Genomic DNA, 244,205 nt, shown 5'->3' on the forward strand with positions numbered 1-244,205 from the left:
CACTGGCCTCACAGCCCTCACAGCCCACACAGCTCTCACAGCCCACACTGCTCTCACAGCCCACACAGCTCTCACAGCTCTCACAGCCCACACAGCTCACAGCCCACACAGCTCTCACAGCCCACACAGTTCTCACAGCTCACATCCCACACAGCACTCACAGCTCTCACAGCCCATACAGCTCTCACAGCCCACACAGCTCTCACAGCTCACAAAGCTGTCACAGGCCTCACAGCCCACACAGCTCTCACAGCCCACACAGCTCTCAGAGCTCACACAGCCCTCACAGCCCACACAGCTCACATCCCACACAGCTCTCACAGCTCTCACAGCCCATACAGATCTCACAGCCCACACAGCTCTCACAGCCCGCTCAGCTCTCACAGCCCACACAGCTCTCACAGCTCTCACAGCCCACAGAGCCCACACAGCTCTCACAGCCCACACAGCTCTCACAGCTCACACAGCCCACACATCTCACATCCCACACAGCTCTCACAGCCCACACAGCTCTCACAGCTCTCACAGCTCTCACAGCCCACACAGCTCTCACAGCCCACACAGCTCTCACCGCTCACACAGCCCTCACAGCCCACACAGCTCTCACAGCCCACAGAGCCCTCACAGCCCACACAGCTCTCACAGCCCACACGGCTCTCACAGCCCACACAGCTCTCACAGCCCACACAGCCCTCACAGCCCACACAGCTCTCACAGCCCACACCGCTCTCACAGCCCACAATGCCCTCACAGCTCACACAGCCCTCACAGCCCACACAGCTCTCACAGCCCACACAGCCCTCACAGCCCACACAGCCCACACCGCTCTCACATCCCACAGAGCTCTCACAGCTCTCACAGCCCATACAGCTCTCACAGCCCTCACAGCCCACACAGCTCGCACAGCACACACAGCTCTCACAGCCCACACAGCTCTCACATGCCTCACAGCCCTCACAGCCCACACAGCCCTCACAGCCCTCACAGCCCACAAAACTCTCACAGCCCACACAACTCTCACAGCCCACACAGCCCACACAGCTCTCACAGCCCACACAGCTCTCACAGCTCTCACAGCCCACACACCGCACACTCTCACAGCCCACACAGCTCTCACAGCAGGCACAGCTCTCACAGCCCACACAGCTGTCACAGCTGTCACAGCCCACACAGCTCTCACAACCCACACAGCTCTCACAGCTCACACAGCCCAAACAGCCCACACAGCTCTCACAGCCCACACAGCTCTCACAGCCCACACAGCTCCCACACCCCACACAGCTCTCACAGCCCACACAGCTCTCACAGCCCCCACAGCCCTCACAGCCCACACAGCTCTCACAGCCCACACAGCTCTCACAGCCCACACAGCCCTCACAGCTCACACAGCCCTCACAGCCCACACAGCTCACATCCCACAGAGCTCTCACAGCACACACAGCTCTCACAGCCCACACAGCTCTCACAGGCCTCACAGCCCTCATAGCCCACCCAGCCCTCACAGCCCTCACACCCCTCACAGCCCATAAAACTCTCACAGCCCACACAGCTCTCACAGCCCACACAGCCCACACAGCTCTCACAGCCCACACAGCTCTCACAGCTCTCACAGCCCAAAGACCCCACACTCTCACAGCCCACACAGCTCTCACAGCCCGCACAGCTCTCACAGCCCACACAGCTGTCACAGCTCTCACAGCCCTCACAGCCCACACAGCTCATATCCCACACAGCTCTCACAGCTCTCACAGCCCATACAGCTCTCACAGCCCACACAGCTCTCACAGCCCACAGAGCTCTCACAGCTCTCACAGCCCACACAGCTCACAGCCCACACAGCTCACAGCCTGCACAGCTCTCACAGCCCACACAGCTCTCACACCTCAAGCAGCTCACATCCCACACAGCTCTCACAGCTCTCACAGCCCATACAGCTCTCACAGCTCTCACAGCCCACACAGCTCTCACAGCTCTCATAGCCCACACAGCTCTCACAGCCCACACAGCTCTCACAGCCCACACAGCTCTCACAGCCCACACAGCTCACACAGCCCTCACAGCCCACACCGCTCACATCCCACAGAGCTCTCACAGCTCTCACAGCCCATACAGCTCTCAGAGCTCTCACAGCCCACACAGCTCTCACAGCACACGCAGCTCTCACAGCCCACACAGCTCTCACAGGTCTCACAGCCCTCACAGCCCACACAGCCCTCACAGCCCACAAAACTTTCACAGCCCACACAGCTCTCACAGCCCACACAGACCACACAGCTCTCACAGCCCACACAGCTCTCACAGCCCACACAGCCCACACTCTCACAGCCCACACAGCTCTCACAGCCCGCACAGCTCTCACAGCCCACACAGCTCTCACAGGCCTCACAGTCTCATAGCCCACCCAGCCCTCACACCCCTCACAGCCAACAAAACTCTCACAGCCCACACAGCTCTCACAGCCCACACAGCCCACACAGCTCTCACAGCCCACACAGCTCTCACAGCTCTCACAGCCCAAAGACCCCACACTCTCACAGCCCACACAGCTCTCACAGCCCTCACAGCTCTCACAGCCCACACAGCTGTCACAGCTCTCACAGCCCACACAGCTCTCACAATCCACACAGCTCTCACAGCTCACACAGCCCTCACAGCCCACACAGCTCTCACAGCCCACAGAGCTCTCACAGCTCTCACAGCCCACACAGCTCACAGCCCACACAGCTCACAGCCTGCACAGCTCTCACAGCCCACACAGCTCTCACACCTCAAGCAGCTCACATCCCACACAGCTCTCACAGCTCTCACAGCCCATACAGCTCTCACAGCCCACACAGCTCTCACAGCCCACAGAGCTCTCACAGCTCTCACAGCCCACACAGCTCACAGCCCACACAGCTCACAGCCTGCACAGCTCTCACAGCCCACACAGCTCTCACACCTCAAGCAGCTCACATCCCACACAGCTCTCACAGCTCTCACAGCCCATACAGCTCTCACAGCTCTCACAGCCCACACAGCTCTCACAGCTCTCATAGCCCACACAGCCCACACTCTCACAGCCCACACAGCTCTCACAGCCCACACAGCTCTCACAGCCCACACAGCTCACACAGCCCTCACAGCCCACACCGCTCACATCCCACAGAGCTCTCACAGCTCTCACAGCCCATACAGCTCTCACAGCTCTCACAGCCCACACAGCTCTCACAGCACACACAGCTCTCACAGCCCACACAGCTCTCACAGGCCTCACAGACCTCACAGCCCACACAGCCCTCACAGCCCTCACAGCCCACAAAACTTTCACAGCCCACACAGCTCTCACAGCCCACACAGACCACACAGCTCTCACAGCCCACACAGCTCTCACAGCCCACACAGCTCTCACAGCCCACACAGCCCACACTCTCACAGCCCACACAGCTCTCACAGCCCGCACAGCTCTCACAGCCCACACAGCTGTCACAGCTCTCACAGCCCACACAGCTCTCAAAACCCACACAGCTCTCACAGCTCACACAGCCCTCACAGCCCACATAGCTCACATCCCACACAGCTCTCACAGCTCTCACAGCCCATACAGCTCTCACAGCCCACACAGCTCTCACAGCCCACACAGCTCTCACAGCCCACATAGCTCTCATAGGCCTCACAGCCCTCACAGCCCACACAGCTCTCACAGCCCACACAGCTCTCACAGCCCACACAGCTCTCACAGCCCACACAGCTCTCACACCCCACACAGCTCTCACAGCTCACACAGCCCTCACAGCCCACACAGCTCATATCCCACACAGCTCTCACAGCTTTCACAGCCCATACAGCTCTCACAGCCCATACAGCTCTCACAGCCCACACAGCTCTCACAGCCCACAGAGCTCTTACAGCTCTCACAGCCCACACAGCTCACAGCCCACACAGCTCACAGCCCACACAGCTCTCACAGCCCACACAGCTCTCACACCTCAAGCAGCTCACATCCCACACAGCTCTCACAGCTCTCACAACCCATACAGCTCTCACAGCCCACACAGCTGTCACAGCTCTCACAGCCCACACAGCCCACACAGCTCTCACAACCCACACAGCTCTCACAGCTCACACAGCCCTCACAGCCCACACAGCTCACATCCCACACAGCTCTCACAGCTCTCACAGCCCATACAGCTCTCACAGCCCACACAGCTCTCACAGCCCACACAGCTCTCACAGCCCACACAGCTCTCACAGCCCACACAGCTCTCACACCCCACACAGCTCTCACAGCTCACACAGCCCTCACAGCCCACACAGCTCATATCCCACACAGCTCTCACAGCTTTCACAGCCCATACAGCTCTCACAGCCCATACAGCTCTCACAGCCCACACAGCTCTCACAGCCCACAGAGCTCTTACAGCTCTCACAGCCCACACAGCTCACAGCCCACACAGCTCACAGCCCACACAGCTCTCACAGCCCACACAGCTCTCACACCTCAAGCAGCTCACATCCCACACAGCTCTCACAGCTCTCACAACCCATACAGCTCTCACAGCCCACACAGCTCTCACAGCCCACACAGCTCTCACAGCTCTCACAGCCCACACAGCCCACACTCTCACAGCCCACACAGCTCTCACAACCCACACAGCTCTCACAGCCCACACAGCTCTCGCAGCCCACACAGCTCACACAGCCCTCACAGCCCACACAGCTCACGTCCCACAGAGCTCTCACAGCTCTCACAGCCCATACAGCTCTCACAGCTCTCACAGCCCACACAGCTCTCACAGCACACACAGCTCTCACAGCCCACACAGCTCTCACAGGCCTCACAGCCCTCACAGCCCACACAGCCCTCACAGCCCTCACAGCCCACAAAACGTTCACAGCCCACACAGCTCTCACAGCCCACACAGCCCACACAGCTCTCACAGCCCACACAGCTCTCACAGCCCACACAGCTCTCACAGCCCACACAGCCCACACTCTCACAGCGCACACAGCTCTCACAGCCCGCACAGCTCTCACAGCCCACACAGCTGTCACAGCTCTCACAGCCCACACAGCCCACACAGCTCTCACAACCCACACAGCTCTCACAGCTCACACAGCCCTCACAGCCCACACAGCTCACATCCCACACAGCTCTCACAGCTCTCACAGCCCATACAGCTCTCACAGCCCACACAGCTCTCACAGCCCACACAGCTCTCACAGTCCACATAGCTCTCATAGGCCTCACAGCCCTCACAGCCCACACAGCTCTCACAGCCCACATAGCTCTCACAGCCCACACAGCTCTCACAGCCCACACAGCTCTCACAGCCTACACAGCTCTCACAGCCCACAGAGTTCTCACAGCTCTCAAAGCCCACACAGCTCACAGCCCACACAGCTCACAGCCCACACAGCTCTCACAGCTCACACAGCCCACACAGCTCTCACAGCCCACACAGCCCTCACAGCCACACAGCCCTCATAGCTCACACAGCCCTCACAGCCCACACAGCTTGCACAGCCCACACAGCTCGCACAACCCACACAGCTCTCACAGCCCACACAGCCCTCACAGCCCTCACAGCCTACACAGCTCACATCCCACACAGCTATCACAGCTCTCACAGCCCATACAGCTCTCACAGCCCACACAGCTCTCACAGCCCACGCAGCTCACAGTCCACACAGCTCTCACAGGCCTCACAGCCCACACTCTCACAGCCCACACAGTTCTCACAGCTCTCACAGCCCACACAGCCCACACTCCCACAGCCCACACAGCTCTCACAGCCCATACATCTCTCACAGCTCACACAGCCCTCACAGCCCACACAGCTCACATCCCACACAGCTCTCACAGCTCTCACAGCACATATAGCTCTCACAGCTCTCACAGCCCATACAGCTGTCACAGCCCACACAGCTCTCACAGCTCACCCAGCTCTCACAGCCCACACAGCTCTCACAGCCCACACAACCCACACTCTCACAGCCCACACAGCTCTCACAGCCCACACAGCTCTCACAGCTCTCACAGCCCACACAGCCCACACTCTCACAGCCAACACAGCTCTCACAGCCCGCACAGCTCTCACAGCCCACACAGCTGTCACAGCTCTCACAGCCCACACAGCCCACACAACTCTCACAACCCACACAGCTCTCACAGCTCACACAGCCCTCACAGCCCAGACAGCTCACATCCCACACAGCTCTCACAGCTCTCACAGCCCACACAGCTCTCCCAGCCCACACAGCTCTCACAGCCCACACAGCACTCACAGCCCACATAGCTCTCACAGCCCTCACAGCCCACGCAGCTCTCACAGCCCACACAGCTCTCACAGCCCACACTGCTCTCACAGCCCACACAGCCCACACAGCTCTCACAGCCCACACAGCTCTCACAGCCCACAGAGCTCTCACAGCTCTCACAGCCCACACAGCTCACCTCCCACACAGCTCACAGCCCACACAGCTCTCACAGCCCACACAGCTCTCACAGCTCACACAGCCCACACAGCTCTCACAGCCCACACAGCTCACAGCCCACACAGCTCTCACAGCCCACACAGCCCACACAGCCCACACTCTCACAGCCGACACAGCTCTCACAGCCCACACAGCTCTCACAGCCCACACAGCTCTCACAGCCCACACAGCCCTCACAGTCCACACAGCCCTCATAGCTCACACAGCCCTCACAGCTCACACAGCTCGCACAGCCCACACAGCTCGCACAGCCCACACAGCTCTCACAGCCCACACAGCCCTCACAGCCTACACAGCTCACATCCCACACAGCTCTCACAGCTCTCACAGCCCATACAGCTCTCACAGCCCACACAGCTCTCACAGCCCACGCAGCTCACAGTCCACACAGCTCTTACAGGCCTCACAGCCTTCACAGCCCACACTCTCACAGCCCACACAGTTCTCACAGCTCTCACAGCCCACACAGCCCACACTCCCACAGCCCACACAGCTCTCACAGCCCATACAGCTCTCACAGCTCACACAGCCCTCACAGCCCACACAGCTCACATCCCACACAGCTCTCACAGCTCTCACAGCACATATAACTCTCACAGCCCATACAGCTCTCACAGCCCATACAGCTCTCACAGCCATCACAGCTCTCACAGCCCACACAGCTCTCACAGCCCACACAGCTCTCACAGCTCTCATAGCCCACACAGCCCACTCTCTCACAGCCCACACAGCTCTCACAACCCACACAGCTCTCACAGCACATACAGCTCTCACAGCTCACACAGCCCTCATAGCCCACACAGCTCACATCCCACACAGCTCTCACAGCTCTCACAGCACATATAGCTCTCACAGCTCTCACAGCCCATACAGCTCTCACAGCCCATACTGCTGTCACAGCCCACACAGCTCTCACAGCCCACACAGCTCTCACAGCTCTCACAGCCCACACAGCCCACACTCTCACAGCCCACACAGCTCTCGGAGCCCGCACAGCTCTCACAGCCCACACAGCTCTCACAGCCCTCACAGCCCACACAGCCCTCACAGCCCACACAAGCCCAATGAAACCATTAGCACTATCTCTATACCAGCATTGAATTCAAACACGAGAAACACTTTAAAAAGAAGTCTACTGTATAAGGTAAAAGATACAAACTGTAAGCACACACAGCTAACATTAAGGAAAAAGATGAAAATATAATTATTTAATTCACATACGCACTCAGTGTGATGCTTGTCAAAAATCTTAAAGCCAGTCATTTCAGCAAAAAACATTTAGCTTGTTAAATCGTTTTAGGCACAGAGAGTGAGATGACACACACACAAACAGACAGATGGTGTAGGCAGAGATTGAGATGACACACACATACAAACAGAGAGATGGTGGAAGGAGAGAGTGAGATGAGGCATGCAAAGAGGGAGATAGTGCAGGCAAAGAGTGATATGAGATACACAAAGAGAGATGTGAACTAGTGTTTATAATGTTTAGTTAATGTCTTTGCTATGTGTTATGTTAGTAGTGGTCTATAATATGTCACATTTTTCTTTTCAACAGATTGTAAATATCTACAGAGTCATAATAGATTATGCCTACGAAAGACCGCCAAAAGAGACTCTATATGAAAGTTTTATCGACCAAGAGGACTCAATTAGAAGATTCATGCAAAGGACAATCTTCAGAGAAAAGAAAAAATGCTCCTGGTAAGCAAACGAAGGAATTTTTAAGGAAATTGTTAAAATGCAGAAAAAGTCAAGAAAGTGTTTCTACGAAAAAAAAACAAGTTGTAACTAGAAAGAAAAAGCATAGTGTGTCTGGTAATCGTAGGAGAAGTCAGTTTATTGGCATTCGTAGACGAATGTTTCGTAACAGAGTAGTTTTGAATTTATTAAAAAATCTTAAGAAATATAATAGGAAAACAACTTTTTACAAGAAAAAGAAAAGAATAGAAAATATGTTGATCAGGCTTTTGAAGTGAAGAGAAAGCTGTATATTTTAGTAATCAATAGAGTTCATACACTAGATAAGGCAATCAATGATTTGAAATCAAAATGTAAGTGGAAAAGAGTAATCAATCGAACTAATTTTTGTGATTTTTTTCGGGAGAATGGAAGCATAGTTCAAGTAGTGAGCCATTTTTTAATGAAGAGAGTTACTTTCAGGATAATGATTTGGTGCATGCAGTTGACACCAGTGGTCGAGCATATGAGGTAAAGGACGGTTGTCCAGTTGAAAAAGAAAAATTTTTGCCTAGAAATGCAGATGAGGTATTAGCTGATGAAGTTTTAGGGAGACGTGCTAAGGGTCCGATCTATACTTGGAATTGTAGTAGTATTTGTAGTGTGCAACAGGATTCTATTAATTTGTTTTGCAATTTCTTACGTACATATAGTAAGAAAAGTCTAAAACAAAAGTTTAAGATGTTACAAGGCTTAGATCCTTGCAGAGTGAGGGAAAAAACAGGTTTGCATGATCATTTATTGGCTTGTCTTTCTAGAAAAGTATGTCAGAGTACTTTTCACCATTTTAGGATGTTAGGAGTGCATCAAACTAAAGTGAGGAAAATAGTGAGAAGGTTGTATCATGCAAAAAGTCCAGCACTTAGGCTAAAACAGTTAAACAGTGCTCTTTTGCATGGATCTGAATTAGATGTGAAGAAGATTTGTGAAGAAATAGAGTTTTGTTACTTTGGTGAAAAAGAGGACACTGCCGTAAATGATACAGAAATAGAAAGTAATGTAGAAGAGAATGTACAGATTGTAAGTACTCAAAATTTTGATCATGAAATTACAAAGTTTAAGATCATTTCAAGTGAAAGGCCAAATTTTTCTTGTGTGTGTTGTCTACGAACTCATTATAAGAATCAGACTCAGTTAGTTGATTTATATGTTAAAAGTGAAATGGAAAATAATAATGAATGGAAGGATTTTGCAACTTATCTGTTGGTTGAGAATTGTTTTGATTTGGGTTCTGATCTGCGTATTTGTAAATATTGTTATAATAAATTAAATGAAAACAGAATGCCTGCTAGAGCTGTACATAATAATCTTGAGTTGGTAAAGATTCCGTCTGAATTGATGGGTTTAAATACCTATGAGTGTATTCTGATTCAATGTGTGCATCCTTTTCAGGCTATTGTTCGCTTGGAGCCTAAGACAGGGAAATTGCCTCCTTCAGATTTACAGAGAGAATTAAAGGGAAGAGTTGGTTTTTGCCTTTAGATTTAAAGAAAAATATTGACACCATTGGCGTAGAAAAAGTGGAAGAGGAACCTCTAGTTATTCTAGTTAATGGCGTTCCTACAAAGAGTAAGAAAATCTGGCAAGAATTAGTGAATGTTAGGAAAGTCAAAAAGGCAACGTTGTATTTAGTAAAAAAACAATCAGCACTACAAAAATGTATATGTAGGAGAAGAGGAAACAGCTGTAGAAGAGGACAGTGATTCATCAGCTGGAGAGATTGAAAAAGTAGATGTGCCTAGAAGTGAACAGATTTATGAGCATTATAGTGTACATCCTTTGCATTCCAAAGAAGTAATGGGGAATGCTATTGAGTTGTTCCAAATTAAAGAAGCCAAAGGAAGTCCCATAAGTGTATGGGAAGAAAGCTTGGAAGCTCGTTGTTTTCCTCAATTGTTTCCAACAGGTCAAGGTGGAAGATATGATGACCGACCTGTTCGAATTCCTGTGTCGGAATACCGGACTTTAAAGATTATATGCAGAAGATCCAAGATTTCGTCAATGCATTCCATATTTGTTTCATCTTCTGTTTGAGAGTGACTTCTCTGGACTATCTTATGCTGTGAACCATATACTGAAATCTGGAGTACATCTTCAAAATCTTTCGGCAAGGGACTTTATGGATAAAGTCCAAGTGGAAGAAAGTATTTTGGAATCTCACCTAATCAATCTCTTGGCATGTCAGCGTGGTACGAATGAGTATTGGTACCGTCGTCATGGGGAATTGAAATGTATGCTAAGAAACTTAGGAACTCCTACATGGTTCCTCACTCTTAGCTGTGCTGAGTATGCCTGGGAAGACTTACTTGAATTTCTTCGAGGGGCAAATGGAAACATAGAAAATATAGAATTCAAGACACCTGGAGAACTGTGCTCTTTGGATCCAGTTAATGTTTGTAGGTATTTTAATCATCGATTTGAAGCTATGATGTCTTTCATCACAAACAAAAAAAATCCTCCACTTGGAGAGGTTTTGGATTTCTTTTGGAGAAAGGAGTATCAAGCAAGAGGTGCTCCTCACATACATATGCTGTTATGGATCAAAGATGCTCCCAAATTTGGAACAGATTCGGATGACACAGTGATGAGTTTCATTGAACAATATTCCACATGTGTTGTTCCGAAAAGTACAGAAGAAGACAATTTACGACCTCAAGTCTTACGCTTTCAAACCCATCGCTGTGGAAAGTACTGTCGTCGAAAGTTCAAATCCAAGGAGAAGTTCTACACAAAATGTTGTTTTGGAGTTCCACGACCAGTAATATGTAAAGGAAGAGTGAACAATTTTATGTCTTCACTGCGACATACTGTGACAAGAAAATCACCGAAAAATACGTACAAGTTGAAAAGAAATGAAGAGTCCAAATACATAAATGACTACAACCCAGTCATTTTGTCCAAGTGGAATGCTAACATGGATATTCAATATGTTGCTGACAACTCTATTGCTGTGGCTCGATATGTAACGTCTTACATCACAAAATCAGAAAAGACGGAACTGAAGGAAATGTGGGAGGATATTTCGCATGAAAAGAGCCTAAGTAAGAAATTATACAGTTACAGTCTGAAGATGTTGTCGCATCGAGAAATTGGAGCATATGAATGTTCAGATCGGTTATCATCAGCAAGTCTGTACGCCAAATCGAGATCCATCATTTGGGTAAGTCTAGGTCTTGCTGCAACACGAAACCGAGTTTTGAAGTCTGCACAAGAAATTGAATATTTGGCGGAGTTTCAACCAAATAGTACAGATATTTTGAAGACAAACATGTTGGATACATACTATCCAAATAGAAGTACTCACCTTGAGAACGTTTGTCTCTATGAAGTTCTGCAAACCTATACTTTTAAGAGGAACATCACAGAAGATATCAAGAAAGGAGTATATGCTTTAATTGGATGGGAAGGATGTCTGGTGAAACAAAGAAAAGGACATTTGATTAATCATCGTAAATTGAGTTGCGAATCTCCTGATAAAAGGGAATTTTACTATTTAGCTCTTTTGCAACTCTTTAAGCCATGGCGTTCAGAAGAGGAACTACTTGGAGATTTTCTCAGTTTTGAAGATTCTTTCAATGCAACCAAGGATACCATAGAATGGCCTTTTTTTCAAATTATCTGCAAATGTTGAACGATGAAATACAGCAAGAAGCTATCATTGCAGCAGAGATTGCTAGAGACAGTTCTCAAGACAGTCAGAGTTCTGCTTCGTTGAGTCAGGATCCACTAGGAGGACCAATTATCCAAAATGAAGCTGCCACTGCCATGGAAGAGGTGGAAAGAGCCATGGAACAAGCACAGGAGGATGTAGTTAATTTAGAAGATTTGGAAAATCAACTAAAAGTGGAGCCGAAAAAAATATATGATGAAGTCACAGAACAGATTGAGCATGGTTTACGTCATGATAAAAAAGAGTGCTCATGTATGTCATTTGAACCTGTCCAACTGTATGTGAGTGGAGAAGCAGGAACTGGGAAAAGTTTTCTGATTAAATCAATTGCAAGTTATATGCAGAAAAGAGTCATCACTGTCTTGTGTTGTTACTGCTCCAACTGGGTTGGCAGCACATAACATTAAGGGGATTACTTTACATCGTTTATTGATGCTGCCAGTAGAGCATGATAATAAATTACAATACCACAAGCTATCTGGAGAAGCTTGTTGTGAAGTTGGTAGAGTCCTGAAGAAAATTAAACTTCTTATCATTGATGAGGTAAGCATGGTTTCAAATGTGATGCTTGCTTTTGTGCATTTAAGAATGCAACAAATTCTTAAAACAGAGTATGATGTGTTATTTGGAGGCAAACACATCATTGTCTTTGGAGATCTACTGCAGCTAACTCCAGTGAAAGGACAACCAGTGTTTAAGATGCTTACGCATGAAGATACAAGAAAGTGCCTAGGGAGCATTGGAAATGTGAATATCTGGTTATATTTTAAATATGCAGAACTGCTTCAAAACATGCGACAGCAAAGGATGAAGATTATAAAAATATTCTACAAGATGTAAGAATTGGAAAAGTAACTGAACATGGCAAAGAAGCTTTACAGTCACGATTAATTTCATATTTGTTTCAAAAGGAAAATATTCTCCCAGAGATTATTTATCAGAAAGTTGCTGAAAACAAAACTGTAATATGCTTGATGCCAACTCTTCGAGAATGTTCAGTCTTCAACAACAAAATGTTAGAGTTAGAACAACAAGAGATTGTGAAACTGGAAGCTATTGATAAAATAGAGCACAAAGGAGTTACTATTGTTTTATCAGAAAATTGAAATCAAAGTTGGATTCTTTAGAGAAGACAATTTCTAAAACTGCTGGTTTTGAAAAGACTCTATATGTATGTTTAAATTGTCATATAATTTTACGACGGAATTTAAATGTGGAAAGAGGTTTAGTAAATGGAGCAATGGGTCATGTTGTTGATTATGTGAATTACCGAAATAGAGATGGAATTGAATTTATAAAAATTAAATTTGATGGTGTTGAAGAAGTACAACAAATCAGTCGTTGTTCTGCCCGATTTTTGCTTGTGAAATATTTATATGTCCGCAGAAAACAGTTTCCTGTTTCTTTGGCATATGCAGTGACTATTCATAAATCTCAAGGTTTAAGTGTAGATAGTGCTTTGGTGAATATTGGAAGTTCTGTCTTCAAGGAGGGTATGGCATATGTTGCTTTATCTCGAGTCAGAACTTTATCTGGATTGTACTTGATTGATTTTGATGAGACAAAGATTAGTGCAGATCTTAATTATGTAAAGGAATATAATAGGTTAAGAAGAGAGTATGCTCCAAATTTACCTCAATATCCTCTATTTGAAAAGCGTGTAGTAGGCCGAAAAAGAAGAAACAAGAAAAATTGTAGCAAGGCTGTAGCAAAAAAAAGAAAACTGGATGAACCAGTAATTGTAAGCAGAAACAAAGAGGAAACTGTTGAAGATATTGTTGGATTTCAGTTTGAGAACAATTCTGGTGTCAACTGCTATGCTAATGTAGTGGTTAATGTTGTTTTTTTTTCAAAGTTTGCAAGAACAGATTGTTGAAAATCGGGATCAAAGTTTTTGTTGTTTGTTGAATACTGTGTTTGAGAAATGTAGCAGTGATAGAGCAAATATAGAAAGTGTTTCTGATATTCAAAATGATTTAGACATATGTTCTGGTATAACTCAATTTTCTCAGGATATTCAGCAAGATTGTCAGGAATTTCTAATGTACATGCTTGTTGTATTGCAAGAGGAAGGTATAGATGTTGAAAATATTTTTGGCCTTTCTTATAAATGGCAACATGTCTGCGATAATTGTTCCTTTTCAAGTAGTACAACAGTAGATACCGAAAGATTTATATATTTGACTTTACCAGACTGCAAATCAGTGTCTTTTAATAATCTAGTTAGAGCAGCTGATCAAAACATGGTTTGTACCCAATGTAACTGTGCAATGCTATCAACATTATTTATACAACGTTATGGACAGTACGTAATTTTAATGTTCCAACGATGTAGACCTGATGGAACTAAATTAACAACTTTAATTAAAAATGTTGTGGCTTCTCAAATATCAATTTCAGGAAGAACCTTTGTAACAGTAGCAATTATTTTCCATGATGGTCCTTCAACAACATCTGGACATTATACAGCTTATTTAAAATGTCAAAACGGTTGGACTTATTGTAATGATACTGTTTTGACTTTCAAAAAATGTTTGCCTTTTGACTTAAAAAATTCTTACCTAGTGTTTTTACAACCTAAATTTTAGGAAAAGTAATTGGCCTAGAAAGATTGGAGCAATTAATAAAAGTTAGTCATCAGGATACTATATGATGTTCAGATTCTGATAGTTTACTGGTTGTTTAAGGTTTTATGGACATGATACAGATCCTTGGGTGGAGATATAAATATTGTTAGGTGTTACAAAAGACGTTGGAGCTTTTCATGCAGAAGGTCGGGAAATGGAAGGTCAAGAGTATTATTAAGTATTTTCCAAAACAAGGAATTTTTACGTACTATTTGGCCATGTGGGAAAGTACATCAATGAAAAATGAGTTTCTCGGGTAAATGTTGATAATATATGTTTTTACATAATTTTGTAATGATACTCAATTGATTTTCAAACAACGTTTGCCTTTTGACTTAACAAATTCTTATCTAGTGTTTTTAGAACCCAAATTTTAGTGAAAGTAATTGGACAATGAAGATTGGAGCAGTTAATAAAAGTAAGTGTGTTGTTCAAAATTAGTTTGTGAGTGAAAGTGATCAAGATAATTAGTAAACTGGTAGTTGTCACAGAGGTAGTATAAGTGTATCACATAGTGAGTGATATCAGTATCATAGGAAATGATTATCAAGAGTAAGTCAGAGGTGTAAATATAATTTTTGTTAGATGATGAAATAGATGTTGTTCATTCCGAAAGTCGGGTAAATGGAAGTTTAAAACTACTAATAAGTAATTTCCCAAATGGACTTTCTGTATACCATTTGGCCATGTGGAATGGTATGTAAATGAAGATTACGTATTTCGGGTAAATGTGGTTAATATATGTTTCTATATCACTTTAGTTTGAGAGTATAATAATGAGATACTGTATCTAAGAAATTGCTGTTTGGAAGAAAACATTTAAGATATGTTTTTTCTACGTTTTATGGGTTTTTTAAACACAATCAATTTGATTGTGTTTTTTTGCCTGCTATGATATGATGAGTAGTATTGAACTCACCGTTTTTAGTAAAAATCAATATATTCTGAGAACAGCAAAAATAAATCATATAACATGTTGTACAAGTTAATTTGCATTTTGTATTGTGAAATATATATATTATAACTGATTTCTTTACTCTCTTCTACAGATATTATATTTATAAGGTAAGTACGACTAATAAAAAATACATTTTCATTACTTTTTTATTTCTGTTTCTCTCTATCCTTCCCTTACTGCCTCTCTATTAACCTCACTGCTTTCATCCTTTCAGTTTCTCACTCCCTTTCTCTTATGTTCACTCCCTTTAACTCATCAACATTTTGTCACTGACTTTTTTTTGCTCCTTCACTCAGTCCCCTTCTCTCACTCTTTCCTTCACTCCCTCTACTTCCTCACTCTTTTACTCTTCTTGTCTCATGCTCACTCACCTTTATTCATCCTCTATCACCTCTGCTTCGACAAACTTACTGTCATTCTTTTACCCTACGTCACCCCTGTCCCTTTATTTTGCTTCCCTTACTTATCCTTATTCCCTATACTTCACTCCCCTTCTTCTTAGTCTTCTCACCCACTCATGTTAAGTCAGTTTCTCTGTTTCACTCCCCTTCACCTCTCGTTCCTTCCTTTGCTCACTCACTAATTCCCCTTCTGTCACTCACCTAACTGCACTTCAAACACACCTTCATAAAACTCCCTATGTCCTCTTACTTTCTCTGTACTCTTCCATCACCCCCTCTCTCTTAGACTCACTGTTGTTAACACACCTGCACTAATTTCCCCTTCCCTCTCCCTCATTTCCCTTCCATAACTCCTCTTTCCTTTTTCTCCTGTTTTGTCTCTTGTATTGTGAATAATGTATTATAACTGATTTGTTTTTTCGTTTCCACAGATATTCCATTTATAAGGTAAGTACGACTGACCCCAAAAACTTTTTTATTTCTCTTTTTGTCTATCTTTCCATCGCTCCCTGTCTCTTAGCGTGACTCTCTTCATCACCTCATTCTGTCACTCCTTTTCCCTCACCTACACTACCTCATTTTCCGTTCTTTGATCCCTCACTGAGTGTCCTTCTATCACTCCTTCATTCACTCCCTGTGTGTAGTCAATCACTCACTCCCATTGTCTCACACTCACTCAACTTTATCCATCCTCTATCATTTGTCTTTCTTCAACTTCACTGTCCTTCTCTCACTCACCTCACCCTTGTTTCGTAAGGCTGCTTCCGTCAGTACCCTTTATTTCTATCCTTCACACCCCTTCTACTTTCTTGTTTCCCTAACTTACCTTTTCTCAGTTCATCTGATTTACTCCCCTTCGCCTCTCTTTCCTTCTTTTGCTCCCTTACTCATTAACCTTCCCTCACTCACCTTACTCCACTTCACTTACTCCTTCTTTCACTCCCTTTGAACTCTGACATCCTCACTTCTCTTTCTTCACTGTCTCTCTGTTAGCCTTACTTCCTCTGTCCCTTCACTGTCTCACTGCCCTTCCCTTACTCTCACTCTGTTTAACTCACCCACACTCCATCACTTGTCTTTCTTCGATCCCTCACTCAGTCCCCTTCTCTCACTCTTTCCTTCACTCCCTCTGTGTCCTCACTCCCCTTGTCTCACGCTCATTCACCATCTCTCTTTTGACTGTGCTATGTCTTCCTTTGCTTGTTCCATGTTTCTCTGTGTGTGTGCCATCTTATCCTCTGTCTGCACAATATATGCATGTGCGTGTGTCATCTTACCCTTTGCTTGCACCATCTCACTCTCTACTTGTTCTATCTCACTCTCTGCCTGCACCATCTTACTCTCTACCTGTGGCATGTGTCCCTCTGCATGTGCCATCTATCTTTCTTGACTCTTAATCTCCTTCCTTCTCTCTTGTATTGTGAAATATACATTGTATGCATTATAATTTAATTGTTTCTTGTGTTTTACAGATATTATATTTTTTTAAATAATTTCTTTAAGTTTTTTTATATCTTAGAAGGTAAGTATAAGAAATAAAAAACTTTTTTCGCATCAGTGTCTAAGTTTTCATTATTTATAAGGTAAGTATGAGAATCAAAAATAAGTTTGTTATCACTCTCTTATTGTGACAGAATAACTGCCTCACTCTTTCTCAGTCCCTTGCTCCCTCTCTCTCTACATGTGTCTCCCTTACAGTTAATCTTCTTTGCTCTCTCTTTCTACCACTCCTCCTCTTTACCTCAGTCAGTTTCCCTCTTTCTTTATTTTGTTAGGTTTGATCTTATTCTCCTTCCTTCACTCTGTTATCCATTTCTTACCTGTTAGTAAACCTTCATTTATTGGCACTGCACTTCCTCCAGTGCACTTCCTTCTCTCTGTTTCTCACACCTCTTCCCTTTTGTGTTCACTTTTGTTTATTTATTTATTTTTTGCAGAGTTTCATATAGCGAGAACTAGACCCGAACCGAATCAGGTATCAGAGCGCTTTACATAGCACCAGTTACGTTACATGAGGACGGACACACATTCATTTTTAGGCACGGGGAGATTAAGTGATTTGCCCAGAATCACAGGAGGTTTTGGCGTCGTTACCGAGACTCGAACCCAGATCCCCAGGTCCGAGGTCGAGCGCCCTAGCCGTTAGGCCAACTCCTCTCCCCTCTCTTAACACTTCTTTGTTTTGAAAACAGTGCCACAGGCCCTTAAATATTCGTTAGTTACCACCGAATACTATACGGCCTCAAGGCCCATAGGAATCAATGGCAATTACCGAATTGGTAAATACCGATTCGGTAAAATGACTGAATTATACAGATTCGGTAATTTCAAAAGACAAATTACATACATCCCATTTACCTACTCTTAAATATTGAAGTGGTATGATTTGGGACGCGATGTAGGTAGGCATTTACCGGTCGGTAATGGCTGAATTTGGCCGTTACTGACCGGTAAATGCCTTTTCCTATGTAGGGGGCATTTATTTACAGATTTGATATTTTTACCGATTCTGCATTTACCGAATCGGTAAAAATACAGACTCGGTAAAAATACCAAATCTGTAAATTCTAATGTAGGTAGCACTGTTGATAGTGCTAGAGGCATCTAAGAATTCGTTATTTACCACTCAATACAATTGGGTGGTAAATAAGGAATTCCAGTGTACATGCACATCTGTGCATGTACACCTGTGCCATGTGGCACACATACATTCCCTAAGGGCATGTATGTGTGTCACATTGCACACAAGTCAAAAACAGGGGTGCTACAGGGTGTCAAAGTGACACCCTGTTCCCCCTGGCAGGATTCGGTATTTACCGATTCTAATCAATGGCAAACACAGATTCGGTAATTATCGAATCGGTAATTACTGAATTTTACCGAATCGGTAATTAATTCGGTAAAAATACCTACATCCCCATTGCCAGTTCTTAAATACCGAATCGGTATGATTCGGTATTTAAGAAGTGGTAATCTGGGATTACCTACATTGGGCCCTCTGTATTTATGAGTAGGTAAATCGAGATTACGTACATCTGGCCCATTGAGTTGTAACATATTTATATACATACATTACATTTCAGTGCTTTGGAAGTAGTACAGTATACTATAGGTAAACACCTTATAGGTTTATGCTGTACCACATTCTTATAGTTTTGCACTTTGACATTCACTATGACAAACTTTTACATACAAACATAGAAATTTAGTTATTTCTTTAACCAGTAGAGGTAGTTCTAAAAAGAACTATTTTTTTTTTGGTTTTGTTTTGCTTGAAAAACGTAGAAAAATGAACTTTTTACACAAAATAATTGTTCAACAGGAACAAACTATGAAATTGAAAGAAAAAAATTATTTCGTGCATCTGTGGTTCCTGTAAAATTACTTCAATGGACTGTTGTCCGAAGGCTACTAATTTACTGCAATTTATGCATTGCATCATTACATTTTTCAGTTCTGGCTGAATGTTCGCCACCATTGAAGATGGCATTGGTGGTACTCCGGTTCTTGCTTTAGATGTACTAGGAGAAGAGTCTTCCTCCTGAGATCTTTGCACCACAGCTCTACTCCAATTATTGGGGTGCATATTTTTTACATGGCGTACCATGGTGTGGGTTCCAAATGAATATTTCTTATTTGGATTTCCTCTTGATAACACTGTGTCACAGATCTTGCAGGTGACCAGTGGTGCATTTACCTTCTTTTGATGTTCTGGAAAACTGAAACATTTCCAGACTATGGACTCCTTCTTCCTACTTGGGTGAGGGTCCTCTTCAACAAACTCTTCATTAGAAGAATGGGCAGACTCTGGGTGTTCAGCCATTTGGAAGTATTTTTCTGTAGCTAGGAGCTGTAGAAAAAAGGTATTGCTTCTCTGAAAGCCAAAGAAGAATGATGAACATGGGAGGGGTTTTTCAACAATTGGAGTAGGAAGTATTATAAACCAATTAAATCTTTTGGTTTAAGGTCACATGGTTGGACGTAAGCTTACGGAGCGCTTACGTTGCGTTTACGGGGCGCTTACGTCATCTTACGGAGCGTTTACGTAGTACGCACCCTCGCGAGATTTATAATTGCTTGAATAAAGTTATATATGGTCTTTAAAAGTTTAAATTAACATGTTCTTTATTATCCCAGATAATGTGTACCTTTACATTGTGCAATGAATACGTAGATATAATGATTTAAAGTTTATAAAACTTTCGGGGGTAAGAGCTCGGAGCTTTTACGGTGCGCGGATGGAGCTCTTACGTCGCGTGCACGTGCGACGCACCGTCGCGAGATTTGTTACTACTTTAAAAAGTAATATACTGTTGTTAAAAGTTTGAAAAAACCCTTTTCTACATTAAAGCAAATATTGTCTACCTTTAAAATCAACGTTAAAAACGTAGATATTATGTTTTAGAAATTTTTAAAAATTTGTCGGGGTAAGAGCTCAGAGCGTTTACGGTGTGCTTTCGGAGCGCTCACGGTGCGCAGACCCTGTAATCATATAAAAAAAACTTGAAAATAAAAATATATATATTCACTGAAAAAACTATAGGTTTGAAGCCTTACATAGTTAGGTATTAGCAATTAAAAAACCTTGCAAATTCACTGAAAAAACCATAGGTTTCAGGTCATATATAGTTAGGTATTAGCATTTAAAAAACCTTGCAAATTCACTGAAAAAAACATAGGTTTCAGGTCATATATAGTTAGGTATTAGCATTTAAAAAACCTTGCAAATTCACTGAAAAAACCATAGGTTTCAGGTCATATATAGTTAGGTATTAGCATTTAAAAAACCATTGAAATTGCTCCTATATAGTTAGTTGGACTAACTATATTTCGCGCACCCGCAATCCACTGCTGATGATGTCACATATTACATCATTCATGACATGGTCAGTGACATCACTGATGACATCGCTGATGACATCTCAAATGACATCACTGATGACATCTCAATTGACATCACTGATGACATCATTCATGTGATAATATGATGCACCTCCTCACACTCTAATCTAACCTTTGATACACCCAGTCTTAAATACAAACTACCATTCTTGAAACCATTGACACACCAATACCAGTTACTACATACGCACTCACTGATTCCTAGGTCTACACACAAATCCACTCATTCACCCATACAATCACTCATATATACAGTCACTCATCAATACAATACTATCATATGCACTTATACACCTATAGAGACACTCACACACTTTCACTCATCCATGGAGTTTCTCACACACCTAGTCAGTCATGCAAAGAATCAATCACACTCCCATTTCCTCATCTATACAGTTTTACACACAACACCTTACTTATTCAAACATATACTAACACATACTTACTCTCTTAAACAATCACTGATACAAGTACACATTGACCTATACAGCCACTTGCACAATCACTGGCTCTCATGTATAGTCATTTATATATACCAACTCTCACATGCACTGTGTTTTACATATGTACTTACTTGGACATGTAGCACTGAGATATACATTCACTCACCAACACACCAATGCACACAGTAAACCGCCCAGACAGCTGTTTCCATATGCACTCTTGAACTCATAAACCTAGTGAATCAACTGCTCATACATCTATACACAGAGTCACACACCTCTCAGTCACCCACACACACACTCAGTCTCACATACAAATACTTGGACAACCAATCAATAACCCATATAGCCACTCATATAGCTACTGATCAACACATACAGCATCTTACACAACAGACATACTGATGCACACATTCAAATAGTTTAGTCACTAACCCATGCATTCAGTAAGACACATTTAATCACTCACTCATACAGTCAGTCACACACCTACTAAATCCTTCATCCAGACACTTATACATCTACTCATTCTTCAATGATGATGCGCTGAGGATACTCGACTCAGGGGGGTCCTGTCTGCTAATTCTCCTTGACCTTTCTGCAGCTTTTGACACTGTCAATCACAACACCCTCCGCAATATCCTTCAACAGAGAATGGGCATGGAGGGCACTGTGCTTAAATGGTTTGCTTCCTTCCTCTCTGACAGATCTCAAATGATCAAAATAGCGAATAGTCTCTCTTCTCCTGTGGCGGTGGGTCAAGGTGTTCCCCAAGGCTCTATACTTGCACCCACATTGTTCAATCTCTACTTAGAACCACTGGGAAACCTCCTAAGCAAATCCGGGATTCACTATCATCTCTATGCAGACGACACCCAACTCTACCTCAAGGTTACCTCCACTCATGATCTCTCCATCCTAAGCTCCACTCTCGACTCCATCCAAAACTGGATGTCAACTCATCAATTGATTCTGAATCCCTCCAAAACTGAATTCCTCCTCTTCTCCTCCTCACTCTCTCCTCCCCCGGTTCAATCATGGATGGATGAGATGAATCTACTAAACAATAAACCCATCATTGTCGACAGCGCAAAATCCCTTGGTGTCATTCTCGACAAAAAACTCATTCTAACTCCCCACATCAATTCTACTGCAAAATCTGCGCGTAATCAACTGCGCCTTCTTTGGGGAATACGACGCTTCTTCCCGGAGCAGGACCTTATAACCCTGGTGCAATCACTGGTCCTCTCTAGACTAGACTACTGCAATTCTCTTCTTACTGGCCTCCCCAAATCTCACCTGTCCCCACTTAAGTCTGTTTTCCATTCAGCAGCTCGTTTCATTTATGGGGCCAAAAGAAGCGATCACATCACCCCGTTGTTATCTACCCTCCGCTGGCTTCCCTTCGAGGCTAGAGCTATCTACAAGACCGCTTGTATCACCCACAAAGCCTTGCACTCCTCCTCTCCTCGCTACCTGGCGAATAAACTGAAACTCTCTGGAGGCTCTAGACCTTCACGCAATGCGGAAAATCTACTGCTTGAACCTCCCACTTTCAAGAAGGAGAGAACAATGGCCCAATCCTTTTCAGGCAACGCAGTGAGAATCTGGAACTCTTTGCCGCCTCAGCTCCGGACCACCGCCTCCTCCCAGGCCTTCAAAAGGGACCTCAAAGTTCTCCTCCTCCAGAGACACCTCCAAAAGTAATTCACGTCCTCATGTTATTTGGAGGAAGACTTCCCACTACTGAAAATTTCTACCTCACATGTCCATGGAAGTGCCTTCCCAGTGTACTCTTGTGGTTGGTGTGTCTGTCTGTTTGTAGTGTTTTCCATGTACTTGTGTTTGGTGCCCTTTTGTAACATGCACACACCACTTTGCCCTGGTAACACACGGTTTGCTACCTCTCACATGTTCTACCTTTGTTACCTGCACAAGTGCCACCTTTGCCTACGTAACGCTTTTTGTGCATGAGTGTCTAGCACCTTTTGCAGTATTATACCTCAAATGATACTTTGTTTTCTCTTGTAACGGCACACTTGTCACTTTTTCCTCTTGTGCACTTTTTACTACCTCATGTATTTTTGATTGCTCACAATTTTTACTACCTCATGTATTTTGTTTGCTCACAATTGTCACTATTACCTTATGTAACGTAACGTTTGTTTTTGTAATCTGTTAATGTGTAATGTTTCTTATTATGTTTCATTTCTGTTCCTATTGTGAAGCGCTCTGACGCCTTCGGGTAAAGTCCGCGCTATATAAAAATGCATAAATAAAACATATTTAAACTTTACAGAAACGCACAGTCACTGGATGATGTCATCAGTGATGTCATCAGTGATGTCATTTGAGATGTCATCAGTGATGTCATCAGTGATGTCACTGACCATGTCATGAATGATGTAATATGTGACATCATCAGCAGTGGATTGCGGGTGCGCGAAATATAGTTAGTCCAACTAACTATATAAGAGCAATTTCAATGGTTTTTTAAATGCTAACCTATGTTTTTTTCAGTGAATTTGCAAGGTTTTTTAAATGCTAATACCTCACTATATATGACCTGAAACCTATGGTTTTTTCAGTGAATATATATATATATATATATATATATATATATATATATATATATATATATATATATATAAACATATTTTTATACTTTACAGAAACACACATTCACTGCATGATGTCATCAGTGATATCATCAGTGATGTCATTTGAGATGTCATCAGTGATGTCACTGAGCATTTCATGAGTGATGTAATATGTGATGTCATCAGCAGTGCATTGTGGGGGCGCGACTTATAGTTAGGTCTACCAACTATAACAGCCGAATTTCTATGGTTTGGTACGAGTGAAGTCGCCAGCTAACTATAACGTCCCTGAAACCTATGGCTTTTTTCAGTGAATTTCAAAGGTTTTTTAAATGAAAATTTCTAACTATAACGTCCCTGAAACTTATGTTTTTTTCAGTGAATATCTATCTATCTATCTATCTATCTATCTATCTATCTATCTATCTATCTATCTATCTATATATATATATTACCTACTGGCGGTCGCCAGTAGGTATATATAGTTAGGATTTTTTCTCTATGGGATTTTTGAAAATTCTATGTCTAATAACTTTGGCGTTTGTGGACGGAATTGGCTGAAATTTTCAGGAAAATGGCACATTTTGTTTCTGAGCAGCCCTTGAAAATTTGGGGGGGGTTCGTCAAGGGGGGGCCGAGAAAAAAGGGGGGTCCCAAAACGTGTTTTTAACATTGAGTTTTCCATAGGGCGGTTGGCCTCACTTTTAGCCCGAACGGCTGAATGGATTTGCACGAAACTTGGCAAAATTGTAGGGACTGGTAGCCCGATGTGCCTTTTGTAGGTCTCAATATATGTGCTACAGTGGATTTTGAGAAATTAACGTTTAAAAAAAGATATATATCTGTAACAGCGGACCGGGCAGCGCTCCAGGACGCGTACTTTTCGCGCAACGCAGCTTTGTGAAGCGAAGCTGATTGGTTCTCCGGCGTCTGTCAACATTCCAAACAGTCCGTAGCGGCCGCCATCTTGTCTCTCGGTAGGATCGAGAGACAAGAGGAGGCGAAAGCGAAGGGGCAAATTACCATAAGGGGGAATAGTAGATCCTCGCTGACCCCCTAGGTTTGATGTGGAGGTTTTAAAAGGGCCCCCCGGGGCAAAAAAAAATAATAATAATAATAATCGAACGGCTGAATGGATTTGCACGAAACTTGGTAAAATATTAGGGACTGGTAGCCCGATGTGCCTTTGCTAGGTCTCAATATATGTGCTCCAGTGGATTTTGAGAAATTAACGTTCAAAAAAAGATATATATCTGTAACAGCGCTCCGCTTCGCGTAACGGAGGTTTGCGAAGCTGATTGGTCATTCTGTCACTGGGCTATAGTTGGGCTACATCTGGCTGATATTTGGGCTACATTTGTTTTTTTTCGTCTCTGGCGGCCATCTTTGGGCTACATTGGGCTACATTGGGCTTCATTGGGCTACATTGGGCTACATTTGGGCTCCAACATATATATAGGCCAATGTAGCCCAATATATATTTTTCAAAGTTAATTTTCGTAAAAACCACTGGAGCATATATCTTGAGACATAGCAAAGGCACATCGGGCTACCAGTCCCTACAATTTTGCCAAGTTTCGTGGAAATCCATTCAGCCGTTCGAGCTAAAAGTGAGTCCAACCGCCCTATGGAAATGAAGGAAATGAATGGGTAATTTGTAATTAGCAAATAGCTCATCGCAAACTAGGAATGGTAAAGAATCGCTATTTATTCCTTAAAGTTCGCTATTTAGGAAATGCAAAAAACTTTGATGATACATATGGCGGTTCATCTCTAACAAGAAAAGAAGCATAGGGATAGATTTATGATGACTGGCGCATCACCAGGGATGTGTTAGTCATTCTGTGCCGCTGTTCCGTCACCTATGGTGTGCTGCATTTACAATGCGGCGCATCATGGGGCAAAAACAGCACAGATGCGTGATGTATCTGTGCCGTAAAGGTGGCGCATTGCTGGAGTTGTATCGCAAGTGTGATGAAGCTCCAGCAAGGGTCGGGGGTGCCCCTGTCGCAGGGTTTCTGTTCTCACACAGAACTGTGGACAGAGGATTGGAACCTCGGCGAATTAGGGTGTCCCAAAACTCACCTTAGTAATCAAAAACCCCTTAGCAAGCTAGGTACAGTGTCACATTGGATATAACAAACTCTCAATGTTTAGACAATCCAGAATATGAACTTATAGTACCTCAGGATACGTGGAACTCATGAACAGTCGGTCGTTATATATTTCTTAGAAACCAGAACATGGAGTTAAGAAGAACACATGTGTATTTGAAATGTTTATTTACTAATGCCGTCTTCTCAGGCGTAGTATCTTAGATAATACAAGTACACATATTATCAGTAGCAAAATTACCAGCATAGTTACTAGTACATAAAAAGCGAATGGTGACAGTATGTTAACATGCTGTAAATGAATAAGAGTTAGCAACACTTATAAGCAGCCGCGGGCCGTGGAGGGAGTTACGGTGGGGCAGGGAGGCGGGGAGGGGGAGGGGCAGGGTGGAGAGGGCTCCACCCTGCTTCTCCCCCTCCCCGCCTCCCTGCCTCACCGTAACTCCCTCCACGGCCCTCGGCTGCTTATATCTTACCCTCCCTAATACACATATTATATTATTTGCTAAGAAGGTCTCTTTGTGTTGGTTTAGGGCGTGCCCATACTTTAGTGTCTTAGATTTGAAGGAATCACATCAGCATACACCAGCTCTCTCTTCATGTGAACCGCATCAAGTGTTGTGTATGTGTGTTCGGCAAAGCAATATAAAACCGGCCTCATGCCCAGAATTGGCAGAAGTTGCACTTATGTTATGAGTATGAAGTCGTGGAGATCAGACCTCATAACAATTCTGTATCGTGTTGTTCTTGAAACTTTAGCACTCGCTGTACAGATATAGTTTAACAAGCAAAGCAGATAGTAGAGCAATAACATATTATTCTCATGTAAACCACGATGAACTACTAGGTTGAAAGCTAAAGCAACAACTAAGTGTCGTGTGCAGAAGTTGCAAAAAAGGAAAAATGGCGTTTAAACCGGTAATGAGCCCATGCTAACTTAACACAGTGTAAAGATATCCAGGACCTAGATGACACCTCCCCATGATCCGGAAACGAACTGAATAAGATAATAGAAGTGCCATCTCATGAGAGCAGATTGCAAGTTTATATGTGGACGGTCCGCAAGGTAAAGCATTAAAAACTAGGAAAATTTAATGCTAAAGAAAAATAAAACAGCCAAGTACTTTATCGAGTCTTAAGCCAATAGGCAAGGTAAATAATAAAAACTTGACAAATAAGTCAATGAATTGTCAATGAAATGCTAGTACTCAGCATATCAAACATGAAAAAGGTCTATGACATAACTGTGTATGCAAAATAAGCTGCAACAGCCTCCAATAGGAAGTCACCGTCTTCATCCGAAAACAGTTCAGCCATCCAATTTAAAAGCGGAAAAGAACATACGTGCTCTCCCAGCACCGGATCCTCTATCACCATCAGAGGACAGCTCGGTGGGTTTTCAAGAAAGCTCTGTTCCAAGAAAGACTGTGTTGCCGCCAGTAAATTCCAGGGACCAATTAGTCCATGCATCAATGCCACAGCCATAATCCTTTCGCCAGGACAAACCAACTCGTGAGTAATGATAGGAGTCATCAGCTGATTAAAGTCGACGTCAGGAGAAACCGGTCCGCAGAGACACAAATCAATGGCCCAATCGAAATCACAGGTCAGGCAGTGAAATACAGGCTGGACACAGGTGAAGTAGGAGAATCGAAAAGATAATCCATATGCCGTGCTTAATATCGCCAACGGCATTGTGCCATAATATTCTAGCATGCGATTGCGGAACAGTGTCAGCAGCTGCAGGGCGGGAGGTTGCATAGGAGGGACATCCATATTTAAAAATGTAAAAAAGCACAAGAGCGTCCGCTGGTAATGCAAGTAAAAATGGCAATCCACGAAGCAGAGTGGAAAAAATAGAATGAAAGAAAGCAGGGATGACTCCAAAGATTTTCTCAAATGAAGTCACGAGACCACTGGTAACAACTTTAAAAAAGTGCGCCAGGGCCTTTGTGGAGGACGCGTTAGAGATAGTCCGAACCATCTTGCTGAAATGGAAAGGCAAATCTGAATTGAAAAGGGTCTGCACCTCTGTACGGGTGTTCGCTATGTGAAGCACGAAAGTTTCACGGGCCGAACTCAAGGCCACCTCTCTCTGAGACAAAAGAGCTCTTATTCTTGCCATGCCGTTGAAATCTGCTCCCAAGGTTGGTATTTGTGGCGAGATTGAAAACTCCCTATGTTCATGTGTGGGAGGAAATAGAACATTTCTGCAGCAAATAACCCGTTCACTTACTGTTACGATAAAAGGAATACTTTTAATTAACCCAGAACAATCTTCATTATTGAGCATCAAATAACTACCATTTTCCAACAACTTGAACGTGGGGATGATAGCAGGAACTGGCGTGCCTTGCAACACGCAAGCCATATTTGGTCGGTGTTTGTTGCATGAACCGTGTAACTGTATGTGCCTACACATTAGTGAATGATCTGGCGTCTCAGTGCATTCCTCTCCATTCAGATAAACTTCTTGATCATCTTTGAAACATCTGTATGTGTATGGAAGCGACCAGACCTCATGAAGAAAAGCACTACCTAAAGGTTCATAACGACCTATTGGTATATATTTCATACAATTTGAAAACTTATATAAAGCAAAAGGCAGCGTTATTAAACCGTGGATAAGGCACGTTGCCAAAAAACCCGCAATCCTCTGCTGATGATGTCACTGAGCATGTCATGAATGATGTAATATGTGACATCATCAGCAGTGGATTACGGGTAATAGTATCTCTAGTTTACTCCCCTATAGCTGTCTTTCTTTTAACATAAGTGTCTGTTTCCTTCCCTTATACTTACTGTTTTTGGTTCGCTTCCGGTTCGCGTACCGGCGAGCGAACTGGGAAGCGAACTAAGAGAAATAGAGGTTGGCACAGTTCCAAATATTGTACCAATTTTTTAATAACGGGGAGGTAGTTCTGAAAAGAACTTTTTTTTTAATTGTTTTTGTTGTTTTATATTTTTTTTATTATTTTTCGGAACATTTTTTTACTTTTTTTGAATTTTTCTGAACAGTTTTATATTTTTTGGGGTTTTTCTTGGAGGGGGCAATGAAAACGATTCATTGTAAAGGGCTCAACAGGAGCAACAAAACAAAAAAAAAGTATTTATTATTTTGGGCGTTTCGTACAAACTTGCATCTGATAGTCAATAGCTCTGTTGATCAGAGTGATGCTTCTTTCTCCGTAGCAAATGAATCCATCGCAATATACGCAGATGTGTTTTACTTCACCAAATCTCATTTGTATATTTGGCACCATCTCCCTGCCCTCTGGTCCCGTTACTTCCGGTACAACAGATCTTCTGGCCATAATAGGGAGATTATCTAGGTCGTTCCGAAACTGTGCAGCACTGTAGTTGTTAGGATGCCACCTAGTCATATGGCGATGCATTGTGTAGTTTCCGAAACTGTATTTTTTCTCGGTTCCTCTGGATAGTCTATCTTGACATATAAGGCAAGTTACGTATCTTGCATTTACTTTTTTCTGACCTTTGGGAATTTTAAAAAATTGCCAAATGAAGTTTTCTTTCCGGTGAGACGTCCTGGGCTCCTCAGGCAAAAACTGCCTCTCTTCGTGCTCGTCGTCCTGTTCCTCTTCTTCCTCTTCTTGTTGAATTATAACTTGAGCAGGTGGTCCACTCTTCCTTGGATGTGGTGGAGGTGGTGGGGAAGCACCAGCTGAAGCTACTAAAGAAGCCATTGCTCAGTGATCACAAAGGGTCTTTCTCTCACAATGATGAAAGTCAGAGTGAGGAAAGAAGGAGGGATTTTCATCATTTGGGAAAAACAAGAGTTCTCAACCAATGAAAAGTGTTCATTTTAGATTATATGACCTAGTCTTACATCATTAGGGAACCAAAAGTGAAATGAACCAATGAAAAGTGTTATTACCAAGTCACATGACCTGCTGTGTTTACGTTAAGCGCTTTGCAGGGCCTCCCGGTTTGCTTCCAGAAACCTGCGCTTTGCGACTCGCTTCGCGTACCAGTTCGCTAACGTAGCACGTCATATGACGTATCACGCGACAACGTGAAACGTCATGCGGACGGGAGGCGTCACGATGTTGTTTTGTAACGCGGCAGTTGCGGTAAAGAAACGTTTACCGGCTCGCGGTCTATTTCGCGGCATCAAGGTCAGCTAACGGGAAGCTTCCCGATTCGCGAAGCGGGAACGAAGAAAAAAAAATATTTTAAAAAAAAATTATTCATAAACATATAAAATATATTTTGGGATTTAAAGAAGAATACATTTTACAGCTACAGATATTAGCTGTTAAAAAAACAATGAAATTCACTGAAAAAACCATAGGTTATAGACCATATATAGTTAGGAATTAGCATTTACAAAACCTTGAAAATTCACTGAAAAAACCATAGGTTATAGACCATATATAGTTAGGAATTAGCATTTACAAAACCTTATTTTACTCACACAAAACCATTGAAATTCCATATATAGTTAGTTGCACTGCTGATGATGTCACATATTACATCATTCATGACATGGTCAGTGACATCACTGATGACATCTCAAATGACATCACTGATGACATCACTGATGACATGTGATTTGACATCAATGACCACATCACTGATGATATCATTCATGTGACAATACAATGCATCTCCTCACATTTTAATATAACCTCTGTTTCACCCAGTGTTAAATACAGAGTATAATTTTTGAAACCATTGACACACCAATACTAGTTACTACATACGCACTCACTGATTCCTATGTCTACACACACATTCACTCATTCACCCATACAATCATTCATACATACAATCACTCATCTTTACAACACTATCATATGCACTCATACACCTATACAGACACTCACAGTCTGCCACTCATCCATGGAGTTACTCACACACGTAGTCAGTCCTGTTAAAGAATCAATGACACTTCCATTTTCTTGTCTATACAGTTAAACATAGAGCACCTTACATTTTCAAACATATACTAACACATACTTACCTTCTTATAGAATCATTGATACAAGTACACATTGATCTGCACAGAGTCACACACCTCCCAGCCAGCCAGCCACACACACACTCAGTCTCCCATACAAATACTTGGACAATCAATCAGTAACCCATATAGTTAATCATATAGCTACTGATCAACACGTGCAGCAGTTTACAGAACAACAGACATAATGATGCTCAAATTAAGATAGTTTAGTCACTAACCCATGCACTCAGTGAGACACATTTAATCACTCACTCATACATTCAGTCATGCACCTACTAAATCCTTTGTCCAGACACTTATACTTCCACTCATTCTTCAATATGTAAGACACATTTTAACTTTACAGAAACACACAGTCACTGGATGATGTCATCAGTGATGTCATCAGTGATGTCATTTGAGATGTCATCAGTGATGTCATCAGTGATGTCATTTGAGATGTTATCAGTGATGTCATTTGAGATGTCGTCAGTGATGTCATCAGTGATGTCATTTGAGATGTCATCAGTGATGTCATCAGTGATGTCACTGACCATGTCATGAATGATGTAATATGTGACATCATCAGCAGTGGATTGCGGGTGCGCGATATATAGTTAGTGCAACTAACTATATATGGAATTTCAATGGTTTTGTGTGAGTAAAATAAGGTTTTGTAAATGCTAATTCCTAACTATATATGGTCTATAACCTATGGTTTTTTCAGTGAATTTTCAAGGTTTTATAAATGCTAATTCCTAACTATATATGGTCTATAACCTATGGTTTTTTCAGTGAATATATATATATATATATATATATATATATATATATATATATATATACACACACACACACATCACCACTGGGTAGTTATAGTTAGGATCGTGTTTCCATAGGAAAGGCATATTTTGTGTTGCTAGCAACTTTGGCTCCGTTTGAGGAATCTCCACGTAACTTCCCAGAAAAGTGAAATTTCTTGTCTAGTTTGAGCATGGACAGTTTCAGGGTAATCTGTCAAGTGGGGACCGAGAAAAATGGAGTGTCACTAAACATGCTTTCCCCATTCATTTTCCCATAGGAACATTAGACACACCTACAGCCTAAACTTCTAAACATATTTACACCATATTTGGCAAAAATCTAGGTCTTGGTCCAGAAAAAGTGCTCTGTTTATTGTGGTGTAAATCCGTTAAGTAGTTTTGAGCAATTGAGGCTCATAAACTTTGCAAATCTAGTGGCGTGGAGCCTCTGCGGATCCCAACAGATCTCAAGCTGAGATCTGATTGGCTGCCACTACCTCAAGCAGGAAGTTGTAGCAGCCATCTTAGGACTCGGGACTCAGTCCTGAGTCCTTAAAAAGGTAAAGAAAAAAAATAAGGGGGCAGGTTAGGGATACCCTGACCACCTACGCCTGGTGGTGGGGTCCCAGAGGGACCCTTCGGAGGGCAAAATTTTTTTCTTTTTCAATTTGCCATGAATTCCCAGAGTATCCATGAATTTGCAGAGGATCTGTGCACCCACAGCAAAATAAAAAAATAGCCAGCATGGATTCCTGTGCTTGTTTTTGATACCCTATACCCACCCTGGTTCCTCCTGGTCCCAGGGTGGATCAGGGACCAGGAGGGAAATACAGGTTTAATTTTTGAGGGAGTGGTGTGAGGATTGCACCTCTCCTCAGCACAGTTTTAGCCCAGGGTGCCCCATCCTCCAGGGTCCAGTGTGCTTTTCAGGGGGAGGGGGGCACATTGCCCTCCTCCTTCTGCCATTTTTGGCGGGCCCCTGGGACCCATCCCATGGCCCAGCATATTTTTTAAGGGACTGGCGGCCATCTCCCGAAGCCTCTAAAGGCCCTGGGGACCCCAACCCCTGGGGCAGCAACACTAAAGTGAAAAGCAGGGGGCGACATGAGCGATAAATGGCCCCGGGGACCCAATCATTCGAGGCCGGCTCACAACTCCCCGGGACATAGCAGTTTTCCTGACCACACTGGCACAGGCAGGGAAACCTTTGCTTGTTTTCACTTGGCGGGAGCATTTTCAAAACTCCCACCAATCAGGAGCAGACACATCGTCTATTCCCAGAGGGCAGGAGCTTCGACTTTTGACCTGTTTCCCTGCCCACACTGAAGCGGGCAGGGAAACAGAACAAAATATTGCTCCAACCTGGAGGGAACAGCATTAGTAGCTGCTTCCTCCGTGTGGGAGCAATTCTGGCTCCAGTTGCATGCGGGGAGCTAGCTGGGGCCGCGTTGGCCTTTGGCTCCCCCTGTAGCCCAGAAATGCACCAACAACTTGCCTACTTAATTGCTTTACAGAGGTAGTTTTCCTATGCATTCATATTGCAACACATGCCGGTCTTGAGCCACGAAAAGATAACAACTCCGTCTATTGCGTAAATATATCACTTATACATTTATTGGAAATAGAAAGTATTTTTATATCAATTCTTTTTGTCTCACTTTACTTATTGTGTTTCGCATAAACATATTTTTTGCAACATATGGTTTGACAATACAAGGCAATAATTAAACAAAGTTGTAATCTCAAGGATATTTGCACTGTACTTAAAATGAAACACACACATAGACATATCTCACTTGTACCACATTCCTCGTAGAAACGAGGAACAAACAATAAAATGTAGTTTAAAACTTCCAGTGGTGAACAAGAGAACAATCCAAATATTGTATAGTAATACATTCTTTAACCAGAGTACTTTAAGTGAATATTTACATACAGCAGCACCTTTAGCTAATTAATGAATACAAATATCAATTATTATTATATACATGCAATCATATTGCCCGATGTAATTTTCAATATCACAAACTTTCCATACAGTTTAGACTAATATACTCCCAGGAAGGTTTCCCTCCCTTTCGGTCTCCTTAGCTTTATTTCAAAGAAAACAGTATGGTCTTCAATTTTGCATTCAGCTGCCGCCGAAGCACCCTTCGGTGCAATACCAAAATACTGTATACCACCTTCTTCAGGGCGCAGACAGAATGAATAAAATGGAGGAGAAGAACCTAGAGATGAGAAACCTGGATTAAAATAAATGTATATATAAGGCTCAAGATACTTAAACTTAAATGAAAAACTCCGATTCAATAGACTGGCGTACTCGTGCAAGGAAGAAGAAATTAATAAATGCAAACGTTTCAGAAAGTAAAAAATTAAAATACATTCAAAGATAAGTATATCAACTATGTACTCATGTGCATGTGACATAGATACCAACCATCACAGAGATATATAGCTATCAAAGTATCTCCCCTTCAAACGTGCCAAATACAGCACACCTTAAGATTTACTTCAGAGTGACTATATGGTGACCACCAAGTAATCCTATGACAAACAAGTGTGTGGCAAATCAGCAAGCCATACTCATTGTGTCTACTAAACTTACCATGAGAACTCAGAAAGGCTAACTATTTTCCGAGATCGAACAGTCGGACCATTACAGGTGGACCAGGCAGGTCTCCTGAGTCCAGGAAATAAAACTAAAACGAATAAGCCATCATTATTAAAATATACAAAGAATAAAATATGGGGTATGGAAGGCATCAATGGGGCAGCAAAGGGGCAGATACCTACCTATAGTGAATGTATGTCGATACTCCGCAATTAAAAATAATGCATACTTTTTCCAGAAAGTTATTAGTTCGGAAGTACCATTACAAAGCAATTTTTTCTACAGATACCACTAGATAGCAAGTTCCTGGAAATGCTTATAAAATGTCAACAGATCCCTTTACCCCGCATACTTTTTCCACACATTATTTGTATTAAAAAACACCCCTACACTACACTAAATTCTACATCCAAATACACTACCCTACACAACACACTATCCCCACCACAACCCTTCCCCCAGACTTGTCCCTACACGCGAACACTACCCTGCACAAACACCCAAAACGACCATAAACCCTAAATCACTACCCTACACTACTCAAACACCACTACACTACCCTAAACACTAAACCACTACACCCTGCATAACCTTCCCCCACCCCAGTCCTGTCCTTACACTCCAACACTATCTGCACGACCCACCTGACACTACCCTACACCCTAAAACACTACCCTAACCTACTCAAACATCACAACACTTCCGTAAACCCTAAAACACTACCCCCTGCACGACCTTCCCCCACCTCCCAGTCCTATCCCTACACTCTAAAACTACCCTGCACGACACCCTGTCACTACCCTAAAACACTACCCTACACTACACAAACACCACAACACTACCCTAAACCCTAAAACACTACCCTACACTACACAAACACCACAACACTACCCTAAACCCTAAAACACTACCCCTGCATGACCTTTCCCCACCCCCAGTCCTATCCCTACACTCCAGCACTACCCTGCACAACACCACTGACACTACCCTAAACCCTAAAACACTACCCTACACTACACAAACACTGCAACACTACCCTAATCCCTAAAACACTACTCCCTACACAACCCTCCCCCGACCCCCACTCTTGTCCCTACACACAAACAATACCCTGCACGACCCAAAACACTACCCTAAACCCAAAAGAACTACTACTTAAACACAACCACACTACCCTTAATCCTAAAAGACTACCACTGCAAGACCCAACCCCTACCCTAAACCCTTTAACCCCTTCCGTGCTCCAGTCGGCCGTTGGCTGTCGCGAGCACTGCCTCGCTGGTGCTGCGAACGGCCAGCGGCTGACGCGGGCCCGCCCACTCCGTGGCACGCCTGCACTGCGGCAAAGTAACCGCCGCGGTAAACGGGTTAAAACCACCAACCCCTCTTACCTCTCTCTCCTCATGGTTCCTCTCTTCTCCTTCCTGCGTCGTCAGTGTGATGGTGCTTGGTGCATGTTGTTGTCCTCACAACAATGTGGATCGCATTACAATGCTTGCGCTGTAACAGCGCATGTAATGTAATAACATGCGTAGTAAAGAAAGGCTATGCGTTGTTGCAGCGCATGCATTGTTACGCTTGCGTTGTAATGGTATGCGGAGTAAAAGTCGCATACTAATGGCTTCTTTACCCCTATATTCACTTATAGGGCCACTCAAAAGTAAATAAAGTTTGATAGTCTAAAGAATGGATGACAGAGGTGTGTTACAGTGGATAGATTCCAATGAGAAGATACTATATATATGGAGAAGTGTGGCTCACTGGTTAGAGGAGGCAGACCTGGAAGCAGAGGTCAGCCCAGGACCAGGGTTCAATTCCCGGCTCAGCTTGGTCTTGAGTCCTAAAATGTCCATGGACTCGACATTCTCGCTCCGGTGCCTACTCGATTCACGGGTTCACACTCTGCGACTCTGGGCAATAGCTTGCTTAATCTCCACAACGGCCCCTCGCGGCGGGATGCCTGGCTTTCACCTTGCGGATACCCTGCCGGGGTTATCTCACAGGGGAATACCAGGACGGGTTCCCTAAGCAAGCGCTTAGAAACCGCTCGGTGATTTGCGCTATATAAATTCCTGTACATTTACATTTACATTTACATTTACATATATCCTTCAAGTCTTTCACAGAGGGTGAAAAACCATTCTGAGAGTCTTACTAGGAAAGGACAAATAGAACAAAAATAAGTTGGGTTAACTAAGAGTACACTCCCAATATACAAGCCAAAGTAGTTGGAGAAACACTAACCAAACGAGGGGCTAAGAGGGAAAAATGAACTAGTATACCTTAACATGCCAAGCGCAAGGCTAACCATGGGGCAGGTGCGAGGTTCCCTCTGCGACCCCCTTCAAGTATATGGTGGGTACCTTTAAAAATATGAGCCACGGAAGATGCGGTCCCTAGGGCCGCTAGCTTCTCGGGAGGGGGACCGTGTGACCCCCCCTTCCCTTAAGATTTAGATAAGACTTTGATGGATAGGGTCTCCAGGGCCTAAAGAGTCTTGAGGGGGGATGCATTCCCCATCCCCTTTTTTTAAAGGAGTGGCCCTGGGAGAAGGGGTACCCAGGGCCTAACAAGAATCGAGGAGGGGGGCCACATGGCCCCCTCTCCCCTTTAATAAAAATCAACAGTCCTTGGTGGATGGGGTCCCTGGGGCCTAATATGGCTTGACAGAGCGGGTCTGCATGGCCCCCTCACCCTTTTTTTTTTTTTTTAAATAAGTGACCCTCTGGGATGGGGTCCCAGGGCTAAATAAGGCTTGGGGAACGGGGTTGCGGGGGGGGCCAAGGCATCCCCCTTTAAAATATATATGACTCTGAAGGTGTGAGGTCCACACGGCCATAATACGTTCAGGAAGGGAGGCCTTTCTCCCCTTCTAAAATAAAGGCCCTGAGGTATGTGGTTCCTGGGGCCAGCACCCCACTGCACACAGCCAAGGTGGTGTGCAGAGTTGGGTTGGCTGCCTTTGGGGGGTTGGCCACAGGACCTGGCCGCAGGCTAGGTCTTGTGGACAACTCCCAATGGTTGAAGGCAATGCAAATTGTCGAATTCGCTGCATGCTGGGGTTTGGTCGTAGGGCCTGCATGTGTGGCAGGGGGTTCGATTTACACAGGCTTAAAATGGTCCAGATAGACACAAACCACAGGCTTGTTTGAGATCAAGAAAGGTGTCTGTGATGGAAACCTTCATTTGCTGGCAAATGTCACATTTAGGGACATAGGGGCTGAATACAAGTCTGGCGGTCCACGAACTGCCAGACTCGCGGTGTCGGTGGTCCGACTGCCAGGTTATGACTTTCTGCGACATTCCAGTGGTGGACCTTCGCTGCACCAGGGAACCACTATTCTCTGGTGGAAGTACGGCGGAGGGGCAATACAATATGCTGAGAGGGACTGGCGCAGTCCCGCCAAGCATATTTTGAGTTCCTCCATCGCCAGCCTTTTCATGGGGGTGAGCCTGCCACAAAAAGGCTGGTAGTGGTGAAACAAAGGGAGCCGTACAGGGTCCCCATGGCCCCCCACCATGGGGATGCATTCAGGGAGGCACAGCATGTGCCCCCTTGTCTCCTAGCATCCCCAGTTCCAGCACAGGATGGACTTCACAGACCATGCTGTGCTGCAACATTTTTGCTGTTCCTATTGCAGTGCCCTTTTTCAGGGCCCTACTGTGGGAACGGCAAAAAGACCATCCACCTGCACGAGTTCAACTCCTAATTAGGTGGGCTGTCTTTGTGCGGCTTTGGAAGTGCTGTGCCTGCGCAAAGCCAGTACAGCACCGCCAAAGTTGTAATCAGGCCCATAGTCTTTAGCCTGTTTTGTAAAGACGTGCCCACCAAAAGCGTTGCTGCAATAATGAAATTGTAGCCGCCACCCCTGCATGAGAAGATGCTAGACCCTCATGTGCTGCTAGGATCAGTCCGAACTTGCAATCTGAACTATGTATTAATCTAGCCCCCATTCCAGGAATATGAGCGAATGGAATATTTTTCGCCCTTAATTGGTAGGAGTATTTTAGTAGAAAATGTTTCGGTAAAAGGATGCTATTGTGCGCAGCATTGACAGCCGTCATGATGTCTTCATCTATTCTCATACTGGAACAAGTTATTGCAGTGACTGCAACAGTTTGCCCTGTTGCTTTTGCTGCTTTGCCGGCCATCGAATTCCCTGCAACGTGTATTTCTACACATTGGTGACTCAGTGTGTGAATGACATGAGCCCTTGGCAAACAAGTTTAGCTACTTGTCCCCAAAGCATATTATGCTTAATTGTGCACCCTTTGGAATCTCTAAATCTATTCTGGCTCCACCAGCGTAAATACTCATTGTAAGACTGGACACAATAATAAGAATTGCACACTAGAAGAGTGAGGAACTCAGGATATGTATTCTCAAGTGCCAGAATTAGAGCTTTCAGTTCAGCCATCTGTGCAATGCAATTACCAAGTGATTGTGTATATGTTTTATGAGGTTGGAATTCTCTACCCCTCAATTTACCCTTTACCCCTGCCTAAGCAGAAGAGTAGTGATGTTTTATCCCTACTGCAGGCTGGAGAGAACCGTCAGCATAGATTATAAAATCATACTGATCTACAGGTATATTTCACTGGGCAGAGGATTTTCATGTTCCTATTGGAGGTATCTTTGTGTTTGTAGTTTAGAGTCAAATATGTAGTCTACATCTGTTGCTGTGAGTGAGTTGGCCTACTAAATCCATCTTGGATGTAAAGCCTTCATGTTGGGAACGCTGGCCTTTCTAACAGCCTCTAAGGCTGGAATGTGAGTTACAACAATTATTCCTTTTCCCAAGCCAATGATCTTCCCTTCACTACATACAGATGTCTGTACTGCAGTTAGGACCTTTTCTGTTGGTGCAAAATGCATTTTTGCATTTGTAAATAAATGAAATTTATATGCAACTGGTACAGTGTCTGCTTCATTGAATGTAACATATGTGTATCCTGGTGTGCCCGCAATTATGCGGATCACCAAATTTGTAGTATTAACACAGGTGTGTAAGTGTTTTGAAGCTAACATGTCAGCTTATACTGGACGTAAAATCTTTGCATTTAGATGTCCAATTTGTGCCTCAAAATTCTGGACGAATCAAATCATAAAACAGTTTTACCCATGTGCATAATTTGGTATGTATATTCTGCCGAAATTTAGAAAATCCCATAATGATTGGAGTTTTTCAATGTGATTGAAGGTTTCAAAAGGGCACACTTCTCCAAGAAATGTGTCACAAGACTTTTGCCTTCACTTGACATCTCGTATCCCAAGAGCAGGACACTGAGATTGACAATTTTTTATTTTTTAAGTTGAATTTGTAACCCATGTGAGCAAACCCTGAAATTATGCAATCTACTCTGGTCAAGTGTATTGTTAAATCATCCTCCATCAGGAATATGTAATCGACATAGGACAATGCTTGGTCTTCAAAATCTTGTACCAGTTCTGGTACATGAGCAGAAAACAGCCTGTGGCTATTCTGATACCCTTGGGGCGATGGGCAGAATTGGCAGAATCTCTTTTGAGAGCCTAGAGTGCTAAATGAGGTCAAGTACCTGCTTTTAGGTGCTATGTTTTGCCAGAAAAAATTATTTGGATGTCTCATGTGGTTTTATATTTTTTTCACACTATACCGTTCATTAGTGTTGTGCTATGCACGTTTTGTATAGCAAATGTAGGTGTAGCTGTATTTAAGTGTCGATAATCTAAGACTAAACGATATGAATGGTCCTGTTTAGTTACTAGAAACAAGGGATTATTGATTCGCAATGTGCAACTTTTTATTACACTCTCATATTCAATTTGTGTGAGTATCTCTCTAACTTGTTTTTTGCCCTTATATTTAATGGGATATTATTTTGTGGCTGTGGGCTGGACCTCACAGGTACAATGTGGTAAGGGGATCCTTCATCCAAACTCATGTGGTTGTGGTATAACGCCAGAGCTTGTGCTAAATGCCCACTACTTGGAGTACATGCTTTACTGATTCTGAAATGAAGTCGGAAAAAGCTGAAAAAATTACTGTTTTTCCTTGTGGGCAGTCCCTAACAGACTCAGGTGGGCAAACTTTTCAGCCAAGACACAAGTTCTCCCAAAAGAGAACTTTGATAATACGTGGTATATACCCCACATCTGTAGTTGCAATTCATATAATTGACTTGGGACACTCAGTATCTGGTCTGATGTTTCCTCCTGGACGTAGTTACTCGTTGCTCCTACTGCTATACACTCTATAAGATTCCGCTGAACTATTGTGACTTCTGCCACACTGTCCAGCATGGTTAGAGCCTACTCCCCATTCAGAAGCAGAGTCATCAATATCTGTGGCATGTTTGGCTTTAATCCCAGCCACTTTATTCTTTTTAAATTGAAGCTTTGACTGTGTAGGTTTGTCTTCATTTTTTATTATGATGTCAGATGAGCGTAGTGAGTCCTTCGGTTTCACGTACTCTTCTGATCTCTGCTCTAATCGTCTTCCTCTCTCCAAGCGTTTTTTGGATGATTCCTGAAAGGAACGAGACGGACGTGTATCAGTATCCTGATACCTATCAGGCCGTTTCACTGAATTATGGTTATGCAAATTATAGCGCTCTTCAGTGGACTCCTGTTGAGGAGATCCCGTCCGAGTTTTTGTGACTCGGGTGCCTGCTTTCTTCAACAATTTTAGGTAGTTCACACTCCTGATCTACCAGAGCAACCTGTGTGATTTGCTGGTGCATAGCCAAGGCTGCTGCTTCTCCTCTTATATTACTTAACATGATTGAGGATACCGCAGCAAAATTGCCCATTAATTCCATCCCTAAATCCAAGACTGGGGCTGCCCTGTATTTATTTTGAATCTGTTTAAGCACCTCAGGCAAAACAGCTAATGATGGTGTACCATGCGTTCTGGTATAGACTGCAGCAAAGACTGTGCCCCAAGTGGTGTAGTATATACCCAGAAGAGCCATCCCAATTAGCAGGCATCTTTTAAGAACTCTATGTTTCTCTTGGGGTCCCGTATGGAGAAACACTGTTTCAAGCTGATTACATTTTTATGCAATTCAGAACAGCATCTTCTCATCCCATCTCCTGGGAAATGTACCCATTATCGCATTAATGGTTACTGGACTATTTCCAAACATAGCCAATTGTGGATGTGCAGCTTGAGCATCCCTTTGTGGGATAGCCATCATGATGTGCATAATGAATTGACTAGATGTCGATAGAGTGTATCTAAATTTCTGGATAGTACTTCAAGCTCTAGGCCTGTAATGTTTGCTATATCTGGATATGGCGTGTAATCAGCTAAAACTGGCCATGTGGCTCCCTCATTACTGAGAGGACCTAGTCTGACATTTTCCAATGTATGTGGTAGAATGCCTAGGATGAAAAGAGAAATATCCTTTGGATTTTATAAAAACCTATCCCTTGCCATTCATATATACCTCACAATTTCGCTAATGTATACTCACCCTCCATACAGAGTCACATATTTACTCAAGAAAAGTGTACCATATCTCTCCCACAAAGAGTCGTAAACCCTCAAAATTACAAAAAATGTAAACCGATTTATTGATTTTAAAAAAAGCAATTAATAAAAGTACTGATTAAAACCAAGGAAAAACCTTGTATCTAATACAAGCCAAATATCAAAATGTAAGATCAAAAATATACATGTAAATTACAATATACAATCACATTTAAATACCCAGTATATCCAAAGAAAAATACATGCAAATAATACTGTAAGAGAGTACATAGCACAGACAATTTCAATATGTCCCTTGTTTGTTACATATCTGTATTGCAACAGGAATAATGGCGTAGATCTTGGTACTCAGTACTCGATGACCTCCGCCTTTCTTACAGATTATGTATTTGAAAGGGCGTCGACGCGTTTCGATGGATTAACATTTTTTCACCATCTTTATCAAGACAGAACGATTTGCACTCTCTAAAATCACAAGATTGTTTCAGAAGTAGGTGTTTCAAATTTACCAGTGTCTGTATAATAAGAAACAAATATCAGTTTACTGGGTTCTCACCAATTAACCCTTCACAAGCAACAGATTTACTAAAAAGTAGACCCTAATGCAAGAACTAATACAATTGATAAAGCCCACTTCTTTTATTTAACATCATGTATTGCCTCCCAATCAAAGCCCCGATTAACTCATCCTGTTGTTTAAAAAACAAATTTGTTTCACATTGGGAAAATTAGAGATAAGTGATTCTGCATTCTCAAAAAAAATAACCCAAACTGGTCTCTGTTGTACTAAAGAGACTCTCACGTCATTCATTCTATTACCCCAAGGCAACTCATAGTTATCATAGAAACAAATTTGGTACAGTTTTCATACTGTATAGTGCCCTAATCCTTTGGGTTTCAGGGGGCTCCTCTTTATTTTCCGGGGTAGGACGCTGTTACGGGTGCGGGTTGAATAGGCAATACACTGATCTTTGTTTTAGTGGGTTTTATTTTGGAGTACAAAGAGTCTGAGCTTTTCTTCTTGGATAATAACTTTGCTCTTGGCGAACGGCTCCTCGCTGTTTTTCTGATCCCAGATTCAGCTGCCGACGTCCGGTGGTCCCTGTCTAATCTTCTCCTCGGAGCAGCCTCTTCGGTCTCCGTCTTGCCGCTCGTTTTGAAAGGATAAGAGAAAAGATAGGGTGTATCAGTTTCTTGGTCTGACGCTATGCGTGCTCTAAGGGTAAGGGAGTGAGGATTAACCACAGGTGCAAACTTCGTAACTTAATGCCGACGTGAGGGAAGTTTGTGCTCAGGGAAGGGATACACCGAGATCAGTTGGAGTGTGCTCGGGGTAGATCGGTACTAGCAGTTTAACGTTTTACCCAGCCCCTGAGTTTGTCCCGTACCTGGCTGAGCCATACACCTCCCGCGGGTGTATGGCTGGGCGGCTCGTGGTGTTGGTGGCCTCCTGGCTTCTCGTCCTCCTCTTCTCCGATTCCAGCTCTCGTCGCGTCCCTCGTCTCCAAACTCCGCTCTGCTCCGTTCCTCGCTCCGTCCTCGCTCTCCGCTCTCGCCTCCTCCCTCCGGGTGAATAAACACACCCCTGATTCGTGTTCTCGAGAATAAGACGTCTCCGTCTCCTGTCGTGACTCCTCCCACTGGTAGTCCCATTCCTCATTAAAGGGCCAGTGTTCCGGATAAATGTCAATGTCCGTGTCGGGTTTCTGCAGAGGGTATAATGGGTTAGAGGTAGAGATGGTGTTATGTCCCTTCGTATTGTGATAATCTTGGGACAACCCCAAGATTATCACCTCCCCCTCCGGACACTCACGATCGGTGAGTGGGTGACGTGACAGAAAGTCTGCTCCCACATTTTCACAACCCCTACGGTGGTGCACAGAAAACGTAAACGGCTGTAGTGACAAAAACCAGCGCAGAACCCTGGCGTTTTTAGACTTATTGCGGGCCATCCATAGCAGTGGAGCGTGATCAGTGTAGAGATTAAATCGTCGCCCCTCGAGGTAGTACGCCAGTTTTTCAATGGCCCACTTGATTGCGAGGCACTCCTTCTCTATTGTCGCGTATTTCAACTCCCTGGGAAAAAGTTTCCTGCTTACATATAGGATCGGGTGGTCATGCCCATCGGAGCCTATCTGGGAAAGAACTGCACCAATCCCGTAGTCTGATGCGTCCGTGTGCTACGAGAAAGGACGAGAAAAATCAGGGGAAGACAATACTGGGGTCGAAGTAATGATGGACTTTAAAGTGTGAAAAGCCTCCTGCATCAATTCAGTAGGATGTACCGACGACGATGCCTTACCCTTGTCCTTTAATGCATCAGTAAGCGGGGCTGCAATATCAGCAAATTGCGGGATAAATCTTCTATAGTAGCCCACCAGCCCCAATAAAGATCTCATCTCTCTCCTAGTTGATGGGAACGGGGTGTCAGCAATGGCCCTCACCTTCTCAATTTGCGGCTCAATCAGTCCATGCCCCAAAACATAGCCAAGGTATTTGACCTTCCGGAAGGCCAATTTACATTTTTTTGCGTTCACCGTGAGGCCAGCTTTCCGCAGTGTATGCAGTACCGTGGACAGATGTCGCAGATGAGACTGCCAATCAGGACTATAGATGACAATATCATCCAGATAGGCTGACGTAAAGTCTGATAACCCGGCTAACACTTTGTTCATTAAACGCTGAAACGTAGCAGGTGCCCCATGGAGGCCAAACGGCAAGACAGTAAATTCGAAATGACCCTCCTCAGTCGAGAATGCAGTCTTTTTGATATCCTCCTGTCGTAGGGGAACTTGCCAATACCCCTTAGTTAAATCGAGGGTTGAAATGTACTTAGCATTGCCCAATTTTTCAATTAACTCATCGACCCTAGGAATGGGGTATACATCGAAGAGTGAGATGTCATTTAGGGCCCGAAAGTCCATACAAAACCTTCTACTGCCATCCGGTTTAGGGACCATAACAATGGGGCTGGACCAGTCGCTTTTAGAAGGCTGTATCACTCCTAAGCGAAGCATTTCCTCCACTTCAGTTTTTATCGCCGCTCTCCTGGCTTCGGGGACTCTGTAGGGCTTAATCCGGACCTTCTTGCCAGGTGGTGTATCAATGCAATGTTCCGCCAGAGAGGTCCTCCCAGGGCCGTTTGAGAACACGTCCTGAAATGTACCCAGAGTCATTCTTAGTTTCGACTGTTGCTGGTCTTGCAATTCCTCATTATGTACCAGCAGGTCAATGGTAGAGCTATCCGATCCTGTACCGTCAGCTAAGTGAATATCAGCAGGAGGTGGCCCCAGCCATTTTTTTAAAAGATTAATATGATACGACTGTTGTTTGCTTGGAGCCAATTGTAGTCTATAACTAGTGCGCCCAATGACCTCAACAACTTTATACGGGCCCATCCACTCGGCCTTAAATTTGTGTGATGAAGAGGGCAACAGAACCAAGGCCCAATCATTCACTTGGAGTTGTCTCCACTTTTTACCCCTGTCATAAGCACGCTTCTGGCTGGTTTGGCTATGCAGAAGATGGTCCATCGCCAGCTCTCTCACTTTCCCTAGTTTAGACTTCAGTGCCGTGGCGTAATCCAGGGTCGCCGTAACCTCCTCAGTCTGTTCGTTGACCCAAGCATCTCTGGTCATTTCAAGTAAGGAGCGGGGTTGGCGGCCGTACAGCAGCTCAAAAGCTGACACGCCCATGCTACTCTGTTTCTGGACCCTTATTGCATATAATGCAAGTGGAAGCATCTTGTCCCAATCAGAGCCGCTGACCTCCATCATTTTACGGAGAGTAGACTTTAGAGTACGATTGTAGCGTTCCACCAGTCCGTCCGTCTGAGGATGGTAGACAGAAGTACGAATCTGGTGGATGTTCAGCGTACCACAAATTTCTCTCATCAATTTCGAAACGAATGGGGTACCCTGGTCGGTCAGAATTTCCTTCGGGAAACCGACCCTGCTAAACAGCTCGATCATTTTATCCCCCACCTGTTTAGAGTTGGCAACTGATAAGGGAAACGCTTCCGGAAACCTCGTGGCATAGTCGACCACGACCAGGATATGTTGAAACCCTTTTTTTGTCCTCGGCAACGGACCAATCAGGTCCATGCCGACCCTTTCGCAAGGCTTACCAATAACCGGCAAGGGCTGTAACGGCACAGCGGGGGGTCTAACCATATTCATCCGCTGGCAAATATCACATTTCCGGCAAAAGGACTCGGTGTCCTTATAAATTCCGGGCCAAAAAAACTGTCGGAGAATATTTTGAGTTGTCTTTTCAGCCCCGGAGTGGCCGGCAACAAGGTGGCTATGCGCAAAAAAAAGGACCTGATCTCTAAATGAAACAGGTACTAAAAGCTGTGCAGAGTCACCTTCAGCCCCTATTCTGTACAACAGGTCATCTTTTATGATGAAGCCAGGACATTTTTTTGAACCCGCCTCCCTCTGGTGTGCCTGTTCCCATGCATTTAACAGAGTTGGGTCACTAATTTGAGCAAATTTGAAACTCTTATCTAGAAGCCACGGGTCATGAGGTAGAACCGCATGTACTGGCACGGTTTGTATTCCAGTGGATCCAAACCCGCTAGATCCCCGGTCGGTGTTGTCCAACCTGTCTACTTCTTTCAGTTCTGTAGAGGCTATGCTCTCGCAAATCAGTTGGGCGACTCGATCTCCCCTGGTGATCCTAAATGAATCAAGTCCAAAGTTAAAGAGGAGTACGGCTACGTTGCCCCTGAAATCCTCGTCAATGACCCCTGCCCCTACGTCAATAAAATATTTTGCTGCCAACCCTGACCGCGGTGCAATCCTGCCGTAGGACCCTGTGGGGACGGCAATTTGTAAGTCCGTTTTGATCACCGCTTTTTCTTTACTCGGTATCACATAATCATAGGCGCTACAAAGATCATATCCTGCTGCCTTAGCGGAACCCTTTTTGGGAGAGCTTGCATTCTGAGTTAATTTTACAAAACTAAGGTAGTTCACTTTGGGCCGGTCTTCCTGTTCTACAGCTATTTCATCGGTATGACCGTATTTTGCCAATTTGTTTTTGAACATGTTTAAGAAGCCAGGGTTGTCTGTCCCTATTATTAGGTCTTCCGGTAAACTGTCCATCACGCCCACTCTTACTTCTGGGGATGTCCCTGCCGATGACACGATGACAATGTCAGCGACTGGATAGGGTCTTATATCACCATGTACGCATTTAATGTTAACCACCCCTTTGGAAATGTATTGCTTTGGATTTACATAGGAGGACCTTATCACTGATTGGCGACAGCCTGAATCAAGCAACGCTAACAGAGGGTAACCATTGGCCGTAACACTTACTCTAAATGAACTGCCCATTTCTGCTGAAAACAGTACGGCCTTGGGGAGGTAACCAACCTCCATCGGTTCTTCTTCGTTTTGTTTCCTCGGACACATCCTTGCAATGTGTTCCCATTGTCCACAATCAAAACATTGTGGACCTGAAGGGACGTTTTTGTCAGTTCTCCAGGCCCGGTGCTGTGGTGCTTCTCTGCCCCGTGGAACAATTTTCTCAGGTCTTATTATCATCCTTTTTTCTCGTTCCTGCTCAAATGGAAACCCCTTCGGTTGAGCCCTAGCGAAGGAGGAAGCCATTTCGACCGCTTGGGCGGTTGTTAAACCATGATGTTGCCGTAACCACTTTTGGGTGGCATATGGGAGGGCTTCTAAAAATTGTTCTAAATAAATGCGGTCGAGTATTTCCTCTTTGCTGCTTGTGGCTGGGTTTAGCCATTTGTCCGCGGCCATTTTCAGTCGGACAAACAATGTCTTGGGGTTTTCCCCGACTGAGCCCCTTTCTGTTCGGAATTTAATTCGGTACGCTTCTGGGTCCAGTCCCAAATGGTCAAGAATTATTCTCTTTATATCGGGGTAGGCAGTGTTTCCAGTAGGGTTGGCCACTTGATACGCGGCCTGGGCTTCTCCTCCTAACAGTGGTGCCAAAAAAAACGGCCATTTTGCTACTGGCCAACCACAGGCTCGGGCGGCCCGTTCAAAATTTAACAGGAAGGCATCCGGGTCTTCTCCTGTTCGGTATTTTTGTAATGAAACTGCGGGCGTTCCATGTGTTAATGGTCTCTCCGTGGTTCCTCCTCTACCGGCGGGGTCAGTCCATGGTTGCTTATTTCTTTCTTCAAAGGTTTTTTTAATGGCTTCTCTATCCGCTTGTGCAGAGTTTAAGTGTTGTTCTAACACCCATTCAAGCCTTCCTTGTCCTTTCACTAACTGTTCTACCACTGTTTCCATCTTGACTCCACAGATGGTGCCTATGCCCGCATTCTCCACCACTGTTACGGGTGCGGGTTGAATAGGCAATACACTGATCTTTGTTTTAGTGGGTTTTATTTTGGAGTACAAAGAGTCTGAGCTTTTCTTCTTGGATAATAACTTTGCTCTTGGCGAACGGCTCCTCGCTGTTTTTCTGATCCCAGATTCAGCTGCCGACGTCCGGTGGTCCCTGTCTAATCTTCTCCTCGGAGCAGCCTCTTCGGTCTCCGTCTTGCCGCTCGTTTTGAAAGGATAAGAGAAAAGATAGGGTGTATCAGTTTCTTGGTCTGTCGCTATGCGTGCTCTAAGGGTAAGGGAGTGAGGATTAACCACAGGTGCAAACTTCGTAACTTAATGCCGACGTGAGGGAAGTTTGTGCTCAGGGAAGGGATACACCGAGATCAGTTGGAGTGTGCTCGGGGTAGATCGGTACTAGCAGTTTAACGTTTTACCCAGCCCCTGAGTTTGTCCCGTACCTGGCTGAGCCATACACCTCCCGCGGGTGTATGGCTGGGCGGCTCGTGGTGTTGGTGGCCTCCTGGCTTCTCGTCCTCCTCTTCTCCGATTCCAGCTCTCGTCGCGTCCCTCGTCTCCAAACTCCGCTCTGCTCCGTTCCTCGCTCCGTCCTCGCTCTCCGCTCTCGCCTCCTCCCTCCGGGTGAATAAACACACCCCTGATTCGTGTTCTCGAGAATAAGACGTCTCCGTCTCCTGTCGTGACTCCTCCCACTGGTAGTCCCATTCCTCATTAAAGGGCCAGTGTTCCGGATAAATGTCAATGTCCGTGTCGGGTTTCTGCAGAGGGTATAATGGGTTAGAGGTAGAGATGGTGTTATGTCCCTTCGTATTGTGATAATCTTGGGACAACCCCAAGATTATCACCTCCCCCTCCGGACACTCACGATCGGTGAGTGGGTGACGTGACAGAAAGTCTGCTCCCACATTTTCACAACCCCTACGGTGGTGCACAGAAAACGTAAACGGCTGTAGTGACAAAAACCAGCGCAGAACCCTGGCGTTTTTAGACTTATTGCGGGCCATCCATAGCAGTGGAGCGTGATCAGTGTAGAGATTAAATCGTCGCCCCTCGAGGTAGTACGCCAGTTTTTCAATGGCCCACTTGATTGCGAGGCACTCCTTCTCTATTGTCGCGTATTTCAACTCCCTGGGAAAAAGTTTCCTGCTTACATATAGGATCGGGTGGTCATGCCCATCGGAGCCTATCTGGGAAAGAACTGCACCAATCCCGTAGTCTGATGCGTCCGTGTGCTACGAGAAAGGACGAGAAAAATCAGGGGAAGACAATACTGGGGTCGAAGTAATGATGGACTTTAAAGTGTGAAAAGCCTCCTGCATCAATTCAGTAGGATGTACCGACGACGATGCCTTACCCTTGTCCTTTAATGCATCAGTAAGCGGGGCTGCAATATCAGCAAATTGCGGGATAAATCTTCTATAGTAGCCCACCAGCCCCAATAAAGATCTCATCTCTCTCCTAGTTGATGGGAACGGGGTGTCAGCAATGGCCCTCACCTTCTCAATTTGCGGCTCAATCAGTCCATGCCCCAAAACATAGCCAAGGTATTTGACCTTCCGGAAGGCCAATTTACATTTTTTTGCGTTCACCGTGAGGCCAGCTTTCCGCAGTGTATGCAGTACCGTGGACAGATGTCGCAGATGAGACTGCCAATCAGGACTATAGATGACAATATCATCCAGATAGGCTGACGTAAAGTCTGATAACCCGGCTAACACTTTGTTCATTAAACGCTGAAACGTAGCAGGTGCCCCATGGAGGCCAAACGGCAAGACAGTAAATTCGAAATGACCCTCCTCAGTCGAGAATGCAGTCTTTTTGATATCCTCCTGTCGTAGGGGAACTTGCCAATACCCCTTAGTTAAATCGAGGGTTGAAATGTACTTAGCATTGCCCAATTTTTCAATTAACTCATCGACCCTAGGAATGGGGTATACATCGAAGAGTGAGATGTCATTTAGGGCCCGAAAGTCCATACAAAACCTTCTACTGCCATCCGGTTTAGGGACCATAACAATGGGGCTGGACCAGTCGCTTTTAGAAGGCTGTATCACTCCTAAGCGAAGCATTTCCTCCACTTCAGTTTTTATCGCCGCTCTCCTGGCTTCGGGGACTCTGTAGGGCTTAATCCGGACCTTCTTGCCAGGTGGTGTATCAATGCAATGTTCCGCCAGAGAGGTCCTCCCAGGGCCGTTTGAGAACACGTCCTGAAATGTACCCAGAGTCATTCTTAGTTTCGACTGTTGCTGGTCTTGCAATTCCTCATTATGTACCAGCAGGTCAATGGTAGAGCTATCCGATCCTGTACCGTCAGCTAAGTGAATATCAGCAGGAGGTGGCCCCAGCCATTTTTTTAAAAGATTAATATGATACGACTGTTGTTTGCTTGGAGCCAATTGTAGTCTATAACTAGTGCGCCCAATGACCTCAACAACTTTATACGGGCCCATCCACTCGGCCTTAAATTTGTGTGATGAAGAGGGCAACAGAACCAAGGCCCAATCATTCACTTGGAGTTGTCTCCACTTTTTACCCCTGTCATAAGCACGCTTCTGGCTGGTTTGGCTATGCAGAAGATGGTCCATCGCCAGCTCTCTCACTTTCCCTAGTTTAGACTTCAGTGCCGTGGCGTAATCCAGGGTCGCCGTAACCTCCTCAGTCTGTTCGTTGACCCAAGCATCTCTGGTCATTTCAAGTAAGGAGCGGGGTTGGCGACCGTACAGCAGCTCAAAAGCTGACACGCCCATGTTACTCTGTTTCTGGACCCTTATTGCATATAATGCAAGTGGAAGCATCTTGTCCCAATCAGAGCCGCTGACCTCCATCATTTTACGGAGAGTAGACTTTAGAGTACGATTGTAGCGTTCCACCAGTCCGTCCGTCTGAGGATGGTAGACAGAAGTACGAATCTGGTGGATGTTCAGCGTACCACAAATTTCTCTCATCAATTTCGAAACGAATGGGGTACCCTGGTCGGTCAGAATTTCCTTCGGGAAACCGACCCTGCTAAACAGCTCGATCATTTTATCCCCCACCTGTTTAGAGTTGGCAACTGATAAGGGAAACGCTTCCGGAAACCTCGTGGCATAGTCGACCACGACCAGGATATGTTGAAACCCTTTTTTTGTCCTCAGCAACGGACCAATCAGGTCCATGCCGACCCTTTCGCAAGGCTTACCAATAACCGGCAAGGGCTGTAACGGCACAGCGGGGGGTCTAACCATATTCATCCGCTGGCAAATATCACATTTCCGGCAAAAGGACTCGGTGTCCTTATAAATTCCGGGCCAAAAAAACTGTCGGAGAATATTTTGAGTTGTCTTTTCAGCCCCGGAGTGGCCGGCAACAAGGTGGCTATGCGCAAAAAAAAGGACCTGATCTCTAAATGAAACAGGTACTAAAAGCTGTGCAGAGTCACCTTCAGCCCCTATTCTGTACAACAGGTCATCTTTTATGATGAAGCCAGGACATTTTTTTGAACCCGCCTCCCTCTGGTGTGCCTGTTCCCATGCATTTAACAGAGTTGGGTCACTAATTTGAGCAAATTTGAAACTCTTATCTAGAAGCCACGGGTCATGAGGTAGAACCGCATGTACTGGCACGGTTTGTATTCCAGTGGATCCAAACCCGCTAGATCCCCGGTCGGTGTTGTCCAACCTGTCTACTTCTTTCAGTTCTGTAGAGGCTATGCTCTCGCAAATCAGTTGGGCGACTCGATCTCCCCTGGTGATCCTAAATGAATCAAGTCCAAAGTTAAAGAGGAGTACGGCTACGTTGCCCCTGAAATCCTCGTCAATGACCCCTGCCCCTACGTCAATAAAATATTTTGCTGCCAACCCTGACCGCGGTGCAATCCTGCCGTAGGACCCTGTGGGGACGGCAATTTGTAAGTCCGTTTTGATCACCGCTTTTTCTTTACTCGGTATCACATAATCATAGGCGCTACAAAGATCATATCCTGCTGCCTTAGCGGAACCCTTTTTGGGAGAGCTTGCATTCTGAGTTAATTTTACAAAACTAAGGTAGTTCACTTTGGGCCGGTCTTCCTGTTCTACAGCTATTTCATCGGTATGACCGTATTTTGCCAATTTGTTTTTGAACATGTTTAAGAAGCCAGGGTTGTCTGTCCCTATTATTAGGTCTTCCGGTAAACTGTCCATCACGCCCACTCTTACTTCTGGGGATGTCCCTGCCGATGACACGATGACAATGTCAGCGACTGGATAGGGTCTTATATCACCATGTACGCATTTAATGTTAACCACCCCTTTGGAAATGTATTGCTTTGGATTTACATAGGAGGACCTTATCACTGATTGGCGACAGCCTGAATCAAGCAACGCTAACAGAGGGTAACCATTGGCCGTAACACTTACTCTAAATGAACTGCCCATTTCTGCTGAAAACAGTACGGCCTTGGGGAGGTAACCAACCTCCATCGGTTCTTCTTCGTTTTGTTTCCTCGGACACATCCTTGCAATGTGTCCCCATTGTCCACAATCAAAACATTGTGGACCTGAAGGGACGTTTTTGTCAGTTCTCCAGGCCCGGTGCTGTGGTGCTTCTCTGCCCCGTGGAACAATTTTCTCAGGTCTTATTATCATCCTTTTTTCTCGTTCCTGCTCAAATGGAAACCCCTTCGGTTGAGCCCTAGCGAAGGAGGAAGCCATTTCGACCGCTTGGGCGGTTGTTAAACCATGATGTTGCCGTAACCACTTTTGGGTGGCATATGGGAGGGCTTCTAAAAATTGTTCTAAATAAATGCGGTCGAGTATTTCCTCTTTGCTGCTTGTGGCGGGGTTTAGCCATTTGTCCGCGGCCATTTTCAGTCGGACAAACAATGTCTTGGGGTTTTCCCCGACTGAGCCCCTTTCTGTTCGGAATTTAATTCGGTACGCTTCTGGGTCCAGTCCCAAATGGTCAAGAATTATTCTCTTTATATCGGGGTAGGCAGTGTTTCCAGTAGGGTTGGCCACTTGATACGCGGCCTGGGCTTCTCCTCCTAACAGTGGTGCCAAAAAAAATGGCCATTTTGCTACTGGCCAACCACAGGCTCGGGCGGCCCGTTCAAAATTTAACAGGAAGGCATCCGGGTCTTCTCCTGTTCGGTATTTTTGTAATGAAACTGCGGGCGTTCCATGTGTTAATGGTCTCTCCGTGGTTCCTCCTCTACCGGCGGGGTCAGTCCATGGTTGCTTATTTCTTTCTTCAAAGGTTTTTTTAATGGCTTCTCTATCCGCTTGTGCAGAGTTTAAGTGTTGTTCTAACACCCATTCAAGCCTTCCTTGTCCTTTCACTAACTGTTCTACCACTGTTTCCATCTTGACTCCACAGATGGTGCCTATGCCCGCATTCTCCACCACTGTTACGGGTGCGGGTTGAATAGGCAATACACTGATCTTTGTTTTAGTGGGTTTTATTTTGGAGTACAAAGAGTCTGAGCTTTTCTTCTTGGATAATAACTTTGCTCTTGGCGAACGGCTCCTCGCTGTTTTTCTGATCCCAGATTCAGCTGCCGACGTCCGGTGGTCCCTGTCTAATCTTCTCCTCGGAGCAGCCTCTTCGGTCTCCGTCTTGCCGCTCGTTTTGAAAGGATAAGAGAAAAGATAGGGTGTATCAGTTTCTTGGTCTGTCGCTATGCGTGCTCTAAGGGTAAGGGAGTGAGGATTAACCACAGGTGCAAACTTCGTAACTTAATGCCGACGTGAGGGAAGTTTGTGCTCAGGGAAGGGATACACCGAGATCAGTTGGAGTGTGCTCGGGGTAGATCGGTACTAGCAGTTTAACGTTTTACCCAGCCCCTGAGTTTGTCCCGTACCTGGCTGAGCCATACACCTCCCGCGGGTGTATGGCTGGGCGGCTCGTGGTGTTGGTGGCCTCCTGGCTTCTCGTCCTCCTCTTCTCCGATTCCAGCTCTCGTCGCGTCCCTCGTCTCCAAACTCCGCTCTGCTCCGTTCCTCGCTCCGTCCTCGCTCTCCGCTCTCGCCTCCTCCCTCCGGGTGAATAAACACACCCCTGATTCGTGTTCTCGAGAATAAGACGTCTCCGTCTCCTGTCGTGACTCCTCCCACTGGTAGTCCCATTCCTCATTAAAGGGCCAGTGTTCCGGATAAATGTCAATGTCCGTGTCGGGTTTCTGCAGAGGGTATAATGGGTTAGAGGTAGAGATGGTGTTATGTCCCTTCGTATTGTGATAATCTTGGGACAACCCCAGGTCGTTACAGACGCCTAGGAACCACTTCATGTGTTCCTGATAAGTGAATGGGATTTCTAAATCCTCATATGCTCTGTATTGGTTAGGTACTGCTACTTCAGTGTATGTGTTGAAATTGCCCAAATTGATATTTACTCTTGGGACAGTGGCCTATGAATAGAATACCTCTGTTTTGCATGCTTCATTGGCCTATAGCATGAAGGTAATATCCCCTCCTGTTTGTGTGAGCCCATGTTGTAGTAACAATTGTGTTAGCTCATTTATGCAATTAAGTGGTAAAGCCACCTGTCCTGGATTAGCCATGGAAGCATTTGGTATATGTGGAATTCAGAGTGGGTACCTCTGCGGAGTGATCCTTTTGAAGGTTCAAGCTTGAACAACCTACAGCCAGAAATAGGGGTTCTCTACTTAGTTGGGAGGATTTTTTCTTTAACACCATTGACTTCTCCAGTTTGTTGTTGAGTAGGGGCTCTGGGCACACAAAAGAAAAACAACTCAAGAGACCCATTAAATAAGTACTCAAGCTAGAACGTTGGTGGCACCATGTTGCACGGTTCATACTATCTCAGTAAAACTGTGCATTTGTTGAACAACAATAAATGTCAAAACTGTACGCGACTGAGTCCATGCACACCATCTGAATATGTTGGACTGAGTCCTGGCTATATCACAGTGCACCATCCGTACCCCTAACCGAGCAAGGTAAAAGGTGGTATGTGCAACCTCAGAACAAGACAACCCTGACTCCTCAAAGAAATCATGGAAACAAATCTAAAGACATTTTGTTTGGTAACTCAAGCCTGGCCAAAGAGAAACACAAGAAATACTTGAATTGGCAATTCAAATATTTATTGAAGCAATAGGATTCTTGTGTAAAATACTTGTTCTGCAATTATCAATAGAAGGAAACAAAACAGAGTAATCAGCTACACAAGAATGGTAAAGAAAATGAACATTTCAACCATTGTGCTGTTACACGGAATATATGCGTGAGTATGAGTAATGTTATAGTTATGCTCCTACCAAGAAATCCCTATCCTCGTATGCCTAGGGTGGCGACTCTGCACGAATCCCAGAGGGTGATCTAACTCCCCAGTAACCTGTGGGTACGTTTCATCGGGGAGCCCGTCTTGGCGTAGAGCTTGGCACCATCCTTCTCAGGAGGTAAACAGAATACAGCTGGGCTGGAATTCCGGCAGGGGGTGCCCTCGACAGTATTCACAAAATGCTCCTCTAACTTGACAAAAGAGTGATGTTGTTTATATAACAAACTTCATCCATGTTACCATGCTGAAGCCCCAGTTAGGCCGCCATTATTGATTCGATCCTGACAGAGCTGTCGCCGAGCGAATAGTAACAAACATCAACATTTTGCGCAGTGAACTTTAGCTCTCACACTGAATGTTCATGGCTCTTATAATATGTCTATGACAAAGCGTAAATGTAAGCAGAACCAATTCAGAGAATATTATCCCATACAGGCATTCAAGCAAATGTGTATCAAGTGTCAATGTTCAAAAAAAGATGTCAACTTTAAATGTGAGCATGTAAAATGGTGGCGTTCTCGTCTGGGCCTAATGTAATCACCTGGTAATGGACCCGGCTCCCGCTGCACTGTGATGGGTGCAGGCTGCGGAGGTGACAGTGGCAGCGGAGGCCCTGGTACTCCTCCTATGGCCCCATGGCTTCTAATTGATGCGGGTGTCCTGGGTGGGCCCTGGGGCACCCACACAATTATAGTGTTGAGGCCCTCCTCCTCAAAAGAATATATTGCAACACACCATGTGCCCTAGTCCACCCAATTTATTTTTTTATTTTTTATAAAAGGGCGGGAGCTGGCTTTTTATAAACATTTTACTGTGGATCCATGGATCTTCTGCAAATTCGCTGTAAAAATGTTTTTTTAAAAGATATTGGACCCAAGAGTGGGTCCCTCTGGGTCTCCCCACCAGGCCTGGAAAGGCACGGTATTCCTACCCTGCCCGCCCCTATATGTTTTTTTACTTATTTTCATGCCTGAATCTAAGTCTACAGGTCCTAAAATGACTGCCTTAAATTTCTTGTTGATGTGGTGGCAGCCAATCATATCTTATCTCTAGATCTACCAGCTCTTCGATCCTCCATGGTGTGATATATGCAAACATTTTGAACCCTGATTTCTCAAAAATAACAGAACGGATTTACATCAAATCACAAAAAGTACTCATTCTAAATCAAGATCTTGCTGTCTGCCAAATATGCAGTAAGTCTGTTCAGCCGTTTTTGTGGTATTGCTGTTCAATTTTCCTATGGAAAGTTACATGGGGAAAATGTGTTTGGGACCCCCTTTTTTCTCAGCCATGCGCACTCCCCCACTTATAGAATGCGGCCCCGGGGGTGGGCTTCCCATGGCCTATAATGGCTTGGGAAAGAGGGTGCGATGTACCCCTTCCCCTCAATTAAATAATGTGGTCTGGGCCACCATTTTGTTTTTTGTTCTTTAGATCCAACAGAAGTCCCGCAGGATAGCAGCAAAAATTGCTTTTTTTTTGTTTATTTCGGCCCTGGAGCGGTCCCTCTGGGGCCTAAGGAGGAAGGATATCCCTACCCTGTCCCCTTATACCTTTCTTTTCTTTAAAGTTCATGACAGGTGTCTAAGTCCCCGAGCCATGTAATGTCTGCCAGTAACATTTTCCTGAGGTTGCTGGCAGCCAATCAAATTCCTCGCTCCAGCTGGAGTCTGACTCCCAGAGGAGTGAATTGGCCCCTACGGAAACAAAGTTCCCTGGCCCAATTAGAACATTCTATTTTTCAAGTGTTGCTCCAACAAGAGCTTGGTAAGACTCTCACGGACCCAACCTTTCAGATAAACAAATGTTTTTAACCTTCATTTCTAAAAAAAAAATATTACTGAATAGATTTACACCAAATCACAAAATGTGCAATCTGCGTACCAAGATCTAGCTATGTGCCAAATTTGGTGTAATTCCGTTCAGAAGTTTTTGCAGTAACACTTCTTAAAGAAGTCTAATGAAAATGCATGGGGATTTTGCGTTTTGGGACCTCCCTTTTGTCTCAGCCCCTGCTTAACAGCTCACCCCTAAACTTCCCATGCACAAACTAGGCAAACAGAGCAATTTTTGGGAAAGTTTCGTGGAGATTTGTCCAACAGTGACAAATTTATTAACAACACAAAAAATGTATATCCTATGGAAACGCTGACCTAACGGTAACTGCTCAGTGGTGAAGGCTGTTGGGCAATATTGTCATCCGCATCTCCTATTCAGCAAGGAAGAAACATCAGCAGGCCTCACCGTTGTTGCTGTGCATTCATTTTATTCCTCTACACCAATCAAGGAAAACATGACATGACGCGTTTCGACCTAAAGAGGTTTTGATTACATGATACCTTATCCACCAGTGAATTTGTAGAGTAGTGAAAACCAAATTAGAGACACCCAAATGTATTGAATAACTTGGAAAGGTTATACAACTGTGTCATGCTTATGGAAAACATCGTCTCCTTAAAGTTAACAATCACAGGATCACGTGTCAAAAAAAATCATCATGACGTCACAATCATTGTAATGGACCTGTGACAATCGAATTAAAATGATTCAATAACTTAATAGAATTATGGCGAAAGAGAAGAAGGTAACAAGTGCTCCTCGCCCACAACGCCAAAATACCCATTAGACGACCTTGTCTGTCCTTACAGTGACCTGGTGATGCACAGTGCCTCCAGTTACAAAGATGCAAATATTAAAGCCACCTAAGTAGATGTGGATGCTATATTTGTACCTGTCAGGGAACGAGCTCTGTCCCAGGCCTTCAAGCATTTGACGAGCCGTCGGTTTCATCAGTAAACTTCCTATTTGCCTGCAGGCCTGTAGGCCTCGAGGCTCGCAGACTGCAATCACGTTTTCACCTTACAGCAGTTGCATTGTGTCTATTTTCAGCACTCTGCACCTCACCTCCCAACTCCCTCTGCCACAGACTCAGAAGCCCTGGCGGTGCTCGGGTGTCACAGGGTTACCGGGCCAAAGACACGGCTAATTCTCCCTCGCAGTAATCCTCTCATCCGGCCTAAACCGTTGCTTCAAGTGTCATAATTATAGTGCAGGCCCTAATCCCGCCAGACCTCAGCCAGTCCCTCAGCCTTCCAGAACATTCCATCCTGTCCGCCGCGCGCCTCTCTGCCCGACGCCCTCAAGGACACCCCTGGGACACCCGGTGAAGGCAAGAAGGCCAGGTGAGCCACCATTATGATTGCCCTGAAGGAGAGTCTAGTTACAGTTACAAATGGTTTTACTCGATCAAACTGGCAGCATATGAATTTTGTAGATCTAATGAACAGTTTTTTTAATCAGTTTGTGTTTTTTAAAAGACGTATTTGGTCGATAGGTTCCTGAGCTGACGTGTCCCACAACCGACGCGCGACCCCAGAATTCAGCAGAAACCGCTGCAAATGATAAACTGGAATTTTTCCCTTTGCGGAAGTTATTGGAGTTATTTTATTTTAGCAGGTTTATTTTCCTTTCGCACTGCGTTGCAGCTGCTTATAAACAGCAGGGTAAGAATAGTAAACAATAAGCGGTGAAACCGGAGTGTTTGCTGTACCCTTGGTCCTAAAATGTCCTCTTGAATCAAGGCGGCAGCCGGGTAAAAGTCTGATTTGAACAAGTGGATTACCGCGTTCCTCGAAAGCTCAATCATTTGTCTTTAAATCGGTGATGGGGAGGGAGGACGTTCCAATAATTTTAGCTGTTTGAATTACTGAAGGCTGATCGTGGCATCGTAGTACATTTTATATTTGCAGGGAAATCATGGCTTATTATTTATTAAGTGCAAGAGCCAAGTAGAATAAAAATAGTTTTTCTTTGCAAGAACAAAAATGCAATTAAGTGAAATTGTTAACATTGTGATCAACAAATGTATGTTTTGTGTCTACCACCATCCTCTTTTTCATCAATTGTGAATGCGATATTAACTAATTATTTTGGCATCGTTTATGGAGCACGCCTGAGCTCTTAAACTATAGGGAGGAACTGAAGGAAGTACTCTCTATTTTGGGAGCGGGGAACCTACCATGGCTATCATATATTAGATCTAGTTTCCACCATATGGGGTTGTCAACTATGTGGTCCACCCCGGAGGAGTCCAGCTCCCTAATTTAAAAAAAACCATCAAAGAATACAATCTATTACAATTCCTTCAGAGCACAAATATTAACTCCATGGCCTATAGTTTCTTGGGTGTTAAATCGCATTACAAGCTTGAACTTGTGCTAAATAACATCCAACCACTCCCCGCCAAGAAATTATTCCTGCAATTCAGACATGGGGTGCTCCCTTTCAGAGTTCTCACAAACATCTGGAAGGGTAGTATCAAGCTGGACTGCCCAGGGTGTGGGTCGAGTGAGGAGACAGACCTCCATGTTCTTCTCTTCTGCCCAGCCTACAGTAGACCTAAGGCCAAATGGGTACTCCAGCTTTGTAAAAATATGGGAATAAGAGATTATACTGAGGTTTACAGGTTACTGAAGTACGATACTTGCCAATTATTTGCCTTTGTAACCTCGAAATTCTTGCTAGCGATGTGGCATATGTGTAGAGCAATTATCAAGAGCCAGAGCCCTGTAACCACTTAAGAGTGCAAACAATTTGTTTATGCTGCTATCCCTATATAGGATTAAAATCTGTTTCCACTTTTTGTGTAAATTTGTAATTACCACCTTGCTATTTTTATCCCTTTTTATAATTTCTTTTTACTGGATTTTTAAAATTTATTTATTGAATCGCTTTTAATATTTTAACATGTGTATATTTGCCCGGTTGTTAGCAGAATTTCTGCCCTTGTTCCGTGTATAGATTTTGTATTCCCTTAGCATTGTACAATTTCCTGCAGTCGCCCCAACAATTGTGTTTACAACCGTTTTTACACTTCTTTGAAAATGATGTACTGCTGTCTTTGATAAATCTTCTGTCTGTGCTTTTATGGCTTTCAGCCGAAATAAAGTTTAATTGAACTTGAACTTGATATTAACTAAACGGAAAACTGCAACACTGTCTCAGGTGGTCTTGCATGGGTGCATATATGCTGGTTTGTCTGCATGAGCGAAAATTCTGCTTGATGCTCTCTTTGAAGTTAGTTATTTTACATAACACCAACAAAAATTAGCAGTGAGTCAAAAACGACCAATTAAATTATGTACCCAACAGACAAAAACTGGGAAAAGCTATCAATGTGAACGAGTTCCCATCAGTCCACCATCGAGACCGCCCTTCATCATCTGGGATCTCTTATTCATTTCAAGGTTTGGAAAGCACAACAGACTGGCAGATATTGGTAACCAAGTCGAGGGTGTCCCAGACAAAGTGCCTCAGATGTGAACTGGGTGTGTCTAGTGAGGAACTGAATAGCAGTGCTAAAAAGTGAAAAGTGTTAAAGTGAAAGAGAAAAGAGAAAAAGCTCTAAAATTAGGTAGTGATAGGGGAAACATTTTTTAATATGCACCCTCTCACTCCCAAATCAATAAAAACAGTGCAAATAGTAGTATAACAAATGACTACTAACGAAGGTATTAGGTCGACATGTTTCTGCAGCCACTGGAGCCTATAGGTCTCCTGCTGCTTCCTCAGGATCATTAGTGCTACTGCTATATGTTAAAAAGGTAAAAAGTATCACCTGATACGTGAAAATATACTCGTCCTCCCAACCATTTGCTGGGACGGAACCGCCCCACCTCACCTTGGCTCCCCACGAAACAGCTTCAGAGGGACGACCGGTGTACCGACGGAGAGCGCGGTGCACCCACTACCTGAGCTGGTGCCAGGTGAGGTGGGGCGGTTCCGTCCCAGCAAATGGTTGGGAGGACGAGTATATTTTTATGTATCAGGTGATACTTTTTACCTTTTTAACATATAGCAGTAGCACTAATGATCCTGAGGAAGCAGCAGGAGACCTATAGGCTCCAGTGTCTGCAGAAACATGTCGACCTAATACCTTCGTTAGTAGTCATTTGTTATACTACTATTTGCACTGTTTTTATTGATTTGGGAGTGAGAGGGTGCATATTAAAATTTGTTTTCCCCTATCACTACCTAATTTTAGAGCTTTTTCTCTTTTCTCTTTCACTTTAACACTTTTCACTTTTTAGCACTGCTATTCAGTTCCTCACTAGACACACCCAGTTCACATCTGAGGCACTTTGTCTGGGACACCCTCGACTTGGTTACCAATATCTGCCAGTCTGTTGTGCTTTCCAAACCTTGAAATGAATAAGAGATCCCAGATGATGAAGGGCGGTCTCGATGGTGGACTGATGGGAACTCGTTCACATTGATAGCTTTTCCCAGTTTTTGTCTGTTGGGTACATAATTTAATTGGTCGTTTTTGACTCACTGCTAATTTTTGTTGGTGTCATTTATAGTCAGGGGGTATAGCAGTAAGGGTCGTTAAAAAATTCCCCTGGGACCTCCCTTAGTGTTTATTAGTTATTTTACATATACACTAGTTCACCTGGAAGGCTAAGACCCCAGCAGCCGTACTGTTCTGATTCCACAGTCAGGGCCAGGGGCACACTAAAAACAATGCAGGTACTTGCCTTTTCTGGTTATGTGCAACTAGAAAAGGCCCCAGGACGTTGTCGATTTGCAATAAATGTACAGTGGGCCTACTCTGTGACCCTCAGAACCTGGGAAAATTATCATTGGGATGTAAAAAAATTCTAAAAGGATTTTTTTATGTCTTATTAGGTTTATTTGATAATAGAAAATAGTTAGGTTGCTTTGGTACTATTAAATGTAGCATTACAGATCCAGTAAAGAGATCATCAGTATCTAGGTAATCATTTAAATAATATATTATTTAAGTATTAAACACTGTAAAGACACTATCATTTTGGAGATAGTGATACTATCTAATAAACTAATATTTGAATACAGAAAATTTCAATTGTTTTTATATTTTTCAGAAAAATAATTGAAAAATAATTGTCTTAAGCAAAAAGCGGTAGCAGTTTTCTCAAGTGATTTACAGTGCCTGTATATTGTGATTCACCAATGTAATGGTACCAACAAAGCAGTGGATTCAGTTTTATCACAATTGGAAGTCTGCACCCCAATCAGTGAGGATTTTTTGTGACATATTGTGATTGAATTGGTAGTCGACAATGTTTCGACCCATACTAATGTTATTTAAATGGGTCTTCCTCAGAATGAAGGTCCAGGAGACACTTGAAATAATTACCTAGTAGGAGAAAAAATAAGATGGAGGGAACTTTTAGTCATTATTATCTACCCATTAAGCAAATTTTCAGCAGCTTTGAAAAGGAGAAAAAAGCAGGCGTTATAAGTAATCTATATCTAAGGCTGAAGTTACAAAATGAGAATGAGTATAGATATCTCAAAAACGCAAATAAGCAAAATAAATCATGTGTCAAAAATATGTACCAAACTCATGGAGATTCTTTTGTTTTAATGACTTGTTTTCATTTTCAACATAAACTCAAAATACAAAAATCAACACAGCATAATAAATACAACTGATTAACAAACCCAGGTAGAGAAAAACAATCCAGTTTCACAACAATCCTTCAAAGACAACTCACACACAACCATTCATGAAATATCTGGGGAACACAACTACAGAGTGGTAACGTAGTTGGAAAGACCAAAGACAGCTCACTTCTCACTCATTAAAGCATAGTTCTTTTAACTAAGCCAAAGGTAGTAAAATCACAATTGTTGCAGGTTAATCACAACAGTATACTGTTTACCTAGATCGCCCCCAAATCTTCCAAAGTGTCGCCAGCTTTCAAAGTCTGCCAGTTGTCTAAATTTACACTGCAAAGAATGAGAAAAACAAAATGCACGTCTTATTAAACATAACACCAAAAATGAGTGTAGTCTATAGAAGACGCACTCTATGTTAGAGCTGCATATGCAGCTACTGATGTTCATAGATCCCAACTGAACTTAAAAGGGCCATAGCTATTAAAATATCCCACAGGTCCGAGGTGGTATTTTGTCCCCAGGTGGAGTGGCCCTCGTTAGGGCAGTATATCTGGCAGGCCCTGATGAAGGTGGCATCACATCTCTCAGCCACCGAAACGCGTCGACCATTGTTTTGAGACCATCCTGCATCTTTGCAGTTGCTTTCTTTGGTCTTTCCAACTACGTTACCACTGTGTAGTTATGTTCCCCAGATATTTCATGAATGTGATGGTTTGTCTGGTTGTGTGTGAGTTGTCTTTGAATGATTGTTGTGAAACTGGATTGTTTTTCTCTACCTGGGTTTATTAATCAGTTGTATTTATTGTGCTGTGTTGATTTTTGTAATTTGAATTTATGTTGAAAATGAAAACAAGTAATTAAAAAAAACATGTATAATCAGTGAAAACTATTTTTGATAAAAGAAATGAAATAAAAGAAATATATTTTTAATAATTTTGTTAGATTTTATGTAAGTGGTTTACTCATTTGTTTAGGATTCTCACGTAATGTAGGTGGATTAAATTCATTAAAAAGAATTTAGGTCTTGAGGGAGTTCATTGTGCTGTGTTTGTATACTTTTCTTCCCCTCTTCTCCCTGACCGCCAATTTGTCTTTCAGAGGGGGTCCCCCTTTTTTTGCATTACCAAACTCATGGAGGGTCAGCATTTATTTATTTACTAAGAATATGCAATTACATAGGATTTCTGATGTTAAGAATTAGAATAATCACAAGAGAAAAAACAGTCATGTATTTTTCAAGACAAATCCATTTCCCCAAAATTATAAGGAGGCTTAGTGCTTACCAAATAAAGTTGGTGACCATAGAAAAGTCATGGACAAAGTCTCATCGATTGTAATCCCGTATCACTAAAAAGTTATTTAGAAGGGAGCTAAATGTTATGGCACGTAATATACAGCAGGTTGCAGACGCTTCTTTGTGTTTCTTGCGGGACAGTCCCCATTTAAGAGAAGAGAAAGAGGGCAATCTAATGGGTTACGAAAATATATAATTTTGCAGCTATTTACACTCCTAAAAGTGCAACAAATGAATTAAAAAATGGCCTTGTTTCTAAAGAAGGGGAGTGCCCAAATAGCAAAGTATACTTTGTCTTGAGCTCTGAAAATCTTTGCACGGAACAGGGCTCTGTGCAAGCCCTATATCCAGTAGTAGTATATTATGAAGGAAAGGCAAATTAACCCTTACAAGTCCTGAGCAAATAACCTTGTGGTGCTGGGTATACGACCAGTGCTTCATGCTCCAGGTGGAAATTGGCCCCATAATTGGAAAAAGGCAATTTGGGATTTTCACACCAAAAATATTAATAGATGCTAATAAGGAAATGTCTGGTGCAGTTGATGAATTCTGCTAATACCAGAATATGGAGTGGAGGATAGATCAGTGGGTTCAGCACCTACTGAAGACTCCTGTATGTAGCTACAGGTTTAGAGAATGTTATGTTGAGTGCATACTAAAAAGTACAGCACAATCATCCAGCTTTTAAATAAAAACCACAAAGGCTTTAATAACGAGTGTCATTATTCTCAGTTTTGTACATTGGTGTACAATAGAAATACAATAATAATTACACATATATTCATAGTTAAAAAAGAATATTAAATTAGAATTTTTTTTGGTGTATATATAGAACTTGGTGTCACATGCTTTGCCATTTCCTATTACTGTAAACAGCAAAGAGTAAGTAGTTATCACCCAACTCGGTAGTGTGAAATGTAGCGACCTCGGAAGGACAAAGTGCCGAGCTTGCCTTTCGAAGATTGAAGACTGTTAAGTACAGTTTCTAAACAGATCTCAGCAATACTGTGTATTTTTGTACTGGGTTGTGTGGTACGATAGATGTCTTTCAGCCACTCCAAGGGCCATATCCATGATTAGGCGTTGTCGCCTTAGCCCACAGCCGAGCGCCTTTTTTTTATGCGCTGCCATTTTTTAAAGTCAGAGTATATTTAGCTCGATATTTCTTCACATCAGAGCTTCATTTTCAGACTACTGATTGGAAACAGTGAGTAAGTTTTGTTGACTTTGTTTTTAAGTTGTGTTGCCTAAAATAAAGTACTAAGGGAAATATCGGGTTAAATGAATTGACTTTATGCACTGCAGGGCCAACAACTTTGAGCAGCTAAGTCCATCCTGATCAGGGCCCAAGTGCTAGGTTGTAGAAACGAAGAGAAAAGGCTCAGAGGTTGTTCAAATCCCACCACATGTGAATTGGGGGCCTGGATCTCATATTTTTTTGTTGCTGCTCCTGTTGACGGATGCCTTCAGTCGAACAGCACTACTTTCAGGAGTTTCATTAAGGGTGCGTGATTTGTTTTGGCCCTTAACCCAGGGTAAAACCATTCCAGAAACTTTGGTTGTGGAATCCCTATGATTTACCTCCTTTCTTTGGTCGCCTGAAGGCGCTTTGGTGGATCAGATATGAACTGTCCCAAGTAGGATACTGACAGGAGCGTAGGGCTGTGTCTTAATCTGCATGCAACTTCTAAGGCGCTTAACTCACTGAGCCATTTTTCCAGTTTGTGATTTCTGAGAATGGCACCTCTCAGTAACTAGTGGCATCTTTGGGATGGGGCCAGGGGTCATAGGCTATGTCTGCCTGCAATCTACATGGCCAACTCTGCCCCCCCAACCCACAGAGTACTACTAGAGGGGCTAAAGGTCCTGAATTTTGTAGATGTTGTCCCGCAGTCCTGACTCCTGTCCTGCTGCTGACAGAGAGGCACTGAAGAACGGCCAATTGTCACTCTTTCAGTCCTTTATGAGCTGTAAATGAAGTACCTATTGGTGATTGAAAGGGATATGCTGCCTCTCAAGAAGGGTACTGCACGATCCAACTCCAGGAGCAAATTCAGCTGTTTAGATGCAAAAACAGTCACGAGCTGTTAATGCGTGAATGAAAACCATGCTGTGCTCCTGTACTAAGAATATGTCTTTGGTGTTTATTTATTACATTAAGCTTGTTTCAAGTGCTCACATATTTTCAGGTAAGTGAACAGAAGCATACGGAGAGTGTGATGTGCCCAAGATCAAACAATTTGTTGAAGTAGAAGACCAGATGCTGCAGCACAGTGCTACTTGCTCCAAGGACAGTGGTCTCCAACCTTTTCTGTATAAAGAGCTACTTATGTTTAATGAAAATCCTCCCGAGCTACCAATATTACTAGAGATGTAAGGGTAACAGCATAAAACAAGGTTATTTTATTGGCTACCATAGGCAAGTCCATTAATCTGACTATATGTAAGCTGCAGACAGGTGTGACAGTGACACTGCAGGGGTTGTGGAAAAATGGTGCAGTTAAGAGATGTTAAGACTGTGGATAGCTGGAACAGTGAATAGTCGCTGGGCTAATGGGGAAAATGGGAGAGTGAATAGATGTAAAGACTGCAGAGCAGGCTTCACCAATGAGTAGCTCGTGAGCTAATGGCAGCTCTCCTGCTATTGACAATTAGCTCTCTGATGTGTAGCCCAGACTTTTAAATTAGAAGCTTTTGTTTGGTTGAATTAATGTATGTACACCAAAATCCGAAAGGGTGTATTTGAGGTAAAAATGGGAGGATTTTTCGAGTTTATAAACTGATGTTTGGAGAAACATGGGTGAATATCCAAAATATATTTAAAGCTGATTTTTGAGTGATAACTTATGTGGTGTCGGGGAAACTTATTGGTAATATTATTATCTTGGTGCCGGGGCCATTGAAGCTGTGGCTGTTATTTATTAACCATGTGGAGGCATTACAAATGAAAAAAAGCATTTTTACATTACTGCTGGCAACCTTTCCAATGCACTCATGGGATCACTGCTTGTAATCTTGCATATGGTGGCCATTGCTGTAATCTTGCCTGCTGTGGTCTCTAATAATATTAGTAGCTCCGTATGATTTTCACTCAATATATATATTTCTTTTTACAGAAAAGATTGGAAACCCCTGCTTTACACCTATATGTGGTAAAATCAATAATAATAAAAAGGAGCGCTGCAATTCTGTAAGATAATTTTTATTTGGCTCAGAGTACTTCAGACCTTTTGTTTTGACACAGTACTGGTGGAGTTGTACAGCAGGAAATGTCCACTAGTAGCAGTACAGGAAATGAGGGGGATTCTGCCGGATCCTGTATTAGACAGTCATTATTAAGCCAGATCTGAAATCCGGGCCAGCACCAGTGACTGTCCATAGAGTAATTTACCAATATCTGGACCCATTCAACAGTGCCCGCAATTTGTCTGCTTTGTGCACAAAGCCTGCACCTAGAGGGTCACAGGTGGAGATGGGGAAGGTGTGGGGGTGGTTCTACTTTCACTTTGAGCTGGGTCCACATAAATGCCTTAATTAAAGGGACACCAGCTGTCAAGCTGATAGGGCACCTTTTGGAAATAACTCCGGCCCTGTATGGGCAGAACTGCAATCGGTCTTTTTGTGGTCGAAGGGGAGCCGTTGCATAAGTTATCTTCATGCACATTGTCAAAAACTGTGATTCTTGAGGATGAAAATGTGGATTTTATTCGTACAAAGTATATGAAATGAACATCATTAATAGCTAATTTCGTCTGCATGCATAGAAACTAGGGTTGCCACCTTTCCTAGAGAATAATACCGGCTATCTGATTCGAAAGTAGAATTTTATATGAAATTGCCTGTATTCATTTTTAACATTCACTTTCTTTCTTTGTGTACTCAATCATGAGTCAGGTGTCATTAGGGCAGCTGTAAACACATTTTAAGGAATTTTCTTCCAACATTTACTGTTTTAAGTATGTACTGATAAGGGGAATAAATACCAGGAGTAGGTGATTTTTCAAATTTTTGTAGTGGCACGTACATTAAGATACTGATCACGCCAGTATAAAACTGGCCCGGTAGCAACTCTAATAGTAAATCCACTCCTCAACTATAGCACTTTGCCAGGACATGTTGTTTTAATGTTCATCTTGCAATAAGAGGGTCTCCAAGTCCCAGTATGCAAGCGCGCACGGGCACCTGTAGGTGACAAAAATTCCTATCACCTGTAGAGTCCCCAAGAGTTCCATATTATCCCTGTCTTCAACCTTTACATGGAGGCGCTTGGTGTTCTAGTCACAGATAACAGCATCAAGATTCATCAATATGCTGATGAAACCCTCAGACACTGCTTCCACATCATCCAGACATGGAGGTCCAGGGCCTACCTCAAGTTGAACCCAACCAAAATAGAATTTCTGTTATTTGCCAAGAACAACAAACAAGATACAGTACAGACCTGGCTTATGTGATGTGAACCTTGACAAACCTGAACTTTCACTAAATGCCTTTTTCACTTTGATTCATCCTGGACATGAATCGCAACCTCAAGATTCAAATTGCAAAAAAAAACAAAGACAGCCTTGTACCTGCACTTTCTTCTAAAGACAGTCATACCGTTTCTTCCAGAAAGTTACTTTAGAGCTGCTGTTCAAGCCCTGATACCCTTGCATCTGGTTGGTGATAATGCCCTAATGTATGGCCTCCCAGGCTTCACACTGACATCTCTTAGGGGCATGCTATTTGCCCAGAACGTCACATTTAGGGCCTGTAGAAATATGATAAAATAATCTCAATCTTGATGGAACTCCATTGGTTCTTCTTGCTGGCACACACCACCTACAAAGCCAGCTGAATCATGTACAAAGTCATCATGATCGAAACCACTGCATATCTTGCAGGCAAGGTCAACATCTCTAGTGGGTCTCAGCACACATGCTGCTAGGACACCATCAGACTGCAGACTAAGAAGTGTAAAAAAGCAAGAAAGAAGGCCTTTTTCATCTATCCATCTAGGATCTGAAACCGCACCCCCTTAGACATCAGGATGGCCCCAGTCCTGCTCCAGTTTAGGAAAGAGTTGAAGACTCACCTCTTTAAAGAACACTACATCTCAGTTCATCACCCGTCCACATCACAGCCTCTTCTGCTGTTTCCTGTAGACGTTATGCTTCTCCTTGACCGTATATAGCACTACACTGTCTTTTGGGTAGGTTTGCGCTATAAAACTAATATATACACATACACATTCAAATGTAAGTTGGCGGGAAGGTGAGATGTTGTTCACCTGACTTACTCATTGAAGATGCCCCGAACCATGCATGGGATTTTCGCAGGAGGTAAGTCACAGATGCAGCAGGTTTCACTGCACTGGTCACTGTAAACCTAGCTAAAACTATAAAACATGCTGCGCCTGTGCTGTGAGATTCAGAGAAGCACGCATATGCCTTGCACTTCCAGGGCCAAAAGGGCAGTGGTAAGACAGTGGGTGACAGGTCTCATAATTGTCTGTGATGAGCCTTCCTGTGTTCCATCTGATCCCATACACAAGAGCAGTGCTATGCAAGGTGGAGCAAAGAGATCCTGCTCTTAACAAAGCCTTGATCTCCCACCCTACTGCAATTGTGGTTACCTAACATAGAACCCGAGGTATGAATTTTTGAATCATAAATAAGCATATTCTTTAACATTTGCAGTATTTCACTTTAGCACATTAGATTGTAGCACTGCACCAAGTTCCCTTTATCAGAATTGATAGTGATCCACCACCCTTCTGCCCAAACAACAATTTTATTAGTGACTGAAGATGCAAGGCAGTTGTCTAGTGCTTCTGATATAAAGCTTATATTGTTGTTATAGGTACAGCAACATTATGGCCCATTATATGCAATATAGGTTTTTGTACAGTGTGTATCCTGAACTGAATTATTTCTAGGTGCTCTCAAATGTGTTGATGATTGAAAATGAGGCGCAGTGAAGAAAATTAATTGCCAGGGACACACAAATTCAGCTGGAATTGACCAGGTTTGGGTGAGGTCCTACAACTAGTTCTGTCCCCCAGTTCCACAAAAGTTTCTGGTTGGCCTGCATAGGTACACTACTCATTACGATGACCAGAAGACTCCATGCCACAGAGAGCACAATGTTCCAGTTATGGGCTGTTATTTCACAAGATTATGCATTGTAGTAGTTTTAGTCTTGATTCCCACGAATGACCACAATTGACTGAAGGTTACTAATAATTCAGAACCAATATGCTCACTACACTCTTTCTACCATCCTCCTGATAACAACCTTAACTTCATCGAACACATGATGGATATCCTAGCCCCAAATATCAGACAATAGATTACACAGATCTTCCTGGGGGATTTCAACCTCCACTGAAATGATCCTGACAACCCAGAGGTCAATAGTTTTAAAGCGTTCCTGTGCGACCTTAACTTGTCCCAACTCTGTATCAGCCCCACCCTCGAAAAAGGCTCAATCCTTGATCTAGTAATTTCCAAATCAGACTCTACCCAGCTGGAATCGATTCTACCTTGCAATTGTCCAACCATCGAGAAAAAAATCTGGAAGAGGAACCTAGATAACATCAATCCTGCCAATCTCGCATTCGCTAGTAACATCCTCATGCCCCCACCGGATGGATTAAAGGATGTACAGGATATGACCACTCACTACTTCCACTCTATGAATAGGGTACTTGACACCTTAACTCCCCTACAATTAAAAAGAGTCACCACAAAAATGTCAAACCCCTGGTATGATGGTAGACTAAATGAGGACAGAAGATCATTGAGAGCAATTGAAAGACAATCGAGAGCCTACCCACCTTAAATTACTAAGAAGCACCAGTAATGCCTATTACAGAAGGATTAGACGCTCAAAAACGGATTTCATTTGCAAACAGTTAGACCAAGCTAAGAATCACCCCAAAAAACTGTTTGGAAAAATCAAAGCTCAATCCAAGGGTGTCTGCCACTCCCCCATGACCAATCCGCACACACTCCCCAATTGTGAGGATCTTGCCTCCTTTTCCACAACATAGGGTGAAAACTTAAAGACAGATCTACTTAACGATCTATTATCCCTTACCGACCCACACACAATCTCCTCAATGGCACACCAGAAACCCCACTTAACTGCCCTGCAAAGCTCAACCTCAAGAACAATGCCTCCTGGACCGCCTACACCTTCTACAGAGAAGAAACTATCCTAAACACGCTCACTACTTTGAATCACTCCAATCACTTCACAGACCCTCTCCCAGCCTCCCACTTAAACACCTTCATTCCGCTGCTAGTGCCTCTTTGGACTAGGACTATAAATACTTCTCTTCTGCAAGGAACCATACCAGACATCCTCAAAGCTGGTCAAGTATCCCCCATCCTAAAGAAAGTATCAGCAGACCCATCACACCTGAACAACTATCTCCCAATATCCAACATCTCGACCCTGGCCAAACTACTCGAAAAATGTGTCCACATGCAGCTTAGTACCCACATAGACCCCTTTAACCTGCTCGACCAATTCCCATCAGGCTTCCGCTCAGGGCACAGTACCAAATCTGCCATGACCCACATAATAGATGATGCATTACAAATACTGGATCAAAACAAGGCTTGCTTGCTAATCTTACTTGACTTATCCTCAGCCTTCGACACAGTCAAATAAGGGAACCTACTTGACCTCCTGAAGCATAGAATGGGACTATCGGGAACGGTGTTAAACTGGTTTACCTACTTCCTCCAAAACAAATCTCAAAGATTCAAGGTCAACCAATCCTTATCTAACCCCACCCCAGTCACTTTGGGAGTACCCCAGGGATCTTCCCTCTCCCCAACTCTGTTCAATTTGTTATGGAACCACTCACTGAGCTTCTCAACTCCGCAAATATCCAATATCACATGTACGCTGACGACACACAATATATTAAGGTCCAGTCTCTTGAAGACATCAAGGCCCTTAACTCAACGCTCCAAAAGACACAGACCTGGCTGTCTATGAACTTTTTAAAGCTAAACACACTGAAGACAGGATTCTTCTTAATCACTCCCCCCAACCAAACAACCATCATCGTTGAGTGGATGTAGCAAACTAACTGCACTCGATTGTCAACCTCTCATCATCGATTCCGCTAAATCCCTAGGAATAACCCTGGAAAATAAGCTAAATATGCAGAAGCACATCAGTGCTGCAACTAAAGAAGCACATTTTCAGATAAAGGTCCTGAGAAAATTGAAACCCTTCATACATGCAAACGACCTTAAACAGGCAGTTCAAACTCTAGTAATTCCCAGAGTTGACTATGGGAGTGTCGCTCTCTGTGGCCTTCCCACATCGACGACCGCTCCGCTAAGAGCCTCAATCAATACAGCTGCCAGACTCATCACTGGCACCAAAAAAAACTGCCACATCTCCCCTGACCTTCATGCCCTCAACTGATTACCTTTTGAGGCTAGAATCCATTTAAAAATCACCTGTATGAGACATAAGGCATTGCATCACAAAACCCAGAGGTACCTAGCTGAGAAACTAGTGCTATCGGGTGGTAACAGAGCTACCAGGAGCTCTGATAATCTTCTACTTAAACCTCAACATTTTTCCAAGAAGAAAACATACAATCGTACCTTCTCAGGAATGGCTCCCAGGATTTGGAACGCCTTACCCCCAGAAACGAGTCTTAACCCATCCGCTGCCTCTTTAAAAAAAGAAGTGAAATCAATTCTCATGTTCTGGCAGCTGTTTCTGTTGCAGCCTCGCAGTGAGTGAAACCGAAATGATCTCATACTACAACAGTACAAATGCTAGGAATTGTCCTCTAGATGCTTTCCATAATACTTTGCCAGCCCTGGACTTCATCAGCAGCCTCCAGGATGCAGTAGCTGCCCCTCTGTGATGGAACCCTGTTATGTAAATACCATAACGTCATATATTAAAAAGCTCACTTCAAATGTCCTAAATGAACACCTCCACATTGGAGACCATCCCTTTATCAAGTGACATCTCCCAAAGCTTCATCCGTTCTGCAGTGATTTTCATTCTATATATGGAACACCCAGGGTCCAAATGGCTAAGGTGAATTTCAGCTTTCTCTGGTATCTTCATGTAAGCCAACCATGCCTTAAGGTATATTTCCCAGCTGAATTGACTTGCAACCATTCAAGTCTGGATGTCCTAAACCTGCCTCAAACTGAACCCAAGTAAAACCAAGTGTGTACTCTTTGCTAACACAGTCAAGCACAAACCACTTAAAGGCATTGCAGATGAGAAGAATAAAAACAGAATCTGTCCAGCGAAATTAAACACACCAAAAGGCAGTCAGTCATTTTTGCAAAATGATATGCCAATCAAGTCTAATGTAAATCAGGTTAAAAAGTATTGTGGCTCAGATAATGTAGAAACATGTAGAGATTCTTTCTTTCCTGTAATTGCCTTTAGTTTGAAAAATAAACATGTTGTCATAAATGTCCCCTTTCTGCTGATCACTATTTGTTTTTTAGAAAAACATCAGAAGCAAGAAAAGGCAGTTTCTGATATCCGTGTTTAGACTGCAGCAGTAATTATAGACTACGTTTCTCCTTGGCAGTTGGCTCTGGCATTGTGAGGTCAAAAGTAAATTGGAATAATTTATTATAGTTGATAAGCCATGTCTTGAAGTCACAGTCCACTGCAATAAAGAAATCAGAGATGGGTTTTTATACAGGGATTGCAGGCCCCCATATAATATAGTAAGTTGCATTGTGTTATTGGACAGTATGATATGTTATTGGGAAATACTGTATTATATTGGGCTGCAGTCTGATATTGGGAAGGGCAGTGTGTTATTGGGCAGCAGTGTGTTATAATGGTTTGCAGTGTGATTTTGAGCAGCACGTTGTGTTATTGGTCAGCACTATGTTATCCTGGGTTAAAGACTGATGTAGGCAGCATTGTGTGCTATTGGGTAGGAGTTTGTTTTAACAGGTTACAGAATAATATGGGCAGTATGATGTGTTACTGGGAAGCATTGTGTTACGCTGGGTTACAATGTGATATTAGGTGGGACGTGTGTTACTGGGCAGCAGGGTGCTATATTGGTTCACAGTGTGCTATTTGGCAGCATGGTGTGTTATTGGATATATGTAAGAAACTGAATTATTGGTTGAGGGTTATGGACACCCAACTCAAACAACAACCACACTCCTTGTCCTGTTAACCCGCGCCTAACCCTCTGGTAGTTCGGCACAAAAGCATTTAGACTTAACATAGAGTCAATGTATAAAGTATTTATGCATCATATCATGAACACAACACAAGAAAAACCCACAGCAATTTAATAAAAAAAGAGAAACATTTTTTTTGGGTTAATAGGTTTTAACAGTTTAGATACAGTTAGGCAGAACTTCTTACTTGAATAACATACACATATATACTTGTATAGTTTCAGCTAGAAATTTGCATTGGTAGTTGTCTTTCTACATAGTTGCCGCTTATCATTATTATATTCCCGATGTTACTTGCACATTGGTACAGACTGCGTTGTGTATGTGCTGTCTGTGGTGTACCTGTGTACATGCCCCCCTGGATTAGGAGCTATATCTCCCTGCACCCTACTGGGGGTCGTTATATAATGGCCCAGTGAATGGGCTTCTATCCCTGCCAACTGGTGCTGATACCATAGCTGCCGGCTTGTGTCTATAACTAGTAACTTTGGTATTTAACCTGGGTAATGATTCGGGATCGGTGGGGGGGGCATGCAGGTGGGAAGGGGGGTCCTCTATTTGAGTGTTCGTGGTAATCTGGCGATCTACTTCTGCGGGTTTAGGGGGCATGGTTACTACTCTTGGGTTATCGTAGGGCTATGCTAATTGTGCTGACTGTTGTACAGTCTTCCTGTTATGTTTTCGACCCAGCTCGTTGTGTCTGTCTTCAGGTCCTATCGATGTATTGGGTGCTGTCTGGTGTTGCGAGGCCTCGGGGTTCTTCCCGCATGGTTTGCTTCTTAAATTGGTGTAGAAGTTGCGCCCATTCCATGGATACGTGGTGCTTAGTGTTTTTTGCACTTCCTCATCCTGTATCGCTTCCTCCTCTGCCATGCCCCATTGCTTAATTGCACCCACCCAGGCCTCCACTCGGGGTCCCTCCGGGGCTCTCCGATACATGGCTATTCCTCTTAAAAAAGAGAATCATCTATGACACTGTTAGATCTGGGGGTCTCTAGTTGGCAGAGGTAAGTACCTTAGACCAAGTAGGGACCCTTGCTTCTAGTCAGGGTGAAGGAATACACATAGTAGACAACCTCCGCTCTCCCTCTAGGTAGCTTGGCGCGAGCAGGCAGGCTTATCCCCAAGGCAATGTGTATAATAATTGCACTTAACACAACAATAATCCCCAATCCACCACAAACTGAGACCACACAGGTAAGTATATTTTATAAAAATATAACTTTATCTAGTTGCAGGCAGTAAAAAGCAGTAATACACGATAATCACTTCTTCAGGTAAAGGTTGCACTTAATCTTAATGGTTGCATGTATGTAGGAAGTCTCTTAATAAAAGATAGTCTCAAGTCTCTTGTCTCAGTATTAGAAATAATACCTTGAACTCATCTCACACCATCTCTATAAAAATGAGCAAAATCAAGCAATGCCAGCGTGTAGTTTAACTGTTAAAATCAGCCCCTCACTCTATTTGGTCCACACTACGCGAGCGCGGCTCACCACTAGCTCTGGGTGCACCGTGCCGGTGAAATCGATCTTGACCTCAGCTCCAGGCGCTCTCAGCGCGCCCCACCGTGATCTTTGCGCCTTCGCGCCGACAAGGTAAGCTTCCCCTTGCTCCAGGCCGGTCCCGGCAGCACTCCGCCCGCTCTCTGGTTTTCGGGGAGCAGCAGGGAGCTGACGCGGCGCCTCCGCGCGGGGACTCAGGCCAGGGACAGGGATCGCTCACCCGGAATCCCTCGGCGGGGTCGGGTCAGTTCTTCTCCGGCTTCGGCGGCGTTCACACGGCCCTCCAGAGGTCCCGAGGACGGGGACCAATCCGGTTGCGGCGTTGGGGACGAGCCTTTGGACACACCCGGGAGTCAGCCAATGGCAGTGCGGCTCCCGGGCAGGCTTGCGATGACGCTCCGTCCACCAGCCAACCACAGCACGGCAAATCGATGACGCTGCAGCACACGGGCCAATCCCGTCGCGGCGTCGGTGAGGGGGGCTCGGCTCCTTCAGCCAATGGGAGCGCTGCGGCTCTGATCTTCGCCGCTGCAGCTCCCGTTCACGAGCGGCAACTTCTAGGGATTATCCTGGCCCCGGGCAGCGGCGGTGAACCGGCGGCAAAGGGGTATTTGAGGGCGCAGGTCACGAATAGACCGCCCTCTCGGCCTCTCAACCACTTTGGAGCAGATTTCATGAGGGGAGGCACCACAAACCCCCGACCCTCGCTGGGAATGTGCCGATGAGCACACCGATCCCTTCCTCACGCTCCGCAGTCGAGTACCACGCGTTCCAGGTCACAACAGCCCGATCTTGCAGCTGCTTTTGGCAAAGCTTTGGGAACCTTTAACCCTGGGTTCCCAACAGGAGGCCAGCTCTTCTCAGGCCCTTGGAGATTCAAGTTGCAGACACAGCACACAGCAAAGTCTTGGCAGTTTCAAGCAGGCAGGGTCACAGCACACAGCAAAGTCCCTTTCTACTCCTCAGCTTTCAGTTGCAACAGCAGAACAGGTCAGCCCTTAGAGCACAAAGCAAGGCAATCTTCCTCTTGTTCTCCAGCAGTCCTTCTTCCAGCAGAGGTTCCTTCTTGATTGTAGAATCTTAGAATCCAATCTTCTTTAGTCAGGGGTCCTTCTCTTATACCCCTAAAAGTCTTTGAAGTCCTTTGAAGTCTTTTGAAGTCTTTTTGTGCAAGGGGGCCCTGAGCCCGGTCTAAACCAGTTCTGGGGGTTGCTGGAGCGCTGGGTGTTTCTGGTTTCCTTCTCCTGTCAGCATCAGGGTCAGAGGTGACAGTTGGCCGGCAGGAGGGGGAGCCAGCATGGTGGTCAGGCAGGCACAGCCCTTCACTATCAGGCGCTATCTCCTCCCGCCTCCCTGGCAGCAGATGCTGCCTTTCATCCACGGGTTGACTCCGACCCCCTCCCTCCGGGGGCTCTGCAGCCCCTGTCACCCTCAGACCAGACAGGCAATCCACAAACAGGCCCAGGCACACAGAAAGGTTTAGACAATAGAACAGCCACTTTCTAAAAGTGCTATTCTCAAACACAGGATTTAAAAACAACCTTCACTAAAAGATGTGTTATTAAATTCTGAGTTCAGGGATATCTTTCACTTATGTCCCATCTTGTTCCTATGAGAAGATAGGCTGGGATCCATTGGGACCCGCCTCCCCCATGTTATTCTATGGAGCAAGATAGCCTTACAGCAGTGAGCGCACAAAATGGCTGCTGCCCACTACCAGAGCATGTGACCTGCACTAGTACATGCTCTACCTGCCCCCTACACTGCACCCTGCCCAGGGGGGTACCCTGAGCCTTCCATAGGGGTGACTGATGTGCACACACTGGGAAGGGGTAGGCCCAGCCAGTGGAGACACTGGCTAGGGGGACAGGGCAGTCCACTGACTGCACACAGGCCCTGCGCTGGCAGGCCTGAGACACCATTTTAGGGCTACTCATGTGGGTGGCGCAATCTGTGCTGCAGGCCCACTAGTAGCATCTGTCATCACCAGCCCTGGCACACACAGTGCACTTTACTCGGGACTTCATGGTGATACAAATATGCCAATCAGGTATATTCCATCAATATGACAATTTACAGAAGGAGCACTTACACTCTGGCACTGATCAGCAGTGGCAGAGTGTCCAAAGCATCTAAACCAGCAAAAACGAAATCCAGCACAGCATCAAAAATACATGAGTCAGAGGCAAAAAGATGGGGGAAAAACCACGCCAAGGGTGTCAGGTCTAACATGTGTCCCCTCCAGCTGAAAGTGGGGAGAACTACCCAACCTCTTGGGAGTCCTCATCACTAAGGCGGAAGAATCTGGACAGACCATCAGCATTGGCGTGCTCTGTACCAGGGCGGTGCTCCACCGTAAAGTCCATCCCCTGTAGGGAAATGGACCACCTCAACAGTTTTGGATTCTCATCCCTCATCTGCATTAACCATCTGAGGGGCCTGTGGTCGGTCTGAACAAGGAAGTGAGTCCCAAACAGGTAGGGCCTCAGCTTCTTCAGAGCCCAGACCACAGCGAAAGCTTCTCTTTCAATGGCACTCCATTTCTGTTCCCTGGGTATTAGCCTCCTGCTAATGAAAGCCACTGGTTGGTCTCCGCCCTCATCATTGATCTGTGAGAGTACTGCTCCCACGTCTTGCCCTGAAGCGTCAGTTTGCACAATGAACTCACTGGAAAAGTCAGGTGCCCTAAGCACCGGTGCTGTGCACATGGCAGCTTTGAGGGTGTCAAAAGCAGTTTGACAGGCCTCAGTCCAATTCACTTTCCTGGGCTGATTTCTAGATGTCAGCTCTGTCAAAGGGGCCACAATGGGGCCATAACCTTTGACAAACCGTCTGTAATACCCGGTGAGACCTAGAAAGGCTCTCACCTCAGTCTGAGTCTTGGGGGGTCGCAAGCCAGAATGGTATCAATCTTTGCCTGTAGGGGTGCCACCTGGCCGCTCCCTACCTGGTGTCCCAAGTACACCACAGATCCCTGCCCTATCTGGCATTTACTGGCCTTGATAGTGAGGCCTGCCTTCTGCAGAGCCTTCAACACTTCAGTGAGGTGTTGCAGGTGTTCCTCCCAAGTGGAGCTGAACACAGCAATGTCATCCAGGTAGGCTGCGCTGAATTGCTCCAGCCCCGCCAGTACCTGGTTGACCAATCTCTGAAATGTAGCAGGGGCATTTTTCAACCCAAAGGGCATGACACAGAACTGGAAGTGCCCCTCTGGCGTTGAAAATGCTGACCTCTCCTTTGCCCCCTCAGTTAAGGCAATCTGCCAGTACCCTGAAGTCAAATCAAAAGTGCTCAGGTACTGGGCAACTCCCAACCGATCCACCAGCTCATCAGCTCTGGGGATGGGGTGCGCGTCAGTCTTGGTGACCGCATTGAGCCCACGGTAGTCCACGCAGAACCGAAGTTCTGGGGTGCCACCGGGGGTAGCAGCTTTCTTAGGCACTAAGACCACTGGGCTAGCCCAGGGGCTGCTGGAGGGCTCAATAACCCCTAGCGCCAACATCTTGGAAACTTCTTCCTTGATGCTGGCTCTGACCTTGTCAGCCACTCTGTAAAACTTCTGTTTCACAGGCAGACTGTCTCCAGTGTCCACATCGTGGACGCACCACTTGGTGACACCTGGGGTCAGGGAGAACAGGGGGGCGAACTGACCCAAGACTTGGCGACAGTCCTCCTGCTGCTCTGGGGTCAGGGTGGGGGAGAGGACCACACCATCCACCAACCCATCTTGCTCCTTGACTGCCAGGAGGTCAGGGAGAGGATCACTATCCTCCTCCCCTCCAGCATCTGTAGCCATGAGCATAGTCACTTCAGACCTCTCAAAGTGGGGTTTGAGGCGGTTCACATGTAGCACTCTCAGGGGCTGCCTGGGAGTCTTCAGGTTAACCAAATAGGTAACCTCGCTCTTGCGCTCCACCACCTCATATGGCCCAGACCACTTGTCACGGAGCGCACAAGGCTCCACTGGCGCCATCACCCACACTTTCTGACCAGGGTGGAATTCAACCAGATAAGTGTTCTGGTCATACCATCTCTTCATTTCCTCCTGCCTAGCCTCCAGGTTCTCTTGAGCGAGCTTCCTGAAGCGCTTGGTCTGGTTGCGAATGGCCAGCACATAGCTGAACACATCCTGAGGGGTTTTCCCACGGGATTTCTCCCACCCCTCCTTCACCAGAGTGAGAGGCCCTCTGACAGGGTGGCCATACAGCAACTCAAAGGGACTGAACCCTAAGGATTTCTGAGGCACCTCCCTGTAGGCAAACAACAGGCATGGTAACAAGACATCCCATTTCCGCCTCATGGGCTCTTCCAGGCCCATAATCATGCCCTTCAATGTGCGGTTGAATCTTTCAACCAACCCATATCCTTGAGGGTGGTAAGGAGTGGTGAATTTGTATGTCACCCCACACTCATCCCACAGGGACTTCATATACCTAGAAATGAAGTTTGTCCCCCTGTCTGAGACCACCTCCCTGGGGAACCCCACACGGAAAAGATCCCCATCAGGGCACGGCCCACCACTGGGGCTGTGACTGTCCTGAGCAGGATGGCTTCCGGGTACCGAGTGGCATGGTCCACCAAGACCAGGATAAACCTGTTGCCTAGGGCTGTCTTGGGGTCCAGGGGCCCCACAATGTCAATGCCCACCCGCTCAAAAGGGGTGCTCACCACAGGAAAGGGTTGGAGGGGTGCCACACACTTCCCTCCGCTCTTGCCACTGGCCTGACAAGTTTGGCAAGATTTACAAAAGGCAGAGACGTGCTTCTTCATCTGGGGCCAGTAGAAATGGGTGACAAGCCTGTGATAGGTCTTGTCTTGCCCCAGATGTCCTGCGAGAGGCACGTCATGAGCAAGACCCAGTAGGAAGTTCCTGAAGCGCTCGGGTACTACCAGCACATGGGCTGCACCGGGCTCAGCGGTCTTAGGCTCACTATAAAGTAAGTCATCCTCCCAGTAAATCAAATGCTCCCTGGACCCCAGGCCTGCTGCCTGGTCTGCAGCCTGCTGCAGCACACCAATGAGAGAAGGGCACTCCTTCTGAGCCTGGCAGAATTCCTCCCTGGAGGGACCACCCTCTTGCTGCCACTGGGACAGCTCAGGCAATTCCCCCAGTTAGGCCACCTGCTCCCCTGTAGGTTCCAGGGCATCCCCCTCAGGGTCTGCTTCCTCCTGGACCGTGGGAACAGTGGGGGCTGGTTTCCCGCGCCCTCTACCCCTTCCTCTCTTGGCAGGTTCCTGGGCCATTGTTCCAGGCTCCAATTCTGCTAGACCGCCCTCTCTGGCTGTCATTGCACGGGTGGACACACAGATCCACGCAGGCAAACCCAACATCTCCAAGTGAGTCCTGTGCTCCACCTCTTTCCATGGGGAGCTCTCCAGGTCATTACCTAATAGACAATCTACAGGCAAGGCATCACTTACAACAATTTCCAAAATACCGGAGACCCCTCCCCATTCAAATGGAACATTTGCCAACTTGCAGTAGCGCACTGAACTGTCAGATGCCACCACAGGCCGGAGTACCTTGGGAACAATTTGCTCTTCAGACACCCACCGACACCTGACAGATGTCACGCTGGCCCCTGTGTCTCTCAGAGCCTCTATTTCCTGTCCATTGATGGTCACCTTCTGCCCGTATTTCTTAGTGTTTTGGGGCAGCAAGGTTTCCTGGGCCATGTCTTGGTCTCCTAGAGAGACAAGGGTCATCAAGGCTAACCCCTCCTCCCCACTAGAAATTAAATCCCCTCCCAAAACTACACTGGCTAACGCCGGAGCGGGAGCACCAGTGGGTGCTGAGTTCTTCTTTGGACATTTGGGGGCAATGTGCCCCACCTCCCTACATGCATAGCAAGTAGGCGGGGACCTGTTGTCCTGCTTGCCCTTATGGGGCCAGGACTTCTTAGGCTTGGGGGGTTGAGACACCTTCTCCTGGGAACCATTTTGGGGCCCTTTAGAAGACTCCTTTTGATTACCCGTGTCCCCCCCACTCTTCTGCTGGGGACCCTGTCCACCTTTGGCTGGGGTACTTACCACCCCCTTGTGGACCCTGGTGCTAGTCCAGCGGTCCGCCTCTTTAGCAAGCTCACTGGGATCAGTTAGCTTGCTAGCTAAAAGATGCTGGCGCAGCTCTGGAACACATAAACTACTTAAGTGCTCCCAACTAATCAAGTGACACAACCCCACATAATCAGTAACTTTGCTGCCCTTTATCCACCCTTCCAGTGCACACGTGTAAATACTCACACACTCCACCCAAGTACTTGAATCAAGCTTCTTAAAGTTCCTAAACTTCTGGCGGTACTGTTCTGAAGTGAGCCCATACCTGAGGCACAAAGCCTCCTTCATAGCGGGGTAGGATAAAGTACCTGCTGCTTCTAAGGGTGCCAAAACATCCCTCCCAGAGGCCTCAAAATGCTTCCACAATCCTGCCCCCCAATTCTTCTTAGGCACTTCATTCATCGTTAAGGCAAGTTCATACGCTCTGAACCACGCATAAATATCCTCACCCCTCTGATAATTCTGTACCAGATCCTTTGGTATGTATACCTTACCCGCCTGTACTGGTTGTGCGCTGCCACCATTAGAACTGGACTCCTCCTTTTTGGCTTTAATACCAGCTCCCTCATGCTCAACTCATGAGCCAATTGGAGTTTCTTCTCCACCAAAGCGAGAGTATTTCTTCTCTCCTGCGCCTCTTTCTCAGTTTCAAGGCGCAGTCTCCTCTCATCTGCTTGTGCTTTGAGCTTAAAAAGCTCAATCTCATGGGCCTAGCTCTCTGATTCTCCTCCACCTCCTCTGGAGAAATAATCCTACTGGAGTGGTTGCTGCCAGTCCTAGACACTGCCTTCCTCACTGGCAACTCACTGGACAAAAAAGCATTCTTCTGTGCGCCTTCCTCTCCAGTAGCAGCTTCTGGATCACCATGTTTGGCCTCCCACCAGGCCCTCAGAGCTTTCCTTAGCTCTTCCTTGTTTGCGCTGCCCCTTACTGGGCACTCAAGCTGTTTGCAGAATTTTCTCAGTTGCTCCTTGTTATAGATGAACAACTCCTGGATTTCAAATTCCACTTCCACTTCTACACTCACGCTTGGCGCTTTCTGAGACATGATGCTTCCTAACCTTTTCAACCAAAAGGTTTCACCAAAAAGGAAAAATCTTGCGCAACCTGTGCTGCTAAACTAGACTAGTGATGTACAAGAAATCACTGCAGGTCAAGTGCAATTATTAGTTCAGAATCCGCACCGCTGTCCAACAATGTTAGATCTGGGGGTCTCTAGTTGGCAGAGGTAAGTACCTTAGACCAAGTAGGGACCCTTGCTTCTAGTCAGGGTGAAGGAATACACATAGTAGACAACCTCCGCTCTCCCTCTAGGTAGCTTGGCGCGAGCAGGCGGGCTTATCCCCAAGGCAATGTGTATAATAATTGCACTTAACACAACAATAATCCCCAATCCACCACAAACTGAGACCACACAGGTAAGTATATTTTATAAAAATATAACTTTATCTAGTTGCAGGAAGTAAAAAGCAGTAATACACGATAATCACTTCTTCAGGTAAAGGTTGCACTTAATCTTAATGGTTGCATGTATGTAGGAAGTCTCTTAATAAAAGATAGTCTCAAGTCTCTTGTCTCAGTATTAGAAATAATACCTTGAACTCATCTCACATCATCTCTATAAAAATGAGCAAAATCAAGCAATGCCAGCGTGTAGTTTAACTGTTAAAATCAGCCCCTCACTCTATTTGGTCCACACTACGCGAGCGCGGCTCACCACTAGCTCTGGGTGCACCGTGCTGGTGAAATCGATCTTGACCTCAGCTCCAGGCGCTCTCAGCGCGCCCCACCGTGATCCTTCGCGCCGACAAGGTAAGCTTCCCCTTGGTCCCGGCCGGTCCCGGCAGCCCTCCGCCCGCTCTCTGGTCTTCGGGGAGCAGCGTGGAGCTGACGCGGCGCTGACGTGCAGGGACTCAGGTCAGGGACAGGGATCGCTCACCCGGAATCCCTCGGCGGGGTCGGGTCAGTCCTTCTCCGGCTTCGGCGGCGTTCACACGGCCCTCCAGAGGTCCCGAGGACGGGGACTAATCCGGTTGCGGCGTTGGGGACGAGCCTTTGGACACACCTGTGAGTCAGCCAATGGCAGTGCGGCTCCCGGGCAGGCTTGCGATGACGCTCCGTCCACCAGCCAACCACAGCACGGCAAATCGATGACGCTGCAGCACACGGGCCAATCCCGTCGCGGCGTCGGTGAGGGGTGCTCGACTCCTTCAGCCAATGGGAGCGCGGCGGCTCCGATCTTTGCCGCTGCAGCTCCCGTTCACGAGCGGCAACTTCTAGGGATTATCCTGACCCCGGGCAGCGGCGGTGAACCGGCGGCAAAGGGGTATTTGAGGGCGCAGGTCACGAATAGACCGCCCTCTCGGCCTCTCAACCACTTTGGAGCAGATTTCACGAGGGGAGGCACCACAAACCCCCGACCCTTGCTGGGAATGTGCCGATGAGCACACCGATCCCTTCCTCACGCTCCGCAGTCGAGTACCACGCGTTCCAGGTCACAACAGCCCGATCTTGCAGCTGCTTTTGGCAAAGCTTTGGGAACCTTTAACCCTGGGTTCCCAACAGGAGGCCAGCTCTTCTCAGGCCCTTGGAGATTCAAGTTGCAGACACAGCAAAGTCTTGGCAGTTTCAAGCAGGCAGGGTCACAGCACACAGCAAAGTCCCTTTCTCCTCCTCAGCTTTCAGTTGCAACAGCAGAACAGGTCAGCCCTTAGAGCACACAGCAAGGCAATCTTCCTCTTGTTCTCCAGCAGTCCTTCTTCCAGCAGAGGTTCCTTCTTGATTGTAGAATCTTAGAATCCAATCTTCTGTAGTCAGGGGTCCTTCTCTTATACCCCTAAAAGTCTTTGAAGTCCTTTGAAGTCTTTTGAAGTCTTTTTGTGCAAGGGGGCCCTGAGCCCGGTCTAAACCAGTTCTGGGGGTTGCTGGAGCGCTGGGTGTTTCTGGTTTCCTTCTCCTGTCAGCATCAGGGTCAGAGGTGACAGTTGGCCGGCAGGAGGGGGAGCCAGCATGGTGGTCAGGCAGGCACAGCCCTTCACTATCAGGCGCTATCTCCTCCCGCCTCCCTGGCAGCAGATGCTGCCTTTCATCCACGGGTTGACTCCGACCCCCTCCCTCCGGGGGCTCTGCAGCCCCTGTCACCCTCAGACCAGACAGGCAATCCACAAACAGGCCCAGGCACACAGAAAGGTTTAGACAAGAGAACAGCCACTTTCTAAAAGTGCTATTCTCAAACACAGGATTTAAAAACAACCTTCACTAAAAGATGTGTTATTAAATTCTGAGTTCAGTGATATCTTTCACTTATGTCCCATCTTGTTCCTATGAGAAGATAGGCTGGGATCCATTGGGACCTGCCTCCCCCATGTTATTCTATGGAGCAAGATAGCCTTACAGCAGTGAGCGCACAAAATGGCTGCTGCCCACTACCAGAGCATGTGACCTGCACTAGTACATGCTCTACCTGCCCCCTACACTGCACCCTGCCCAGGGGGGTACCCTGAGCCTTCCATAGGGGTGACTGATGTGCACAGACAGGGAAGGGGTAGGCCCAGCCAGTGGAGACACTGGCTAGGGGGACAGGGCAGTCCACTGACTGCACACAGGCCCTGCGCTGGCAGGCCTGAGACACCATTTTAGGGCTACTCATGTGGGTGGCGCAATCTGCGCTGCAGGCCCACTAGTAGCATCTGTCATCAACAGCCCTGGCACACACAGTGCACTTTACTCGGGACTTCATGGTGATTCAAACATGCCAATCAGGTATATTCCATCAATATGACAATTTACAGAGGGAGCACTTACACTCTGGCACTGATCAGCAGTGGCAGGGTGTCCAAAGCATCTAAACCAGCAAAAACGAAATCCAGCACAGCATCAAAAATACATGAGTCAGAGGCAAAAAGATGGGGGAAAAACCACGCCAAGGGTGTCAGGTCTAACAGACACCAAGATTAATTAAATACAATCAGTAGACACAGAATTATGAATTTTTAAATTGTCTAGTGAAATCTAGCCCTAAAAGTGTAAACCACAGGTACTCTGGTTGCGCGACACCTGGGCAAAGTCAAAAGTTAAGGTTGACTGTGATGAATCGTGGGTTGGATACACAAGGTGCATCGGGCCAAGTCATATCTTACCTTCAGACGTAAAAGAAATGTAAAAGAAAAGTCCAGGAGAAGGTGAAGTTCAGTGGGGCAAGGCAGCTGGCTGTGTGTGAGGAGGAGCCTGCGACGGTGGGGAGCCACTGGATGAAGTCTTGGTAAAGCCGTTGATGATCTTGGGAAAAGTCCTGGGTGGGAAAAGGTGGACTTCTAGGCCAAGGAGGTAGTCTACATTGATGGGGAGCCTCGCACTGTGAAGTTCAGTGAAGATTTTTACATTCAGACTTAGACACCTTTTTTTGGAAGTCGAAAACCTTCAGCTGGATGAAGCTGCAAGCTGTGACTATCGAAGGCTCCACAGGACAGGATACCGTCACTCAGTGGTCCAGCTGAACAGGATTTGCTGCTGTGGAGAAGAATGTAACTGGAGCTACCGCGAAGTCAGGCTGCCTAGCGGTGCACCTTGGGCGGATCAGCTGGCAGGTAGGTTCTGGTCTCCTGTCAGTTCTTCTGGCATTTTTGGTTGAAAATTCCATACTTTTAGAGTTAGGCAGGAGCTGACCCACTACCACTCACGTCTGAGTTAATGGAAGGGCTTTTGGGGCAAGAGTGGTGGATCTGCTATATTAGACCCAAATAGGCAATAGCAAGATGCCTATTAACATCTTCCACTTGTTCCGTCTCTTTCAGGTTACACTCAGTCCATCACCCGTTATTGCATCAATACACTTTGTTATTTTCTTCTCTTTGGTACCCTGTGTCTATGTTCCCTTACTCCTTTATTTTCTGCTTCCTCCTCATCCCCCTAATGTGTGAAATATGCATTGAGCCTTACTTGTATCCCTTACGCTCTCCAAGACCAGTGTGCTTTGTGTGAGCTTTTTCATTTTGGTTGTACGAAGCTGCTCTCCTTGGCATAAACAACTCTGGGCCTGTATCATGGTAGGACCAGGATTGGTCACTGTATGTTTTTGTCAAGTGAGAGGTAGGCCATATTCCATTATTGTGCAGGATAAGGTGTTATGTAGAGCTGCTAATAAGGAGTATTAGCGAGCCATCTTTGAGGAGAAATCTAAATACTGCTCAGAGAGATTTATGAAGGAGCTTTTAAAAATTGTCCATATCTTGTCTGCCCCCTCTAATCCATGTAACACAGATATAGCTCAATCTTTCTGTGACACTTTGGCAACATTTTTCCAATAAAAATTCCTGAATATTTATTCTGACTTTTTGAATTCTAAGGAGCAGGACAAGTCGTATTTATATACTAACTCAGAAGAACAATATCTTCCAGATTCGTCAATGAATGGCAATTTGATTGAAAATTCTGCTTTCCTAGCATCCATTCTGCCAGTTTTGGTGGGGGAAGTTAAGGTGCTTCTTCTGAACACTAAGGGCTCGATTACGAGTCCGGATGTCCATGGACAGCCAGAACCAAGGGGGTGTGGCGGTTCCTGGTCTTCTGACCGCCCTATTACATTTAGAGCGGTCGGATCGCCATTGCCTAGCCACAGCCGCCAGGGAACCACTGTTCCCTGATGGTATTGCAGTGGTCTTGAGGCTGCAGTTGCTGCGGTCCTGCCAAGCATATTATGAGTTTCCACTCTGCCACGGTTTTCATGGCAGTTCCTCCTCCATGGAAATGTGGCAAAAAGGAAACAAAGAGGGCCCTACCCTTGTGCCTCAGGGCCAATGGGTGCACGCAGGCGGGGGCACAACATGTGCCCCCCAGTGTGCATGCACCCCTGTTTCTGTACGGCATGGACTTAACAGTCCATGCCGTGCAGGAACTGTTATTGGCATTCTCATTGTGGTGCCCATTTTCTAAAGGCACAGCCATGAGAAAGTAAAAAGAAAGCCCACCAGACATGAGAAACACTTACAATCTGGCGCTTGGCCCGACCACGGGACTGGCGTTGTGGTGGCTTGGCGGACCCGGAACTGCACCATCAAACTCACAATCAAGCCCTAAGTCCAGTGCTGCTGCGGATCATTGCCCACATAAACTTTTTCATCTGCTCGGACTTTGTAATTGAGCCACTGTCTGCTATGTTTAATTTAGTGATGGAGTCGGGCCTTTTTCCAAAGTTAGGGAAAGAGGCAATAGTAAGATCAAGGTTAAAAAAGACAAACCTTTGATATGAAAAACATTTGTCATGTATCCCAGCTACCTTTTCCAGCTTAAGTGCTGGAAAATATCTTAATCAACAACTGATGACTTTCTTGGAAACACAGGATCTGCTGGATCCCTCATAGACACAGGATCTATAGTACCAAGAATTGCATGGCTTTCAAAGCGAGCACTGCATGGAATCGGCACAGGTTGTGGCAATAGAAAATATCAGACTATTTATTAGTAGATGCAGGAGATTCTGCAGTCCTGATTATGTTGGATCCATCTGCAGCCTTCAATATGATCTCTCCATCACTGCTGACAACCCGCCAATCCTACTGCAGGGTTAAGGGTAAGACCTTGAGCCTTTTAACATATTTTCTGTCTGAAAGATCACAGACAGTAATGTAAGGACGGTTTGTTTCAAAGCCCATCTGTTAGCCGTGTGGGGTACCACAGGGCTCTTCTATGAGGCCAATTTTGTTTAATCTTTATGTATCCTCTCTTGCCAAGATAATCAAGTCTTTTGGGCTTCGCATGCTATTGTATGCAGATGACACTCACATTATCATATTATAGTCACCATCATGAAGGGTGTGCAATCGCTAGCCTGGAATTGTAATCACTGTATGAGGGAGATTTGTAATTGGATGAAGGATAATTGCTTAAAGCTAAATCTGAATAAGTCAGAGGTTCTTATGTTTGCCTGCAATACTTCTACATGGAACAGCAAGTGGTAGCCAGAGGCTCTGAGCACTCCCCCTGTTGTAGTCAACTCAAAAATCTTGGGGGGATCTTTGATCATCCTTTTCCTTAGACCTACAGGTCAATCATACAGTTTCCTCTTGTGTGAACATCATTAGGTCTATGAGGAACATATTTTCTTAAATTTAGATTTCAGTTAGTAAAACAGTTGTCTTGGGCTTCATTTCATCACAGCTTGACTACTGTAATGCTCTGCATCTTAACATCAAGAAAATATCTTTGATTAAGTTTCAAATGATCCAAAATGCAGTTAGCCACCTTATCCTTTATGTTCCTAAACAACAATCAGTGTCAGCAGAACCTTCGAAGCTTGATTGGCTTCCGGTGACAAAAATAATTATTTTGAAGTCCTTGTGCATTGCTCACAACACAAAGCTCTAAATAATCAAGGACAGAGATTCATCAGATCCAAGTTTCAGTGGTATGTTCCTACTAAGATACTTTGTTCAGCCAGTCATAAGCTGACGATGGTCCCCAGGTTTCATCTAGCTAGAAGGGTTGGGAGATCTTTTGCTACAGATAAATTGTGGAATTCTACCATTTCAGCTGGCAGAGACTGAAAGTTATTTGACGTTTAAGAAACGGCTTAAAACATGGCTTTTTGCCCTATGGTTGTTTTATAACTCTTTGGGGGATACTAGTTTTCCTTTCATATAACCTGAGTTTAGTAAGCTTTTTAGCACCTTGATTTCCATTTGGGTAGGCGTTGCTCTTTATAAGTTCTTTTTCATTTAATTACATATGACTTTGTCAACTTAACAGAGTCTAATAGTTTGTTTCTCTGTGTGTTCTGTTAAGACTACTAAGTGGTGTTTCTGAGACAATCCCTGCTGCCATTGGCGCCATTGCGAACCAGTGTCTCAGTAGAGTTATCCCTTTCTTTAATCATCCTAATTGAAGTATTAATATTGAGTATTTCAGATGGATAATTTAGACACTTGGGACTGACAGCTTTTTACTTTGGGGAATTTTTACTTATCCTCTTAGCCTTATACAAAGTTTCAATTGAAACTATGATTGAATTATTGAGGTGGGACACATAATGGGGCTCCACAAGTCCGAACGGGGGAACACTTCACCCGAAAATGTCTTTACTAGTGGTTTATGTAAGCAGTAACTAAATTTCAGATTGAATCTGTACAAGTCATTAGATAAGACCTGGAATAAGCAAGCTTTACATTTCCTAAAAAGTCATCTATGATAACATGGGTGATGTTGATGTGTGATGTTGGGCAGCACAATGATATTGCACAATACTGCATGATGTTGGCCTCACTGCATGATAGTAAAATCACTGTTATATTAGACATCAACTTTTGGTATGAGGTTATTTGTGTCATATTGAGCATCAATAAGCTCCCTTCTGGGCATTATGTTGGCATATTTCACACCATTTTATCGGTGTGTTAGCTTGACAGCACAGTACCTTTCAAAGCACTTCATTTTAAGCTGAGAAAATGTATTCAACTGAAATTAGCATATATTAAAACATGGAAAATGTAAAGCATTGAAAAGTGATTAGGGTTTAGGTGTAGGAATAAGACAAGAGCTAGCATTAGGATTAGGTTTAAGGTCAGGGATAGTGTTACGGTTAAAGGTGGAGTGAGGGTATAGGGTTAGGGGTAGAGTTAGAATTAGAGGTAGGGTTAAGATTAATGCTAGGGGTGGGGTTATGGTAAAACAAGTTTTAAAGGTAAGGTTAGGATTATGGCTGGGTTATGATAAGATGTAGGGTTAAGATATAGGCAATAGGTTAGGTCTAGTGTTAGAGTTATGCTTAGAGTTAGAGTTAAGGAAAGAGCCATGCTGAGCCATACTTTGTTTGTTATTCCATACCAAAAAAATGTTTACAAATGAGGGGCCATTTGTGTTTTAGCAATAAATGGCCTCTTACTACTCTAAACTGCTATAAATTCCATATTGATAACCCATATAACTGCATCCTCATATGATTTGCCTTTTACCAGTCACTCCCATATAGAGTGACTGGTAAAAGAGCTCATTTATACCCTACTTAATGCCATCGACAATGGAGCGGCAATCCCTGAATCCTGGAAGGGGACGGAGGTCGTCCCTATCTATGAAAAGGGCCAGAGGGACGACCCATCCAACTACCGCCCAATTAGTTTATTAGACTCTACCCAGAAGGTTGTGGGAAAGGTGATATTAGAGAGAATACATCTATGGGCTAAAGACAACGAGATTCTCTCTGATTATCAAGCCGGCTTCAGAGCCCGTACCGGTACAATAGAGCAGGCATTTAGACTCCTGTTAATCTATTGGAAAACAGTGGTTATAGGCAAAGGCAGTCTTTAACTCGCGTTTATCGACTTAAAGACTGCCTTTGACCTTGTACCTAGAGGCCGCCTATGGGGGGTGCTGTCAGACATGGGGATCCCCCCTAAAATATTGTCTATCCTTGTGAGGTTACATGATGATAGCTTTGCGCAAGTTAGGTGGGGCACTGAGGGGCAGAAAACTAGCAGGATACCGGTGGGCAGAGGGGTCCACCAGGGGTGCGTCCTTGCCCCAACGCTTTTTTCGCTATATGTGAATGGGGTTGTTGAACATCTGCTTGAAAAACCATCAGACGCACCATCTCTGGCGGGGGAGCGCATCCCTACACTCTTATTCGACGATGATACGCTCCTGCTATCTAAGACCCCGGTGGGCCTTCAAGGCCTTCTAGACAGCTTCCAGGCTTTTTGCACCAAGCGTGGTCTGGTAATCAACACAGAGAAGACCAAGTACTTGGTGCTAAATCCCCCAAAAAAACTTGGGCGACCCCCTACTCTAAACCAAGTATCCCTTGAGAGGGTCACAGTATTTGATTATTTGGGTATTCGCATCACGGACACCATGCAGTGGGCCCCTCACCTTACTAAAATGTTGCTAAGCCATAAGAGGGATACGGGGCGCTCCTTAAAGAGCAGCGCTCCTCCATGACCAGGCCAATTGCTCCTGTTCTTGATATTTATAAGGCAAAGGGTGTCAGCGCTGCCTTGTATGGCGCTGAGCTCTGGGGCTTTTCTAACATCGATCTCTTAACTAGGTCTGAGAACGAGTTTTTAAGGGGCATTATGTCACTTCCGCAGAGTACACCGACGCTACCACTGCTGTTCGATCTGGGCTGCCAGTCCATTAGTGAGCTGGCAAAATATCGGCCGTTGCTCCTGTGGGCTAGACTGTGGCGAACCCCTGAACTTATTAAGTATGCAAAGGGACTAGCGGAGGTACTGTCAATGGTAGGATGGCAACAAATAAAATGGCTTAGAGATCTTAAACCCATATGTCAGGATATGGGTACCAGGCAGTCAAGTGAAGCACTCCGCATTTTAATATCCGATACCCGCACATTATATGTCCGTGGTCTATCCAAGTTCTTATCGTGGACATGGTCCATTAGAGCAAAAAGGCTTGCGTTAAATGTTTAATTCTCTTGTTTTATATCCTACTTTTTAAGAAAAAGTTTTAAAATGTGTGCTCCTAATTGTAAAAGAAAGTTTGTCTTTGTGTAAATGTTTTTTATATCATTGTGATGCTTTTATGATACGATTTTATCGAAATAAAGCCTTTGAACTTGAACTTAAATGGCCTCTTACTACTCTAAACTGCTATAAATTCCATATTGATAACCCATACAACTGCATCCTCATATGATTTGCCTTTTACCAGTCACTCCCATATAGAGTGACTGGTATAGCAGCAAATGTCCTTTGTTCATCCAGTATGCAATGAGTAGGATGAAAAGGCACATCCCTCTTAACTAGAATGATCACTCCCCGTAAGATGAGAATCAGGAAGCGTTGGTAAAAAAAGGTCCAGCGTGCGTAGCTATTGCAGCTGATGTTGTTTTGGTGAGATGGGTTTCCTTCAGTAGGGCAACCCAAAGCTGGTTCTATTGACTAGCACCTGTTGGATCTTGCTGTGGTTGTTTAAGCCCCACATAATCCAAGTGAGGAAATGAGTGGATCCAGTGCTGATATCATCTGAGAAAGGTATTGTCAATATACTTGATATATCGTTTTTTGGGGAAAGACCCTCATCTTGTGTAGGGGCAGTGATGTTCTGCAATATGGGAGGTAGAGATTCATGTGCATAACATAGTTACTAGTAAACCAACCCCATGCGAACCACAAGCCTCCCCCACCAGCAACCCTATAATGTCAGTGGCTGACCACCACCCACTCAACATAACAACACAGCAAACATTTAAAAGCAAGGACCAAGAGTTCTCAATAACACATTATCAATGTAATCCGGTCAGAAAGGGAGTATCCCAGGGCAGCACCATGTCCACCAAGTTAAACCCTCTACTGGGAAGCAGAGGTAGTCAGGAGGACAGAATGCGTGTCCATATCAAGAGGTAGATGCACACACACACACACACACACAACACCACTTCAAGACATCTGCATTATGGTACTGGCTGGGTCCAATGCCTGGTAGCGGTACAAATTCTAGAACATATCATTGTGAGTAACAAAATATATCACGCCGTAGCCAATAATCTTACCAGACTGCAATGATATTCAAAGAGAATGCAAACATTTTAGTGATAAGGGTCAAACCAGACAGGTCAGATCCCAGATAATATTCAGTGCTATTTAAGTTGATTGATCCAGAGGTGCTGGCAGATTTCGTTGGACTCTAGATTGCATCAATCATTCATTTTTTCACAAAGGTGGACACTTGCTCTTGGCTAGTGAAGACATGCTGTTTACTCTAGAGTGACACTTTCAGTCTGGCAGGGTATAACTTGATGCAATCAGTTCCAGCCTGCTGCAGTTTCATCTTGAGTGGTAGGTATTCCTCTTATTGCTTATTGAATAGCCAATGTGAGTCTGGGAAGAACTGGAGTGATGAGCCACGAAAGTTTAGATCTTTTTACTCCCTTGCCAACTAAAGGACAGTGTCCCTGCCTCTGAAATTTGGAAGGCAGTCAATTATGGGTTGTGTAGATGCACCCAGAGGTGGCCTCGGTATGAGGGAACGGTGCACATGCTCCACTACACACACACAGGGGAAGTTGACAGCTCTGAACACAGCAGTCAGAAGGCTCTTCACATGGACCTCACGTCTGGATGTATTTGCGGATTCAGGTACCCCAAGGAAGCAAAGATTATTGAATCTGTATCTAGCTTTCAAGTCTTCATTCTTATTTTTAATAACAGACAAGTGCTTTAGCATAAATATGAGCTTCTTGCTTCTTTCCTGCAAAGATATCAGAGATGTTCTGTTTAGCAACTGTCTGGCAGAAATCATCCTATCTATTTTAGATGACATGGGCTCCATTTTGGACTGGAGGGACTGAGTTTAGTATCGTTGGAGGAGTGACTCTGCTGGATTACTTTGACTAGCCATTTTAAGTTTTGGGTTTCTTCCTGTGTCTGGGTGCACTGCATGCCCTGGCCACCCATCTGAGCATTAGCATCTGCCATTTTCTGTCTGCATCTGATTTCAAAGGGCAGGCAAGATTGCTTATTATTGCTGTTCTGTATTAGTGCACATATCCAGCAGGGAATTTAAAGCCAACTGATGTTAGGGCCTACGTGCCAAGTGCAAGGGCAGTTGAACTGCAAGGCTATGAGGTGTTCAGGGTCCCAGAGAGCTCAATTCCAGCTCAGTATGTGTGCAGATGGGGCAGACCTGCCAGGTCCAGGAGGGCAACGTGCTGTTTACCATGGCAGTGTATGATTGCTGATAAAAATGGTACCCGAGCGCTGCATCCGATAGTCTTGTGTTAATATAAGGAGTTTTGGCTGGAGGAGAGACTCATTACAACCAATATTTATCTGCTACAGGATACGGGCCAAGCGATTGCCAGTGGCTGAGATTAATTCAAGCATTTCATCCTTCACCTTATTGTTTTTGCACTTGATGCCCAAAGTACGCCTGCAGTAGCGGCTCGCACAGGTAAGAGTGGTGAGATGGGGCCGGGGTGGGGCGGGGTGGGGGTGGTGGACGTCGACAGACGACGGGATAAGTAATAGTAAATAAATCAATAACTAAAACCACTTACTTTGCGCTCTCCGCATTGCCGACGCGGCGAGCACAAAGTAAGTCTTTTTATTTATTTAATCTTACTTAGCCCTTCATCTGTCACCTTCCACCACCCCCGGCCTTGCCCCACCGCTCTCACCTGTGTGAGCCGGTACTGTATGCCGGATATACCCAGACACAGGTGCTAGCCTCACTGTGCCACTGGAACCAAGCTAAAGCTGATGAGCCCAAACTAGAGTGAAACAGGTCCTAGATTGCTTGTGTTCCGTTTCAGGAAGGACCTGGCTTGGCAGTTCGGACTGGACTTTTCCCATGAGGAGTAGGGTCAAGACTGATTTGCATATGGTTGGGTCCAAATTGAGGTGGCATGGTTGGGGAAAACACAATGGATTGGTATGCGCACGAGTGATTGCCAGTGGCTGAGACTAATGGAAGCATTCCATCCATCACCTTGTTGTTTTTGCACAGGATTACTCTGGCCATCGTGGCAGAAGCCTCAGTTGTAGCCTCTGTGCTGAAGTTGCTGGAGGGTACTTCAGTTGCACAAGTGGGGTAGATATTCGAATGTGATATTCAAAGCACCCTCATCCAGAAGATGGCGTGGATCCAGCTCCTACCTTGCAATCATAATAGTGAGGTGGCACAATCTGAGCGAAAGGTGCAGCTGTGGGTACTTGCTGCATGCTTTCCTTACTCCAATGGGTCATACTTACAGAATTATAGGCCCTCGAGCCTGCGGGTGTATCCGTGGACAGATGATGGAGCTGAACCCTTTTATAAGGTGCGTTGTCTGCAGAGTCACCTGCAGGTGGGCAGGACCCTCATCCACTATACACCCAGACCCCGTTTGCAGACCCTCATCCGTGTCTAGAGGGTTATTCCAGTCTCTGAGGAAGGCAGCGTGTCGGTGGCCACAGAAGTGCAAGTTCCAGGACTCAGAGCGCCGCGTAATCAGCCCCCCACTGGTCAAACAATGGGTTTATTTACAAGTCCTTTGCGCCCTGGTGCGTCACATTTAATATGGGAAGAAGTGATATACAGGTGGTGCAAGGGGCTTGTAAATAGGCCATATTTCCATGCATCTTTGCGCTCAACCTAGCGAAGAATATAGGGCCCCAGCCCTGTAGTGTCTGCATCCACGTGATTACTTTAATGTCTGTCGCTGCTAGACACATGATGACGATGTATTCTGAACCTCCAGAGCCATCGTACAATACGGCCAACTTGGTGTCCGGCACTGTTACTGTAAAGAAATATGGGGTGTCCCGTTTTGTCGCAAGCCAGTAAGACTTGCTGCTCAATTCGAGTTTTCTGTGTGTCTCTGAGTACTCTGGGTTCAATACTAGATTTAGTAACACTATCACGTCACAAAGACCTTTCAGTGTTTCTTCACTATAAACACTAAACAATCTGCAGATGCTACATGTACATGCTCCTTAGGTGACAAATACTGCAATTACAATTTGAAATTAACACAACTAATTTCTAATAAAATATCTGTATTTATTCTCATTTGATACAGGGAAGGACATGTCATATTGTTAATGGTTAAAAACATAGATCTAAATAAATAATCAGTCAACATAAGATTATACACATTCATTATACTTAAAAAACATTTGGTACATCGTTATAGACATGCAATAGGTTTCACAAGTTTAAAATCATAACAAAAGAATCACTATTCGAGTCGACGCAGCGTTTCGGTTTTCCTTATGTGGCACCTTCTTCAGGACCAATTCTAAAAGATTTTTATTAAGAAAACAAAATTACCATTTGTTGACTGGTACATTGTATAAACATTGATCATTAGTCCCTAGTGCATTTTCACTCCCAACTTGCTTCCTTGTAACACTTTTTTTGAAGAAAAAACTATTTTTTTATGTAAAATAACAGTTTTTACGTGTCATGTATATCTGCAGATATTAAGTACAGCTAGATGCCTACAATTCTAGTATTTACTCAATATAGTCTCTGTATTTATCTGGATTACTATTTCTTAAAAAAGGTTTTTGTAAATCACCCTTGAGTTTCTCAGAGATATACAGATTCAAAGATCATACCTATTCCTAGGGGTACATAGGTGATTGTTTGACACATCTTATAGTTATATAGTTGTGTCCTTACTGGTTGTGACTCAATTTCCAGTATGAGGTTTACAACATATTACACAGGAGGGCCTTATAGTGATCTAATTATGTCATTACTGGTTATGACTCAATTGCCAGTAAGAGGTTTCTAAAATGTTCAAAAGAGTGCCTTGTCTGGTCACCTTACCTTTAGCACTAGTACTTATGTTGTAATCCACCCTGTTTATTCTAGGTGTTTTGGTGCCCCAGTCTATTACGAGCTGTCGGCATTTACTGTTTCTTTCTTCGGATCTCCTTCTATTTGAAAAAAAGGGTGCTGTTACTTTATTTGTCATAAGACTTTGGTTTTCGTTATAAATATACCTTCATTTCTATACCTTCTTTAGTAAGATATCCCGCATTCCACACTGTGCGAGGAAGCCACCGTTAAGTTTCAGAGAGTAGAGGGTCCTTTTTCTAAAGCAAGATATAGTATTTAAGGAATCTCTACGTCAAAGGTACTAGTTTGAATTTACCTGGGGTTACACTCGTTCACTCACCTAATATTATGTGGTCAGGGCCGCAGTCGTGATTGTACTCTTGTTCACGCTGGACTTCAGCAAGCTTGGGGATTATATACCATGCCTTGCTCCTTTCGATCCACGGCACCCTATAAGTTAATCATTACGTGGTTTTGTTTATTTATATTAGTAGCATTTTTCACTCTGCTATGTCTAACTCACGTGTAGTGATTATTGTTCTAGTCTCAACTTTAGTATCATTTAATTTTTGTTTAACTGGTTCTTAAAAAATACGATTTGTTGTCTTTCTTAAATTACTAAATTTGAATTCAGAGCGGATATATAATCATTGAGCACCTTCTCATTAGACGATGTCATTGTGGTTAGAAAAAGGTCCTGAGTTTTATTTGACTACCGCCTTCTTTTATCTTAAATCTTAAATCGAGTGTGGCACCAGTTACTTGTTTCTCTTAGATTAACACTTCTACGGGTTAACACTTCTACGGGTTGTGGGGCTTACCTTTTTGATTTCTTACGGTCTCCCTGCTCCTCGTCACAGCGTCGCCGGGTCAGCATACAGCCTCGGTTTAATTCGAGTCTTGGTACTGGGCTTGTGTGCTAGACCTCGCTTTTAAGCGGAGCTTACTAATTGGTAGCGTCTTTTAGGCACGATGATTGGTCTAATTTATACCTATCGGCGCTTCGTTGTTAAGGAAAAATAACGCGGTTACTATGGACTACGCGTTCGTCGGGGAATGTTCTTCCCGACGTGATTGGGCGAAAAGTATCCAATCGAATTGCTGTTGTCATGGCAATTTAACGCGCAGGGTTCCGTCGTTCGGCAGTGTGCTCTCTGATGAAATTTGGCAAAAAATATCCCAACGGAATGCTGTTGTCATGGTAATTTGACGCACTGCTGAATGCAGAAGCGCTGCACGTAGTGCCATGAGTTAAGCAATGGTCGCATTTTATATATTGTTGCACAGATCCAAAACTAGCGTATTGACACTAACTGCTCTTGGGCATAGCCTGATGGAGGTGCTTATTGAAAGGCTACTTTTTCCCAGCATATTCGCGCCTCTGTCTCTCAATTTTTACCGCTTTGATTCTAATTATTAGTTATTAGTTTATATATTCTATTCGAGGTAATATTTTGGTGGTATACTGTTATATCTATACAGAGCGCGTGGGTATTAAGCACAGGTACATGGGTGAAATTGTGCAGTAGTTAAAAGTAAATTCCACAAGAGCTGCAGTAAGTAGAATCAATCCAGTCAATATGTGAATCATAGTATGTCATATTAAACGAGTTAATCTCACCCATGTACCTGTGCTTAATAGAATAGAATCAAAGCGGTAAAAATTGAGAGACAGAGGCGCGAATATGCTGGGAAAAAGTAGCCTTTCAATAAGCACCTCCATCAGGCTATGCCCAAGAGCAGTTAGTGTCAATACGCTAGTTTTTCCTTAACAACGAAGCGCCGATAGGTATAAATTAGACCAATCATTGTGCCTAAAAGACGCTACCAATTAGTAAGCTCCACTTAAAAGCGAGGTCTAGCACACAAGCCCAGTACCAAGACTCGAATTAAACCGAGGCTGTATGCTGACCCGGCGACGCTGTGACGAGGAGCAGGGAGACCGTAAGAAATCAAAAAGGTAAGCCCCACAACCCGTAGAAGTGTTAACCCGTAGAAGTGTTAATCTAAGAGAAACAAGTAACTGGTGCCACACTCGATTTAAGATTTAAGATAAAAGAAGGCGGTAGTCAAATAAAACTCAGGACCTTTTTCTAACCACAATGACATCGTCTAATGAGAAGGTGCTCAATGATTATATATCCGCTCTGAATTCAAATTTAGTAATTTAAGAAAGACAACAAATCGTATTTTTTAAGAACCAGTTAAACAAAAATTAAATGATACTAAAGTTTAGACTAGAACAATAATCACTACACGTGAGTTAGACATAGCAGAGTGAAAAATGCTACTAATATAAATAAACAAAACCACGTAATGATTAACTTATAGGGTGCCGTGGATCGAAAGGAGCAAGGCATGGTATATAATCCCCAAGCTTGCTGAAGTCCAGCGTGAACAAGAGTACAATCACGACTGCGGCCCTGACCACATAATATTAGGTGAGTGAACGAGTGTAACCCCAGGTAAATTCAAACTAGTACCTTTGACGTAGAGATTCCTTAAATACTATATCTTGCTTTAGAAAAAGGACCCTCTACTCTCTGAAACTTAACGGTGGCTTCCTCGCACAGTGTGGAATGCGGGATATCTTACTAAAGAAGGTATAGAAATGAAGGTATATTTATAACGAAAACCAAAGTCTTATGACAAATAAAGTAACAGCACCCTTTTTTCCAAATAGAAGGAGATCCGAAGAAAGAAACAGTAAATGCCGACAGCTCGTAATAGACTGGGGCACCAAAACACCTAGAATAAACAGGGTGGATTACAACATAAATACTAGTGCTAAAGGTAAGGTGACCAGACAAGGCACTCTTTTGAACATTTTAGAAACCTCTTACTGGCAATTGAGTCATAACCAGTAATGACATAATTAGATCACTATAAGGCCCTCCTGTGTAATATGTTGTAAACCTCATACTGGAAATTGAGTCACAACCAGTAAGGACACAACTATATAACTATAAGATGTGTCAAACAATCACCTATGTACCCCTAGGAATAGGTATGATCTTTGAATCTGTATATCTCTGAGAAACTCAAGGGTGATTTACAAAAACCTTTTTTAAGAAATAGTAATCCAGATAAATACAGAGACTATATTGAGTAAATACTAGAATTGTAGGCATCTAGCTGTACTTAATATCTGCAGATATACATGACACGTAAAAACTGTTATTTTACATAAAAAATTAGTTTTTTCTTCAAAAAAAGTGTTACTAGGAAGCAAGTTGGGAGTGAAAATGCACTAGGGACTAATGATCAATGTTTATACAATGTACCAGTCAACAAATGGTAATTTTGTTTTCTTAATAAAAATCTTTTAGAATCGGTCCTGAAGAAGGTGCCACATAAGGAAAACCGAAACGCTGCGTCGACTCGAATAGTGATTCTTTTGTTATGATTTTAAACTTGTGAAACCTATTGCATGTCTATAACGATGTACCAAATGTTTTTTAAGTATAATGAATGTGTATAATCTTATGTTGACTGATTATTTATTTAGATCTATGTTTTTAACCATTAACAATATGACATGTCCTTCCCTGTATCAAATGAGAATAAATACAGATATTTTATCAGAAATTAGTTGTGTTAATTTCAAAATGTTAATTTCAAATTGTAATTGCAGTATTTGTCACCTAATGAGCATGTACATGTAGCATCTGCAGATTGTTTAGTGTTTATAGTAAAGAGAAACACTGAAAGGTCTTTGTGACGTGATAGTGTTACTAAATCTAGTATTGAACCCAGAGTACTCAGAGACACACAGAAAACTCGAATTGAGCAGCAAGTCTTACTGGCTTGCGACAAAACGGGACACCCCATATTTCTTTACATGTTCCCCCTGGTCCCTAAAAGCCACCAAGAGGGGGCCTCCTACAATCTTTTTTCCGGCACTGTTACTGCCCATTCTTTCAATCTTATTAAGAATTTACTGATGTTACTGGCATGTACCAGCTAGACCAACCAGGGAGAAAGTGTGAAAGGATAAGTCAGAAATGCAATGCACTTTGAAACACAAAGTCTGAAATGTACTAGGTGCGAAATGCATCTATTAGAAACTAGGGGGCATATTTACAAGGGAAGTGCTGGAGTAAGGCATAAGCCTTCCTGGCTTAGCGCCTCACTTCGCCACTTCCGAAACGCAGGGCTGCAGCATATTCACAAGAATATGGTACAGCCCTGTCTTTCCCCCTGTTCTGGCGCTACACTTAGCAGCCTAGCGCCAACGCAGGCACCCTTGCACTATCGTGCAAGGGGGTCTGCGTGCAATGGAAGATTGTTTATGTGCCCGGGAGGTCCCTCTTCCTGCACATAAACAATCTTTAAATGCCATTTTGTAACTTTTATGTGTGCTGCTTAATGCAGCCCACATAGAAGTTGAAAAACGGCATTTAAAAAAAATGATTGTTTAGGTGCAGGAAGGGGGACTTCCTGTACATAAACAATAATTGGCCTTTTTCTGTTTTCATGTGTGCTGAACAACGCAGCACACATGAAAACAGCAAAAAACAAGAAGAAATTAAACATTTCTCCTCGTTTCGCCAGAGTAAGACCAGGTTTTCCCTGGTCTTAATTCTGGCGCATCCTCGTACGTATGCCCCCCTTGTAAATAGGAGGCAGCGTCAGAAGCTGCAACACTCATTGCCCACCCCTTTTATGCTAAGCATAGCATGAAAGTCAGGCTTATTTAGAAGGCCATGTTAAGCCACGTTAAGTGGCTTAACGCTGCCTTGTAAATAAGGTGAAGCCCCTATCGAAACAGGAACATCATAAAAAGTGAGGTTTGGTGGCAATAGGGGCTTGTAAATATTCCCCTAAGTTCATTGTAGAAGTGTGTGTGTGTGCATGTGTGTATAGGAGAGTGTGCTGCCCTGTGTGCTTTCCCGTGTGACAGAGGACAATTATAAGCAGCTGAAAGAAGGAAAACGCGTAAGTAATTTTCAGAATTAAGTTAGTGAAATTGAGGTGCATACAGGTCATGATAAGCTCCCTGCAACATCCATCATTTATTTTACAGTCTTAAAAAGGAGGAATAATTTACCTTTGCAGATCAGGTGGATCCCAGTTCACATGCCAGTGCAATGAGCTTTGGAATTACGTTTAAAATGGAAAATAATGTTCTCTCCAAAAGGATGATATCCATTACGCCTTTCCTGTTTTGAATGCTTGTTTATACTTAACAAATTTTAATTTTGACATTTTTGGAATTTTGAAGGTATGTCTTTCTCTTTCACATTCTGGCACGCATTTTTTAAAAGATTAATTCAAACTTACAAGCCCTGTGGTGAACAGGGCTGAGCCATATCTACAGGGCCACGTAAAGCCACCCTGCTTGACTTTTCATGGCCTTGTAGATATGGAGGGTCATATTTACAAGGAATTGGCCTAGGGTAGCACCTAGGCCAATTTTGCTGCACTGCCCAACGCCAGGGTAGAAATGCACTGTATTTACAAGATACGGTGCATTCCTGTTCTTACAGCCAGTGTACAATTAGCAGCCGTGCCCCAACCAAGACACCCTTGCACTATGTTGCCAGGCTGTCTGTGTTGTTGGCAGAATTGGTTTTGTGCAGGAAAGGACACCTTCCTGCACAAAAACAATCATTGGAGTCGTTTTCCTAGTTCCATGTGTGCTAGCACACATGGAAAGAGGAAAAACTAGGAGAAATGTGAACATTTATCCTCATTATGCCTGCTCTATGGTGGTGCAAGGTGTTGGGGCTTCCACAGGTTTACAAGATATTGTAAATCTGGGGCAGCATCAAAGTCCATGGGTGTTGCGTGGGAGCACCCACAGCAACACCCAGGGAATGTCTCTTTGCCGCAGAGCAAGGCAAGGCAGCGACTTGACCTACATTGCCTTCCTCCACATGTACAAGGCCATGGAAAGCCATGCAGGGTGGCTTTACATGGCCTTGTCGATATGGCTAAGTCTTGTGCGCCACTGAACCATCACCAAAAGTGACATTCCGGCGGTGCACATGGCTTGTAAATATGTTCCGCAGTGAGGCAAAGCAGTGCAAGTCACTGCATTGCCTCACACTATGATGGGGAGGTGTGCCATGGATGTTATGGTGGCTGTTCCCACGTAACACCTATGGCATTTGGCACATTCCCAGATTTTAACCTCTTCAATGCTCATGACGAGCTCAGCTCGTCATGAGCGACGGCGCTCCGGTGCTCATGACGAGCTGAGCTCGTGATGACCGCGCCCGTTACTTGGAACGCACGCTGGGCTGATTCCCCTGCTGTGCTGAACGTTCCATTGGAACGGGCGCGGTCATGACGAGTTCAGCTCGTCATGAGCACCGGAGCGCCGTGGCTCATGACGAGCTGACCTCGTCATGAGCATGGGGGCGCTGTACGCGCCCCCCAGCACAGCGGGGGAATCCCCCCAGCTGCGAAGGGGTTAAACAAGCTGTAAACCTGGGAATGCATCAAAAGCATATGCCTCATGCCTCCCAGGGTGGGTGTAGGGGAGGCGCTATGAGGAGAAATAAAACATGTTCTCCTAGTTTTTTTGCAGGAAGGTGCCCCGTCGTGCATAATCATCCTTACATATGGCAGACAATTTAGCGCTAGCGCAGGGAAAGATGACAGAAATGAAAGAGGACAGGAATGTACTGTATCGGAAAGATACAGCGCATTCCTGCCCTTTTCTTTTGCTGTAGGGCAGCACAGCAGAAAGGCACTGCCCTACAGCAAAATATTGTAAATGAGGCACACAGTGCTTATCTCACTTTTATATTACAGTGTTTTCAGCTGTCCCAGCCCATCCTTTCATTCACTCTTTTAAAGTCAGACTCACCTCCCGGTATCCACTCTCCATCACCTAAATCCATCCATCCAACATTTACCCAACCAAGGAGCCTCATTCTGACCTGAACGCAGTTATCATGTGGTAAAGCCGCCTGGGAGAAATAACATTACTCCACAAACATGGTAATATTTTAGTTTTACTTCCCACGTCTGAACCTCACAGGTCGGAATGAGGAATAACTTGTGGTCTTGGATTCTCCTTTATGACCTGTTTTCCTCATGTGAATTCCTTCAGGTAAATCATGGAAATTACGTGGGGGGAACCTTGGGACCACTTGCACGTTTCTGCCCAATCGCAGATTTACTGGCCAGCTGAGAAGTGTTATTTTCCCTGGCTGACTGAAACCCCAATCAACTCTGATGTGATTTAAAACTGTCCCTTCTAGGTAATGAGAATTAGGAAGTAATACGATTTTCCTGGAACCAGATCACACGTTGGTCACTGTAAAGAAGAAAGTGCAGAGGTGGCCAAGGACGTTACTGCCTAATCTGTGTAAATGTACCTGATGGAATTTTAAAAACAAATTAGATTCTTTATGGCATCGTGATTTAGCATTAATGTACCTATGCTGTACTCATTTTCAAAGATGTAGGTACTGCTTGACAAATAAATCCATTATAATCTCGTACACTTAATCTCAGCTGAGAAGCATAATAATAGCAGAGCATCACTAAAGAAAGAGTTTGGACCCGCAAAACAGATTATTTTACAAAAAGGAATATTGTACCCTGTGATCACCTTTTTGTGGTGCATTATGGTTCTTCATGATTGTTTAATTAGGAAAAAAGGGGAGTGTGGGACTCCAGGACAGGATCCATTTCTATGAGATTCTCAGTCGCTTTTTTGTCTTTTCTATATCTCAGTAGTGCTGGAAAAAAAATTCAGAGTGGGGGTGGTGCCATCAATGTTGCGTCATTAAAGTCATAGGGATTGTGAAAAGTCCAATCAGCAAACAAACAATAAATGTAGCAAATGAGCCACGCCCATCCAGGAGGAGAGTGGTTCATTATCTGGAACAGGGATCTCCAACGTTTTCTGCAATAAGCGAAACTTATTTTCAGCGAACAGCACCCTGAGTTACTAATATTATATACTTTGTAATCATGATGACCATATCAGACAAAATGACATTAGTGGGTATACAATTCAAAATTGACAGCAGTGATCACCTCAGTGCACCAGGAAGAATTGCCAGGAGCAATGTAAAAAAGGCTGTATCGGTTTGGAATGCCTCTATATGGGTAATAGAGAACAGCCATAGCTGCAAAACCCTTGTCTCCAAGGTTATAATATTAATTATAAGTCTCCCCAACACCACATGATTTATTACTTAAATATCAGCCTTAAATATATGTTCCAAATTCAACCATTTTTCACCATGCAACAGCTTATAAATTCTGAGGATACAAGCATTTTCATCTCAAATCCACACTTTGTAGTTTTAGTATACATGTAGTAATTCAACCAAGTAAAAGCCTCTAATTTGATAGCCTGGGCATCATACAGGGGAGATACTTAGAGGTGGCTGGAGCGCTACCAGTAGCTCTCAAGCTACTCCTTGAAGAAGCCTGCCCTGGTATGTTGCTGGTGGTCCATTTTTGAGCACACTGTAGCAAATATATTACTAAAGAATGGAATGGCAGTGCACTGCCATTTACAGACAGCACATTTTCCATTGCAATTGGTCGGAAATGCAGTTTTACTGATAAAACTATGCCTGGCACAAGCGATAATGTCTGGAAATCAGGTTTCCGAATATATTAATCATTTGCACACCATCTAATAAAGTTTCTTGATTTGTTTTGATCTTTATTTCTAATAGACTTTAGAATTGCAAAAGAACGTTTTTCATTTGTGCTATCCTACCTGCTGATCTATTCTGGGTTATTTGAACAGTTAATTTACAGGTATTTAGATTTTTCTGTGTGTTAGAAAAAAATTGACATCCTTCTACATTTCTACATTAAACGTCAACAGTGAGACAACTGTATGATAAAAGTGTGGGTTGGAGTGAGCCGGAGGGCAGAATAAGACACCTGAATACATCAAAGACCTACTGGAAAGTATTGTTGAGAGACAAGAAGAATCAGCTCTTTCGTGTGGAAATGTAATGAGGTGGTGGTGTGAATGCTTCTAGGAGAGAGAATTCCAGCCCCTTGTAGAACTGCCAGAAAATTAATGTGCTGTCCAATGTTCCTTTTTGAAATCACAGGGGCTCTAAAAGAAGAGTTTCTCTTTTGAATAGGGACCTGAGCCACCTGATGCTGTAAGTTTCAAGGCTAAATCCCAGTGGATTTGGTACCATATGTTTGTTTCCATTGCAGGCCTGTAGTTTACTGCTTGTTGCTCCTGGAAGGACTTAGATCATGTGCCATGTGTGCAGTGGCAGCTGGTCATCTTTGAAGTGTTTGAGTGTGATACATTACCCGAATTCTAGAAAGTGAGTGAACAGGCGAGCCTGATTTGTTGAAGTAGTGTTTGGGGAGCTTTCCCCTGAAAAAAGTTGACATTAATTGGTTAAAATAGAGCATTTAAAGCACACATTTCACATGCATTTGCCAAACGCAGTAGGTTCTGAAAGGGCACACATGAAATATTCCAGTACTTTTATTGTGAGCCAATGAAGCTCATCATGTCCAAGAGTTTAACCATTTTTTCAAACATTGTTATGGGCCCCATTTTATGTTAAGAGTTATCTCCAGTAAACCACTGCTAGCTTTCAATGATTTTTATTCCCTTTAACGCAGAGGCATCCCCCGAAGGGGGCCTCAAGGGCAGGTGCCATAAGGCACGCCAGAGCCATGCAAGGAACTGGTTTCCACCGCCGGAAAGTGCCCCAAAGCAGAGTGGGTGCTTCCCGCATGGCTAACTCGTGCCAGAAGGGTGCCAGGTCACCTGGCCAATAAGGGGGCCAGGTGATGTTTTGATTCCCCCAATCAGGGGGCACCCCAAGATCGGCGGAAGTTTGGAAAGGGGGATATAGGGCACCGCTCCCTACACCATGCTCATTACTGCATCGCGGAGTGAGGGAGCGGCACTGGAGGTTCCTCAAGACCCACCCACAGCTATGCAGCAGCAGTGTTGCAGTGCTGGCGGACACAAGGGTACATTTGGTTGGTTATGGAAGCATACCAACAAGGCCGTGTGTAGAAGGAAGGCTGCTCACTTTGGGATGCCTTATGGCAGGGTGAGTAGGTCTGACAAAAAGGGGTAGGAAATGGAAACGGCACTCGCAACCCAGACCCCACAAGACGGCAAGGCACAAAAGAGACTAGCGAGGTAGCGAGTTGGAGCCTAACTCCGGGGGGAAGCAACCCCCCACACACAAAAGGGGCGTGTAAACCAACAGAACAATGTCATACTGCCACGGTGATTTACGACTATATGATATGTAAATGATGGATGACAAGCAAGTGATTGATGACAAGCAAGTAATTTATGATCCACAAATGATTTACGGCTCCTTATGACATAATGATTTACGATACACCAATGATTTATGACACATGAATTATGATGAGCTACAAAATGACGTATGACACCCGGTTTATGATGTTTCATGATAATGATTTATGACCCTGCCAATTAAAATATGTCCAGGGGGAAGTATAAAATGTGTAGGTATGTAATGGTAATAAAACCGTGGCCAACAATGACCACAAAACTACACCGAGTACTGGCTGTCTTTGGTAATACATATATGTAAGATTTGTCTGCCGTCCTGTTATGTCAGCACCATCATTTTGCCGTTCATGCATCCCAGGTATTATGGGTCCTCCATATGTTAAAAAATCCTCTTGTTTGTCTGGGTCAGTCTTTACTAATGTGTGCCTCACTCCACCCTTATGGCATGTATTCTCGCCCTTAGGCTAAGAATTAACTCCAGCGTTTTGTTGTGGGTATCCGATATTTCAAGAATATACTCCAGTGTTCCAGGGCCTGCAGTTTGCCATAGTTATAAGAATTTTTTCAAAAAGGCTAGTACCAGCAGTTGCCCAGAGGAACCCTTATAATTCAAGATTTACCTTGAGTATGCAATGGCCAGGGTTGACTATGCATAACACACACTTGCTCACTCACACTCACTTACTCCCCCTCATTAATTGTAACTCACTCATATTCAAACACACTCATGTACCCTCACTTTTAGATCAACTCATACTCAATCTAGCTCACTCCCACAAATATACTGATACACCCACACTCATTGTTACTCACAGTATCACTTTCACTATCACTAATTGATTCTCACTTGTTGACAATTTCATGAAGACACTCATCAGCGATGCAGATCAGGAGTCACACAGGAAACCACAGAGAAGAGGAATGCCTGCCTCAAACCCTCTCTCAGCTTCTGATAGGGTTCGAATGCCAGCCCCAACAGAAGCAGAGACAAGGCTTGGGATCGCACAGCAGCTTCCTGGTGTGGACGCTCATTGCACTGATGAGCACCCTGACAGCACCATTTAAGCAACTATGTTGTGCTGCCTGAAGCATGCTCAGTATGTCTGCTAAATAAAATGGACTGTGAATGTGTGAGTGGACCATAGTTGAATTGCACCGCCATACATGTGCAATCCAACCCCTCTGCTTTCAGAGTGCCATGTTCTTAAACAGCACTCTGTGGATGGATTGTGGCTGAGCCCTTTACTGGCTGTCATCAGGAATCAAGAAAGGGTGACCTGCACACTAGCAGTGTACATGAAAACACACAGACGTGTTTTTTCATGAACACTTTAAATAAAGAACAATGTGGGCAAAGGCAAGGGGCAGTATGTGAGGGCTCACAGGTGGCATGGCAGTGAACTCATGTTCTTGTTGATGAGCCATCACTGTATATATAGTATGTATAGTGATGCTCCTGGGGAAACAATGGACGACCATCCCTCCAGCACTCTGGCCCGATGTATTCGGAGAAATCCCCCCCCCCCCCCGAAGCGTGAAATCAAGACCCTCGGCGTATGGCTCGAACCAGAGCTTTCTATGAAGACGCAAGCAGCCAAAACCTCGGGTACCTGTTTCGGGCTCATGCGCACGACCCGCAAAATTCTCCCCTTACTACCACCTGCTTCCAGGAAATTGCTTATCCAGGGGCTAGTATTGTCTCGCCTGGACTATAGCAACATGGTCTACCTGGGAGCCCCTGAGGCCACCTTGACGAGACTGCAGCGTACACAGAACGCTGCAGCACGTCTGCTCACCAACCTTCCCCCTAGAGTGTCCGCCAGACCTGCCCTCAGGGATCTGCACTGGCTCCCTGTGCGGCAAAGGGTGCATTTCAAAGCCATGTGCACGACACACAAGCTGATCAACGGATCCGGTCCCGCGATACTCAGCAGCATGATCACTCACTACAAAGCACCCAGATCCCTACGATCCGAGAATGAGCACCTGGCTAACATCCCCAGATTCAAAAAGACACGCACAGGAGGACGACGCTTTTCTGTCCAAGCAGCCACTTGATGGAACGCCCTTCCACGTTCCCTCAGACTTGAACCCAACTACCTGGTATTTCGAAAAAAATTGAAAACACACCTATTTCCCAATTAAACGTCCTTCCTCCCTCCTTCTCCCTCAACTGGATTACAACTCCTATAGCGCGGGGATGCCCTTGGGTCACCAGGCGCTTTACAAATCGCTATTAAATTAAAATTAAAAATTATATCTGGCTCTTTGATTCATTGCATACCTGTAAGTTACTGACCTGTCACACCAGGGGGAAGATACAGAGCATTTGCAGTGAATGCCTATATCCAGTGCATGGCTGAGGGTCCCTCATCTATCGCTCTAAGTGGAATATATTGAGCATCTGCCATGGCTGCCTGTACCCAGTACATGTTGCTGACTGTACCTTCTGGCTGGATTCTGTGGAGACATGCTCAATGAGACACAACAATAAACATATGTAAAGTTCATGCACTCTATGAATGAAATGAAATGAACTGAAACGTACACTTGTAAAGCGCGATTGCTGCCCTGGGGTGTCCAAGCGCTGACGGATCGTTGTGGTCGCCTAACAAAGTGTGAAGCTGGGAGAAGAGTTAATGGTGAGCATTAAAAAGAAAAGTCTTCAATTGCTTCTGAAAAAAGGACAAGTTGGGGTTAGACCTGAGAAAAAGGGGAAGCGTGTTCCACAGCTTGGCGGCAGTGTAAGAGAACATCCTGCCGCCAGCTCTTGCTCTTTTTATTCTAGGGACTGTGGCCAGGAAAGCCTGGCTAGAGCGAAGATTTGTGCTGGGTTGGTACTGTGTTATTAGTTTGCGGCTAATTGCCGGTCCTGTGAGCCAGAAGGCCCGATGGGATATGCACATCGCCTTAAAGGCAATTCTTTGCCGTACCGGCAGCCAGTGCAGGCTGCTCAGCCCAGGTTTAGCTGACAGTCTACGGGGCACCTGGAGCAGTGTGCGGGCCGCGCAGTTTTGGACTATCTGCAGCTTACGTAGTGTGTACTCAGGGGCACCGAGATACAGGACATTGCTAAAGTCCAGTCGAGACTGGATCAAGCCCTGGACGGCCACTTGCTTGGCTTCAATAGGTAGGAGTGGGAGGACTTTTTTCAGCATCCTAAGGAGGCCAAAGCAGGTTGCGGAGAGTTTAATGGCCTGGGTGTTAAAGGACAGGTCTTTGTCCAGCCAGACCCCTAAGCTTTTTATGTTGTCCTTGGGTGCTGGGGGGCTACCTAGGCATAAGGGCCAGAAGGAGTCAAAGTGTGTAGGGGTTGGGAGGCCCAGGAGCATCAGCTCCGTTTTATCCCCGTTAAGTTTAAGGGAGGATGTCGTCATCCATCCTTTTACTTCCTCCAGGCATTTCATTAGCCCCGATGTCATTGATTGGCCATCCTCCTGCGCCAGGGAGACCACTAGCTGCGTGTCGTCCACATATGAGATGATTTTAATGCCATACGGACGGACAACCTCAGCCAGTGGTCTCATATAGATGTTAAATAGCGCAGGGCTTAAGGAGGAGCCCTGTGGGACCCCACAGCTCAATGGTCTGCTCGCGGAGACCGTATCTCCCTCGAAGATCTGGAAAGACCTATCGCTCAGAAATGATTTAAGCCACAGCAGTGCCCTGCCTGATACTCCAACATCCGAGAGGTGGCTCAGCAAGATGTCGTGGCTGACCGTATCGAATGCTGCGCTCAGATCAAGGAGGACCACTGCCACTGATCCCCCTTGATCTAAAATCCTTCTGGTTTCCTTGGTGACTGCTAGCAGAGCGGTCTCAGTCCCGTGTCCTGGTCGGAAGCCCGTCTGGGTGGCATCCAACAGCTGATTGTTCTCGAGAAAGTCCATGAAATGGATATTGATGTGCTCTTCGAGAATTTTGCTCACCCAGGGGAGCAGGGAGATCGGGCGATAACTGCTAAAATCACCGGGATCTAGGTTCGGTTTTTTGAGCAGAGCACGGACCATAGCCTGCTTCCAGGCAAGCGGGGCGGTGCAAGAGGTGATGGAGGCGGTCAGGAGGTTCATGATGGTAGGCAGAACGACCTGAATTACCGACATCGTTACCTCTGTTGGGGCTGGGTCACGTGGTGACCCAGATTTTACTTGGCGGGCTAAAGAATCCAGAGACTCGTGATTTAATAATGGAAAATATTCCAGAATTGCCCGGGTTCACCTGACCCTGAACCATGGAGACCGGTTCTATAGTGGGGAAGGAGGAGTATATCTGGTGAACTTTTTGATGGAAGAATTCTACCAGATCATTGCAGTGGGCTATGGTTTTACCGTAATACGTAATAGGGGGGGGGAGGTTTGGTAAGGCTTTTCACTATCTGGAAGATTTCCTTTGGCTTAGATTTAGCTCGCATAATTTTTTCAGAGAAATAAACTGATTGGGCGGTTTTTACCTCATCCTTGTAGGCTCTGATTGCGTCTGTATATTGGGTCTTCTCATCCGAGGAGTAATGCAGACGCCACCGTCTTTCTAATTTCCTGCACTGACATTTCTTTTCCCTGAGGGTCTCAGAGAACCAGGGGGCAGTTTTTCGTGCCTGCCTCGTTGCGACTTTGCGAAGGGGGAGAGTGGCCTCAATAGACTTCGCAATCCAATCTTCATATTCTCGATTGGCTGCGCATGGGTCCTCATTATGGGGGGGACGGAAGGCCACAAGGCTGTTAGACCAAGAGTCTACTGGGAGTCTGGCCCAGTTTCTGGAGTTCCTTACAGTGGGGGTGGGAAAAGGTGACTTGCGCGTGGTCCAGGTGAGGGGAACAAGCGAGTGGTCAGTCCAAGGAAGACAGATTGGTCGCCCGACCCTGAGCTCTGTGCAGTTGCTAAACACTGGCTCCAAGAGGTGACCCTTGACATGGGTGGATGAATCGACCCGTTGATCTAGCTGCAGAGCCGCTAAATCATCTGCCAGTTCCGTGTCAGTGGGATCGAGGGTGACGTCAACGTGAAAATTTAGGTCACCTAGTAGTGTATAGTTGGAAGCGGTTGTAACCCGTTCAGCCAAAATAGCTGGGAGGGATTTATGGTACTGCTTTGGGGGGCCCGGCGGCCGGTATACAAGGGTGCCTGAGAAACAGTTGCTAGGAGAGAATTCAATACTAAATGCGAGACTCTCGCAATCTGGGATTGATTCAGAAATGGCTCCGCTCCGATACTGCTCTTTATATATTATTGCCAGGCCTCCTCCTCTCCCTGCAACCCGGTCCTTCCGTATAATTTGGAAGCCCGGGGGCAGGGCAGTCACTATGACAGGATCAGAATCTGGCGTCAGCCAGGTTTCTGTTAAATAGACTACATCTGGCAAGCGCTCTTCCAACATAAGGGCGACTTCCGTACTGTGTTTTACTAGAGATCTACAGTTTAAGAGCAGCATGCTGTAGTCCTGAGTCCTGTCATAAGGCTGATTAATATTTAGGTTCTGTTTGCACACTGGGCAGACCGCAGGCAGATCCATAACTGAAAGTGAGTGCAGACAGTCTTTTTCACCAGTAGTCCTCATACTGAGGAGGGATTCCGCACTGTAATATCTTATCTGTGCAGGTGGGGATGCAGGGGTTATGGCCCTAGGTCCTGGCTGGTCGCGGACGGGCGCAGACGGGCTTGCCTTTGGCGCGCCTTTGGCGCGCCCGCTGCGCCGTCGGGGAGTAGTGAGCATTTATAGAAAAGAGAAGGGAATGAGGAGGGTGGGAGTCAGCCAGCGACTGGAGCGCTAACCCTGCAGTCTCCCTCCAAGATGGCGTCCTCCCCTCTCTCGCACCGGCACCTAATCGGCCGTGCAGAGAGTAGGGTTCAGGAGCAGAGTTTAGCGAGGTAGGGACTACGTACAAGGTACAAATAGCTAAAATCAAGCAACCAGGTACATACAATTATTTTAAAATGAGTATCGTGCAAAATCGCTAATTTCACAGTACAAATATTTTTTTTAAGTATTTTCTGCAATCCTAATAGCCCCCGGCATCAGCCTCAGGGGTATAGCAACACACTAGATCTGTGCCGCCGTGAGAAATCAGGGTTTAAATAGGTCGGGAGGGCGGGAGTCAGCCAGCGACTGGAGCGCAAACCCTGCTGTCCCCCTCCAAGATGGCGTCCTCCCCTCTCTCGCACCGGCACCTAATCGGCAGTGCAGAGAGTAGGGTTCAGGAGCGGAGTTTAGCGAGGTAGGGACTACGTGCAAGGTACAAATAGCTAAAATCAAGCAACCAGGTTCATACATTTATTTTAAAATGAGTATCGTGCAAAATCGCTAATTTCACAGTACAAATATTTTAAAAAGTATTTTCTGCAATCCTAATAGCCCCCGGCATCAGCCTCAGGGGTATAGCAACACACTAGATCTGTGCCGCCACGAGAAATCAGGGTTTAAGTAGGTCGGGAGGGCGGGAGTCAGCCAGCGACTGGAGCGCTAACCCTGCCGTCCCCCTCCAAGATGGCGTCCTCCCCTCTCTCGCACCAGCACCTAATCGGCAGTGCAGAGAGTAGGGTTCAGGAGCGGAGTTTAGCGAGGTAGGGACTACGTGCAAGGTACAAATAGCTAAAACCAAGCAACCAGGTACATACAATTATTTTAAAATGAGTATCGTGCAAAATCGCTAATTTCACAGTACAAATATTTTAAAAAGTATTTTCTGCAATCCTAATAGCCCCCGGCATCAGCCTCAGGGGTATAGCAACACACTAGATCTGTGCCGCCACGAGAAATCAGGGTTTTAGTAGGTCGGGAGGGCGGGAGTCAGCCAGCGATAAAAGCGCTAACCCTGCCGTCCCCCTCCAAGATGGCGTCCTCCCCTCTCTCGCACCGGCACCTAATCGGCCGTGCAGAGAGTAGGGTTCAGGAGCAGAGTTTAGCGAGGTAGGGACTACGTACAAGGTACAAATAGCTAAAATCAAGCAACCAGGTACATACAATTATTTTAAAATGAGTATCGTGCAAAATCGCTAATTTCACAGTACAAATATTTTTTAAAAGTATTTTCTGCAATCCTAATAGCCCCCGGCATCAGCCTCAGGGGTATAGCAACACACTAGATCTGTGCCGCCGCGAGAAATCAGGGTTTAAATAGGTCGGGAGGGCGGGAGTCAGCCAGCGACTGGAGCGCAAACCCTGCCGTCCCCCTCCAAGATGGCGTCCTCCCCTCTCTCGCACCGGCACCTAATCGGCAGTGCAGAGAGTAGGGTTCAGGAGCGGAGTTTAGCGAGGTAGGGACTACGTGCAAGGTACAAATAGCTAAAATCAAGCAACCAGGTTCATACATTTATTTTAAAATGAGTATCGTGCAAAATCGCTAATTTCACAGTACAAATATTTTAAAAAGTTTTTTCTGCAATCCTAATAGCCCCCGGCATCAGCCTCAGGGGTATAGCAACACACTAGATCTGTGCCGCCACGAGAAATCAGGGTTTAAGTAGGTCGGGAGGGCGGGAGTCAGCCAGCGACTGGAGCGCTAACCCTGCCGTCCCCCTCCAAGATGGCGTCCTCCCCTCTCTCGCACCGGCACCTAATCGGCAGTGCAGAGAGTAGGGTTCAGGAGCGGAGTTTAGCGAGGTAGGGACTACGTGCAAGGTACAAATAGCTAAAACCAAGCAACCAGGTACATACAATTATTTTAAAATGAGTATCGTGCAAAATCGCTAATTTCACAGTACAAATATTTTTAAAAGTATTTTCTGCAATCCTAATAGCCCCCGGCATCAGCCTCAGGGGTATAGCAACACACTAGATCTATCTCGCACTCCTCTTCCTGCCAGTGCACGTCTAGACACAGCAATCTAAGACAAGACAAGAGCAGTGTTTAGACAGAATATCGGAATCAGAAACATTGTGGGACAAAATATTGTGTCAAGAATATCAAGGAAACAAATATTGTGAAGGTAAGTTTCTACAGGTAAGTAAAGTTTTATATATATATCTTTAGGATACATAGAGGTGGAGTTAGGAATAGTATACCTATACTTACCTACTTGAACTTACTTGCTCAATATTATGGTCCTCAATATTTTTAACACAATATTATATCCACATGATATTTCTGTTCTGATATTATATCAGTGATCCAATAAGAGCACCTCTAGGGTCACTCATGCACAATACAAAAACACATACACATGGGCCACACTACAGTTCAATGCTCATCCAACAAAGCATTCCCAGCCATTGAACAAGCTACCTATCCACTTATACACTTCAGCTCCTCGTTAGGGGTACGAAGCGAGAGATAAATGCAATTGAAGGGAATACAAAGTCATACAAATGAATGCAATATATTTTCTCTTAGAAATGCGCTAAAAGCTAAATTAGGTATGCCTTACATAGGGCTAGCACGGCTAAATCCATGCTAGATTTTTTTGTAAATTTACATCAAATAGATTTACATATAATCGCTTTAAAAAGTCCCTAATTCTGTAGCCTGCAGTTATCCTGAAAATATGACGTGAACTAGACCCTCCTCTAATTTGGACCATCCTGTTCCTCAATAGAGCCACCGCCTGGTGGTCCTGAAACTCAGTTTACCTGTGCTCTTCTCGGAGCTGCAGATTATACCTTGCAGCCCTGATACATTTCCTAAAAAACAGAGATTGGCTGTGGCTGTAATCACACTATAGGTGAGTAACTGCAGATCCTCCTCGTCATTAGCATAGCAAGGATGCCATGGGTCCTGGTGCAAGCAAAGAAAATGGCCTCTTTGACTGCTGTTTGAGTAGCAAATACAGCTAATAACACAGTGTAATGAGCCCCTTTTGCTCTGAGTCCCAGTGCCACTACCCCTGCTGCACCAATGGTAGCTACACCCCTGGTTCTCTTTAAAATCGACATTCCTTTCACCTGTTCTTCTTAGAATTGCCATTATTTCCAATGTCTGGGGCCGGATGCTGCTTCCTCCTAAGCAGCAGGATTGTTTCTCATTTGAACCTCTTCTTCTCGAATCCACAGAACCCTATGAGTTAAGCTGTCACTGCTGACCTCTGGGTATTGAAACCTGGCAGTGGAGGTATGTGTTCCTGCAGGGTAAGCTCGATGGGAGGGCTGTCTCCTTACTTAACTTATATGAGCCTAATGTTGATGACCTCTGCTTCTTCTTCATGCTCCAAGAACTGATGGGTTCGGACATTGATGGCCTGCTCCTTTGGGTGTGGGATTTTAACTGTGTGTTGGACGGGGAGCAGGATAGGCAACCCCCTAAGACTGAAACAATCCCTCGAATGATGTAGGCGCTGCATGAGGTAATGCTCAATCTGGGGCTGTTAGATGTCTGGAGAGCCCGTAGACCGATATATAAAGCCTTTATCTGTCATTCAACCAGGCTTAGGCGCAAATTGGTGCTTCCCGATTGATGTCCTAGCGGAGGTAGCGGGGATAGAAACACTTTTGCATCCGTTGCCTGGGACTTGAAGGCTAATTGGGGCATGTTGAGCGCTCATGCAATTGAATGGGATGAATATGCCTATTTTTTCTGCAGCCCTCCACCCCTCATGTTGTTATAATGCATACCATTACCCCGCAAGTCATAACAACGACCTGCTGATGGGAGCGCTGGATGTTGGAATAATATAATTTACTATTCCAACTATAGTCTGTGCGGACAGTAGGAAAGGTGTTGGGTTTTCAATCCAGCACCTTATCCCGCCTCCGCAAGTCATTGTTACGACTAGCGGGGTAATTGTATGCGCTGTTGCAACACAGTCATTGTAACAAACGCGTTATGACAACATGCGAGGTGACGGTTATGTGGTCAGGATTGTTTACCAAATGGGATACCATGAAGGCTGTGCAGAGGGGACAGTGCTTGGATCTGACTAACAGGGTATGCCGGCAGCTGCTGTGGGAGCTGCACATAGAGGAAAGGGAACTGTCTACAGTGCAGAGACCCGACTTGAGCAAACCGGTTCCCCAGAGGGAGGAATTGAGTATCTGTCAGAATACAGCTGAAAAGTGGAACAGGCTTGAAGGTGCTTTATGGAGGGGGGGCACCATAGCTCTTTTGATCGGATTCGAGCTTTCCTGTCACCTTTGAATATACCTCAGCTGGAAGCAGTGGCAGCAGGTGAGCTCGACACAGCAGTTACACTGGAGGAGTTTAGGGCTGCCTTGCACTTGCCACCTAAGAACAAGGCTCCAGGGGGGATGGATTCCCAGCAGAATTCTATCAGGAGTTCCAGGAGGCACTACCTAAGCCTTGTTAGAGGTATTCTTGGAAGCTAATGAGAAAGGGGCACTTCAGCCTAGCATGTGTGAAGGCCTTATTTGTATTCTATCTAAGCCAGGGGGGTATTACCTCTGACCTTGCCTGCAGGTGAGAGACTTCAGGGAGAGGGTATTAGAGAGGGTGACCCGGACCACTGCACTGCCTTGTACGCTCCCACCACAGATCTGCATGACGGGCAACGTGGTGCGACTCAAGAAGCGCAAAATGACATACAGGTTCCCACTGTTGGCATCACTTGGATGGGAGTTAGAGCCCCCGCTGAGGGACTGGGTCTGGGATGTCACTGAATGGTCGGTGGAGGAGGAAACTCAAAGCCGACTCACCTGCTCAGATGCTAAACTCCCAGTTGACTTGGAAGCCTGGGGCAACCAAGGGCCAGGAGGGCGATGCTTCGGAGGAAGACACCACAGACAGTGAAGTGCAGCTATAGAATGGCAGTGCATAGGTAGTGTAATGATGTTGATGCAAAGTGCCCAGTGACCAAACTGGTTAGGCACTAGGACCAGCCGAGTGAGGGACGACACTACAGGTAGGAGTTGGAGATGAGGCACGACTATGTTGACTAAGCGCCAAGAGACCTGTTGGTGAACGAGCGCTCTACAAATTCTCAATAACATAACATAACAAGAGTACTGTCTGTGCTTGGATCTACCTCCTGCCCCCTCTGTTGTGCTTCACAACTTTGCCTGCTACCATAAAACGGATCGAGAGTGACACAGATGTTATTGTACTTTAGCTTTTGGTTGCAGCACTGCTTTGTTGTATGTTGTGAATTGTTTATAAAACGACAAATAAAGGTTTAACAAAAAAAAGTTGGACACTTGACCGAATCCACTCAACCTTTGACAAAAATGTATCCTGATAAAGCGAGTAGCACTTCTTACTTACAGCGCTATGAATCGTCAAAACTGAAGCAGCAAGCACTATCTTTGCAAAACAAGTTATTTCTTAATTATAAATGTTCAAGGTCATTTGTTTATACGTATTTCACCTTTGATTGTTTTACCTACTACATCCCTGTGCAAGAGAGATGATGTCTACAAAATGTAGCTACTATTTAAACTAACTAGTAGATATTCAGGAGTGACATCACATCGAGCAAATGAAAAAGAGCCAATCACGTATAAAGACATACACTGGGGACAATGTTATCAGAATCCTCGCCATTTTCTGCCGTAACCGACCAAACAGTTTGATAAGAGAGAGAAAAATGACAAGAGCTTTGGAACTTTATGTTGAAATAATACTCTAGGCAGCGCCTGAAATGCTGCGTTGGACAATGCACGAAGCGCTGCAGAGATGTCAGATTAAACGAGAAGATGGTAAAGAGGATCAGAGGCAAGGCGAAGAAAACAGGCTTGGGATGACGTCAGCAGCTGTCACCTCCACTCTCTTCAACAGGGGCTTATTGGATTACTTTTATATCTGATTAACAAAGGGTAGCTCGGGATCGAAGCTGCTAGTGCACCTGTATTAACATATTCGAGCAGCTTTACTGCAGCCAGCGAGGTCTTTGTCGAGACACAATGTAACCACGTACGACACGTTTTTTGTTCCGCAACATTAGGTGCCATTGCATAACATTGCAAAGGTGCGATATAATTTTACACCAACGTTTTTGTCGACCACCCAGAGACATGTTTTGCACCAACAAAAACAGGTGCAACAATACATTTGCACCAGTCAACTGGTACTACTATTGATTGAGAAGGATGTCACAACGCTGCACTGGTGCAAACTTTATGTGCACCTGTGCCCTAGATATGCCCCTGTGTCAGGAAAATGTACCTGTTTTGCAGTTGTTTTTCGGGATTCATGATTAAAAAATAAAAAATAAAATAATATTACTGTCCCACTTGAGCAAAGAAACAATACGAAAGCAACCAGCCTCAGGTTTTATAGGAACGTTACTCTTGGGAATCTAAACATGTTACGGTCGTAACTGCTTAACGGTTAGAACTGTCGACTTTGGAGCTGGGGAACCTGGTTCGAGTGTCGGTGTCGGCTCAACATCTTGTGATTCTGGACAAATCACATACAGCTAGATTCATCATTATCCAGTTTTGCGAGTCCTTAATAGCGATTCATAAGGAATCGCTATTAAGGACTTGCAAAACGGGATTCATGTAGGAATTGCAAAAAATATTGCGATTCCTACATCTTCCTTATTTGCGATTAGCAAATTGCTAATCGCAAATAAGGAATAACTTCCCATTCATTCCTATGGGACATGTGTCTATGGGCCTACAGGCCCATAGGAATGAATGGGAAGTTATTCCTTATTTGCGATTAGCAATTTGCTAATCGCAAATAAGGATGCGATTTCAAGTGTGCCAGGGGTGTCCAAAGGACACCCTATAGCACCCCTGAAATGCAAATTTACACAGGTGTTGCGCACACACATGTCCAAAGGACATGTGTTTGTGTAACATGCAACTGAGAAAAATGCACTAAAGTGCTTTTTTCTATTTTTTCGCTATTTACCACGAAGTCTGACTTCGTGGTAAATAGCGGCCAAATATTGCGAATTCGCAATTTAAAATTGGTTAATGAATTGCATTTAAGGAATCTCAAATAGAGATTCCTTAAATGCAATTCCTCGCAAATATGCGATTTCGCAAATAGCGATTTTTGCATTTGGGATGATGAATCCCAAATGCAAAAATTGCGCTCGCAAAATCTGGCCCTTTGCGAGCCGATTTTTCTTTCATGAATCTAGCTGTTAATCTCCCTGCGCCGACCAAAAAGGAATGTGTCTTTGTGTAACGTAACTGGTGCTCATGTAAATCCTCCAAATACTTAGGGCCGAGTTCTCGCAAAAAAAAAACTGCAAAAAAAAGCGTGTGGGCAAATGTGCCAAAATTTATTGTATTAGAGATTTCCAACGTTTCTGCGGGGGAACCTGAGATGTCATTACAGACAAGGTTGTAAGTATTACAGGCATGAATGGCTGAATCTTCAGCAGAAATCAGTGGCAATATAACATACACAGCACCAGTCCCCCAGACTCTTTCTTATTAACTTAAGGTTGTAACCAGGGCCATGAGCTGCAATTGAAAGAAGAGGCAATTTAGATTGTGAAATTGATAGGAAAAGATTGCAGGGAGAGGGGATACAATCCGCCTCCTTGTTTTAAATACAATATCAGACATCCTCCTTTTCTTTAATAAAATCTTGGATTTTCTCTGAACGATGCTTGGGAACTCCATATTTTAAGACAGCAATATATGAAAGCTCAAAGCTCCTCAAGGAGCTGCCAGGCCTGTGGCCCATGGGATTGAGGTAAATAGTCATAAAAGGGAATGCACTGTACCAGTCTACTGCCCCGAGGATGTACTCCAGTCTGGAGCCATGGTACAATAAACTCCAAAGTCAATGCTGGCTTAAACTATGAGTGAAGGCAAAGCCGGGAGGATCACTGGCCCTGGGCTTTCTTGAAGGAGATAAGGAGTTGGCTCGTCAAACCAAATTACAAGGGCCACATTCTGGGCAATGTATGTATTCCCTAATAAATGCAATAATACAAAGTGATACTGATGTAGGAAAATAGAGATAAAGAATAGTATGAGAACCTGTCTTGGGTCATGTGGTTAATTTAATAATGGAGAATGGAAATAGAGAGAGCCTTGGCATCGGAGAAAACCCTACAGAAGATGAGGTACAGACCATGTCAACATCAAGGAGAGGCCTTTGATTGAGGTACCTCTTGCCAAGTTTGGTACCTCTTGCAAAGTTCCCCTTCTGGGTAATCAACGATAGAGGAAACTTTCCATGTGGATTTGTGAAGTAGGGGAGGTCTCTTGAGATGGAACCCCTTCACAATATGGCACACCAGATGTCCTTAGTAGTAGACACAGGGTGCCTGAGGGGAAGGTGGGAGGCAATGGCTGACTGCAACGATTAATGTGCCTGTAGTACACCCTTTGGAGAAAACAAAAGAGAGGAAGTGGGGGGAGAAGGGAGGTCTAAACCCCCATTTCAGCCCCCAATGAACCCAAACCAACTAGAATAACCCATTAGCATGCCTCGACCCTGGACCTAAGACTTGTAAACAGGTGCCACAGCATGTTGTTTGGCTGGCCAGCATTCACCCGCGCTCAGTGGAGGCTGTCTGCACCAGGCCCTACGCCCAATGTAAATGTAAATCAGTATTTGTAAAGTGCAAACTACTCACCCTTGCGGGTCTCAAGGCACTGGGGGCCATCGTGGAAATTAAGTGAGCTATTGCCCAGAGTCACGTGGTGCTGAGCTGAGCTCCCGCCAGTGCCAGACTGACTACCAGGCGTTTTGGTGCTGATTTCATTGATGGGGACCTGCGTGTGCTTAAATACATTAGTTTTGCTTTGTTGATTTAGAAGCACACGCAGGTCTCCATCAACGAAATCAGCCCCCACCGCAGTGAAATAAGCTACCAGCTTGCGGCACACCAAAACACCCGGTAGCCAGTCTGGCCCTGGCTGCGCCGGAGCCAGGGATCGAACCGTGAACCCTGTGCTCAGAAGTCAGCTGCCCTGGCCGCTGCACCACAACTCTCCACTTCAATCCATCACAGCCTACCATGCAGGTGCAAGTATTTAAAAGAAAGAAGCTTTTTCTTTGGGTTTCTTGGATGTTTTTCAAAGGAACTCTTTTTTGGGTGGAAGTGCATTGTGTTTTTATTGAACTTTGGTGCAACCGTGGTGGTAAAAAGTCACATAAACTTTAAACAATTCTTTTTTTGTGGATTTCTTTTCAGTATTCCGTCTTCTTATTTACAATCCTGAGGTTCTGCACTTCACATCGCACATTTTTTTGCACTCAATGGAAAACAACACATTGATTTTCTTTCGGATATTGTTTTTTGTTCTGCTTTCTGCATCACCTGTGCAGGAACATCTTACAGTGGTTCTACGGCAGAGCAAACTGGTGTTTGGGTTTTTTGCCTGTTCCTGCTGGAACTTCTGATACTCATTTACATGCTTTACCTTCAGATGTCGGGTGATAGTCGAAATTCCAAACAAGTACAGACCTCCCTGCCCCATGCTTAATTTCTGGTCGTAGAGTTTGCATGTTGCCCTCCTCGCACTCATTTTTTTCTCCCCTTGGGAATGGGTGAAACTCCCAAATGATGGAACCTTTCATGTGTTTCTTTGGTTCCACAGTCCACCCATTGAAAATCACTTCTCCATCTGGGGAAAACAATGTTTTTTTTGGAATCTCCCAATCCGCTCTCTCTACCATGCTTGAGTTGTAAATTGTAGCTGTAACTGCTGGTAGCACATCCTAGGGTATCCTGCACTTCATGAAACAGTGAATTGTGCTCCCTTAGAACAGGCACTTTTTAATCTGGTGGAAGAATCTAACAATTTCAATTACTAAAAACTTGAGAATGTTCTAAAATGAGCTGGAAAATCAGCAGATTTAGTGCCTAATTTATAAGTTAGCAGTCGGCCCATTTCTCTGTCAGCGAGATGGAGTAACTTTCTCCTTCGCTCTGATGGAGGGTCGCCAGCCACATTTAGAAATGACCACCAAGCTGGCAGTAATTTCTAAAGCATTGGCAGGAACTGCCGTCACAGTGGTTCCTGTCAATGCCTTTTGAAGTTTGGTGCACTGGTCGGTCAACATGACGGGGTCTTGCTCCAAACTAGTTTCTTTTTTATTTTCAAAAAGAAAATATCAAAGTGGGATTTTCTTTTGGAAAATAAAATGCTCCCCTTTGCCCTGGCGAGGGGAGCATTCAGCAGTTTTCACTGCCCCATACCGTCAAGGTTTTCATCAGGTGACGGGCAATGAAAACGGACCTCTAATTTCGCCCTTGTTAATCAAGTGGGTGGAGATGTTAACCTCCGATGATTTGTGCTCCACAGGTCCGTCAAAGGGTTTTAATCACGGTGGAGACAGAGTAGTCTTTGCCGTGGTTAATATTTGGCAGGTGCACCATTATCTTGGCGGGATGTATACTTGTATGTATGTCACCATTGCGACAAAGTAAACATATCAACAAGATATAAATTAGACCCTTAGGTTCAAGTCCATAGACTTTAGAAAATGCACAGCCATCATTTCGAGACATTCAGAGTTGGCAGATTCAAGTTTAGATGCAAAGACTAGGAGCATTTTTATGAAGTGTTTTAAAAAGTTTTAGTTCACTAAGACAACATGCCCAAAACACAATGTGACCCCAGCCCTCTCCTAAGCAAAATAAATAGTTAGGAAATAATGCCTCTTTTTTTTAATGTTTATGGTGCCAAATGTTTTTTTAATTTTGTGGACTTTAAATGGAGCCCTTGGAGTAAAAAAAACACTCAGACAGTAAGTATAGCCCTCAAACTCCATGATAGGGTCTGCAAAGAAGACGAGGAAACCAAAAGGGATCCAGGAGTTTCATGGTTCAGAAACACGGTACATAGCCTGCGAACAAAGAATAGGGAACCCAACATGGGCCCAAAGGTTTCATAGTTCTCAAACGCTGTTCAGTGTCCACAGACTAAGACAGGGGACCCATCATGGGTCAAAGAGTGTAATAGTTCACTAACTTAGTACAGTCTATGAACTAAGACATGGGACTCAACATGAATCCAAAAGTTTCATAATGCACAAACTCCATTCAGATTGCAGTAACTTCTCAGTGAATTTGCAAGAATCTGAGCCATTCATTTATCTGGTGTTGACCAAATTTGAACTGAGTTCACAACAAATGATTTTATTTTCAACTCTGTGTGAGCCTGTTAATTGTTCCCTTATCATGGTTGGGAGATCGAGGTGTGCTCAGACTGCCCCCATATGTGGCAGTTATTTCATAGTACGGGTACCTTGCCCCTGGTCCTGTAATGGAGCTTCTACAGATGTTTGTTGCAACCAGCCAAACAGAGCATTTTAGTCCTCTAACTCAGTCTTGAGGTCATGGGCCCTGAATGGATGGTGTGTGTAAAAACTTACTTGCCTGAAAGGTACTTTATTTTTCAAATTTGGGTGCACATGCTGTCCTTAAAGCCAGTTTGAGGGCATTTTGCAAATTAAGAGTCCTGATACCTGTTAATTTAAATCATTGAAGCCCACCGGATACAATTTTATAAGAGTAATTTACACCAAACAAAGCAAAAGCACTCCTCTGTGTAAAGTTCTAGTTTCATGCCAAATTTAGTGTAATTCCATTCAGCAGAGAGCAGATTTGCCTGTGGGAGTGAAAGTGTGGAATGCTCTATTTTGACCCCTCCTTCATTGCCCTCCCCTTGGAGAGATCCTCACAATACTTGCCATGCTGAACCTAAACTAGATCTACTTATATTTTGGAATGTTTCATTTAGATTCATAAAATACCACTAATATTGTAAACAGAACAAAAATCACGTCAATGGAAAATCTGAAATAACCATAACTAAAGAGGTTCTGTTCCTGACTCTTTAGTATATAACTATTTAAAGGAAATACATGGTTATTAAAGAGTCATGGGCCAATTGGACCATCATCATCAAACTGTCCGATAATGGTGGAAATATTGTGATCATAATCTGGAAAGCAAAGAGGATGAGCAGATGGACTATCAGATGTAGTGTGCTCCCAAAAAACAATGAAAATCCCAATCATGAGGTCCAAGGTTTTTAAGATAAGTTGAGTTTGAGCTGAAATCAAGAAACACTCCTTGATGATGAGGAGGAGAATTAGACCATGGACTGGGTAAGGAGAGCCCTCTAGACTTGGCCTTGAACCTTTCACTACATTGTAACACAAGCAAAAAACAGCAAATTCAATTACATTTCAAATGGAAGAAGTACTCTATGAGTAGCCAATAACAAGAATAAATGTATGGCAGGTGGTTGAAAGATTAACCCCATATCCTCACGTGCTTGGCTCTTCACATAAATGTCTTTTTTTTTTATTTGCAGATATCAAATAAAGACAGTCCGATGGAAGACCATGAAAACAACACTTGTGAGGAGGAGACCGATTTCGAAGGCTCAGCAATGAACACAGGTAACTAACAATAGAAAATAGCAATTTGTGCACACTTGTTTTCAGCTCTGTTGAGCGGTAGGTCCCTTTCGCTTGGCAGGCACACTAAAGCGATGACAGGAAAACACCAGCCAGGTCTATTGATTCGGCCATAACCATTGAAGCCCATAGAGCGCCAACTTAACTTGCTATAATATGCGTTTTGGTGCGTGTGATAATACTACAGTGTCGAACTATTGAGTCCAGTGAGAGCCGGGGGCTATTGGGCGCAAAGCATCATGTTGCAAATTACATTTGTACTGTGCATCAAGTGTCTTTTTGTGCCCTATTTACATACTGAGCTTCAAAAATGAGAGGAAACGTGTAGAAACATTTTTAGCCCATTTTGCACGTATTATTAATGAGTACTATTAACACACTGGCATATAAGTGTCCAGTAGCGGCTTGAGTAAGTAAGTGTGGTGAGGCGGGGTGAAATTGACAAACAACAGGAAAGGGAATGTAAAATAAATAAATAAATAAACCCACTTGCACTCGCCGCATTGCTGAGTCGGCGATGCGGCAAGTGCAAGGTAAGTGACTATATATAATTATTTATTTTATATTCCCTATCCCATTGTTTGTCACTTTCACCGCCTCTCCCCACCATATTTACCTGCACGGGCCGCTACTGGAGCTATTGGCATTCTAAATGACAATGTTTGTTTTACTTGTAGGTCTGTAAGCAAAACAATTTAAGCGACAGCATATGTAGCACAATGAAGCAAGGAGCAGCAACCTAAAATGGGTGTTAACACGAATGTACATGGGGCAGCACCGCAGAACGGTTTCGTAAGAGGGAGCAAGGTAGCAACTCTGAAACTTAGGTAACAGGTAGTGCGAGTATGTTAAATACACCTCTACGAAGGAAAACACACTTATTAAGTCTAAAAAAAACACTGGGACACGAGTGCAATACAAATGTACTTACAGTAGAGGAGGTGGGTGCATGAGTTCCCAGTAATAAGCTGGAGTGCTGGATACACATTCCAGAACAAAAGCAAAGAGCGTGGGCGATATTATTAAAGTGAAAGCGTGGCATGGCGCGCTGGTAAAAATTAACAAAATTGTGTTGAAAAAGTAGATTTGTGCGAGCCACAAAGAAGAAAACAAAAGCATGGCCATTTCAAATCTGTAGCTTGGTGTGCACGAAAGGAAGGCGTGGCTGCTATTATGAATGTGAAAGCGCAGCGTGGCGCGCCAAGAAAAAATGCATAAAATAAAGTTTGCAAAGTTGTTTTTGCGGAGCCGAACAGAAGAAAACAAAAGCGCAGGCTCCATTTTAAATATCAAGCATGTGGTGCCCAAAAGCAAGGAGTGGCCGCTATTTTGAAAGTGAACGCGCAGCATGGCGCACTGGCAAAAATGAATAAAATAATGTTACAAAATTTGATTTGGGCGAGCTACGCATAAGCAAACAAAAGCGCTGTGGCCATGTTAAACATGAAGCAAAACCAAAGGGGATGATAGACGGAGTGTTGAACATTGCAAGCACTCACCCCCAGTCAACTGATCTGGGTTTAATCCATCATCATTCTTTAGCTCACTCCGCCAGCCCAGTTCAGACATGGCCATATGCAAATCAGTCTGACCCTGTGCCTCATGGGAACAGTCCAGCCCGAGCTGCCAAGCCATGTCTTCCCTGGACCGGAAACAAGCCTCCTGGGACCGGTTTCTGGCTAATCAGCCGTCATCAGCCAGGCTAGCTTGAATCCAGTGGCAAAGTGAGCAAGGCAGCCACATCTGGGCATACCCTGCCAACTTAGGTCGAACAAAGCCAAACATGAAGCACGGAGTGACGTGCTGAAAAAATTAAATATAAAATGTTTTAATCCAGGCACTGTTACTGAGCAGCGCACTAATGTGGAAGTCACAATGCAGTGAGACACCAGAGCGGGTTGCTGAAGCAGGATAGCACGTCTTTCTCCTACAGCAACTACAAAAGCATACATTAACTGAATAGTGCTCAGTAACAGTTAATGAAACATACAGAGTAATGACACATGTAAGAGGGGCTGTCCTTATGGGAGTTTACAAGTGTATAGAAGGAGGTACTAAAGAGGGACAAAGAGGGGCTGGTAAACAAACCAATGAAATAAACACAATTACAAAAGACACTGAAAGGAACCTATATAATGCTTGCTTGGAAGATGGGTGGAGTTTAATATCCATATCCTAAATACAGCAAGTCTCATTGACAGCGCAAGCGCTACATAGGCGAGACCTAAAAATGATCTCTTTAAAGAGAAGCTCTCCTGTACCTTTTTAGGGCCCACACCAGGGCTGCAAAATTTATGTATAGATTTTAAAACAAGCCAGCCCTGTTTTTATGATGAAGCAGATATTGTGGTTACACCACTAGATGGCGCCATATTTTGAAGAAGCCTTCTTTTCTCTTTCCCTGGAGAATAAACTGGTGCTTATGATATTTTGGGGCCTGCCTGAAATAATCGACCCAGGACCCTCAAAAAAATTTCAGATGCCTGATTGAGGTGTCGAAAATAGCCATGAGAACCATAACATCATGTCTCTTTTTCAGCCTGTACACAGCCTGTATACATAAGATGCATTTATAATAATAATAATACAGAAGCTTATTAAGCGCTAACAGCTACCTCTGGGGAGGTGTCCCGGCGCTAGCGAGTCCTACAACAAGGGTGAGTAAGTAGACAGGAGGGAGAAGGATTATTGCATAAAAAGCCAGGTTTTTAGGAGTTTCCTAAAGCTGGCTTCTGACGTGGCGGATTGGATGGCAGGGGGCAGAGTATTCCAAAGTTTCGCCGTGCCGGCTGAGAAGGACCTGCCTCCAAGTCTAGCTTTCCTCACGCGTGGTACAATTAGCTTGAGCAGGGAGTTTGAGCGCAGCTCTCGTTTTTGGTGGTAGCGGGGGAGTCGGAGTTTTAGATACTTGGGGCATGATCCTTTTAGCGCTCTGAAAGCCAGGGTAAGCACTTTGAACTTAATTCTGCTAGCCACTGGCAGCCAGTGCAGCTCGTGCAGATGCGGAGAGATGTGCTGCCTAAAAGGGACCCGTTTTATCAATCTCGCAGCCGCGTTCTGCACGATCTGTAAGCGTTGCACCGCATATTTAGGTAGACCAAGATAGAGGCCATTAGAATAATCAAGTCGAGATGTGATTGTTGCGTGAACCACCGTTTTTCGACACTCGACTGGTAGCAGAGGCAGAATTTTCCGCAAATTTTTGAGTTTATGCAGGCAGCCAGCGGTAAGCTGTTGTATGTGCGGCAGGAACGACAAGTTCTCATCCCATTTTACTCCTAGATTTTTAGCTTGGGTGCTGGGAGATGGGGCAGGGCCCATTTCCGTTGGCCACCATAAATCCGGAGGGGGATGTTTGAGATTTCCGAAGAATAACACCTCCGTTTTGCTCGCGTTCAATTTGAGCTTGTTGGTGTTCATCCATTTGGCCACGTCTTGAAGACAGCCCCTAATTTTGCTGAAGGCTGCCTCGGACGTGTCTGAATATGGGAAGACTAATTGAGTGTCGTCCGCATAGGATATTGCCTTGACCCCCCATTTGGCAATCAAGGTGAAAAGCGGGGCCAAATAGACATTGAACAGCAGGGGGCTGAGTGCCGACCCCTGTGGGACGCCACACCAGAGATTTTTTGGTCTAGAGGAGAAGGGGCCCAAGGCCACTTTCTGGGAGCGATTAGTGAGATAGGAGAGTAGCCAGTTAAGTGCTTTGTCTCCAAGGCCTATGTCCTTAAGACGGGTCAGTAGTCTGCTGTGATCTACAGTATCGAAAGCAGCTGATAGATCCAGGAGCACCAGCATAGCTGATGCCCCTGAATCTAGGGACCACCTGATAGACTCTGCAACCTCAATGAGGGCCGTCTCGGTACTGAAGCCGGCCCTAAAGCCTGACTGAGTTTCATGTAAGGCGCCGCTATCTTCAATAAAGTTTTTTAGCTGCCTCTGAATCATTTTTTCAAGCATTTTGCCGGGGGCTGCAAGAAGAGAGATGGGTCGTAGATTGTTCAGATCATCCGATGCGCCTTGGGGTTTTTTTTTCAGCGGGAGAAGCGTGGCCTGTTTCCAGCAGTCCGGAAACGTGCCCGTAGCAATGGACATGTTCCATATGTGTAAGAGGGGAGCTGCGATTGCTTCAGACATTAATTTCCACAGTTTAGGTGGACAGGGATCATCCGGGGCTCCCGATTTACATTTTTGTAATTCTTTTACTGCCTCAGCGAGGGTAATAAGCTGAAATTGATTTAAGGGAGTAGTGGGACATTCAGAAATTCTTAGCTCATCCATTAATGTCGGCTCGGGGTCCGTAAAAGTATCATAGACTTTTAGAATTTTGGTGTCAAAAAAGTCTGAGATGGATTCGCAGAGTCTTACCGAAGGGATAATATCCGTCTCGATAGCTCTGGGATTGAAGAAGGATTGAACAATCTTGAAAACTTCTTTACTCGATTGATCTGCCTGTAAAATGGAGGCCTCAAAGAAGTTTTTCTTGGCTTTTTTGATAGATAAATGTAGAGCATGAAGAGCTTTTTTATAGTTGGATTTGGCTGAATCGCAATAGTTTGCTCGCCACCGGCGTTCCAGTATTTTACATTTACTTTTTTCGGCCCTGAGTTCAGGGGTGAACCACGGTGCAGAGGGCGATTCTCTGCGTGATGTAACAGTGCTGGCCGGCGCTAAGGAGTCCACTATTTTGCTTATCCACACGTTCATAGATGCAGCATCGGAGTTTGCATCCGAGGTAAGGGGTAGGGGATTTGTCCGAAGTGCTGGACACAATATGTCAGCTGTTAAATTATCCCATTTTCTCCGAACATAGGATCGTTTTCCTGTGATCTGAGATTGGGGGGGGATTGGAATTGTCATGGTGATTAAGTAGTGGTCCGTCCAGAGCAGTGGTAGCGGAGAGAAGGCTGTTGTGTTCAATATGTTGGAAAAGAAAAGATCCAGCGTATGCCCCGCTCGATGCGTGGGGCCTGTAATAGCTTGAGTTAGATTGGCAGAGTACATGGTAGAGATAAGATGAGAGGCCTGTGGGCAGTCAGGATTGTCGGCATGAAGATTAAAATCGCCGGCTACGATAAAGTAAGAGTGGTCTAGAGAGTTTAGAACAATAAAGTCCATAAGCTCGCACAGGGCTGATGTCGGACAATCCGGGGGTCTGTAAATAACTAGGCCTATAAGAGACAATTGGGGGGTAATTTGGAGGCAGAAGCGTAGCCCCTCAATGCTTGGGAATGTGGTGGGAGTGGAGGACAACAATGTATATTTCTCGTTGTAGATGAAAGCCACTCCACCTCCTCTTCGGCCCTCCTTTCTATTGGAAAAACTCATTTTAAAGCCTGGCGGGATTGCTAGCGAAATGGATGTCATGTTGTCTTCAGTGAGCCATGTCTCTGTGAGGCACATGGCGTCCCATTGTGAGTCCGTTATGAGCAAGCATAGATCATTAGCATGCTTGGGAAGAGATCTGCAGTTAAGTAGTCCGATCCTAAGTTGGGAGGGGGGGGTGTTACGTGAAGGTTTATAATCACACAGTGACTCCAGGCCACCAGTTTTCTGGTCACAGCAGGAAGCGAGGAGCCAGCAGGGACCGTGGGGGCCTTGAGGTGCCCCCGCAGTTCCAATTCAGACTTGGTGCATAGGGGGTACAGAGGAAGCCCAGGCCAAGCCCTGAGGGGATAGGGTCACCAGGGCTGAAATCGGGACCCCTCCCCCATTTCTAAATGGCCAGGACCTGGCGGAATGGGGCTCCCGGAGCCAAAATCGTCCCGGAGAGGGGGACCATGCGCCCGGCTCACCTTTTATAACAACATTTTTTTTTAAAGCTGGGCCTCGGGGGATGAGGTCCCTGGGGTCAAAATGGGCTCACGCGGTCCCCTACCCTAACAAAAAAGAAAAAAGGCCGGGCCCAGGGGAAGTCGCCAGAGGCGCTGCCCCCTTTCTCAACCATTCTACAAAGGGGCCTCCTGGCAGGCAACTTGTGGCCAACCTTTGGCTGGTGGGGACCTTGGGGGGCCAACAACCCCTCTTGTTAACTTAAGTAAGTCCCACACAGCAGGATTGCTGAGAGATCATCGGAGGCCCGCCCTGTGTCTCCATCTTCTGCATTCCTGCCTCCTGGCGCACTACTGGTTGGGGGATGAAGTCCCCATTTATGCTGAGGGTCCTTGGGGGCCAAGAACCCCTCTTGTTACCTCTAGTAAGTCGCACACAGCGGTATTGCTGAGAGGTTGTCCACCCCACACACCCATGTATTCACCCTTATAACCATTCACACACCCACTCACACACACACCCACTAACACACGGATACACACAGTCACACAGCCAATCACATAATATATTAGAAATAGTAGTACTCATTAGTAGTACACAAAGGATACTAAATTAACTATTGTAGTACCTTAGTATGTATGTTTAACACTCATAAACATTTAGAAATCGCCCACAATCACTGTGTACAAACGTACATACATAATATATAGTATGTGTAGGGGTTACATTTCTAGAATGTTAGTGAAGTTACTAGTACATAAATACAGGACTGATTAGCTAGACCGAGAGGGATAAAGGAAAATCCCTAGTTGAGGGGAAAAGTGTTAGCCAATGTATAGGAAAGTTAATGAAAATAGGTAAAACAAATAGCGGGCCCCACATTCTTTTAAAAATAACTGTGGATCTTTGTGATCATGGAAAAAACAGAACACAAGGATATTTTTCCACATTAAGTGCACTCACCATAATACTCTTGACTTCTTGTAAAGGGCGTTTCTAAGACCGTAATGCATTCTTTTCGAAAAATTGAGGAAACAGGTTTGTTGAGAAAGGTTCTCCAGAGATTCGAGTCTCGGTGTCGGTTCAACATCCTGTGTTTTTGAGCAGAACAGCAGATCAGTTAATCTACCCGTCCTCTAAAAAATAAATGAATGTGTCCTCGTGTAATGGTACTGGTGCTCATTTAAAGCGCTCCAATACCTTTGAATCGAGTTCACGCTATATAAAAACACACAAAAAATAAAGAATGACCGGGCTGTCCTATAGACAGCACCCCCCACACCCCCAGGAGTTCCTGGAAGAAAGTACTGAGTTTCTGGAAGAACATATGGACAGGACAACTGCACGCAAGGTGCTGGGTGAACTCTGGAAGCTGTGTGGCTAGCCAGGGAAGGCAACACCCAGGGCCCAACTTGCTCACCTTTCACGCAACGCAGTGCAGCAAGGCAACTTACTGTGCTGCATTGCGTTGAAGGGAGAGAGCAGATGTGCGCCATATCTGCTAAAATATGCTGCACCCTTGCACTCCCATAGTGCTGGTGCACTTCAGGCAGCCTAGTGCCAATGCAGGCATCATTGCACCAGGGTGCAAGGGTACCAGCGTTACAAGGAGAATTGTTTCTGTGCTCGAAAGGGATACCTACCTGAATAAAAAATAATCCCTCAAGGCATTTTCCTTTTTTTATGTGCTGCAGAATGCCACATGCAAATAAAGAGGAAATAGCAAGGAGAAAAAAAGATTTTTTTCCTCATTACAACATCCTCTGGGAGACATAGCGATTTCACGCAATCCCAGGTTTACGCATCTTTGTAAATCTGGGGACATATTTATCAAAAATGTACTTCGCTCTCGGCCATACAAGGTAACGCATGAGTGATATAAAACCTGGATGAGATTTACCAAGCCATGCAAGGCTATTTTGCGTGGCCCGTGGTGCTTGGTAAATGTGGAGGAATGGAAGACAGCGCAAGTTGCTGCCTTCGGTTACCCCGGCCCATGGAGGCATTCCATGGGTAGAGTGTGGATGTTCCCACGCATCCACCCATGGATTTTGGCGCATTCTCAGATTTACAATGAGTGGTAGACCAGGGTATGTGTCAAAATGCTATGCCTTCCCATGGGAGGCGCAACAAGGAGAAAAAGCCTCTAAGGATTGTGTGCAGGAAGGTGTCCATTCCTGCACAAAAACAATCCTGCCTGCAACAAAGGCGCCCTTGCACAGGGTACCTGCATTGATGCTTCCTCTGGTTTTACGAAGGGCAAGTGATCTTCTTGCCTTCAGGAAGGAATTAAAGACTTGGCTCTTTTCTGTATAGGGGTTCTTTTGGTGCTTTTTCTCTTCTGTTTTTAGTTGTTGTGTTGTTACTCTGCATAAGTTCTCTTCGCCAAAGCGCTGGGATGCTCTTCGGAGTAGCCGTGCGCTATAGAAGAAAATAAATAACATAACATAACATGCTAGGCAGCCAGAAGTGTGCCTGCTCAAGGCGAGAGAAGAAATGCGCCATATCTTGTTAGATATGGCTCATTCCTGTCCTCTTCCTTCCACACAGCGCAACTCGGTGTCTTTGTGTGTTGCGTAAAATAGTGATAAATACGGCCCCTGGGGTGGATGCACGTGAACACCTATGCGCCACCAGGCGGAGCAAACTCCTGCATTGCATTACATTTCTTTGCAAAGTCATGCAAAGTCATGCAAATTGCCCCTTGCGTGGCTTTGTAAATTACTTTGAGCATTTTCCGTTGTGGCTGCGTCACGAAAGTGGCACAATCACATCACATATTGTTAGTAAATCTGATCCCTTGTGTTGAGGAGTGAGAAGGGGAGAAGCTGCTATGCTGCATAGCTATGGTCTACTCTCAAATCCTCCTTTCCACTCACGCTGCCAACTTAGGCATGTGTGGCTTGGGGACAGAAAGCCTGGAACTGAGATAGCAGCTGTCCATGTTCATGATACAAACGTCAGTCCAGAGAGGCCTGAAAAAGAGGCCATGCAAGCATTTGGTACACAGCGTTGACAAGTACAGAGAGTGTCACACACTCACCAATTATCTTATTTCAGACAAGGGCAGGTATTTTCCAGCCCTGGTTCAGTGTACTTGTTTTAGTTTGCTTTGCCAGGGCACACTTCGTGCCAGATGTAAGTGGCTAAATACCAGTCGGTAACGCCGAAATTGGTTACATTTCTGTGCTACCGACTGGTATTTGGCAATGTAGGTGACTTTAAACCTACATGCAAAATAAGGAATCGCAAAATAGTGTTTCCTTATTTTGCTCTTGCATTTAAGGAATCGGAAATACCAATTCCTTAAATGCAATGTACGTAGCACTAAAAACAGTGCACTTCAGCCTTATGGAATCGCTATTTACCCCCAATTTCAAGTTGGTGGTAAGTAGCAATTTCCTTTCAAAAAGCACTTTTTTGTTTTTTGAATTGTGCCATGTGGCACACATCCATACCCTTAGGGCATGTATGTGCATCACATGTGCACACATGCACCATTTCAGGGGTGCAACAGGGTGTCCTTTGGACACCCTGGCACCCTTGAAATTGCTCCCGCTATTAGCAATTTGGTAATTCCGAATCGCTAATAGTGAATCTCGTCCCATTCATTCCTATGGGCCTCCTAGCCCATAGGAATGATTGGCTAGGTATTCCTTAATAACACATCTCAATTACGGATTCGTTATTAAGGAATGTTAAGGAATCGCTAATATTATAGCGATTCCTACCTACATTCCATTTAGCGAGTCCTTAATAGCGATTCGGTAAAACTCGCTATTAAGGACTCGCTAAATGGAAGTCACCTACATCTGGCCCTTAGAGCCTTGTTTCCATTGATTGCTGGCTGCAGTGAGAGCTTTACTTACATATAGAGCTGCAAAGGCGAAGGGGTGCCCAAAGTAGTTCCACAGGGTTTGGGGCAAATGGAGGAAATATTATGGCTTTGATGTTGTGGTAGAAGATAATTAATTGGATCTCAGAGGGATGCTCCTCTCAGGCTTCATGACAGGTAAAGGGCCCCTAGCGTCTAAGGGAAAGAGAAACCCTGCGGATTCACAACACAATTCTGTGGGTTTCTTCTTTGATGTTGATCTTTCAAAAGGCCCGCCATGGCTATGAAGAAGTAGTGTTCGATGTATGGATCACTAATGTATGACTGTAACCGACCTTGTTATGGTTTGTTTTTCTTTTGTTTGCAAACATATAACAAAAACATGTTTTTAAACATATAGAGGTGCAAGTGAGGATGTCTCATAGAATCAGACATCTCTCTATAACACTTTTACATCCAACATAAGTGGCCCTTTACTTTTTGAATTAGTTTTTATGCTGGTTGGACGATTTTTAGTTCCGCTGTACGTAGTCTCAAATCCCAGAATGATTCCACATTTTTCACCAGATTTGTAAGTGTATACAAAGGACAAAAAAGGCGATCTGTAGATGGTAATTATGCAACAGTCCATGAGAGGCTGTGAAAGTACCGGTTTGCGGGCAGCTCAAATGATTCGGCAGTTTAGGTGTTTCGGGCTAGAAATCCACCTGCTTCTCAGATCAGTTGCTGAGCAGATTTGGGCACTGTGTTTGCAGAATTTCTCCCCATATCCAAACTTTTGAATCAGACAGTGCTCACCCAATTCACCTATCACCATTTTATTCCTCTATCCTACAGGCATTGTGTGTTGCAGACAGCACACTTGAATGTAAACCTATACTTGTCTGTTTCCATTCTGGGTATCGTTCACATCAGCATCTAACTATGGCATTTACGTAAGCCGTGTGTCTATGATGTGCCTGGATGTCAGCAGTGGCTCCTCCGCAATGGGGGAGGAGCATCGCCCCACTGGCTCAGAGCCAGCCTGCTGAAAAATAACACAATATTTTATTATCATTTTATTTTTCCGCTGCTGGCTGAGCCAATGTGTGTAGGAGGGGCGGGGCGGGGCAGGGCCATGGAACGAAAGAGGAATGGAGTGGTATGTGCACTTCTAAGAGCGCATGTCTGTTTAACCGGCCATCTTAGGCCGGCCAAACACACATGCGCAGTTAGGTTTCTCTAACTGAGTTGTTATAGCACGCCTTTGGTTTGAGAAACAGCACAGATTCCCTGTGCCTGAGCAAATGTTAAACCGGCCCACTCAGACCAATATCCCTGCTGCTCTCAAGCTTGGCAATAGCATGAGAGCAGTGCATGGATTGCACAGGGAGCTTTCTCAGTGTCTGCAGGGACAAGGAAGCAGAGGGATACCAAGGCGAAGGCAGGCAGCAAATTCAAGTAATTCTTTTTTTTTATAATTAAACCCCCCCCCGAGCTTCCGCTCCCGTGCTTCCCCCACACCCTCCAGCACCCCTTCCACATGCGCCACCACTTTTTGTTTGTGTCGGCCTCCACTCCTGGATGCTCTTACTTCATGTGACTGGTTTCAGCTTGGTGTTCTTCCCTCATGTGTCTGTTTGTACACCCTCATACCAAGTCCACTGTATGTGCCTACAATCTGTAGTTGGCTGGTGCCTAGTTACAAGAGACATATATAGCGTATTCGCATCCGTGGGATGGCAGTCCTCTTGACCATTGCCCGCAGCATTCCATAGCTCTACATTTATAAATATCTGTCACTCCCACCGGTGTGCTACTTTTGTTAAGTATCACCATTTTGTGCACTGAAGGTAATCTGCACCTCCAAGGCCAATGTCTGAGGAGGAACACGCCTGGAGCAGTGCTGTGCCAATGTTCTGGTGCCATACGTGCACTTCCCATTTGCCTCTGGCTGTCCAATGACGAACCCAGGGCACTGCCTAGCTGTTGGAATGGCGAATTAACCTTGTGGACAGATTATTGTATGAGATGCAGTGTTTCAATCTATACAATAGTTTCTGCATGTTTGTACTTGATTTGGGGTGCATTTGTGAAAGCAAGTGCATAGCCAGGCCACGACAGCTGCATCAAAGTCACCTGGGCTTGTCCTGCGATGATACAGGGTCACACCACTCAATATAGGATCATCAACCCCCCCCCCCCCCCCAAGTTCCTCTATCAAGTCAAGGGCTCCCTCAATAGAGACCTTAACAACACAATTAAAGATAGACATATTCATAGAAGAGGGCCACATCACAGGACAAATACGGTACAGTAGCCGCTCCCCCCTGTAGTGTTGCACTCACAGTGAAGAGTGGACATCGATGCTGGAAAATTGAATAATTCCAGCACATATAACATCAGGTGTGTGCACATGAACTTCTCTAGCAACGCACCAACATTGGGGAATGCCATAGCTCCACTATGGGGTATTTAGAATGACTGTCTACCATTACCAGGGTGGTACGCTCATCTGGGAAGCTGCCAAAGTTGAGGCTGACTTTACTCCATGGAGCCAGTGCCGTCTTAATTCATGGGCACGCGGAACAGTTACCTGGGTGCCCCGTAGGCATAGGGGTAACATGCTAATCTATGCACAGACCTGAATATTACTAGGGGTGGCTCCTCTGCAATTATATTTCTAGAGAGTAGTCGTTTAGGCAGGGCCCAGTGCACTGCTTTGCCAGGGGTCCTATAATGCTGTTCAGACAGCCCTGCATGGAGCCTGACTTCGTTCTTCTGTAATGGCAGGTCACTGGGTATTCCGGGCTGGTGGTCACTTGGCAAGCCCCACACCATTCACGGCGGCCCACCTTTTGTCTCAAGCAGTTCTTTGTCTTGGCAGCCCCTTGGTTTGCTCCATGAGCTAGTTCCACCACTAGAAGTGTCAACCGTGTTGGTATGACTATATGGCACCGTCGAAGCACGAGGCCATCTGGGGTGATCCTTAGTTCGTGCCTTGCCCTCCAGAGTTGTGTCAGCCTCTCCTTGTCTGGGCCTTCCCACTGGTTAGCGCTCTGCAGGAACTCCTTTCCGTAGAATCGCTGTAAGTTTCCCAACATTTTCCACAGTGCTTTGGCTAATTTCCTGGAGTCTCAGTGCCCTGGGGCACGCTCACTGCTCTTTTGTCCATCCCGCATCTTTCTCCACCTTACGATTCTCTAGTGACGAGTTTGGAGAATAAATCAGCTGGGTTTCAAACCGATACTGCTGGAGCTGGATCACCCACTGTTCTATCCTGGGTGGGGCGCCATGTTGTTAAATAGCGGGTCTAGTGGTGTATGGTCGTGATCATTTATAGTGGTCACCTACTGAGTTACAGGTTCAAATGGCCAGAAGCCCACTTAATGGCAAGGGCTTCTCTTTTGATCTGGGTTTATCTGGTTTCTGTTGTGGTGAGTGCTCTGCTTGCAAATGCGAGCTGTTCCCGCCACCCTGGTTCCACCTCCTGCATCAGTACGGCCCCCATCCCTACAGGGCTGCCATCAACGAGGAGTAGGTAGGCCATTGTCGACTTGCTGAGGAGTGCGATCTTGATGCGTCAAAAAGTCTCATCCTACATGATGCCCCAGACCCACTGGCCATTGGACTTCATTAGTGCTCTGAGAGGTTTGGCATTAGTCACAGGATAGGGATGAAACGCCCGCAATAAGTGGCCATCCCCAGGAAACTGCAGACCTGTTATGGTCGTGGGTGCTTGCTGGATCGCATGTGATTTCCCGTGGTCAACCTGGATACTGTCCTTTGTTAATAGATAGCTGATAGCTCGAAGAAGTAGCATTTCTCCCAATGAAAGGTGATGCCTTGATCACACGGCTGCTGCAGGGTGGCCGGAGTCAGCGGTAATGTTCTTCGGCTGTTGTAGAGTATAGCAATATGTTATCGCTGACATCCATCACTTCCTGGAGGACGGAGAGAGCCTTCCAAATTGCATTTTGGAGTACCTCACCTGTGGACGAGATCTCAAAGTTCAGGTGTTGTACCACTGCAGGCCTACGTGCGTAGAGAAACTTATAATCCATCAAGCTGTAATTGGTGTTTCCTGGAATTAAGGATGTATTTTGAAAACTACCCAGCCCCATTGAGATCGGCAATAAGGTCGTCCATTGTGGGTGGGGTGTGATGTCTCTCTCCCATCTGATGGATTTACTGGGGAGGAGCATATCTATGCACAGGTGGATCTTCCCTGGTTGTTTGGGTTTTTCAGCAATGACTATCAGCACACCAACAGGGTAGGTCTGCATACCTTCTTGATAACGCCTAGTTTCTCCAACTGCTCCAACTCCTGCTCAACAAGTGGTTGTAGGGGGAATGGGATTTTTCGATGTCTAAGAAAGACTGGCTTGACTGTCTAGTTTTATCAGAAGTGTTTGGAGGCACCCAAGCCCCTGGAACAAGCTGGGGAACTGATGTAAGAGTTCATCTATTTGGAATGCCTGCATGTTCCGGGCGAAGGACATCAGACCAACGTCTTCTGCCACGTGGCATCCAAAGAGGGTCTCAGCCTCCCCTTCAATAACACAAAACTAGGCTGGGACCTCCTTACTGTTAGACTGAACTGGTGCAGTCTTTATCCCTTTGAGCAGCAGGGGATTTTGTCCCCTGTAGGTGTACATTCTGGTCGTTTACAGTGAAATCCATGGCCTCGGGCATAGGTGTCTGTACTGGTGGTAGCACATGATGTTGACAGGCACCCCTGTATCGATGAGGGCTCTAATGGTTGTGGCTATTACAATGACTTCACATGTGGATTGGGGCCGTTTTTGTCTCTTGAAGTGCTCCACAAAGGATATGAGGAAGACATCCTCATCATCTGGGGACTACTAGTCTTGGGGGTTGTTCGACCACGTGTGCCTTGGAGTCACACCATGGTCTCCTGGGTTGGTCAGTGAGAGTTGTCGGACCGCTTTGGTCACCAGTGTCTGCTCTCTGCTGCCTCGGGTCCTCAGACCTCCACAGCATACCTTCACAAATATGGTTCTGCTTGCCACAGTTGGAGCATGACTTTCCTTGGGACGGTTAGTGTTCCAGGGCATGTTCGCTTCATCCGCAATCCCGGCACTGGGTCATGGTTGAGGACACCATCGCCTTGGGGCAGATGTTTTCCGTCCCCATGGAAACTGCGTCCATGGCTTTGGACTTGATGACGGATGGAGCGCTGCCAGCATATTTGTGGGTCAGTGCTATGTCCATTTCAGCAGCATACACTGCTGACAGGTGGTGGAATTGCACCAGGCAAGGATGTTGTCGAGACCGATGTTGTGTTGAAGCAGGATCAGTCCCCAGAGCATCTTGGACTGGCATCCCTAGTTAAGCTGTGCCTGAATTTCTTTAGAATGGTTGTCCGCTCTGTAAGAGCTGGTCAACTTGCAGATATGGGCAAAGTTGTTATCAATCGACTCCCCTTCTCATTGGCTGCTTGGCGCAGTTGAAACACCTGAAATCTGGGTTCAACTGGGGGTCAAAATGGGAGTTCAAGACCCTCACCACAGCATCATATTCATCATCTGCGCCCACACCAGGTAAGTGTTCGAACAGTTTCCAGATCTCTTCCCTGTGTAGAAGAGCAGGGGGGATTGTTTCATGATGCCATCCGTTTGTGGGTCACCCTGAAATAGTTATTCAGGCAGCCAACCCACGTCCTCCATCTGGGGGCAGCAGAAGAAGGATCAGCTAACTTGCTGCATGAGTGGAGCATCGTTGGAAGGTTGTGATACAGGGATGCTGGAACACGTTCAGCATACGCATCATCTGCCATGTTGCGCAGGATCCTGGTGCAGCGCACACGAGGCCGTAGCAACTTCTGCACCACTGGGACTAGGTACTCTGTGGATGGATGTATGACGTTACAACGCATACTTTTACCACGCCTACCATTACCACGCATTTTTTACAACGCAGGATCCATGACAACGCATACCATTACCACGCATGTATTTACAACGCATATACCTTTACAACGCATACAATTACAACGTAAGTATTGGTAAGTATATAATATTTTTTAATATTTAATTTAATTAAAATTAATATAATGTAATTTAATTTAATTTAATTAATTTAATTTAATTTAATTTAATTTAATTTAATTTAATGTAATTTAAATTTAATTATATTTAATTTTTACACTGTACCCTTTTACCCAAAAACCCAAAACTGACCCTGAACCCAAAAAATACCCCTTTTACCCAAAAACCCAAAACTGACCCTGAACCCTAAAAATACCCCTTTACCCAAAAACCCAAAACTGACCCTGAACCCAAAAAATACCCCTTTTACCCAAAAACCCAAAACTGACCCTGAACCCTAAAAATACCCCTTTACCCAAAAACCCAAAACTGACCCTGAACCCTAAAAATACCCCTTTACCCAAAAACCCAAAACTGACCCTGAACCCTAAAAATACCCCTTTACCCAAAAACCCCAAACTGACCCTGAACCCTAAAAATACCCCTTTACCCAAAAACTAAAAACTGACCCTGAACCCTAAAAATACCCCTTTACCCAAAAACTGAAAACTGACCCTGAACCCTAAAAATACCCCTTTACCCAAAAACTGAAAACTGACCCTGAACCCTAAAAATACCCCTTTACCCAAAAACTGAAAACTGACCCTAAACCCTAAAAATACCCCTTTACCCAAAAACTGAAAACTGACCCTGAACCCTAAAAATACCCCTTTACCCAAAAACTGAAAACTGACCCTGAACCCTAAAAATACCCCTTTACCCAAAAACTGAAAACTGACCCTAAACCCTAAAAATACCCCTTTACCCAAAAACCCAAAACTGACCCTGAACCCAAAAAATACCCCTTTACAAAAAAAACCAAATAATATTTTTTATAAAATAATATACTTACCAATACTTACGTTGTAATGGTATGCGTTGTAAAAGTACCTGCGTTGTAAATACATGCGTGGTAATGGTATGCGTTGTAATGGATCCTGCGTTGTAAAAAATGCGTGGTAATGGTAGGTCGTGGTAAAAGTTGCGTTGTAAAGGTTGTATACCCTGTGGATTGTCCTTACCCGGGCTTCTGTATGTTGACCTGGGCCTGCAGGGCAGCTGCGGTGAAGCTAGGAGACCTCCCTGCAGGTTGGAGCCGCTATAGCCTTTCTTCGCTGTTCAGGGATGGGTGGTAGATGAAAGGTCTCCAGTACAGGGTTGAGCCCTGATGATACGGCAGTCAGCAAGGATGCAGGCCAAACAGGCCAGGTTTAAGGCCTGTGACACAACTGAAGGCTAATGAAGTGTGGGTGTTTGTCCCAAAGGTGGCGGGAGTACGTGGGCCATAGGCCTTTTGCAGGAGATGTCACTTGGATCAGCTGCCAGAAATCAAGTTCACACGGGCCGGAGCGGGAAGCCCTGCATGCCGCTGGAGACATGTATGCATGTTGGATCTGTAGGACATTGGCTCCTGAAGACAATTGCCGGCCGTGGAACATTGTGTTGTTGCGCGAGGGAAGGCAGTTGGCGTTGGTGCCGTTACTCAAACGCTGGCCAGGCACGTGCAGGGCTAGGTGCGGCAGGTGAGGCCGCCGGGTTGTGGCCGCCGCATAGAGTCAGGGGCGGCGGTAAGCGCGAAGGCCTTCCTCTTAGACAATGTTGCGTCATGCTCACAATAGATAGCGGGCAATGCTGGATAAATGAATGGCACTAGCACGCAGTACATTGAGCGGTCTTACCAGGAAGTAATTTAGGGGGTCTCCCTGGCACTGCCTTTGTGACCCCTGGCCTCCGAGGTGGCAAAAGCAGTGTCTGGAACACAGGAGCAGCTCATCCTAAAGGACATCATTTGGAGCCCCAGTTTCCTGGTTTTCTGTCAAATTCTTTATTACACAAATAGTGAATAATAATATTCACTATTAGTGTAATAAAAAATGAAGTATAATGAGCAGGACTATGACCCTATCTGACAGCTAAGGTACATAAAAAATGCTTAAATGTATGTTGTAGTGTAATATCAACAATGGTTCTGTCGGGTTCACAACCTGATTTCTTCAAATTCTAATTAAATCAGTACACATTTCTTCTCTTCATATAGTTATTCAGACATGAGCTCTAATCATTCGAGCTCTATCAATGCAAATCCACAATATACAAAAGAAATTTCTCAAGGGTAAACATCCGTTTTTAATTCATCAATTAATTATTCATTGATAAATATATACCCTATCTTCACACAATTGTTCTGAAAGAAACGATTGATGGCACTCCACTTAGGGAAACTTTAAGATTTTATTTTCAACAACTGTGATCGCCTACGCGTTTCGAACTCGACGTTCTTGATCACGGCAAGTATTAAGACAATTAGTCCCTTTTCATTTCACATTATATACACATGTGACATGCATGGCATTCTGGGAGTGGTAGTCAAATTCAAATCATTCAACTAACTTTATCCATATAGTATTACAGTGACACAATAAAATTTTTGTGTTTCATTAAACATTGTACATACGTGTCATGTTAGTTCAATAACTGCGAGTATTTTTTCAAACTCGATGTTTGCATTCTAGGACTGAGTGTCCTCGTCTCCCTTGCAGTTGGTGTTTGTTTGTTCTATGTGTGTGTTGTTAAGCTGTTAGATCGCCTCCCAGATCTAAAATGGTATTGCGGTGTTAAGCGCTTCCGTTTTTATAACTATGTGTTGCTAGTTTGTGTCTTTTGTGAACTGAGTGTTCTAAATTTAAATTAGTGTATGTCGCCCTGAAGCAATAATGGGAGCGCTGAGGGTTCCTGGGCTGAGTGCCCTTGCCACCGCAATTAGTTACCATAGGTAACTGGGAGTGTATGTGGTTGTGGGTGCTTCTAAGTGATCTCACTTTCTATACGCATATGCAAAGGTTGTTACTCATGTACATCAAATTCAAGTTCAAGTAGCCCAAGCAATTTCTTATATACCCCGATTGTTGCATTCACAAATGGACATGTAGTTCCGCGTCTCCATTTAATCTAAGAGACTGCATGGTTTTAAATCTCATTATTAGTTTTGATTCAAGCCGTCTCAACTTGAGTTTTCTATCACCACCTCGTTCATGTTGAGGTATTGCAGCCAAGCCTGAGTAGGTCATGTTCAGCCATGTTTTTCCAGGATGGTTGACTATGTGCTTTGCCATGGCATAAGAGAAGTCTTTGTTTTGTATTGCACGGGTGTGTTCGAGAATGCGTTTCTTTAGAGGACATGTGGTGCTGCCAATGTATCTTCTTCCACAATCACATTGCAGCAAATATACAACAAATGGAGTTTCACACGTTATTGATTCTTTAATTTCGAAGTTTTTGCCCGATGAATCCGGTATGTTCTTTAGATTTTTTCCGATTTTACACGCCTTACATACTAGCCATTTGTTGAATCCTCTCTTTTTGACATCCAGCCATGATGCATCTTTTCTATTTTCGAAATGGCTGTGTACGAGATAGTCTGACAGGTTGGGACCTCATTTATAGGTGATTAAAGGTCTATCTCCTATATCATTCCCTATATCTCCATCCTTTTTCAGTACATGCCAATATTTAGTCATGATTTTTTGTATCTTGTGACTCTCTTTGGTGTATCTGATTATCATTCTGGGATGTTCTTCCATTGTTGTCTCCTCAATGCTTTCTGATGTGTGACTTATAATTCCATCCGTGTTCTTTCTCTTGCCAAGTGGAGTTTTCTTCATCTGCGGTTTTGGTAGGAGCATTTCATCTCTGCTTCTTTGTCTTGCAGCGGCCTCTCCCCTGATTATGTCTGAATGTTTATACCCTCTTTGTTTGAAGCGAGTTTTTGTTTCATCAAATTTTCGTTCCATTTCGCTGGTTTCAGAGCAATTTCTCTTCATCCGGAGTAGTTCTCCATAGGGTATGCTTTTTTTAAGTGTCTCAGGATGGAAACTTTGTCCGTGGAGTAAACTGTTTGTGGCAGTTTTTTTGCGGTGTACAGTTGTTTCTAGTTTGTTATTTTTCACATAAACTTTCGTGTCTAAGAATTCTATTTCCTTATCACTTAGATTGTATGTGAATTTTATTTATTTATTTATTATTATTTTTTTTGGGTAATCCTCATAAACCATAAACGGAACTCTTGATGGGATACTGGCACCTCAATGCGCTTTGGTCGTTCTATTCCGGCCCTAGTTGTTTTTTTGTTTTTTTTACCAAAAACAAAGTGGTAAGCCTGCGCCCTCAAGTGGCCTCTGCCTTCCCTTCCATACTCCTTTTCATCGCTAAGTGTGCGCCCCAATATACTTAGGAGTCCAGGGAACCAACAGGGCTCCGGTTAAATCATTGGAATACCAATCATCGGGTTTGCCACGCCTCCAAGGCCGCCCAGACCTTATCTCGACTCCCAGGGTCACACGCCATGTCTGACTTACTTGTCATCACAATCTGCTTTAACCGCATGCGTGCGGTCGATATTCTGCTGCTGCGCTGGGATTTACAAAAACCCATTATTCATGACGAGCTGGGCTCGTCATGAGCGTGCGAGGAGGCTACCTCATGACGTCATGAGCGTCGAAGGGGTTAAACAGTTTGGGAAGGTGGGGGGAATTGGATCCTTCCAGGCTCTACAGATCTCACGCCTTGCGAGAACCATAGTATAGAAAACAAATTTTGTGGGGAGATAATTTATCTGGTAACCTGGAAAAAGCCCTAATAGTTTAGTGGATACAGAAATTGTGATAGGTACCGAAAGAACATTTTCTAAGAAATCTCTTATCTTGCCCCAGTATTCTTCTGATTCAGGACATTCAGCAAACATATGGACATCGTCCGCATTTGGGTAACCACATCTCGGACAGTTGTGTGCTAAGTTAGAGTATTTAGCCAGTTTTTTGGGGGTAATATAAGCCCTATACATTGTGTACAAGTGGTTTCTTTCTAAAGCTGCTGGCTTAATTACCGCTTTTAAAACGTTAAAAGAATCATACCAAAGGTCCAAAAGGGCTCCACTATCATCAATAGTAACGTTACTCCATAGTTTGCTTATCTCAGCTTCTGTCACTTCCTCATCCTCTAACATTGCTGTATACCAGAAAGATATTTGGGACTTCCACCTACCGACCCTCAGTACCGCATAAAATATAGGGTTTTGGGGTTTGCTATCTAGGGGTCTATTTGACCTGGTTGCCCACCACCCGGATAGCTGATAAAATTTAAACCTGGTGAGGGTTCCCCCTGTAAGGTTTGAAAGCGTGTCCCAGTTCAGAAGACGCCCATCCTCCTGCAGATCACCCCAACAGATCAACCCTGCCTGTTTCAACGGTAATGACAAATGGTCATTTAGGCAGGCAGGAAGGCCTGGTGAGTCCCATATTGGGGCCTGCGATGTATAATATGGTATATTCAGCTTCTTCCTCACAAATACCCAATTTTTCAGGGCTGCCCTCAGAATCTTCAATCTTTCTTTTTTTTTAAATTTTGAATCCCCAAACTTAAAAAGAAAATGGCTAGACCCCTGTGGAATGTCTTGTAGTAAGGCGGAAAATAACAAACCCATAGATGATTGGTCCATCTGACCGGCCATTAATCTAAAATGTTTGAAATGAAACGCCTGGCAATAAAGGAATAAGTCAGGAAACGCCAATCCTCCCGTTTTTAAGCTTCTTCTTAATTTCTTCCAGGCTATTCGGGGGCTTTTAGAGTTCCAAATGAATGTTCCCAATTTTCCTTGAAGCTTTTTAATTAAAGGTAACGGAAAAGATAATGGGATTGAATTAAATAAAAATGTAATTTTAGGAAGGATAATCATTTTCAAAAGGTTTACCCTCCCATAAATGTTTAAGGGGAGAGAGGACCAACGTTGTAATAGGGCATTAGTATCTTTTATGACTCTTTCTAGGTTAATTTTCGGGATGTTTTCGATTTTCTTAACTAACTGAACACCTAAATACCTCATTTTATTCTTGTTCCCTTCTGTTTCTACCTGCTGATTCCATTCCATAATTTCTGTTTTTTCTTTATTTATGGAATACCCAGAGATCTTGCCAAAGCCTTCTGCAAGATGTAAGAGTCTAGGTATGGCTTCTACTGGGTTTGAAGTATACATAAGCAGGTCATCTGCATACAATGCAAATTTCAATTCTAAGTCCGCGATCTTAAAGGGTTTAATTACAGGATCTAATCTTAACACACAAACAAAAGGCTCGATATACAAATCAAAAAAAAGGGGCGACAGGGGGCATCCCTGCCGAGTCCCTCGCGCAATAAATATCTGCTCCGTAAGGGCACCGTTAACCAGGATTTTTGCTGTTGGGGCAAAGTATAATGACTTAACAGCGGCGATAAAGTTCTCAGGAAGGCCGAATTTTGCCGCAGTCATCCATAGGTAATCCCAGTTTACCTGGTCGAATGCCTTGGCCGCATCGACTGCTACCATAGTTAGGGGCAGATTTTTCTCTTGGGCTGTATCTATTGCTGCTACTGCTTGGAAAGTCAGCTCATTTAATTGCCTGCCTGGGATAAAACCCCTTTGGTCCATGTGTATTACCGATTTTACCACCTTAGCTAGTCTGGTTGCTAATATCCCAGCAAACACCTTGTAATCTACATTCAATAGGGATATAGATCTATAGGACTCAATCTTGCTTGGGTCTTTATTTGGCTTCAATAGCAGTGTAACTATGGCCTTGGCCCATGATCTTGGAGCCTGTCCCCCTTGTTGTAGGATCTCATTGAATAATGATGTCAGGACTACCACAATTTGTTCAAGCGTGATCTTATATAGTTCCACCGGAAGCCCATCCGGGTCTGCTGCCTTGCCCTTAGCCATTTTTGACACCTGTGCTCTAACCTCTCCCTCCCTTATCTCAGAACCCAACATAACCCTTTCTGTATCTGATATCTCAGGGAGCGGTATATTGTGCAACCAGGCCTCTGCCTGCTGACTTGTCTGTGCTGTATTCGCTCCATATAGAGACTGCATATACTTCTTGGCTTCTTCCCTAATAAGATCATCATTGTTTGTTGTCTCACCTGAGCTTGTCAATACTATCTTGTCCATCTGGTTTCTCGTTCTGTCCGCTCGGGCTTTCCATGCAAGGAGACGCCCACACTTCTCCCCGTATGAAAAGTGTTGCAATTTGCTAACGTCCCATTTTTCCTTTAAGACTCTATCTTGTTCTGCTTGGTATTCAGCACTTAAAATGTCTAGCTTCTTCTGAAGAGATGGCCTATTGAGAGACTGCTCCGCTGAAGCTCTCTGCAGTTCGATTTCTTTCTCCTTTATTTTCTGTAGCCGAGTTTCCCTTTCCTTCCTCCTTACTGTATTCCTCCTTATCATCCTAGAAGTCAAAATACCTCGAATACAGGCTTTATACGTTTCCCAAACTATTTGTTTGCTCTCCTGCCCATTATTGAACCTAAAGAACTCCTCTGACTGTGTCATCAGGTCCTGACTGACCTCCTCATCTAGCAGCAAAGTCCGGTCTAAAGTCCATCTCCTCTGCAGTATTTTCTGCCTCAGATCGACCACCATTTCAACGGCTGCGTGGTCCGACAAAATGGCCGGGATGTACGATATAGACTCCACCGCTGTGTTAAGCGTTTTGTCTATCAGAAAAAAATCTATTCTTGAGTGATGGCCATACCTTCTGCTATAAAAGGAGTAGTCTCTTTTCCCAGGATTTTTATGTCTCCAAATATCTAATAAGTTAAAGTCCCGCATGATATTCTTCAACTCAGATCTTGTTTTTTTCGGGGGTGTGAATTTCACTTTAGAGGTGCGATACAGATCCTTATCGAAAATTAAGTTGAAGTCACCACCCAAAATTATGGGGCCTTCTGTCTCTATCAGGTTATTCTTAAGCTTCAACAGTGCCCTTGGTGCATCCAGATTAGGACCATAGTAAACTGCGCATGTAAGGGGAGTATTCCCAATTATTATAGATGTTACCAGCCATCTCCCTGAGTTATCGGTCTCATGGGACCTGAGTCTGATCCCCGAATTTATTCTAATGATTATAGCCACCCCTCTCGTACTGCCGCTTTGCTCTGAACATATCACCTCCTGAATCCACCTGTATTTTTTGAACACTTGCTTGCATTCCTCCTTCTCTAAATGAGTCTCCTCAAGTAGACAGACATGCGCTCCCGAATTATATATAAAATCCATTACCTTACGCGATTTCCTCCTATCTCTTAGCCCGTTGACGTTCCAACTCATAAATTTTAATCTAGACGTCATGTTGGTTGAATTATGAAATATCCAAACTCTAATTCAATAACCAGTTCCCAGCCAGTGTATTTTTTATGTGTATGAGGATTATTCTTTTTCATTTTTTCCCCTTCCCCCCAACTCCCCTCCCATGAGGAACCCCCCCTATTTCTTTTCCGGCGATCTTGTCGCCGATTGAGAGCTTCCAACCTCAGGATGGTGATCTTCTTTAAATTTATTACACTAAGTGTGGGCGCTGAAAACACTATGCCCTCCCTTTCTTCCTTTTTTTTTTTTTTTTTTCCCTCAACCCTTTGGTGAACTATTTACTGTTATACGCTCCTGATTATTCCCACTTATTCCGTGTTTGATCTATCGTGTTTTATTTATTTATTTATTTTGTTTTGTTTTGGGTTTTTTTTGGGTTTTTTTTAGCAATTTTTCCCTCTCTTACTTTACCCAACTTGTGCCTCTTCTCCCAGTCCCACACCCAACACTAGAAAGTCTATTTTTCAATTTCAGACGGTTCGATTGCTCCCCCCCAATCTTCTTGCTTCATCTCTTTCTCAGTACTAACTGACAGGGAACTTTCTAGAGATTGCGGTCCGTTATACAAATATATGTTATTTTGTTCAGAGAGTACCCTCTCTCATTTGAATGAGAAAGGAATCGACTTCTTGCGGAGAGGTGAAATTGTGTGTTTTATTTTTCCACACTACTCTCAAAAAAGCTGGGAACTTCATTTGCACTTGTGCACCCATGCTTTTCAGGTCTGGCATCCGATTCCCCAACTCCCATTGCCTCTGTGCCGTTACCTTTCCCACATCCGAGCGTATGAGATAATACACGGAACCAATCTGTAGGGACTTATCCTGCAGCGCTCTACTTAAGATTAATTCTTTCACAGTAAAAGTCAGAAAATTGACCAAAATCTTCCTTGGACCTGTTCTCCCTGCGCGCTGCCTGAAAGGGTCTCTGTGCGCTCTTTGGATTTCCGCCTCTAAGTTGATATCTGGGCTATCCTTAAGTACCCCTTCTCTCAAAAGTTTACAGATAAAGCCCTTGACATCACCATTTTCTGCTCCCTCCGGGATTTTGAGGAATTTCAAATTGTTTCTCCTCGAATGGATTTCCAACCTTTCCACGTCCATCTGCAGGGCTCTATTCTGCACTCTAAGAGTTTCGATGTCTCTGTCGTGTCTTTGTGAGGCTCCAGTAAGCAGACTCACTTCCTCCTCCAAAACCTCTGTACGCTTGCTGACTTCATCCAGCTTTGCCTCCAGACTAGAGCACTGCTCGTGAATGCATCTCTGATTTGCTTCCGATGTTTCAAATTTTTTATCTAGTTTAGACAGAAGGTCTTCTCTGAGGCTGCGCAAAAGAGCCTCTACCTGTGATATCCCCCCATCTGTGAACACTGGTAATGTTGGTGTGGCTTTCTCACGGCTAATCTCGGGTACAGTTGCAGACGGAGGGATTGAAGGCGCAGCTTGATCTCCTTGTGAAAAGTCATGACTTGGTGGCGCGCCCCCCACTCCCTCCGCTCCCTTCATTCTTTTTTTCCAAACTGTTCATTCTGGTTATCGTTCTGATTATCTCTCTCCTCTACAGCCTCTACATCCTCTGTTTCCTCTGTTTCTGCCAGCACAGTGAATCTGTTTGCAAGTGGAACCTGCGAAGACATATTGGTCGCATTAAGTGAGCTATATAAAGGGATGTTTTGGGTACTTTGAGTGCTTGGCATTCTAGATACGTCTGTCCCGTTTACACCAACAGCCCTCTGCGGGCTAAGGGTAGCAGAGCACAGCATGCTATCTAAACTGGGGCTATTAGCAGCAGGTCCTGTACCTGTATTAATCACATTAGGTACTTGCTTTGGGGTCCCTGTAGCCTTGGGATCCACCATCTTTTCCATAATTGTAAAATAAGTTTTTAGGGAAGGTGTAATTTTCAAAGCAGATGAGCGTACTCTCGGTGATTTTACTTTCCTGACCTCACTGACCTTCGCAGGAATACCCCTTTTTTCTCTCCCTTTCACTTTGGGAGTTAGCGATGCAACTCCCAGCCTTGTGTCGCTCAGAGACCCTGCCCCAGTATTGGTTGCTGCCCCTGGATTCTGCAACTCTAGCCTAGACCTCAGCTGATATCTATTCCTAGCTGGAGGAGCGGAGAAGGCTAGGGAGGGGGCTTGAGGCACATGTATCGGTTCCTTAACAATGAGATTGTCCTGGGGATCTATGTCCGCAACAGCTATCGGGGGGGAGAACAACTGCACTATTTCAGGGATAATACCTGAGTCCATACCCTTATACTTCGTCGTCAACACAACTCTTGTCTGATCCCACTTCTCAACTCTATTATGTTCTGCTACGCTAGCTTTTAATGCCTGATATTCTGACCCCCGAGTATCCTCAATGACCCCCCCGGTCTTCTTCGCTATGCTTGCGGGGTTAGTGCGACACAAAAAGTAGGAGGAAAAGTATTTGCGGTTGCTCTTCAAAGGGGAGCTAAAACTGACTCTCGCCAGTAACCTTCTTGTTCGCTGTTATGTAACCGCCCGGTCCCCTTTGTTATGTGCAGGTACGCCAACGCTTCTCTTCCTCGTTAAAGCGGCTGTCTCCCTGGCTTCTCCAGCCCCTCGATCTGCTTCGCAGCCCAACACCCAGGGGGAGTGTCCGCTCCAGCCCATCCCCTGTTTGCACCACCTCGATCGCCTCACCTCGCACTGCCTTCCTTCTCCGCTAGGTCCTACTGCTCACCAGATGCAGGGACATCCTGAACGCCGGCTGCCGATCTTCAAACAAAATACCAGAAAAAAATGCTTTAAAATCCGAAACGCTGTAAAGGGAGGGCATTCGCTAGCATCTCTCACCGTTTTCTGCGCCTCACTGCTGCCTTCCTTCGGGGAAAATCACCTCCCGGTCGGAGCTCCCACGGCAGACGTCAGCCTGCCGCCATGTTCCTCCTCAATTGTATGTGAATTTTAGTCCTACTTTGTTGTTGTTTAGGACGTCAAAGAAAGCGCGAAATTCTTGTTCTGTACCCTTCCACAGGAGAAACAAATCATCAATGAAGCGTACCCACAGTACTACGTCTGCCAGATTTACTGTTTAGTGAGTACACTTTGAATGTCACTGTTTGCACTTTATGTCACACTTTAATCACTATCCTTTTCTAAAGCGCTGTTGTATTGCACTATTGATGAAATGAATCTAAATGAAGTGTTTTTCATGTATAGATAGGGTATATATTTATCAATGAATAATTAATTGATGAATTAAAAACGGATGTTTACCCTTGAGAAATTTCTTTTGTATATTGTGGATTTGCATTGATAGAGCTCGAATGATTGGAGCTCATGTCTGATTAACTATATGAAGAGAAGAAATGTGTAGTGATTTAATTAGAATTTGAAGAAATCAGGTTGTGAACCCGACAGAACCATTGTTGATATTACACTGTATTGCCCAGGTTCTGAGTGATACTAGGTCACCCCATGGTGATTTACATTAAATGTATGTTGTATGCATGCAAGTGTGTTTATCTGAGAGGGAGTGCGTGAAGGTGTGTGTATGTTTAGACATCTGTGTGTGAGTCAAAGTAAAGGCCAATGGTGTGTGAGGTCCCTTCCGCTACTCCTGGCATTTTGGTGAATTGACACCCGAGGATCTTACATGCCTTTATTCATACCTTTGGCCACACCCGGCCATGAGGATTGAGATGATACAACATCTCGGTCATGGGGAGGCCCATAGTGGCCGCCTGGCTTACTACAACTCCTACAGTCACATGTAAGGAAATGGCTTCCTCACAGTATGACATATATTGCTAAGCATTGCAAGAATTGCAGACGTTTGCTGCAGTTGTATCTTACACATTCGGCCCCTGCTGGCGCCCTAGTCAGGGGCGTAACGCAGGCCCCTGCGGTGCAGGAACCTCCCTGCAACCCTTCAGTGGGCCGCCCAAGTCCTTCAGGGGACACTCATTTAGCCCAAAGCCAATCAATATATCTGTGAAATATGGAAGAGTCAGTAGCCCCTCATCACATTTTGCAGGGGGTCCACATCATTATTCATTACGCCACTGGTCCCAGCCCTTCCTGGGCAGATGTTTGCTTGACTGTGCGCCAATTACAAAAATGTGGTTTTATATGAAGGGTGTTAGTTGAGAGGGGTCTGCTTGTCACTTGTTGAGGTGCTCTTGGTAGTGATTACCTTTTTGTGTGATGTAACGCTATATTTTCTAGCTGTCATACAGTACGCTTTCATACGTGTCAACATTTTAGAGCTGGAAAGTTGGAGATTTAAAAAAAAAAAAAATAGTCTGAAGAATGTATTTTTCCCATTGGCTTAGACGGAAGCAGAGGCAATCTGTCTGAATTGAGTCTATAGGCATGTATGATGACAGACAATCAGCTTTTCATTTTTGACAGTTTAATAACATAGTGCTAACAAAAACAGAGTTCTAAAGTCTTATTATTTTTTAATACACTATGTAAACCTGCCAAACAATTACTTTTTAAGGCCTGTCACACCCTCTAATCTCCCCCTTCAAGAATTAAGGGCAAAGCCTTCGGTCTCAGGATATATATTTCCGAGCTCACGCTGCCTTTTTTCCAGCAGATCATGATTCGCCAATCCGAATCTGGTTTCTGCATGCAGGATTCGGGAGGGGGAGACTAGCCTTGAAATCGGTAGTTACCTGCCTGAATCGGGAGGGAGGGTTGAAATGTATGCGCTGCCAGCACTCCTTTGTGTTCAACTTCCATAAAAAGTTAAAAAGGGATTCTTGGTATTTGTATTTTTGCAGTTTCCAGAAATTATTGATAGCTTTGTATGTTAAGGATATTCAAATATCAGCGTAACCAGGCATCTGACATACCGCGACCCCGCACTTTAACCTCAGAGGTCAGTTCACTGATTTTGTGACAGCCCACCCACCGCTAGTGAAGCTGCCTCAAATGGCCACTATCTATCATGAGTACGATAACTACAAATATATATGACAAATATATATGACAAGGAACATTTGTGGGTTGTTGCAAGTTCACATGCCTCAGTTAAATCGTCACCACTTTAAGAGTACAGCTCAAATCCCAGCAGTGCCAACTCAACCTGTCATATTTCCAAGCTTGAAAAAATAAACACCACTGAATTGGTTAATAGGAAAGCTGCGTTACAAAACAACAAAGTCGTGGTATTAAGAGCTATTGAAAATCTATTTATATAAAGATATCTATAAGGCGAATTGTGTGAGAAAGTTTGAGCATTGCCACTTTAGCACATGGGAGAGTTTGTCGATTTTCTGCTTTTGATGACTGATTTATAATTATAGGTATGAAGTGCACCATTAATAGAAGTTAAATAAAGTGCAATAGTGGATTTCTAGACCCATTTATAGTTGTTTTAACTCACCATATTGCCCTTACTTTTCCATTTCATTAATTTGATTGGCCAGTGAAGTTTACACATTGCATGGGCAATCTGGATTAAACACTATAAGACACTGATGAACAAGAATACTCACTATCGGAATGTTTAAAATAATATGCGGTAAGGCCATGGACAGAGAACATGTACTCCGCAGGATTAGATAACTGCTCCCTTTTTAGGTCGAGCCTAGGCAGCGCACAAATGCTTTCTGTAAAACCTGCTGTCATCACTATATGGAGAGGAATCCTGCCTGCATCTTGCTATTGGTTCACTCCTGCCTCGCTCTCTTCTGCTGGCTGCTTGTTGGTTGGAGCTCCCGATACATCAGTTCTATTTCTCGCTATGGAGCACCGGCCAACTACAGTTTCCTTACGCTGTGGGTGTATATCTGTTCCTTTAGGAACTACTTGTTTAATTTTCTGCTTGTGTTACACAGTGTGAGCAGGGCCGGCGCTAGGCATGGGCAGCGTGGGCGGCTGCACAGGGCCTCGCACTCAGCCCACCAGCATGGGGCCACGCACTGTTGATGTGTCCTGTTGTTTCCCAGGCGATCTAAAAAAAAAGGTGTCGCCTTGCAATTAAGGTCCATTGGAGGGGGCCCCCTCCCTGGGCCTCTCAGGGATGGTGTCTGTCTGGAGACATAGGGGAGGGAGATGCTCCCTCAATTGCAAGGAGACCATTCAGAGACACTGTGGGGGGCCCATTGTCCAGCATTTTGGCGCCCCCACAGTTTTAACTTTTAGACCAATCAATTCTCACACCTATCGGGCTGAATGTGTGAGAAATGCTTGTGGAGTAAAAGTTAAAACTGTGGGGGCGCCAAAATGCTGGACAATGGGCCCCCCACAGTGTCTCTGAATGGTCTCCTTGCAGGGGGCCACTTATCTAAATTAGAGGGGGCCTCGCACGTTGCCTTTTAGACCAGGGCCACGCAAATCCTAGGACCGGCCCTGAGTGTGAGCGCCTATTTCTCACTGCAGCGTTATTTCATCATAATTGCGCTCGCATCACGGGCTGCTGCGCTATAACTTTCATTTTTTGCGCCTATTTCTTACTGCGGCATTTATTTTATAATCACAGTGCCCGCTTCATGGGCTGCCGTGCTATAACATTTTGCTCCACTGCTGGTGTTTATTTATAATCACTGCGCCCACTTCAGGGCTGCCGCACTATTACATTTATTTTGCTCCACTGCTGGTATTTATTTTATAATCCCTGCACCCACTTCATGGGCTGCCGCTCTATAACTTGCAGTTCCTGCGAGAAAAGGGCATCCGTCCTGCAGCGTCGCCATGTTGGGAGCTGAGTTTGTATTAGGCGGCGCTGGAGGCCGGGAGTCAGTGTGGAGTGTACGATCTATCGGATACTACCTAACTACTGGACGGGGCACTACTTCCTGAACTCTGCTTCCGGGCCTCCGATTCTGCTGCTTGGCTTAGGGTGCGTCGGCAAAGCTGTGGAGCTGTAGTTCGTGTTGACAGCAGCTGGTCTGTTATGTGTTTTTTCTTTGAATTCTGTACTAAATTCCATTGTATAAAATGGTTAGCAGGTTTTATTAGGTTTAGACCATATTTGTTAGGTTCTAGCTTGGCAACGTCCTTCATTTTGTAGTTACCCACTCTTACAAACGTCTATGTTGCTGTGACTACTAAGCTCTGCTTGCATGTTCCCATATTGGAACAAAGTAAAATGGTGTCAAATGCGTCTGCATTAGAATATGTATTGCAAAACTCCTTCACATCTATGAGCCCACACAGCAGCAATCAAGGAATGTTGAGAAGTTGCAGTGGGGCGCTCATGTGTGCCTGTCTGTCACAATACGATTTATTGTGAACGGAAAGTATTGGGGCACTAAACATACACATGAGTTATATTAAAATTTAATTTATGGGCATGGGGAAAATAAATATGGAATTTACCAGATTGCCTCTGTTTTCTTGGCAATTGCGCAGTAAGTTCAAAACAGCTTGCAAGGGAAAACATTTTTATAGAATGCTATAATGTGCATATTTGTTTCTGAAAATCATATTACTTTTTACTAATTTGGGGAAACTGTCCACATTTTTTGTAAACCGTGTGGTCCCACTCTTTTCTCATATGTAACAACAACACTGCGCTAACAGCGAACGTGTCCCAGTCTTGCACCTTTTAGATCCATACTAAAATAACCCCAAACCCAAAAGAATTTGCCAACAAACGCCCACATTAGTTGCCACGAGTCACACATTTACACAACTTTTACAAGCACATTACAAAACTATTAGCATAGACCACATAATATTTATACCATGCTCATATTTTGTAAACGGTGCCACCGTTTGCGTCCGGTTATTCATTACCACAAAATACACGTGCAGCAACATTTAAATGTTCTTGAGGAAAAAAACACTTTTTGTTACTCTAGCACTTTTCTGACACTACGTTGCAGTCAGTCTTTAAAGTACGTAGTACAGGGTCTCTTGCTCACACACACTTTTTTTCTATAATGCACATTCTATTATCTCTTCTCACTGTCACGCACACTTATCTCTCTGTTTCTTGCTGTCTCACACACATGCACACAAAGGCCTTCTTATATTTAACTGTCTCATTAAGTATCGTGTTTCTTTGAGAATGCAGCGGTATCTTAAAAATATGACATTTCCCTATGTATATGTTAATATCAATCGTGGTAAACATACCTAACTTAAGCATTTTTCAGAGGCATGCTCTACATAGCAGGAGAACTCTGTGGAACTTTGGCTACTTTCCCTCCACCCGCATGTGTGTTGATTCCCTCTCCTTACCAGCACAGCAGGGCCGGAGTGGAAACCCAAAGTATCCCTGGTCCCCACCCCTGGTGGGGGGTTGGTGGGGAATGTGTTGGGCTAGACGTGAAGCACTGCTGCTTAACAAAACCGACCACCAGCACTGATTCTTTTGTTTCTGGGGGCTGATATTGCAGCATCGTTGCTAAATCGGCCACCATTAACCCCTTGCGTGCTGCCGTCGGCTTACGGCCGACGGCCAACGGCTGACGTAGCCCCACCCACTCTTCAGAACGCCCGCACGGTGGCGGAAAAACTGCTGCGATTAATGCATTAACAAAACCGGCCCTCACCGCTTCAAAACCAAACCCCACCCTTCCAGCCTCCCGGACAAACACCCAATGCCCGCCAAGGCCAGTCCAGCCCTGCGGCACATGTCAAACTCCCAAATTAAAAAACCTGGTGTTCAGTCTACCATCAACCCATCAAGTCTACTGAGAGGTCGGCCTTTGTTCTTACACAATGAAAACATTGTAAATGATCATAGTCACACAAAAAAAGCAAAAACTAATAATTATCACATTCAGGACAAGAGCACTACTCATTTTACCAAGTAGAATCTTACGACAACTAAACACAAAACACAACATAATATTGAGCACAGGAAATCTTCAGAACATAAAACTATAATGGCTCTCACAATGCCTGTTTATTTTAGAAGAGACACCCCAGAAGCACCGAAAACACGACTTCCGTGACATATTTTACCAAGATATATATATATCTTTAACTTCTGTGTATGAAATGAGCTTCTAAGACTGGTCTTCAACCCCTAAAATGTTTGGACCCCTACATAAGACATGAACCAATAAGACAGGTCTTTAAGCTCTTCTTTTGAGATGAACCACTAAGACATGTTTTTTGTGCCTTTAACCGCATCAACGCTGAGCAGATTTATCGCTCTGCGCTGACTTTTGCGGATTCGCATGTTACGTGACGAGCTGGGCTCGTCATGAGCGTGCGAGGAGGCTACCTCATGACGAGCCCAGCTCGTCATGAGCGTGGAAGGGGTTAAAGAAGATGAATCACTAGAACTTGTATTTAGCCCCTACATTTGACACAATCCCCAAAGATGTCTAAGTCTCTGCATGTAACACAAGCCCATAAGACTTGTCTTGAACCCTCGTGTATGGCATAAGTACGAAACGTGTCCTGAGCTTTTGAGGTATGGCTTGTGCCCATGAAATGAGGTGGCATGGTGGGTAAAAAACACTGGATTGGGATGCAGCCGGAGCGATTGCCAGTAGCTGAGATTAATTCAAGCATTCCATCCATCAACTTGTTGTTTTTGCATTCTTTTTTAATAAAATGTCCTTGACACCCTAAAGTAAGGAGAGAGCCTAGAAGACATGTCTTGGAGCATGGGATTATGACTATGTCCTCTAAGGCATGTCTTGAGCCTAAGGTATGACTGGAGCAACAAATATGTCCTGATTTAAATTAGAAGGTATGTTCCTGCTAGATATGTCTTACAAACTGGGCCCCATGACATGTTTTGTGATACTAACATTTTATGCAAAACCGTAAGAGAGATGTTGAGCAGCTCCTGAGGAGTAACTTGATTTACCAAGATGTCCTCAGTGACTGATGAAAGCCCCTAGTATGCTCTTTGATCTCCATGAAGACCCCCTCCAACCCCCGACAGGCACCTGACCCGATTGAGTAGCACCGCCCACGCACCTTGTACCCTTAAGCTACTCATGGGCACTTGACCGTCCGTCATCAGCTGCGCACCGCTAACCCAGTACCTGCACGTACCGGAAACCTACCATCAAGGTAACAGGTGTAGGCACAACAGGTGGCACACACATGCGCACACGCGCAAGTACACATATGGGAACGCTCCAACTCAAATCCAAGTTTGATGCCCTAAACTCTAGTTACTATAAAAATACTGCACGCCATATTTACCTAAGCAGAACTGGACTTCAAAAGTTACTCATCACATGACAAATGTGCAGGAAATCTAGCTGTATTAGATATTTACTACATGGCCAGACAAACGCAATACATGTAAGCTGTCATGGTAATTGTAATTACCAACTGTGAAACAGTAACTGCCATCAATATAAGACGTATAAAAGCTGATGTTGCTGCATGTTGCAGCATGATATGCTAATTGTTGATGATTAAGTTTGAAATAACCAATAAAACATATTTTTTGAAAAATGAAGACCCCCTCCAGGAGTCCTGAATTACAGCTTATGATTCAAGTCTCCAAGACTTGTAATGGGCTCCAGTGGTGTGTCTTCATCCTTGCAACCAATATTTGTGCTTCTGGAGTGACTTAAGCTTTCAGCACTTGTGCCCCCAATGTATGATATGACGCCCCAAATATGTCTTGGGCTGCTACCCATAGACTCAATGAGTTTCTGCTTGTTGCAGGAGCACCTGCTACATGGCGTGTACTCAGTGGCCAATTTGTGAAAAAATAAGTGCCAGGGCTCTCGTCAGGAGGCAGCTTGCACCAGCCCATTGCTCCTATTAGCGCCGTCTATAACAAAACCAACTACTAACCATGAAACCTTACACGTGGGGAGAGGTTGTGGCGTAATGGCCAGAGCTGCCAACTTTGGAGCTGGGGAACCAGGTTGGAGTCTCGGCGTCGGATCAACATCCTGTGATTCTGGGCAAAACTCTATCTCCCCGTGCCAACCAAAAATGAATGTGTCCTTAACTGGTGCTCATGCAAAGCGCTCCAATGCCTTTTGGCCGAGTTCCCGCTATAAGCACAGGTGCTGACGATTAATTGCTGGTGCCGAGCACCGGAAACCAGCAGCTCAAATGAAGCAATGGCTGTACTTCAGCTCTAAACATGTAATATGCCGCTGGGATAGGCCTCGATCCCAAAAGACACGTTTTGAGTCTCTAAGCTATAGACTGGTACAAGAAGCAAGTTCTGAACCCTTGAACTTAACCCCCCCCCCCCACAAACAAAGAAATGTTCTGGCCTCCTGAGAGAATCTGCCTAACCGCAGACATATCGTGAGCCTTTGTTGAATGACTACGCCCCTCCTCCCTATCACTTGCCCACCCTCCCTGCATCTAATGAAGAAGAAGTGGAGGACGCTCTTTCGCCTGCATCGCAGGAAAGACTTGGAACTGCCTCCCCATGCAACTCTCAACCATCACCTCACTTCCAGAATTTCAAGACCTGGCTGTTTGAATGACCATCTAGGCCTGCATGCGCCTGGATACCCTATCGGGTGATTAGCCGCGCTCTATAAATCCTGATTGATGAATTGAATTAATGGAGATGTTGATAAAAGGCTTGAGTACACAAGACGTCTTGGGCAGCTGAGGAATGGCTGGGTGACCTAAGGCTTACCATAGGCTGCTGTGGTAGGACCTGGCAGCCCAAGAACTGTCTAGAGCCTCAATGTCCATCAAGGGCTTCGAGGTGGTTTGGCACCGACAGCTCCTTCTGAACCCAGTCTTTCAACATTTGTGATCCGTCGAATGCAAACATTACCATGAAAAAAACAGTAAACTATGCATTGTAAAACATGCATTAAGCGCTGCGTAAAAATTATCATTTTGGTGAGCAGAATCTTTATATTGTGATTTCTGCCTTGGCTCATGAGTCGAGATATCACACCTGTACATTACACAGACCCGAGCGCTGCTCTTACTTTCATGTAGTAGCACGAATGATTGAGAACGTTAAATATAGATACAATGTATTGCAGAGTCTTTGTAAACATGAGAATCCTGTCGTGTTATCTCAGATTTTCCATCTTTTTAATTAAAGAGGCCCGTCTGTGTGTTCCAGCAGTTTATTTACATTGGCTTATGTGTGGGCGGACAGTATGATTGCATGTTTAGCATCTGCAAGACTCGCGGTGCCTCAGAAACAAAAGGGCCGCTCCCTCTCAGCAGTCGATCATGTGATGTTGATATGCCAGTCAGGCATTTGACGTTTGTTTTCGGTAGCAACCCATAAAAAACAAGTAAAACACTATAAAACAAGAATTTATAAAATAATGCAACATTCATCGTACTCAGGGCACAAGTCCTCTAAAAAGAAGTGAGGTGACTGACAATATGCAAATGACCCCATTACGTCACATGCTCAACGTGTCCCGGTGTCTGAAAATGACACCGGGGCACGTTCAGCTTATTTCTGTGGGGCACAGCTTCTTGGCAGGGGGGACGGCGTCCACCCAGTGAAAAGAGTGGGGGGACGCCGTCCACCCGCGTGTACTCCCGACTCGAGCCCTGATCATACTATCGGAAGTCGGTATAGCGACGCTTTAGCATCCAAGTAGAGGTAACGTGGCACAGCGAAGGGCACATTTCTGGAGGTGTCTGCGTCACTTATTTCCAGTGTCTGCCTCGTTACGAACAACCAGTTTTCTCATCAAGCATCAAAGCTGTTGGGCCACTGGGATAGCATATTTTGGGCACAGAAACGGGAAATGCTTATCCTCTTCTGCCCAATTATTACAGGTGAAACAACACAAGGTCTGGCTGGATGGAGGACCCCATTTATAAAGAAAAATTTTCATAGGTAAAATGCCAAGCGAAAATTTCTGGTACAAAACCATGCTAGTCAAGGCTCAACCTCACCCGAGTAAGATTGAAGGTAATGAGTACATTGTTGAAACGTGTTAGGGACTCTCTAGGGGCATTTGAAAGTGACCTTTCTGGTAACTTCAGGTGCTAGACCAGTGGAAGGACCAAAGATGAGGACTATCTTTCTGCCTCAAAAGTTCACAAACATGCCTAAACCAACCAAGAAACCTCACGCCCATTGAGTCCAAAATGTCACACAAGCACTCATTCAATTGACTTAGCTCAGGGATCACCTACACAAGACCCAATAAACAAGCAGTCTTAATTAACTTAGCAATACCAAGGTCCCTAAACAATAAAACTGTTGGGTGTACCAGGTGGGAGACTCAAAAGGCATTTCAGAAACCCATTCTCACGTGTGTTCATTATTATGCTCTCTTTATTAATCCCAAGTTTCCGCTCATTAGAGTGAAGCATTTGGCAGCCTGCCATGTAGACTTTGAGGGCCGTTATAGACTTCTAGGGCAGGGGAAAGTATCTGCTCCTCATTCTGCTCTTCAAAGCGCACTGTTGCATCAACCGTCTGTGCTAAGAGATTCCTAAATCAAATCAAATCAGGTGTTTATTAAGCGCAACTTCTCATCCGTAAGGGTCTCAAGGCGCTGGGGAGTGGGGGGTTCGCAGGTTCCAGTCTATCAATGAGGAGGTATGTCGAAGAGCCAGGTTTTGAGGTATCTTGCGAAGATGGGGAGCGATGTTATCTGTCTGAGGTGGAGCGGAAGGTCGTTCCAGGCTCCGGCTGCGCGGAAGCAGAAGGAGCGCCTCCCGATCTGGTCTTTCTGGTGTGGGGGACCACAGCGTAGGAGAGCTGGGCTGATCGTAGGGTCCTTTGGGGTGCGTGGAATTTGATTCGGTTGTTCAGGTATGGTGGTCCGGTGTCGTGGAGGGCCTTGTGAGCGTGGGTCAGCATTTAGCTTCAATGGGGAGCCAGTGAAGTGTGCGCAGGTGCTGGGAGATGTGGCAGTGTCTTGGCAGGTTGAGGACCAGTCTTGCGGCAGTGTTTTGGAGGGAAACTTCCTTTACAACGTAACTTTTACCACGCAGTGCCTTTACGACGCAACTTTTACAACGCATTGCGCTGGGGGGGCTCTAGGATAGGGAATAGGTTTAATTTACTATCCAACACCTTCCCTACTATCCACGGGGACTGGAGTTGGAATAGTAAATTAAACTATTCACTATCCAGCGCCCCAAAGCACTATGCGTTGTAAAGGCATGCGTTGTAAAAACAGCGTTGTAAAGGCAGGCGATGTAAAAGCATGCGTTGTAATGTCATACATCCGTTTTGGATGTTCTGTAGCTTGCGTGTGAGGTTTTTGTTTATTCCGGCATAGCGTGCGTTGCCGTAGTCGAGCCTGCTGGTGACCAGGGTGTGAGTGACGGTCTTTCTGTGTTCGAGGGGGATCCATTTGAAGGTCTTACGTAGGAGGCGGAGGGTGTGGAAGCAGGAGGTTGATCTGGCGGTCAATTTTGAGCTCTAAGTCCAGGATGATTCCCAGGTTGCGTGTGTGGTTCGTGGGGTGGGCGGGCTTCCGAGGAGCGGGGGACCACCAGGTGTCGTTCCAGGCATCTGTGGTTGGGCCATGATGAGTACTTCCGATTTGTTGGTGTTTAGTTGTAGGTAGCTGTTTTTCATCCATTTGGCGACAGCTTCCATACCTTCTCGAAAGTTGTGTCAGGCGGTGTTGGGTTCATTGGATAGGGAGAGGATGAGTTGGGTGTCATCTGCGTATGACACAATTTGAGTCCGTAGGTTCTGACGATGGGGGTGAGCGGAGCCATGTAGACGTTGAAGAGCGTAGGGAGGACCCTTGGGGTACTCCTCAGGTGGTAGGTGTAGGGTCCGTGAGGAAAGGGGGAGTCTGACCCGCTGCGTTCTGCTGCAGAGGAAGGAAGGTCCTCGACTGGATTCCTAGACATCGTGATATGGTTTTTCCATTTTAAGTCCGGTCATAGGTAGAGACCTAACTACCTACATTTTTGCACTTGCTCAAGAGGTGAGCTTGTCCAACCAAAATGTATTCCTAAAGTTCTTGTGCAGTCTAATCTCATAAGCTTGGTGTAGGCAGTAGTGAGGAGTAGCTCCTTTAATCTGCAGAGTTTGCCAAATGTATGAAGTAAGTTCTGCAAGCTTATTGGCATCTTTCAGACCAGTAGGACTTCTGCAGCTAATAAAAGGTTTGACATTTTGGGAACCAGTGCAGTGGTGAGTCATCGAAGCCACTGCTCATGAACTCAACAACCCTTGCAATATTTTTTATGCAGTGGCACTATTTCAGTTCCATGACAGGATTTGGGAGTAGGAGCTCTGTTCAAAATAGTATTACTTACAAGCAAGATATATTTGCTGTGAAGGCCAAGCTGACATTTATATAACTCAGCCAGAATTTGCATTTCTTGTCCGATCAAATCAATTAATAGTGCAATCAACTGGCTACATAGTGAGGAACAGAAATCAGAAGCGAATTCAAGGGTGTTTATTACAGAGTGGCAAAAAGATTCAGGTAAATCAATCTGAGGACCATGCTATACAGATACAGTATGGCAACCGGTAAACCTAGTCTTCCAAAGAAATTGAGGTGAACTAAGATTACACAAACAAACAACTCCATTGCCACAATACAAAACAGTAGCATAAGCGTTTGATACTCAGAACAAAATCTTTGAGAGTTTTTTCCGTGTATTAGTAATCAAACTAGTCCAATTACAGACAAGGCACAATCCAAACAGGATTCAGGAAGTAGCAAATCTGCAGAAAACAATAGGAATAAGGCACAAAAGTACAAGTAATACCAGCAGAATCATATTGGAAGCGTGGTCAATATACTTCAATGAGGCCAAGGTAAGCGCAGATCTAAACCCACATTTGGCCTAAGGGACTGGACTGGGGGAAGTGTCTCTAAAAGTCTATTTAAAGGGCAATGGGATTTGGGAAAATGGTTTGAGTCGGAGTACAAGGAAGATCCTGCATCGATTTACAGATAACTTTGAAAACTTGGCTTTTCACTGTATAACTCTGGCCTTATCCCTTTGTCTTTAGGTTCCAGTAGGACTTTTACACAGCGCCAGGACACCTTTGGGTAGCAGTTGCACTCTACAAATGTCATTAACATTAACATAAGTCCAAAGTCAATAAGAGCACCGTAGCTGTCTGAGAGGTCTGCTCTATCATACCTGTCTGCCTGACCAACTGCCCATTTTTGTCAGGTAATGATAAGATATAATCAACAGAGTTCAGTGGCACCTCCTCTTTGGTCACATCATCAATAGGAATCCATTGTATTTGTTACAAACTTTATACAGACCCATAAGGTACATCTTCGGCAGCATGGAGTAAAGTTCCTATATTGGCCATGGGAACATTTGTATTGTAAAACAGTAGGTGGATGGGGCGTCGCTACACCCCAAAATCCAGGCGCACAGCAATGAATCATTGAAGATTACATGTATTTCATTATCTTTTTTCAATTCTTTTCGTTAATAAATCGATTTTACTCCAAGCTTTACGTTTATGTTAGTTCTTTAATTCCAATGTCGTTTTCACACATGATTAACCAAATGTTCTTAGACACTTCTCAAACCACGGATGTGCCCGCGGGCTTCTTTTCCGGGCACGCGTCGAACAAATAACATCCTTAATGTACAATGATGGTGTTACCCAATGCATTTCAAACTTTTTAAAGTTCTTCCTCAGGGGTCCACTGTAAAGTTAAAAAAACGTAGCTAAGAACATTGTTCCTTAAATGACTACAATACAATGCAATTTGTAACACAGTCACATGACTATGTTGTTTTAGAAATCTCCCCATGGGTATAACGACTTTTAAGATTTTCGGCGCTCCCCTCAAAAACCGGAGCAAAAAATGCTACCGTTGTTCAATTTAAATGAATCCTCTAACACACTCCCTTGTCACGATGTTAAACCCTCCATAACCTCACGTACGGGGCCCAATATACCAACCCCAGTGGATCTCGTTCTGCCTCCCCTAACTCCTCACCCAAGGATTATTCCCTCTCATTTTCATACCTGTAACGTTAAGGTCCATTCTCACACACGATGGCGGCGTTTAGCTAAACGCCGTCTTCTTCCACGAATTTCACTCCTAAGGTGATGCCCCGCCTTATCTACCTCGTGTGTCCCAACCTATAAATGACCTGCCCTTTACCTGGCTACACCCACAATGACGTCTCTGTAAGCAAACCCCAGGTGAAACCATCCAATCCACAGCGTATTATCCCGTGCTTGCTACCTCTATACCGTGCGTGATTGTGCCAGCGGATTCTTTACTATCCCCCGCCCACCCTGTTGATCTTTTCGCATGCGCCAAAAGTTCAATAGTTATTACATTTGCATTACACATCTCGACTGATTTTTAAAAATCGACATTAACACCACGTCCAAAACAGTACTTCATAATGTTCATGGCCTGTGTTTTATAAAAACAAAAGATGTTCTCAGACAAGTTTCTTTAGTTGTTAAAGATGGGTTTTTTCACATGCGTGTTCACTTCCATTGGAATCTGTCGATCGGTAATTTAACTGTTCCTTCCTTTTGTGGGTGCTACGTGCGAGGTGGGCAGTAATTTTAAAATATAAATGGAAATTGCCGTGCACTCCCAATCTTTTGCTGTTAAATAGTTGTATTCCAAGCTCAATAATTTGAACCTTTTGGCGTGCTCCCCGGATTTACGTGGTCCGCCCTTGGCCACGTAGAAGTTGAAAAACAGTAGGTTCCATTTATATTTTAAAATTACTGCCCACCTCGCACGTAGCACCCACAAAAGGAAGGAACAGTTAAATTACCGATCGACAGATTCCAATGGAAGTGAACACGCATGTGAAAAAACCCATCTTTAACAACTAAAGAAACTTGTCTGAGAACATCTTTTGTTTTTATAAAACACAGGCCATGAACATTATGAAGTACTGTTTTGGATGTGGTGTTAATGTCGATTTTTAAAAATCAGTCAAGATGTGTAACGCAAATGTAATAACTTTTGAACTTTTGGCGCATGCGAAAAGATCAACAGGGTGGGCGGGGGATAGTAAAGAATCCGCTGGCACAATCACGCACGGTATAGAGGTAGCAAGCACGGGATAATACGCTGTGGATTGGATGGTTTCACCTGGGGTTTGCTTACAGAGACGTCATTGTGGGTGTAGCCAGGTAAAGGGCAGGTCATTTATAGGTTGGGACACACGAGGTAGATAAGGCGGGGCATCACCTTAGGAGTGAAATTCGTGGAAGAAGACGGCGTTTAGCTAAACGCCGCCATCGTGTGTGAGAATGGACCTTAACGTTACAGGTATGAAAATGAGAGGGAATAATCCTTGGGTGAGGAGTTAGGGGAGGAAGAACGAGATCCACTGGGGTTGGTATATTGGGCCCCGTACGTGAGGTTATGGAGGGTTAAACATCGTGACAAGGGAGTGTGTTAGAGGATTCATTTAAATTGAACAACGGTAGCATTTTTTGCTCCGGTTTTTGAGGGGAGCGCCGAAAATCTTAAAAGTCGTTATACCCATGGGGAGATTTCTAAAACAATATAGTCATGTGACTGTGTTACAAATTGCATTGTATTGTAGTCATTTAAGCAACAATGTTCTTAGCTACGTTTTTTTAACTTTACAGTGGACCCCTGAGGAAGAACTTTAAAAAGTTTGAAATGCATTGGGTAACACCATCATTGTACATTAAGGATGTTATTTGTTCGACGCGTGCCCGGAAAAGAAGCCCGCGGGCACATCCGTGGTTTGAGAAGTGTCTAAGAACATTTGGTTAATCATGTGTGAAAACGACATTGGAATTAAAGAACTAACATAAACGTAAAGCTTGGAGTAAAATCGATTTATTAACGAAAAGAATTGAAAAAAGATAATGAAATACATGTAATCTTCAATGATTCATTGCTGTGCGCCTGGATTTTGGGGTGTAGCGACGCCCCATCCACCTACTGTTTTTCAACTTCTATGTGGCCAAGGGCGGACCACGTAAATCCGGGGAGCACGCCAAAAGGTTCAAATTATTGAGCTTGGAATACAACTATTTAACAGCAAAAGATTGGGAGTGCACGGCAATTTCCATTAACATTTGTATTGTCCCACACTCAGGAAAGACTACAGCAGTTCTTTGTTTATTCGCGAGTTTCCCATCTACTCATTTGCCATTCGGTCCCAAACAAAGTAGCTAACATTGTTACAAGAAAGTATCATTTCTAACAGTAGCAAGAGTGAGAATACCTGCAAAGGAAGCAAATCAGCAGAAAACGGTGAACACAGTTGGTTCCCACAAGACAAAGATTCAGGCCTTTTACAGTGAATCTCTGCTAATTCAAGAAAAATAAATCAATGATGCACAATTTTATATAGGTGTGCATATTGAAACATACATTTAGCATAAGGTTCTTTAGTAGTTTAGTCCATTTTCGTATTAATTAAATAATATACATTTAATAATCACGTTGCACAATGCCAGGTATGATTACATACTACATTTGTGAAAGTATATATGTGTAACATTTATGCATACATTTTTTTTTAAATATTTTTTTATTGAACATTTTTATATAAACAGCAAGGCAGTAAAATATATTACATACAGTACCGATTCCAAGACGGGGAAGGAAAAGCAATACAAAGAAATCAGCAATCAATGTAGGAGGGGGGGGGGCAAGGCAAAGTTAAAGCATATACAGCACAGTAAGTGAAATGTGGTGTTAGGGGGAAATAGGGACATCTGGGACATCAACAACAGGTGGCATACATATATCTTCACGGTAGCCATTCCAGGGTCCCCACATTCTACACCATTTCCGGGGTCGGCCCCGGGCCAGGTATACAGTCTTTTCCCTGAACATGCACCAGTCCATGTTGTCCTTCCATGCGGCGACCGTAGGCGGCCTCGGGGACCCCCACAATTGAGCAATATCCCTTTTAGCAATCATGGCCCCCAGGGTCACCCACTGTGTTTGCGCTGCATTGTGGTCCGTCGGTTCCCAAACATTCAGTATACAGCGCCTAGCCTCCGGGAAGAGGGCAATCCCAGTCACCCATTCATCACCTTATGTACCTCGCTCCAGAAGGTCGCGACCTCACGACATTCCCAGATAATATGAAGGAATGTCCCCACCTGCCCACATCCTCGCTTACACAGACCATCCTCAGAGTAACCCATGTGGACCAAGTGAGGGCCCGTGACATAAATCCTATGCAGAATCTTAAGTTGAACCAACCGGAGTCGAGCTGGGATCGCGACCTCCTTTGGAGAGATCGCAGATTGCCAGTCCTCGTCATCCAGTTCAAGACCGCCACGTGTCCACAATTCTCGAAGATGCAATAGGAGGTCTGATCTATCATTGATTAGTTTTTGTAAACTAGGGAAAAGGTGCTATCGGGTACATATCCATCCAATAATCTATCTTCGAGTGGAGACGATTCTGGAATTACCTCCCCGACCGGGAAAACCGACCTCAAAGCATGGCGAACCTGGACATAACGGAAGTATTCCGAGTTGCTTAGGTCAAATTCCTCCCGCAAAGACTCAAATGATTTCACCTGACCCTTGACCCAGAGGTCACCAACCTTACTAATACCAATCATGTCCCATTTGTCGAACCCCTTGGTATTCCACAGTTTGCCAAGTTTATCAGAACCAAATAGCGGGGTCGCCCGAGTCAAACGATCCGTCCATCCCGTCGCGCTAGTCGCGTCCTGCCACAGACGTACTGCTATCCTCGTAGGTCCCGACAAAGCCTTGACCACCGATTTAGAATATAGCGCCCTATAATAGTTGCCACCAGGCAGAAGCCATCCATCCATAGCGAAGGCGGGGTTCAGGTCGGGACCAAACATACCATGATTAATTGCTCCCAATTGGGATGCCCAATATTATCGCTTGATATCCGGGAGAGCAATACCCCCGTCGTACCACGGGAGTGTCAGTTTAGCGAGCGAAATACGAGGTCTGCCGTCCCATATCAATTTCCTTTGAAGATCCTCTATCGCCCGAAAATAACTAGCTGGAACGTTATCGAAAGTATTCTGAAGAGCATAGAGAAAACAAGGTAAAGACATCATTTTGAAAAGGGCAGCACGACCGAGCGGTGAAAGTGGAAGCCCACGCCAACCCGCGACATCTTGTTTCAATCTGGACAAGGGCGGAAGGAGATTACGTTCGTACCGAACTGCGGGGTCCAATGAGATATAAATACCGAGGTATTTAAACCCCGTGTGTGCTATCTGAATGGGACAGTTGCGTGGGAGAAGAGGGACGTCGCCCAAAAGGACGTATAAATAGGATTTCATCCAATTAATAATGAGGCCCGAGTTCCGACCAAATGAATTCAAGACAATGCATAACACTATGAACGATTTCCGTGGCGAAGTCAGATACAGTAATATATCGTTCGCATAAAGCGAGATACGATCTTCGAATTCAGAGGACCACCGAATACCTTTCAGCGAAGGCTCCCACCGGATCCATGCCGCAAGGGGTTCAAGGGCCAAGGCGTGTGTGGAGAGGCGGCCATTAACAACAATTTGCGCCAGGGGGCTCTCGTAGAGCAATCTAACCCAACCAATAAAACCTGGTCCGAACCCAAACTTAGCCAACGCGGCCCATAAATATGAACATTCCATGGTATCAAAGGCCATCGTGGCATCCAACGACGCCAAGATGGCCGGCTCACGCAACGTCGATGCTCTCGCGAGAACACCATGTAGGCGCCGGAGATTCAGGGCGGTATTCCTATGCGGGATGAAACCGGATTGATCTGGGTGTATCAGCTCACCAATGATGGTGATCAATCTATTAGCTAGGACCTTTGCAAGAATCTTAGGTTCGGCGTTTAACAGGGAAATAGGACGATACGACGCACACCTGTCTCTGGGCTTCCCCTCCTTGTGAATCACCACAATGGTCGCTAAACGCTGATCCCGGGGGAGAGAGCCACACTCCCAAGACTCCAAAAACATATCTCGCAGATAGGGAGCGATTTTATTAGGTTTCAGTTTGTAAAGTTCAATAGGTAGGCCGCTAGGACCCATTGCTTTCCCCGATCGCAAGGAACGAATCGCTAAAGCTACCTCATCCGCTGTAATTGCAGCATCCATTTGTTCCCTATCAATGTCAGAGAGTCGCGGCAAGGAGATATCCCGTAACAAAAGATGTGAGTCCTCCTCCGGTCTATCAGAGACCGAGGAGTACACCGTCCGGAAGTGATCTGCGAACTGCTGAACGATCTCTTTAGGGTCAGAAACCCGTTCACCACCATCCGTCTCAATCACAGGCACCACCCGACTAGCCCTATCCTACTTATCCAACCACGCAATTAATTTACCAGCCTTATCCCCCACATCATAAAGGCGTCCCTGCTGCTCTCTACTCATGGCCTTAGCTGCGTCGGTGACCAAAGCCCTGTAGTCAAGGTGCTTCAATCGTAATACATGCATCGCGGCGTGGGTCACCCCCCTCTCAAGTTCTAGCTCCAAGTCTGCTATCTCCGCCTCTATCTTGACCACTTCCTCTTCCTTCTGTTTCTTAACATTCGCTATCAACGACAGGGACTGCCCCCTGAGGACGGTCTTGAAAGCCTCCCAGAGAGATGTGGCAGAGGAAACCGAACCCTCGTTCTCCAAGAAATATTGGTCAAGGGATTTTACCAAGGCCGTACAAGTTTTGGGGTTTCGGAGGTACCAGGGATTGATCGGGGCCACCCACGCCCTCAGTCTCAGAGCCCAGTTCCAGCCGGAGCCGCAAAGGATAGTGGTCGGAAATACCACGGGCCAAATGTTTAACCACGGTGACGGAGAGGGCCTGCGCCGCCGGTACCAGCACATAATCAATTCTGGAAAGGCTACCGTGCGCACCAGAATGGAAAGTATACTGCTGCTGTGCAGGGTGCAACATTCTCCAACAATCAACCAGACCCAGGGTAGCAAGGAAATCAGATAGCCAGTTTTGTGCACTTCTCAAATCCCTGGGCGGGTGCCGATCCAAAATACCAGAGACCACTGCATTAAAGTCACCACCCATGAGCAGTGATCCCTCAGGGAGAGCCTGGAGAACCTGTCCTAAATCCGCAAAAGTAGTCGACTGCATGCCAGGGGGAACATACACAGAGACCAGAGAGATGGTCCGGCCCTCCCACCTACCCTTAAGAGCAACATAACGCCCTCTATCGTCGAGGACCGTGGAATCAATTTCAAGTGGCAGAGAATTCTTGATCAGGATACCCACCCCCCTGGAGCCAAGGGAGAACCAAGCATGCGCGGCCAAGCGGTACCCCCCTCCTGTGCATAGCACGACAAGTATTTCCAATCATGTGCGTCTCTCGAAGGAGGACCACATCTGGGGAAAGACGCTTCAACAGTTGCAACACAACACTACGTTTTATCCGATCCCCCAAACCATTTACATTCCAACTCAGCAATTTCAGCCCTCTACCCCCCATCCCGAAAAAGAAAGAGGATCCAACCCCGAGCAGAATACAGCACCTCGGTAAAACTAGACATGAATAGATTGCCTTGCAAAGAAACACACACATTCCCCAACAAAACCCCTCATCCCCCCCAGCAACAACCCGTTACAACACCCCCCACCTTGCACCCCTGCGGAATAGTAGAAAACTACCCAAACTTGCAGTGTGCCTGTCGCCCTCCCATCTAACTAGGCTACAAAAAGAAACACAGAGGAGGAAAGAGACTCGCTACTGACCCCGCCACCCCCAAAATATAGATCAAGTCAATTATCAGGATTATCGAACCACAGTTCGAGGCCCCAGGATACCATCTGCCGGCACCTATTTTTGTTCTGTCAGGCCCCCCTCCGCTCCACCAGACTGTTTCTCCGATGGAGGCTGATTCGAGAGAGTTTCAAGCCAGTCCGCCACCACCTCCGGACGATCGAAAAAATAAGTCCGCTCCGCATGTTCAATTCGTAACTTGGCCGGAAAAAGCATGGCATATTTGAGGCACATGTCTCGCAATCTCCTCTTCACACCCATGAAGCAGAGTCTTTGCCTCTGGACCGATTGGGTGAAGTCCGAGTAGAAGCTGACAGTGGTGTTTTCAAATTTTGTAGGGCCACTCGTCCGTGAGGCCTGAAGGATAGCGTCTCTGTCTCGAAAATTGAGGATTCTGGCTATTATAGGCCGCGGCGGGGCTCCCAACTTCGGCCGTCCCCCCCGAACTCTGTGAGCACGTTCGATCGTGAAAAACCTGCTCAGTCCCTTAGGTGCAAGATGGCGAACAATTAAGTCCTCAACAAAGAGGTCAGCTGACGGATCTTCCGCCTTTTCCGGAACCCCTATGATACGGACATTGTTCCGTCGAGCCCTCCCTTCATAATCCTCGAGACGACGTAGAATGAGATCGCTGTTGGTCTTCAAGCGACGGACATCAGTCTGCAGATCAGTGACATCACCCGTCAGACTGGATGTCTTAATGTCCAAAGATTTAACTTTCTCATTAGTTTTGCCCAGATCTGCACGGATCAAATTGACGTCAATAGCCACAGTGTCAAGTTTATGTGCAAGAGCCTTAATTTGGTGTCCTAACGAGGACTTGATTCCATCGATCGCGGCCATGACATCATGCAGAGTCGACTCGATCGCCGAAGTAGGCGGCTCTCCCGTGCCAGCTCCACCGGGAGAACCCTTAGGCTGGGTATAGCGATCCATATTGTTAGATTGAGTGGAGCCACCTCGCTTAGGTTTCAGCCTATCACCCTCCGGTTTCCCCGCCATCAGGGGAGATGGGTTAGCGTGATTTGATGAAGCCCATCAGGAAAATGGCGACCCCTGGCCTCCACGGGCGAAAACAGCCCCGGCCAGAGGGCCCAAGTCGAATGATCTCCAAATCCGGTGAAAGCAATCAGAATCACATACGTGGGTGATCAGGCGGCTGTCTGTAGGCACAGGGTTAGGCTTGTTCCCAGCCACAGGTCACTTTGAAGGCGAAACCGAAAGTGAAACCAATCAGACCGGACGTGCCAATCCCCTTAGGCCGATGTTGTTCAACTTCAGCTCGGATAGTATGACCACTCCACAGCCGGGCATTACGGAGGCATAGGCCGCAATCTTCAAGGCACCGTAACTCCGGCTCCCGGGGTCCGATTGAAAATCCGAATGCCGATTTTGCCTCACGCGTGGTTCGTCTTCACGAGAACATCAATGAAGAACAGGATATAGGACAGGATAGATGCGGGAGGTTGCGAGCGTCTCGGGAGCCCTAAGCTCACGCGGCCATCTTGGTTGCGCGCGAAGCTCCTCCCCATATATGCATACATTGATGAAACATTATCGTTCAACCTAATTCAGCATCCTGCATATATAAGGATCATTTAGTGCTAAGAGCATCATTTCTAGCAACTACACAGACAGAATTGCACCTGTTTACACATCATATGTAAAGCTTCAGTGGTGAAATGGAGCAGATAGGCTTTTAGGGTAAAATTATACTCTTGCAAATGTTAATAAATCCTTTAGTGATAACAAAATATAATATAAATATAAATATGCAGGAATTTTGTAAATCTATACACTCTTTTGTCTCAAATTCATTTGGATTAATACATATCTCTCAATAGAGGATGGTTCTAAGTTAAACATCAAATGCGATTCTCAATTTGCGAATGGTTGATATATATATATATATATATATATATATATATATATATATATATTAAACTTTAATTTCTTAGTGAGCATTCTGTGTTAGTAACCATAAATTCTATAATAATGACTCTCTGCATCAGTAGTGTCAGATGTAACACGTGCAGGAATCAAGAAGACAAGTAGGATTCATGTCAATGAATGAGCATTTGTAGAGCGCGGCACTGTAACCTCTGTGGGTATCTGGATCTTGGGTTGCGAGTTTTCAGTCGAAAAGCCAGGTCTTGAGGAAACGGCTGGAAGAGGGAAGGAACAAGCAGAAAAAGACAAAACAGAGAGCAAAATAATTGGCAAGCTGAAAAGGCAAAACAGAGGGCAGAAAAAATTTGCAAAGTGCATATTCATTTTACATATCAGGCATCACTCATTATTAGATTTTAGTGACGTGTTCAGAGTGGGCAACTTTATGCTGCACCAATAGTTAGGGATGGAGACTATCAGCAGAAAACATCTTACAATGCGGCTCATCTCTTACATGAATGACAATATCATAATACAGACACAAACAGTGTGCATGTCTGCAATATTAAATAAAATTGTACTGTATATTTGTACAAAATATGCTTTTCTGGTTTTGCGTTTTGCATTTTGCTATCATTTGCCACTATATTTTCAAAATAATGTCACGTCTCTTGACCCAACTACCTTGAGTAGGTCAAGCTCCTTCAATGCTCCCACACTCTCTTTTCTCCATCAGCAGCGTTTAAAAAATGTTATGCATGTTTTTATAACTTGTAGAATCTGACTCCTTATAACCTCCAAGAGGTAACCATTGGCTATTCTACAGTCTCCGTCAAAACACAGATGTGCCTTTGTTTTACTTACCCTCCTATTAGAGGACGTTTTAGTGAGGCACAGTACTATGCTCCACAAACTGCCATATATAATTCTATACACTGGTGTGAATTCGAAGTTACAACCCTAAAGACATTTTGAAATTTGTTATGAAGGGTAACATCACACCTGCCTCTACAAAATCCTATTTCAGGATTTGCCGAACAGACAAACAACTATTAAAATAACTGAATTGTTGACTATAAAACAACCAGAAAAATGGAGGATCCGGGAGTCAAATTAATTTTACTCTACAGTCGTCAAAGCCACAAAATCTATTATATGACTGTAAATTCTGGAATATTATTGAAAAGGACTATATTTTAAAACTTTAGAATACTATCAAACTATGGCGGTATACAGAAGAAAAATAAATCTACACAAAATATTGGTACATGCTGAAAGAAACACAAAAGAGGTGTAGGGAGTTCCTTATCTGTACCCAAAAATAAGATAATAGAGATATACAAAGTACATTTTCTGAACCTAAAAATGGGATATTCCTTTGTTTAAATAGTGCCAAAAGCAACAATAAGTAATAAAAGGGATTTCAGCAAGCATGAACTGACATGCAGCAGTAATAACGTGATTTATATTATCACGTGTGCTTGTGGGAAAATGTACATGAGACAAATATCCCAAAAAATTTGAATAAGACTGAATGAACGCAAAAAGAACATAGATAAACATAGATAAACAATGAATTTGTGAAATGCGCTACTCAAGAATAAAAATTCAATTTCAAGTATGTCAACAAGTAAAGATGAGAAGGTAGCATTAGAAACTTTTTGCTGCATTGTGAATGTAGGTGTATATACTTACTGCAAACAATACAACTGATAAGATTAAATGATTGCTTGAAATTGTCATTTTTTTGCATAAAAGAGTAACACTGAGATCCACAATGAAAAATTTGTTATCTGAATAGTTTACTTATGAATTATAATAGACACTATTGAAAGACCAATCGCAGAAGAATTTGCCTAAATGACGGACTAAGAAAATTTTAATTCCCAAGCCCTACGGTTAAACACAGTTTCAGAAGCCACAGGAATTAACGAACTGATTCAGTGTCTCTTTTACTGATGAAACCAATTAATTTGTCAGAAAGAAGGTGTTTGAGGAAATACAAGATTTGTATGGCAGCTGCTTTTTATTAAGTTTCCCGTGGAACTATTATTATGCTGTTAGCCTATAGTTTGCCAGGACAGATTCATCAAATCCTTGCTTCTTTTGACTTAAAGTGTGAAGATTTTAGTTTACTGGGAAGATGTCCAGTTAAGAGAAATTAATTGATGCTTTCTCTGCCAATAATTATCGTAGGCCTAGCTAGGATGATTTTAATTTTTGGAATGGAGATAAATTTGATTAGTTCTGTAGTCGATTGAAAGTGCATTAAACATGAATAGTTTTGATTCGGTCGTTTTGGTGTATACATAATGTTTGTAATAAGAAGTGAGGCTTTAAACAATTAGCTATTTCAATGAAGTGATCAACTAGAAAGATGAAGGGCTTTTGAGCTTAATTATTGCAGTGTGAATTTCATCTCTGGTTAAATAATTCAGATATCATTTTAAAGGGCCTCTTGATTTGGCTTGCATAGTACAATCTGCTCTATCAGTAGTTTGATCTCTCGACTTTCTTGGTAGTTCTTTAATATACTCTGTACAGTCTCGCGGCTGATTGTTCACATTAGTGTTTTGACTTTTGCTCCACTGTACTTTAAATATTAATTCTAAGATCTTTTGCAATTTTAGAGGTGTGTTGAGCCAGCGCTCTTCCTAATGATGTCGATTTTGTGAATCTTTTTATTTTTAGCATAATCACTTTGTTGAAAGTCTTCAAAAGAAATTGGTGAAAGTGGTTGATATTCATCAGAGGGTTTGGTAGCTATTTGCCGAAAAGCTGTACCCTAAGTGCATCCAGCTTCACTTTGTTTCAGGGTCTAATCAATGTATTTGTGTTTGAGGAAGGCAAAGGTCAAGGTGGAGTGGGAAGGTGGAGACTGAAGTAGATAATATGAAGCTCACTCAAGGTTGTGGGGTTGTTTCATTTGACTAAGATCAGTCCCTTTGGCACTATGATTGCCTTCAGGGTTCATGGTGTTAAATATATTAAACCGTATGTATACTTATCTTGACAATATCTTGGTAGTCAATATCTTTGCTACTATTTGTTTTAGCGGATTATTTTTTCTAAGAAATTCTGATACTACGCCAGTGTAGTGTGATATTTCTAATTTGCCGAACAAGGTGTTGAGATTCCGCAAGATAAAAAAGATTAGTTGGTCAGTCATTCTGTACTGTTTCTGATTTGTTTTTCTGGTGCTATATCTCTTTCTCCATTGTAGTTCAAGTATTTTAGTTCAAGCCTTATGTAATTTTAGATAGTGTTTAGCCCACTGGTTTCTTGAGGTATTTGAGCAAAGTCAGGTGATGAAAACTTGGGTGCCATCTGCCTACATTTGCAACTGGACCTGACAGTTAATCTGCACCTGCACAAATGGGAGCATGGACATGGTGAATAGTGTTATTGCATTCGTGTTGGCATATTTATCGTGCTTTCTATTTGCCTTCTAAGACCTAAAGTTCTTTCCAGCTAGACTAGTAAGTATCTCCTCTATTTATTGTACATGTTGTTCTACCCTAAGGCATTTTGGGATTAGCAGAGAACTGTGAATATGGACAGAGGCGGTCACTAGGCTAGCAGAGATGGGTTCTCAGCCAGGTTAGCGGTTTTGCAGCCCAGCTACTACACTTTAAACAACCGCATAAGTCTTTTAAAGAGCGCGGTGTGGTCTATAATATCATACATCACTAAGAAATCTAGTTGAGAGAAGTTGGTTAACTGTCATGCAGGAGTAGTGAGGAGTCATTTTCTTATGTAAGCTAATGTGGTTTGAGTATCCCTCTTTTTGTGTGACCACAGACTGTTAGTTGTGAAGAGCCTCATTTTGTTCAAGGTATTCCAGAAATTCTTTTCCAAGACTTTTGCTGAGGTAAAGAAGAATTGAAAACAGACGATAATTTTACAAGATATGCAGGACTGTAATCAGTGTCTTCCTAAGTGGGGTGACAGTTGTTTGTTTCTCTGTGCATGCCATCTCTATTCAGAATAAAGCATAATTTAGGTTCATGACATTGGTAGCTAATGATGGAAGGAATTGTTTGAAATAGGATGAAGTACATGGCTCCAACAGTAGATTGAAAGATTTAATTTTTTGAGCATGCTTCAGGTTGTCAACCACTTTCATGGGTTTGAATAGTGTGAGTTTGATCTTTGCTGGTAAGGAGTTATTGATGTTGGCTGAGGAAAGGATTTGTTTGACCAAGATAGAGTAGTATATTTATTTTTGATGAAAAGAATAGAAGAACTTAACAATGTTGTTGAGTTGTGGGAGGGTTCTATGCAGTCTTTGATGTGTTGTTTAATTCTTTAAAAATGCTAAGGATTTTCTTTGTTTTGTTTGGAGTTTTATTGATTGTAACATTTTTCTTTAACAATGGCAAGTCACTTTCAGTGGTTCTTGCTCCCTTTTCTGCATACAAGCTCATCAACCATGATGTCCTTCAACGATTACAGTAGCAAGTCTAATAACAGGAGTGAAAAATATAAGCGTCAGTTAAAGAAAGTATATCATAGTGTCGCAGACAATTTGCTGATGCCAACTAAACCTGTAGGACTTGACCTGACACTAGAAGAGCTATCTTGAGATTGCTGGATTGATCGAGTCCTGAGCCTCAAAAATAAATTAGAACCATGATAGTGGAATAGTGGAACTTCCCGACCATGCAAAAGTGTATTTTGCTTTCAAATAATCTGCACTGAATCCTGCTTTGTCGCAGGGATTCCGTTCTCATACAGAACTGTGCATAGAGACTTGGAACCTCAGTGAATTAGGATGTACCAAAACTCACCTTAGTACCCAAAATCCCCTACCAGACTAGCTACAGTGTCTCATTGGTTATTACAAACTCCCAATGTTTAGACAAACCAGAACATGGACTTAAAACACCTCAGGCAATGTGGAACACATGAACACTCTTTCGTTATACAATCATTTCAATCCAGAACAAGGAGTAAATGAGGACGTGTGCACATTTGAAATGCTTATTTTCTAATGCAGTGTTCTCAAGCGCAGTATCTTAGCTAATACAAGCAAACATATTATAAGCAACAAAGTAATCAGCATAGTTACTAGTCCATAGAATACAAAGGGAGAAAGCATGTTAAAATGCTAGAGGGAAGAAGGCTAAATTGCACCTAAATCTCACCCTCCCTTGCTAGTATATTATATTATATCTAAGAAGGTCTCTTTGGGTTTTAGCAGGGTGGCCCCATACCTCAAGATCCTACTGGCAAGGGATCACATCATCTTCCACCAGCTCTCTGCATGCGAAGCACCATCAAGTGTGTGTATTCTCTGTGCGTTGCAATATTAAACGCGCCTAAAGCCAGAACTTGGCCGCAGCTGCATGTATGTTATGTCTAGGACGTGCGAAGATCAGACCTCACAACAACCACTGTGTTGAGATATCCTTGAAGGCCTCGGCACTCACTGTACAGACACAGCTCACCAAGCAAGGCCGATATGAGAGCAACAACATATTATTCTCGTGTGAAGCCAAACATTCTACTAGGCTCAAAGCTAAAGTAACCATTATGTGTCGTGTGCAGAAGCAGCAGAAAGGTAAAATGGCGTTTAAACTCCTAATAAGCTCATGCTAACTTAACACAGCGTATAGGCAAAGCATATCTATATGACAGCTTGAGAGTGAGAAATTAAATGGCAGTGTCTCCAGAGTATGTTTTATTATCAGTCATACAGATAAACCCAGAAATTGCATTACCCATATGTGAGGATTTTTTTAGGAGCCAGATGAACTTCCCCGTGACCGAGGTTGCAAGCGTTAGAGGTGGGTGGAGATTGTAGCTAATAAAAGGGCTGTGTTTGTCTACACCTGTGTATGAAAAGAACATTAAGGGCCGGATTTAAATCTTGGCAAATGGGTTACTCCATTACAATGGTGATGGATATCGCGTCTGCCAAAATATAAATCCCATAGGATATTATTGGATTTATATTTTTGTGGGCTAGATATCTGTCACCGTTTTGACCGACCAACCCATCTGCCGAAATGTTAGCCTTGGATAGCTAAGTAAAAGCTGCAATTATGTGCAAATATCAGGCATAGATTTAGAGAAATCATGGGTTCTCGAGTGCAATTGCAGAGCTTGTCTTTAGCGGGCATGTGGCAGGGCTTCAGAGAGGAGTGCCACCAGTACAGGGGGGAACTGGCAGTTCAGGCTGGATTGTTCCTATTGGAATAGGACTGAGTCAGATTACATAATGATGGCTCTTGTCTGGATGGATTGGAATGTGGACCTAAATAATGACAAGATTATTTGAAGCATTCAGCCCATTACATTTAAGTTTTCCTTTTTAACGTTTGTCCATCATTTGATAGACAGACTAAATAGATAGATGTTTTCAGAGGCAGGGAAAGAGAATTTGGAGAGAATTATAAGTAGAATGAGGAGAAGATGGAATGAGGTGGTGAGAATTATGCTGGGAGAATCCTTTAAAATTGAATTTCTTTGACAGAAGAGACAGCCTGTGAAAAGTATGTCGCTGCACCATACTAAGAAGAGATACTTGTTAAAATCAATCAGCAAAACAACAGGACACATGGAAAAAGAAGACTACTCTTTAGACCATAAAATGGTTACTTTGCCATTGTAGAAACTGAATTAGCATGTACATTTGATGCTTGAAATATAATTTAAGATTGGCTGTAACCTAAAAATGAAATGGGCTAATGGATTTAGAAACTACAAGTAACATTGAGTCTAGATTAGTACAGAAAATACATTTTGATGAAAAAAATTATTTGGGCAGTGACACCTCATACTGAAATACCAGAAATGAAAAATCCATGTCATTAAAAGAAAACTCATATAGATGTAATTGAAGTACCAATATTTATAGTAATATTGTTCCTGGTCCTACCATATATTGAAAAAGATTTTTAAGAAAGTGTAATTCCAAGTAAAGTTTGAATACATGGATTTTAGCAACAAACAAATGGGCATTATTTCCTAACATTTTGCATGGGGGTTTGTCTGGCACAAAGCAATGAATAACATTGCACTGATATAATTACCATTAACAAATCCAGTAAGTGCAGTACAAAATTGCATAGGGCTGCAGGAGTTCTAATGCCATCCTTAGTACATCTAGGCCAAGCGCATGTGTTATCTGCTTTGAAATACTTCAGAGATGATAACGCATGTTGGAGTTGCAGAAGTGACAATTTATGGGTTATTATCAAGAATCTTCTAATGCGTTTAATCCCAAGGGGAACAAAAGAGTTGGAACCAAAAACCTTTATGATTGTTTAACTGAATTGGTATCTTTAAAAGAAATTCCTTGTGGCAAAGTCTGTGTGCTAACTATGAATTAAAAAGAGGCCCTAATAATGAATATTAAAGTAAGTACATAGGAAAATGTATGCATTTGTCATCTTCACTTGTTAGGGTCCTATTCTTCTGTCTGTCTATTAAAAATGGTGGACTGAATGGAACTAACTTTAATGATGTTTAAACTTTGTCATTGATTAGAAAATTACTGCCTTAAGTCCAGGATTAGCTATATTTGAAAAACTGAATTTATGAATAGTTTGTGATATGGTTTGTAGAAAAAGATAAATAAAAGCTACATTTTTTTATTCTTTAGTTATGCATATTACAATTGTCATATACAATGTATGAGTACAAAACCGAAAGGACTGTGAAACTCATCGCTTTTCTAAGCCAAATTCCTGTTAGAGATATAGTATCCCTTCCCATAGGTGCCTAGTAACACCATTTAAAATCTAGGAAAGTCCAGCCTCCTATTGCTAAAAAGAAGTCTTGTAAGAATCTTGAAATCAAAGCTTGATCATTAGAAGGATATTAGGTATTTCTTAGGTGTTATCTACACAAAAGATGAAATTGATGCCAAAGGATTTTGACAAATTGGTTAATTAACACATATTGTTTCCCCATGTGTAACTGATAACTGAGAAACAAACTCCTTAGCAATGTTTTTGAATTGTGTGAATAAGATCTAAATATAGCAATACTGCCAGAAAAGAAATACGATTTCTCTCACTAGAATATTCATAAATGCTGGGTTTCTAGGTTTCATTTCACTTTATCTCCAGATAAACAATGGTACTTGGTTATCTGTAATAATAATAATCTCATAATATTAAAAACTGTACTAATTGATAAAACATAATTTCAATCAAAGCATCTTCCCATCACTTAATATAAAAAACTGTACCCTATAAACTATTTAAAAACGTATCAATATAATCAAATCAAACCACTGAACATCAATAATTACAACAACATAATATTGCACATTTTAAAGTGACAGCATGCACAACACACTAGTTCCCTGTATATAACGACAAATATAAAATACGATAAAGATACTTCATTCGTTTCTACAGCGGAATATTACACATGTTGCATTTCAAAGTGCTACCATGCAGTACTTGCAACGACCATCATATTAAGAAAATGATACAGTGCATCAAAGGTTACTGTAATGGTGAAACTTCTATTGTACATTTCTTACACCTGTTGCATTTTAAATTGCTAACGCGCAGTAATTGTAACAACCATCATATTAAGACAATAATAAAGTGTATCAAAAGTTACTGTAACGGTGACACTTTTATTTTTACATTTCTAGTTATTACCCTAGCAACATAATCATTAGGATATACAGAATATAAACAAAATGGAACTATTAGGTTCCAAAGCCATTAAAATAGTGGAGCTTAACCTTATTATATCAGACATTTTTTCCAACTGCTATTAAAAATGTTACCAACTGACATAACGGAATCGATTCACCAGATAGTGACATCATTAAATTGATCTAACCCCGCTCATCAAAAAATGTGGTTTCACAAGTGTACGTCGAAGGTTAATCAGCTTGGGGCACACGCACACACTATATGTACTAAGGTTTCCTGTGGCCATCCACATAGTCTATAATTAGAATCTGGCCACTGCTTGATCCATGGTTGCGTGCCCTCCTTTGCTGGATTTATTCCCATACGTAAGCTTAAAAACATATTTTTAAACTTTGCTGAAAAAAAGCAGTCAAATACGGCTGAATATGCAGGGATTGGCATGAATTAATCACATACTATGCCAAATTTTTCTCTATAATGCATTTTTATCCAGTTTAAGTGATTCAGCTTTGATACTTTTTTTAAGATTAACTTATAATTGGGCCTTTTCAGATCTTGCAGTGCAATTTGCAGACCAATATCTCTTAGGGAGGTTAAAATCTAGGATCTCCATTTAACAGCATAGGAAGACTCATCTATTTCTTGCCAGCAAATGTTCCCAAAGGATGCAGGGGCTAATGAGGACAGAGCAACCATACATTTTAGAAAAGCTCCTTTTGCTACCAGGCACTGTCTCTGGAGACCAAACTCTAATCTTATTCTCGCTTGACACGCTGAATTAGCGATCCCAAAAGTTGCTTTGAAGAACTTGACTACCAGTAGATCCAGGATCTTCGCATCTTTCCCTCTTGTAATGGGTGAGCCACATATGAGGGTTGGTTGTAATTTAGCTTTAATAACTTTAAGAGTAAATTCATATGATTGACAATTCAGTGATTTTTTTCATCATTTAAAAGCATGAATCAAGGTCACAGTCTTGGCCCTTAGGTACTTAAAATGAAATTTAAAGGATACTCGATTATCGAACACCATCACTAAGTATCTATACGTCTTGACAACTTCAATTGTACCTGCTCTGGCCATCCATGAATTAAACTTCTGTTTAACATACCAATTTTTATCACTTTGTTTTTTTTATTACTTTCAGTTCAAGGCCATACTGTTGAGTATAGTCATCAAAGGCAGTAATAAGTCTTTGTAGGCCAATAGGATAGTATCATCAACATATTGGAGGTAGCTGATTTGTACCCCCTCATCCTAGGAACATGCCCATTAATAGCATCCAAATGCTGAGAAAGATCTGATAAAAAATAAATTAAAAATACAGGGTGCAAGAACACAGCCCTGCTTTAGGCCATTATATGTTCTAATCTTCCTCGATAAGGAATTGCCATCACCCAACTTGACTTGAACTCACGTATCAGTATACAAAAGAATAATAGCCTTCAACAATTTCCTTGAAATGCCCCGATCTAACAATTTTTTCCATAACAGGTTTTGTGGCACAGAGTCGAAGGCTGCCTTTAGATCAATAAAAGAAATATATACATTTTGTTTGTTTAAGCCAGCCCACTCCACGAGTAAGGTTAATGCCAACAGGTTAGTAGTGGTGTATTGACCTTTCCGAAAACCAGTTTGATTAAATGGAATAATGCTTTCCTGCGTTGCCCAATTTTCCAATTCTAACAACAGAGTGGATGCAAACACCTTTGCACCAACATCAGTCAACAAGATTAACCGATAATTGGCGGGATTGGCCACCAGGCCACTTTTCTAAATGGGTATGCTACCTTACCATGATTCTGGCACAATCTCCAGTGTCAACACTTCCCTGAATAAATTATACAAAATACCAGCCCACATGTCAACATTGGCATGGAACAGGGCATTAGGTAGCCCATTAGGTCCAGGGGCACCATTTGCACAAAGCCCATTCAACAGGGCCAATACTTGATTACAACTCAAGACTTCTAAATCAAGGTTTGGATCAAGCCTAGAATCATTGAGTTGGACTGTAGTAGTCAAATCCTGACACTCACCACTCCCTGAATTAGTTGTTAATATACTATTTTCCTCGTATCCATAACACATATCTGGTTGATTTACCATCTGGACCGATGAGCCATACAGATTAGCTATAAAAGTTACCCAACTGGCTTCTGATAAATTTACACAAAAAGCCCTACAGCCTCCCCTTTCAAGCTTGTTAATACCTGCCCAAACATTTTTTGCATTATTTTGCTTTGAGGCGGATAATAGACTATTCCAAAGCCCAGTTTGATATTTAAGTTTATCGTTCCAGACCTCTTGTTTATAAGTCTTTTTAAGTCCCTTCAAGTTTTCTTTATACACAGAATAGGTCTGATAAAATCTATCAGCATATGCCACGTGAACAGCTCTGTTAAGGGATTTCTTTAGCTTAAATAGCTTAGGAGGGAAACATATTTTCTGGGGGTTCAAATGGTTATTAATTTTTCTAGCCTTGCGGGCTACACATTTCCCCACGAGGCCTGTTGTAATAAAGTTCCATTTACTAATCATATTCATATCACCCTGTATCCCCTGGTCACATTCCTTAATTAGTGCCTTAGCTATTTGTGTAATGTCCTCCTCTTTAGCTAAATGCCATACCAACCTCTTCAGATTATATGCAGATTGTGCCATATTTGGAAGTTCATTAGGTTTAGAATGACACTTCACGAAAAGGTTACATTTAACAACCTGGGGGTTATGATCACGTTCAGGACGGGCGATTACCGTATAATCAGACATTTTTGATCTTAAGTTGTCTGATATAAATGTATAATCAATAATTAATCATTGTTTCGAATTTTTAAACGTGGGAGTGAACCTTGGTTTTTCTTCTAACCCCTTCCATGCTCATGACGAGCTCAGCTCGTCATGCAGCACAGTGCTCGTGTGCTTATGACGAGCTCATGACCACACCCGTTTTTATTGCTGTCCAGCACAGCAGGGGAATATCGCAAGCAGCGATGAGGTTAACTGGCTGACCCCAGGCTCAGACATAATGTCACAACATTCTTTTGCAAGTCCATCAGTCTTACAGTTTTCACCGGAGAACCAAATTAGTTGCAAATTAAAGTCACCTGAAGCTATTAAGCCAGCATCTGGGTGTTGGATTATTAGTGTGCTTAAAACATCTCGCAGGATATACAACTGTGTAGACTTATTTTTACTAGGCACACAGATGCATCCTATGTATTTGTTGACTGAGCGTCCGCTTTGTAAGTTTTGGTAATTACTCCTTGAGCAGTGGCAATATATAGACCTTTGATTCCTTCCTTGCTGGTTGCACAATGTGCAATCCCTCCCTGAATGTACTCCCGTAACCCTATGAGTCTTTTAGAACTTTCGCTTAGATTGCTGGGCACATGTTATGTTCTGTTATCTGGATTTATAGAGCGCATGGCTGCCCCAGCAACAAGGCATCAATGGAGTTTGATTCATCACTTCATTTTGCAAGTAAAGCTGCCTTATCAACTTGTAGTAGTATGGCATGATCACTAAGGTTGTCTATTCCTTCATCCAAACCACCTGTATTCAACTTCTTCCACATGGGCTGCCATTTTGTAAGATCTACTAACTAATTCTATTTAATATACTTACATTGGCATCAGATCAGTATCAGATGATTTCTCTTAGTTTCTTGGAACTGTTCTACTTCTGGAATATTTTGGCATCCAAGATGAAGGAAATGTATAAATTTCCTAAAACCCTTCACTAATGCCAGTGAGTATTTTGTGACTGAGTCACAGTTGGGGCCAGTATAATTATGCTATTTTATTGAACGAGAGTTCTGAAAACTGAAACTCTGCATAATGAACAATACCAGAAAAGATGGACACCAGTTTTTCAAATCAAAGAGGGATTTTGGTCTCATTTTCCGTGCTTGGTAGGACCAAATGTATTTGCTTTATCCAAACGCCCACCTTCTTTACCTGTGGAATAGTCAACATTCTATTGACAAAGTACCGCTGCTGAGGCAAATTGCTCCTCCCAATAGATTTTATGTGCGGAGTTGTCTTGTTCTCAGTATTAAAGCCACAGCTTTATTTATCCATTTATTTATTTGTTTTATTTTATTTATTAATCTAAGAGTTTTATATCGACCTGCGCAACACAGTTCGGTAACTTCAGATGGCTTAAGGCAATGAAATGAAGTTAAACTTGCTTATAGGAAGGGGAAGTTAGCAACTAGTGGGTTAGAGTGAGCCGCCATGATCAATATTCTTCAGATTGGCATGTATTGCAAGTTGTTTTTTGAGTTCTTACTTGGCATGTGTGATGCCCTGGTAGCAGATCAATGATTTTACCAGTAAACTAAAAAAGTCACCCACAGTGAGGTCTCACTGCCTGTAGTTGAGACATAAAGAGTAGGTTTGGAGCTCAGAGCGGTCTGTCTAAGAGCACGGGTAGTGCACGTCAAGCACACATCGACTGTGATTCTTGTGTTTTCCAGATTGGGTGCACTGGTACCAAATATGCTGATATCATTGTTACTGTAAACAAACTATTCCTCATTTTTGCTACCCATGGTACATGGAAAGATCACTTGTTATAAAATGTTGAACAGGAAGAGAATATTAATGCTGTTTTCTCAATACAGGCCCCAAGGGAGTGATCAAGGACTGGAGAAAGTTTAAGTTGGAAAGCGAAGACCTTCATTCCATTCCTCCCAGCAAGAAAGAGATCCTCAGGCAAATGTCCTCTCCATACAAAGCGCAGAGGAAAGAGGAGAAAGACACAAGGGAGAAGCTAAGCCGGAAGGTGAGGACATGTGACCGGAAAGCATGCACAACAGAAACAGCAGGGTGCATGGTATTAAGCCAACATGAGAGAAGCTGACATGCAGATAATGAGCGCTCAATTATGTAAACATTTCTAATACTCATAAACACATAAAAATATAATCACAGTGCTAAGCATTGCCATATGTCAGCAAGTATCGGAAAGAAACAGATAATAATGCATATTGTATTTTAGTCCTTCAATTGTTTTAGTTTGTGTTGACCTAACCAGGTCTACACCTATCAGAAAATACAAATGATAATGAAGGCTCCCAGTTTTATGATACTTCTTTTTTATTTGGCATTTGTATTTATCCTCATTTGTCATTTAGTCTGAATATATCCACATATTGTGTTCTGTGAAAAATAAAGTTGAGACAAGTTTACCATATGTTGGAGGTGGACCATTGTCGGGCTATACTAGAGAAGTCCATGCATGTTTCCTGGGATTGCATCAATGCTTGCTGTTCAGTTATGTCAAAAGCTGCAGAGATCGAGGCAGCAGTCCCTTAGCCATTGATAAGTGGTTTGTTGTTGGTTACTTGAAGAGTAACAGTCTCAGTGCTGCAGTGTAGCCTGGAGCTGGGTTGTTAGTTTTGTAGGAGCTGGTTCTTGGTAATCTGGGGTTCTGTAGTTGATTGGAGCCTGCTTTCTCGATGAATTCTCCAATGAGATGTGTGTGGGTGATGGCCCTGTATTTGAAGAGACTACACTAGCCATGGGTAGATGTCTTCAGCAGGGTTAAGATCTGTCCTTTTTTTAGGTCGCCTGGTAAAGTTCCTTGACAGAGGGAGGAGTTGAGGAAAGGAGTGATATATAGGAACTGTGTAGAAATAGGTAGAGCCTTGCATCTCTGATGAAAAGTACATCTAGGCTTTATAGTGTGATGATGTCAGCAATATCAGGTGCTTGGACAATTCCTGAGTGTGCACTAATGAGCATAACTTGAGGGGTTGGTTTGTGTGCCTTTAGGATGAGTGTGCTGCTTTAAACAAAGTTGAAGATTCCTTGGAGATTGAGACAGGAGGGCTCTGTTGTTTGCTAAGTGGCTGGGTGGGAAAGAGCATGTTGAGGGGCAGCTGCTTGTAGGGCTAGTTTGCTGCATGAATAAAGGCTGATTTGTTCTTTTTAAATTGGAATTTAAGTTGTGAAAACTCAAGAGTGTGAAGGCAGGAAGTAGCATGTCAAGGATTGGGCCTGGGATGCTTGTGGAGCACGTCTGCTGCTTAAATAAAGGCAGAGTGGTCACGGTGGAAAGGCTCACATGTGTGCTGGGCAGGAGGGAACAGGTCAAGCATTGGGCGGGGGGAGGGGCACAAGTCAGCATTGTTCGGCCACCTATTCAACAGCATTACTGAACAGGTAGCAATTTTGAAAATCTACTCCTAAAATTGTTATGATAGCAACAGCGTCACCATAGGTGAGCCAATAATTCAATTACCATAATTACATTTATAGTATTGCATTTAAATTGCATTTATATAGCGCTTGGTACTCCTGAAGAGATGTCGTAGTACTCATTCCTAGGGACGATTTGCAGAGGATTTTGCAGGCATGATTGTAATTGCATTATAAAAGCCATTTGCAATTTCACATACTAACTCCTAGTTTCAGGATTACAAGTACAAAGTGCATTGATGATCTGGCAGTATGATGGTTTTTACCCACTCGTAGATAAAGGATTTTAACGATACCTAGTTACAAAGGGGCGGTACAAAATGCACCGAACACCCTCAGACACATACACCTGTGTGTATTCACAAGCATTTTGGAGACGGTTTTCCATCGTGAATACACATTAAGGACTTGAATCCGAAGGAACAAGACATAATGGTGGCTGAAATATCAAAGGGCTTCATGTATGAATCTTGTTTGGATGTCGCAAACAGCCCGATTCTCAGAATCTGGCAGTTTGCTGCCACAAAAACGCATGTTTGAATGTACAAAACCCAAATTGTGATTCAGTAACTTATTACCAAATCGCAATTTGGGTTTGTGGTTGGGTATTTGAAAGGGATATTTTTAGGGGGTCTCTTCCAAATACTGATTCGCAGTGGTGTGCATTAATGTTTTACAACTGAATTTTTTACTGCCACCTCTAAGGAGTTGGTAACCATTTGCGAACACGAATGAGTCCCCTTCCCCTTTGAGAATGTGAAAAAAACATTTTTTGAGAACAAGCAGTGGTTCCGCGGACCTTTACCTACTCCAAAAAAATGAGACAAAAAAGTTTCATTGTTCTTTTTAACCGCCTCCCGTTTTCCTTTAAGGAAAATGGGCTGCATATTAAAGAAAAAATAATTTCTTTATTAAAAAGCAGTCACAGCCATGGTGGTCTGCTGACCCCAGCAGACCATCATTCCTGTGATTCCTAATGGGTCACAAACTGCAACCCATCTTATTAATATTCCATAGGCAGGCTGATTTGCACCCCACTAGGAATCACAAATTGAAACTCAACAAGTTTCATACCTTAGGAACAGCGATTTCCTAATTGCAATTCAAAGAAAATCGCAATTTGGAAATCGCTATCCCCAGATTTTGTACATCTGACCCAAATTTATTTCCTACAGATTGACTGGTTATTGTGATTTTAAGAATAGCAGTAAAACATTGGAATATAAATAAGTTATTCCGTTCGCAAAAGCCTTGAGAAAGTTTCATGGCTAATCCGCTTGAGTGGAACAGGTGTAGGCTGAACTCAGTTTCTTCCGCAGTTCTTCAACTGATACTTGCGTTGAGTTACGGCCACATTGTTTTCCCGGGCCAACTGTCCGAGAAAATAGAGCAACTACATATAAAGGCTTACTGAAAGGTATTTAATCTTCCCTACTCAATCAGGCGCCCTCTGATTCGGCTGGAGTTCAATATTCCAGCGATGGACATTGAATGTAAAAAAGACTTCATTAAACTGCACCATAGGGTGACCAAGGCAGACCTTGACACAATTAGAGAATCACTAAAAGTAGTTTTCCAGGACAATGACAGTGCTTGGACTAGGTACCTCTTAAAGGATAATGATACTCTGTCTATAACCGACATACTGCTTACAATGGCCAGCCTGAAAAGCCTGCTAAAGAAACAGGGCAAATGTATCTCAAGGCTCCAGGACCTCAAACGAATCAGTTATATTCCTAGCGCTGATGGCTTCGTCTAGTCACGCAAAATTACAGTAAGTCAACCTTACTTGAAAGCAAGGCTAGGGAGGACTGCCCTCCAGAACATATTGAAAACTAGGCTCATCACATTGCCAATTCAAGACTACAGGACCCATTGGAAACACAGTGTGCCTGGGAACAAGGGACGTCGCCTGTGTCATTACTATACAGAATCAGCAGGGCACATCATTTGCTGCTGCATAGTGTTGCATGGTCAAAGGCAACTATTTTTAAGGTCTCTGTTCTTGCAAAACCGTGTGAGAACCTGCAAAGTGGCCCTAAAACTCATCTTTACCATTACAGAGCCGACAGCCCTCACACGAATTGGCAAGTTCCACGCAGAAGCAGCAAGGACCCCAAGTACTACCCAAGCTCTGGAAACTAAAGTCCATAACTTACAAGCCAAAGCTCCCTAAGGGCCATGGGAACTTCAAGTGAAGGTGCATCTTATACGAACTGGTTACGACGAGCTTAGTTACATATGATGCACAACTCCTAGGGAGTGCTCTGGCATGCATCAGCATGGATATAGGTCTTACCCCTCTAGGGGCCAGCACTCGGTACTGTTTCCATCTAGTAACCCTATACAATCTCATGGTGGGGCCTTCTGCACAATCATGCGCCAAAGAGATTTTTACTCCACTGGGTAGGGATTTGGTGATGCCTACCACTCTAAGGGTGGGCACACAGTTCTGTCCTAATATAGCAAGCTTACAAAATGTCTTGGTGGGGTCTTCTGTAATGGCACGTGCCAAACAGTCGGAATCTCTGGGTGGGGCTGTCTGTACAACCATGCGTCGAACAGGCCGATACTCTACTGAGCATGGAATTGGCACCGGGTAGAGCACCGCTCCTACAGGTTGAACCAATCATTGACAGCTGTTCTGTATATTTTAATCTCATGCATGCTTGCACGTTATAATATTGCATGCTCATTCACCTCATAGCTTGGCGTTTGTGCAAGCGTTGTTTCACCTCACACAGGTCATGTAAACAACCATGACGGTGTACCTGGGGAGGTTGTTACCTTCGCCTTGCGATTAATGTAATGACATTTAAAAAATATTTATATCACACAATTTTAAGGTATAGCTATGATATCCTTTACTTTTATATTTATTGTGTTTTTAATGCTATACATTTTTGTATAAGATTTTAAGTAATCATACAATAAAGATACATGCATTCATTCACCAGTAGAGAACCATGTTTTTTATTGCATATGAGATTCACTTTAATACATATATAAATATAGTAAGTCTACTTCCTCTGGGCCTCCTTTCCTAACAGTGTGACAGGTTCTGCACCCCAATTTAGTATGCAGACTCTTGTGTCCCCTGCGCTGTCTACCACTTCTGGACCACCTCTCCTAGTTGAAGGTGCAGGTTCTGCATTTAGGTTTCATAGCCTTCGCAGTCATACCTGTTGATTGAACAGGACACTTTAACTCCCGCACGCTACCTCTAGAGGTAATCAAAAGTTCTTTTGTCAGAGCTCAACCCCGCACAAAATCGGTCTATTCTAGGAGGTGAACCTGATGTGTTGCTTGATGCATGGAGCACAATGTAGACCCTTTGAAGGCGCGTCAGCCTAAAGTCCTTAAAGGCCTCCATTTTGCTCTATCCTTGGCCCAGCAGGGGTGTTCAGTGGACGCCGTCAAGGGATAACTTGCTGTCAGGTTGGCTTTTCTGTGCCTTTCGGACCAGCCATCCCTTTTCAGATCACCAATAGTGATGAGGTGTTTGAAAGAACTTGTATACTTCCACCAACTCCCTTTGTTATGTCCTAACCGGACTTACACCTGTTTGTGACCTTTGGGATGGGGGTTCCCCTTGAGCCACTTCATAGTTTCTAGTTGTGCCTGTTCAAAACAGTTTTTGTAATGGCCATTACCTCGGCGAGTCTCACAGTGAGTTACAAGCACTCAGTGTTTGCCTGTCATTCACATACTTCAGCATGGACAAACTGGACCACAAACACTATATCGGTTTTCCTACGAAAGGTAATGACCCCTTTCCATCTGAAGCAATCCATTACCCTTCCCTCCTTTAACATTCTGCCTCATCCAATCAAGGAGCAAGTGAGATTGCAGATTTAATATTGACTATAGGTCTTATGATAAGCACTTTGTTGGGTTTGCAGGTAGTAAGAAAGACCTGACAGTCCAGAAAAAGTCTTTGTTCTGTTGAATAATACTCTGTATAAAAATGTACTGTGCCATTGCCAAAAAGGAAATGCTGTCACTCTACCAGAGCAAAGACTTCAACATCAGCGCTTTACACAAGTGTTCCTATAACTGAGATTTGACGTGTGCCGAGATGGTCTTACCATCATTCTGTCATTAACCATTATTGCTCCTGCTCAGAGGTGAAAAAGGATGGCCGTGTCTCATGTTTCATTCTCCAGAATTTCCTTGTTTGACTGTTCCTTCAGGCCCCCTCCTGGAAGGGCTAATGCTTTGGAATCTCTTCAATAGGTGAGGGATCTGCAGGTAGAAGTATACGTTAGCTGAAAAAGTTACATACGTTCGCTAACAATTTTTTGGGGCGGACACTCTGTCTACCTTGTAGATTCCTCACCAATCCCACATTCCCAGTTCTGATAAATGGTTTAAAAATGTTCCAGTTTGGATTGTTTCTCTGCGTTGTCTCAGATAGATCCTCATTTCTGTCTCTAAGAGAACAGAAAACAATGTTCTGCACCAGAGCGCCTGCCATATGGCTACAGTGGCATTGCTTTAGATGCCAGAATAGAGCCAGCACTTCCTACTGGCACACAAGAGCCATGAAAAGCATCTGATTCCATATCGGTTGGAAATATTTTACAGGTGAGATATCTAAGGTCAATAGAGTATCCACCCTAATAATTGTTACTGAAGGTAAGCTATGTTGTCTTGGTTTGACAGATTTTAAGGTTTTGACCCATTCTATCCCAGGGTGATCAGGAAACCTACTAAATCAGAAGAAAGAAGTTAAAAAAAGAAATTTTATTGGGTGGGACTGGACTGTCCCATGCTGGCATTGTGATGGTGCCTGGATACACTAGGCCCTCAACATTCTTGCCACCTCCAGCTTCTTTGGAGCCCAGTGGGTGGGGTCGGGGGTGGTTATCACCAATGTAACCACCTATGAGCGGAGTGATGAAAAGAACAGTATATACCTGGGAATGGTGTTAGAAATAATGGGTAGAACGGGTAGTCTGTCCTGGTATCGGGTTATTCACCCTAGCACCAGTCATTTGGCCGCCATGGTGAAGAAGAATAGGGGTTTTACCCCTCTGACAGCTTTGTCAAAACTGTTCTCAAAAGAAATCCCAGTTGCATCTCATTTTCCATGGAGACTAAATGCAGTATTTGTGCTCTGGTCTGCTAGCACCCACGTAGCTCTCCCACCCCTGTGTATCATATGCCTTGTGTGCATTCCAACATGCTTTCTTACGGAAATGCCCTGCAAATATCTGAGTATTTGAGCCAATGGCAAATTTCTGAACATTCCTATTCCCACATTTCTCCTGAGAAACTTTTTACCTTAGATGTGTGGTTGGCCTAATGCTTGTGACCGGAACACACCAAAACTGTAACCATGCAAATACCACATTGACAGTCTCATTTTAGACACGTTCCTCACTGGTATGATAAGCCTACCCACAAATGAAGCATAACATTGCATCAGTAGTCGTGTGGAAATACAGGATGGTAGGACTTTTGTTGTTTGCTGGAAGTTGTGAAATGTTATGTTATGTAAATATGAGAATTTGTTTTTTTCACTCATACTTTCACATTTGGGAATGAAAAAGTGGTGGGATCTAGGCCAGCCAAACAGCCCAGGATTTCCACATGTCACTAGCTTTCAGAAAAGCGCAGGGTTAGTTAGTTTCCCTAGGTATCGATCAATCTGCCTCTGAAAACTGCAGCAGGCAAGTGGGGTCAGAAAAAGTAGTGGAATCCAGTCAAATCATATAAGCCTGGCCTCCCATATGTCTGCTAATTGCCTAGAATTCGGAAATGTCTCAGGTTGGTATGATTCTCTAGGCACCAGCTGACTCCAAGTCCAAAAACCGCCCCAACCCTACATCCCAAGAATTTATGTAACTCAACACACATTTCTAGATGTTTATACTGTATTGTAGAACTCTGGAACTTTACCCTTCAGAATTGTGAGGAAACTTTGTTGCTTCACCCAAAGCTTGACTTTTGTAACAGCATTCTGCATTTTAAAAAAAAATAGTGGGATTTCATTATGACCTCGCCACTGTAGACTCCCCGATTAATCACAGCACTGTGACCAACCAACCCACACAAAAGGAGAAATCCTTGACCTCATCATCTCCAAGGAACCATCTCCTTAGAATCCATAACTCCTTGTGATTGGTTGGACCATCACAGCATCCTTTTCTATATTAACAGGGAGGTGATATTGAGGAGGGCTCAACCCATCAAATCAATCAAAGATTCTGAAACGAGATCTCAGATCAATTAACCACGACAAACTAGCTGCTCATTGTAAATCCATCCTTTCCTCCCAAGCTGCCCTGGTTGAGGTACAAACTCTCACAGACCACTACAATTCGAGCATCGTTAAGATCATGGACAACATTGCTCCACTCAAGCTTAAAAATACCTCATCAAAAATTTCCAAACCATGGTACAACAAAAACTTAAACTCTGAACATCGCAATCTTAGAGCAGCTGAAAGATCCTGGCGTTCCAATCCTTCCTCGGATCAACTAAAACTTCTGAGAGATGTCAGAGGCCTTTACAACAAACAGATCAAGAAAGCTACGGTTGACTACTTCAGATTACAACTAGATTAAGCGGCAAATCGCCCCAAGAAACTCTTTGAACTGGTCAAACAACTATCTGTTACCGCTCCAAGCCTCTCTGATTTGACTGGTCCACTCACCAAAGCTCCCTGTCTCCATGTCCCCCACGTTCCCGGAATGTATCAATGTAGTAAACCAAGAACCCCAACCTCCTTCCCCAAGCAGGGCTGTGGAGGAGATCCATCTGTGTGAGCAGGAGACCTCCCCCTCCCACCCCCTTCTGCTTGCGGCAATTCCAGGCAAGGCCCAACATAGGGCCCTGACTAAACCACCAACTGTAGATTTTACAACTGCGGGGGGTTCGGTAAGACCTGATCTATCCCTAAACCTGATATTCTGGAACGTAAATGGCTTGCGCACTAAGGTTGCCCTTCCACCTTGGCTCTTCACCATAAAGTCTTATAATATCTTATGCCTGCAAGAAACGTGGTTAACTGTTCCCATTCACTTGCAAGGTTACAAAACCTTTAATACCCCTGCACAACCCTCCTCATGTGGTAGAGCGAAAGGTGGTTTGGTGTTATATGTCTCAAATGATTTACAAATCACCAATATTAAATTAACCAATAGCAACCCTTATTTTCAAATTCTTAAAATAACACCAAATAAAACACTCTTGTTTTTTATAGTGAATTTTTATAACAACCTTTCTCCAAAGGATACACTCCCAGTTCTGGAACATATTTCTTCTCTTCTAATGGAAGAGCGGCTTAAAAACCCCACCTCTACTATAAGTATTGTTTGGGGAGGGGATTTTAATCTAAATCTCTGTGATAATGGGAACGCAACTAATTGTGGTATTGTGGATGAGCTGGGCCTTAGCCTAACACATTTCCCACATACAAAACTAGGGAATTTTCTCACTGAAATAATGATTAACTTAGATATGGGCTTCGCAAATGAGTTAGTATCCCCTCCTGTGCCTTTTACCCCGACATTTAATGGCAGGGGTCTGTCAACCTTGATTGATTACATCTTGGTGTCGCAAGCTACAAAAGATCAGTTATTTAGCTTTAGAACAGTCACCAATGCCAGTAGTGACCATTTTCCCAACACTCTTACTATCAATATCCCGAATATGTCCGTACCATGTACCAAGCAAACACTCTTGTCTCAGGAGTCATTAAGGGTAAATAAATTGAATGGGTACGCATTAAAATGGGACAAAGTGGATCCCGAAAAGGTTACTTCTGCAGTACTGAAACGCACTCTTCCATCTGTCGAAGTGTGCCTAAGCCCATATTCGGATCCCGCCCAGGTATTGATTGGTTTTTCTGCCATTACAACTGAAATTAAAAAAGAGTTGTTTCATAAAATCAAGGGCCCTAATCAAATAAAAAAGGGATGGTTTAACCGTGCAACAAGGACTGCTTACCTCTTACTAAAGAAAGCCCTGACTAGCACCGATAGGGATAAAGGGGAAGTAGCTAGGTTAAGAAAACTTTACAAGCAAGAACTTAAATTCTGTAAAATGGATGTCAAGAAAGAACTATGGGGTAAGCTTCACTGTAGCTGTTCCCTTAAGGATTCAGCCACCTTTTGGCAAATAGTAAGAACACCTTTTTTAACCGATCAGCAATCAACTCCCCGTCTAGAGGTTGCAGTGGGCGAAGCCGCTTGGGTTGACCATTTCTCTAAGATTTTTGGCACCCTGGAGGACCCCACAACACAGCTTCCCCTACTTACGCAGGAGTTGCCGGCTCCCCAAAACGGTCAAAGTAGGACTGTTTCTTCCAACCTTAATTTTGATCTTGAAGAGGTACTAAACGCACTACAAGCCTCTAAGTGTGGTAAAGCCCCAGGCCCCGACGGGGTCCCCGTGGACTTATTTAAAAATAACCTAAAACTATGGTCCCCCATCCTCACAAAGGTCATCGAAGCAGCCATTAAAATAGGCCCACCTAAGTCGTGGACAACGTCTATTCTGCTTCCGATTTTTAAAAAAGGTGACCGAAATAACCCTGCCTGTTATCGTCCAATTTCCCTCCTGGACTCCACAGGCAAGGTTATGGGTCGGCTCCTTCTTAAAAGACTTCAAGACTGGGCCGAATGTAATCAAGTCATTTCAGACCTGCAGTACGGATTCCGAGAGGGTCTGGGGACAGTGGAGCAGGCCTTAAACTTGTCCTTGTTGATAGGTAAATATGTTGGGGCAAAAAAGGGGAGGCTGCATTTAGCATTCGTCGATCTTTCAGCGGCGTTTGATTGCGTCTCCCACAGCAAACTCTGGAAACTCCTCCTGTCCATGGGGGTAGACCCTCCTTTGGTATATTTTATCCAAAATCTTTACACGGGGGCCACTGCTAAAGTACGGTATGGTACGGGGGCGAACTGACAACATCGTTCTCAGTAGACAAGGGTGTCAGACAAGGGTGCGTTCTGGCACCCTTCCTTTTTAATCTCTACACGAATGGACTGGAGGTTGCGATGCTTGAAGGAAGCAAGGACCTGCCCATGATAGACCGCCGTCCAATACCCGCACTGCTCTATGCAGACGATGCGGTCATCATGGCCAGGACTCCTTGGCAACTCCAACACCTTCTTGATAGATACAGTACTTTTATGGCAAGCCTAGACTTAAAGGTAAACACAAAGAAAACATTTATCATGCATTTGGGGAAACGCCTTAAACATCCTGGCGGTGCACAGATCAACAATATTACCCTGGAAAGCACAAACTCATACCCTTATCTAGGTATCCAGATAGATAACACCTCCACCTGGCGACCAGCAATTTTAGCCAGAAAGATGGGGTTCCTTAGAGCTACATCTGCCTTGGTTACATTTGCCCAGAAACTGGGTCAGCGCCCCTCGCGGGAACTCATCCAGATATATAGGGCTAAATGCTGCCCCGTGGCAATGTATGGGGCAGGGGTATGGGGGCACGTAAACTCGGAATCCATCCAAAAAGTAGAAAACGGCTTCCTGCGGTATCTTTTGGCAGCCCCAAAAAGTTCACCAACTTTCGGTTGCCATATGGAGTTGGGTGAGGACTATATTTCCGATCTTATTTCTGTCCAACCAATCCTCTTATGGCACCGTCTTTGGCAAACTTTAGAATGTAAACTGACACGCCTGCTTATTTCTGACTGTCTTTCCTTAGAAAAGTGGAAAAATATCCCATGGCTACTCTATGTTCATAACTTTCTCAGAGACATAAATATGGAAACAGCCTTTTTATTACCTGAGACCATAACTGAAGTTTCACGTAAAAAGTTGAAAAATGTGTGTCTATCTCATCTCCGTGAGCTTCGCTCTGCATCTGAGATTTTAAAACCCACAAATCTACATCTACTCTCGGTGCAAGTCTCACATGGGATTCAGCCATACTTACTAACTAGTGTCAATGTTTATGATAAATATCTTCTGACGCGATTTCGGTTCAATACCTTTCATCGACAGCTAACGTTTCCGAAGATAAAAGACTGGTCTAGCACCTTGTCCCCCTGCCCATGTGATGGGCACTCAGAGCAATCGTTACTACACATAGGGTCAGATGTAGGTAGCCAAATACCGGTCGGTAACGGCCGAATTCGGCCGTTACCGACCGGTATTTGGCTTTTGAGATGTAGGTGGTTCTGAATTTACAGAATCGGTATATTTACCGATTCGGTAAATTTACCACTTCGGTATTTTACCGAATCGGTAAATATACCGATTCTGTAAATCCATATGTAGGTGGGACTCTTCAGAGTCCCAAAGGCCCTACAAATTTGGTATTTTAACACCCAATCCAATTGGGTGTTAAAATACCGAATTCAGGTGTGCATGCACATGTGTGCATGCACACCTAGCCATGTGACAGACAGACATGCCCTTAGGGCATGTGTGTGTGCCACATGGCGCACATGCCTATTTTTGGGGTGCCAGAGGGTGTCAAAGTGACACCCCCTGCACCCTTGCTAAAATCGGTATTTACCGATTCTGTAATTACAGAATCGGTATTGCCCATTGATTCCTATGGGCTTCACAGCCCATAGGAATCAATAGGAAATACCGATTCGGTATTTCCAGATTCGGTAAATACCGAATCTTAACGATTCGGTATTTCCACATCTGGAAATACCTACATCTCCCCCCTTCATATTTACCACTTCTTAAATACCGAATCGGTATGATTCGGTATTTAAGAAGTGGTAAAATAAAATTACCTACATCGGGCCCTAAGTCTTCTTTTGTCCATACTATGAATTTCCGCGTAAGCGGTAGATCATTCCTCTGGTGAAACTTATGGGCGTGCGACATTGCCGACCGGCCCTCCTTGCCCTACAATGCTTGGACATTGAGTATAACATCGTCCCAATAGCCCGATTTTTAAAACTGTGTGTAAAATACCGTGCAAACTATGACTCTGCGTAAAATGACAGATTGTGTCTTGGGTTTGTAACAGAAACTAATGGACTTATGAGCTTGTTGCTGTTTCTGTTATATTGTGTACCAAATATTTTAATGATTTTAAACAATGTATTTTTTATTTGTATACTTTTATGGATTCAAAACTGTATCCGAATAAAATATTTAATTGAATTGAATTGAATGGCAACCCTCCCTCTTGCGAGGAATTTGACGCTTTCTTCGCGGAGAAATCAAGACTCATCTCCATTGACCTCGCCTCTAAGAAGGCCCTATTACCCCCTTCATTAGCTGCCTCGCCCTCCGACTTCCTTGAAAAGCATATCCCGACCATCGTTGACGCTAAGAATAATGCTTTATGGGGCTCCTTTTCCCCTTTTAGTGAAAATGACATTGAAAAAATTCTCCAGACTATCAACCCGTCTAACCACTTTGGGGATCCGCTGCCTCCGGCTGTCTTCAAAGAGATCAAGAGCGCTCTCTTCCCCTCCTGGACCAAGATTGTAAACGCCTTTTTAACTCAAGGCTTGATTCCCGACTGCCTAAAAGCAGCCCAGGTCTCACCTATTCTCCAAAAACTCAACGCTGACAAATCGGATCTCAATGACTTCCTTCCTATCTCCAACATCTTCACCCTAGCAAAACTTCTTGAAAAATGTGTCCAATCCCACCTCTGTGCTCACATTGAGAAATACCAACTCGTAGACCATCATCAATCCGGTTTCTGGAGGGTTCACATCACTGAATCGGCCATTATACACATTTTTTGTGACATCCTGAAAATGCTTGACAAAAACGAATCCTGTCTCTTGATCCTCCTTGACCTTTCCTCTGCATTCGATACGGTCAATCATGACATCCTCCTATCCATCCTACAAACAGGATGGGGTTCTCGGATCAGGTGCTCCACTGGTTCTCTTCCTTCCTTCTCCACAGATCTTAAAGTTTCAAGACAAACCACTTACTCTCTCAGCCCTCCCCAGTACTTATGTGGGTCCCCCAAGGATCAGCCCTTTCACCTATCCTCTTCAACCTTTTCTTGGAACTTCTTTCTAACTTACTTAACTCTATGAAAATTCTCTTCCACATGTATGCCGATGACACACAACTCTATTTGAAAATGTCATCCCCGGATAACATCATCTCTCTAAACTCTATCCTTATATCGACTCAAAATTGGTTAACAGAGAAACATCTCCTGCTCAACGCCTCCAAAACGGAATTCTTGCTCATCTCCCCGCCGAACCACACCCCAAGGTCGATCTCTGGATGCCTCACCTCACGGCTCTCAACTGCACTCGGTCATCATAGACTCAGCCAAATCGCCCGTAGTCACATTTGACAAACACCTGAGTATGAAGACTCATATCAGCAATGTTTGTAAGGGAGCGAACCACTTGATGAGGACACTCAGAATGATCAAATTCTTCCTGCTGCAAAAGGATTTCAAGCAGGTGGTACAAGCTCTTGTCTTACCAAGGTTAGACTATGGCAGTGCAACTCTCTGTGGCCTTCCTAAATTCACCTTGGCCCCACTTAGGGCCTCGCTGAACTCTGTAGCAAGACTGGTTACAGGCTCCAAACAAAATGAGCACATATCCCCAGTCCTTAAATATCTCAACTGGCTACCCTTTGAAGTATGAATCCAGCTAAAGATTGCAATCCTGACGCACAAAGCCTGTCACTACAATACTCCCACGTATCTGGCGAAAAAACTTGAATTATCCTGTGGGGTGAGGGCATCTAGAAGCGCCTCTACCCTCCTCCTGAAACCTATCATAACTAGCAAAAAGAGAACTTGTCACCGAGCCTTCTCTGGTGCTGCCCCTAAAATATGAAACTCTCTTTCTCCGGATGTACGCAGACTCTCCTCAACGACGGCTTTCAAACTGGAAGCCAAAACATTCTTAATGAGCAAATTCTTGCCATAAGGGGTTGAGGCACTTATAAGGCTGCTATCTCTTTGTTCCTAGCTCCATGCCACAACTAACAGTCACGGAACGTATCGTCTGCATAATATTATATCTTATACGTGTACCATTGTTTACTGTTTAGCATCGTTTTTTTGTCCTCAATTGCTATGTATATTTCATTTTGTCCTCTCTACCAACTTATTGTAAAGCGCTCTGATATCCTTCAGGATCTTGTTAGCGCTATATAAAACTTTATAAATAAATAAATAAATACAGTGTTTAAAAATTGCTCAGGTATAAAACTAATCCTGCTAAGGACAATAGAAGCTGTTGTTCCAGGGTGCAAGGAGAAGGGAGTGCCCCTATATTTTGCATGAGGTGCAGGAATAGATTTCTGCACATTATACATATTTTCCCTGTGGGAAAAACATAGACGTTAAGTTTTGCAAATGTGAATTTCCGCATGATTTACTCATGCATTGTTCCCATTTTTACAAGAGTACATTTTGGGAAGGGAGAGTCTCCTGGATATTTACAGCTGTTGTAGAAGTCCAGGGGTGCTTTTAGGATTCTGTATGAATTTTCATAATGGCAATACTCTACTCCATAGAAACAAAGTTCTGGGCTTAGCTCTCTGGCCTTTTAATTTGGACTTTGACTATCTGGCCCTATGGATTTAATTGGATATTTATATTCACTAAATTGACCTTTAATTTAAGCTTCAAAGCTTTCAGATCTTTAAACGGCATGGGGACGTGACAAGCAACACCCTGGAGCGGATGTGAGCTGAAAGCACTTCTCGCCCCAAATCCCATAATCCGACAAAGAGCTTGTTAAATGTAAGTAAGATGATTGAAGGCAATAAGCCTTAGATAACCCGGACAGTGAAGTCACTTTCATAGAAAGAGAATATACTGAAAACCTCTGTGGCCCTTCACAAGGAAGGAAGGCAAATTGGAATTGAAGGTGTCACAGGACACGACAGGGAAGCTTTTACACCAATTAGCATGTTGAAACAAGCATTTGCAATGCAATAGGTCTCGCATTTACAAGAGTTTAAGATATTGGCAATGTAAATGACAATGCATTTTATATTTATGTTTTTGTTTTTAAAACAGATAAATAAAAATCTTTGTCATTTACAATGCCAATAGGTTAAACTCTCGCAAATGCGAAACTGATTGCATTGCTTCCTGAAAAGAAGAGAGGGAGTAAATGGGAAGTGGGACGAGTCAGCTGCTGTGAGCCGTGTCGATTAACAGAAAGGTGTGGTTTGTTGAAGTCTATTTTTTCAATATTGTACGATTTTGGTAAGCAGCGCAGCATGCAGCCTGTAGCTTACAAATTTTTTACAATTTTGAAAAATTTTGTCTTTGGCGAGCCGCTCCTTCCTTTTTTTCATCGTTGATCGCCAAAGTCTTTTTTTTTTTTAGTATAAGCTTACAATATTGAAAATATAGACTTCAGCGAGCCGCGGCGAAGAAATGAAATGTGCGGCTTGCCGAAGTCTATATTTTTAATATTGTAAGGTTTTGGTAAGCAGGGCAGCACACCACCTATGGCGCACTGCTTACTAAAAGCTTACAATATTGAAAAAATAGGCGTGGGCGAGTCACGACTTTCTTTTCTTCGTGGCGGCTCGCTGAAGTCTATTTTTTCAATATTGCAAGATTCTGGTAAGCAGTGCAGCATGGCGCCTGTGTTGCACTGCAGGAGAAAATCATTAAAGAAAATAGTGCTGACAGACTGTAAAGAAAACCTACGTGTAACTACACAAGTAAAAGGGCTAGTCCTTATGGGAGGTTAAAAATGTAGACAAGGCGGTACTAAGTAGGGACTAGCAAGCCTATTAACGAATCAGTAGCCAACATTTACAAAGAACAATGACAGAAGCCAATGAAAACTATGGGTGGAGAGTGGGCAGTGATTCAAGTCCATACCTGAATTCCTCGCAGAGCAGTGCATGCTCTGCCCAGGCTAGACCTAATACCTTATTGATGATATGTGCTCCAGGGTAAGTGAGAAGAAAGGTGTAGGAAGCTGGCTCTGTATATACTATACCAAAAAGAGGTATAGTGTGTACAGAGTACAGTGAGTCTCCAAAGGTATGGTAAAGGTTAAAGTAGCTAATACCTTACTCTCATTTTAGTGGTAGCTGGGCTGAGCAGTTGGGCTTATCAGAGGATAGTGTGAATGCATTTCGTGTATATACTCATACAAACCAGGAACACACACTCAATGACTAACTCCAGACCACTGGTTTATAAAAATATTACTTTACTTACTTTTATTTTAGGAACCAAGTTGGACTTAGTTACAGGCAGGTAATAATTTCAAACAGGCAGTAGGAACACTTTATGGTCTTAGAAGTACTTGGTGTTGTCAATTCAGAACAGTAACATTCAGTGCTGGTACAAATTAGACAGTTGCAGGTAATCAATAGAGTGCAACACAAACCTAAGGAAGGAAAACAGTGTTATGCTTTACGTTGCCAGTCTTTGAGGGTTACACCAACCCTGAGCAAGGATCAGTTTGAGCTAGGCACTGCACCACCAGGGGCACCGGGGCAGCCAGGTGCACAGTTTAGTATCTATGCTGCGGCGGTCGATACTGGCAATGATGTTTGCTCTTGCGCTGAGCGGAGAACAATGGGGATGGATAGGAGTCAGTGGACCTCCAACGTTGGACCCGTCGCTGTTGCTGTCAGTGAGTCACTGTCGGTCCAAGGGAGGCACCACCAGCCCATCGGTCGTGGGGATGGAGATGTGCTAGGGTTGGAGTAATACCGCAGATGTTAGGCCATCTCGGAGAGGCTGCGGTCATGCAGGCAGGCAAGGAGGAGGCTTACAGGGCCACTTGGAGGAGGGTATAGGCTCTCTGGAACGGAGTTGGGATCAGCTTGGGTCATTGGTTGAGAGGATCCCTCTAGGTCGTGGAGGCCATCCAGTGCAATGCTTTCTTCTGGTAGGGCAGAGTTGCGTTAACACAAGTGTCGGTCCTCTACAGCTGTGGTCTTGTGGTTTCTTTTGCAGTAGTGAGTTGCGTCGACACAAGTGTCGGTGCTCAACTTTGTACCGGCAGGTGCCGGAGACAGTGACTCTAGCCCAAAGGGAGGGTTCTTGGAGATTGGTTGAAGGCTGGAGGGTCTCTGCAGTTTCTTGGAGACCTACCAGGGTTTCTGAAAGGAGAGCAGGTCCAGTTGTTGAACTGGCTACAGGCGATGGTTTTCTTGCTGGGTTCTTTCTGCAGCGGTTCAGTTCCTAGTCCGGCTGCGCTCTTCTTCTGTCTTCTTTTTTTTGGTCCATCGAATCTGAGGAACACGGTTTAGGGGAGCCCATAAATAAAAAATGTAAGGGCATTACTAAGTTTGGGGGCAGTAGCCAATGGCTACTGTCCCCTAGGTTGACTACACTGTCTGGGTGCCCCTTACCCTTGGGGAGAGGACCACATCCTTGCTCCTATTGGGCCTAATTCTCCAATTCAAGATGGAGAATTTCTAAGAGAGAGGTTCACCTCAGCTCCTGGTGACTCGAAGGGTGGACTAGGCTATGGCGGACACTCCTACTTCGCTTACTAATTTTCCCGCCTGTCCTGCAGCCAAAAGTGGTGCCTGGACAGGGCAGCGGGCATCTCCACTAGTTGGAGCTGCCCAAATTAGCACATCACACTGTGATAGCCTTTGAGCAACTTTCAGCTTCCTCCATTATTGACTTGCATTCCACTCTCCACCTGTGTGTTAAAGAAGGCTAGGGTTATACTGATGAGGTTGTCAAATTCTTTAACTGAAGCTATTATCTAAATACACCACCCTTGAGCATATTTACTTTTCCCTCTGCCTTGTCCAGGCCGTACAACATATTGAATCATCTGAATTGGCGAGGCCAGGCAAAGAGCATGAAAGGCAGTTCCTGGCCTTTCCTGCCCTTTGCCTGGGCTCGACAATTCAGGACAGTTGTCGATTTTCTTTTCTCTAAACTCATTTTCAACCTCCAAAACATAATCTCACTTACTTTCCTGTACCAGGGATTCCTTCCTGGTTAGCTCTGGAGACATCTCTTCCAATTAGCCCATCTTCCGCTGCTCATCTGGGACCTGGGCATCTGACAGCATGGTTTCCTGAAGCCACCCACAACCAGTCATAAGGACTGTCTTTATTTGCTCTTTGCTCTTTCCACCCAGATTCCACATACACACCCTCCAAAGAGTGCATCTAATGGCTTTCACTGCTCTGACCCAAGCAAGCAGCCGACAACTGCTCCTCTTATAAAAAGCCAACAATTTTGCAGCACTATTGTGAGCCTTTACCAAATTCCTCAATCTATTGGTGCCCCTTCCACCATGGGCATCTGTGGACTTGAACACACCCTAGCCCAGCTTCCACATAGCAGCAACAACATAAGAAAGTCAGCTTCACCTCTAGTAAAATTTGTTCTAGTTTCCAGTCCCTAGGATCTCCTTGCTTCCAAACCAATAAATCTCAGCCTCCATTGCACTGCCTCAGCCCACCTGATGTGAGCACCATCACTTTCCACTAGTTCATTATTGTCTCAACCCAGCCTCTATCTATGAAGAGTATTACAGGTGTTTGCCAGCTCAAGTATGAACGGTGAACAACAGTAGTTGACTATGATTTACCTTAATAACCATTACTACAAGTATTTTTAAATATGAACATAATTGATAACATTATAATGGAAGATGGTTCATAGGATTATGACATAAATTCAAATGTTGCTACTTCCTCTAATGTGTATGTCTTTTAAGTAATTAAGTGATGTCTAATTAACTAATTAAGTGATGCCTAACATTGGTCCATGAGGGCCGAATCCAGAAAACAATTTCTGGATAACAAAAAAATGATGTCAATGATGCTCATTTGTATTCATTGCATGCACATTTATCCCATGCTGATAAGGTGAAAACCTAGTATGGGTCTAGTCCTCGTGATGCAGGGGTGGACATGCCTGTATCTTTTATAGATGGTTTTAGGCATTATGGGTGAAAGAATGCAATTCCATCAGCCTACACTGTAACTCAAGCACTTAATAATGTTTTTGAATTGACTGCACAGTTACCATAAAGCTTTGTTCCGTGGCTAGAAGTAACGAACGATGTATGTTTCTTTTCATTGCAGATGAGCATGCAAGAGTATGAGTTGATCCACGACAAAGAGGATGAGAACTGCCTAAAAGTATACCGTAAGCAGTGCATGCAGGAAATGCACCAGAAGTTGAGCTTCGGGCCCAAGTATGGCTGCCTTTTCGAGCTCAAGAGTGGGGAGGAGTTCTTGGAAGCCATAGAAAAGGAGCACAAGAGCACAACGGTAATTGTACACATCTACGACGACAGCGTCAAGGGCTGTGAGGCCCTGAATAGTTGCCTCACCTGCCTCGCCTTGGAGCATTCCACCGTGAAGTTCTGCAAGATCACGGCGGTGGACACTGGGGCAGGTGACCGATTCTCCAAAGAAGTGCTTCCTACTCTGCTCGTCTACAAAGCCGGGGAAATGATCAGCAACTTCATCAGCATCACTGAACAATTCAATGAGGAGTTCTTTGCTGTGGACGTAGAGTCCTATCTCAATGAGTTTGGGCTGCTACCCGAGCGGGAGACCCGGGCCCTTGGAAATGGCAATGGGGAGGGAGGGGATATTGAGTAATTAATCACCTTGAAAGATTTCAAAAGAAAATCTTGCTTGTCATGCATTGGGCAGAACAGTGTACACCCAGGTGACTCCAAACAATCTAAACGTGGTGCTAAATTTATTGCAGATGTTCTAACCAATATATGTATATCATTTCATCATTTAAATCAGTTATTAAAACAAACTGATAAAGCAAAATTCGCTCCCCCGTCGTGTGACAGAAGCACAGACATTTGACTCAGAAAACTGCAATAAATGTTGCAACTACTGTAGCAGGGACTCTTTCAAGAAAGGCAATTCCTGGTCTGATTGCCAATAGATTTAGAGAATGTATTCTCTGTATCTATTAAAGCTGCTGTGGTGTCACTTTTCAAAGGAAGCAGCTTGTTACATCTGGACTGCTATTTGGAGAGGTCCACCCAAACTGCAAACAAATGCAGTTTGTTTTAAAATAGTCTCGTGGGTTGTTTTAAAATAGCCTCATGGGGAGCATACGCAACCAAGTAGATTCTCGCATACAGGAAACCAAAGCAGATCTTGGCTTAGTCAAAGTCACACAGTGGTGGCTAAGCAATGAACACTGTCTGTTTACTAAAGGGTAGATATCCGTGTTCTGAAATATTGATAGGGATCCTACAGAAAAATGTGGTGGTGACATTCGGTATTTATATATTTATTTAGTGCTAAATATTTAATATTTGAAGTGGAGCTTTGAGTCTTTGTTGCATAATGAGTACATGAATAATGAGTTTAGAAAATCCTAGAGAGAATATTGTACTCAGTGTTTGAAATCTCAGTTGGGAGGAACAGGCAGCACACTGAGCCGTTGTACCCTCAGCAAGAGACAGAGTTTCTAGAATCTGACAATTAGTTTAGAAAGGAATCCGTCAAGAGCAGGCAATGAATCCTGGAGCTTCGAATACCCTTTGGCCCACTCAGCCTGTGGGTGTCATTCAGGCCTTCCTATGAAGGAAGATGAATGACAGATTTAGGAATCCCTATGAAAACATTGAAATCAGCATCTATCTGCTTTCACGCGCTTTTGAGAAAATGAATGAATGCAGGCAGAAGTACTTACTGCACTAGTCAATGAATGAACTTGCGAGTGGAGGCTGTAGAGGGGTAGCTGGAGTTGGAGGATAGGAACACTACAGGTTTCACAAGAGTGGGTACTTTCATTGAGAGTGCGACCATGGCAAGATAGCTTTGTGTGCAACCCATCTGCTACTGTGAATGGTGTGGCCGGAAACGTACAGGCTAGACAACAGTAACAGCAGTATTTACATCACTTTAAAACAGCGACACTGCGGTACCAAACACCACATACAAAACACATTATTATTACCAAGGTTGGAAGGACCATTTACCCAAATGTATTACCAACAATCAGTACTGCTAAACAAAATGGAGGCCACAAAGAACAGCCAAAGTTAAAGTACGTCAAAACCACATTTCTAGACCTCTGCTAGGTGAAAGAAACAGCTGTCAGATAGGAAAATGTTTGGCTATTAGGATTGGAGAGCCTGACTAAAGGCAACTAGGCTGAGCAATCACAGTATATAAATGGAATGGAATGTGTACATTTGGATGGGAAAGACTATTGGGCAATGTGATCAGAAGAACAGCTACCAAACATATGGTCTGTCCTCATCCTATTGCGATCAATACCAAAAGCCGGATTCTCTTGTCCATATAATAGACCATATATCTTCAGGAATGGAAATCCCAACCCTTCTTCCCACTTATAGCTGTATGTGTGATACCGATTAGAGGCTGTACATCACAAAGCTGTTCTAAATAGGATCATTCTTGTGTGTCCTCTTTTTTTTTTACTGTTGTGGTCACTGCCCAGTTTCTCAATTATATCTGCCTTAACTGGTCTCTGGGATTGAAATGGAAGAGTCCCATATTCAGGTCATAGTCTATCAGTTCTTCATTGTTCAGGACTGATTTTTCATCAACAGACTTTGGCCCAGAGCAAGAGAGGGAAAGACAGGAAGTTGAGAGTGGAGGAGGAAGAGAAAGATAGGAAAACAGACAGGAATGAAATAAATCCACAAGAGTAAGATAAAGAGACAGAAGTGTAGGGGTGAGAAAGAGAGCTGACACATCACAAATAGGCTGTTTTGATATTTTCACAACTTCATCATTCAGAAGCACCGTCTGAGGGCTCCTAAGATAAATTGGAGTAGCCCAAGTAGAGCGCATTAAGACTACTGGCACAGTTGAGTCAGAAAATAGCAGGTGTCTCAACAACAATGACAAGAGAGTATGTGCCAGGCATTCAAAGTCTCAGCATGGTACAATGTAAGAATCCAGCTTTGGAGACATCTGTGACTTCAGGAATCATCTGTAAAAGGTTGCATGACGTCCATGTCCCTGATCAGTAAAAGGCTAGCTGGGTGCTGGTGTGAAGCAACTGGTACTCGTGGAGGTCTCAGCAAAAGCACCTGAAAAACACAGGCCAACCGGTAGAGAACACCTTGAACCTCTGAGCCAGTACAAGAAGTAAAAAGCATAGATATCTTTACAGTGACACCAACTTGGGGGAACTAATATAGATACAGTGCCGCTCTTCCTGCATTAGGCAAGTGGCCCTTAGTTAAATGTTTTAATCCTCTGTCTTACTCTCGTGTTCTCAGGGAGCATGAGATAAACCTCTGAAATAATTGATGGTCACCAATTTCCTCCAAGACCTTTCCTTTATTGCTCTGTCTTGTCCATGAACTGGTGAGAAAGGCACATACTTGTATAAATTATCAACAACTTGTATGTACAATTCTGTCCTAGTTGTTCAGTTGTGTAATGTTACACAAGTGGCGAATATTGGTCATACAGGTTTGCCCCTTCAAGATGAACTCGTCATGTAAATAGGTATTTTACAATGCTGAATGTTTGCTTGAATGCAGACATTGTGAACAGATGTCAAGTGCTTTGCTTGCCTTGCTGTACTTTGTTAGGGGCCAAATAGGGTACAATTACGGTTCTTGCACAAACGTTAATGGAACTGTCACTAATATGTACCAAAAGAGTGGCCTGCGTTGGGCGGAGGCCCATATTGTGGTATGTTAGAGGATGTGTAGTGCAAGTCTAGCTGGCTGCCACCCTTATCCAAGCTCACCTCTAATCAACCACAGCTAGCACTGCTGAAGAAATATGAACGAGACATAATGGTTTCCACTTTAAGTTTCACAATGAACGTTATGTGCTTTGCATTTCCTTCTATCTTGATCTTGTAGCAATTGAGTGCTGTGCTTTCCCAATATGATATGTGCGTGTGATGGATGGTATTTGCCAGACCAAGACGTGGCCCTCATCTATGCACCCTACTACATTTAGGAAACCTGCTACAGTACAAAGTTTCTCCTGTGTAAGTTCGAACTCAACAGACTTGGCAGAGGAGAGGATTTAATTCCCATAAACATAATATCCAGGAGCTGGAATAATGACAGAACTCATAATTTTTCAACACCCACCTACCACAGCACCAACTTATGAATGTAGCGTCCTTTATGCCAATGTGCGGAAAGAATATAACACTGCATATCTAAGCATCCTGACTGGGCTATGTCTCTAGCATTGGATACAGATCTTGAAAGAGGATGTATATTACCTGATTGCTGAGGTTATACCACTTCCTTCTCTCGCTGGTCAAGTATGCCTATAGAGCTCTTCCCGTCCTTTTACTCCCATCTATTGCACCATCGAATAGAGGACTGCCTGTGTCTTTGGTGCATCATAGAACCGTTTCATACTTTGCCCCTCGTCACCACAAGCAGCAACCTGCATGCTTTGTCTACGTTTGCGTGATCATTCGTAATTTTGCATGTTTTGTATATGCCATCTGTGATGTGGTACTTCAGCAATAATGTTATTGAAGATCTACAAATGATTTCCTCAGCTCAAAGCGAATCATTACTTTAAACGCTTTCTGTTTCTCCCGAGCCATTTTCTTATTTCCTGAGTTTGCAATTTGTTCATGAATTGCAAACGCTTTGGACATATACCACAAAATGTTTAAAAGCTCTATATTTCAAACTGGCCCATCAATGAACCAAATCAACGGATAATAATACATATAATAGTGAACTATTCTAAGAGTTTCTAAAGCCTTCTAAGGCTATTTACTACTACAGAGTTCCTATTTCGCCACAGGATGCCTCTGAAGCACTGTCCAATGCATGTTGATTAAAGTTCTTATCTGTATACAAACTCCTTACATGAGACTATTCAGTGCTATATGCAAATAATATGCATATTCTTTAAAACAAAAAACTCTAGGGAATATTTTGTATCCTTTTTAAATAGAAGACTCAATTTCTCATTCTAAAAATTTTTCCACAATGAACCTATATTTATTTTTATGCCATTCCTAGGAAGAATGAAATCACAAAAACACTGGCTGAATTAGAGTTCTGTGTATAGTTTAACAGTGTCCTCTTTCCCTCTCCTTGAATAGGGAAAACTCTACAGTGTGAAGTAAAATTCATAATGATGCTGATGTTTTTTCTGCTATTTATGTTTTTTGAAGTTGCTTAAAGTCCATCAATAAAGTTAAGGCCCTCTAAATGGTGCATTTACTGGGATGTCAATTTGAAGAAATGCCATTATGAAGAATGTACTAGGAAGAAAATAACTAATTGTGAATGTAATGAGTAATGGGATCATTAACACCTGGTAGGCTTTGTAAAGATTCTTGGTCAATAAAGTCATAAATAAAGTATTTCAATGCATTATGAATTCATAAATAAGCACTTTAACACACCTTTCATTTAGCTATCCAACTGATTTCTCAAAGCTCAGCATTTCAGTGTCCAACTTGTTTTCTCAAAACTCAATCAGCTTGTTTTAAATGTACCAAACAAAATTCTGCTGACATTTGTTTTGCTCATGCCTATACACCAATGAGCTTTTTCAAGGTACAACATTAATCTTGTAGTTACATAGTCGTCTTCTTCGTGAGTCTAATCCAGTGAGAAGATTTGCTATTGTGGTATTTGCTAAACTGTGCACAACCTTTATCATGGTTAAAGACTCTAGAATGACTGACGCTTAGTGACTGAAACAGTCAAATGACAGTTTAGCAAATACCATATTATCAAAGGCTAGAAATCAGGATCAAAGTTGAAGATGGGATTAGGCTGACAGAAGTGCATTTTTTTAATGAAAGCATTCATTATGGAGGTTTTGTGATTGCAGTGCATCTAATTATATCCAAGTATGTTGTTTCCCCAAATAGATCATAGTGGATTCTTTATAACAGCATGTCTTCTTAAACGTGTTCTTCATTTCAACATAGATCCTAGCCACCAAAACAATGCATTACATCTAAGTGTCACATGCTAGCTTTGGCCGCGAAGAGTAATGTTATATTTTCTCTTTGTGAAGTACTAATGTAGGATGTTACTGTTGGTGACAATAAAGAAGAACAGGTATTCCGGATTTGCATGTTGTATTTTTGAGCTTGTGTACAAACAATTCCAATAAACCTTTAAACAAGGTAACTTTGGTGTGAAGTCTCTCAATTTCATGAGCTTGCAGCATTTTCTGAATCGTGTCTATAGAATGAAATTCATGTTAGACAATCCCTGCAATCAAATGTTGATGACATATACTGTAAAAGGAAACAGGCACTCAGGATAGTGCATAGGCATCTAACACATGTTTAAAGCAGAAGTTGCCAGCAAGCATCAAATTGAGCAAAGTCAGTTGGAGTATGTAAAACTAAAATCGATATGTTTAGGTGCTATATTTATGCACTTGATCTCAGTAAGAGTTAATTGAAGCATGGACACGTGCTTGCCCAAAACTGCTTATGGGCACTGAGTTTGTATGAAGTTTTTCTTTCAGGAAGAATGCGAGAAGATCTTGGGAAATAATAATTTTTATAAATAAAGGGCTAAATTCACTAATTTAGACAATCCCTGCTTCATTTAGCCAACTCCACACTAAAATGTGTAATGTACAGCATAGGATAACCAAATGGGCGTACATTTAAAATATGTATAAATGTGCAATAGTGATAAAAATGTATTATTGCACATATGTGCTTTAAGCAGGTATAAACACAAAATTTCAATTAATAATACAAACAGTGTAAAATCTAGGTTCTCAGTAGTATACAGCATCTATGAACACACTGCTCTCTAATACATATGTACAAGCAATTCAGGTGTATCTTACAGTTTAGTAACGTGAAGGCATTTCTGCTGTGATGCACTATTTGGCAACATGAAAACATTGAATGTGTGAGCTATTATGCAGTCCAGTGAAGGCACTATGATAGTGGATTACTATTTAGTAATTAAAAGACTTCTAATGTATGGGTTGCAATGAATTAATACAATGGCAGTTATAGTGTGTGAGGATGTCATCAGCAAAAGGAGAAATTAAGAATTTTTGTGCAGTCCAACATCCACAGCTAACAACTCACATGCAAAGGCTCATTAAAGTCTACAAAAGGCACACGCTTGAACTCAATCTGAGTGTTAGTTTGACACCTTGGCTTAACCTATCAAGAGATGATCTGGGATGTTAGAAATGAAAAGCAAAATGTGAATCAATCACAAGACCAGGATATCAAGAACATCAAATCTAAAATGGTTTACAGACACCTCAGAGCACAAACTTTGAGGATTCGTTACAAAATTGTAAACAAAAGTAAAACACCACAATTGCTTTTAGAAGAGAACTTTTACAAAATTCCAACTGAATTATTCATTTTTATCAATATTAGCTGTGTACTAAATTACAAACTTGTCATCCTTTCCCCAATTTATATTAAAAAAAAACATTTTATTGTAATGAGCAGTAGTTCATTATGAATGGTGGAACCAGAAAGGTCAGCAGATAATAGAGAGAGGGCCAAATGTTTAAAAATCAAGGACCGCGATGCGGAACAAGAGTGAGGCCTAGACAGGATTGCCCGAGAGCCGATCACGTGATGTGATCAACTTTGCCCTCTGCTGCCAAAAGTGCAAAATTGAAGGCTCAAACCCTGTATTGGCACCAAGAACACGACTGAGGCCCGCAGAGAACTTGTGGAGAACTGATGGTATGATACAAATGTCACTACCTTTTCAGTGGCATTCCTGAGATATTCTCACAAGGTGCATTTTGGATTGAAAGGTTAAAGAATATAATGCCAAACCTTGGCTGACTCCTGTTAGGGTCTGGAAGACCTGAGAGTTACAGTCCCAATTTCTCCCATGCCTGGCACTCCTATGAATATGTGCTCAAAAACAAGCACTAACCATACAATACTTTGTCCCTCTCGTATCGTCTGAATACCCACATTCACAATTCATTCTCACCACCATACAGCGAGCCCACCCCCTGACAATATTATCCTTCACAATCCTCAATACCAACTCCATTACATACCATGCCTCAGGCATTGCCAACACCATCATCACACACAAACCATACAACCTTCAATATTCATCTTTAGCCACAAGGAAAACAGTGGCTTTTTCACTCATAACTTCAAGGCTTAACAACTGCAATAGCCACTATGTAGGAATTTCAAAATAATTGGTTCATAGGCTGCAGGTGGTTCAAAATTCGGCTGCCAGACTTGTGCCTAGGTTTCCCAGGTATAATTCTGCATCCAAGGCACTCAGAGTTTCATTGGTTTTATATTCATAAGAGGGTTCGATTTAAAACTTTGGTGCTGGTATTCGGGACCTTTTATGCTTCAGGCACCAAATATCTATTTGACCGGTTTTGACTTTATAGGACTCAGAGGACTGTCAGATCTTGCAACATTAATTTGCTAAAATATCCCCTTGTCAGGCTCAAATCCATAGGAAGCAAATCATTTATGGTCCTAGGATCAAGAGCCTGGAATCAACTTCCTGGTTCGCTTCAGCTCCTCATGAATGAAGCCAGTTACAAGAAGAACCTGAAGACCTGGCTGTTTCTGGCTCCGGACCTCTTTTGTTATTCTTTAATATAATAAGTCTCTCTTTTTTATCTTTATTGCAATGGTGGCTTAAGGAACTGTGCAAACACACCAAGATGATGGATGGAGTGCTAAAACTTTTCAACCACTCACTCTCAGTCACAGATCTGGGTTTAATCCATCATTCTTTGGCTCACTATGTCACGACAAAATCTCAAGATCATTATCAGACATTTGCCCAATGATACATACAATACATGAATATAAGCAAAACCCACCACACAAGCAAACGAAAATTAACCACTGTAGCCAAAGCTTTCTGGAATCAAACTATACTTGCAAAAGTAAACAATAGGCTCCTCAACAATGTGTCTACATGTTTTCTGAAATACATACACCCCATGCCATTGACAGATTCACCTCCATCATCAAATTCTTCGATAAGATGCTGATGGAGCGGGATTCAGAATGATATTTTGTTCTGGCTCGCAAAGTTAAACTTCCATAATATTATAACCGTATTAATGGATTTGTGATGAATTATTAACCAACCTAGATTAAAATGCATTTACACAACATGAGGGACTAACTTATGTGCTCTTTGTTGCAAAAGCAAGTGTGTTGAAAATAATAAACTAACCTTGTCTATTGTCTTTGACAGTATTAAATGCGGCTGTTCAACTATTGGCATGTGCTTATTTGTGTGCTTATGTTATGTCTTTTCGTCTTTATGTGGCATAAGTTTGTGGAGAATCCTGTGGCCTATAAGAAGAAGGTTGATATGAAATGCAGCTTTGTGTGCTCAGCTAGGTAACATAAATTAATGGGTTAATAATTAGCAAAGGGGGTGGGTAACAGAATGAGTCTCAATTCTCTAATTAATTGATGTCTTGTGTTTGTTTAAATAATGGTTTTCGAGTGAGGCCTAAAGAGTAAACTGAAAAGATGGCGTTGTCAAATCCTGTCCAGAGAGAGCAAGAGCCCTGCATGGAAACTTTTACTACGTTGAAAAATATTTGCAAGCTCAAATGAAAATTGTTTTACGTGCTCTTGGTGAGACTGATTCAAGGACAGGAAGCGGCAAAGTTTGCCAAGCTAATGAAGTCACAGCCTGTGATTTGCGAAATGTTTCTTTTTAAGGAAGCTGCGTGACTTGAGAATAAGAGACAATGGACTCTAAGAAAAACCCGATCTAAGCTTGGAGAAAGGTGATGACACCATATGAGCTGACATCAGTCAGCCAATGAGGACACTGGATGGCAGGGAAAAATATACTTTTTAGTGAGATTAGCTAGGCAGAAAGGTATCAAAATTGCCCCCATGGGCAGGAGGGCGCTTCACGCTTTCCGATTCCTGATGGGTGTGTCATGCTGTTGGACTTTTGGCGCACGTAAGTATAACAGGCTTTAATGCCATTATCTTTTAGGTGGAGTGAGTTTAGTCAGGGAAATAGACTTAGGGAATGGAAAACTGTTATTTTGCTTTAACTCATTCATGCTGACTTGCTTTGAAGATGTCAGTTCAATATTTCATTTACTTTAAATTGATGCTGCTTAATTTGCTAATAAATAAAGATTTCCTAATAAAATGCTCTTTCCTGAATAATAAAGTCAATAAATTAGATTTTTGAAACGACAAGCTGGTCTTGTTTATTCATGGTCTAGTTACCATCAGCAGATCCATTTGCCTAAGTGACTTAATTAATATGATAAATGCATACACCCATGGTAAGAAATGATAAACTGCAGTTGTATATAAAATTGTAAATAGTTTGTGAATAGGTTTTATTAATTAGGTCACATGATTCAGTCGCCCAAAAAATGTCTTGTTTGTTAATGGGCCTTGTGAGAGATTTATGATTAATGGTGAGTATTATGATTGATGGGTAGCGTTGGTGAGATAGTTTTTCTATAGGGGCGCTGGATCAATTCCTTGGTAGCTACCCAACTCCACAATACTCACCATTAATCATAAATCACTCACAAGGCCCATATACCAACGAGACAATTTTTGGGCGACTGAATCATGTGACATAATTAATAAAACCTATTCACAAACTATTTACAATTTTATATACAACTGCAGTTTATCATTTCTTACCATGGTTTTATGCATTTATCATATTAATTAAGTCACTTAGGCAAATGGATCAGCTGATGATAACTAGACCATGAATAAACAAGACGAGCTTGTTGTTTCAAAAATCTATTTATTAACTTTATTATTCAGGATAGAGCATTTTATTAGGAAATATTTATTTATTAGCAAATTAAGCAGCATCAATTTAAATTAAATGAATTATTGAACTGACTTCTTCAAAGCAAATCAGCATGAATGAGTTAAAGCAAAATAACAGTTTTCCATTCCCTAAGTCTATTTCCCTGACTAAACTCACTCCACCTAAAAGATAATGTCATTAAAGCCTGTTATCCTTACGTGCGCCAAAAGTCCAACAGCACGACACACCCATCAGGAATCGGAAAGCGAGAAGCGCCCTCCTGCCCATGGGGGCAATTTTTATACCTTTCTGCCTAGCTAATCTCACTAAAAAGTATATTTTTCCCTGCCATCCAGTGTCCTCATTGGCTGACTGATGTCAGCTCATATGGTGTCATCACCTTTCTCCAAGCCTAGATCGGGCTTTTCTTAGAGTCCATTGTCTCTTATTCTCAAGTCACGCAGCTTCCTTAAAAAGAAACATTTCACAAATCATAGGCTGTGACTTCCTCAGCTTGGCAAACTTTGCGCTTCCTGTCCTTGAATCAGTCTCACCAAGAGCACGTAAAACAATTTTCATTTGAGCTTGCAAATATTTTTCAACGTAGTAAAAGTTTCCATGCAGGGCTCTTGCTCTCTCTGGACAGGATTTGACAACGCCATCTTTTCAGTTTACTCTTTAGGCCTCACTCGAAAACTATTATTTAAACAAACACAAGACATCAATTAATTAGAGAATTGAGACCCATTCTGTTACCCACCCCCTTTGCTAATTATTAACCCATTAATTTAAGTTACCTAGCTGAGCACACAAAGCTGCATTTCATATCAACCTTCTTCTTATAGGCCGCAGGATTCTCCACGAACTTATGCCACATAAAGAAGAAAAGACATAACATAAGCACACAAATAAGCACATGCCATTAGTTGAACAGCCGCATTTAATACTGACAAAGATAATAGACAAGGTTAGTTTATTATTTTCAACGCACTTGCTTTTGCAACAAAGAGCACATAAATTAGTCCCTCGTGCCATGTAAATGCATTTTTAAACTATGTTGATTAATAATTCTTCACACACCAATTAATACGGTTATTATTTTATGGAAGTTTAACTTTGCGAGTCAGAACAAAATATCACTCTGAACCTCGCTCCATCAACTCCCTCATCTGGTGATTTCAAAATCACCAAACTACACCCAAAATTTTCAGCAAAAAATTATAACCCTTGAACATATTTTGGACAATCACAGTATTAGTGTTTCTAAACTTTCGATTCTGTTGTTTGTTTGTAACTCTCATATTGTGACCTACGAAACTCTTGTAATTCTATCTCTTTCTCCTGTTATTTTCTAAGCTTGTAAATCCTCTTCTTTTCCCTAAAATACTTCTTTCTCTTGTGTAACATGCAACTAATTTTTAGCAGAAATATCACAAAAACTATAGCTAATAAAGGACGCAATATTTTGCCTAAAATTGAACTACCAATCTCTTGAAACCAGATTTTGATTGCTGCAAATCTTTTGCTCAAGCGTTCTGAAAAATCCTCATCTTCTAAAGGTACAATTTCTGAATGTAACTCTGTGATATTCTTAATATACATCTCAATGTTTTAACTCTTATCTGGAATATATGTACAGCAATGCTGGACATGTAAAATTCCACAAACTCCTCCCTCTTTAGCTAAAAGAATATCAAGGGCAAGACGGTTCTGCATAATCATCAATCTCATGGCAATAAGTTCAGTGTCAACTAATTGGAATCCACTAGCAGTATCAGTAGACAATCTGTCAACAATTGTAGACATTTTTCTGATTTTAACTGCATTCAGGGTTATACCCACCAAAGGTATTACTGCACCAAAAATATCTCCCAAAATTTTTGAAAAACTTTCCCTTTTATATCTACTCAGATGATTATTGATTTCAAATTAACCCTTTACATTTCTATCTACATGAAAAATCTTTGGGAAAACTAAACCAACATAACAGGTCCCATACCAGTGGTCTGGGAGATTATAGTAGGCCTTGTTTCCGCACACAAAATAAATTCCAGGAAAAATTGGATCTTTACCACCTTTAAATCCCCAACCACCCAAAATTTGATAAGTGTCTTCACACTGACTAGCACCAATAAAGTAATTATCAAATTGAGTATTATCTCTTCTAATACAAAGCTTTCCACAAACCGGTTTATCTATGTGAATAGCAACATTTTCAGTTTTACCATTTAGCTTTTCATCCTCTATTTGCGAAAACCTAGACTTTGTTTGTTTCAGCATTTCGTTACGCTTATAAATCGCTCTTCTCTCTTCAACTAAGTTTAAGAAAGATTTCTCTTCAGCTCTCAATTTACAAGTTAGATTGTTTCTAAAAGTATACTCATAAGTACGTTCATTAGTTACAATGAAAAATTCCCTCATCTGTTTAGCATGTTGATGTTTATTCAAGCTCTTATCAACTTTTAAATTTGCAAAGATTTCGTCATAATTTGAATAATAGTACTCTAAACGACCTGTCTGATCAAATAGACTAGCTATTACACTACAAGTTATGCCATAAGTAAGGGGAAGCATATTGTATGTGACCCCCTCAGAAACAGAAGCAGGTAGTTTCACACAAATATAACAATCCTTAACATCCATAACCTTAACATATTCAGATAAAAGTCTTGAAAAAGTATTACTAGAAAAATCACCAACAGATCTATCTTGGTGGATCTCTGGTTTGTGCTCAATAACTCTGTTAGACTTGCCTACTACATTGTTGTTATCTTGTTTAGTCACAACTTTACTTGTCATATTAGTCTTGTACTCTTCCTTGTTAATGCCAAAAGGAAAAATGACAGCTAAAATTAACCAAACCAAAACTATTAAAATCACACAAATAGAAGACATTTTGCAACATCTCCTTAAAATGGAACATCTTGAATTATTGTTATTATAAGGCATCTTTACTCTGTAACAAGAGCCTTACAAAAGAAATCAAAAATCAAAAATATACAATCAGAAATGAAAATGACATTGATCATGAATGCTTGGATGTTTTAGAATATTGTACAAAACCAAGGCAGGACATTAAAGATGTCCTGTTAACTGAATCAGATTTTGTTTATTTTGTTGATGGTTCATGCTTGAGAACAGATGAAGGTGTTTTGAGAACAGCATATTCTGTCTGCACAGTTGCAGATGTAGCTGAAGCCTCTTGTCTCGAAGGAATTTGTTCAGCTCAAGTAGCAGAATTGATTGCTTTAATTCGTGCATGTGAAAGAAGTCAAAATTTAAAAGTTACCATAGTGACTGATAGTCAGTATGGATATGGCGTAGTCCATGACTATGGCCAGCTCTGGTCTCAAAGAGGTTATTTAACTTCTGCGGGAACTCCAATAAGAAATACTGATTTGATTAAAAGGTTAATTGACGGAATTCAGCTGCCAGAGAAAATTGCGGTCGTGAAATGTACAGCGCACAGGAAGGGCGAAGACTATATATATAGACCACGAAGACACAGCCCGCACGATGAACACCATCCACTCCGGATCACCGACCGACCCCTGCCCAAACCACGTCTTCAACAAGGCCGACTCCACCATCGCACCCCAACCTCGGAACATCATCAACGCCTCCTTCAACACAGCCACCTTCCCGGAGAGCTGGAAGCAAGCCGAGATCAGCGCCCTCCTGAAGAAACCTACAGCGGACCCCACCGATCTCAAAAACTTCCGCCCCATCTCGCTCCTCCCTTTTCCTGCTAAAGTCATCGAGAAGATCGTCAACAGACAGCTGACCGCCTTCCTCGAGACGAACGGATCCCTCGACCCCTCGCAGTCCGGCTTCAGAGCCAACCACAGCACCGAGACCGCCCTCATCGCAGCCACCGACGACATCCGGACCCTGCTCGACAAGGGGGAAACAGTGGCCCTCATCCTCCTGGACCTCTCCGCTGCGTTCGACACGGTCTGCCACCGCACCCTAGTCCAGCGCCTCAGCAACATCGGTATCCAAGAGAAGGCACTGGAGTGGATCATCTCGTTCCTCGCCGGAAGAACACAAAGAGTCCGCCTCCCCCTGTTTCGCTCCGAGGCCACCGAAGTCATCTGCGGCGTCCCGCAAGGATCTTCACTCAGCCCCACCCTCTTGAACATCTACATGAAACCTCTCGCAGCCATCGCACGCCAGCACAACCTCAACATCATCTCTTATGCCGATGACACCCAGCTGATCCTCTCCCTCACCAGAGACCCCGACACCGCCAGAACTTGCCTACACGAAGGGATGAAAGACGTCGCCGAGTGGATGAAGGACAGCCGCCTGAAACTGAACTCGGACAAGACGGAAGTCCTCATCCTGGGATCTTCGCCCTCCGCCTGGGACGACTCCTGGTGGCCCCCAGCCCTGGGCACCGCACCCAAGCCAACCGACCACGCACGCAACCTGGGCTTCATCCTGGACCCCTCCCTCTCGATGACCAGACAAGTCAACGCCGTCTCCTCATCGTGCTTCAACACCCTGCGTATGCTTCGCAAGATCTTCCGCTGGATCCCAACCGAGACCAGGAAGACTGTCACCCAGGCACTCGTCACCAGCCGACTGGACTACGGAAACGCCCTCTACGCCGGAACCACAGCCAAGCTACAGAGAAGACTCCAGCGCATCCAGAACGCCTCCGCCCGACTCATCCTGGATGTCCCCCGACGCAGCCACATCTCCAGCCACCTGAGGAACCTGCACTGGCTCCCCGTCGACAAGAGGATCACGTTCCGGCTCCTCACCCACGCACACAAGTCTCTCCACGACCTGGGCCCCAAGTACCTCAACGACCACCTGACCTTCTACACGCCCACCCGCCAGCTACAGTCCACCAGCCTCGTCCTCGCAGCCGTACCACGCATCCGAAGAACCACCGCCGGAGGAAGATCCTTCTCTTACCTGGCTGCCAAGACTTGGAACTCCCTCCCCATCCACCTTCGGCTGACCCAGGACCATCTCGCCTTCAGGAAACAACTCAAGACCTGGCTGTTCGAGCAGTAGCATACCCCTCCCTCCAAGCGCCTTGAGACCCTCCCGGGTGAGTAGTGCGCTATACAAATGGCATGATTGATTGATTGATTATAACAAAGGGAAATGCTTATGCTGATGAAATCGCGAAGTTTTGCGCGAAAAATAATATGTCAATCAATCGGGAGAAAAACAATGAACATGTTTTGAACTCACTTATGCTAACATCTGTAGTTGAGACTTGGCAAGGAGTAAAAGATTTACAGGATGAGGCAAGCGATGAGGAAAAAGACACATGGTTAAAAGCAGGTTGTAGACAGCGGGAGGAAGATGAAATTTGGGTTTACAAAGATGACAGACCAGTTATGCCAGATAGCATGATTACTGACATGGCTAGAATGTATCATGGTCAAGGACACATTGGAAGAGACTCAATGATTAGGTTATTTAGGCAAACATGGTATAATCCAAAGTTCAGACTAATTGCAGAATCTTTTTGTCAGAGATGTCTGATCTGTCAACAGATCAACCCAAACAGAAAAACAGTTGTGAGCATGGGAACCATAGGACGGGAGGGTGGTCCTTTTACCAGATTGCAAATGGATTTCATTGATATGCCACCCCATAACAGGTTGAGATACGTCCTAGTGATTATCTGTCTGTTTTCAAGATGGGTGGAAGCGTTCCCAACACGTCACAATGATTTGGTTACTGTGGCTAAATTGCTTTTAAGGGAAATCATACCAAGGTACGGTTTTCCAGTGACGGTCGAGACTGATCGTGGAACACATTTTGAAAACAGATTGTTAAAATTAGTTTGTGAAGCACTGAACATAAAGCAAAAGCTGGATTGTGCATACAGACCAGAAGCATCAGGTGTTGTTGAGCAAGTGAATGGCACAATTAAAAATAGATTAGCTAAAATGTGTCTAGCTACAGGAATGAAGTGGACTGACGCACTACCACTTGTTTTGATGTCATTGAGAAGTACCCCAGATAAAAAGACAGGTTTAAGCCCACATGAAATACTCATGGGCAGAGTCATGAGACAAGCTTTTGTACCAGTTGGCAAGGTTATGAGCATTAATGATAGCGTCATTTTGGATTACTGCAAAAACCTTTCTGACGTCGTGACTTCTGTGTTCCATCAGGTGGGAACTGAAGTGTTAAAAAGAGAAAAGGAACAAGCTCATGATCTGTTACCAGGAGACTGGGTGAGAACAAAAGTTCACAGAAGAAGAAACTGCTTAGTTCCCAGGTGGCAGAAGGCAAGACAGGTGATACTTGTCACAACTAATGCAGTAAAGTGCAAGGGTTTGAAGGGGTGCATTCATGCAAGTCACACCATTCGTGTACCTCCACCTGAAAATCCTGACGAAGGTGACACCACAGCTGATTCAGATTCTGAAGAAGAACCTGAAAAAGATCCAGATACTGAAGATCGACAGGAAGGTAGACATCTGGAAAATTCAATTGCGAATGAGGTGTTGAATGAAGATATTGAAGAAATTGTGATACAAGACTCTGAAGATGATGAAGATCTTCTAGAAAAAGAAGCAGAAAAAGAGTCTGATCAAGTGGAGATTCAAAATCAGGAGAGTATTGAAAAGCAGATTGGAAGCTCTGAAGGCAGGAACGAAAATTCTGAAACTGGGAAGTTGGAAGTAATTGAAGAAGTAGAAGAAGACGAAATTCCGAGTACCAGCTATAAGGATGATGTTCCTTACAGAGTGAAACTGCCGAGTAAAGAAAAACCTAGATTTAGAATTGAAATCTCAGATACTGAATCAGATGAAAGTGATGATGAATATAAAGTGAAAGATTCAAGGAAAAGAGCTTGGAGAGCAGAGTATAATCAATCTGAACCAAAAAAGAAAATATCGAGAAAAGGAGATAATTGGCCTAATGAACATGAAAGTCGAAAGTTTAAATTAGTAAACAGATCAAAGGAGCAGGTGAATGAAATCTCAAGTAAAAAAGGAGATACAGACAAGAAAATTCAAGCAGGAAAGAAAATAGAAGTAATTAGCAGTAGAGCACAGATAGTAGTGAAGCCTAACCAAAAGTACAAGTCCCCTGAGTGGACGTATATTATCATCCCACCTGTGGTGGAGGTGAATAGCAGTAGTCAGGAAGATATAGATGACACAAGTGATAATGATTGATTTTGTTTTCATATAAAGTTGAAATTTGTACTTGGCATAAGGCTGAAGAAATTGTGTTAGGTGACACAAGGTCGAAGAAATTGTGTTAGTTGGAAAAACACATTTGATGTAAGACGCAAGGTCGAAGAAAAGCTGTTAGAAAGTAGGGTTTTCTTTTTTTTTTTAAATTAAAATCTGGGCGGTGTATATTTTGTGTATATTTTTGATTTTTGATTTTTTTTGTAAGGCTCTTGTTATAGAGTAAAGATGCCTTATAATAACAATAATTCAAGATGTTCCATCTTAAGGAGATGTTGCAAAATGTCTTCTATTTGTGTGATTTTAATAGTTTTGGTTTGGTTAATTTTAGCTGTCGTTTTTCCTTTTGGCATTGATAAGGAAGAGTATAAGACTAATATGACTAGTAAAGCTGTGGCTAAACAAGATAACCATAATGTAGTAGATACGTCTAACAGAGTTATTGAGCACAAACCAGAGATCCACCAAGATAGATCTGTTGGTGATTTTTCTAGTAATACTTTTTCAAGGCTTTTATCTGAATATGTTAAAGTAATGGATGTTAAAGATTGCTACATTTGTGTAAAATTATCTGCTTCAGTTTCTGAGGGGGTCACATATAATATGCTTCCCCTTACTTATGGAATAACTTGTAGTGTTATAGCTGGTCTGTTTTATCAGACAGGTCGTTTGGAGTATTATTATTCTAATTACCATGAAATCTTTGCTAATTTAAAAGTTGACAAAAGCTTGAATAAACATAAACATGCTAAACAGATGAGGGAATTTTTCATTGTAACTAATTAACTTACTTATGAGTATGCTTTTAGAAACAATCTAACTTGTAAATTGAGAGCTGAAGAGAAATCTTTCTTAAACTTAGTTGAAGAGAGAAGAGCGATTTATAAGCGTAACGAAATGCTGAAACAAACCAAATCTAAGTTTTGGCAAATAGAGGATGAAAAGCTAAATGGTAGAACTGAAAATGTTGCTATTCACATAGATAAACTTTTTAGTGGTAAGCTTTGTATTCGAAGAGATAATACTCTTTTTGATAATTATTTTGTGGGTGCTAGTCAATGCGAAGACACTTATCAAATCTTGGGTGGTCGGGGATTTAAAGGTGGTAAAGATTCCAATTTTTCCTGGAATTTATTTTGTGTGTGGAGATAAAGCCTATTATAATCTCCCAGATCACTGGTATGGCACTTGCTATATCGGTTTAGTTTTCCCAAAGATTTTTCATGTAGATAGAAATGTAAAGGGTTCGTTTGAAATTAGTAATCATCTGAATAGATTCAGAAGGGAAAGTTTTTCAGAAATTTTGGGAGATATTTTTGGTGCAGTAATACCTTTTGTGGGTATAACCCTGAATGCAGTTAAAATCAGATCAATGTCTACAATTGTTGACAGATTGTCTACTGATACTGCTAGTGGATTCCAATTAGTTGATACTGAACTTATTGCCATGAGATCGATGGTTATGCAGAACCGTCTTGCCCTTAATATTCTTTTAGCTAAAGAGGGAAGAGTTTGTGGAATTTTACATGTCCAGCATTGCTGTACATATATTCCAGATAAGAGTTAAAACATTGAGATGTATATTAAGAATATCACAGAGTTACATTCAGAAATTGTACCTTTAGAAGATGAGGATTTTTCAGAACGCTTGAGCAAAAGATTTGCAGCAATCAAAACCTGGTTTCAAGAGATTGGTAGGCAAAATATTGTGTCCTTTATTAGCTATAGTTTTTGTGATATTTCTGCTAAAAATTAATTGCATGTTACACAAAAGAAAGAAGTATCATAGGGAAAAGAAGAGGATTTACAAGCTCAGAAAAGAACAGGAGAAAGAGATAGAATTAGAAGAGTTTCGTAGGTCACAATATGAGAGTTACAAACAAACAGCAGAATCGAAAGTTTAGAAATACTAATACTGTGATTGTCCAAAACCTGTTCAAGGGTATTAAAATGTTGCTAAAAATTTTGGGTGTAGTTTGGTGATTTTGAAATCACCAGATGAGGGAGTAGATGGAGCGAGATTCAGAATGATATTTTGTTCTGGCTCGCAAAGTTAAACTTCCAAAATAATATAACCGTATTAATGGATTTGTGATGAATTATTAACCAACCTAGATTAAAATGCATTTACACAACACGAGGGACTAACTTATGTGCTCTTTGTTGCAAAAGCAAGTGCATTGAAAATAATAAACTAATCTAGTCTATTGTCTTTGACAGTATTAAATGCGGCTGTTCAACTAATGGCATGTGCTTATTTGTGTGCTTATGTTATGTCTTTTCGTCTTTATGTGGCATAAGTTCGTGGAGAATCCTGCGGCCTATAAGAAGAAGGTTGATATGAAATGCAGCTTTGTGTGCTCAGCTAGGTAACATAAATTATTGGGTTAATAATTAGCAAGGGGGTGGGTAACAGAATGGGTCTCTGTTCTCTAATTAATTGATGTCTTGTGTTTGTTTAAATAATAGTTTTCGAGTGAGTCCTAAAGAGTAAACTGAAAAGATGGCGTTGTCAAATCCTGTCCAGAGAGAGCAAGAGCCCTGCATGGAAACTTTTACTACGTTGAAAAATATTTGCAAGCTCAAATGAAAATTGTTTTACGTGCTCTTGGTGAGACTGATTCAAGGACAGGAAGCGGCAAAGTTTGCCAAGCTAAGGAAGTCACGGCCTGTGATTTGCGAAATGTTTCTTTTTAAGGAGGCTGCGTGACTTGAGAATAAGAGACAATGGACTCTAAGAAAAGCCCGATCTAGGCTTGGAGAAAGGTGATGACACCATATGAGCTGACATCAGTCAGCCAATGAGGACACTGGATGGCAGGAAAAAATATACTTTTTAGCGAGATTAGCTAGGCAGAAAGGTATAAAAATTGCCCCCATGGGCAGGAGGGCGCTTCACGCTTTCCGATTCCTGATGGGTTTGTCATGCTGTTGGACTTTTGGCGCACGTAAGTATAACAGGCTTTAATGCCATTATCTTTTAGGTGGAGTGAGTTTAGTCAGGGAAATAGACTTAGGGAATGGAAAACTGTTATTTTGCTTTAACTCATTCATGCTGACTTGCTTTGAAGATGTCAGTTCAATATTTCATTTACTTTAAATTGATGCTGCTTAATTTGCTAATAAATAAAGATTTCCTAATAAAATGCTCTTTCCTGAATAATAAAGTCAATAAATTAGATTTTTGAAACGACAAGCTGGTCTTGTTTATTCATGGTCTAGTTACCATCAGCTGATCCATTTGCCTAAGTGACTTAATTAATATGATAAATGCATAAAACCATGGTACGAAATGATAAACTGCAGTTGTATATAAAATTGTAAATAGTTTGTGAATAGGTTTTATTAATTAGGTCACATGATTCAGTCGGCCAAAAATTGTCTTGTTTGTTAATGGGCCGTGTGAGAGATTTATGATTAATGATGAGTATTATGATTGATGGGTAGCGTTGGTGAGATAGTTTTTTTTATAGGGGCGCTGGATCGATGCCTATCACAAGTCATTTCATCAAAGCCAGGAAACATACGTTCTCCATCTCAAATAACCCCAGTTGAACATTCTTCATAACACCTCTTCAAACTACTCATATTACCAGGCCTTAGCCACATCCTCAATGCTATGAAAGCCACCTCCTGGTTTCTTATAAAATCCCACACAGAAGACACACCCATTCCTAAGCCTTTAATGGACAACATCTCCCTCATACACAGTCTTCTGATTGACCTTCCTGACAGGATGGAGTCCCCACTTCTCAAAATGCCAGTCTAAACCCAGATCACCAGCAACTATTGTTCAATTGTTTATCAAGTGGAGAAGCGTGGCTCAGTGGTTAGAGGTGGCAGACCCGGAAGCTGAGATTGACCGTGGACCAGGGTTCGGTTCCCTGCCTCAGCGGGTCTCGGGCTCAAAAATTCCACGGACTCGACAATTCTCGCTCTGGTGCCTACTCAACTCACGGGGTCACACTCTGCGACTCTGGGCAATAGCTTGCTTAATCTCCACTACGGCCCCTCGCGGCGGGATGCCTGGCTTTCACCTTGTGGACACCCTGCTGGGGTTTCTCACAGGGGAATACCAGGACGGGTTCCCTAAGCAAGCGCCGGGACGCTTACGGGCAGCTGTGCGCTTTACAAGTCTAGCACATTTACATTTACATCTCACTTCTTCCATCAGATACTCAGAAAGACGGTCGAGCTTCATAACAACTAATTTGACTTCAGGTGATGTAGAGCACTGAAAACGCTGCCATTCAAGTCATGGATGGCTATCCGTGCAGAACACATTATGAACCTTGCCTCCTGGTACTTTTCATCATCACACCTGTTTTTGGGTTGCCATCCCAAGAAAACATTTACAACCAATATAAAAAAGAAATAAACAACCTCAATGTTGAAATATACCTAAATCATGCTCATTTTGATACAGAATAAATAGCCATTAGCAACTAAAAACGGCACGTCATCATTCAGCCAGCTTCAATTTATTCCATATTAAAGTAAAGATGGCACATGCAGTGCCAGCCAAAAACACATTTGCGTGTCTAAGCTTGCTTTGACGACACCAACAATCAAATATGTAAGAGGGCCACTGAAAATGGACACACCAGCAGGATCGGGGAAAGAAACACTAAACAAGTGCAATTCCTGCCTGGTGAAAAAATTAAATTCTAATGAAAAAAATCATAAAGAGCGCAATAATGTCGCAAAAAAAAACACCAAACCACAGTAGGAAAATAATCCCTTACAATGATTTCTATAACACAAAAATAATTTTTTTACAAAATATGTTTCTTGTTCTTTTATATAAATATTATGTCATAACTTAGGCAACGACGATACAATACAATAGAACACAACCATTGACAAAAATAGAAAAGTACTTATGTAGTACAGATGATAAACACCAAAGTTCATAAAAAGCCAGGAAGCATCCCTCAAGAAAGATACCTCATACAAACCCGCATGTACTCTACTCAGGCATACACAAACCCAAAACTTCACTCATTCAGAAAAAAAAACATTCTTAAATAAGATAAAGAGCACAATAATTGTCAGTAGAACAGAAGGGCAAAAACATATATAATTTATTTTTTAATGAACCCCATATTGAATAAATATTTTCAATTGATTATAGTTTGTAGCTGTAGAATGGCCTGCATTTCTTACATCCAGAAAGGGCTCAATTGCATTAGTGGTCCGGGTCTAATTGTTCTTAACAGAAGCGACAATGCGCGTTTCAGTGTAGACCACAATCGGAGGTCAACCTTCTTCAAGGTGACAAACGTAATAGGTGTACCAAGGTCCAAAAGAGGGAGAGGCAACCCTGGCATAGGTCACCCAAAAACTCAATGAAGAATGAGTCCATATAAGATTCTGCCTTAAATGTGGGCAAAAAAAGGGGGTGAGTGGTAGCGTTAATAGGAAAGTGGCGCTCAGAAACATACTATAGATATAGATAAATTGCAAGAAGTCATGGAAAAATATGTGAATAGAGAGCAATCTCAGTATACTGGATCTACAGAGATATCCAAGTATATCGACATCAACGAGATTGCAAAGAAACAAATAATTCCACTGAGTTTTTTCTTTACTCCACAGTGACAGACATGAAAACTCAGTCCATTTCCTGGTCGATCTTCACAGCCTCTGGGAAGCCTTTACGTTTCAGCTTGGTTTGAGTCATAGGTAAAGCTTGCTGACAGGCTCAAATATTTTTAAATACATATGTTAGATCAATCCTATGTTTCTCCTTTTAAAAGTCACCTATTCTGCTACAGATATTTCCTGTACAGGGGCGTAGCTTCAGGGGGGTTTGCAGTGTTAAACCCATTCCCCTAACAATTCTGTAGTAAATAGTTGGGTACAGGTGCTTTCAGTCGGGTATGGTGAGGTGTCTGTCGGATTCCATCCTAGATTTTTTCATGCCAACACTGACAAAAACACACACACACACACACTCTCTCCCTCTCTTTTCTGCCTTAAAACATGGTTATTTTGAAAACTATTGTTTTAAGTACCTCTAACAGTCTACAATCCTCTCTCTTTCCCCTGCCTCTTAAGTTCCCCTTGCGTCCTACTTCTCATAATGTATTTTAACAAGCTACGCCAAGGTGGTTGAATGAATGAATACATTCCGATTTGTAGAGCACGAACTTTTCACAAGTGAGGGTATCCAGGTGCTGAGTAGGTGTGGTGGTTCAGGGAGTAGCTCGAAAAAAACAGATCTACAGTTTCTTGAGGAAGGTTGTAGGCGATGGGGCTGTCCTGATGTCCAGCAGATGGCGTCCCACATCTTCACTGCAAGGTAGGATAAGGAGTGTCCACCTGCTCTGTCCCTGTGAATCTTCAGGGTCCGGGCAAGGGCTAGGTAACTAGAATCATAGGGTCGCTTCAGCTCAGAAAGACAGCAATACAATCCAAGCCAAAACTGAAACACTATTATAAATCAGGGTTAATTGGATCAAGATTCCTGTCCTTTCTAGATTATGTTCTAGACCCTTTCAATTGTTAATCTGCTGTCACTAGCAGCTACAACAAGTTGGAGACTGACACATTTAATGGTTGTGTTTCACAATGGCAATCCCTGAATTTCGATTTTGTATTGATTGGACATTTTTACTGAGTTAGACCAAAACACATTACGAGCCAGATGTACAAAATTCTCTTCACAAAAAGTGTGCAAATTGTGCACTAACGTTTTGCAAATGGAATGGAATTTTGTGAGCCAACCTAAAGTACATGGGTTGGTTCCCAAAATTCTCATTCGGGGTGGGGTTGCAATCTGTCTTAACTCATTAATATTCATGAAGTAGCTCGAAAATTGTGACTCATTACAAATCGTGGCCATCACAGGGATGGTCGTCTGCTGGGGTAAACAGACCACCATGTCTGTGATCGTTTTTTAAATAACCTTTTTTTTAATGCTGCCAATTTTCCTTAATGGAAAAAGGCTCTGTTTAGAATAAAAAAAATTTGCTTAGGAGTTGCCCGTGCATCCCTAGACCTCAAACCATTGATGCATAGCATTCCGAATCACAATTTGGAATGAACGCTCAAAACCTGCCTCTTCCAAATTGCTATTCAATATGTATTTCTAAACTCATTTTGCAATACAGTAATCACTTACTGAATCGCAAAATGGATTTAGTACATGCTAAAAATCCAATTACCAGTTGCAAGCCCTGTGATTTAGTGAATCGCAGTCTCTGTGACCGCTAAATGGCTTTGAACATATGGTGCTAATTCATTTGGTATGCCACATACTTTTGGTGGATCTATTTCAGTACATTTCCACCACTACTCCATTTGCCAGTCCATCATCAAATTCACCTTGTCAACCACTACCTTGTCTGCCTCTGATGGATATTTTACCATTGCCTCGCTACGTTTATCTTTGCCTCTTCCAATTCCTCACCCCACGTTTGCCCTGGCCTTATCACAACCTGATTTTTTTTTTCTGATGGATATTTTTGTGAAGCTCCCCAGGCACCAAACTGCCTATGGAGACTTGCAATAGCTTCAGGGTGCCGAAGGGTACTGCAGTTGACCTCTGTTGTGACTTGATTCCATCTCCAGAGATAACATGTAGTCACATAAAGGTGCCACTCCTGCCTGCTGACGTTCGTTCCCCTTTTTCCACACCTAAAGATCCACTCCTACCATTTCAGTTGCTTGACAAATTGTCATACTCGTAACTTTGACAGTTTGCATTGATTTCGTCCATGAAAACAACAGGTTTCGAGCTGTGCAGAGCATGTTGGAAGCAAATGTCAGTGACAGACCCTAAAAATGTCCACTTATAACGCCTCAGGACCAAGAAAGGCTCAAAGTCACGCGGCAATTGTTTTTTTATGCACTCTAAGGCCATGAGATAAATTAGGCTAAATTCTATGTCACAGAACACAGAAACAATACTGTCTAGGTCGAAGTCACCCTTGTCAAGTAGGTCTATGGTGAAGTACAAAGACAGATCAAGAAAGATAAGAAGTGCACACAAAGCTCCTCAATATCCAGACTCACCCCAAACAAGGGAAGGTCAGACTGTTGGCAGCTGTGGCACCCAACTCTGTGTTTGGTATCCAACCTGGACTCTATGCAAAGCAGGGAGCAGATGTTCTCCAAGTTCCTAGGGGCTCCGCAGCAGGTTGTCGCCAAGTTGCACATTTTTCATCCTGGCTTCCCATGGACCTGTTGGCACCTCCAGCTGAACTTTCACCAGAGCACCTTCTCCAGCACCAACTGACCATGGATGAAGCCAGCCTTTGTGTAAAAAGCACTGGGCCATTGCTCCACTCTATGCTGCAGGCCCTGACTTCATGTACTTCATCACATCTGGCTATAATTCATAAGTACTAAGAGAAGGTTGGTTTGCCAGCTTAGTCCTGCAAGACTTCTAGAAGTAAAATCCAGTCCTAAAACCCACCCTGTGAGAGAGACATTGCCGTAGTACCATTTCACAAAGTGAGGAATCTGCGTTTAGAAGCATTCATCAGAAGAGTAAGTTACCTCCCTTTGGTAAAGCGGTTTCATTGGATACTCTAACTGACGCCAGGTTTCTCACCTCCCCCATTTCTGGGGAGTAGTTGTTAAGAGTATTGTTAAGAGTATTAATAAGGTCTCATGATAGCTGCCACAAACTGCCATAGAAATATCAATTCTCTTAGCTCCACTCTGCTTTCTTATGCATGGAGAGTCTAATAATTAATCTGCTTTCAGGACACAAGGTGGCGACTTAAAGCATTTTCGTGTTCTCATTTTAAGAGTCATGATGGAGTCTCATTGGAGGGCGAAAACACCACCTTTCAGCATGCCAGAGCTGTGCAAGAGTTTCCTCTTTCAGTCTGCCACCCGGGGAAATTCATAAGGTGATGAATCTTTAGTTCGAGTATCCACCAGAAAGAGCACTAAGTAAGAATTAGAACATTGGAATGTTGGGAGCTCCATTAAAAGCAATGGAGTAGCTCCAGGCTTATAATGGCTGGTATAAGTCTGGAGCTCCAACATTCCAATGTTTCTTTGTTCACAGCTCTGGTTGTGAACAAAGGCTTCAGGGAGCCTGAGGGGATTCCAATCCCCTCACGCTCCCATAAGGCTTTGTTTTTTTTTGTTAGAACATTCTGCCCTCTAGTGGCAGAATGTTATAATAGCCTTTTAGGCAAACTTGTGAGTGCACCGCTAGAAATTTATAAGGTTCAAGCCAGATCTTCCACTCTCTATGGAGCGGAACTCTGGGGGCACCGACCAGCAAGCGAGATCAGTGTAACTGAGAATAACTTCATTAGACAGTTGCTTTCTTTACCGAAAAATACACCGTTAATTCCACTCAGACTGGACCTAAACTTGAGGCCAATTGCAGAAGTAATTGCCTCTCGTCCACTGCTCTATTGGCGAAGATTGTGGAGTGTCCCGGAGCTTGAGAGCTATAGAGAAGAACTGAAGATCGTGATGGCCTGTCCGGTGCAGGCAGGATACAGTGGTTATCATTCATAAGGGGGCAGGCGTCCAGGATTGGCATGGAGAATCTGTGGTCCAATCCGGAGGCCGCATGCCAAGTTACCTCGAGGGAAACCCTGGCCGAGACCATAAAACATCATAATCTACAGGAAGCTCTCCAATCAGCCAGGCCCTCCAGCCTTACCGATAGCTTCTTAGATCTCAAGAATGTTTATAGCTTTGAGAAGGAATTAGATATGATTGAACCGGTTCTAGCAAAGAAACTGTATTTACAGTTCAGATACGGCACACTGCCTCTGCACTCATACACAGACAAATGGAAAGAGGGTCCAGCTCGCCCCTGCCCAGGTTGTGAGGACCCTAATGAGACCTTAATGCATGTGATCCTGTTCTGTCCCGCTTACTCCAACAGTAGAAAGAAATGGATTGTACAGCTATGTTTGAACCTGGGAGTTAGGAATTATCTAGAGTTTTTTAGAATTTTAAAATCCGATACTAATGCACTAATAGTTACAGCTATTGCTAAATTCCTGTTTTCTATGTGGTTAATAAGACGGAGAATGTTTCGGAAGCAACAAGGCTCCCTGGGTTGTTGTTAGATAACCGTCCCAGGAAAACTTTGGGCTTCTAATGTATTTTAGCTTTTTAATTTGTTCATACATAAATTATTGTCTTAAGTATTTTAACGGGACCCCACAACCATATGAAATAGGATGTAACATGTGTATTATTTTATTACTTCAAATGTGCTTTTTTTTTCTTGTTGTACTTTTATGGTTCATAAACAAACCGAAATAAAGTTTAGAATGAATGAATGAATAGCCTTATAGCCCTTCGTAGCTGGGCTATACCGGCTATTAAAGTCCCTGTCCCTTGTTAAAGGCCCGAGCGGAACGCTGGAGAGGGCCTTTAATAGCCGGTATAGCCCTCTATAGCGGGCTATAAGGCTATAATAGGAACCTCAGGCAACAAGGCAAAAGTAGCCTTTCATCTTCAGATAGAATGAACTGTGATGGCAAGAAGAGCAGATTCTGTTCTCTGCAAAGAACAATTACATATTACTCAAATTTTAGAAAATTGTTACTTTCAATAAAGTGTGAAAGTTGTCTATTAGCCTTGGATTCAAACAATTTCAATGGGAAGGAGGAAAATTATGTGGTAGTTGGTCCATGCAGAGGAGTCTGTGTAAGGCAGCGTAATTAGTCAGTTTTTGCAAAAAAGGAATGCAGAGAACTCCCGATGGATGCAGGCCAAGTAGGTTTGACACACAGGTCGCATACTTTGACAAATGTGTGACTAAAAGTCAGGCCCCCTCCCGGAACTCATGGAGTTTTTCTCTGACAATAACAGAGTACAAAACCGCTAGAGGAAACCAACCTCTAACATATATCGCACCTTAGCGAGTGCGTCACATAGCTGGTCACACATATTCTGGAGACCACCTTTTTAATTCACTTTTCACATAAGGTCCTGATGAAAGCCAGATTTAACAAGAGGCCTGGCTGAAACATGTTGACCACACTGGATGTGGGAGTCCTTAGTCACCTCTGCTCACATTCGCCGCCTTTGCTTTTAACACTGCAAAGGGCCCACCATTAAAATAGTCTGTGTGGATATAGGGACCCTTAGGACAGTTTTTTAACCTACACTCTCAATCAATCAATCAATCAATCAATCAGGACATTTGTAAAGCGCACTGCTCACCCGTGAGGGTCTCAAGGCGATGCTACTGCTCGAATAGCCAGGTCTTGAGTAGTCTTCTGAAGGCTAGGTGTTCCAGGTCTTGGCGGCGTAGTGGGAGAACGATCTGCCGCCGGAGGTCGCTCTTCGGATGCGGGGGACAGTGGCTAGGGCGAGGTCGGTGGAGCGGAACTGGCGTTTGGCGTTGTAGAAGGTGAGTCTTCTGTTGAGGTATGCTGGTCCGGTGTTGTGGAGTGCCTTGTGTGCGTGGGTGAGGAGCTTGAAGGTGATGATTCTCTTGTTGACGGGCAACCAGTGCAGGTCTCTTAGGTGGGGTGTGATGTGGCTGCGGCGAGGGATGTCGAGGATCAGGCGTGCCGAGGCGTTCTGAATATGTTGTAGTCGTTTCAGGAGTTTGGCCGAGGTCCTGCATAGAGGGCGTTTCCGTAGTCTAACCTGCTGCTGACAAGGGCCTGGGTGACCATTCTTCTTGTTTCGGTGGGGATCCACCTGTACAGCTTGCGGAGCATGCAGAGGGTGTTGAAGCAGGAGGACGAGACAGTGTTGACCTGCTTTGTCATAGAGAGAGTAGAGTCGAGGATGAACCCCAGGTTGCTTGCGTGGTCAGTGGGTGTTGGTGCTGTTCCCAGTGTGGTAAGGCCACCAGGAGTCGTCCCAGGCCGAGGGGGTGGAGCCGAGGATGAGCACTTCAGTCTTGTCCAAGTTTAGCTTCAGACGGCTGTTCTTCATCTACTCGGCAACGGCTTTCATTCCTTCGTGAAGGTTGGTTTTGGCGGTGAGGGGGTCCTTGGTGAGGGATAGGATCAGGTGGGTGTCTGCGTAGGGGATGATGTCGAGGTCATGTAGTCGGGCGACGAGGGCGAGCGGTGCCATGTAGATGTTGAAAAGTGTCGGGCTGAGGGATGAGCCCTGGGGTACGCCACAGATGATCTCAGTGGCTACGGAGCGGAAATGGGGAGGCAGACGCTCTGGGTTCTGCCGAAGAGGGAGGAGGTGGTCCAGTCCAGAGCCTTGTCTCAGATTCCAGTGTCGTGGAGGCGTGTGCGTAGTGTGCGGTGACAGACAGTGTCGAAGGCAGCTGACAGGTCCAGGAGGATGAGGGCCGCACTGCACTCACATAACAAAACCCGCTCCGCTGCAGTCAGGCGTCGCAGCACACCCAAGGCACACTCAGTGCCTGGGGTGGGGCCAGATGATGAAGCATGCCACCAACTAGGTTGGTGGGTGAGGGCCTTCATAAAAATCAAATGTTTTTTCCTTACTCTTGAACACACATCTTGAGCTTCTATCCACAAGCTAGTTCTTTTTGATTCTCATACATATACAAGGGGAAGTGAACTTGCCACTTTCCGTTCCTCGCACTCCCATTGATACTCAATATTTTTAGTCATTCCTGACTTGATGAGCCTGCCATCCAATTGGGGGGAGGATGTAAATGTCCTTCTGTCACTGATGTAAACCCAACTTCTTCGTAAACAATGATGTAGAAAAGGGGAGACTAAGGAGGACAGTGAACTAAACTGCTCTCCCTCAAGCCATGATCACAGAAAACAGTGGTGGCAAAGCAGAAAAGGAGTGTGAAAGTAGTGACCTGGTCAGTCAATACTGCAACTCAAGATCCTAGAGGAACTTTGCTAAGATGAGTATTCTGAGTTTGTGCGTTCCCAGATGTCAGTTGAATAACCTTGAGTCCAGAACAGAGCAAATAAAGATGCACTTCTTTGGGACCAGGAAGTACTGGAGAGAGCACCTTGTTCCTTGTTCTACGGATGGCGCTTCTTTCAATGCAGCCTTGAAAATAAGGACTTCTATTTCTCTCTACAACCTCTAAGATGAATGGAAGGAGATAGATGTGGGTTTTTAGGGGGGACCCCAAGCACAAAGAAGGGGCTTTTCAAACTGAATCTGCAAGACTCCATGTCTGAAGTAATCTCTCTCACTTCATTCGGGAATTCTCCCTCTCTTCCCTCCGCAGGGGAGTAATATGTTAATACCTGTTTCCTAAAGAGATTTTGATTTTGCAGGAAAATAGGGTTTTGAGTGGGATTCCTGGCATCTCTCTGAGGTTCCTTTACCCAAGGCAGGGCCTGAAAATATGATTAGGAAAAAGTGAAGTGAGAAAAACATTATGCACTAGTAAGGTAGAACTCTCATAGCCCCTGAAAGTGCTGTTCTGCTAATGGTAATTAAACACAAGATAAGACAACCCAATAGCCCCTCAGGAGACTGGATATGTAAGCTGAAGGGATAATTTACAGAGCAGTATAAATTAATGTACACAGGTTGGTGTCAGAAGAATCCAACCTGTCCAACTCAACTGAACATCATTAATGGAACATTCTGCTAATGCACATTTGTATAGGGGATGACAGATCCAGAGAAGTAGCAGGGTCTGCCTAATCTTACTCAAGAATTCACATGTTTTACTTCCAAATGGACATGTCAAAAAACAACATGCAGATAAAGTATACCTGGACATTGCTAGATAAGGTGAGGTTCCCAAGCAAAGCAGACAGGGTACACGATTTGGCCTCATGGATTATGAGGTGTCAACAGTGTTGTGAATGATGCAGAGCACATGATTGGGATCACGAGTGATTCGCTAGCCAAGGGTTATAACACTTCAGATGCAGACTCTACCGTTTTCCTTATTCAGCCATATAATGTCTGAAGCAATTACTATTTCCATCCCCACTGGTAATAACAACACTGTGTATGAAGACCACCCAAATGACTGACTGAAGCATAATCTAGCAGACACAAAAAATGGAACAGATTCTTTAGGGATGAGGTTGGGTTAAAGGAATGTTAACTTTCTTGATATTCCAATTGTAAAAAACTGATTAATTTTCTCTATGCATTTGCTTGAATTAGTAATGTTATCTGTAAACCTAGTTCCATGCTCGCCATGTGCGACTGATCACTGACTACTAATGCATAGTATATGATGTGTTATGCTCGAAAATCACAATAAAACCTATTTTATTCAAAAACAGTGTTATGGTCATAAAAGGTACTTTGAGACTTACAAATCATTGTTTAAGATCTGATCACACAGCCCCTGCAAATGTACAGAGAGATCAGTGGGAAACAGCAAGAGAAACAGGTTCCATGAAAAGCAAGAGGCACTTATAGAACTCAGGGCAGAACAACCGGAGGCAAAAACATTCTTCTCCAGAGTTACTTCGACAGCAACCTTTTCTTGAGAAAGATATGCCTTTCAGATTCTTGGGACTCTAGACGTTGAATAGTTCTTCCAAATCACCTGTTTACTCACAGCTGAGGGAGAGAAAGGCTTCTTCCGAATGAACATGAAATGTTCTCTGAGAGCCTCATTAAAGGCAACAATGGGTCAGAATATTGCTGGGCTGATCCAGGAGGCCAGGGTAGGAGGTTCATCTTCAAGAGAAGGCAGATTAAGTTCCAGCATTTCTTCAGTGTATTTATCATCACATTAGAGGAAGAGAGTAAAACGATGGAGCAGAATATGTGGTGTGTAAAGAGACCTACATGGACAATCCAATCTGATAGCAATATTTGGACCAGCATAGAACCTCCTATTAGAATAGCTAGTTGGGAAGAAGTTGCAAGTCTCTAAGTTGTCATCCCTATCATCAAATAGCTTAGGGTAGAAAACACCACGAAATGCTGTGCTATAGATGTACTCGAAATATTTAAAGCTTTCTTGTCTTTGACTCATCATCCAGTGCTGAAGGGGCAGAGGCCAAAGATGATGGTAGCGTCTTGAATTCAGATATGTTCAACATGGCATCCCTGGAGGACTAAACTTGCTTGGAGTTAGAAGAAGAATGAACATTTAGTAATTTCACTTTAAGAATGGTCACAGCCCAATGAAGAAGATGGCCTCAGGAGTCCCATGTGAGAATTTCCTATGATGGGCCCTCTACGATTCAAAGAGAAGTTTAGAAGAAGAGAATGATTGGATCTTACTTCTGCTTCTTTTCTTAGAAATATGGGAGCCACTGTCTTTAGAATGTATGGAACAAATCGTATTTGATTTTTCATCAGGGCTTCAAACCATATGGCAATATTCAGACCTTCAAATAGCTTTACAGTGCACGTGGTAAGATTAGCACGCTATAGAGTCAGGTTCAAACTTCAAGGACCAAAATTATTGATCACAGGTCCAATAATTTCACCTTATTCCTTTATTAAGTACAGGGCTTATAAATCGACAAGGTGATGTTGTGACACTAAGAAAAAAATACATCCCTTAAAAGGAATGGATTTCATTGGTACTGATGAGGCCTTTATGGCGCCAACAGCGATGTACAAGAGGCTCTGTGGATGAAGATGTTTTGATAGCACCTAGCACCTCTTTGGGAACATTGTACAACCTCTGGATCCTTTATTTGTAAGGTGAATGATCTGTTTAAAGTAAGATACATTGCCAACAAGGAAAGAATATATAAAACCTTGCAGATAACAAGCTTTCCAGTAACAGCACCATTCGTATTGTGTGCTATAAATGAACATGGCAAGGAAACAGAGGCACAGAAACATAACACAGGAAAGAAGATACCATGATATGTCTAGAATCACACAAACTAACTGAGAAGTTTCTTCATTCATTTTTCTCTGTACTGTATAGAAGATCAAACGTGTTACCTAGTGGCTACTCGAGGGAATCTTTACACTATCAAGCCAACAAAAAATGGCTAAAGGTATGAAAATATTTTTTTTTTCATCTTGTGGTTGTTTTGGCTAAACAAACGAGAAGTATATAGTTAGTTGAGATGGGTGAAGGTGAAAGAAAGTAGTGTGAGACAAAGTCTGGGTTACAATGTGGGGTGTTGAGAAGGAAACTGAATAACACAGTTTGATTCTGGGCAGAAACCGTGGAGACTACACCCTTACGGTGGCCTCTGCTGATGCTTTACATTATTTTGAGTAACACTTCAGAAGACTGCTGGAGTAGCTTGTCTGTCAGTAGTTTTCGGTAGAGATCATATCACTGTGCTCCCACAAGTGAACTAGTGTGCTCCATTGCCTAGGACCTTGTACAGAGGGACTTGGATCAAGGTGTATGCAGCTTGATTTTCAGTTGAGAGATCAATAGCTGTAGTTTGCACCTCTGTTTCTAGTTGGCACATAGTGAGGGGGTAAAAGTCTGTGGGTATCATTACCAGTACTTGCTATCAAACACCGGGAACAAAGGACACAATTGCACAAATTGAGCAGCAAGCCCCAGCGAACAGCACCTCCACTTTATTCGAAAATTAGTAATTGAGAGAAGATGGAATGCACTCACTATGAACCCCGGCTGCTCTAGGGTGCGCAATATGGCAACAATTTAGAAAAACACATAAAGTGGCGCACCAACAACGAATAAACTGGGGGGAAAACTTATATTAATGTCAAAAAGGTACATAAGAAAAGGAAAAAGATTAGGGAGGAGAGTAAGTAAGAAGTAATCTTTTTCCTCATCTTATGTATCTTTTTGGTATTATTATAAGGTTATTTCAGTTAATTTATGTAGGTATAAAATTATTTAATTAGGTGTCAACCATGGGGCAGCCTAGCCTGAAATATAAAGGATCCAGGGTTTAAAATATAACGTGGATCCTGCACATTCATGGAAATCCCTTAATGGTGGAAAATATATTCACAGGAATTGTTTTGAGGCATGTTGGCTATACATAATGTGAATGGTATGTATTAATAATTCTTATATACTTTATATTAGAATGTAGGATGGAAATATGGGTTTCAAGAATATAGGATGGACACATGGGTTTCCAGCATGGGTTCCTTTAATGATTATCTAATGTCTGGCCACCTTGACTATATAAGATTCCTCATCTCTGCATGACAGTAGTATGTGTGTAAATATTGGAACTCCCTCTAAACTGTTATATATTGTGGGAATTATTTTCCTACATCCTGTAATTGTCTTACTTCACTGTTTAATCAGTTGGATTGTTGAATATGTATTCCTTGATTTGTGCATCCTCACATTTCTCCCTCTTGTAGATGTGAGATATACTCTTCTAAGGTTTATAATCTACGGAATGTATTGTATTATGTGCTTGATACACCTGTAACCTGTGCCATATGAGACATCACGATGGGCATCATACTTGTGTCTTACTCTTTGATGCATGTGGATATTGGTTTTAATGTGAAGAAAAAGCTTTAAAAGTGTTTTGTTTATTAATGTCGGTGCTACTGCATTTATAATTTTCTTTTGGATGTCAAATTTTGTTTGGTTTTAGTTTGTGTATCTTTTCACTTTGTTACTTTACATATTGTATTGTTATTTATGAATTTTTTGTTTCTGTTGTATTACTGCCCTGAAGAAGTTCACAGGTGAATGAAACGTGTTGGTTTTGTTTATAGCTGTAATGTTTGGATTTATATGACTATCGTGAAAGCAAAATAAAGAAGCTGTAGAACAGTCTACATTTTGATTTGGACTTTTTTGCATTGTTATTCGCTATTGGTGCAACACTATATGTATTTTTCTAAACCTGGAATAATGACTTTGAGCTTAAGTAGGTGAATTGATGGAGAGGTTGGCCCTCACACTCAGTCTCTTGGCTCAATGGCAAATCATTAAGGGCCTTATTTGGAGTTTGGTGGAGCGAGTCATCCACAAAAAAGTGGTGGACGTCCCGTCAATTGCATTTAGAGTTCCACTAATATCAATATGCTTTTAGTAAAACAAACAGGGCATTCAGCATTTTTGGAAGATGTCCTGCATTCGCCCAACTCTAATAGGGCCTTATGTCTCCAGACCACATCTACCATTGATGCAGCAGATAAAACACTATATTCTGAAGAAAGGGTAGACTTTAAATACCAGAGCAAGATATTGTCAAAAGAATCTTTTAAAAAACATAACCTTGACACCATATTTGCAAAACAGGCATGTGCCCAGGACTGTTAAAATACTTACTTATCATGCAGCATGAGTTGCGAAGTCAATTCGCTGAAACAGAGGGATATGACTACAAAACAATCTCCAGCTATCCTGTCTTCGAGATGGCAGTAATCATCTCACATGCTGCAGTAATGGCTCCTGTGTATTCACTACTGCACGCTTTACAGTACTGACCTGAGTAAATGTTCAGTTTTTACCATTTGTTTGCAGCGCATCTAAGTTTGTCCAAGAAATGGTGGTAAATACCACAGGGCAAACTGGGAGAAGACAGGGTCAGCAGCTGCAGGGCCTGGTTTGCTTTTGGTCCCATTTACACTACACATCCTTGCTAGCCCAGTCTTAGTGGTCATGAAGCAAACCAGTCATTAAAGTGCCCTGTTTCCTTTCTGTAGTTTGCATTCCTTTCCCATGCCCTAGCCTTCAGCAGTAAATCGGATGCTGTTTAGAGGATAAGCGCGGAATGAAGTTCCCCTTTCATGGTGTCTTTAATGTCAATTTGTCTACACCTGGCACCATATTGAATCAATGATCGTGAAAATGCCTTGCACAGAATTCCTGTTAAACGGGTCAGACAAATCTAGTCGCATTAATTAAAACAGCTTTGGGCAGACAGTGGGGAGTGATTAAAGGGTAAGGAAACAGTCACAGCTACAGTAGGTTAGGCTAGTATGCCAGATTGGGTGGTCTTCATGCCCTTAACTATCAA

At 43.6% G+C, this 244,205-nt stretch overlaps 1 protein-coding gene across 1 annotated transcript; it reads left to right on the forward strand.

The window, feature by feature from the left end:
• The first annotated feature begins 58,292 nt into the window (after window positions 1–58,292).
• On the forward strand, window positions 58,293–213,636 carry PDC (phosducin). The gene is made up of 4 exons (XM_078642576.1): window positions 58,293–58,558; window positions 125,500–125,587; window positions 188,073–188,233; window positions 207,633–213,636. Exons 2-4 carry the CDS (start codon window positions 125,521–125,523, stop codon window positions 208,155–208,157), a joined length of 753 nt encoding a protein of 250 aa, XP_078498702.1. The 5' UTR covers window positions 58,293–58,558; window positions 125,500–125,520; the 3' UTR covers window positions 208,158–213,636.
• The last annotated feature ends 30,569 nt before the right edge of the window (window positions 213,637–244,205 follow it).

The sequence above is a fragment of the Lissotriton helveticus genome, chromosome 1_1 (genome assembly GCF_964261635.1).
Source record: "Lissotriton helveticus chromosome 1_1, aLisHel1.1, whole genome shotgun sequence".
NCBI classification, from domain to species: domain Eukaryota; kingdom Metazoa; phylum Chordata; class Amphibia; order Caudata; family Salamandridae; genus Lissotriton; species Lissotriton helveticus.

Excerpts from the sequence above, each read along its gene's own strand:
- PDC (XM_078642576.1), top strand. The coding sequence starts at position 125,521 with ATGGAAGACCATGAAAACAACACTTGTGAGGAGGAGACCGATTTCGAA. Across the intron at positions 125,588-188,072 it reads AGGCTCAGCAATGAACACAG|GCCCCAAGGGAGTGATCAAG; the intron begins GTAACTAACAAT and ends TTCTCAATACAG. Across the intron at positions 188,234-207,632 it reads GGGAGAAGCTAAGCCGGAAG|ATGAGCATGCAAGAGTATGA; the intron begins GTGAGGACATGT and ends TTTTCATTGCAG.